Source organism: Diceros bicornis, chromosome 35 (genome assembly GCF_020826845.1).
Source record: "Diceros bicornis minor isolate mBicDic1 chromosome 35, mDicBic1.mat.cur, whole genome shotgun sequence".
Classification (NCBI taxonomy): domain Eukaryota; kingdom Metazoa; phylum Chordata; class Mammalia; order Perissodactyla; family Rhinocerotidae; genus Diceros; species Diceros bicornis.
Window position 1 is genome coordinate 22626247 of NC_080774.1, and position 250280 is coordinate 22876526.

Here is a 250280-nt window from a genome sequence, read left to right on the forward strand (position 1 = left end):
AAGGCTCAAAGGAGACGTAGATTGATGGTATACTTCAAAGGTGGAAGAGACACTTCTAAGAGTTTTGAAAGAACTGCCGCTACTTGTCTGTATAACATCTATTGTACCTTTCAACAGAATTATATGATGTTTAAATACAATAAATGAAAGTTTCCAGAAATAGATATAAATACCGTGGAAGAATGCTAGCATGCTTTAAATTTGAATCACCTTAAAGAAGCAAGATGAGATTCAAACTCTTAAAATTACTTTGTAAAATAGTTGAAGTGTATTTTATTGTCATCTTTTATGACTTCTCTGTTTCATTTAGTAATAAATGTTTGCAGAAGGAAGGAAGGAGAGAAGAAAGGAAAGAGGGAAAAAAGGAAGGAAATTACTCGAATACAGGGATTGGCTAATCTATTATCTAAGATTTAGTTTTTATTGTAAATAATTAGAAGAAAAAGTCATAAAAACAGGACAGAGAGATCCTGTGTACCCATTACCTAGATTCCCCCAACGCTAACATCTTCTATAACTATAGGCCAATCCCTTTTTGTATTCCAGTGGCACATAGTAGGTTTTCAATAAAGTTTATTGAATGAATATGTTTGCATATAGAAAATGCATGTTATCATCTGTTGATTTAGCAGGTTAGTCTATTTTATTACCTTTGAATAGGTAATATATGTGCATGGAGCAAATTCAATTGGTACAGAGTATACAGGGAAAAGTATGTCTCCCTCCTTTCCTTGCCTCCCAGTCACCCAGATGCCTCTCCAACCATTTATTCATTTCTTACATCTCCTTGTACACATAGGTACTGTTTGCAAACTTTCATGTATCCGTTGTCTCCTTGCCAACCCCCCTTCCATTGTAGTATACCATATGCACATCTTTTTCACTTAGCAGTATATATTAGAGATCATTCCATGCAAGTTCATAGAGTGCTTCTTCATTCTTTGTAATGGCTATTTAATATGTGTTCCATTATATATTAAATAGATGTACCATAATTTATTTAACTAACCCTGTACTGATGGGCATTTAGGTTGTTTCCTGTCTTTTGCTATTAACAACAATACTGCAGTAAATATCCATGTCTGTTTTTATTTCACACGGATAGTCTCTTTAGGTAGTAAAGCATACATTTATGGATTTGAAATCCCCAAACTTCCCTATTTGATCATATAAATAGAACTTCGATGGCAGAAAATTTCCCGAGGCTTTGTGTGGCTTTTTGGCCTAAGTCAGCGAGATTTGCCAAAAGTCTGGCAGCTTTAACCAATGCTGATGCACCTGTTCTTCATTATTTTCATCTGAGCTGTGTCTGATAAGTAGAGAAAAGAATAAGATAAGTTATACTCGGGATAGCCTACTAGGGTTGTGCCACAGAGATGATGAACGTGCATTACTTCTCATCACTCTTATCACTTAATCCTGCTCTCTTATCCAGTCCTTGCTCCTGGCCAATGGGTCTTATCTCTTATTTGAAGTTATTTTCTATCTCCTCTTATTGCCTGCCTGATTTTGGTGAAATTTCATTACTCAGTAAATACCTCTATTTCTCAACAGCTTTACATTGCTGAGAGATGAATCATGTTACCTTTGTATTGCTGGCCTGTGTCTTATTAACTATATCTTTCTTTAAGCAGAGTTTTAAAAATTGAAACCGGTTTCTTTTTTGACCCTTGTCTGAGTTTTCATTGCAGTCCCTGAGGGAAGGACTGTTGCTCTTCTCCACATTCAGAATTTATTTTGGTCTCATGAAGCCCAGTGCTCCTAAGCAGCTGTTAGTTAACAAGCTGCCCCAAATGTCTGCAAAATGGGAGGGATACACGACGATGAGCTTATCACTCATTCATTTAGTCATTAATTCATGCAACAAATATTTATTGAGTGCCTACTCTGGGCCAGGCTGCCTTGGCCTTAGTCAGTGAACAAGACAAGTCCCTTGCCATTATAGAGTTTGTTCTCTGGCATGTGTGTATGTGGGGTATGGAGAAGAGACAAAAATAAATAAGCAAATTATTTAGTATATTAGAAGGTGATAAATGCCATGGGGGGCGGGCAGGCCAAGGGAGGTTGGGAGTCAGGGACAGGGGGCACATTGCTGGTGTAAACAGAGTAGGCTGAGTAGGTCTTGCTGAGAGTGAGAGATTTGAAATAAGATTTCAAAGAGCAGAGAATATCCTTACACAGCATCCTGTGTGTATGCATGTGGGTGTGTTTGAATGAAAATACCACTAATGACTCTGAATTTTTTCAACAACTGTATTGAGATATAATTGACGTATTATTAAATTCACCCTTAAGTATATAATTCAGTGGTTTTTGGTATATTTACAGAACTGTGCGACCATCACCATTATCTAATCCCGAACATTTTCATCACTCCCCAAAGAAACCCATTAGCAGTCACTATGCATTCCTGCCTCCCCTCAGCCCCTGACAACCACTAATCTACTTTCTATCTCTGTAGATTTGCCTATTCTAGACGTTTCATATAAATGGGATCATACACTATATGGCCCTTTGTGTCTGGCTTCTTTCACTTAGCATAATGTTTTCAAGGTTCATCCTTGAAACGTTGTATCAAGTATGTTATAGCATGCGTGGGTACTTCATTCCTTGACAAATAATATTCCATTGTATGGCTATACCATGTGTGTTCATCCATTCATCAGTTGACGGTGACCTTGAATTTTATATACTGCAAAGTGTCATGGATGGGCTGTAATAACTGACCTCCCCCTTAAGGACTGGACTGTGCCACCTAGGGGGAGACTATTGTCAGGACTGATGTTTCCCAGTTCCAATCACCACTGGTTAGGCTTGGTTCTGCGGAAACTAAAAAGGCACCATACTCAGAGCCCTGCTTTCCCAGACACCTCCCTCCGGAGCAAAGCTCTGGGTGGTCCAAGTGTGGCAACGCAGATCTGTGGATTTTTTCAAGTGTATTTTCTATTTCACATTTTGAAAATATTTTTCTACTTTAAAATGTAACCCTGGTGAGTTGTTTACCCAAGATAATTCTCAATGAGTTTTCTTTTCTGTCTTTTTAATATTTTGGGTGTGGTAGCAAGTAGAAGCAGATCACCCTAACCAAATATTTGCGAATGTCTGAACAAAGCCATTCTGCTGAGAGAAGGAAGACTCCACGGAGGAAGTGGGAATGGAATCTGAATTTTGAAGGAAGGTTTGATTCTCAAAGAGGACTAGATGAGGAAGGAAAAGGAATGTTCCAAAGAGGGGCAGGGAATTGGAAGTTTATCTTCTGGGGGACGGGAAACTCTGGGCCCTGGAGCATCTATCTTAGGTACATTAATTTGGCGGCCATCAGTCTGTGCCTAAAGGGTGATGGGTGTTGGAATCCTCGGACCTTCTGCACACCACGAGACTCAAAGTTTCAGAACTTCTCTTGAGGGGGGTGTTTTGAGTTACAGTCTCTGGGGCTGCAGAAAGAACTCCATCAGAATCCTAATGGCTACCCCCCCCAACCTCCTCCACCAGTTGATATTAACTGTGTAAACGACACCGGTGCAAGAACCGGACACGTCCCGGGATGACCGAGCTTCAAACGCCCCCTGACCGCCGGGTGATGCAGGAGGTGGGGGTGAGGTGGAGGGCCGGGTGCGGGCGCCCCGCTCCCGGGAACTGTGGATTGGGGCAGGGGAGTCGGGAAGGACAAGGCCTTAACTCCTGCCAGGGACAGGGAGGCGTGGGGCCTCCAGAGAGGACGCACATCGCCCCGGAGCAGGACACGGTCCTCATTCCCGCCGAACTCAAGCAACCGCGAGGAGAAATGTCTGCCGCCGAGGGCGGAGCAGGAGGGGGCGGGGCGCAGACGAAGGGGCGGAGCGCGAGCGTGGGGGCGGAGCGAGGGTGAGGGGGCGGAGCAGAGACGGCGTGGGGGCGGAGCGAAAACGATGGGGCGGAGCAAGACGGTGGGCGGTGGGCGGGGCGAGACCAATAGGGTGGAGCGCAGACGGCAGGCGGGGCGGGGCTGGGACGAGGGGGCGTAGCGAGAGCTGGGGCGAGTCCGCCCATCGGGGCCCGCCCCCCGCCGCAGGCGCGCCCGCCCCGCCCCCCCGCTCCCGCCCCCCCCCCCCCCCCCCCGGCGGCCGCGGCGGTCGAGCGCGGGGAGGGAGGGGAGAGCGGGTCACGACGCTGCCGGGGCGGGGATAACCCCTCACGTGGAGCAGATGAAAGGGCCGCGGCGCGACGGCCGGGGGAGCCGAGCCGAGCCTGCGACCCACAAAGCCGCCGCCGCCGCCGCCGCGATGGGGCTGTGAGGCGTCCGCCTGCGCTCGGTCCTCCGCCGGCCCGCGACTATGCCCGGCCGCGCCCGCCCTCCGCGCCCTCCCGCCGCAGGACCATGAGGCCGCGCTCGGGCGGGCGCCCAGGGGCCCCGGGCTGCCGCCGCCGCCGCCCCCGCCGCCGCCCCCGCGGCCCCCGCGGCCGCCGCCTGCCGCCGCCGCCGCCGCTGCCGCTGCTGCTCGGGCTGCTGCTGGCGGCCGCGGGGCCCGGCGCGGCGCGGGCCAAGGAGACGGCGTTCGTGGAGGTGGTGCTGTTCGAGTCGAGCCCGAGCGGCGACTACACCACCTACACCACTGGCCTCACGGGCCGCTTCTCGCGGGCCGGGGCCACGCTCAGCGCGGAGGGCGAGATCGTGCAGGTAGCTGCCCGCCGCCCGGGCCCCGCGCCGCCACAAGATGGCTCCGGGGGCTGCGCCCGCCGACCCCGCCGCGGGCGGGCGGGCGGGAGGGGCGGCGAGGGGGCCGGCGGCATCCCTCCCCGGAGGGCGGGCGGGCGGGCGGGACGCGGCCTCCAGGGCGCCGCACCGGGGGGCGAGCGCACGTGGGGGCTCGGCCTCCTGTGGGTCCGGGCACCCATGTTGGGGCGGCCCCCCTGGGCCGATTGGGCGTTTGGGTTTGCCTCAGGTGGAAGTCCCGGGAACTACCTGTTGAATGCCAACTTTGGAAAGAGAAGTGATGAAGGATGGGGTGGCCTGTTTCAGGTCGCAGGCTTTGCTTTCCGTCCATGCATGTTCTTTTGGGGAATAGCCAGGTTTGTCCGAGGGGCTGCACAACATTAGGGTCTTCCCTGGAACCTGCCGCTCGCCTCACCTGGGCGCCTGCCCTCCTGCAGGGCTCTGGACAAGCAGCAGCAGGTAGGGGAGCAGAGGGAGCTGGCCGAGGAGGAATGGGGATTTGCGGGTGCCCTGGAGTAGCCGTGGAAGGCAGCCCTCGCTGCATGCCTCAGATTACAGAGGGTGGGAGGGAGGCTGCCTACCCGCTCCTTGGCCAAGGACTTCTGCGGAGGGCCTGGAAATCGGGAGACCGAGTCGCTCACTGACAGGGCCCTCCACCTTGCTCCAGATGAAAGAAGTCTGCATTCCTAAGGAAGCTGGTTAGGGAGAACTTTAAGCTGTGCCCACTCTTTGGAGGAGGGACTCTGAGCTGAAGTCTCTGCAGATGGTGAGCTGGGTAGATGCTTTCCCGCTTCCTTGGCTATGATTTGATAAAATCAACTTGTTAGTAGATGGTCAGCGCACTTATGGAGGTTAATATGCGTGCCCCGGATGGGGGCGATTTGAAATGTTTGGCTTGTCTATGAACCTTTTTGGCGGTGATAGGATGGCTGCAGGGCCTTCTGCACTTTACTCTTGGGAGAGTTATGAATGAAGAGAAGGGGACTGTATGGAATGACTGCCTAGCAGCCTCTTCCTTTTCCCTCCCCTGGTGCAGACTCAAAGCCCTGCGTGGATAGGACAGGGAGCTGTGCAGCTTGGCTCCCTGGAGGTGTGTCCTTACAGACCCGGAGGAGGCACCTCTGCTGGGCGACTAATCATCAGCATTGCCTTACAGGGCTCTTATCCCTATCTTAAACTTCTGCAGGGTGAATAGAAGGGGAAACAAATGTTGTTTGAGTCCTGTGACTACATATGTTAGAAGCTTTTGGGCTTTTTTCTTTGATAATGTTATAATTATCTTTAATTTATAAGCTTTAGACATGATGCTCTGCTGAAGATTCCTATACATTTCAGGCACAGCCTTTGAGATTATTTTGAATCTTAAAGCTTCCTCCTTGTGACTCCTTGTTTCTCTTTGAGGCTTTCAGTGTGCCCTGATGGCTTTAGAAATGTTTGGTTTACAGCCTTCCAAGGGAAAAGATGTTTTAATGTGGCACTTCACTTTTTGAAGGAGACTTTTGAAGTTTGCGATTTTTATCTGCAGTGTTTTAACTTGTACTCTTTTTCCACGGTAGTTTGTCTGGCGAGCTGTCCATTATGAGTAGTGCTATGCTTCGGAGGTAATCTTGGGTTCGTCATTTAATACAAAATTAGGAGTTTAAACACACCATTTGTAACTGTTTTATCCTTGTGAGTAGAAAGATAATGTGTGAATTTGGCAGAAGGAATCTATTCTCTTTTGAAACTTTTTGAAGTGCTTATCTGACTCTTTTGTAGTCCATTAGCCTGGCCCAAAAGAAAAAAAATGTCAACAATTGCTAAGTAAAGAAAAGTGACTTAAATGGTATTTAATAAGTTTACCTGTTAAGCAATCACTAATAGGTGTCCTTAATTTCCTTATAACTGCAGTAATGTTGGTGAGTTTATCTGAGCTGTCTGCAAAGTCATTTCTTGATGTTCTCACCCTATACCGTTAATAACTTGATCGTGGAGGCTGACTCGCTGAACCTCTGTGTGCATGGAAGGAGCACAGTGTGGCTTTCAGGGCTGTGTGTACAGAGGCTGGCATGCTTTTATTAGTTCTTCGAATACTGCCCAATTGAGGGAACTGGTGTGGCCACTGTCAGCCCTGAAAAAGGTTTTCTAAGGAGAGCTGATGTTTTAGGACCGCCAGGAGGGAATGTAACGTTTTCCATGAGAAATGAGAATGTAGAAGAAACAAATTGGTGTTCTGCTTCAGATAATCACGTTTTCTAAGTGCCCTTGTTGAACTTTCCAAACCTCCTTTTATTTACTATCTTTAAAAAACTCTGCGTGATTTGCTATTTAATATTTTACGGTCTTCAGAGCAGAGTTCATTTTCCTATAATTAAACCTAAAGAGTAGTGCTGTAGCATTGCTTTTGTTATTTCTAGTGGGGTTTCCACTGCTGTTTGTGGTTTAGGGGAGAAAAAAACCTGTTTGGGAGTCTCTTCTTTAAGAATTCTAAGATAAGACATTGGTTTGTATCACTGATTTTTTTCCCCTCCCTATTCTATGCAATGAAAATATGTGTGTATATGTTTATATAGTAGATAACCATATCATAGTCTGGTTTGCCCAGATATTTCTAATTAGAGTACCTGTTCAGGTCATTTGCATGGGTTAGAGTAGAAGGAGGCCTGGTTAAGAAGTGTGTGTGTGTGTGTGTCAGAGAGAGAGATAGTAATTCAAACCTTGGAATTAGTCACCGGGAGTCTTGGATCTCTCCTTGTTCATTTTAGGCTTAAATAACTTTCCCAGGGTCACCAATGCACTCTGTAAGAAGAGAGGGGTTTTTTTGACATCTTCATCTGTGAAAGTTGTGAAAACAATGTGTGGATATGAAATGCTATTAATTACTTTTATTATCTAATTCATTCATGCAGCATTAAAGCCCATTTGCTTGTAAGAGTGTCAGGCATCCAGTGTGAATGCGGGAGTAATTAATTACACTTCTCCTGTAGTTATGAAGTGTGAAACTTTAAAGGGCTCTTAGACATATTGATACATATTTCATTTTTAAACCAATTTGTTGCTATTAATGAGATCATTATCTGAAACTTTCAGACTTGGCTGTGCAACTCACATGGCTAGTGATGTTAAAAAAAGGCCCGATTAAACACTGGCTAGTAGTATGTGGATTGGTTAAACAAACAGAAAATTTGCATCGCTAGAGATGAAAGATTGTTTTAAAGTGGAAATGCATTTTTTTCCCCTTGAAGTCAAATATTTAGAAATGCTTGAGAAATTCATTTGTAGAAGGAATCTGAATGATGGGCTTTGTGTAACTTTAAAATTAGCCTTTCTGGATCCTGGGTTAAGTGTTGAATAGTCTTGAAAGCAGAGGAGAGCTGAGAACATTTAAGAACTAAGCCAGTGCCTTTAGCTATGGGGGTGGGAGGAGAGTTGGGTGGTAGGTTAGAAAGGCTGAGTGAGGTCCTTAAATATCCAATGTTAGCTAAGGGTATCACAGGGAATAATTTTAGGAAACTAATTCCTCTGCCTTGTCTCTCTGTCACTGTTTCTGCAGTTAAGCATTTGATCAAACACTTTCTTTTTATCTCCATTTTAAGTTAACTTAACAGGCCTGCCTCTAAAAATTGACTTGGCCTAATAGAACAATTGTATGCTGACAGCTGACCTGGATTTACACAGAAAAGGATTGCCGACTGTCTTCTCAGAAGGGCCTTCATAGGTTAAAACCAAGTATTTGATTTGGGGGAAAACATTAGAGCTGTATTTTGACCTTATGAATTCTTAGGGGCTCTTATTTTCTATCTTGTTCCCTGAGATCCCATGGGAGTTACTAATACAGTTCTGAATGGAGGTGAAGATGGGGATGGTAAGTGTGGAGTCTGTAGACTAGAGGGAAGGTGGTGATGGCTTCCATTTACCAGAACTTATTGTGTACCGGGCACTTTGCCAAGCATGACACGTGTTTGCTTGTCTCATCCTGCCTTTAACATGGAATTAGCAGCTATTGTTAACCCATTTTACAGATCAGGAAACTGAGGCTGAGAAAGGCGATTTGACATCTCCAACCTCACACACTAGCGAATGATAAAACTTGGATTGAAACCCAGGTCTGTCTGGCCCCTTTGTTCCTATTTTTGCCAAATAAATAGAACTTGGCTGGTTAGGTTTTGACATTAAATCAAGTCTAATTTTTAACAATCTAGTATAGGGATTCTTTTTTTTTTTAATAATTTTATTTATTTATTTATCTTTTCCCCCAAAGCCCCAGTAGATAGTTGTATGTCATAGTTGCACATCCTTCTAGTTGCTGTATGTGGGACGCGGCCTCAGCATGGCCAGAGAAGCGGTACGTTGGTGTGCGCCCGGGATCCGAACCCGGGCCGCCAGCAGTGGAGCGTGCGCACTTAACCGCTAAGCCACAGAGCCGGCCCTAGTATAGGGATTCTTAACCTGAGGGTCATAGACTTCCAAAGATGGCCCGTGAACCCCTGAAATTATACATACAATCTTGTGTATGTGCACAGAATTATTTTCCTGAAAAGATATACAGTTTTGCCTTTTGGAGGGTTCTGTGATGTTCTTCCTCCCCTAGAGGGAAAAAGAGAAGCACTAATCTAGTATCCATCATCAAATAGTCCATTGCTAAGAATTTGAGTGGAGTAATATGGGGCTCAGGCTGGCAAGAGTCGTAGAGAAGTCTCCAGGTTTATGTGTCTCCACTGAGCATATTCTTTTTTTTTTTTTTTTGAGGAAGATCAGCCCTGAGCCAACATCCATGCCAATCCTCCTCTTTTTTTGCTGAGGAAGACCGGCCCTGAGCTAACATCTATTGCCAATCCTCCTCTTTTTTTTTTCTCTTTTTCTCCCCAAAGCCCCAGTAGATAGTTGCATGTCATAGTTGCACATCCTTCTAGTTGCCGTATGTGGCACGCCGCCTCAGCACGGCCAAACAAGTGGTGCATCGGTGCGCGCCTGGGATCTGAACCTGGGCTGCCAGTAGCAGAGCGCGTGCACTTAACTGCTAAGCCACGGGACCGGCCCCCGAGCATATTCATTTGATAGATGTTTACCAAAGCCCTGTTCTGTACCAGACGCCATATTGCTGTTGTCTTCTGGAGTTCACAGTCTCTTATAGAAACAGACATGTGTATGGATAAATGATAATCCTTCCCAATTGGATTTCCCCACAGAATTGAGCCCTTAGTCCTTAAGGCATCCATTGTCTATAATGAATTAACTTCTCTCCTGTGCATCTATCTGCTACTAGTTAAATGCATCATCCTTGGGAGAAGTGAGAAAACAGTCACTCAAAGAATTTCTGCATTTATATGGTGAAGAGCAAGGAGGAGATGATCTGAATGCAGGATGTGGGAAAGCAGAGTGTAAATGTGTTCTTTTTCAACACTCATTGGAAAATGAAACGGAGTATTTCTCGATGTTTTAGTGCCTTAAGAGCACCCCCTTATACCTTCCCTTGTAGACCTGGGCCCCGTGGGTGCAGGTCTGTTTAGCTCATCCCTGGATCCACCCCTGGGTCCCCAGAGCCTGCCACTTATCAGACGCTCTATATTTAGTGAATGTATGATGGATTTAGAGTGGACATCAGGCAGGCAGTGGGTCTTAATGGGCTTGGATTAATTGATGAGATCAACTTCATTTGGCTTGGCTAGTAAATTCTGGGATTATCTTTCCTTTTTGGTTGTTATTTCCAGAAACTTGCTTGATTAGATGGAAAGAATAGACTTCTCTCTGGTTCTGGTAGACCCACACATTATAATACCAGATTGTATGAAAGTGACCTGCATGTATGCGTGTTCAGGGGCAGGATACCTGGCATTATAAAGTTCTGAAGACGTTCTTTTCTTGATAAAACACTGAGTATTGAGAAAGCCTTAATGTAGACACCTATTATGGGTGGACAGACACATGAAGAATAGTTCACAGTCCAGCTGTGTCCCTGGGAATAACTGTAAAGGCTCGGTATTCAGAATTCATCATTAACCTGAATATATGCCACGTGAAAACTTGGCTTTTGATGGTGTTCCCTAAGTCTGGAGAATGTGGATTTGCAGTTCATGACAAAAATAACGTTTAAATCAGTCTTGACAGCCAGAAGAACCAGATTCAGCTCTTAATGTGTCAGTTAAGGAGACTGAGGTCCAGAGGGGTGAAGCGCCTTTCCCAGGGCCATGTGGTGAGGCAGAGACGACCTGGGATAACCGTTCAGGTCTCCTGACTTCCAGGCTTGGAGCCTTTCTGTCATCCTTGGCTGCACCTTGGCTGAGTGTAACAGGAAGAGCAGAAGCGGAAGTGTGCTTTATGGTGAGGTGTATAATTGGGGAAAGCCGTGTGTTCTTAAATTGTACACTGGGTTTAAGTGGTTGCTTTTCTCCTCTAATTTAGAGTTTGAGTTGCTCACTCTTCCTCTCTGTCAGAGCTTTTAAAAATAGCTACTAATGATTAAGTGCTTCCTGTGTGCTGTGCTCACATTTAACGGTGCTGGTAGATGGCATGCCCCAGATTTTCAGATGAGGAAACCAAGCTCAGAGAGGTGAAGTCATTTGTCAAAGTTGTTGAGCAAGTTGGCAGTAGGGCTGAGATTCAAACCCAGGTCTATCTGATTCTAAGCCATTTCTGTTTTTATAAGAGTGCTTCCACTTGGCACTTTCTTCTGCTTGGGATACGATTATGGGAACTGATGGTGCAATTTAGAGGCGGGTATAAACCCAGACTGATTGACCAAGAAATGAGTCTATAACTTCAGCTGAGAAAATTGTCTACCTTTACAGAGATTTATTTCCTACCTACCTACCTACCTACCTACCTTCCTTCCTTTCCTTCCTTCTTTCTTCTTTTTTTAATCACAGAAGTCTCTTTCCAACTTGTCTTTTCCACTAAGAGCCAATCTGCCAAGTTTGGGAAGAGGGACCAGTGACTTGAAGTATACAACTGTCACTTGATGGCACTTCCGTTGTTTTTTGGCTATTGGGAAAGTTGGAACAGCCCTAGTGTTCTGGCATTTAAAGGGCTTTCTGGTGTGAAACACATCTCCTTCCTGTGGCTGACTTTTTAGAGCCATTGTGGATTCTGCATGGCTTTCTCCAAAGAGGTCATGTCCCGCGTTCGTCGCCTTTCTTACTTTGCACAGACTGTGCGTTCCCTAACTATTTGATTTAAAAGATTGTATGAACCTAAAGCTGTGGATTCTCCCTGCTCCTTCCATTCTCCTGGACATTAAAACTCACTGTGGGTACTGCATCCCTTCAGTCAGCAGACATTCACTGCTGCCTTCTGTCCGCCAGACCCTGTGTGAGGTGAGGCGGCAGGCAAGGATAGAGTAGAGGGCAGACAGCAATGTGAGCCACAATTCCTTTCTGGCAGGACATATCTATAAGGGTACTGAGGATATACCTGGTCCAGGGTGCTAAGTGTAAGCCTGGGCAACACATTCAGAAGAAACACGTTATGTAACGACACAGTACTTGGATTTGAGCCGTCTGGACTTTTCCAGCTCATTTTTACCTACCTTTGAGGTTAAAGCTGATAACCCCTTTGTGGAGACGTGCCTTTATACCTGTCAAACAGGATAGGGAGGAGGTAAAGAGCAGAGGTTCTTTGTTCCATTTGTAGCTTGAATGAGATGTTTTAAAATCTGACTTTTAGTGGCTCTGTTGACTCATGATGGTGTGAAGAGAATGAGGTCAGCTGGCCCATTGTGGTTCGAGGGAGAGCATTTTATTTTTATTACCCTTAAGATGTGTTGTAAGACTTGATATTAATCCTCTTCTCTCCCCAGCAGCCGGTGTGATATGGTTGTTGAGAAACTCAATGTGTAGAGTTGATTCAGTGAAAACAGACTTTGATGATTCTAGAAGTTTGAGGTGAAAATGTGTGTTGGAATGGGCACTTCTGGGCTCCCAGTGCTGCATTTTTTTTTCCTGAGGAAGACTGGCCTTGAGCTAACATCTGTGCCCGTCTGCTTTATTTTGTATGTGGGACGCCTGCCATAGCATGGCTTGATGAGTGGTGCATAGGTCCACGCCCAGGATCCGAACCTGTGAACCCTGGGCTGCCAAAGCAGAATGTACCATACTTAACCACTGTGCCACCAGGCCGGCCCCCAGTGCTGCATTATTAAAATAAAAGGGATGAGCAGGGTGCTCAGATAGGTGTGTGTAAGGTCCCATCCAGTGCTGTAAGAATTTGATTGAAACTTGATTTTCTACTTGAACTTGGGTTAATTTGAGTTTGCTAACTTGTCAGCAGACATTTATTGAGTTCCTATTGTGAATAAAGTCTAGAGAAGAAACAGCTTTTATGCACCCATGGTATAGTTTGTACTTTACAGATGTTATTTCTTGATTCCTCTGTTACAAATTTGGACGGTCACATTAGCCTCACTTTACAGACGAAAGTGGGGCTGAGAGTCTGAGTAAGCTTCTCGAGGCCACAGAGCTGGGATTGAACTTGGGTCACCAGAAGCCGAAGCTCACTGACCCACTTGCCTGAGGACCCAAGTGTATTTTGGTAAGATTTAGGCAAAAATGTTAGAATTGATTCATTTTATATTACTCTAGTCAGGGCCAAAATCTTCCTTTAAAAAAAATTATCTATATCTTATTTTTTAATTATAAAAATAATGCCTGTTTATTGTAGGACACTTGGAAAATACAGAAAAGTATGAGAAAAAGATCAATCCCACTACCTACAGATAACCTGTTAAACCTTTTGTGTTTTGGTATAGCTTTCCTTTCTTTTTTTCCCATGAGCTGGGACAGATTTTAAAGAAAATTGGAAAAAACATTACATAGTGTTTATAACCCTTCCTTAACCTTGAGTATTTTCCTGTTGCTAAATACTCTGAAACATTTTTACTGTCTGCGTAACATAGTCTCTTTTTCATTATTATAAGTAATGTTGTGAGGAACATCCTTTCTCTATCTCTTGATTATTTTCATAGAATAAAATTCTAGAATTGGGACCACTGGGTCAAGTGGTAGAAACATTTTTAATGCTCCTGATAGATAGTGTCAGTTTGCTCTGCAGAAGAGTGTTCTCTTTACACACCCCTACCAGGTCGGCATATGTTTCTGTGCACCCCTGCTCAGAATGGATAGTATCTGTTTCTTAAACCCCAAAAACAACTTCATAAAAGTGAAAGTCTGTGTATTCCTCTCACTTAGTAAATAGTAAAATACTGGCTTTTTCCCTCTGCCGTGAGGATCTGAGTTATGACTAATGTCTGCATTGAAGGAAGGTACCTGGCATGGCACCTGGGTACCTCCCTCGTAGGTGTATCTGAGCACGATTCAGGAGCAGCAGGCTGCCCTTGTCTTCTTGGCAGGACACAGCAGCTATCCAGGCAGACGGCCGTACTCAGAGGTCTAGAGAGGACCTCACGGAAGGGGCCACTGTGCTGTCGGCACACCCCATGGCAGCAGATTGTGGCCCAGGAGGGTGCTGCTGCATTTGCTTTCTTCTGCCCTGCCTCTTTCCCAGTGAGTAGGCTCTCTGCTTATGAACAGGCTCTGTCCTGAAGGCCATATGAATCTGTCCTCTCATTCAGAGTGACGCTGTCAGTTCATGGTGGGCAGAGACGCAAGTAGAGCCAAGCACCAGACTTTCAGGGGTGCATTTAAGCAGCAGGCCCATAGGCTGAAAACAGCTCCCTTGTGTTTTGTTTGATCCCTGTTAAAAATTTAGAAATTTTACATAAAAATCTGGGGCTGTAGCTCTTCTTGAAAAATTAAAAGATCTGTCAGTGTTGGGTCCACATTCCCACATGGCAACAGCCTGCCCCAGTAGAATAGCAGCTGTCCTCTTCAGATGGAACGCAGGTCCTCCAGTTCACAAGTCCCTCTGCGTTGCAGTGGCTTATTTCACTCACTGTTAATGCTTTTACCAATGGCCGGCCCCTGAAGGCATTGGAATTTGCCATCTTTTCTATCTCTGGAAGTTCTGAAGCGGAAAGCTTTTAAGTTGCGCTTGGTGAGTCTCCTTTCTCAACCATCTGCGTGTCAGATGTCCATTAGTGGCTTTGTGACACTTCAGTGGACCCTGTGAGCCTCAAGTTATGCTACTGGGGAAGGCTGAACCGGCCCTGACATGACCAGAGTGTTCTTTTTACTTTGGTATAGGTGCTTCCATTTTCTCTTGGACTTTTTGAAGGCTGAAGTCTTGGAGCCATTTGGCCTGTGCCTTCATTAAGATCTTTCTCCCTTCTCTTTTTTTGTTCCTTGGTTTCTTTTGACTACTAGAGTTATTGTTTGAGCTGGAGGGCACCCTGAAAATGCTGTGGCTCAGCTCTCCTTTTACAGTGAAGGAATGTGAGCAAGGTCCTCGGGCCTTTGCTCACAAGAGGAGCTGGGATTAGAACTCGGGTCTTGGTGCTCGCAGTTGCTGGTCTTTCTAGAATGGCATCCCACATTGATAGTTGAGTTCCAGAAAATCTTCCATGTGCCTAGTGCTTTAGGGTCCCAGTGCCCTTTCACTTGTATTGTCTTGTTTCATCCTCACACGTCTTCCCTGGATTCTGCCCCAGAAGGCCATCTGCTGTTCAAGTTGTCCTGGTTGCCAAGACTTGTCCCACACTTGACATAGAATGCTTTTCTTTGTTCCTAATTGTATATTTTTACTTAAATGCATTTGACATTGTGTGTTCAACCCCTTTATGCGATTTTTGGAAATATCACTGGGTACCTGGAGAGTTGGCATCTTTTCAGAAAGTGCCTTAGTCTTGGAGTAGGTGGTAAGCAGACAGCTAATGGCATGTAAAGAATGTTGCAAGCTTGACTTGCAAAGCCATTTCAAAATTTAAATCAAGGTAGCTTGTGGCCAAGTCAAAGGGAAATGGTGTACTCAAGACGATGCTTGATTGGCTTTCCTTGCTGACCTTACTTCTTCATGCCAGATGCTGCCTGAGCTTCTACCTCCTTTACGTTCTCTTTCTTCCCATCAGTTCTTCCTCTCCCCACTGGATTCATCTTTCTAAAGTAAGTTCTGACCACGTCACTCCCTTGATCAAAATCTTTCAGAGCCTTCCTGTTGTTTACTACTGAGCTGAGTATAGTCGTGTCGCTTAACGGTGAGGATATGTTCTGAGAAATGTGTTGTTAGGTGATCTCGTCATTGTGTGAACGTTGTAGCGTGTACTTACACAAACCTAGATAGTATAGCCTACTACACACCTAGGCTATATGGTACTAATCTTATGGGACCACCGTCGTCTATGCCGTCTGTCACTGAAACGTCGTTATGCGGCGCATGACTGTACAGAGGTGACCTGGGCTGTCTCTCTAGCCTCTCTCTCATTGTTGACTCTAGGATGGGGCTGTGGATCCTGTGTGTTCCCACCCTCGTTTCCTGAATGGTCCTGGGCTTTCCTCCCTCTATGCCCTTCATTTCAGATTGCCCTTCTGCGGGAATACATTTCTACGCCTCCGCATTCCCGACCCCCATCTTTGCCCACTGCTCTTCCTTTCCCATCTCTCAACTCCCTCACCTGCAGTCAATTTCCAGTCCTTCCCATCAAGTATTTCCAAGTCCTACCGGTGCGTTCCTTTGAACCAAAGCACTCCATTTTTCACTTCTTAGCTGGTCTTAAATTCCTTGTTGTAGGTACTCTTTTATTAATGTTTTCTTTTCCCCACAAGATCACAGCTCCCAGTCGATAGGGATTATGTCTTACTCATCCTGCTGTTGCCTTGCAGTAAAACTCTTTAACTATTTACTGAATTGAAATTCTGCTACATCATAATACTTTGGGGTAGGAGAGTGATGGGGATGTTAGTGTGGCCAGAAAAAGACTTGGCTTTTTGAGGGACAACTTTCTATGATTGTAGAAACAGTTCACAAGCAGTTTTCAGACACAGGTGTGTCCTAGGGCTAATCCAAATAGTTGGGATGGATCAAACTCGCAAAATAATTTTCACCTTGCCTCTGCTCTCCAGGAGGTCTGGAAAAAGGAGGTAGTACGATGAGATGACACCATCTAACTCCTCCCAGCCTGACGTGTGACTGCCTAGGTACATTGTTCAAAGCATGCTGGAGAAGAGAACATCTCAGCCTGACTGTAGACTTTTGGGGAGTGTGTTTTATTTAAATATGAATAATATGTTGGTAGCATTTCAAAAACTGGTACTTTCGGGGAACAGCAGAAGTTACATGTAGTTCCAGTGTGACCCCTCAGAAGCAACTGTATGTGGGTCCTTAAATTTGTACCATATTGTTTCCTTGATTTTTTTCTTTTTTGCCCCCGTTTGGCAGTTCTGGCGTGGGCCTTGATCCTGTGCATAAGTCCAGGGTGGGAAGCAGTTTTAAAGGACTACAGTAATATTTCTAAAGAGGCCAGCAGGCTACGTGTGGGAGAAATTTAGATTTCAATTTAATAAACATTTGATTTTCTACTCTTTACAGGGCCCAGCTGTAAACATTTGGGAATTATTAAATTATTGCTTATTTATGTACATGTTGGTATGTTGAGATTTTTTGGTTATTGTTGCTGTTTTTGTGGCGATTATATGGGCGCTGGGACCTTCAGGAGTACTCCAGTCTATCCATGATGTGTTATAGTTCACTTGTACTAGAGGGTTTTCATGGCATGTCCACTCCAGAAATGTCCCAGTGCCCATCAGTAAATGTCACCCTCATCTAGGGAATTCAATGAATAGATAATGTGTAGTTTTGAAGTTTTGGGTTATTAGGTTTAAATCTCTAGAGCACATTAAAACTCGCTTGTGGCATTAAATGTGCCATGTGGGTGATTTCAGGTTGCAGTGGCAGTGGTAATTTTTGCATTTCCTGACTCTTGTGTTTAAATTTGCAGTCTCAACATTGCATCACCATAGGTTTTCACATTTAATGAATATTTATGTTGAGCCGAGTTCTATACGAATGCGGTGGTTTGGGACTTGATTATAGCTTGCTCTGAACTGTGGCCAGGAGTGCCCTACAGACAACAGAGTTGGCACATGTCTCAGCATGCCAAGCCCTGGCGGATGTGGTTAGGGACCACGGTGACTGGTGCTCTAGTTACCATGCCAACCTTGTTTTTGGAAGGGGGAGGCTCTAAAACAGCAGTGGGATGGGGGCAGAATAGTTTTGAATATTCCAAGTAAAATTATTCCCTATATGTGCCCCTGCAAGAAGACGTTGTAGAAAACTCTAGAATTCTTCCTGCGTGCTCAGATAACATTAATTTTCTTAATTTACTTTTGCAAGACTGTTTTAATTGTCCTCTTGCAAATCTGTGGAAGTTATATAGGGGGCCTTTCATGTGTGAATGTCTTCCCTACTTGCTGCAGGGTAAATAGGGAATCTTCTCTCTCTTAAGATTACAGACCGCCTCCTCCCACCCCCTGCCAACATCCCTTGCCCTCTGGTAACTCAGACTTGTCATGGCTGATTGGGGAAGGGGGTGGGAAAAGAATAGGAGGGAGGATGGATGGGGGACTCTCCTTCCTCCAGCTCGTTATCTTCGTTACTCCCTTCTCCCCATCCCAAGAAGGCCTGTCTTCTTCCCTCTCTACTCTTGTATATTCAGCAGAGACCGTGGTCGCAGGTGCCATCAGCCATAAGTAGGGTCTCAGGATGCCCGGCTCTCAGGCTTTGGCAGGCAGAGCTGGGATGGGAGGAGGAGGGATGTGTCCCTGGCATCCCACACTGCGACGCTGTTTGCCCTTTTGCACAAATGGTGTCCTTCATGATTAATTCTGTGGTCCTTGGTGCTGTGCAGTGAAATGTCAGGAAGAGAATTGATCAGATCTAGTAAGCCAGATGGGAGCCCTGAATCGCAGAGCAGGATGGGACTCATGGGCACCATCCACTGTCCTCGCGCCCCTTACAGAAGGAGACCTGAGCCACTGATGGCTGGAACTCGTGCAGGTTCGACTGCTCAGGCAGTCTCGTGTTGTGGAGGGCTTGCCCTCAAGGCGCTTCACTCAAAAAAAGCAAGCTCCCTGGAAACTTACTATTTCAGAAGGGGAAGCTGACCACAAATTTCATCTTTACTTGCTGACTTGGAGTCACCTCTGGAGTCGTCATTAGATTGTATCCTCCTTCAGGGCAGGGCTGGTGTCTCAATTTTTTGACGTTTTCCCACTCCAGCACAGAGAGTCCCTTTGTGTGAATTAGGAAAAGCTGCCCCTTCCTCAAGATACCTGACTTCTCCTGCCGTAAATTGGTCATAATGTGGATCTATGACCACAGATGTGAAGGGCGCCTCCTGGAGTTGTGCAGTGCACGGCTGTCTCCCTGTTGGCTGATGTGGCACCTGTCCATAAGTTGTCCCCTCCCTTCCAGTGCTTCTCCCTCAGCTGTTCTATTTTCTGCTTCTGATTTCTGAGTCCACTCCTAGAAAACCAGGGAACCATGTTAGAATTGTGTGTAAAGTTAGGAAACAAGATACCAAGGGGACATAAGGAGCTTAGTGTGCAGATTCTTGACATCTGCTTTAGCCGTTTTTCTGCTTTGTGTCAGCTCTTCTTAGGAGGTGAGCTGACTAGAGTGGGGTCCTTAAACCTTGAGTACATTGTAATTAAATGGGTAGGCCTTTTGTGGAGCAGAAATGGCACCACTTTTTTATGGGAGAAGATACACATGTATTCCTACTAACAAACTTGTAAGTTAACTTTTGGACCAGAACCTGCTTTGGGTATAAGTCCTCTTTAGTTCTGTGTTATAACAACAACCTTGAGCCAACTGTATTAGAGGAGTTGAGAGGACACTCCCGTGTCATTGGACATTGACATGGCTATTAGGAGCAGTGATTTTCAACTTTTACGTGCAGACACCAAGGTTTGCCAAATTCCTTAAAGTGTATTGTAAATTTTGCATAACCAAGTGGTCCTTGATTTCCTTTGCTGATGGAGAGGCAGCAGAGTGTCAAGTTTGGACCCAGACTGCCTAGGTTTGGATCTCGGCTCTGCCAATTACCTGCTGTAGAAAGGGGACTTTGCCTCTTGGGGTCTCAGTTTCTTCATCCGTAAGATGGAGATAAATCTCTCCTAGATTTGTTGCGAGGATTAAATGAGTTACAGCATACAATTTGTGTTTAGTGATGGTGAGGATGATGATGAAGACTATAACATGACTAGTTTCATGATGCTCTGCATAGGTACCTAACATTTATGTTGTAGTTTCCAAATGGTTGAAAATTTTTGTTATAAAGTAGTAGTTTATCATGGTTAAATAATCCAAAGGTGCTACTCATTGGGAATAGACGTGATCTATCGTAGGTATCATTTTTTTAACACGCTCACTGCCTTACTACTTGCACCTGTGTCCCTTCTCCCCTCGTGTGGGACCCATGGGCTCCCCAGAGTGGTTCTTAAGCTCTGCAAGGGCTCACAGTGTTCATTCCTCCCTGATCCCCAGGTCCCTCTTTCCCCTCTGTTTCCTGGGAGGGGTGCTTTGCTGCAGCTTCATCTGCTCATCCCTATGTTCTACAGCTAGACCGTTGTCCAGGCCCTGAGCTCTGTGGTGTGTGCGCGCACACACACGTGAACTGCAAGTCCTGTGTACAGGAGACTAGGTTTCTAGGCCAGCCTTCCTGTTGTTCCTGAGGCCACATGGCCTGCATACGGGCATGATCGCTCCGAAGGCAAGCTGGGTGGTTGATTGCTTCTCTGGATCCGGCCAGGGCATGTGGAATGTTGTGATATGCTGAGACTGTGCTCTGGGGGACCTATGGCAAGCACAAGTGACTTCAGTGCTTGGTTTGATCCAGTGTGCGATTTTGCCAAAGCAAATACTTTATTAATCTTAACCCTCCAAATTAGACACATCAACTTTTTCTAAAAATGGGAATGATAGGAGTGCATTGTGGTGTTTTTTTTTTTCACTTTACCCCCACCCTGCTCTGCCCATACTGGGCTGTGCATTCCTCTCCTTGAATGGAGAAGGTGTTTCCATCTCTGTCTGTCTGCCTCCTTCTCTCACATTCCTGAGACTGGGTGATGGAAAGATGCCCCTTCTCCTTCTGAGCAGGTGTGCATATCCTTTCTCCAAGAGGTTCCACTTCTTTCTATTTCAAGGCCAGAGTCTTGCTCCTGAAGGGATCTGCTGTTGTGATGGTACTTTCCTAACTGGGGACTCTCCCTGGTTTCCTTAGGATTCTGATCCAGAAGGTGTGCAGGGAAATCATTGGGTGACTTCCTGCAGTGAACTGGAGTATGTTTGGGGAGGCTCAGCCATAATTTCTTGTATGGCACGTGAGCAACGAGCGAGGTCAGTAGATGAAGGCTTCCCACTCAACACTCTGAAAGTGTCTTGGGTAAAGGGCATACTCATAGGGTAGGATGAATCTGGTATTAGATAGTGAGCTTGTACTTATCTAGGCCAAACTAGAAAAGAAAAAGCCTCTAAATAAGCAAGCAACCTAACCTCATCTCTGCACACAATTTTGTGTTAGCCTCCTCCCTTCTCTTCACTCGGCCTCTGCCTTTAAGTCTGAGGGGCCTGGTGGGGTTTACCAGCTTTGAAGTCCTAAGGTGCTATTTTAATACTTTTCTCTTACATTGCAGGTTTTGAGACCGATTTAACTAGATTCTGGAGGGAGCTTACTTTATAGCATTCTTAAGAGCTCGGACAATCTTGAAAGAGTTAAACTCTAATTAGCTCATTCCTAAGGTATTTAATGCCCTTATTAAAACTCAACTGCTCGTTCACTTTTTTCTTTAGTGAATCAGATTTCTTGAGGAGCTGAGCCCTTGCTCCTCAGATCACAGGCTCACATGTTGAAGCTGGCAGCGCTAGAGGCTAGTTCCTATCTGTGTGACAGCATTTTTAATTTAACAGGACCGCCTTTGATGTTCCCAAATATTTATAGGCAGCTTTAGATCATTTCAGTGTGTGCTTTCTTTTTCTTTTCTTTTCTTCTCTCTCTTTTTTTTTAAACTGGAGCAAAAGTTCTTCCTCATGCAACAGCCTCCCTTTTATCCTGTTAGTTTATTTTTGTTTCCTTTGCAGCTTTGGTGAAGTCTCTTTGGCTGCGTTGACACACACAAGGTTGACCCTTCCTTTTGCCTCTTTGGTAAAGGCCACCTCTTTATATCATCCTGCCTGCTTGATATTGCTTAAGGCACTTCCATTCGTCCACTGACTTTCTAGAGACTGAGTTTTTTCCTGATTTGGCTCAGGAATCTGCTCTTTGGCTGACCTAAAAGCTTTCAGATCAGCGTGGAGACCTGGGCAATGCGTGTAGAGGTGTCTCTTTATGGATGACCAGGCTGCAATGTCCTACCCTGCCTGCGCATGTTGACCGGGCCTCAGCGAGTTATGATTTATAATGTAACTTGAGCAGATACTGTCATAGCTGGGCAGGAAATACAGATAGAACTCTCTCCTGATCTTTGCAGACTTGCTCCAATTGGCTTTGCCCAACTTCTTGGCTGAAAATAATAGAGAATCTTAGACTTCAGTCTCAGGGATGGGAAAAACAGAGTTGCATGTAGATTTGTTAAACCGTTAAGGAAAAGGAAGAAGAAACTTTGTACCAATTAAAACAAATGGCAAAACAGAGGACAGTATTTCTCCAGCCTGAACTCTGAGTAAACATTCTGCTTGTGAAACAATCCAAGTTATTGAACTCTCGGCTACTGTTACTTACCTGGGTCCAGAACATTTCATGGCTGGCTCCACCATTGCTGGCTCTGCCTCCTACTACATGGAAGCCTTTTAGGGCTGAAGGTCACGTAGGTGGTGGGTGAAATGTTTGAATGAATGAATACCATGTTGGACGCTGTCCTTGGGGCTTTATACTAGTTGTCTCCCTTGATCCTCAGGAGGCTTCTGAGCAGTAAGAGGTCCCATCCCTGTGTTTTTAGATAAGGAGACTAAAGTGCAGAGAGGTCTGTCACAGCTAGGGAATGGAGGAGCTGGCCTGGATTTCAGGACTGTGTTTACAGCCTCACCATAAAGTAGTTTGAGGCAGGTAAATCTGATGGTGATCTGCTAATCTCTTACAGCTAAAAAACCTCTTGCAGCTAAAATCTACTGTATGTTGTGTTCTGAGAGTTCACAGCTGACCAGGCTCTTTCCAGGCAAGGGGCACAGAGGTGAAGAGCACGGCCCTAGAGCTGGACAGGCCTGTGTTTGCATCCTGGCTCTGCCACTGCCAGCTCTGTGACCTTAGCGGGTCACCCAACCTCCCTGAACCTCTCTTTTCTCATCTCTAACATGGGACAGTATAGCTTGTACCTCTAAAGGATTGTGAGGATTAAGTGAGATAATATATTTAAAGTATACAGTAAGTGCTTAATACATGTTAGTACCTGTGACTATTGCTGCTATAGAATCATCACCCTTAAGGAGTTCACAGTCCTGTGGGAAAGACAGGTAAACCAGATAAGCCAGCTATTAGGTGGTTGGGTAAACCAGGTAAACTTGCCAGCTATAGCAGAGAGATGTGCTGGTGCTTAGCAGGGGCCCAGGACTGAGCCACTAGCTAGGGTTTTTATTTTCTTTCATTCAGCAGATATGTATTGAGTGCTTGTTCTGTGCCAGGCAGAGCCACTGAGTCACACTGATTCCCAACCTCCCCCCCTCCCCGAAATTTCCTTTTCCCTTGGGGGAATTTGACCTAAAATGTTAATTGCCTCCTGGAGAAAGATATCCTGAAGTCATTTTCTCATAAAACCCCAAGATGCCAAATGGCATAGCCACATTCCATTTGACAATTTATCTTGTATGGCTTTGTGCTATCCTTCAACTATTATTTTAATCTTATCTAATTTTCCTGGTCTCTTCCTGGTCTCTTGTACATGAGAACTTTACGGTCCTTGAGAATGACAAGCAACCCTCCTAGGGAGCAGGTGGTGCTCCTTTTGTTCCCCACACTGCCCAGATGGTGTCCGTGCCTTCTCATGGTCTGGTTCCATGGGGATTTGTTGATAAGATTTTGCTTTGATTTGGTTTTCCAACCCAGTGCCATATTCAGATTTGATTACCAGCACTGTGGCTTTTTTCTCTGCAGTTTCATTGTCTCTGTCATTGGCTATCTTGAAACATAAGTCTCACTCTCCACATCCCCCACCCCTTTGCAAGCAGTGCGGATGGTTGTGCAGTAGAACTTTTTAACACATGGTGCATGGTCCAGAGTAGACATCAGCATGCTTTCACTTGTTGAATTGATTGATAATGTATTTAACAAAAATGTTAAATATTTTTAACAAAAAATACCATTGAACAAAAGATGCAATTGAAAGGCAGTTGCTATTGTCTTTATATACTTAACCCAAATAAGCCTTTCTCTAAAATAGTTTAAGGTCATTTTTGTGTCTTTCCTGTTCAGTTAGCAAACTTTCAGTGGGAAGTGGACGTTTTCTAAATACACTTGATTTGAAGCTAAGATGATGTCCTAACTCCTTTTGGACCATGAAAATGTTAATTTTTTATTTTTGATTAATGTTAATGTTAATTTTGATCTGTCTGAAGGTACCACTAGGGTGGGTCATTTATATTTAACTTTGGTACCCATGCTTTCTTTAAATAACATGTCTAACTTCATATTAAAACTAGCTTATATTCAGATGAAAAAACAACTGATTGAAAGGATGGTTCAGAAGAAGGGTAAATGAGAGGGAAGACAGCACGTGATTGAAGTTGGCTGCAGGTCAGCTCCATAGAGTTAATTGAGAATTAAGTGAAGCCCAGATTTCCTTCCGAAGAACTCCTGACAGCCCTCTACGTTTGCTTACCTTCTCTTGGGCATCTTGGTGGCATTCTTTTGTCCACGGTGCACAGTGGCCGTGGATAGGGCAGTAGCACATCTTGAAGTAGTGTTGGGTAGTGTGCAAGTAGCTTTTTTGGAGGGGATAAGTGGGCATCACCAACTGGCAGAATGGGACAGAACAAAGTCCAAGAGGGTTGAATTAGTACCACTGGGGCCTGTACATGGTGATGTTGGCATTTTCTAGTGATACTTATGGAGCATGAATTTGCCCCATGCCATATGGGACGTGTCTGCCCCCTTTCTGGCTGTCAGGACTAGGAACGGGAGCAAAATCTATTCCGGGAGCAAAATCTATTCCTCCTCGGGCTGAACTGGATTGCTGGATGCGTGGTCAGTTGGATGCAATTTGTTTTTGCCCGAGAAAGGGAAAGCCTGCCTTGATAATACAATGATAGGACCTGTCCTTGCTGTTGGGTTTTTTAAATTGCTGATTAGATCTGTGTGGGCGGGGCGCAAAGATGAAGTTAGTGGTGTAGTAGAGACAACTGATTCCCCGGTCAGGACCTAATGTCTCAGTTGGGCGTTTTATGCACACTTGTCTGAAGAAGCTCTTTTGGTTTTGAACCACTTGCGAAAGCTCTGAAGCCCTTCCTGGTCTTCCCTCTTTGTTGCCGCCTACGAGAAACTTGCCCTTGGGAATGGGTGGCAACTAGGAGCCTACAGCCTTGTCCTTGGGGCTTCCTGTTGGGCTTATTACTAACCCTACTGCGGACTCTACCTTTAGACCTGATGGTTTTCACTGTATCTGTTTTCTCAGAAAATAGTCAAACCAAAATTTTCTGGTATAGAATGATGATGCAAATCAGGCCTATATGCCTATGTTCTTAGAAATGTAGTTTAACGAAAAGAAGAAAGCACCTTCTTTTAGCCCATGTACTTTCCTCGTTTACACAATGAATTTGTTGAAATCTAGTTTGTATCTGGGAGCCTTGGTTTCTCCATTAGACTTTGGATCGGAAAGGTAGTAAGAAAAAAAGCGAAGTTAACGTGATGTTTTCTCCTCTTGTGGATTTGAGCAGTCCCAATCGCTTTGTCATTGTGGTCTGCGTTGTCGCTGTATTCCTGGAGAGGAAGGTGAAGAAGTCTGCAGTAGGCCTTGGATGTTTAAAGGTGTGTCTGGTGGTGCTTAATGCCCTCTTTCCTGGAGCAGTTTGGATGTGGGACTTGACATTTTCTGGATGGTGTTTACAGAATCACTGCTGGCCTCCTCCTGAGTGCCTGTGGGCTTATGGGCCAATGGGAAAGACAGAATGTGTCCCTGAGATGGTGACATTACTACACACAGAGGCCAAGTAGCACATGCCTGGGGCTGAGGGAAAGTGCCTAGAAGTACTGAGAATGTCCTGGGGGCCGGCCTCCTGCTGGGTTCCTAAAGAAGGCCCATCCTCTGATTCAGCCATGCTGGCCCTCGATGCAGGGAAGGCATTCATTGCGGAGACCCAGGGTGGCTTGGCATCCATGGGGCTTTTCCTAGTTTGTGGGGGCAACGAGTAGACCTGGAAGCTGCGCGGCGTGGAATGTGCTCCTGGCAGAGTGAGGCCATGGCTGGGAGACAAGAGACCTGATGTGCTCCCTGGTCTGTCACTTAAGTGAGATCCTAGGGAAGCCAGCCTGCATAAGCCTCAGCCCCCACATCCGTAAACTGGGTATGGGGGCTGGGTGAGGTTCCTGGAGGGAGGAAGGAAGATCTGTGTGCCTGGGGCCAGGGCAGGAACAGGAAGGGGGAGAATCACCCAAACTGGAGAATCAGGGAGGGAAATCAACTTCAGAGGGTGTGGGGAATGTGTGGGAGGGGCTTTGAATGCTGGGGGAGGGTGTTTGACTTTCATTATAGGGACCACTGGGTCCCACAGCCACATGCAATAGATGATGATGTCCTTGTGCACGGCTGGATTTTTGATGACATGACTGCCCCCACCCCATGTTATCCAGCAGCACAGTTTGTCATCACAGCAGCCAGGGGGCTCAGCCGGGGGCTGTGCTTTCCTCTCCTGAGAGCAGCCTGGAATGTAAGGGAGTAAGTGATGTTCTAGTAACAACCTTGAATTCACTTTATTAAAGATAAATAAATTACATGCCAACATTGGCTTTTAACTGTTATTAGTAACAAATTGCTCTCCACCCATACACTCAACCATTCATGACACCTTGGGGAAATATGCTGTTGTGGCCTTTTTTCCTGAGGTTTTTTTTTTTTTTAATAGATTACTTTTTTAAATTTTTATTTCATTTTTATTTATTTTTGGTGAGGAAGATTAGCCCTGAGCTAACATCTGTTGCGAATCCTCCTCTTTCTGCTGAGGAAGACTGGCCCTGGGCTAACATCGGTGCCCATCTTCCTCTACTTTATAGGTGGGACGCTGCCACAGCATGGCTTGATAAGCAGTGCATAAGTCCATGCCTGGGATCCGAACCCGCGAACCCCGGGCCGCCAAAGCGGAGTGCGCGAACTTAACCACTATGCCCCTGGGCTGGTCCCTTTTTCCAAGGGTTTTTTATATACTACTAGTGCGTAGAAACTTCTGGGGAGCTGTTCATCAGCTGTCTTTCAAGTTCTGCCCGTAACCCTCAGTTGGGGCTCTGTCTGTTGACAGTCCGGGGTTTCAGAAGAGAGATTTCAAGGTCCGTTAGGATGAGGCAACAGAGTGACAGGCTGGTTGGAACATTTTTCTGGTTATTGACAGGCTTTACTGTGGCTTCTCCCAAATGAATGAGGAATATATTTTTCTAAATCCAGCCATTGAGCCAAATGAGCCACACTGGGATAAACTCTGTTTGTTTACAAATTATGTAAGAGAAGGGCCTGGCCATTAAATTCTTCTGGGCCAGAATTCCTACCCCTCTTCAAAGTTGTAATCAAACCAAACAAACGCTTTCCACAGGAACTAATTCCCTCCCAAGAAACAGGAGCAGATGCTCCTGGGAGGCCTTCTGAAACTTTGGAGTGTTTAAAGTAGAAATATGTAACCAAGGTGAAGTTGTTCCAGAAACGTTGCTTGCTCTAGCCAGGACCAAAGCACGCGTCAGCTTTTTTATTTAGGGCAAGAGGTGCAGAATGAACTGGGCCAGTCCAGGCGGAATTTTCTCTAGAATGTTTAATTTTCTCTTTTCATCTTCCTCTGCTTCAGCTCCTTGTGACCTTTATTCCTTTCTGCTTAAGTAACCTTTTTTTAGCTTGATCCTTATCTCTTAGCTATGCTGGATTACATCTGGGGATCAAGGAGCCCTCCTCTGAACCAAAGCACTCACTCATTGCTTCTTGTCCCTAGCAAAGATGTCAGGTGCAGAGCAAACACTCTGGGGGATGGAGGCGGAGGCCACCTTGCCTTTGTTGGTGTCCCGGTAAGACAGTTCTTTTTGAGATGGACAAAGACCATCCAGGCTCAGGGACGTGGTTTCCCAGCTCTTGCTGATTTGGGTCTTTACTGGGTGGCTTGATTTATTTTGGCTCAGGAACGTTGTGAATTTTTAGGGCCTCAGGCACACCCGTATTAAAATCAGGTACACTTTCTAAAGTCAAATGCAGATTTCTCTGGATTATGCCTCAAGACGAGCTTTTCTCAAGATGTCTTCTGAACAACACCAGTCCTACAGAATGCTCTGGAAAGGGTTCCATGGTGAACTAACTGTGAGAAAACTGTTTATCCTCATTCATTCTCGGAGATTTAAACTGCACAGTAGTAAATTAATGGCTCTGAGAATTCCTGCTGAAAAGGAATCTAAATGAACTCTATTCAGTCTGGCATTTCCCAGATATACTTGATCACAGAACTGCTTTCTCTACAAGGCCCCAAGGTGCTGGGAGATCTGCTCCAGCTAGCTGATATTAGGTTGGTTTAGGGTCTGCGCTTGTCCAGCTGCTGTCCCATTGGATTGTGAGCGTGGAAGACCAAGACTGTGTTAATTTACAACTTCCCACAGGGCCCTGGGATATAGTTATCACAACCAGGGATGGCCTGAATGCCTTTCAGCTGTGTTCAGATCATTTCTTCCATTTTAGCTTAGCAGGTTTGTGGTCTTCTCTGTACTTGGGTGATGGAGTAGGGAGTTGTAGTATAAAAGAACCAAGAAACAGTGTCTCTCTTTGAGGAATTTAATTGCTACTGGGATGGGAAGATTCACGAAGGAGTTAAACAGAAATACCCTCCAGCAGGTTTGAAATGATACCAAAGCAAGCCCAACACCAGCCCCAGGCAGCCTGTCCTATGGGCGTTTGTGGGGGGTCAGGAAGATGTGCCTTTGTTGTGATTTAGCTGAGTTGTGGGCACCTGGTAAGCTGTGGGGACCGTGAGCAGAGGGAAGATAAGATAGAAGAGTGCCACAGCAGTTGGGAAGTCCTAAATGACTTTTCATTAGGCTTGACCCTGTGTTTAACACATGTACACGTGTAACAGTCTCTTAGACTCCCCACAAGGTTGGCATCTTAGAGTGGGATGAAATGCATGTTAGTTCTGGAAGGAGAACTCTCCCTGGCTGATCTACCGGCCTCCCTCTACTGAGTTAACATCCTGGATTTGGGGGTGGCAGTCCTCTCCAACTCTAATTCTTGGGCTGTGAGTTTGCCTGCCTGGTTTTGGGGGCCTGCTGCCTTGGAGGTGTTGGGCTGGGTTGAATGGACATGCATTTTTCAGGTTTGTCTACCTTGGTTGGTGCACAAAAGATTAAATATACTCTTCTGGCCCTAGTTGCCTGTAGGAAGAATGTGACATGAGCAGGGCTGAGATATTCTCTCTGTGAGGTGCTAAGAGGAGACTCTGAGATGAGGAGTTTAAATTCTTCTCCAACTATGTGTCATATTTCATAGAGTGTTGACTTAGGGCTTTTTTCCTTTTTTTTTTTTTAGCTTTTTAAGTTGGGGTTGACCTACCTGATGGATATTGTCAGCAGCTAAGCTCTCTCTAGCCTAGGGTATTCAGCCTTTTACCTCAGTGCCTTTTGGTGAGGCCCCAGGCTTTGCTATTGCATTGAGGGTGGGGCTCAGCCTCCCCTCTACCCCTACTACACGCTCACCCGTCCCCCCTAGCCCCCCAGGGGCATCCTCTTTTTGCAGGACGCTGATTGTCAGAAAGTTCTTCCTTACAATGAACCAGACTTCTGCTCCTTGGTTCCGGGTCTGCCTTCTCGAGTCCTAGGTTGCCAGAACAAAGTACCACAGACTGGGTGGTTTAAACCACAGAAATTAATTTTCTCACAGTTCTGGAGGATAGAAGTCCGAGATCAAGGTGATGGCAGGGTTGATTTCTTCTGCGGCCTCTCTCTTTGGCTCGTAGATGGCCGTCTGTCTTCTTCCTGTGTCTTCACATGGTCTTCCCTCTGTAACTGTGTCCAGATTTCTTCTTCTTAAAAGGATACCAGTCTTATTCGATTAGGGCCCATCCTTAGTTTAATCACCTCTTTAAAGACCCTATCTCTAAGTAGTCACACTCTGGGGTCCTAGGGATCAGGACTTCAACATATAGATTTTTGGGAGATGCAATTCAGCTCATAACCTAAAACCACTAAGACATGATGGCCCTTCAGATCTTTGAAGGTGGTTAGCCTCTGGCACCCCTTTCCCACTACCACCAATAAAACCAATAAAATTTGTTTTCTCCTTTGTTTGCTCCTTGGTGAGCACCCCAGTTCTTTCCGTTCTTCATATGAGATGGTTTTGAGGTCCTTGACCATCTTGGAATCTTCTAGATTTGCCAAACGTTCAGTAGCAACTTTAATATATTTGTCTTTAATTTTGCCTGCATAGGTCTGACCATTGACACATGTGCATGTGTGTGTGTACACACACACTTGTACATATGCACACATACATATACACACTCCTCACAAGAGCAGTGCTACCGTAAGTCTTCTCACTCAGGCATTTATGTTTAGAGTTAAGTGCTCAGGATCTAAGTTTATTCACCGCTCTCTGCCCTTCCTCAGTTTTAGGAAAGCCAGTGGAGATAGTTATTTCAAAAGAACAAATGAATGTAAAGATGTGTTTATTCTTTTGAAGTGTAATTGCTGTCTGGAGAGCCTAGAAGTAACTCAGTTATTTGAATATAACTCCTTTTAGGTACATACTCTTATGCAAAGCTGTAGTGTAATTAGATTTAAAATTATAAGGTATCTTCTTCACTTTTAGAGATTGTTTTACTTTTTATTGCCCATCTCCTCCACCAGAAATTAAGTGTCAAAAAGGTTTACTTGTTTTGTTCTTTGGTATCTTCAGCACTTAGCAGAGAGAAGTTAAAAAAAAAAAAGTTTGTTGAATGACTAAACAAATCCTCTGAAACATCTTGTGTTTATTTAATCAGGAGCGTCCTGTTGTGTCTCAGAGGCCTAAATGTGGCAGAAATGGCAGCTTCAAGTTGGGGGTTGTTGTAGACACTTCCCTTTTTGCCGTTGAATTGTGGCTCTTTCCACGAAGAGACCCTCAGTGCTGTTCACTTTTTTGCTAAATTGTGGTTTGTAAATCCTGGTTGATAGTTTTGACAGACTTTCTGCCTCTACTGTAGTCTCTTCAGATGGAGTGTGACACTCTTGGAGTTCCTTTCTTTGAAGATGCTTTGCACCACCCAGGATTTCCAAATTGTAGCCCTGAGATGCCCAGAGTCCTGGCCCCACACAGCTGTTAGGCCCCCCTCTGTTCTGGAGGCCCAACAACATTAAAAACACCAACTATTTATAGCATACTTTTCAGTGTCAGTAAATTATAGGATGCTCTTGCCAGTGGGATGGGGCAAACACCCACCTGCCTGCTGCTCTACGATTGCACAGAAGCTTGCAGCCAGGTGGCAGGAGCTGAGCCCCACCTGAGTGCTTCCAGCGCCTCACCAGGCTCAGGCCTGCTGAGATGCCATGGGGGTTTCTAGTAGGGTCCATGTCCTTTGAGATGGAGTGGTTGGGCATAAAAAAAACAAGACGTCGAGGTATGTGGGCTCTTGAGAGAAGCCCATGCTGATCTACTGCCAGCCCCCCAGGTGGCTGTGTTTTCAGTGGTCTGTACAGGGAGGTTTGTTAAGTTAAATCACTGGTGAACAGGGGAGTGTCCAGTGCAATGTCCATTTAATCTTACCTGAATGGAGCCGTCAAATTCCAACAACGAACTGAAGATACTGAATCTAAATTTGGGTACGATACAATGTCTGTAGGGTGAAGAATTTTAAGAGTAGGTAAAAGCTCTTCAAAAGGCCTGCTAGGGTCTAGGGTCTTAATTGTCCCTCAGCCATCTCTTGGGAAAGATTTCCTGGCCTGCCATTCAGAGGACGTGGGAAGGGGCAGCCCGCTCCTGAGGGCGCTGTTTAGAAAGGGCTCAGTTGCTAGCATGCTGCTGAGGGTGAGCTCTCCCCTGGCCACTAAGCCCGAAGTAGCTGGACTTCTGGGGGCAGGTTTTGTGTGCTGGCTTTTGGGCCCTTCAGTTCTTTGCGTGGTTCAGGGAGGGAGGGTGGCAAGAAAGAGGGCTGTTCTGTTAGCTGGAGTTTCCATTGAAGTGCTAACTGCTGGATCCTTTGAACCTCCAGCCTGGGAGGGTATTTATAACTAGCTGTTTGCATGCTTAGAGGAACTGAGGCCCTGCCTTTCTGTAGTGGTTTAAGAGCCGTGCCCTTGGTGTGGGCTGAAAGGGCAGGCCTGGCCGAGTATGGGGACTCACACTCGACTCCCCACGACCTTGTTCGCCTCCCCTCTCCCCCGTGAGGCCAGCCCTTTCAGGGTTAATGTCTCTGCTTTGGAAGCAGCTGGCCAGTTTACACTCCTCCCTGGGCTGTACAAAAATACTTCCTTTGAAGTGTTGGGAGAAGCGGTGAAGGGTAAAACCTGGTGAAGAATAAAATCTGGAGTGGGGCTTGGCACGCGCTTCTCTTGCAGGGAGTTTGCTGTGAGACTGAGCCCCCAGCCTTCATTGTGACCCACCAGGCTGGTTGGTTCTCCTCACGTATTTCACAGCTTCCAGCCTGGTCGCAGCTAGCTTTCTCTGTGTGTGTGTGTATGTGTGTGTGTGTTTAAAGTCTCCAGGAAAGGAGTATTTCTCAACAGGGGAGAGAGTTAGAATGCAGCCGCCAGGCTTGGCGGCAGGAGTCCCTTTGACTGCACTGCTCCCTGGGGCTCCTCCAATGGGGAGGTGTGGGGTGGTGGTGGGGGAGGCTCAAGTGTCTCCACTTGGTCCTACAGCAGCCAGCCCTGCTTCTTGCCCCTGCTGGAGCAGGAAGGCGCCACTGAGCCCATCTCTGATTCAGGTCAGAGCACTGCAGCCCAGAAGACAGCTGGGCTCGAAGTCTGAGTTCTGACATTTGGGATTTGCTGAGACCCAGCACAATGCCCTGACTTCTCTCAACCTCGGTTCCCATTGATAAAGTAAGGACCAGTTGGAAGTAAAGGGTTGGGGACACCTTGAGAAAGTGCCAGACACTTCTTTAATGTGGGGCCTGCTGCTGAGTAGAAATGGCATTTAGGGAAAAGGGGCCAAAGAGAAGAATGCCAGAGCAGAAATGAGACGGAACAAAGCTTGAATGTCTTCTTAATCCTTGAGTATTTGCAGCCGAGGAGGGGTCGGGCGAGATGGGAGGAGAGGCAGCTGTTATATTCTAGAGAAGAATGCCAACCTGTTTCTCCCCACAGATGGGCCCGCACAAGTTCTTTCTGAACTGAGGTTTGCAGTCCCTTCTTCCCTGGGAAATGCCTGTATCATATGGATTTCTTACGTCTTACTACACTGCTTCCTATCTCTCTTAGACAAGAGGTGAGGGCCACAGATTTAAAATATCATGTGGTAATGTTTATTGCTGACTTGTGCCAGGCATTACGTTAAGCACCCAACATGAATGATCTCATTTTTTCCTCATAATGGCCATATGCTGTTAAATGTCCTTGTCCCCATTTTATAGATGAGGAAACTGAGGCTTGAAGAACTGAAATAACTTACCCAAGGTCTCACTACCTCGTGATACAAATATGGAAATACAGACCCAGTCGAGCTGATTTTAGACCCTTTACTCTCAATAGGTTTGGTTACAATAAGTGATGGAGGATAAAATTTAATTCTGCGCCTCAAACCTGGTCAGAAATGTTATTAGAGAAAGAAGTGGAACATTGAACTCTCTTCATTATGACAGTTATGTGCATCAGTTGACTCTTGCTGATCAGTTATATTTGAATAAACATAAATGCTTTTTGCCTTTTGGTTTCTGAAGAGGAACTTTTCTAATTTCTAGTTCTCTATGTTGTCTTTATAACATAAATGCTTTTTTCTTTCTCCTTAGAAAGGAGGGAAGATGGTTGCAGGGCTCTGTAACTGGGTTTGTCACAGTTGCTGGTCTTGGTGGTGGGGATCAGTGGGTAGTCTGCACCTCTAGGAATCCTTAGCTTAGGCCTTGGTATTTTCCCAGCCTAGGTCCAGATTTGGCAGTTACTTCAAGGGACTGGGGATCCCATCCTTGACCTTGTTCAGCTGCAGGGAGAGAGGGAGCTGGGAGAGCTTGAGTGATTTGCTCCCAGTTGCACATGGGGCCAGGCCAGCAGTCCACTGGCCACATGCCTCTCCTTTTTACCTGAATTTCAAACCAGAGGGTAGATGAAAGGAATACAAATGACAGGTCAGAAGAGTAGGAGGGCTCTCATTTGCAAACAGTTTCTTTTGATCTTCACCCTTTGTTTAAAAAAAAAAACACCACCAAAAAACCCACAACTGCTAGCCTGAGCACATGGTTCACTCTGGTTCATGGAGGGGCAGTCATTTCTCTTTTAGCAAGAAGCCCCCTACCCTCCAATGGTCTGTTTCATTTAGGGCCCCACAACCCCTCTCCCATTCTGCTGCTCGGCTGCCAGATGTCATGCTCCTCTTCACAAATCTTGAAGAGCCTTTTTTACTCTTTATAGGATAGAGTCTAAACTCTGTCTTACCCTAATATTCTAAGGCCCTTGGCACTTTGTTCCCAGTCTGTCTTTGCAATTTGGTATCCTACTGCAGAACCCTGTGCCTCCAGTCAAATGGCTCCTCCAAATAGGCTTTGACCTTCGTTTGCATCTTTGCTCACATTCTACCCATCTTTCAAGGCTGCTGCCTCCAGGAAGCTCTCCTGGACCATTGCAGCACCCAGTTGTCTCTGCTGCCTCTGAACTTGAAACAACCTGGTCTGGTCACTCATTTGACACTTCATAATATGTTATTTTTTGTTATTTAATTATAGGTGTGTCTGTCTCCTCACTAGATTGTAAGCCTACTGAGGCCAGAGGCTTGCCTTCTGAACTGCTTTGTATGCCACCAGCACTAGATAGAGCCTCCATTAGATGCTGTGTAAGGATCTGGGACTGAAATCCTATCATTGTTCTGTTAATAGGAACGAAAGACTTGATAAATGAGTCTCCAAAATAAAATAATTAACAGATTTTTATAGGGTCTATGCTGTGTTAGAATTAATATACTTTTAGATCAAGAGTTCTTGAATGAATCAGGGAGTTTGTACGTATTTTTTGTGTGTATGATTTTACTGGGAAGTGGTCTACTGTGGGAATTTTTGATCTAGACCCCCTCAAGATGAAAGTAACAAGTATGTGCTCTTTTAATCTGCTCTTGTTGCTATTTCGCTCCCCAGTTAGTTCCTCTTTTATTTTTAGGCTTCAGCATTCTTATAACTTCTCCTCCCTCCTAACTCATTTCTTGGATATCAACTCACACTGTGATAATTGTGTTCTTCTCTTAAAAATGTCTCTAATCTTTTTAGCTATTATGATAATATATTTTGTTTCCTTGACCTTTTCCGTAGGTTGTGGTCGATCCCTCGACTCTGAGGGGTTCGCCTAGCTCGATGGTCTCCACTGGAATTTTTAGTTTGATGTCCCAAAGGTGGATCCACCTGTATGGGAAGGATTTATTTTCCCCTTCTCTGCCCCCTCCCAGTCCTTTTCTCTGCCTTCTGGCCTGTGTGTTTGAAATTCTGGCCTTGAACACACCTAACAGTCCTGGAACATGTCTGTTTCCCTGTTAACTCTTTTGTGCCCGATCTGTGCGTCGCTTGTTCAGCTGCATCTGGGAGTGCAATCGTGTTTGCATCCCCGTATACCTTTTCCTTCTTGGCATTTTTTCTATTTCTTACCACTTAAGTTTGTAGCAGAAGAGGTGGTGACAACACAGGGTCACCGTTAATAGTTCTCCGTTTATAAAATGGGACAGACTTGGAGAGGTTAGCCGACTTACCCAAGGCCACAGGGCCAGTAAGGGAGCAAAATTGGCCTTGTGAGGCAGCCCAGGGATGTGCCATGTCCCATGATGGCCCCACATGGCGGTGCTGGGAGCCTTGTAGCTCTTCGAGGAAAGGAGTTATCCAACTGCAGCAGCCTGGAGTGCTTGCTCCAGTGGCCATTTCTAATCCAATTTTTGAAAGTAATGGATTTGGAGGGTGGGTTTGGTATTTCCTCCGGGTTCTTCTGTGTTTGTGGGTATTTTTCTGGAGAAATGGACTCCGTAATATTCATCTGTCTCTTAAAGAGGTCTGAGATGCCCAAACAGGTGAAGAGCCCGGGATGGGGGTGGCACTCGATGCCCCTCTCCTTGCAGGCATTGCACTGGAGAAGCTGGCTTGTGGGCCACATGCTGTCCTGGTAGCTCCAGTGACTGCTCTGGGGTCGCAGCAGGAAAGTCAGATGCGAGCTCCCCTCGCTCCATCTAGTGTCAAACTGCTTTTTCCTTAAATTAAAAGTCTGTGAGGAGTAACCTTTAAAAATAGCAAAGGGTTAGAGGTTACTTTCTTTTTCAAGTTCTTATTATAGAAAATGTTACATGTATTCACAAGTAGAACGGTGTCGTGTACACAATGTACGTCCACTGTCACTGTCACCCAGAGTTGTCAACTCCTGGCCCCTGTGGTTTCATCTGTACCCCCACCCCTGTGTTCTTTAGAAGCAAAGCCAGCCATATTATTTTCTTCTGCAAATATTTCAGTATCTCTAAAACAAAGATTCTTTTAAGAAAACATAATCCCAATGCTGTTCCCACAAGAGGTTAATGTTAAGTTAGTGATGTCCCCTCCAAAGGGATGGCCCCCCTCCCCCCACTGCGTAAAAGCTATCAAGTGTGTAGGTGGGGCACTTGAATTTCCCGGCACTGGCCCCCTGGTCTGGGGGGTCCTGGTCGAGTCTGAGCTGGTGGGGTCGCAGCTGGCGCTGGCTGGGCCATCCGAGTGGATGGTGGATCCCAGCGTGGGCGCCGCGATGGTATCTGCTTTGCCCTGGGCGGGAACCGCAAGATCAAAGGGCGCCGCGGGCTCGGGCGCTTCAAAGCCGGCCAGGCAGCCCGGATTGATGCCGAGGAGAGCGCTCTGCTGATGTAATCGTAGCCTGTGAGACAGGTTCTTTTTTTTTAAGTTTAAACAAAGACACCCCTTGTTTGTTTAGGGAGGTGAAGCGTGTGCCGGGGAGGGCACGCGGCCTCTGGAGGGCTCCACTCCGGGCTGGTGGGCCCGCGGTAGGGCAGGAATGCTGCAGGTGGCTGCAGTTTTCTTAGATGCACTTGCAGAATTTTCCGTAAAAGACAAACTGCTTCTGTTAGGATCAGCTGATTTTTGTTCGTTTCTTAGGGTGGTCGGGTTTGTTCCCAAGTGACACTCCTGAGATTTTGGAAGCAGCGTCCTCTGGTGGGCGAGTTAGGCCTTGGAACACACCTGTGAACTAGGCAGGGCGACAAACCAGCAAGTAAGTAGGCAAGGGGTCTGTGGTCTGCCTTTGGTCCTTCCCACCCCTGGCTCTAGAAAGAAACCTCCTCTGTCCCTTCCCCAGTGGGTGTGAGAGGCTTGCCTGAGGCTGGTGAGCAGGGCAATCCCCTTGTTGGGAGCGGAGGTTCCCGAGAATATGGCTGAATGCCAGGGTCTCCACCACCCTAGCCTGAATATTCTCACAGTCTTTGCAAAAATCACAGACCCATGGGAGATCTTCCCCTGCCTTTTGTAGTTGTTCAGTACAAACATCCGTGAAACCCTGTGCCATATACACCTCCATGAGTAAAATCATAGCCGTACTCCACTTTCTTGCTTAGTAAGTTACACAGACAAAGCAGTCCTCCCAGCTGAGCCAGCTTCTTGGATGTGGAGTTCCCTCCCAAGATCTCCCCACATCAGAGCTCAGGATCAGCCGGGCGGGGGTACGCACCAGTCTCAAGTCCACCTCGGCATCTTGCAGCATCCCACCCAAACCCAGTATGTGTAAGTCCAGATTTCTCTTCTCAGACAAGTCTGTTTCTTTTGGGTTCCAGTCTGTTACTCAGGCTAAAAACTGGTGTCTCTCTAGACTATCTTTCCTTACCTGACCCCATGATGCCTTTGTCCGTGCACGTTGAATTGTCTGTAAGTTCCTTGAGGGCAAGACTGGGGGGATTTTTTCCTTTTTTTAACTACAAATCAGATTTTCCCCATCTTTTACAGAAGCACTTCCCTCCAACATTTTATTACGAAAAATTTCAGATAGGAGAAGTGAGAGAATTTTACGGTGAACACCCATATACCCATCCATCTATATTCTACCATTAACATTTATTATACTTGCTGTATCACATATCTGTCCATCTGATGTGCCTTTAATGTTTGAAACCTGAGCACATGTATATCTAGCACGTAGTAGGTGCTCATGTTTTCATGGATGTGACAGTATTTTGAGGTTCCCCTTTTATTCTGTTTCTACCACTTTGAGATCCAGATCTATCTGTCTGTCTCTATCTTTCTCTCTCTAAAGTTGGGAACAGCCTATGGGATCTTGTTTCTTTATTCAGACACTCAAGGGAGAACTCAGGAGGTTGCAGTGGCTAGAGGAGCACCTGGGGCATAGAGTTGTTTTGGAGACCCCCTTGTGTTTGAATGACTTGCCCCATCACATTTCCTGAAGCAGAGTCCATTGCCCTTCCTTCATGTTGTTCCTCCTTTTGCCTTCTGGCCAGGTGACCTTGTGGCTGCAGTGAGCATGGGCCCATTTTGTTCAGAGGCTTGTAGGTTTTTATACAAAGGGGCTACCTTAGAGTGTGAGTTAGCCAGCTGAATGGAACTTCTGGTGGGTTTTAAACAAACTGGTTTAAAAAATCTCTAGGTACAACAATATTGTGTGATTTTTTTGTTTTTTAAATGAATAAAACGTGTCACGTTTCTTGAAATATCAGTATGAACTTGCGCTTTGGGAGGAAATTTCATTGGAGTTGGCAAAGTCCGCTTATCCTCTGACCCTTTCATAGAAAGGCTTTAGCTCTCACTTGCACATCTGCTCAAAGGATCTCAGAAGCCTGCAATATTTTGACTTATTATAGGTAAAATGAATAAGTTTTGCCAAGTTAAGATGAACCACAACTTGTTGCACTTAGGCTGGCTTCCCATGAAGTCTTCTTTTTCTTTGCTTTGATTTGTATTCCCTCCAAAACAAGTTGATTTGATTGTGTGTGTGTGTGTTTGTGTGTGAAGTCTTTTAAAGTAGAAGAAGCACTTTCTTTCACTGTTGTAAACAGGAAATGGACAAGATCTACAAGCTTATCTGATTCTTACCTGATTCTTTCCCTTCATAGAATGGGTAAGCTCTTCCTTTCTTGAATGGCAATCATATTTTAGTGCCAACCTGTGGCTTCCCTGCTTAAGGGCCTCGGGCTCAGATAGGTTTCAGTTTTGTGTGTGTGTGTGTGTATTCAGAAGAATGACCTGACTTTGCTGTGGTCTCCTATGGCCTCCAGGGTGCCAAGAGATCTGTGATGTGAGTTGCGTACTGGACCTGCTGACTACGCCTGTTTTGCTGGTGTCCTACCTATTTTATTTTGCTGTAGCTTAGGAGGCAGCTACACAACCTTTTAATAATGACGCTAAGACCACCATCTCCAGTTTGATTCTGTTTAGAGACCTTATTTTGTGCAGTATAGATCTGTGATCCAGTGACAATTGTGAGTTGTTGGTGGCTCCCTACCCACTATCATGGTCTGTACTTAATTTTTGCCCAACTCTTTCATTTAGAAGTGTTTTTTTTTTTCTTTTGGTGAGGAAGATTGGCCCTGAGCTAACATCTGTTGCCAATCTTCCTCTTTTTGCTTGAGGAAGATTGTCCCTGAGCTAACATCTGTGCCAGTCTTCCTCTATTTTGTATACGAGATGCTGCCATAGCATGGCTTGATGAGCAGTGTGTAGGTCTGTGCCTGGGATCCAAATCTGCGAACCCCGGGCTGAAGTGGAACACGCGAACTTCACTACTATGCCACTGGGCCGGCCCGCGTTTTGAAGTTTTTAAGCCCATAGAAAAGTTGAATGAATGGTTCAGTATGTGGCAGAATGTTAACAATTGCTCAATTTGTACTTTAACACATACACTGTGTGTGTGTGTGTGTGTGTGTGTGTGTGTGTGTGTGTATTTCTGTTTTGGCTGACCATTTGAAAGTTGCCAATATCATGACATTTTACCCTCAGTATTCCAGTATACATCTGTCTGCTAAGACTAAGGACATACTCCTAACCACTGTGCTGTCATCACATCTGTGAACTTGACACACTTAATTTCTCTGATTATCTCAGAAATGTCTTTTATAGCTGGCTTTAAGAAACCCAGGATCCATTCAACGTTCTCCTGTAGTATTTAACTTTTAAAGTAGTTATGTTACATGGATGCACAGACACTATAATGCTAATGGGAAGCAAAATAAAAGGAAAGGCTTCTCCCACAATCCTGCTATCACAACAAACCAAACCAATTTTGCTTTTCCATCTCTTCTTATGGTCTTTAAAAATGAAGCTTTGGACAGATTTTTTGGTTCATTTTTATGACCATCCATGAGATAATTGAAGGTATCACGGAAAGTAAAAAAAAAAAGAAAGGAAACTGACCAAAGACTGTTGTGCTGTTTCACTACATAAGCAAAAATTACGGTCTTTGAAAATTCTTGCTGAGAGATTTGGAATTTTGTTAGGAATACCAAGAAGCCAGTGGCCTTTGAGTTATGTTTGAATCAAGAGGGACGAAATCAATTCTTCCCTTTGTTTGTTCAAAGTTTGACTTTTTTAATGATATAACAGCATCTGTAGATCTTGGGACTCCTTTTTCCAAGGTGGTTTTCCCACCTTGGCCCTATTGATATTTGGACCTGGATGGTTCTTTGTGGTGGGTCCTGTCCTGTCCATTGGAGGATGTTGAGCAGCATCCCTGGCCCCCACGCACTAGATGCCAGTAGCAACTCCCCCTCCCCAGTCATAACATCTAGAAATGTCTCTAGACATTGCCAAACGTCCCTTGGTTGAATGGAGAAGGATGACAAAATTGTCCTTAGTTAAGAACCATCACTCTAGAAACTCTTTAGGGTTAATTATTATTTTTTTTTTTAATTTTTTTTGTGAGGGAGATCAGCCCTGAGCTAACATCCATGCCAATCCTCTTTTTTTGCTGAGGAAGGCTGGCCCTGAGCTAACATCCGTGCCCATCTTCCTCTACTTTATGTGGGACGCTGCCACAGCATGGCCTGACAAGTGGTGTATCGGTGCGCGCTGGGGATCCGAACCCCGGACCCCCAGCAGCAGAGTGCGCGCACCTAACTGCTAGGTCATGGGGCCGGCCCCTAGGGTTAATTATTGAGTTGATGTTTACTGTGCTACTGATGATTTTCTGGAGGGACATTTCCTGTTATAATGAGAATTCAATTATTTTAAATCCTGTCTCAGTTTGAGAACCTAAAATTTTCTAGATGTCACTCGCTAAGGGATTGAAATCAGTTGGCACATGACAGTTGAGTGTGTGCCTTTTCGTGTTTTCACACCTTGTTATCTGATACTCTTGGTACCTGTAGGTGGTTGGGTAATTGAAAAGGGTCAGTTAAGTTGAGGCACAGAATGATTTAAAAAAGAAGGATAGTTTAAAATGATGTTTTAACTAAGGCCTATGTAAGTGGACATTCATGCCCAGGCTTTTGTGAATGGGCCCGCTGATTTGCGCTCCTTAAAGTCTTATGTTAGGGCCGGCCCCGTGGCTTAGCGGTTAAGTGCACACACTCTGCTACTGGCGGCCTGGGTTCAGATCCCGGGCGCTCACCACTTCTTTGGCCATGCTGAGGCGGCGTCCCACATACAGCAACTAGAAGGATGTGCAACTATGACATACAACTATCTACTGGGGCTTTGGGGAAAAAAAAGGAGGAGGATTGACAATAGATGTTAGCTCAGAGCCAGTCTTCCTCAGCAAAAGGAGGAGGATTAGCATGGATGTTAGCTTGGGGCTGATCTTCCTCACAAAAAAAAAAAAAAAAAAAGTCTTACGTTAGTTTTATCCTTGAATGTATCACTTAAAATTTATAGTTCTGGGGAGTTTCTTTTAAGCGAGTCAAAAACTTATAGTTATTTGTAAAGCTATCAGGAGCCTTCTAGAATTTCGCTTTTTTTCATCTAGTCTTCAAAAGTTGCACTTAGTTCTCAGCCTTTTTTTTTAGTTATTTGCCTTCGTTTAATCTTTCTTTCCAAAGTATTTGACTTAGTTTTCTTAGGGTAAAACTCTTTTTTTTTTGCATCGTTTAAGATTTAGTTTAGTTACATACTTACAGCAGGTAGAGTTGGCATAAAAAGATCTAGAAACATGTACAGCTTGGCTGATGGGAGCAGTGGTGTGTGGGGGTCCTAGAGAGTGGTGTCCTGGCCAGGAGTCTGCAGTAGGAGCAGGCATCAGTTAGTGGTTAATTGGGCAGGTCTGTTTATAGCCCCTACTATATTCTGAAGTACGTGGAGAGGCTCCCAGAGAAGGTGGTATCCTTTCTAAGTGTGTGCCCTCCTTAGGAGTCAGAAGATCTGGCTTTAAGCCCCAGTTCTATCACTTTCTCTTTGGATTTGGGGCAAGCCCCTTAGTGGCCCCAAGCCTCTGGTTGCTCTTCTGTCAAGTGAGAATTATAGTAATGCTTGTCTTAATTACCGAGCAGGTCATCCTGCAGGTTACACACCGGTCACGTAACAGGACACATCTTTGTAGGTGTTCCCTGGGACACTGGTATGTTATTTATTTATTTATAATTTTATTTATTTTTTTCCCCCAAAGCCCCAGTAGATAGTTGTATGTCATAGCTGCACATCCTTCTAGTTGCTGTATGTGGGACACGGCCTCAGCATGGCCGGAGAAGCGGTGCGTTGGTGCGCGCCCGGGATCCGAACCCGGGCTGCCAGCAGTGGAGTGTGGGCGCTTAACTGCTAAGCCATGGGGCTGGCCCACACTGGTATGTTATTAATGAGCCATCTATTGCTGAGCCCAAGAATTGATTTGCTCTTCTGAGGATGTGTTGGCTGCATCTTGCTCTTTGATCACAGAGTGCTTGAACCTCACAGTGAGAGCAGCTTTGGGCTCCTACCATGCTGATGCTGAAGGCACGTGGCGTGGCTGGGTCTTTGTCACTGGCTTCTCAGTGATGAACGCAGAGAGCAGGCCGGGATGAGGCGGCAGGAGGTGAGAGGACCAGGAGCTTGGCTGGAGTGTAAGAGGCAGCCAGGGTTCTCGTCACAGGTCGTTTACCCATGCTTTGATGTGTATGCAAAGTGAGTGACTTGTGAAGACTACACTACCCTGGAGGAAAAGAAGCAGTTGTTTCACAGTGCAACATTTTAGAGTCTTTTGGAAGGTAAGAAATATTTGTGCCAGGATGCCACTTTCATTCTTTCATCAGCAGGTTGACCAACGTTGGAGCCGTCTGCCAGAGTCTTGTGCTGTTGAATGGTTAGATCAATCTTGCACTGATGTTCGTACCTCGAAGGACCTTTTGTTGTGTACCGTTGTGAATTAGAGAAACTTGGCCTGCATAAACTGGAGCCGATGCAATTGTTCTTTGTAACGTTCCTTCCCTGGCCCCCAAAGGAAGCCAGAATCAGCCCAGTAGGTGAAGATGTTACTTTGTGAGTACTTGTGTAACCTGAAGAAGACTGAAATTGTGTAGCAGTTAGCATCAGGGAAACCCTGGGATTATTAGCGCAAGTTGTTATTAGTACAGCACAAATTCTGCCCTTAGGCCAGCATTAATGTTTTGACGTGAGAATTGACAAAGGAGAAAACAGTCATGGAGGCTACTCCTTTGTTAGGGAACTCCATCTGTCCCTCTGTGCCGGGCACTATGTTAGGCACTAGGGATGCTGCAGTGGAAAAGACAAAAATCCCTGCCCTCGTGGAGCCCCACGTTGTACTGGGGAATCTAGGTCCCAGCACATTTTCCTCCTAGAATCAGAGGGACTCTTCCTGCCCAGTTCCACTGGGCTAGACATGTAAAGAGAATGTGCAATCAAGGAACAACTAAGCTTGGTCAAATAGCAAAGTACGGGTGAGGTTCCTCTGGTCAGAGGAGGCAGAGTGATGGGGACACACTGAGCTCAGTGACACATCACTGTAGACAGCCTGGGAGAACCACGGAAAGGACGGTGCAGGTCGTCAGCCAGGTGTAGGGCCAACTTGGAACAAAGACCGTGGAAGGGACAGGTGTGGTGTGTGGTACCTGTAGCTGAGGCTCAGATGATAATCTTACCCTGCTCAAGCATGGTGAGGACTGTTCAGCCATGCCAACGCTCATTGCTGAGTGCCTAAGTATTTGAAATCAAGGATGCAAGCAAAGAAATAGGGAGTTCTGCATGGGGTAGTAGGGTGTGGAATTGCTGATGTGTATCTTAGCCAGAAGAGGCCTTGTCCCCTCTCCTGGCTTGGTTTCCTCACCTATAAAATGAGGCCTGCATCTCAAAGGTCTCTCCTGGTTTGAATTAAAAAAAAAAAAATCTCCACATTGTTGAGTAAGAATGTAACCAGTTGCCTCTTTGATCTTTGATCAATGATCCACATGAGTGGAGGTGACCTGGCTTTTCCTGGTTCCCGTTACCTTTGGAATGAACACAAAATGTCTATTTTGTAGATGACCAGGTCCCTATGGCACGTACAGAATCTGGGGTAGTGTGAGAGTATAGTAGCCACGCAGCAACACTGAGTCATTGTGTGAGTGTACTTATAATCTGTCACCAGGCTTCTCTGCTCTGCCGTAACTCCAGCTGAGAGGCAAGACCAAGCAGAGAAGTGGGCTTCTGCAGCTGGAACCCTGAAAGCCTGTACAGGGCTGACACATATTTCCTTAAATCCTTGTCTTGGGTGTCACTGGCTACGATGACTCCTTTTAAGAACCCTCATGGGAGAAAGTCACCAAATATCTGTCTGCTCAGCACGAGCTCTGATGCCTTCTCTTTACCAGCAGTAAATCTTCAGTGCACGTCCTCTCTGAGATACACTGTTCCTTCTCTCCCTTATTCCCCATGCCCCCTTCCTCTCCTTCCTTCTACTTTAAAGAAAGAAAGCAAAACTTCTAATTATATGGAAACAAAGATTGCCAAGGTTTATTAGAGTGAAGCGTTGTGGGTGTATGTGTGTTCCACGTATAATAGTGGCCACATCTTCCAAAGTACATCATCTGACATTTGAGAATATAGACTTCCCTCTCAGGGTAAAGCTGTATTTTAATAGCTTGTGGTTTTTAAAATATCATCTAAACTCGTGAACAAGCGCATTCTTCTCAATTATACCCCAACTCTACCATGATCTTCCCTTTCTTCTCCTTAATTTCTCTAGAAATTATTGGACTCTACTTATAAAAACTAGGGGATTGTACATTATAGTTCAAAAATGAATCAGTTCGAGTCTGTGCAGTATGGTAATTAAAAGGAGTTTTAGGTGTTATTCTGAATTTTTAGAAAGAGCATTCCTGAACCTGAATGAAGCAGTCAGCATTCTGGTGAGCCACAGGCTTATGGAGCAAATGTTGGAGTCTTCTGATGGGCCCCATAACTATTAAGGAGTTAACGTTACCTCTGCCATGTCTAAACATTAACCAGAGGGCTTCCTCTGCTGTTATCTCTTATCAACAATTGCTTGGAACATTCTCTGGCAGTCAGCTTTGTTTTTCCTCTGAGGAGATGCTAGAACAGGATGAGAATAGACATTAGGCTCAACAAAGGAAGATTCTTGATTATGTCCAAAGAAACACTGGCTTTGTGGGGACGTAGAGTTTGCCTTCTTAACATTTTGTAACCTCCTGTCAACATCCCCCCGCAACACACACACACACCCTCACACACATGCATAGTTACCTGGGGCTGGGGGACAGGGTGTAATAATTATTTTATTGTGTAATGATGAATGGTACCTCTTTTCCTATTTGGGATACTCGTTAAGGTTGCTTCATGGGGACAGAGTGATGGTGAGGTGCAATTGAAGCACACAGTTGAGTGCCTTCTGCTTGAGGACCTGAGGTATTAGTGCTCTCCAGGTCACTCATATTTGGGGGGACAAGTAGAGGGGGTGCTGCTCTACTGCAGATGTGTTTATCTGGTTACTGACAAAAGGCTGGGTGACCCAGAAACTTAAACCCGGACAAGAACAAAAGTACTTTCAAACTTACAAATGGGAAGATCTTGGAGGCTCTTGAATAGCTCCTCTGGAGTGCTTTCTTTGCCACCTAGTTTCTTTGGAGCTGTGGCTTCTAATAGCTTCTCAGCCCAGAGGGCCCCATAAAATTTTAGCCTGTTTCTATATAGAGTGCTTTGGAGTGGCCATTTCTCTCTGCCTCTTATTTACTCTCAAATACCCTTTGGAAAAAGAGCCGATGAGGTTCATTGAGACTTGGTATCAAAAGCCATTCATTGATAGCCGTTGCTTGGTTCTCCCGTACTTTTGGCCTTAAATTTTGTAAAACAAAAAAAAAGAGGTTTAAGGAATTATTCCTATAAGGTAAGAAGACATATACATTAAAATCTAATCAGTAAAAGAGTATATAGATTGAAAAGGAGAAGCCCTCCCACCCTGCTTTTCTTCTTATAGATGCCACTGTGACCAGCTGGGTGTCAGATTTTTCTTTTCTGTGCATTTATCTATGTACCCTGTTCCTTGACTTGCTGACTCAGGGATTCTCTGAATATAGCAGGGTACACAAGGTACACCATAACCACATCCCATCATGGCTTCCGATTCAGATTGGATGAAACAGGACACACTCCCAGGCATTTGTGGGGGAATGGCACTTATCTTAAGCCCCAGGGATTCACTTCTTCTCTTCTCTTGTAAGCTTTCAGGCACTGCCCCACTTTCTGGACCTGGCTGTCACGATTCTTGATTCTTCCTATGTTGTTCTCCTAATAGAGCTCTTCTGGGATAGAATTTTTGAATATCTCAATTCCTTCCACCTCAGATACGGACGCACAGACCCTGCCTGTGTGCCTGCCCTTTGTCCCTAGAGGTACCCCTGTGAGAGCCCTGGTCATGAGATCTGCTCTGGCCCTGCAGAGGCAGCCCACTTCAGAGTCCCATGTGATAAAGTCCAACGGGTTTTCAGGTTTCCAGTCACTCTGTGCTGACCTTAGCATTGCTCTGTGGTGGCTTTGGTTTTTGGGTGCTCTGCCCATGTCCTCAGTTCATTTCTCTTCATTCTGGGCTCTTCTCTTGAAGTATACTCACCAGGCTCCACTCCTTGAGGTCAAGACTGCTGTTTTTCTACCCATGGAAGCTGGCCTGTCTGCTGTTGAACCCATATGTGAGTGAGGTGCCCACACCAATACATCTGGCCAGCTGCCCTGGGTCAGCCCACTGCCTCCTCCCATCTCCTCCAAGGTTTGTTAGGTTCCAGCCTCCAGTGGCTGATTTTCTACAATTCTATCTCTATGGTTTATGATAGAATCCATTTTTCTAAACCTGATATAGAGTTACTTCCACCAGCAACAGTATTCTCTTAGGGTCTCCAAAGGGGCTCCCCCACCTGGATTCCCAACCACCTCACTAACCCAGGGGGTTGGGAGACGGGGGTAAATGATCTTTTTGTCTCAAGCGGTGCTGCTTGTACTTTTGTCCTTCACCACTCGTGTGCACTGAACCCCATGGATGGCCTTTTCCAGTGCCATCCGCAGTGTGAGAGAGTGCAGGGGTGTAGCCAAAAGACACAGTCCAGGTAATTTAGGAAGCTAGACTCTGTTCTCCTCGGCATAGGTTTCTCTGCATCAGTCAGTCACTCCCAAGTGCCGTCATTGTCATTCACCTTGGCGCCTTTATTGCCAGTCTCCGCTGCTCCCAAACTCATGCAGAGGTCTTCCAGCCACAGGTGCCTGATCAGGGAGAATGGTCTCCTGTCTCTCCACACTCAAGTTTCATTCTCCTATCCTCTGGCTGAAAGGCCTGACCTGACTCAGCCATGACAAGATGAGCTTGTTCCATCTTTCATCTCTGCCTGTACAGCCTGGGTCTTGTGGCTGTCAAGCCCAACCAACATGCCACACCTGTGCGGTCTCCCACCCTGATGATGTACTGTCCCCTAGCCCGGGAGTACATCAGCAGTGGGCCCTGATGCCTTTCAGGTCCAAGTGCCTGGCACCTCTCTTGGGATCCTGAGGCCAGCTCAGCACCTGGGAATGTGGCTCCTCTCCCTGGGCCGTGAAGATGCCCTGAGTTGCTGTGCAGTTGTGAGTGGCTTACCTCTGATTGGTTTAGTCTTGTTTGTCTCCCCCTCCTCCCCTCCTTGGCTTGAGGAGGTAGTAATTTTTTTTTTTTTTTTTTGTGAGGAGATCAGCCCTGAGCTAACATCCGCCAATCCTCCTCCTTTTTTTTTTTTTTTTGCTGAGGAAGACGGCCCTGGGCTAACATCGGTGCCTATCTTCCTCCACTTTATATGGGACGCCGCCACAGCATAGCTTACCAAGCAGTGCGTCGGTGCGCGCCCGGGATCCGAACCAGCGAACCCCGGGCCGCCGCAGCGGAGCGCGCGCACTTAACCGCTTGCGCCACCGGGCCGGCCCCGAGGTAGTAATTTTTAAAGTAACTTTTTAAGGTTAGATTTCTGTGCTTTTCTTGACCATGGCTTTCATAGAGCTCAGCCACCAGACACAAGCAGCCCCTTGAGTGCCTCCAAAAGTAGAGCTGAAATGCGTACTTCACAGGTTTTCTACATGAGGTGCAAGTCCTGCACTTTCCAAGGAGTCTACAGATATACCTGGAGGGGAGGAAGCCAGCTGGGGATTATAAATACTCCTAGACCTCAGATTGGATGGAAGAAGGACATGAGGGCCCGTTCTGAAGCTGGGGCTTGTTATCTAGCATGGCACCTTGTTCATCTGAGCTGCTACTACATACAGGTTTAAGTTTGTTTTTTTTTTTTTAGTCATGAAGATGAGTCTCTGCCTCTTAAACTGTCATGCCCTCGCTGGTGCTGTTAACATAAAATTGACACTAGAGACCATAAATCTGAAGATGAAGATGATAAGCTGTTGCCCACAAACTTCTCTTACAATAAAAATTTTTTTAAAAAAGAAAACCCCCCATTCCAGACTTGTTTGTCTGAGATTTGTCTCCGTAGGTACCCCAGAGGCCCCCACGGAAGCTGGCTTGGGGTGGCGGGGAGAAGAGGGATGGACAGAACAGGTCAGTTTGAGTTGGGACTGGCCTGTGCCTGCCTCTCAGTATATGTAGCGTGTTAAGGCCCGTGTCTGGTCTTAAAATGCTATCCATCCATCAACATACTGACCCCCTTTTCAAGTTTCATTCTATTGTTTTGACTATAAAAGTGACACTTGTTACAAAACCAGTTTCTGTGATCTAGAACAGTGTTCTCAAACTTCTGTGTGCATCAGAAGCATCTGGCCCCGCCTCTAAAGCGTCTGATTCAGTGGCTCTGGGGTGGGGCCTGAGAATTTGCATTTCTGACAAGTTCCCAGATGTTCCTGCTGTTGCTGCTCCTGCTGATCCGGCAGCCACCCTTTGAGACCCGCTGATCTAGAAGGTACAAGGAAATGAGCATCATCTTCAATCTTACTACTCAGAACCATTGTTAACAGTTTAGAGTATGATGAAAGTATACTTATATATATATATGGACATATTCTTAAAAGCAAAGATAGTTCTGTGCTATACATATTATTGCTTTTTTAAATAACCTTTTTATTTTCAAATAGTTTAGATTTACAGGGAAGTTTCAAAGATAGAACAGGGAGTTCCTGTATACCCTGCGCCCACTTTCTCTTATTGTTAATATCTTACCATTCTTATCGTACATTTGTCACAACTAAGGAACCAATGTTGGTACATTAGTATTGACTAAATTCTACACTTTTATTACTTTTAGTGAAAATACATGAATGTGTTTTTATAATAAGATTCAAATACCAAAACTGCATAGTGACAGAAGTGAAGGACCTCTTTACTCCTCCCATCCCACTCCCAGTATATTTCAGAGTATTTTTTTGGATACTTGTCTACACATGTAATTATACACACACACACATCTTGGGACGTGCTTTTTTCATTTAAATAAAGTTTTTCTCTATCAGTATATCTAGATTTGCCCCATTGTGTTTTAATGGATAGCACACATTGTTTTGTACCCTTTTAAAATTTAATAATATCTTATCAGTTTCCAGATTCTAAATCTAGTAGATTAAAGGTGAGATCTGGCACACCTCCCTTTTATCTTGCACTGGAGGTTAGAGATTATTTGCCCGCCTTTGTGGAGTACTTAGCGTGTTCCAGGCACTGCCAAGCATTTAACATATACTATCTAACACGGTTATCAAAACAACCTTATGAAACAGGTATCATTATTATCCCTATTAACAGATGAGGAAACTGAGGGTCAGGGAGGTTAAGCAAGCAAAACCCTTTGACAACCTTCCAGCCGAAGCAGGCTCTCTGGCGTCTTGGGTGCCATGAGCCACTCAGCTTTGTCTGAACGTTGTTTGTACAGCCTTTTTTTTTTTTTTTTTTTTTTTTTTTTGTGAGGAAGATCAGCCCTGAGCTAACATCCATGCTAATCCTCCTCTTTTTGCTGAGGAAGACCAACTCTGAGCTAACATCTACTGCCAATCCTCCTCCTTTTTTTTTCTCCCCACTGCCCCTGTAGATAGTTGTATGTCGTAGTTGCACATCCTTCTAGTTGCTGTATGTGGGACGCAGCCTCAGCATGGCCGGAGAAATGGTGTGTCGGTGCGTGCGCGGGATCCGAACCCCAGGCCGCCAGTAGCGGAGCGCGGGCGCTTAACCGCTAAGCCATGGGGCCGGCCCCTGTACAGCCTTCTTGTGTGCTGTGCTCAGTGCTGGAATATGAAGGTGAAGGATGTCCTTAAGGAACTCACAGTCTAGTTGGGGAGGGATGCATATACACAAATAATTATAAGTATTACAGTGGGGGTTTTAAGTGACTGGTAGGTTTTTGATGCTTTAAGTAAAATCCACTGGAGGAGGGGATGTGTGCCTAAAAGTGTGGCAGTGCAGATGCAGGTATAGCAACAGTTTTGGCAATCAGACTTGAGTTCGAATTCTGAGTGTTACTTTTTAACTGAGTGACTCCAGGCAAGGCACTTAACCTTTCTGAGTTTTTGTTATGAGTATCTTAAAAGATACTTCTTATGATTGTTGTTAAGATTAAATAAATACATATTAAGAACCAGCTATTGTTATGCTTAATAAATATATTAATTTCTCAGGACTAAATCCTACAGCCCTCCTGGAACTCCGTGTGCCTTCATCTTTGCGTTCTCAGAGCATTCTTGTGACGGGCCTCACTCTTGGCATTTAACCCTCATCCCATGTACATTTTATTCTGTTCATACCTTCTCTCTTCTGTGTAACTACAGTCTCTTGAAAGGGCAGAAGCTGTGCCTTTCATTCTTGCATCCCCTGCAGTTTAATGGAAACACGTTAAATATCAGTTGCAGAACCAGATGCTGTAGAAGCGGCTCACATCCTACATGCCAAGATGGGTCGAGCTTAAACATTAGCATTTTTGGAGAGTTTTTTTTCACCTCTTCCAACCATCCTTCCCACTGGGTTTTTTAGACATTAGTTTTTTACACCCAAACTTGAGTTTTTAACGTAGAAAGGTAACTGAACATTTTGTTCAGCAAGAGTTTTGGTGAATTATATCTTGATATATGAGTAGTCTGCGTTATGAATTCACTTAATCCTTGGCTCTTTCACTGGGAGGAAAGATTTATATTGATATTTTCTCCCCACTTAGAAAAGCAGAACAAAATCTCAGCAGGCCTGCATCTTGTGTAGCCAAGACAATTCTGACCAGGCTGCCACAGGTTAGATAAAATGCTATTGGCTTTTTTCCTTTGCTACTCCTGCTTGGGGTAGGGAGCATTCTGGCAAGGATTCTGGGCCAGTGAAGCTGGAATAATACTGTAAAGAAGTTTTGGTTGAAGATGAGGCTAAGTGAGTTAAAGGAAAGACTAGTTTCTTTACTGTATAATGACTTAGAGAAGTTTCTAAGTTTGTCCTAGGGGATTGGTGGTTAAAGCATGTTCCATGTCAACCTGAACTGTCTAAATAGTAATCTTGAGAAGAAGTAGGGCAATGTTATTTTTTCTTCCTTCCCCTGGAAAATCAGCTGAACTCCACACACTGGTTGGAAAGTAGGCTTGACTCGTCAAGTATGTGAAAATCCACTCTTCTAGACTCAAAGAGCAGGATTCCCATTTCTGAGGGGAAGTAGCAGAGAGCCACACTAGTTTTCTGCTTTTTGTTTTTTTTTTTAGGAGTTTGCTCCCCCTAAGAGAGCCAAGTATTCAGAAAACTTAACCACAGGTTCTTCATCCATTCAGACTTAATCTGGTCATTCAGAGGCCCTTGCCCTCCCCTTTAGAGGCTGCCGGCACCTGACCTGGGGCCACAGAAGTCTTCCTCTGGGCCTTTGGAAGGCTGGGAGGGGAGGAGTAAGTCTGATTCTTTGAGTAGGGGGTTGGGTTGGGTCTCATAAACTTAATCTCCAGTTGTGAACTGTAAACGAGACCAACCAGCAGGGATTTACTCTCCTCCGTAATTTGCCATTGCAGCCAGAAGCTTCTAAAGGTTTCAGCGAAAAAAATTTATAAAAATGACCAAATATAACAGAAATTTATTTCACTGAGGTTGTTCATTTTATGGACAGTTGTTCCTTTTCAGGCACTTGAATCACTCATGAATTTCTTTTTTTCTTTCTCCCTTTTTCTGCCTTCGATTTTCTAACATGTTTAGAGACAGAAGTAGAAGGCCTTAAGAAGTCTTTCTTCTTGGAAATAAGTGCCTACATCTCTCCTTACACTTCTGTTTTCCTCTGACACTGAAAAAACAGGAGTAGAAATAGAGTCCTTAGAAATCCTATCGCTATAAAAAGGATTAGCTTGAGGTGATGGTGGTGGTGGTGGCGGCTGAGGAAGAAAATTCCGAGGCCTTTGCATGCTCCTTTGGTGTACTTGCTTGTTTATTAGCTGTGTGGCAAGAAGGTGCCCAGAGTAGTGCAAATTTACATTTATTGATTTGAAGTCAGAGTTTTTTTATTTTTATTTTTTTAATTTCATATTTACTCATTTACTCATGTCCACTTGGCAGAGGACAAGTACAGATAAAGTTTTGGCCTATTGAAAGAGCCATTTAAATTTTATTTGATTTTTGTTTTTAAACACATTTTATATCTGTAAGATGTGGTGAAGACAGATCCATTGATAAAAACAGATTGCATAAGTCTTCCACTTCTGAGTGTTTACTTGGGAAGAACTCACCCGTGCCATTTTAGCTTTGTCCTTTCACATGGGATTTGGTTCTGTGATAGTTTCAGGCCTGAACTCTTTCTGTGTGTATATCTAGCCCTATGAACCTCTCACCTCTTTCAGGAAATCATTTTGAGCAAACCTTACCTTCTTTGATGGTCTGAGCACTTTCTCAACAGAGCTGTGAGATGAAGACACAGAGAGCCGGGGCAAGAGGTGTCCACCTGCCTGGGGCCTGACTTCTGTGAAAACCCACTGGAACCAACAGACAGACTGTTCTTTAGAAGAGAAGAGAGAACCAGCACTTTCATGTAGCATCAAGCCATTTGGTAGCAGCCGGAAACCAAGTGAGGAACAAAGACCAAGCTTTTAACCTCTCTTCGTCTTGTCCCTAGACCTTTATGGTTGTCGCCCATCAGTGGAAAAAACTGCAGCCTGGAAGTTGGGAGATGTGGCCTCTAGATGATCTGGGAGACCTTGAGCAAGTCTCTTGACGGCCCATGGTCTGTCTTCACAGTGAGGAGGTGGAACTTGATTCTCTAGCGGTCTCTTTCCCCTGAGTCCTGTGTGATTCCGTGGGCCAGTGCTATATGTGGGGTTGGAGATCTCAAATGTGAAAGGGACTGTTTGAGACATCCACTTAGGGGCTGTGAAGTCTGTTGACTTGTGTCTTGTGTCTTTCACCTGGAAAAATGAGGGTAGCTTCTACCCAAATTAAGGGGGGCCCTCAGATTCCTGTGTTTAGATTCTGTGGACAAGTGGTAGATCCCCTCTTCTCTGTGGTTGGTGTTGCCTTGTTGGGGAGGGGGCATTTGGGACTAAAGGTTTAGAGATTTTTCTACCAAGAGATGATCACATTTGTCCTGAGATGGTGCGTAAAGCTGGAACTTGCCGTTTTATCACTGATGGCAATGTTTCTCTTTCCATAGCTGTGGGCTTTATCTGGCCATCTCTCAGGTATGCCGAAAGATTTGACTAGCACTTAAAAAGGCAGCTCAGGAAATGCTATTTTCTATATTTCTTCTTTTCTCTGCTTTCCCCCTTGTTGAATAAGACAAAACTGCCAGGTTTTATGTTCCGCTGGGCAGCTGCTGCCGGTCTGATGTTTTTCTCTTCCTTTCCTCCTCCTCCTCCTCCTCCTCCTGTCCTCCCGCCCCCGGAGGCCCCCCATTCTTGCTCTACTCTGAGGGGAGCTGTACCTTTGTGGTTCTTCTGCAGCTGCTGGACTTTGATGGGGACATGCTTGCTGCCTCTGCACTTGCTCCCCGTAGCAACCGGTTCTTTGAAGATGACCTCTTGCTGTTTGCCTGTTGTCTCTCATGTTGGATTATAGATGAGAGATTTACCAGGCTGGGGGTAGGGGCCTGCTGTTCGCACATTTCCTTTAGGGTTCCCAGCATCCCTCAGCCTGTGTTTTCTCTTTCCAGAATATGAGGGTTTTTTTTTTGGGGGGGGCGGAATGTGGAGGGGATATTTGTGCTGAATCAAACAGTTTTAAGTGTGCAGGATTGCCCTAGTTGTGGGATAATTTGGAAATAGAGGTTGCAGTGATTCTTTGTTGAAGCTATTTGACTGACTTCTCATTTTTATTACGATGTGCTAACACAGGAGGGGGGAGGGCACCATTTGTTCCTCTCTGTGCTCCCCAAGTGTTTGTGTGTTGGCACTAAACTTGCTTCCTGATGTAATCTGAGCTCTGGGAATTGCCAAATTACCTAAATCTCCACACATTTGAGCACTCCTCTTTTCCCCCAAAGCGTCCGGGTTTTCTCTTTCTTTAAAGCAGCAGAATCCCATGATGTGTGGCCCCATCCTGCGCAGACTGCTCCTGGTGTGCTATATGCAGCTGGTGTGTGGATTTCTCTTCAGCTCAGTGGACTTGTGTTGAACACGGTGGGACAAGGACAGAACAAGGGCGTTGTGGAACAGCAAGGATTCCAAAAGAACCGTGGATTAAAACAAAAACTAGCTATTTTTTTGTTATCCAAGTGTCAAGGGCTAAAATAATATTAGCACCCATTTTAGTAAAAAGGTACAAGAAAATAGACACTTTTATGCACTGCTGGTGGGAGTGTTGTTTGTAGCGGTATATGTATCAAGAGCCTTAAAAATATTCCTACCCTTTGACTCAACAGTTTTTCTTCTAGGAATTTATCCTAAAAATAATAATCAGAGATGTGTATCAAGATTTTTATGTGAGGATGTTCACTAACATATTATTTATGATAGAAAATTGCCAACAATGAGAATATCTAACAATCGAGGGCTGGCTAAGTGATATTACTTTTGTTCATGTCATAGAGTACTGTGCAGACATTAAAATTATTTGAGAATATTTAATGTCAAGGGAAAATGCTCATAAGAGAAAAAAGAATGTAATGTAATATATCATATAGTTCTAATTTTGTTTGTTAAAAAAATTGTGTGGCATATATAGAAAAAAGACTGTAATGGAGTCCCCTCCCCAGTTTTTTCATTGGTAATGAGATTTTGGGGTACTTTAATTTTCTTCATATTCCAAGTCCTTCAGTGATTTTTATATTGCTTTTATAAGCTGAGAAAGTTTTTTTTAATTGATTTCTCACCCCCCAAAAAGTACATTGAGAATATTTTCATTTAAAGTGAAGTATTTTTTAATAGATGAACCAGTAAAACACCTCTGTTCTTTGCTTTATTGTCATTGGAATGTGCTTGTGGAGTTTTTGTTGGTTTGTTTTTTATTTATTTTTTGTGAGGAAGATCAGCCCTGAGCTAACATCTGATGCCAATCCTCCTCTTTTTGCTGAGGAAGATTGGCCCTGGGCTAACATCTGTGCGCATCTTCCTCTACTTTATATGGGACGCCGCCACAGCATAGCTTGACACGCAGTGCATCAGTGCGTGCCCAGGATCTGAACCTGTGAACCCCAGGCCGCCAAAGTGCAGCACGCGCACTTAACCACTGTGCCACCGGGCTGGCCCTTGTTTTTTTTTTAAATAAATGCCACTATCATTCTTTATGTGAGAGAAATGGCTTTAAAAAGTTGGAGTTTTGTCCAAAAGGAAGTTATATCTCTTAGCAGGAACTCAATAAAATACCATCTTTTGTAATCATGCAATGATTCCTGACTTCAAAATGACTTACTAGTATGTGGGCAGTGGTCTTTGGGTCAGTTGTTTATAGCAAAGTTCAGGTGGACTGTCCATTTGCTAAAGGTGGATGAATGGCAGTGGGCTTTGGGAGCCCTTCTGTTTGTTGGTGATTGAAATCACTAGTTATGAAGCCTATCTTTATTAGAAAATGCTTGTGATTTGGGAAGAATGAGAACTGTTAGCAGATGATGGTTCTATGAGCAGATTGTCTAGGGGCATTGGAGTGGTGGAAGAGGGTCTGAAGGGTGGGTTTCATTTGTGTTTGGGAGTAGCAGGTGATGGCTGCTGAGGGTAGAAAGGTCTCTACTGTCTGTTGAGATGAACTTGACTATGATATTGGTTGAGTTAGGGGATGAGTAGCTATGAAATCATGGGCTGACAAGCCTTTTGCTTCCTCATCCCTCACTGTCACCAATTACTTGGGAAATCCATAAGGCTGGGAAGAAGATAAATATAGCAGTCTTTTCCTGGGAAGGCGTTGAGAGGCCAGTCCAGAATGCTGAGATGTGGGTAAAACTAGCTTCTGTGGGGTTCATCATGTGGGAGGGACTAGTGAAGTTAGGACTGGCTCTCTTGAGAGAGTTCAGTTTTTTAACACCCTCTTGGATTTTGAATTTTTTAAATAGGTGCATGTGGGAATCCACAGCTGTCTAGATAGAATTTTCTTTCATCTGGTACCCTGTTATCAACCATATATTACTGAATAATATTACATTGGATAGATACCACATTTTATTTATCCATTCATAAATTGATGCACATTTGGGTTGTTTCTGCTCTTTGGTTGTTACGAACAATGCTGCTGTGAGCATTCATGTAGAAGTTTTTGTGTGAACCTGTTTTCATTTCTCTTGGGTATATACCTATATTCAAGGTACATGGAATTATGGTTCACGTGTTGAGGGACTGCCAGACTGTTTTCCAAAGTGACTGCAGCATTTTACATTCTTATCAGCAGTGTATGAAGGCTCCAATTCTCCACATCCTCACCAAAACTTATCATCTGTCTTTTTGATTCTAGTCATCCTGGTAGATGTCAAGTAGTATCTCATTGTGGTTTTGATTTGGGTTTCCCTGATGGCTAATGATGCTAAACATCTTTCCATGTGCTTTTTGGCCATTTGTTTGTCTTCTTTGGAGAAATGTCTACTCAGATCCTTTGTCCATTTAAATTTAGTTATTCATCTTTTTATTATTGAATTGTAAGAGTTCTTATGCTCCAGAAGTATTAAGGCCCACAAAGAGATTTTCTTTATGTGGGTTATATCTGCCAGTATTTGCCTTGTGAGAAATTAAAAGAGAAACTTTAATTTTGAAATTAATTTTAAAATAGTAATAAGCCTATTACATGTTAACTAATATTTTTATGAAAAATGATATTTTGTTTTGGATAATAAAGTGAGAAGAGTGGCCTTGTTTTATATTTTTGTAAATCTCTTTAATATGTGGCTTAACAGAAGACAGTTGGATTCTCACATCTCCTGTATCCAGTCTGTTGTGATATGCTTTGGCTGAAGTGTCTAAAGAAAATCTGGCCTTACACAGATATACAATTGGAAAAGGGAGGAGTATTTTATTAGCTTCTTAAGATAATTGTTGATATTCTTTGATACTATATCAAAACTTGACAAGAGGTAGTTTCTTAAAGGTGAGTAGTAATGTGGAACCTGGAACCATATTGATGAACTCTTCATACTCTCTTATGTTGAAATCCATTGGTCTCTCTTGCACTTTGAATGGATCTTTTACCAATGAAAGATTTTGTCTTATCATGCATCGGTCATTTAGAAAATACTGATTCACTGAGTCACGCAGCTCCTCCACATGCTGACACATTTCATTATACAATACTAAAAAATCACATTTCTATATCCTCGCCTGTCTTAATAGGAAAGTCTTTAAATATTGGGGTCTTTCAAGCTCTTGGTGGTAGATTATAAATTTCCCCAAATTCTAATTTTGCTTGAAAGCTCAAGTTTTATCATTGGCAATGAATATTGTCAATTGTTTTCTTTGAAGTGACAGACTCACTTCATTCATTTCTGAGAAAATGTCTGCCCTATGCCCATCTTTGTTACCATCCTTTGTCAGTTGTTCTTTTAGGTGAAAATGGTGTTTCATAACTAAGTGGCTAGTTTGGCTTGCAACTCACAATCGCACTAGTACTTTACCTTGAGTCATCCATCGTAGTTTGGTATGCCCCAGAAGTGCTTATGCATACTTCCCATTTTGTCACACAGCGTATTAAAAAGCATGTACTTAGGAGCTAAGAGCTAATAAAATCTATAGTTTTGACTTGATCAGTATTCTTCGTCAATATTGTTTCAGCATTCCTAAGGAAACTTTTTTAATTGCAAATATATAATAATCAAGAGTGAAGTTTGGTGCCACTGCCTTTGATGGACGTAACAGTTTCTCCCACCATTGCTTTACGCCATCAGTGCAAATATCAGCACAGTGTAAAAGGCAGAATGTCATAGGATTATTACAAAACTAGTTTTGCCCTCACAGCTTCCCTGACAAAGTTTTAAGGATCTCCCCCCACCTACCTAGAGGCTTAGATGGACTTTGAGAACCTCTGGGTTAGATGGCATTTAATGGAAATTGGGATAAAATTGTTTTAAAGGCTCTTGACTCTCTGTTATCTGAGAATGTTAGCACCAGCTTGCACGATGATAGCGATAATACATATATTTTGTGTATTATGCACCTTGTAGTTGCATCATTCTTTTTAGGCTTCAACAATATTGAAAATCACAAAGTAATCACCATTGAGATTCCTTTGAAAATAAAATCCTTTCTCATTTTCTTTTTCCTTTTTTTTTCTTTCAAGGAAAGGACCCTCTTTATCACCTGTCTTCCTTGAATGTGATATTTCCTTTATTTCATGTTTTGGGTTTGAAAAGGCAATGGTCCTTTAGGGCCTTCCTCCATTATGTCTGTTTCTCAGGACTCTGCTTACTCTAAAAACCCTAGACTGGTGTCTAGTTCAAGCCTGGGCCAGTGGCTGGCAATGACGACCAGATCCCTGCCATGTAAATCCTTGCTGAATGGCATGAGACTCAAACTTAGCAGTTCATAGAATTGTAAGGTGAGCCCCATTTCCCAGCCAATTATGACTCGATCTAAAGCCACAGCCAGGCCATTAATGTATTTTGGGCCTTGTCCTCTTTTATATCTTGCCAAACTCTGAAAGTCTACTGTATAGCTACTGGCAACAGGCCTCTCTGCCAAAACAGTCCATGAATGTATCATTTTACACCTCATTTTTCCTTGTTTCTCCCTGTGATGGCACCTTGCCTGTGTTTCCCAGATCTTTCCACCCACTCAAAAAAAAATTATTCATTTAACTTATTCCTGCGCTGTGATACAGACTTTTGGCTTCTGTAGCTACTTATTGTGAAATAGATGCTAAAGAATGAAAATGCTAATATCTTCTTATAGGTCCTTCCTTCCTCAACCACCAGTGGTTCTCCTAAGGGCTGGCCCTCTTATGGGTTGAATTGTGTGCCCCCTAACCCTGAGTACCTGGGGGTCGGATTGTGACCTTATTTGAAAATAGGGTCTTTACAGAGCTAATCAAGTTAAAATGAGATCATTAGGGTGGGTCCTGATCAAATATGACTGGTGTCCTTATAAAATTGGGGAAATGTGGACACAGACACACATAGGGAGAACGCCATGTGAGGATGGGTCTATGATAGGAGTGATGATTCTACAAACCAAGGAACCCCAAAGATTGCCAGCATCCACCAGAAGCTAGGGGAGAGGCATGGAACAGGTTCTCCCTCAGCCCTCAGACACCTTGATCTCTAACTAATAGTCTCCTGAACTGTGAGACAGTAAATTTCTGTTGTTTAAGCCACGCAGTTTGTGGTACTTTGTCATGGCAGCCCCAGGAAACTAACATTGGCCTCAAGGCTGACTGCTGTCTCTTATGGCCCTGTGGTTCTGTTATTCACCTTGGACCTTTGTTCTGCAGGTCATACCACAGAAGGTCTCCCAGGGTGACTGTGCCCCCACCGTGTAAGGGTCCTGCTCGGAGCAATGCTCCATTAATGCTCACACCAATGAGGAATGCAAGGTTGAGAGAGGTGTCTTCTGGAAGGATGGATAGAGACGGTATCAGACCCAGAGGCAGGCAGCTCCGTGTATCTGCTTCCATCCCTTCTGTCCATTCCTCTTCCCCTGCGTTGATTAGAGATGTTGAAATCTGACTGGCCTCCACTTGCTCCCCTTTCCTGCGGAGCAAGGAGCGTTGAGCCAGCATGGGTATATTTGGCTTTATTTTCTCCAAGTGCTTTCTCCATGGGACCCTCCTGTGGGTTCCCAGCTGACCGCCTATTTGCACCACACAGCTGAGAGAGGTGGCCAAGAAAAGCGGGCTGCTGGAATGCTCAGGGCCCCGAAACATTACCCTTCGTGGTCGTTTGGTTCTTGCCAGTTTGTCCTTGTAAAACTTTTATGAAGATGTTGTTGTACTTGCATTGGAGGTTGAAAATTGCTGTTAACTTTGCTGAGACCCGTGTCCCCCAGGAATGTGGGACGCTAAGGAAATGCCTCTGGCCCTCCCTTCTGGATGGGTGCTCCGCTGCAGCAGCTGCCTGCGCGGAAAGTTGAGCTGGATGGATGGATTAGGGACATCAGCTAGGCCTTTGTTTAAAAATATTTAAAATATGTTTGAACCTCCCTTTATCAACAAAGAGCAGTTCCTTTCAGCAGAGAGAAGTTCTTCATTTCTATGTTTTTTTACGATTTTATTTGGTTCTTTTGTATATTCGCAACTTCAGAAAAGTGTTCCCATTCACATTTTGAAAAGTACAAAAGGCGCTGCATAGTTATGTTCTATTTCGCTTAAGGGAAAAGAGCAGTTTACTTCTACTAGGAGCATAATGTTTATGAAGATAATCTTCTCTGGTTTGAGTTAATTTTTTCTGGTGCCGAGCTTTGATGATTAAAAAGAAAACAAGAACATGTTTGAGAATGTGCATATTTAACACTTCTTTGGAATTAGGAGTTAATGGAGGTATATTAGTAATAAGAATAAGCTTTGGAAGTTATGAAGAAATAAAAATAAAAGAGATTCCTATGTCAAGATCTGCTGTTCTCAGAACCGGAAGGAGTATTAACTCACTCCAAGTCCTTGACTATTAGGTATTTTGAGTTAAATGTCAGAAAAAGGTAGCATTTTCCTAAAATGAGATCTGAGTTTTTCCTTGGCTTCTTCTGTGCTGGTCACAGTTTTGTGTATCAGGTTTCTGCTTAACTTCAGATCTTCTTTGGGCGTTTGCCCAGTGTTATTAGAAACCTGAGATACTTCTCTACATACATGCAGGAAGGGCCAGCATGTTGCACAACTCCAGGGGCCCCATTCATCTTAGAGTACGAGGATTAGACCAGGGTATGAAGGATGCTGGCCAGAGCTGGGCCTTGTGTGGCCCTGCATGCAGATGCTAACAGGAAAGGTGTGGGTGGAGGTCCCTGCTTCTTCGGTCGATTAATACGTATTATTTTTAGAAATGAACTCTAGCCATAACTCTTGATATTCTGTGTCCTTAAACCAAATTGTCCATCTTGAGGAGTATTTGGTCAACTGTGGGTTATGGCTTTGCCTTTTAACCACTAGCTCAGCAACAGCTTGACAGGGGTGAGGCCACAGCCTGTGAAAGATCAATCTGGGAGAATTATTAGTTGTCTTTTAAGGTTGCTTTAAAATGCCTTGAGGGCCAACCCTGAAGTTTAGGAAAAGAGTGTGCTTGTATTTCTCTGTTTTATACCTTTCTCCTACAAATTTTCGTGTCCTTCTGTTGGTTCTGGAGGCTGCCATCTGAGTGAGGAAGATGAAGAGGGCTTTAGATAAACATTCGAGAATATTTCAAAAGGTTCAGGGCCTTAGATTGAGGTTAGTGATGTGCCACTGATGACCGAAGTTCCACTATATCCTGAAAGGATATTTCTCTCCAGCCAGTCACGTGTCAGTCGTTAATCAGACATTTAACAAATGGTACTTACATCTATTAGGTTGAATTCCATGAACTTGCCATTTTTGTAGGTTAGAAATGGTTGAATATTGGGAATTTCCCATGGCCCTACCCGGAGGTCTCTGGAGAGGCTTCAGAAGGGCAGGGAGCTGGAGACCTGCATGACTTGTGCTGGGCTGGGATTCTCACCTCTGTACTTACTTGTTTGTGACTTGGGCAGGTCACCCACCCTCATCATACTGCAGTTTACTGCTCTGGAAATGAGGATAATGTAGTACCGTGTTGTAGGGTTTTTTTTTATGTGAGGAAGATCAGCCCTGAGCTAACATCCATGCCAGTCCTCCTCTTTTTGCTGAGGAAGACTGGCTCTGAGCTAACATCTATTGCCAATCCTCCTCCTTTTTTTCTCTTTTTCTCCCCAAAGCCCCAGTAGACAGTTGTATGTCATAGTTGCACATCCTTCTAGTTGCTGTATGTGGGACGCGGCTTCAGCATGGCCGGATAAGCGGTGTGTGGGTGTGCGCCTGGGATCCGAACCCGGGCCGCCAGTAACGGAGCGCGCACACTTAACCGCTAAGCCACGGGGCTGGCCCCTGTAGGGTTGTTTTAAAGATTAAATATGTGCAGTTGTGTAAAGCACCTAGAGCAGGGCCTGGCACACAGCTTACTCTATGCGTTGGTACATTATTTGGTCATTCTTATGACACCTCTGCAATTTCTGCCATATCTGTGTGCCACCTGTTTAGTCATTTATTTCATATTTTTCTTTAAAGTGACTACAATTCTAAAAACTAAAAGAACTTATTTTGTTGATTCATAGTTGCTTTTCTTTTTTTATATCTTATCATCTCTGACACTGGAATGTCTTAAAATCCATGGCATGTCCTGGTTTAATTGTTTTCTTGTCCACTAAAAGATGTTATGGTTGATGGCGTCTTAGATTTGATGAAAAATGGTATTTTTTAAAGGAAATTTTATCAAGAATTTGTGCTGGTTATCTTTTCTAGTTCATGCTAAAGTGAATAAATGTCTTTGTTTTAAAAAGCCACCTGTGTACCACCCAGAATCCTCTGTGGATTGGCAGTGGCTCATGGCCTGCGTTTTGGGAAACACCAAGTACCATGAATAGTTTTCAGGTCATGTTTTGTGGAGCAGCTTGGAGGCTTCTGCCAGGAGCAAGGAGGCAAAAGGAGTAGCTTTGGAGCCTCTTCACCCAGCACAGCCCTGCTTTTATCTGTCTCACGTATTGGAGTTTCACTTAAGGGTTGGTTTATCGATAGGACTTCCACTACTAAACATGGTTTGGAAACCAACAGTGAGCCATCATTTGCCACACTAGCAGCCTGACAAGGTCCCACAGACTGGGCAGGATGGGGGTGCAAAGGATTCTCTCTGTCGCTAGGGCTGAAAGAGCACATTGGCCAGGGCTCTGTCCACTGCTGGAGCATACTGAGTACCACAGAGAAGGCTAGAGACAGGAATGTCTGGCCTGGCAAACGTTGGCTTCAAGGAGGGCATGTGTGCTTTGCTGGCTGCTTTCTGGGATGGAAGTGGGCTGGTAAAGTGACGTGTGAGGCCTACCCCAACATAGAAGGGATTGGACAGGAATGCGGTACAGAGAAAGGGAGAGGTGATGGGTAGTTCTACTAAGACCTGTAGATCTTCTGTTAGATGAAAGTGTCTGGTGGCATTTTTTAGGTTTTCCGAGCAGCCTTTAATTTTTGTTTCTTTGATTTTTTTTAGCAGCAGCTTCTTGTATTGGGTGAAACCAGAGCTTCCTGGAAACAGAGAGACCTCCTGACTCTTCTTCCCTTCTCTTTTCCGGGGCTGGTATTTTCTGTGTAACCGAGAGTGCAGCATGGAGAATTTGAGGAAGCTGGTTTTGCCTTTTCTCCTGCAGGAAGCGAGGCTTGTCTACAAAGCAAAAAGTCTGTCTTTCAGTCCTTTAAAGTCACTTGGTCTGACAGAGGCTCTTTCCCCGCTAGCTTCTTGAACCTAGAGCTGAGCAAAAAATTACTTAATTGTCCAAAGTAGTATATGAGGTTAGTGTGGAGGACTTCATGCATTCCTGCTTTAACTTTATCTGTGAGAGAGCTGAGAACTGAGCGAGACATTCCTGCTTCTTGAGACTTCCCTGGGCATCACACTGCATCCTGTAGAGGAGGAGGGGCTTCATCACTTCAGGCCTGGGGTATAAATAGTCCCAGAGGGCTTTGGAATCAGACTGGGTCAGTTCTGTAGGAAAAATAAGGCCTAATAGCCATGACCCCTTTCCACCCCATGTTTTTAGCCATAGGGGTCTTAGCAGCCAAAGTAGCGTCCAGGGGCACCAGGAGCCTCAACTGGCTATTTCCCCCTCCCAGCACATCTTGATTTGTTGAGAAGGTACATTTGAATTAGGTCTAGAGAAGGTAATATTGTGTAGAACACAGGGCTTTTTGTTCAAGGCTGTCTGCATTAGGAAGTAGAATTATAGAGCAGTGTAGATTTACATGGAGTATCTTTGGGTTTATTACAACCCCAGGCTTTATGGTTTGGAGCCAGGACAGTGCTTTCCAAATTCTTTCTTCGTCGAGGGGCTTTGCAGTCCTGAGATTTTGCTTTGGTGGCACTGGTTACAAGATAAAGATTCACAGTTAGAAAATTCCAAGCTAAGGATTATCATCTGGAGCCATTCCACAGTGGGATCCTTGATCTGACTCTTCACTGTGTCACTCACAGCACCTGTCACAGGGCGTGCTACCCAGATGGTGCTCAGTAAATTTATTGAACAAGTTTATAAAGTTACAAGTTGCTTTCAGTTTGGATAATAATGCTCACTCTTTCTGAGACTTTGTCCATTACACTGCATCCCCTGAGATCGTATCATGTTTAGAGGTGGGAAACAGATGTTTGTTGTGCTCACTTTGGGAGTATGGATAACTTTGGGGGTGGGGGAGTCAAAAAGTATTCTTTGAAAAGCAAATGACTCTTCTGTCCACTTATTAATAAGAGCTGAGGTTACAATTCATTGGAATGAGTTTTGTTTTTGCTGAAAAGTAGTAACCAGTTGATCTATCAACAACTATTTGAGTGCCTACTAGGCAAGCAATAAATCAGTGATTGATAGATTTGGAGATGGATAAAACAATTGATTTAACTTTTGTTTCTCTCAAATCCAGAGAGTGATTAAAAAGTCATTTATTTTTCCTATTGGGAAAGGTATATGACGATGATTAAGAGTAATGATTAGGAGCATGGTGGGGGGAGGGAGGACAGAGTGGCTGGTTTGAACTTGGGTCCAGCTGACTTTATGTTTCTTTGGGTATGTCACTTCCTGAGCCCAGGCTCCTCTTCATGGCACAGGGGCAGTAATCTGTCTCTCCTGCCCACCTCATAGGGAGGAGGTGATGTAACCTGTGTTATGAATTGTAAGGATTGCACACCCTGAAGTGGTTGTCAGTGATGGGGGCGAGAATCTAAGAGTGGCCCTCAGGGGGTGCAGAGGACACCAGGAGCCTCAGGCCTGTGACTGGTTGCATTTGGTTCTTCTACCCTCCTTGGGTACCAATTCACCCACTGTCCTTTGTTAGACGTATTTCCCAGTTTAGCTTCTCTCTGAGCTCAAGAACAACAAGTTACTGTGTTCAAAGCTGAATGAATTGCATCTGGTACATTTTGTCCTTGCATCTTGTGGCAAGGACTAAAAGGTATTCTGGGAGCTTGCCAAAGTGAGCAGTGGCTTCATCACCAGATGAGAACACAGTCACTTAGGAAGGCCAAAGCCCTGGAGAAGAGCACTCTTTCTGGTCCAGAATTTCTCACTGATCCCAAGCGCTTGTGAAAGTGATCTTTTGCTTATTCACTCTCCCATCCTTCCGAAGGGAAGGCTGAGTTGCTTCTCAAGTTTGTTTTGCAACCACTGGGGTGAGAATTCTGGTTTATTGAAAAATTGGAATTCAGAAACAAGCAAATACAGGCTGGTGTTTTTGGAGGAAGAAGGAAGCTCAACTTACAGGAGCTTCTGGCCCCGCAGTTACACGGCTCCCCAGTGGAAAGTGACCCCTTAGCTGTGGAAACCAGGCAGGTGGATGGATGCTTTGCCTTCTGACTGCCATTGTCACACCCCTTAGCTGCTGCCTCCTCTCCCTCTCCTGGAGGAGTAGTGCAGTTCAGCATGGAGATAAATTTCTGGCCTGAGTAGACCTCTTTCAAATAAGATTATGCTCTTCTATGGCTAAGACGTTATTCATTCGCCAAGGTGTATGCCTACATCTAGAAGTGATAGCATCTTATTACTGTAATAATATTAGAATCATATGGAAGTGCCATTTTTATAAATATAAAATTGGCACATAGTGGCCATTTCATACCGTTCTTCCCACCACTTCTTGAGATTTTTATGATTTCTGTCATATAGTCAATCTCAGATAGAAAATGGGAAGCCTACTTGAGTATGTTCCTTATCTATACTTGACCTGTTTTCTTTGGTCTAGGCAAGTAATTTTCAAAGTGTTCTCAGAGGCTCACCTTCATCAGAATCATCTGGAAAGCATGTTAAAAACCCAAAATCTGTGTCCTAGTTCCAGAGATTCTGATTGGGGTTGTGTGTGTGGCTGGACTGTGCATTTTTTCTTTGTTTACATTTTTTTCCTTGAGCTAAAATTCACATGGAGTGAAATGTACAAATCTTAAGTATACTATGGCATGACTTTTGACAAATGTGACCTCTTGTGTAACCCAACCTTTATCTTTTCTGTCAAGATAAAGGACAATGTGACCATCATCCCAGAAAGTTCTCTTGTGCCCCTTTACAGTCACTCCCCACTGGACTGCATTTTTAGTGATGCCCAGGGCTTCTTATTAATAGTGGCTGAAGCCAGAGAGCCACTGTTAATTAATGAACAACAGCACAGCTCGGAAGTTTAATCTGGCAGGAAAGGTCGGGGACCAAGGTTGCCATGCTGAATTCAAGGTTCTTGGATTCTGTAGATCTTGGATCCTATTGAGAGGGACTATATTTAAAAAGGATATTTTGGCAAATTAGTTAGAAGGAAATTGCAGCGGGTTCACCTTTGGGCCTGCCTTGCTGCTGCCTTCCCAAATCAGGGTATTTTCAGTTCTAGGTGTTGAGCCTACATTGTTGTTCAGAGTTTTAGCTCGTTCAGGCTGCTGTAACAAAATACCACAGACTGGTGGCTTATAAACAACAGATATTTATTTCTCACAGTTTTGGAGGCTGGAAGTCTAAGATCAGGGTGTCAGCATGGTCGGGTGCGGGGCCTCTTCTGGGTCGCAGACTTCTTGTTATATCCTTGTGTTGCAGAAGAGGTTAGGGAGTTCTGTGGAGCCTCTTTTATAGAGCATGAATCCCATTCATGACGGGTCCACTCTTGTGACTTAAGCACCTGTCAGAGGCCCCAGCTACTAATACTGTCACCTTTGGTGGTGAGGATTTCAACATATGAATTCTAGGGGAACACAACCGTTGAGACCATAGCAGAGCCTTCGCCTGCCAGGCTGTTGTTTGCTCTTATCTTATCCCCCCTTGTAGGGGTCCCTGCAATTCCATGGTTAGGGGTTCCCAGCTGCTTACTTTTCTATGGCTGTTCCCAGTCACTCAAAGTGTGGAAGACTGCACCATCCTTGACTTCTGCCTGGTGACTCACTTGAGCGCCTGTCTCCCTTTATGATGTTACTGTTTATTTTTCGTAATGTAAAGGTTTGTCATTTGACACACGTTATTTCATTTGATCCAGAGCTGGTGGTTGACACAGACATACCCTTCACCCCCCATTGGAGAGAGAATGCACATGCGATAGCTAAACTTAAAAGAATCAAAACATGATAGATGGTCAGAGGCAGGAACAGTGATAGTGAGTTGAAGGGTTCTGGAAAGATCACATGGAGGCAATGGCTAGAGCTGGACCATGAAGAATGGGCGGAGCCAGAGAATGGGGCATAAGGACCTGCAAGTGACCTAGGTGAGTTTATGATGACATCTTGCTTTTAAGTAGCATTTGATACTCTTTAGCATTATTTACCTTCTCTTTTCCTTTCTAACAACTCTGTGAATTAGATGCGGCAGGTGGTTAAATCCTGTTTATTGTTGAGAAGTTGAGGTGCAGAGAAAAAAAGTGATTTGCCCAAGACTACGCAGTGAAGTTAGTGGCAGCCTGCACTTCTGACCCTTGCTATCTCGAATTTCCTGTGTCACCTGACCACCTGCTGGTCTTCAACCCACCCTCCTACCCCAGAACACCTTCATTGCTGGTTTCCTGCAGTGTTTTGTTTTGTTCTGTACTACGTGGTGCTGCTAAAACAAAATCTTAAAAAAAAAATCGTTTCCTCTGTAGCCCATAGCATCAAACACATTTATTTATCTTCTGGAGTCAAGCTGGTCCTGACTTTAATTTGATACTTTTAAGATAACTTGAGGAGGACAGAGTAAGAGTATGTTTGGGCTCTTTTTCTTTCTTGAGATTGTAGAGAAGTATTAGATTTCAGAGTCTAAATTTAACATAGTAGTCACTAGCCAGATGTGGGTACTTAAATTTAAATTACAGTTATGTGCCGCATAACAGCGTTTCGGTCAATGACAGACTGCACATACAATGGTGGCCCTATAGGATTAGTATCATATAGCCTAGATGTATAGTAGGCTATACCATCTAGGGTTGTGTAAGTTTACTCTGTAATGTTCACACCATGACGAAATTGCCTAATAACACATTTCTCAGAAGGTGTCCTCATTGTTAAGTGACCCATGACTGTGGTTATAATGAAGTAAAACTTAAAATTCAATTCCCCATTTTCATAGCCACATGTGGCTCATGGCTCCTACATTGTCAGTGCAGAAATAGAACATCACCATCATTGCAGAAGGTTCTATTGGACAGAACTGGTCCAAAGCTGCTGTCTCAACTGAGTGACTTCTCCATAACCTCTGATCCTCCGTAACTTCTAACTTCTCCATAACCTCCGACCTTGCAAGGTGGGCTTGGAGTGCAGAGGAGTGCAATGAAGTTGTCTGTGGTACTGACACATGTCTCAGGCCATGTTCTCTGATTCATCTTCCTAAAAGACACAAGCAGTCATTTGTTTTTTCACGGAGAGGGGCAACCTCTGACTTTAGCTGTTGGACTGACTCTTGTACAGGTGCTACTGTGGTTGTGTAGCATGCCACGATAGAAGCAGAACCAGTGTGTTATCATTTGTCCTATAGTTATATGTGGCATGCTACACATGCCCTTAGTGGCACATTCTTACACGGTCGTGTGTGGCTGGATCACCGTATAAGAGTGAAGGTATGTGCCTGTATCTGGGGAGGCACAGTTGGGGAGGACAGCTGCAGCCAGAAGAGCTCCTGTACAAAGGAATGAGCTGCCATGTTGCTGCCTCCGCTCTTAAGAATGTTCTTTGTTGTGGTTGCTGGTCTCTGACTGGAATTTGATGTGTACATTCTTTGAGTTTGCAAGAAAAACCCTGAATGCAGAGTTACAGGTGAGGGACTGCTCTTAGTTCAGATGCATCGAGGCAAGTTGTTTTATGCACAGTGGTTTATACAGAGAGTATTCTTTTGGAAGGGTGAGGCAAAGAGGGCTCTTGTGTGTCTCAGCATGTACACTGCCTTTGACTGGATGGTAAGACATCCCAAGGGCTCTGCTCTAGGTTTTAGTCTTTATTCTACCAAGATTATGGTTTATGAAGCGTGGAGAAGAACCACTTTCATACTAGCTGTCTAGAAAAGGCATTGCCTCTTTTTGGGTTTTCCATGGCCATTATTGGGTTATTGTCTCCTATTGAGTTTTCTATGGCCCAGTTCTGAGCTAGACCTGAATCAGAAAAGGAAAGTTCACTTTTTTCTCCACCAGGCCATCATGTATCTATGAATTAAAAGCCCACCTACATAACTGAGGCTGTTGGTAATGATTGAGTGGTTAGCACTGGGATGCTTGTGACTTTGGGTTGGGTTGTAGAGCTCCATGGTAGAGGTGTAGACTCTCTCTTTAGAATGCTGTCTTTGTTCTTGCCCTGAATTCAGCCATTTCCTTAAAAAAAAACAAACAAGAGATTTTCATACAATAAACTAACCATTTAAAGATTCAAAATGCAGAACCTTTCATCACCCCTGAAAGTTTCTTGTCCCTTGACAGTCCATCCCTTCCTCCACCCCAGCCCCAGACAATCACTGATATGCTTTCTGTCACTATAGATAAGTTTACGTTTTCTGGAATTCTATATATATGGAAACATGCATTATGTACCGTTTTTGGGGGGAGAGGAGGACATCTGGGTTATTTTATTCAGCGTGATGTTTTTGAGGTTCATCCATGTTGTAGCATGCATCAGTGTTTTGTTGCTTTTTCTTGCTGAGTAGTGTTCCATTGTGTGGTTATACCACATTTTATTTATTCATTTACTTGTTGATGGATATTGGATTGTTTCCACTCTTTGGCTTTCACAAATAAATGTGCTGTGGCTATCTGAGTATAAGATTTGTGTGGACAAATGTTTTCATTTCTCTTGTGTAAATACCTAGGAGTGGAATGGCTGGATTACCTGTTAGGTGTATGTTTTACTTTATAGGAAACTGCTGTGCTCGCTTCGGCAGCACGTATACTAAAATTAGAATGATACAGAGAAGATGAGCGTGGCCCCTGTGCAAGGATGACATACAAATTTGTGAAGCGTTCTATATTTTTGAAAGGGGTGATTAGGCATATGTGTATGGTGATGGATTTTAATTAGTCTTTGGGTGGTGAACATGATGTAATCTACACAAAAATCAAAATATGATGTACACCTGAAATTAAAAAAAAAAGAAATGGCCAGACTGTTTTCCAGAGTTGCTGTGCCACTTTGCATTCCCAAAAGCAGTGTATAAGAGTTCCTGTTGGGGCCGGCCCCGTGGTGTAGCGGTTAAGTGCGCACGCTCCGCTACTGGCGGCCTGGGTTTGGATCCCGAGTGTGCACTGACACACTGCTTCTCCGACCGTGCTGAGGCCACGTCCCACATACAGCAACTAAGAAGGATGTGCAACTATGACATACAACTATCTACTGGGGCTTTGGGGAGAAAAAGGGAAAAGAAAGGAGGAGGATTGGCAATAGATGTTAGCTCAGGGCCGGTCTTCCTCACACACACACAAAAAAACAGTTCCTGTTGCTCCACATCCTTGCCAACACTTTGTGTTATCAGTCTTTTAATTTCAGCCATTCTAGTGGGTATGTAGTGGTATCTTGTTGTGGTTTTATTTTTTATTTCTCTGATGAGTCATGATGTCGAGCATCTTTTTATGTTTATTTGGCATTCCTGTCTTTTCTTTGTGAAGTGTCTATTTAAATCTGTTACCCATTTTTAACATGGGTTGTGTTCCTATTATTGAGTTTTAAGAGTTCTTTATATATTCTGGATAATACTCCTCAGTCTTCTTTTGAATCTTTTAGTCATTTTTATATCTTCCTAGTCAACTAAGAAAGTGTTTTAAAACTGAACTTTTAGTGTTTAAAACTGAACTCACTCTAAAACAAACCTATTCTGTCATTCTTCCTCATCTCGGGTAATAGCAGTTCTATCCTTGGAGTCATTCTTGACTCCTCTCTTTCTCCCCCAACCACGTCCAAGCCATTGACAAATTCTGCTGGCTCTACCTTCAAGATACATTCAGAATCCAACCACTTTCCACCACCTCTGCTTGTACTACCCTGTTCCAACCCACCATCATTTATCCTCTGAATTATTGCAAGAGCCTTCATCTACTCCCAAATTCCTGCCACTGCCCCTACCGCATCTTTTCTCAAAGGTAGCAGCCAGAGTAATCCTGTTAAAACATAAGTGAGACCATGTTACTACTCTGTTCAGAATCTACCACTGATTTCCCAATGATTTACGAAGGCTTGTAAAATCCTTCGTGGTTTGGCCTGCTGTAACCTCTCTCTCCTTGTCTCCTCCCACTCTCCATCCCCCTTGCTCACTCTGTTCCAGCCACGCTAGCCTCCTTGCTGTTCTTCAAACATGCCAGACCTGCCTCAGGTTTTTTGCACTTGCTGCTGTTCCCTCTGTCTGGAATAATTTTCTTCCCCCAGGCATGACTCACTCCCCTTATCTCCTTTTAGTGTTTGTTTAAATATCACCTTCTGCTCAGTGTATACATTTAATTTTGAATCACTTCCCTTTACCCTCTGGTTCCAAACACCAAGTATAAAAAGAAAATTAAAGATGTAATTATGCTCAAAAACAAGATAAGCATATCTAGGGGAAAAAATAGAACAGAAATACAAAGCAAAGATGGATGCTGAAGCCACAGTCCTGTTGCGCTGTGAGTCTGAAGTTGGCAGTGGTGCACTGCTCCACACCGGTGGGGCAGTGGGAACTAAAAGTAGCCCATGTCAGGAGGGGACTGGAGCCAGACTTACTGCTTAAAACCAAGGTCTAGGATGGGCTGCTCCAGCTATGAAAGGAGGTTAAAAACATTCAAGACAATTACTGCTCTGGGTGAAACCTAGGGCGGTAGGAAGAAACAGATACAGCCTGGCAGCTCACACTTGGGCCAAGGCCACCTGGAGGCCTGAGGCCTGAAGTTTACAGCATGGCTGTGTCCTGGGGGTCCTGATCTCTCAGTACAAGACCTTTTCTAGGCTTAGGAATCATGAGAGAAGTAACCTCTGTGGGAGGAGGGGTGCAGAAAAGACCCCCAATTCCCATCCCACCTCACCCCACTCCCGCTCAATTAACTCGTACTCCTTGGGTTTGCAAACCAAAATAACAAAGCATCTAAGGAGAACTAACTCTACGAAGATAGCCAACAAAATCAACAATGAGAAATTAATTTGTTCGAGATTAAATGAAAATAGAACGGTTTGACAATGACTGTATAATGCATGTTTAGAAGTATTAGAGATGAAAGAGGGAATTACAGCTATAAGAAAGAATAAGAAAATATGAAACACGACTGGCAGAAAGGAAATATTAATAGGTAGATGTGAAAAAGAGTAACATACAAAAGTTGGAAATGAAAGATAGGCCTTGAAATTTAAATCTTAATAAGTGAAACTCCAAACCAGACAAAGATGCGGATAGGATTAGTGAATCAGAAGATATGCTGAAGATTTTACCCAGAATACAGTAGAGGAGGAGTAAAAATATTTTGACAGAGTACGTGGGTGACATGGAGGGCAGACCTAAGCCTCTAACACAGATCTGCTAGGTGTTCTAGAGGAAGAGAGTAAGGGTGATAGCAGATTCAGCACTATTCAGAGAGATGAAGGCTAAGAATTTTCCAGAAACAATATAAGACTTGAGTTTTCAGATAGAAAACACACACAGAGTGCTTTGCTTAACAAGATGAATTAAAATAAATCCACAAGTCCACCCCCAGACATGTTGCAGTGAAATAGTCCAACATAGGGATAAAGCAAAAATCTCTAAAACTACCACAAGAGAGAAGATAGATGACCTACAAGGAAGTAACAATTTAAGGTAGTCTTTTTTTTTTTTTTTTTACTGTCTGCGCTTCTACTTCATCTCAAGCCTTAATCCTAAATACTAAGGCAGTAGGTTATTGCTTACACTCCAGTTGAAAGGTTTGCTCTTAGGCAGCCACAAATTTAGTCTCATTGAATGGGGAGAGGACCTGTGTTTGAGTGGCCACCCTCTGTTACATACTGTATTGGAAGTTCTGCAAGTTGGGGTGTTTCTTCCCGTGTTTTACAGATGAAGAACCTCGAGGCTCAGAGAGGCCAAATGACATGCCCAAGGCCACGGCTGTAAGAGATGAGTTCAGGCTGTGGCCCAGAGCCCATGCTCTGCACACCTCTCCCCGGGCGTAAAGCAGCTAGGCAGACATCCCGAGTGATCTGGAGTTAGTTCTCCAAGCTTAGGTGTAAGTTAAAGATCTCTTGCTGCAGCTCCTATTGTAGTGGATGATCTTTTTCTCCAGAGTTGTGAGTGGTCTCCTGGCTTCTGGCTGTGGGTCAGCTGCATTCTGATGAAGGAGATGGAAAGATGGCTGGTTGTCCTCCTGTACCAACAAACAGACTAATCAAATACGTGATGTACTCCCTACACCACCTCGCAGTTAAAAAAAAAAAAAGACTTATTTCTTGTATTAACATGTTGCTAGACCAAGTTTGCACATTTATTATTTGCTATTATGTATTACTTTTTTCTTCAGGTTAGGGAAATTGATACAGATTGGTAGTTTTCTTCCTTCCAAGGTATCTTTTGGTACAGTGTTGAAATTCAAACATTTCATTTTTTACATCTTCCCCCTTCAGTTAGACAAGGACCTGAGAGCTTTGCAGAGGTAGGAACTAGGCTTTTGCCAGTCAGGGTTTTGGGCAAAAATATCTGCAAGTAGACAGGAGACATATTAGGAAGATCACTGATTTATGGAGTGGGTCGAGTGTGCTCGAGATGGTGGTGCTATGGATGGATTTATTGTGTAATAAAGTCGTTAAGTTTGTGCTTTCTTAAGAAATCAAGGGATTGAGATGTAAAACAGTAATTTATCAGACACTTGGGCATTTACAAAATAGCCTAAGAAACAGTGTTTCCGTCTCTGGAGATTTCCTGCCAAATGTGACCACTATCCTGGGTTTGGTACTTTCATTTCTGTTGCCACATCTATCTTAATTGACCCAGCATTTGGCTGAATGTATTGTGGACATTTGCGTGTTCCTAAATTTGGGCCTTTGGCCTGTGGAGGCAGAGCATCATGAAACTCAGTTTGTCCTTCTCCCTAACTGTGAATGTGGCGTATATACTCTGGCACCCCCTAAACTGGAACACCCATCACTTCTAGAGGCCATTATCTAGATCCCTGCCAGCCCTTCTCTTTGTCTCATTGTTATTTATTTATTTATTTTTTTTAACCTCAGGCTTAACCAGATGACTAGGAAGATATTAGGACAGGAACCATCCTTAGCACTTCGATTGGGTAAAACATGTTACTTTCTTTTTAGCAGCAAGACGGTGAAGAGAATATGTTTGATGTCTGCTGCGGCAGGGTGGTAAAGAGCCCGGGCTCACAGGCTGCCTGGGGTTAAATCCCAGCTCTACCACTTTCTTGTGTGTGACCTTGAGCAAATCACTAAAACTTCTCTGTCTTGGGTTCCTCATCTACAAAACAAGAATACTAGGAATACCTTCCTCAAAGATTGTTAGGATCAAATGAATTAACACTTATAAAGCTAGTGAAACAGTGCCTAGAACACAACAAGCACACAATAAGTGTTAGCAGCTATTATTATTATCACTGATGTTTTAGTGCCAGGCACTGCTCGGGAAGTTTAACGTGTTATCGCGAATCTTCATAACAACCTTATAATGTCAGTATTGGTATCCTGATGTGTGGATGACGAAACTGAGATGGAAAGAATTCTGTCTATGCTAGGAGGCCCACCCAGGAGGCATTGATTGGTCTGTGTGGGCCTACGGCTCTGCTTGTTGCTCTGGACCCTGCTGCCCTCTCTTTTAACAGGCCCTAGGAAGCAGCCCTGTCCTCTTGCCCAAAGCTTTGGTACAATCAAAGTGAGAGCTGGGTGCACCCTTTAGTCAAGCACATGACAAGGCAAGCCAAGGCCTGACCAGTTCAGCTGGTAAAGGTACCGTGAGCCACTTGTAGATTCAGACAATTTGTTACTAGCATAGACAGCAAAAGGAAGGGTAGACGAAGGTGCTGGCTCCCTATGGTCTTTGTCCCACACACCAAAAAAGTATGACACTAAAACAGAAGGGGCCAGATGACCACAGTGTGAATTGTGGGATGCCCCGTTGCTGAGGAGTCAATTCTAGCCTACAACTAAACGATTTTACCCTCTGCACCTCTCTTCTGAGAGGTTCAGGGCAGGAAGCCTCATCTTCATCAGAACCCGGGAGATAATGAAACACTGTCTCATGACAGCCTCTCGGGAGACAGGGAAGTGAATGGGACCATGGCCTTGAAGTGCAGCTTACGATCCCCCCACTGCCCCAAGTCCTCTCTTGTTCATCGAGGATCATAGGCGTTCAAGCCTTTGCCTGTGTGGCCCATGTGGATACACGCAAGGGTGGCACGGCTGAGCCTTTCCCCTCTCCCGTCTCGCCCACAGGCCCACAGTCTCTCATCCTTTGACCTGAAGCTCTTGGGTCCCCTTTTCTGGCTTCTCTCGTGATGCACACCAAGGCTAGTGAGCTTTCTAGGAATAAATGTCAAGTTTACTCAACCTTGAAGATAGAGACACACATGGAGTATCTGTTACACACACTTACACAACATGGCCTTACCCTCACTTAGAAACACCATAAATACAGGTTTCTTTGTATGTGAACTGAGAGCCATGTGGTTTGTTTAGTTGGTAGCCTTGAACTTAGACACTACAAAAACCTGTCCATCAGTCTGACACCTAAGAACCGAGTAGTTGAAGAGTCCAGGAGCTTGTCCCCTGCGGGCCCCCCTAACCTAGTGCCCTAGAATGTTGGGGGGTGGGGGATGGTAACACAAAGCAAAGGATCTCAATTAATAACAAAAAGTCCAGAGGGCCTTTTTAGTCATCCATCTCTGGTATCAAATGCCGGTCACTGTGCTAAATTTTTAAGGTGCCCTTTTGCTAACAAGTGTGGGTTTAGAGAGTGGCTTTAACAAAATTGGCCAGGGCGGACCCAGCCTGGGTTATTACCTCCACTTTTCTTTGAGCAAGAACTTTTATAGGAGATGTAATAAACCATAGGTAGCTTAATGAGGTGAGGAATGGGCAAGAAACTGTCCTAGCTTGTGCTAATAATTCCTGATATATAGTGGCTGTCTCCAAGGAGCCTGAAGCACAGCTCAGACATTATCTCATTAATCCTCCCCAAACCCCCATGGGGTAGGCAGGTGGCAGGCATTCCCCTTACTCTCAAGATCAGAGAGAATGGGGGGCTTATGCGACTTGCTCAAGGTCATACAGGGTGGCAAAGCCCAGCATATAATTTATTGCTTTAATGTTTGAGCCTGTGGTTTCCTCTCCTCCTTATCCCCCCTCCCCTCCATTAACAAACTAGCAGGAATATTTTAATCAGGTGCTTCTCAACAAGTGTCCCTTCCCGAAGTGCTCTGGTTTGGAAACTCACCAGGGCAATTACAGAGAAGCAGGGATGGAATGGGGTGAATCTGTAGCCTGTGGGTGTAGCTAGTGAGTCCTCAAGGAGCCGAAGGTGCCCTCCTCCCTCCCGCGGGGTTCTTGCCCGCTCTGGATTTATCACGGCTGTCCTGCTTTCATGCATTCTTTGTGGTGGGTTTCGTGCTTGATTCCATGGTCTTGGGGATGTTGAATGGGGCTAGTTCCATGTCCACCCCACTCTCCTTTCACTGACCCTCCTCTTTTCACTCTGTTCATGGCCCTGGCTAGAGCTCTTTCCCTCTTAGGCAGTACACCGTAATATACCTTCCCTGCCCCCCGCCTTGGAATCCTAATTTATTAAGTATATTGGCTTCTGCCATCTCACTCAGGTGGTGCAGGTGCCATCCCTCTTTTACAGATGAGGAAACTACCTCGAGGCTGCGTCCTTTTCATCACACCATGCCGCTGAGGGTAATTGGAGTTTTGCCCTACTGTTTTTTTTTTTCTCTTTTAAATTGCCCTTTATTTGTGTAACTCTTTAATAACAGCTTTATTGAGATATAATTCACATACATACATTCACCTGTATGGAATGTACAATTCAGTGGTTTTTAGTATATTCACAGAGTTGTACACCATCACCACAATCAATTTTAGAACATTTAAATCATCTCAGAAAGAAACCTTGTACTTTTTAGCTCCTCCTCCCATCCTCCCATTCCTCCACCCTCCAGCCGTAAGCAACCACTAATCTACTTTCTGTCTCTATAGATTTCCCTATTCTGGACTTTCATATGAATAGAGTGATACAAGATGTGGACATCTGTGACTGGTTTCTTTCACTCAGAGTAATGTTCTCAAGGTTCACTCATGTCGTGGCATGTATCAGTACTCTGTTCCTTTTTATAGCCAAATAATATTCCATTGTATGGGTATACCACATTTTGTTTACCTGTTCACCCATTGATGGACATTTGGGTTATTTCTACCTTTTGGTTATTATGAATAACGTTATTATAACCATGTACAAGTTTTTGTGTGGATGTATGTTTTCATTTCTCTTGGTTATATAGCTAGGAGTGGAATTGCTGGGTCAGATGGTAACTCGATGTTTAATCATTTGAGGAACTACCTGATTGTTTCAAAAGCAGCTGCACCATTCTATATTCCCACCAGCAGTGTATGAGGGCTCTCATTTCTCCACATCCTAGACAACATTTAGTATTTTCTGTCCTGATTACAGCCATCCAAGTGGGTGTGAGGTGGTGTCTCATTGTGGTTTTGATTTGCGTTTCCTTGATAGCTAGTGACGTTGAGCAGCTTTTCATGTGCTTATTGGCATTTGCATATCTTTTTTGGAGAAATATCTATTCAAATCCTTTGCCCTTTTTTTTTTTTTTTGGTGAGGAAGATCAGCCCTGAGCTAACACTCCATGCCAATCCTCCTCTTTTTGCTGAGGAAGACTGGCCCTGGGCTAACATTGGTGCCTGTCTTCCTCCACTTTATATGGGACACCGCCACAGCATGGCCTGACAAGCGGTGCATCAGTGCGCGCCCAGGATCCGAACCCGGGCTGCCAGCAGTGGAGCGCACGCACTAAACCACTACGCCACCAGGCCGGCCCCCATTTGCCCATTTTTTAATTGGATAATTTGTCTTTTTATTGTTGGGTTGTAAGAATTGTGTCTATATTCTAGTCCTTTATCAGGTATGTGATTTGCACATATTTTCTTCCATTCTGTGGGTTGTCTTTTCACTTTCTTGATGGTGTCTTTTGCAGCACAAAAGTTTTTAATTTTGTCGGAAGTACAGTTGATCTGTTTTTTCTTTGGTTGCTGGTGCTTTTGGTGTCACGTCTATTGCCCCACTTCCCACTTGCCAGGCACATGGGCCCACTTTGTATCTAATCCTCAGGAATACACACACAGTGGGCAGAATCAGCACTGCCCTTCAGATGGAGAAACAAAGCTTGGAGGTTACATGACTCTTCCAAGGCCACACAGAAGTTAAGTGGCAGTGTTGGGATCCACCCTGGCCAGTGGCTCAAAGCCCATGTCCAGCATAGTGTGGCACCAGCACAGTTCCCTCATGGTATCGGCGTAGAATGTTGGGCTCTGCTCTTATGCTGGACGCTCAAGTGTCTGCTCTTACCACTGTGTTAAGAATGCCCTTCTCGGGGCTGGCCCCGTGGCTTATCAGTTAAGTGATCGCACTCCAACGCTGGCAGCCCGGGTTCGGATCCCAGGCGTGCACCGACGTACCGCTTGTCCGGCCATGCTGAGGCCGCGTCCCACATACAGCAACTAGAAGGATGTGCAACTATCTACTGGGGCTTTGGGGGGAAAATAAATAAATAAATAAAATTAAAAAAAAAAAAAGCATGCCCTTCTCAGAACAGTTACTTGGCAAATGTTGGATTATTCCTCCCATTTTACTTTCTGTGTTATTCCAGTTAAAGAGACTTTCCAAATAAAAATAAACTTAGAATCTTGATTGAGAGCTAATGAACCTACCTCTCAAAGGCCTTCCTTTCTTTGCATTCAGAAAACTACTCACGATTTCAGTAAGCTGGGCTTATTACATCCATTGGTTCTTTGTAAGAAATTCCTTAAATCTCAGGAGTCATTGTCTTTATTTTATAAAGAACCCCTAACTTGTATTTTTGTAATACTTGGGGATGTATTTTTTCGGGCATATGGTGAAAGGATTTTTAGCTTTGTTTTTGTTTTTGTCCGCCTGTTTTGTGTGTGTTGAAGAAAGAAAACGAAATTATGGTGTAACTGGTAGAGTATTTCTATGCTCAGGTGGTCCTCTTGGACAAGCTGGAAGTGTTAGGGTAACCAGAGCTACACTGCTGTCATCATTGATTAGAAAAGTGTTTATTGTTGACACCACCCTGTATGCTGGTTTAAACCTTTCTCTTGTGTTTTTCTCTCGGAGCACTTGCAGGCAGCCTGTGCTTGCCTTGGCAGCTAGCGTACGCGCGTGGTGCCTGGCTCTCCAGCATACACAGAGAGCTTTCTCGAGGATGCGCTCAGCCCTGCTGGACCAGCTATAGGTGTCGTTTTGTACATAAACTGTTCATGGCACTTTTTATATCATATTATCTGCATCATTATCGTCTTATGGTTATATAATATCCCATGAATTAATCACTTTTTTTTGCTTGATTATATAGTTGGGTGGGGGGAGGTGCGTTGTTTTCTAAGTTTTCAGGGTTTGGAGAAGGACTGCTTGAACATTTCATCACGTAAAGTTACTTCTTTGTTTTGGATTACTTCCTCAGGATCTATTCTAAAAATGGAATTAGGGGAGAAAGAAAGACATAAGGAGCTTGGTTTGTTACACATTGCTGGACCGATTACCCTCAAATGGAGCTGATTGCAGTATGGCCAGGTGTGTTTGCATACACCTTACAGCCCTCCCTCAGTGGGGTTTAGCACTGGTTCACTTTGGTGATTTTGCTGTGCATTAATCAGCAACAAGGTTGATGGTTTTTTGTTTTTTTTTTTTTAAGATTTTATTTATTTATTTTTCCCCCCAAAGCCCCAGTAGATAGTTGTATGTCATAGCTGCACGTCCTTCTACTTGCTGTATATGGGACGCGGCCTCAGCATGGCCAGAGAAGCGGTGCATCGGTGTGCGCCCGGGATCCGAACCCAGGCCGCCAGCAGCGGAGCGTGCACACTTAACCGCTAAGCCACGGGGCAGGCCCAGGTTGATAGTTTTTCTGTTCTTGCTATAAGCTATTTATATACATCCCTAAACTCTCTGTCATTTCATTCCTTTCTGTTATATCTTTATTTTGTTACAGATCGTATGGAGAAGTTTTAAGAATGCACTGTTCTTTCTCCCCCTTTGTTGCTGCCTATCTTATCAATTGTCCTAAAGGAATTCCCTTAACTTGTGTTGCCTCTCATCTGTTCTTAGAACAACTTATGGATGGCCGAACTGAACATTTTTCTACATTGCTATCCACTTGTTCCAACAGGATTTATTAAATACTTCCTTTATACATCCTTGTGTTACTCCTGGTTTGTGTCATATTAAGATCTTATAAAAATTTAAATGTGTTTTTAGAATTTCATTTCCACCTTTTTTTTTCTAGTTTCAGACTGGCATCATGTAGTTTTAATGATTTGTTGGTTTATAGTATTCTTTTTAAATCTGGAAGAATGAGAATTCCACTTTTACCCTTTCCCCTCCAACATATTTCTTCTTGATTTAATACGTCTTTGGTGCGTGTAAGCACCTAATCCTTACCTTTTTATAATACGAACAGTCAAGTGTCGTTTATTAAGTTGCCTTGCAATTTGAAGTAAAATTCTGTCAGTGAATTTCTGTGTAGAGATCAATACTTGTCATCTGGTAGCTGTATGAATCATTTGGAGTCACTTTAAGAATGGATTTAGAATTAACTTTTGCTTAATGTTTTCAGATGCTTTTCTATAGTCTGTTGGATACTTAAAGAAAATTTGTCTTATGAAACATCTCCTTACTTATTTGAAATTGAAAATGGAAGTTCTAAATGGAGGTTTGTAAAGTCAGACGTGAAATATACACAGTGTCATTTTTAAGTTTCAATATAATTATCTGACGAAATGAAATTCCAGGGGATGGGAAATATACAAGTGAGAAGGTGGATTTGAAATACTTGCTGCTTTCCCCGGGTCCTGATGTAGGTGACTTCTTGGTTGTTCTTTCGATACAGAGGAACCAAATAGGATAGAGCTTGTTCTTGGTTTTTCTCTAAAAAGTGACACCCACTACAGGAGACTCCAGCTTAGTGTTCTGAAAACCAGAGCCCTCAGGGAAGAAATGCTGGTCTAAGCCTCAGGCAATTCCCATTTGGAAGTTTACAGCAAACAGCAGCAACAGCCAGATCCTTTTCTGTGCCTGTCGCAATTTCCATCCCCATTGCTGTGACAACAGGGGAAAAAACTGTATTCAGGTACTTCTGGATTCTAGATCCAGAAAAAGGTTTAGGCTAGGTTTGTTCAAAATGCAAATAGAGTTGTCTGTTTCTTTGTACATAGAAGAGAAAAAAATAATCCTTATGATTCAGGAGAGAAATGGGTGGAGCCGTCCTTTCCATTCTTTCACATAAATTATATGTCTTGATTCTAGCCACTACACCTTTTAAGAAAAGGTCTGTTGTTTCATGTGAAATTCTGTACCATAGTGACGGTCTACCCTGGCCGAAAGCGGCAGAAGGACAAAAGGAAGGAAGTTTCCCTTTTAAATCCCCAGCAATTTTTCGCTGAGATAATATTACAGAGTGAAATGTCTCTCCTCGTATTAGTTCCGTGTTTGGCTCCTGTGTAACAGTAACCCACTTAGAAGTAGGCGGCCCTTTTGAAGTTATTTTAAACTTTCAGTGGAGTGTAGAGATATTGTAACCTTGGATAAGAACACCACCAGCCCCAGTTTCAGTTTTGCCCTTTCAGACATGTGGAAAGTGCACCAGCATATCTCAAGGATTTTGTACTGAAAGCTTCTTAAAGAGCTGGTCTTGGTTTCAAAGCTTGGCTTGATGTACCATACTCAAGGGAACATAGTTCTGTTTCTCCAGATATTTAACCTTGTCTGACATAGTCTTTTGGCTTTGAAGTTCCGGTAGATTCTTTGTCCATTAACAAAACAGTGAAACCGTGATAGTCAACCTCTTTGGGCTTTGAAAAATTTGAAGAAGGACCATCTTCATATTTCAGCATAAAACCAGATGTTCGATACCTGCACCGATGGTGGGCAGGTATCTGCATTGCATGTTGTTGCCATTTTGCCCTAGCAGCTCCATATTCAGAAATGCGAGTGGGATGTTCAATGCTTCTTCTAGAGACTATAGGATCTGTTTGTGTCTGGGAGAAAACTGGGGCTTCTCAGAAGAATCACCCTGGTTATTGTGTCTACCATCTCTATTACACCCAAACCCACACCATACTCTGGTGCCACCTGGGAGTCATTTTTGGTTGTGGGGTTGGTGAAGGCTGCTGGTTCTTTCTGCACCATGTCTCCCTGGGTCATCCCTGTGCTGTGTTCCCAGCCATCACAGCCCAGGTCCTGGATGGCTCCCAGAGCAGCCGTGCCAGACAGAGTCACCCGCTGAGTGTCCACTGTCCTATGCAGGTTGCCTGGGGGGGTCTCCCTTTGGCCTGATGGAATGCTTCCCTGCAGGACCCATAGAATCTGCTGGAACACCAGGAGGAAGGGAATTCTGTCTGGCAGTGCATATAAAGTTATAATATATATAATCAAAATAATGCATGTATATGTTTATAAAAAGGCAAAGAGTACTTCATGGCTTATAATAAAAAAGAGCCTTCCTCTGTTCCACCCTTTGCCATCCCTGATTGCTATTCTCAGAGGCAAGTATTTTCAATTATTTAGTGGTTTCTTCTGCTATTCACTTCTGTGAATATTTATAAATGTCTCTGAATCGTTTCTAAATAACATGCATAGGGGATGGCCTGCTTCGCTGTGGTGGCCCGGGGTTCGCTGGTTCGGATCCCGGGCGCGCACCGACACACGGCTTGTCAAGCCATGCTGTGGCAGCGTCCCATATAAAGTAGAGGAAGATGGGCACGGATGTTAGCCCAGGGCCAGTCTTCCTCAGCAAAAAGAGGAGGATTTGCAGATGTTAGCTCAGGGCTGATCTTCCTCACATAAACAAACAAACAAACAACTAAATAAATAAATAACATGCATATGTTGCTGCTGCATATTTTTAGTCCATTTAAAAATTTTTTGACTTCCTGTTATGGAAGATGACAATTTTGTTCTCTTAACCTCCTCCCTCCCCTCCTCCCTGACAATACTCACACACTTCCCATCTCTACATTTTTCTAATAAAGTCACACATCTCGTAACGATGTTTTGGTCAACGATGGACCGCATATGCGACGGTGGTCCCATAAGATTAGTACCATATAGCGTAGGTATGTAGTAGGCTATACCATCTAGCTTTGTGTCAGTACCCTCTGTGATGTTCACACAATGACGAAATCACCTGACAACACATTTTTCAGAATGCATCCCCGTCGTTAAATGACACATGACTGTATAGTTATATCACAATTGTTTAGATTAGAATTTACATTATTATGGCTGTCTCTCTTCTCAACCAGGCCATGCAGGCCGTATCCTGATTGTGGTTTATAATTCTGGTGTAACTTTTTGTTTTTTTCTGGAGTTAATAATTGTCCCCCTCTCCCCACCACTTTACTTTGCTATATAATTATCACATTTCATTCTTTTGTTCAGAATTATAACACTCTTCTCAGTACTGTCAAACCCACTGGGTAATGACTCAGGTTGTTGTTGGTTGGTTGTTTATTTGTTGTTTGGCTCTCCTGCAGCCCTCATCCTTCTGGTCCCATCTGGACTAGTCCCTGGCAGGCTGATTGCATAGCTGTCATCCTGGGATTTCCCATCGCCATCAATTTCTCTTCTCTGTTGAATTCCCTGTGTCCTGGATCCCATGCCTGCCTCTTCCTTGGCTTATTCCCTTGTTTTGTTGGAGCTGGCGGCAGCTTCTGAGATTAGACATGGGTGGGGGAATCTGAGGTTTTGGCTTTTAGGAGGAGACATCCTCTATTCTTCTCCCTCCACTGCCCGTGTAAAGCGCTGTCATGAGCCTGCCTGAGAGAAGGGCAACAGTGTTGTGTTCTCTGCATATAGAAAGCCTTAGCTGCCTCTGCACGCCCAGCTGCTGTGGTTCCACAGCAGGGTCAAGAAGGAACAGCCTTTGCTCCTATGCCATTGCCAGTAAATCTGTTTTGCCCTGGGAATGTTTTTGGTGACTTGGCATTCAACAACTATAAGAGCCGAGCCTTTTAAAGTTCATGCAGTAATTTGATTAAATCCTGACCTATTTGCTGGTCCTTCACTTAGCAGAGCAGAGACCCAAGTGGCTTACCAAAAACAAAGCATGAGGCATGGCAGCAGGCCTGCCTCCAGGCCAAAGGCTCTTCAACCAGCAGTCACTTATTGAGCTCCTGTTGGGCACAAGGCTCTGGGTGGGATGAAAGGGGACCTCTGAGTAAGACTGTCCTTCTAGAAGCAGGTGCCCATCTTAGAAGGGAGGCTGAAGGAACTGTGATAAGCACCATACAGAGCATTTGGGAACAAAGAGGTGGAAGCAACTAGCTGTATTTGTACATTCGAAAAGCTCCATGAAAGGGGTGACATTTAAGCTCGTCTTGAAGGACAGAGTATTCTAGGCAAAGGCATAAAGTGCAAGCAGACACGACAAGTCTAGAGAAAGTGAAGAAGGTGAGGGCTCTCCCGTCGATTGAGTGTCTACTGTGTTGCTGTGGTCATGTATTTTATCTTATTTAATCCTTACAGCACCCTGTTGTGGCAGATGCTGTTGTCCCCATTTTACAGATGAGAAAATCGAGATTTATAGAAATCAAGTCATCTGCCCAAGGAGATGTGCCTTATAAGAGGCCGGAGTGAGGTTAAAGCACAGGATTGCATGATTCCAAAGCGCTCATTCTTTCCATCCCAAAACACGCCTTTGAACAAAATCAGGAGTAAGAGAGCAAGAGCCACACTTCCTAATAATGTCACACCTCCCGATGAAGCACTAACTGGGCATTTCCTTCAGTTGACTTAAGCAAAGACGTTGAGTGTCCCAAAGTTGTTGTTCTGATAGCACAAGACCAAAGTTATAGCACTGGACTTATTTTCTGTTATATCCTCGCACTTTAACTGTAGCTTCTTAATTATTTGCGTTGTTCTGTGGATCTCTCCCGGGAGTTTTGCTTGTCTTCTTGTTTCAGGCTGTCCTTCCCTTTCTCCAGTGTTCTCTGTGCCATGAGTTTTGTGACGTTCCATTCTAGGTTTCCAAGTCTATTTGATTTTTTCTTTATGTTTTTCATTAGTAGTTCTTTCTGACGTCCCTGAGTTCTTACACACAAGTCAGCCATTTTTAACCTTCTTAAAAATATTAAGGCAAAAACTTCTTAAATTTCAAACATTTGATCAAGTAAACCCCACTCATCCAAACATTTTGAGAAAATGAACTCAGAAATGCCTATGTTTTAAATGCTTGTGTGCTACATTAAGTTCAAAGTTAACATGCTTGAATATCGTTCACTGATGTATCACTTTCCCCAGACTTGGCACATTTGTTTGTGCAGTATTATGCCTTTGCCTGGAATATTGCATCCTTTGAGACAGGTTAGTTTGTGAATGAATATTTTCATGTTATCGCTACTTGTGCTTCCTTATAAAACATTCTACTGACCTCATAACTTGGAGCGGTTGGGGAAAGAGAACCCCAGGGTGTAAAAGGTTGGAGACCTGGGGTGGCAGGCATTTCCAGAAGCTGATACTGACATCAGGGGTGAGCTGATGGAGACCTGAATCTATTCAGTAGATGGGTCAAGGAGGCTAGTTACGCTTGAAATGTGGCTGAGATTGAATTCACAGGCCCCATAGTTTGGGCACCTGGAGATGTAAACTGGAATAAGGAACTCAGAAGAGAAGGAACTTGAGTGGAGATGGTGAGGTAGGTTTTCGATTCTCTGAGATGTGATATTGGTGGCCTTTTTGCCCTCCACGGGAAAATTAACATCCCACACCAACCAATTGCACCTACTGGCACTTTAGAAAAATTCCTTTTGGTTTGTAAGTCTTTGATCTCTGTTTAGAAGTCAACATCCTTGACAGGCTGACATTTTGAGCTGCTGTCAGTCACCCCAGTGTCATGAAAGATTTGGTAGGGGAGTCTTGGAGGAGAATGGGAGGGCGTGACTACTGAGGAGGGAGATAGGGCCCAGCAGACTGCAGCCTAGGGCTCTGGGCCTGACAAACCTGAGGGGACTGGTGGATGTGTTTCAGGCTTACATAGTTCAGATTTTTGCATGCCTGGGGATGTGCTCTTGACATGCCTCTCCTGTGGCCTTGTGTTCTGCTCTTCTACAACATAAGCCTCCAGCCTGGTCAGGCCCACTTCCTCCTCACCGTGGCTGCAAAGGGCCAGGCCTCGGCATCTCCTCTGCTTCTGCTGCTCTGGATTCTCATTCCTGATCCTCCTCCTCCTCTCCCTCTCTCCACATCCTGCCCACCTTCCCAGGCCTCCCCTTCCCCCCAGCTGCCCTTCTGTCTCTTCCCATCATAGCCTTTATTCTTTATGACACGAGTGTTCAGCGTTTGTTGCTATAGGTTTATTCTCGCATGCGTGTATGCATGTCTCAAAAAGTGTGTCCCATGAAACAGTGTGATTGTATTAAACGCAAAATGGTCTTATAATCAAAGGGTAGGAAATGCTGGTTTTAGCAAAGGTTAAAAACCTTTTGTTTTTTAAACCTTAGGCCTCTGCAGAGCTTTAATTTACAAATGTAAATCCTGAATCCCTAAGAAGTGTTTCTCAGCATTAGTTACTTGTATAAGAACCTGGTTTTCATCTTGCAGGGCTAGTATTCTGCAGGACACAGTTTCCAGAAGGAGTTCCACACAGTTCCAGAAGGCTTAGGCTCTGGAAGGGTGGAAACCACGTCATTCCCTACTGTGGATCCACATGTTAGCTGAAGGCAATCATTTCTGAGTAAACTCTTGGGGCATTGGTTTTTAAACTTTTTTATTGTGGTAAAATTGATATAACATTCACTGTTTAAACCATTTTAAAGTATACAATTCAGAGGCACTTAATACATTCACAGTGTTGTGCATCTGTCACTTCCAGAATATTTTCATCACCCCAAAAGGAAACCCAAAAAGTACCCAATAAGCAGTTACTCTCCATTTCGCCCAGCAATCACTAATCTGCTTTCTGTTTCTATGGATTTGCCTATTCTCGATATTTCGTTTCGGTGGAGTCAACAATACGTGGCCTTTTGTGTCTGACTTCCTTCTTCAGTAAGGTTTTGATGTAGATACAAGGTCTTAGACCTGCATAATACCTGTGCTCCCCCAACATAGCTCTTTATCATTGGCCAAACCCTGTACATGTGTAGGTAACAAAAAGCAACTCTCCATCTGGAAACCTCCAAGTCACGTGGCCAGTTTAAAAGTACCATGGAATACTGTAGAAAAGGGTCAGTAGTGTGGTTGCCATTGACATGACTTGACCTGGGATTTCGAGAAGCTGACTTGAGCTGGGCTGGGATCCTTTTCCTGGAGGTCAGAGGTGACTGACTGTGGGCACAATTGGCTTATCACCCTCATTTATCCCCTCTCCAGTCAGAGGTCTGCATTTCAAGCTGCTCATCATTAATGACCATCAAACATCCTAGAGTGGACTGAGTTCTTCAGGGGCAGTGGAGGGAAAGTTGTGCTGTCCACTGCACTGCAGAACCCTCATTGGTCCTTTGGACACACTCTTTGAGCCTGAGGACTCATGCAAAAATTGGATGTCCCAGGGCTTTCTGTCTCATGTGTTGGAATTCCCAGGGGGTGGGTTATCTTTACCGCTATAAAGGTAGCTGCTGGCCACCCCTTGTAGCACGCTGTGTTCACCTGCCTCATGGGCTTGTGCAACCCCCTTCCTCGTTGTTCCATTGAATTACCGAGGATCTCTCATCTCTCGGCTGCACCCTTCACTCCTCCACTCATTGATGCTTCTCAAGTCCAGGCACAGCACTGCCAGAAGGTGTGTAACCCGTCTGCCTCAAATAACTATTTTCCGTGTGCCTCCCTTCTGCTGAGGAACCTATGGTATTGTCTTGGGGTCCACACTCCTTTCTAGTTTTTGAGCTCATCTCTTTCCTTCTCCGTGTAGACTGTGGCTCTCCATACAGATCAGGCTGGTCTCGTTCTTCTTCTCCTTCAAGCCCTTAGCTCCTCCTCCCTAGGGTTGGAATGACTGCCTGCCCTCTCTCCTTTTTTCCCTGACCAGCCTAACTCTTCCTTCAAAGCTCAGCTCAAGGCTTAGCAGTTGTACAAAGCCTGCCCAAACATTCCAGCAACTCTTGCTGCCTGCACTAAACTCATGTTGCCCTCTAATACTACTGAATTGAGAACTGACAGCATTTTTTCCTACAGACTTTATTACTTAGTCTTTTTTCCCCAATCAGATGACCAGCTCTCTGAGGAAAGGAAATTGAAGTTAAATCAGGTGGAGTGGGAAGTCACTGGACTGTGAATCTGAGGGCCGGGTCACCTCTGGGTGCGGCTGCTTGCTGGTTGTGTTGTCTTGGAAAAGCTACTTATCTTGAACTTCCGTTCTCATCTGTAAAATGAGTGGGAGATAATAAGGTGGGTGTATTAGTTTCCTATTTGTTGTTATAACAAGCTACTACAACCTTAGTGGCTTACAGCAGCACAGATTTATTCTCTTACAGTTCTGAGGTCAGAAATCAAAAATGGGTTGACACGGCTACATTCCTTCTGGAGGCTCTAGGGAAGATCCGTTTCCTGTCTTTTCCAGCTTCTAGACGCTGGCCGCCTGCATTCCTTGGCTCTTGGCTCCTTTCTCCCTCTTTAAAGCACATCACTCCAACCTCTGCTTCCGTTGTCACATCTCCTGTCTGTTTCCATGATTTCCTTTTTTCCTTATAAGGACCCTTGTGATTACGTTGGGCCCACCCAGGGGTGGGTAATCCAGAATAATCTTCCCACTTCAAACTTAATCACATCTGCCAGGACTCTTGTGCTGTGTGAGGGAACATATTCATTCACCGGTTCTGAGGATTAGGATGTAGGTGTCTTTGGGGGCCGTTATTCTGTCTACCACAGTGGATTCTTAGGTCTCTTGTGTCTCTAACATGCTATGAATCTCAAGATAGATTTCTTCCAGTTATTTAAATAGGGTTTAGCACTGTGCTAGGCTCATGAACTTCTTGATAAGTTATGTTTATCCAGGAGGATTTCCTGTTCTCAGATTGTTATTACAGCTACTAGGGCCTGATATGACTCAATGATGGAACTGTGAGCGCAAACCTTAGGATTCTTCTGTTTTCAGACCTCAACTACTACAAGTTTACTAGTGAAAATTTGACGATGCTCCTCTACCTATCTTTGATTTTGTGCTTTGCAAATTTTGAAAAAAACCTCAAAGGATTTCATCTGTTTCCCACTAACCAGGGATAGCCTTTAAACAGCCTGTTAATTGTACTGGTGATTTTGCCATATGTCTAGTGGTCTCTCCATAAATTTCTGAATGTGTTTCCAGGTCTTCTTGCATAAATTGAAGCAGACGTGTTGTTAAGGTCTAGAAGCCAAATAGTCTTGGATACTAACCTTGCTGGTCTCATCTGTAATTGCTACTTAATGTTATGGTATTTTTTTTATAGCAGTTTAGATTGGCATTTACATGGAGTTATGCTGTTTTTCTTTTCCCTACATCCCATCGGTTGGTGTACACCTTGGGCGACCACTGCTTGCAAAGCCAGTGAAAAAGCATCCATAAAATATATTTATAGTAGCTCTATTGTTTTCTCCCCAGTGTTCAGTTCATTGTGCTGAAATAAGATTCCCCATGGGTTGAAAAACATCCCCCTCCCATATCATTTAGTTTTGAGGTTACTTTTGACTGTTGAGCATGAGGAATGCACAGTGTGTGTCAAGCAGATCTGCAGTCTGCGTATTGAAGTTTTCTTTCCATTTTGTTTCCTAGATGCACCCACTGGGCCTGTGTAATAACAATGATGAAGAGGACTTGTATGAATATGGCTGGGTAGGAGTGGTGAAGCTGGAACAGCCAGAATTGGACCCGAAACCATGCCTCAGTGTCCTGGGCAAGGTAAGCACCAGGTCCTCCGAATCGCTCAGATTCCGATTGGTGTTCTCCACTCTCCCATTTCCTCAATTCTCAAGTAGTTGGTTGCGGAGAACAGCCATGCTGGCACAGCGCTCTTGCCTAGCTGAGGTCACGTGGGTTGAGGACTAAGAGGTCTCTTGTAGCAGCCCACCGTGGTGCTTGCTATGATGGAGACTGCCAGCCTCAGAGGCAGCTCCACTTCTGGGCCACTGTGTGGCCATGGGCAAGTTATTTCCCCTGAAGGAGTCTCAGTTTCTTATCTGAGAAATGGGTTGATAATAGAGATTCACAATACCTTATCTTACACCCTTGAGGCCAAATGCTGCAGAATTCTGAGATTTGAGGGGTTTAGAAAGGTATTGAGGTACACATATTTTACATTAAGTAACCCCCAGGAGATCTGGGGCAGTACTCAATAATCAAACATTCATATTTGTATAGCAAACAATATGGATATTCACATTAAGTGGGATAACTGAAATCTAAATAGTCTTGTGTTAGTTCAGGGCAGCTTTGCCTCCAAATGAGTTCAGGTCCATTAAGTTTTTCTGCCAAGTAAGTTATGGAAAAAGTTTTGGTTTTAGAGCGTTTTTGGTTTTAGAATGGCAGACAGCAATTATGGTCCTGTATTAGAACTTACCTCATAGGATGGTTAGGAGGTGAGATGAGATGCAAACGTCTACCACAGAGTAAGCTTTCAAAAAATGTTTGCTGCCATTGGCTGTTATCTCATTTAGAAGTACTCAAAAAGACTGTGTTTAGCCAAGAGGGTCAGCATTACCTCTGACTGCAGGATAAGATAGAAATAAATTTATTTTGGAAAGCCATCTGTCAATGATCTTAAAATATAACAGGTAACAGCCTGTTTTAAACTGATCGTTTTGTTATAGAGAAAGGTTTTGAGAAAGTTACTAGAATTTTGGTTGGAGGAAACGTGGTATCTGTCTCCTAAGGACAGTGTTATTGCCTGAATATTTTTTATATATTTCAGAAGCTGCTGTTCTAGATACTTTGGGGAGACAGCTGGGGGAAAAGACAGCCCTGGTTCCTGACCTCTTGTGGATTTCTTGGGAGATCCCAGGCCAGAGAAGAGGTGGTTTTGATGCAGAGTGCTAGCGAAGGAGCCTTTCCCAGATTTGAAGATGGCCCAGCAGTGTCTCCTGAAAGACTTTTGGCCCCGGAGACCCTCATGGGTCTAATCTGTTTGTGATTTTTGTGTCCCACTTGTCTTCTGAGTATCTTCCGAGCACTTGTCGAGTTCTCCTGCCCTTGTATAGGGGGAAAAAAACCCCACAGGAATTATTACCTGTTTGGTTTACAGTTCATGAAGTTGAATGAAGATGTTTTAGGTGGCCCAGGCCCTGATACTTCATCGTTTAAATAGTTGGCTAGAGCTGCTTAATGATGCTAGGAGAGCAGTGACCCCCTTGAGAATATTTTAGTGTTTTCCTAGGAAAAATGCCAGCTACATTCAAAGGTTAGGAACAGTGCTTTCCTTGTAGGTATTATGTTCCTAGTATAATATTTTCTCCTGGACTTAAGCTGCTGCTATGCAGGGCTCAGCAGTTTGGCTTAATTTGTTTTGCCCCAGTCCGGTGGGGCTCTCCCTTTGCATCTGTTGTGTCTATAAATGGGTTCAAACAAGGTTCCCAGGGAGACCCCATTGTTCTCCCATGGTTTACTGGTGTTGAAGTCACTCAGAAAACGCAATTGTTTCCTCTACCACCTGGAACAACCATATAGTGGTTTTACTTGAAGAGTTTTGTATGGTTTGGCCTGCTGGCCTGTGAGGCCAGGGGAAATAAAAACCCTAGACATATATTGAATCATTAAGTACTTCTTGGGTTTATTCATTCACCAAATATTTATTGAATGCAGGGGCCCAGAAGCTAAGCTTGTGGTTCTAACTGCTTGCAAGCAGCAGCCGCCCCCATGTTTCTGTTTGGAAAGGCTGTGTGGTGGCCAGGCAGTATTTACATGTGGTTAGTTACTGAAATTGGGCTTAACACCTGAATAAAATCATTAGCAAAAATGCTTGGGCCAGACAAATCAAGACAGTTTCGCATTTGTTTAAAACCTTGGTTGGTACAGGAGGTACAATGAGTCAGGTCTGCCTCTCTACCTCCTCCCTTCCTCCCTCCCTCCTGCCCTTCTTCTTTCTCCCAACATCTCACTTTTTCTCTCTCATCTTCTTCTTAAAGTGTAGCTCTCAGCTTCAGTTTTTTTTAACTTTGCTAACTGTGTTTTCTTTTTTCTGAGCCCGCAAGGGCAGTGGCAAGAGACTAGGGTAACGAAAAGCAAAGAGATCCTCACCGGCAGCCCAATCTCTTGCAGATAGCGTGGTTTTCCATCATTTCTGTGCTCTTAGTGGCTATGGCGAGAGGGAGGTGGGCAGTGGAGAGGGGCACAAAAGGAAGAAACTACAGGCAAGTCAACGTGGGGGTGGGAGGAGGAACTCCTCCATATAGATGTTGAGACTTGTTGAAAACCGTAGATGGGAGGGCTCTGTCAGGCGTTTGGAAAAGCCTGTAGGAGAATAGGGGAGGGCCAGACGGAGACCCCTCTCCCTCCCCCCCGCCCCATCATCCACTCTCATTGCCCACCCGCCCACAGAAAATGCCAGGGGGCGAAACGTTGAAATGAGAGAGGAATGTCCTAAATTAAAAAAACGTAAATGCCTCTCCAGGAGTTCAAATAAAGTTTCATTTTAAAAGCAAAAGACATAAACTCATCACCTTGGTTTATTACTGAGTGCTTTTGAACTCCTCAGAAAGGAACACTATAAACTCATGAGAGAAAAATGATTTATGGTCCCCTCCTTATAATCTTTTTGATTCTGTGGGAGGCAGGGCAGACAAGTAAGATCAGCTAGGGAGGCGGAGTTGGGGTGAGGGTGAGCCCCCGACAGGGATGCGGCAGGCCAGGGCGCCAGGCCAGGCCCTGCCTCACACCAGGCCCGGGGCAAATCTCCTCAGCTTTCTGGGCCTTTCTTTTTTACGTCACGTGAAGAGGTTGTTCTGGGCTCCTTGCTCTTCTAATATTTTGAGCTTCTATATCATATTTAAAATTTCCCCTTGATATTCTAGTTTGGGGAGATTCTAGTTGTAGCATTGAAAGACAGACTCTTGCCTGTGACAGTCTAAGTCCTAGGAAATTGAAAGAGAATAAAATTGACATTTCTGAGCAGCTTGCTGTTGAAAGTAAGTGTCTTAAACCATCCCCCAAGTGCAGGCGTCTGTGTTTATGCCCTAGGCATTTTAACCCTTCAATTCAAAGAGTGTTTATTAAGCATCTTATGAACTGGTAAGAATTTTGAAAATTGACTTAATACCTTTGGTTCCTATGACCCGTCTACCTCATGGAGAGTCTCATGGCAGGGAACACACAAGATGTGCTGGAGTTTTCTAACAAAGCCTGCCTGGGGCAGACTCCATAAATCAAGGCAGAATAAACCTCTGCACCCCTACACCCCACATTGGAGTGGAGTCTTAGAGAGGGTTTTGAAAGACAGGATGGTCAGCAGGCTTGGACTTGGCTCTTTCTGGGACTTAGGAGGACAGTGTGAGGAAGTTAATTAAAAGACAAGGCAGGCAGGGAATTTCAGGTCAGAGAGACCTTGCTTTGGCTGAGTGACCTTGGAAAGGTCACTTCAGTGCTTGCGGCCTTGTTCTCATTGGGGCTCATGCTGCCTTTGTCATTGTGGTGGAGATTCTGCGAGATGTTTGTGGAGCACTTAACACAGAGCCTGGCTCACGGTAAATAGGCGATGAGAGTGTAAAAGCAGCCATCATGTGCTGGATGCTCACCAAGTGCTAAGAGCTTTATATGCAGCATCTCCTGTCATTGTCGGACTAACTCTAAGATTGTGTCCAGATTTCCATTTTACGTTGAGGAAATCAAGTCTCAGGGACGTTCTCGTAATCTAAGATGAATGGCTCCCAAGTAGCTGAGCTGAGATCTAAGATAAAGACTGTTCTACTATCTCATCAATGTTAATTTCTTCTCCTTGCCTCCTTTTGTCTTCACCAGTTTTTCTAGATAAAAATTGGATGCTCACAGGCTTGCTTAGGACTTGATTCCACTTAACAGAAACCCAGCTCGAGCTATAGTGAGCAGAAAGGAGAATTTGCTCTGAGGATCTTGGGCAGCATCAGGGATCCCATGATGAGAGTGCTGCTGCTCTTCTAGAACAGCTGACTCCAGGGCTCAATGCCAGGAGCCCCTCCCCAGGTCTTCTCTTCTGTGTGTCTGCTTTATTCCTCTCTCTCTCTTCACCTACTTGGTGGGAGACACAGCACCCCCAATATCCCTGGGCCTGATACTCTGTTGGTTTCGAGCCTAAAGGATTCCAGAAAAAGGAATCCATCGCAGATCAGGTGCTCGCCTTTAGGCTGGTCAGCTGTGGTCTGGGGATGGAAACACATTGGCACGTAGCTTCCTGCCCAGCTACGTGTGGGGAGTGGGAGGAAGATGTGCTGTCCAGAAGAAAGCTGGGGGGGGCAGTGCTGAGTTACCATCTCCTAAGCAGCCCCCTGCGGTCACCAAGTCAGGTACGCGATCGTAAGCCAGTAGGTGACGTCCTCAGTTTGTCCCGAGTTGTTCAGAGAGCCTCTAGTTGGAAGGGACTTCTCTAGTTCATGTGTGCTATGAAGAGACACATGCTCTTCTTGCCCTGAACTGAGGGCCAGTCCCTGACACAGACAGTCATTGTTGAGAGTGAAGAGAAGGGATTCCACATGGCTGGGGGGCTCGGCAGGTTTTACAAAGAGGGGCTGTATGAGGCAGGGTGAGATGGGGGAATAATCTCCAGGATCAGGGCAGGAGGAAGGGGAGCAAGAAGTTCTTCAAGGGGCATTGCAAGTAGCTGGGGAAGAAGGAGGTTTTCAGATCAAGGAATTTGGTCTTCATCTCCTAGGAAGCTGGGAGCTACTGAGCATTTCTGACGAAAAGATGAGTGCCATAGGATCCAGCTTTGGGAATATTCATTTGACAGTGTTGTCTAGGCTGGTGGGAGAGGGGAGGATCAGGTTACTCTTTGCTGGTGGGTGTTTCCAGGAACTAAATGGGCCCAGACATCAATTCTTTTAAAGCTTTGGTGAGGCTCAAGTCAGTGACAGTGCCAGGGATGCCTCATGCATGCCTTTAGATTTCCCTAGTCTCTTCATCTGCCCTTTTCCTGTTTTTACATTGAGGCAAATGTGAAATGTAGAGGCAGCATGGCAACAGCGTGGCAAGGTGGAAAACTGCTCTGCTGTGAGACAGGAGAGCTAGTCTGTAATCCTGGCTCCTCTGATAAGCAGTGAGAAACCCAAGGATGAGGAGTTGATGCAAAATAGAACCCTTACATCCCTTCCACCAACCCATGTTCAGCCCTCTGAGTGTCTTGGTAACTTCTTCGCAGAGAACGAATAAAGACTCTAGTAACCAAAATGACTGGAAGACAGAAAGCAAAGCCAGAGGAATTTTATTTTTTCAGAGTGGTTAGGGGAGAGGGAGCATGTAATGGTTAAGACTTGGGTTTAGACATCAATCTAAGCCAAGTTTAAACCCCAGTTCCAACCATTTAATTTGTGTGACCTGGGGCAGTCGCTTAACCCCTTTGCATGTTTCAACCTCCTTAGATGGGAACAGCACCTAAAGGAGATGGTGTATGTCAAGTGTTGGTCATGGCACAGCTGAAAGCACTAAGTAAAGTAGCAACTCTTATTGTCCATGCTCTCCTCCCCTCTCTCCCTCCCTCATTATCCTTCAGTTTCTTTTAGCACTCAAAGTGCTGTTACCTAAGTAGTCACATCCATAGAGACAGAAAGGAGAAAGGTGGTTGCCAGGGCTAGGGGAGAGGAGAATGGGGAGTTAGTGTTTAATAGGTACAGAGTTTCAGTGGAGGAAGATGAAAAAGTTCTGGAGATGGATGGTGGTGATGATTGCACAACAATGTGCATGTACTTAATGCTACTGAACTGAACACTTAAAAATGGTTTACATGGTAAATTTTATGTTATGTATATTTTCCCACAATAAAGAAGAAGTGGTATTACTTAAATAATTTCACAATATATGGAGTTTGATGACAGGTATTAAAAAAAAAAGTAAACATTTTGTTCCTGAAGCGATGGAGTATAGTCCCAATAGGAATGATGACTACTTCTACTGAGTCCTGGTGGAAAGCAAACCCTTCGTCCCATAAGAGGTGTTACAGACGATCCAGGAGCAGTGAGAACAGAGACGAAATCCTCCTTTGTACGTTAGGCTACCCCCTGGAAAATTTCTTATTTATCTTTTAAAGAACAACTCCCAAAACAGAGAATTTGAGTAAAGCAAAAACTGACTTTTATTTGTATCCTCTTCATGACATAGTGGAAAACAGGAAAATGATACTAATTGCAGTCCAAAGATGTTTGAATTTCTTCACCAAATATTAACCAGTACCTGATATGTAACATAGTGATAGGCAATAGTTTTGCCAATAGTTTAAAGGAAAAAAACGACCTGGGAATAAGCTAGAAAGGGGACCATCGCCCCACGATGATGAATGGGTTTTGGCCAAATCTCTCTGAACTGGGGCTTTCTCTTCTGGGTATCGTCTCTCTGGGTTCTCTGGTAAAGGTCAAAGCTGATAAAATCATGGCATAGGTGTTAATCTAGCACAGTGGTTCTCAAAGTGTGGTCAGGGGACCCTTAGGCATCCTCAAGATCCTTCCAGGGGGACCCACAAGATGAGAGCTATTTTCATAATGACACTGAGGTGTCACCTGCCTTTCTCCCTCTCATTGTCTCACAAGTGTATGGTGGATTTTCCAGAGGCATCATTTTGTGTGGTGACTTCATTGCTCTGACAGCTAATGGAATGTGTGCTCACATATTCTGTGTTTTAAAGATTTTTCAGTTTTACTTCCTAATGTGCTAAATATCAATAGATGTAACCCACAGAAACAGAAGTTCTTTAGGGTTCTTAATTTTTGAGAACGTAAAGGAGAGATTTGAGTACACCAGCCTAGCAATATGTCCCCACTGTGAGATCATCTCATAGAGCTTGGCTGAGGGAGAAATCCTGTGATAAAGTTAGTGGAAATGAGCACAAATGAGGAGACAATACAGGAAATAAAGGTGAACATGCTGTCATGAAATTATTCTGTTCTGCAGTATTGGAGCCAAAAGAGTATTGGTTCTGAACTGTTAGTAATTTGAATAAAACCAATGGTTTGCTGTTTTCCACATTTAATAACAAATAACCAAACGATGAATTTGAAGAACCTAGGTAAAAAAGATCTTAATATTTTTGAGGCTTGCATTGGGAAATAACCTTCAGCCTTGACCTTCAGAACAGGGCTTAACTGGATAGGCCTTTACTTGAGGTAGGAACTTGGGTAATGCTGCAGAGTTGTTTAAGAGCCATGTAGGTGTGGAGGGCGAGGGGGACTTATCCTTCAGCGTGCCATTCTCATTTGGGTTTTTGGTCACGGATGTGCATTTCCTGGGATACCTGAGTGCCTTGCTCCTTAGGGCAAGTCCAGCTTAGCACTTCTGCGTATGAAATTTGCTTCTCAAGAGGGTTGGTGGGACTGAAATCCTGGGGTCTGACTTGCTGTGGGAAATGAGAGAAGGCGGCTGACTGTAGCAGGGTCTCAGAGGCTGCGGCTCCACGTCACAGGCATTGGCTTCCTCCAGTTAGGGAAGTGAGTGTGGTATTTGCCACATACCTGAGCACAGGACCCTGTGACTATAGCTCACTGCCATGGTATTCCTGGGAGCACCCTGTGCTTGGGACACTTGCCTGTGTCCAACCTTCCCAGGGCATATTATCTGAGTCCTCTTGTTGTAGTGGTTCTCAGCTGGGGGCATTTTGTACCCCTCTTTCCCCCCACTGCAGCCCACGGGACATTTGGCAATATCTGGAGACATTTTTGGTCTTCAGACAAAAATATACAGGAGTGGCTGGGGGCTGCTACTGGCATCTAGGTCAGGGATGCTGCTGAACATCCTACAATGCGCACAGCACGGCCCCATACAACAAAGAATGATCAGGCCCCAAATATCAATAGTGTTGTGGTTGAGAATCCCTGTCTTATGGTGACATTCAAGTTTTCTCTCTCTAAGGCCTTAAATTCCACTTCTTCCTCCTTCACTCCCTCCTCTGCCCCACTGCCCTCCAGTACAATGACAGGTTCACGGTAGCCTTTGTGTGGTATGTTCTTGCTGAAGTGCGTAATCAATGTTAGAGCACATTCGTGTTTCCATGTGAGGAGGAGTACAAAGAGCCCAGATTTTGAAGCCATATGGCCTGGGTGCAAATGATAATCCTACTCTGGTAGTAGCTGGGTAACTTGGGGCCAGTTAGCTTCTCTTTGCCTCCATTTCTCCATATCCCCCTCTGTAAATATAGTTGTGATGATTAAAAAAATAATGTATGTCAAGTTCTTGGAATGTGTGAATACTCAACAAATATCAATTTCCTCCTTTCTCTAAACATACTCCTACCAAGCAGATGGAAGCCCTTTTTCTAAGGTGAGCTGAGATGGGTTTCTTGTCGGAGAGGAAGTTTGGAAGGCTCTTCAGATTTATTCTAAGGAGCACTTGGGTAAATACCTCCCATATTTGGTTAAAAAGGAAAGCAAGAAAGGAACTTAGTAAAAGAAATCAGATCAGGAGGAAAAGATTGGCATGATATGAATGGAAAAAGGAAAAACTCGGGGAATACCACTTTTCTTCTAAGGTCATGTGTCTGAAAGTCACAGACTTTTAATTTGATGCTTTTCTTCTACACCTAAATCTTCCAGAAACTTCTTGGTTAAAAGCCTATATTAAGCACAATACCTTTTTTTTTTTTTTTGCTAGCTCCCAGACATTTTCATCTATAAAAGGCTAACCGAAACCATTATTTGAAATCCACTGAGAGGCTTAAGGGAGTTTTGAAGCTAGAGTGAGTGAATAGAACAAATAATGTGTCTGCCAACCTGAGGAGCACAGGCTGCCAGCCACCTCCCCAGACTGGGGGAAGCCTGGCTCCCTACACTCCTTCTGGCCATGTCCCCTTCGATTGAACCAGGTTCTCAGTAGAGCAAGGGCCACAAATGAGGCTGGAAACTAGGAATGATGTGACAGGCCAGTGGAAAAGCCCATCAAAAATGGCTAACGACCTGTTTCTTTTGAGAGGCCCTCTTACAGTATAAAAGAAGTTAGAACCTGACATATTAAGTCATCGTAATATGTATACCAGTCTCGAGTTGGGTGACCCAAGTCTCTCATACCTGGAGACAACCCCCAGTCCCCATCTGCTGTCTGTCCTCAGACAGAGGGGCCTTGCATATGCCTGGCCACGTGCATGAATTATCCTGAGTAAGCCACAGTGGGCTGTCACTCAAGTGAGCTTCTGCCCGTGTTCATGGGCATTTCAGATTTGGGAGGCTGTCCTGACAGTGACTGCGTGTAGTTGGTTTACCATCTACCAAGCCCCTGGAAAACCTGCACATCAGGTTTGACCATTGCACGCTTTAGAGCACTTGAGTTGCACCTGTGCAGGAGAGCACTGCACCTCCAGCCTGGGCAGAGATTCCCAGTGGGTGCAGAAGCAGGAAGAATGGAGACGTGGGTGAGATCCTGTCTGCTAACCTTGGTCACAAGACCATCCCAGACTACAGGCAAATGCAATCTCTTTTCTTTATTCTGCTTTTCCTTTCCAAAAAGCACCATATTTTATTTGATAAAAGGTACCACTGTGCTTTGGTGATCTTGTTTTCCAAATCGGACGTTGGACTGTGTGTTCTCACTAATGCTTTTTATGCTCTGCTTTAAGTCTGAGGCAGTCTAAACAGTTCCTTTGGGATACTGAAGTACTTTAAATTCTGCATCATTTTTGCTAGTTATAAAAAAAAATAAGAGTTTCAACACATTCCAGTTCTGAGCACTGCTGGATAAAATAAAATTCCAGTCAGCCTGAAGAACTTGGCCTAGTTCTTGGGCTGTATAAAGGCACTGGCCTTCACTATTACACATTAACCTACTGCTGATAGATTTTCACAAATGTATCAACTCTTAAATGAACCTCAGAGAAAAGAATGTGGAATATGCGAGGAACTTTTGTTACCTTGGCTTGGTTTTTAGAAATCAAATTTTAAAGTGTTTAGCTTCAAAAGCTTTCTTTTTCATCTATTTATAAACATAGTAGATTGGTTTTTTAAAATAAGTTATTTTCTTAGTGTTTTTCTTTTTTAATGTTTCTATTGATAGAATCTTAACATTTTTTATAACCCTAATTTTAAAGGTATACCCCAAATTTATATCGTTAACTTATTTTACTATTTTTGTAACAGAAATTTTCTGGTCTCTGTCTTTTTTTTTTTTTTAAGTGTGTAAGCAATATAATAATTTTACCACCATTCTTATATTCCTTGTGCCAAGAACTGTGCCTAGCTCATATAGCAGGCACTCAGTAAATATTTGTTGCATGAAACAATTAATTATGGAGAATTTGAAAATAGAAAATAGAATTTAATTCTACTTTGTAACACAAGTACTATCAATTTTGGTTTATTCTCTTCCAGTCTTTTTCCCTGAGCCCGATTTCTAATGTAATTATTATGAAGGTATAAACATCTGTTCTGCCTTTTCAAACTTAATGATATATGCTAGTCATTTTACCAATTTGCTATTATTTTCATAATCTGTAATTTTAATGTCTGCATAACATTGATTTAGTTGACCATTCCTTCAGAGTTCAATAATTAGATTGCTTCTGTTTTATTTTTAATCCTTACAAATAAACCAAACTGAAACCTTTCTGTATATAGGATGGGTTTGTTTTTCTCTTTGAATTATTCCCTTATGGTAATATTCCAGGAGGAGATTGTAGATCAAAGAATATGAACTTTTTGTTATGACTCTTGATGCAAACAATTACAGATTGCTTTCCAGGAAATTTCCCTCAGTTTACCCTGCTGCTAGTGAAGTAAGTGTGAACCATTTTTCACAGACACAGTGCTAACATTGACCATTATTATTATTACGTTTCTTTTACTAATTTGAAAGGTAAAAGTAGTTCTTTATTGTTTTCCTTTGCATTTCTTTATAAACTCCAAGCATTTTTCCATCTGCTAATTAAATTTCATCTCTTGTGAATTGTCTATTCTGGTCCCTTGCTTGTTTATGGGTGCATCTTACTGTATTTTTTTTTTTTTTTGTAGTAATGTATTAAATTCTTATCACTTGGAATATTTTTTAACTGACCCTTTTATTTACTTGTTTTTTGTTTGTTTAGCTTTTTTGCCTTGGAGAAGTTCAAAATTTTTAGATAGTCATCATTCCTTCATGATTTTTTCTATTGCTTCTAAACTTAATTATTTTATTCCCTCCCTTGCAAGCTTAGAGTCATTTTTGCCTTTTCTACTTTTTCTTTAATCACTGTTTTTCTTTTAATATATTACATCTTTAAATCACTTAAAATTTATTTTGATATGTAATATCAGGGAATTGCTCAGTAGAGTCTCTCTCTCTCTCAAAGTTCTCCCAATACCTTTTAAGTCCTTCATTTTACATATCTTCCTCCTTTTAAAAAATAATATATTCTGTTCTACTGAATTCTTTAGGATGATCATATCCTGCGTTATCTACTGTCAAATAAATTCTATATCCCTTTTTGGGCCAGTACCACACTCTTGTAATTTTTGATGTTTTAAAACATATTTCCAGAGCTAAGTGAGATATACTTGTGAACACATTTAAAAGAATTCATTGTAAATCAACAAAGCAAATGCCTGTTTGTGCTGTTCTCTAGACCAGGGAATCCTAATTAATCCTTATCCTCTCCCATCTAGTACATCTATCCCTGCCCCAACTCTCAGCATGGGGAATTGCTTTCAGAATCTGTGTTCATTATCGTAATCACCATATTCAAGTTTCACTCCATTCCAGCATGCACACATAATTTTTATTAGGAAATGTATATTTTGGTTAAAACCAACTACAAAACTTATTTCAACTTTAGGTTGCCCAAGATCATTTCACCACCAAAACTTTTCTACCCATTTCTCTTCTGGAAATATGCTTTTAGATGGACTCGATACAGAAACAGAACAGAAATGATGGCTCAGATTGTTCCCACATGAAGGCTTATTCATTTTTTTTAAGTGTACAGTGGTTTTTAGTATATTTGTAGAATTGTGCAGTCATCACCACGATGAATTTTAGTGCTTTCCTATTCTTTATATATTATAGATACAAGTCCCTTATCAGATAAATGGACATTTTCATCACATCCTTACCCCTCAGCAGTCATCTCCTCTCCATTCTGGCATTTCATATAAATGGAATCATACAGTATGTGGTCCTTTGTATCTGGTTTCTTTTGCTTAGCATGATGTTTTCAAGGTTCATCCATGTTGCAGCATGTATCAGTACTTCATTTCTTTTTATTGCCGAATAATATTCTCTTGTATGTTGTTTATTGCTTGTTTATTTATCAATTGATTGACATTTAGATTGTTTCCACTTTTTGGTTATTAAGAATAATGCTCCTGTGAACATTTGCGTACAAGATGTTGTGTGGACATAGGTTTTCATTTCTCTTGGGTAAGTAACTAAGAGTGGAATTGCTGGGTCATATGGTAACTCTGTTTAACCTTTTGAGGAACTGCCAGACTGTTTTCCAAAGTGGCCACACATTCTACATTACCATCAGCAGTGTATGATTTCTCCACGTCGTAGCCAACACTTGTTATTATCTGTCTTTACAGCTGTCCTAGTGCGTATAAAGTGGTATCTCATTGTGGTTTTGATTTGCATTTCCCTGATGGCTAATGATGTTGAGCATCTTTGCATGTGCTTATTGAAAGTTTGTATATCTTCTTATCTATTCAGATCCTTTGCTCATTTTTTAATTGGTAATTTATCTCTTTATTATTGAGTTGTAAGTGTTCTTTATATATCCTAGATATACAGCCCTTAACAGATATATGATTTACAAATATTTTATCCCATTCTATGGGTTGTCTTTTCACTTTCTTGATGGCATCCTTTGCAGCACAAAAGTTTTAAATTTTGACAAAGTCCAGTCAATCGATTTTTTTCTTTGGTTGCTTATGTTTGTGGTGTCATATCTAAGAAACCATTGGAAGGCTCATTCTTTCACTGAGACCTGCTAGTTGTCCTTACTGTGGTATTTTACGTGGTCATATACTTAAGGCCCTTCTGAGATTTGTAATAAAGAATTTATTCTTTTTCCCTCCAGAAGCGTGAAGTTAACAGAGAGCCAGGAAGCACTGGTCTCTCTTCATTGCTGGTCCCTCTACTGACCTGCCTTCCCAGATTCCTTGATTTCACCTGGGGCATCTGAGCCACAACCGTCTCCACACATTCTATGGCAGGAGGATGGTAGGTCACTAGGCATGCCAGTGGTCAGGACTCCTTCAGTTCCAGCTCAGTAGCTGAATGGCTGGGTTAAAAATATGGAAAGACAGTAGAACTACTGCCCAGCCTCTTCCTTTTTTTAGTTAATGATGGTTCTAGAAGAGATTGGCCTGCCACTTCCTAGAATCCAGCAAATGCCCGTGAATGTGGGTGCTCCTGCTGGCCAGCTTTAGGGGCCTGGTTTCTTATGGCTTCAGGTTATATTCTGTCAGGTCTAAATAGGGAAGACAAGACAATCTATCAAAATAAAGGTAAGAGAGGCACTGTTTTTGAAATGCTACAGCAAGGACATAGGTGAGTGACAGTTGTCAGTACGGCTCCCACCTTTGCTATGTTTTTAGTGCCTTTGAAAAGATAACAGCTCAAAGATCCCCTTTCAGAATATTCAAGATCTGCGAAATGTTTCCAACATAATTTTTCTCTTGAAGGTTTGCCAATGAGCACCAGACTGAAAATAATTCTCTTAACTGATGCCTGGGCCCTTGTTCTCAGAAGGGAACATAGGTGTCTTTTGGGGTGAGGGTCGTTGACTCAGATGCTGTGCTCCTAACAACAGCGCCAACAGGCAGTGCAGGGACCTTCTGTCGAGTTCTACCCATAAACCACAGCCTGTCTGGAAGATCTGACTTCAGGCCACTCAGCCTTGGCAAGCGTGTGCTTCACAAAGCGCCTGGCAGAAACTGGAGCTGATAGACAGGCGCACGTGGCAAGGGAGATGGTCATGCAGTGGCTTTATGCTTGCTAGACCTGAGATTGTTTTCCTAAGTTCTTTTTCATGATGCCAGAATCACCGAGAAAAGAAAAAAAAAGATTTTTGTAGTTATTTCTGGGTCATTTATATCATCTGAAATTCATCTAAAACTCTGCAAATACTGTTTGTTGTTTAAGCACCCCATTTTTCCTGTTATATGGTCTTCAGTCTCTCTGCTGATATTATAGTGCAGTTGGCTTTTATATCATGATTGTGCTAAAAAATAAATAAACAAATGCAGTTGGCTGCCACACAGAATTTTTACTTGGCGTGGAAATGGATTCTTCCTTAAAAGTCAAAATAGAATCAATTTGTTTTGCAAAAGGATTACCTGTAGAATGACTTTCAATTGTCCACACTGCCCTGCAACCCCCCCCCACACCCCCATAAAAGGACAAATGCGGTATACACACACCCATCTCTGAAGAAGCGGTTGTATTATGTAAAGCTGCATCTCATACCAGGCCCCCACCTATTTATCCCTCTGTGCTGTTGTCTTCTTTGCTTAGGTTGGGCTCTCTTCTATGAATAAGAGAAAATAAGAAAATTGCCTGTTTTAGGCAATGCAGGTGTGTTTCAGAGATTTAGAGTTAAGAAGTCAAGTAAATATTTTGGCAGCCCAACAAAGGTAAGAAAGGGAGAACTCACCTAATGGGCTTCTCAAATTACAGGCCTGTCCAAACACTGCCTTCCTCAAGAGACACTGGTCAGGGCTGAAGCCTGCCCTGCTGGGCGGTGGCAGTGAGGCCTGGCTGAGATGTGGGCTCAATTCTCTTACTGGTCCTGGCCCTGTACCCGATAGGACACAGTTGGACTTTGATTCAATCCGACCTGAGAGAACAGATACATCACTAAGTGGGAGATCTTTCCTCCTTAACAGATTCTAATCACATCGCTTCCTCTTCCTTGCTGAAGAAATCCCAGATAGCTTTTTCTCCCCTTTTAAATTGGAACCCTGAAGAAATGGGGTACACCATCTCAGATAACTTTTTCAGTGTAATTTCATCCATCTCGAGGGTTGGGAGGCGGACAGCTATGAAAGAGGACCTGGAAGCAGCATGTCGCAGGGCTGCTAATCTTTTGGGCTCAGGATCTGGGCATCCAAGTGTACCCCTGTCTAGGTGGCTTCTCTGTTGCCCAGTTTAAGAACAGAGACATCCCAGAGGGAGGGAGCTCTGACCTGCTAGTGGCGCGTCTCTGTTCAAGCTGTGCTTTGTGTCTCTTCTAACATAAAAGCTGCCTCTCTTCCTTGCCCTCCCCCAGTGGCTTCCACTGGATCACCTTGGCAGGGCCTCATCCGAGGAGGGCAAGCGGGCGGGCAGGGAGGAGGGAGGAGGGTGGCGGCTGCACTGGCGGCTCCTTTGATCACCTTCCGCCCAGTTCCAGGCCCTGCCGCCAGCAGGCCAGCCAAAGGCTCGGCTCTACTGATCTGATGAGGTGCTGAATAGGACCCGAAGGGCAATGACGGGAGTGAGAAGAAAGCCCCGGGAATGAAAAGGAAACCCCGTGAACCTGCTCAGCTTCATTGGCCAGATTTTCCTACCAGGGAGCCGCTCAGTTCCTGCCAGCCCCCGCTGCCCGCCCCTCACCCCAACCCCTCCTGTCTCCGCTTTTCAGACCGTGTGTGTTTTGTGTGTGAATCACGGCTGCTCTCCCTGGTTCTCAGGCTAGGAACCCACTGCGCCTGTTTCCATGGTCACTGGGAAGCTCTTAGTGCCATGTGCTTCAAAGGGAACCTTTCCCCTCCCAGCACTCTCTGCTGCCTGCCCCAGGCGGCCGCATAATAAGCTGCTCCTCCAAGCCAGGCCTCTGACCCTCGCTTGCTAGGAGGAGAACCTTGCCTTTGCTGAGTGAGGCTGTACAACCTCACAGAAATACCCCTCAGCAGAGCATGTGGATGTACACACAGAGCAGGTGCATGTAGGTGCACACACTGTGTATGGCATATGAGTCTCTCATGCCCCCTTGTAGATTTGGATGAGATGTAGAGATCATAGGTGAGTGAGTGAGTTTGGGAGCCTCTCTGAAATTGAAGAAAAGAGCAAAGCTTAAGCCCCTTATAGGAAAAGAGATTGCCTCCTTTGGGGTGGGAGAGAGGAAGGAAGAGGAGGACTTGGATTGGCAAGGTAGTGGGACCTGGAGGCCATGTGGGACTTTCTCAGCTAGACCTGTGTCTTTTGGCCAGCAGTGAATGGAATCGAGGCAGGTGGCGCTGGCTTCCTGTCCCCCAAGCCAGAGTGGTGAGGATGGTATCTGCTCATTCCTCCAGGGCCACCACGGATGCCTGAGCATTCGCCCACTGAATTTGTTGTTTGTTTTTGCTTGTTTGTTGAATAACGCAGAGGAGTGAAGCCTCTCATATCTGACTGGAGAGGAAGAATTGGTTTAATGATCTTGGAGGGCTGCTACATGATGATGCTGGAATTAAAAGGTGAATCTCCTCTGAAGATCTTATATTTTAGATGCCAAGCCTGCCCCCCTCACTTGAAGCTCAGGATGTTCATTTCTGCCTCGGGCTTACTGAACTAGAGAGTATGTATGGGAAATTGGATGTTTCTCCAGCTGTTAATTTGCTCCCAATCTTTACCTTTTGTAATATTTTGATCATGTCTCCTCTTTTTCCTTTGCTCATTTGCCCCTTCTATGAAAACTATTTTATTCCTTTTTACAAAACCATCTGAAATTGTACTTCTTTTATTTGTATGTCCAGACGACAAGGAAGGGCATCCGAGGATGGCACAATTTCTCTATATTCAAAAATATCATTATCACCGTGTCCCGGTGGGCAGAGCATGTGCTCCGAATTGTGTTCTTACTAGTGGGAGTTGAAGACCCTGAACTATTCAGGGTCTGTTGAGGGCACCACAGCCACATGTTTTAGAGCACTGGAGTCTGGAGTTTGCTGATTGCCTGTGTGTGCTCTCCCTGGAAATGATGGCTTCCTCATCCCGTGTTCTGAGATAACTCTCCCAAGATTCTTTATCTAACTTGACATGCAAAAAATAACAGTGGCGTGATTTACTTTGGCTCTTTAGGTGTCAGGCATGTGTCTTAAAGAGACTAGGAAAGAGGGGTTTGAGGTTCTGATTCACTTGAACCTTTTGGGTTTTATGTCTTTTCTTTCTCCCCAATGTCAAGCCTCTCTAACTTGGACATAGCTCTTCAAGGCTGAATAAATGAGTACCGTTTTCTTTCTTTGTGTTCTGGGGACAGAAATTAATGGGGAGGGGTATGGGATGGCCTGGGCCTCTTTCACATCTGTGCAGGTGGAGTCTACATTGGTGATGGCTCTTGACTTGAATTTAGTGATTTCTTCAGAAGAATGTTATTGGTTTTTCTTCAGTTACACCAAGGACTCTCCTTGTTGGCAGCTTTAACAGAAGGATTAGGGAAGTTGCATGTCTCTCACCACTCAAAATCGATTCTCCAATTCAATTCTGTTGTTTGTCCACATTCTGTGTTTGTGATAATCTAGGTAGCCAATTAATCTGTTTTGTTAACCAAGAAAGTTTATTCAGTTATTGCAGCAGGGTTTGTAATGTAAGGCGTGGATGTTTACAGGATGTTCAGTTTACCTGATGTCTCAGAACTACAGCTATCCAGACACTCCTTTGTGCTGGTTGCCCTGGTCCCTTGATGTTAAGCAAGCAGCTTTGGAGTGTCCACAGTGCTCCCTCCCACCCTTCTAGGCACTACAGGGCCATCGTGAGGAGAGAATCGAGAGGGACTCCTTCAGGTCTTAAACATCACTTTCTCCTGCAAGTCTTTCTAGACCAGTAGTGTGATAACAGGGAAGGGTTCACAGAGGAGATGAAACTCAACTTTCAAGAATGAATGGGTTTGGGTAAGGAAGGGATAGAGGAGGAAATTCCAGAAGTGGTGCCAGCAGGCGCAGAAGTAATGCATGGTGTGTCCTAGGGCCAGTCAGAAAGAGCGACTTGACTTGGCCTCATGGTTTTAGCGGGCAGAAGATCCTCTTGATAGGGAAGGCATTTCCACTGAGTATATCAAGAGGTGTGCAAAAGAGCAGAGTGTGGTGGAGAGGAGGAGGGTGGGTTTCCAGCAGAGGGAACAGGAAGTGTTTAGGCCTAGAAATAGATTGCCAGTTTAGACATTTCTATGATATTGCTGTATATTGCTGTTCTATGGCAATTTAAGTAAAAGAGAGGAATAAAACTTAGTGTATTAGAGACCTTAAAATGTAAAATCAAAGAGAATTTTTACATGAATGAACTAAAGTGGTACTTGGTAGAACTTGCCCAGTCAACATAAAACACAAATATGGCTCTAATTTCCCATCTCTGTGGTGCTAATTCTTTTTACCCTGAATCTCTCTCTCTCTCTCTAAATTGTGGTTCAATATATATAAATAAAAGTTACCATTTTAAGCATTTTTAAGTGACCAATTCTGTGGCATTAAGTGCATTCACATTGTTGTGCAGCCATTACCCCCATCTGTCTCCAGAACTTTTTCATCTTCTCCAACTGAAACCCATTAAACACTAACTCCCCATCCCCGCCCCCCCCCCCATGTCCCTGGTAACCACCATTCTACTTTCTGTCTTTATGAATTTGCCTAGTCTAGGTAACTCATATAAGTGGAATCATATAATATTTGTCCTTTTGTATGCTTTTCAGTTACATAATGTCTTTAAGATTCACCCATGTTGTAGCATGTATGAGAATTTCCTTCCTTTTTATGGTTGAATAATATCCCATTGTATGTATATACCACATTTGTTTATGCATTCATCCAAAGATGGACATTTGGGTTCTTTCCACCTTTTGGCTATCATGAATAATGTTACTGTGAACATGGGTATACAAATATCTCTTCAAGACCCTATTTTCAACCCTTTTAGGTACCCAGATATGGAATTGCTGAATCATATGGTAATTTTATGCTTAATCCTTTGAGGAATCCATCACCATACCATTTTTCACAGCAGTTGCACCATTTTACATTCCCACCAGCAGTGTATAGGGGTTTCTGTTTCTCCACATCTGATCAATACTTCTTGTTTTCTGTTTTTTTTTTTTTTTTTTTTTTTTTTTTAATAATAGCCATCTTAAGGGGTATGAGGTAGTTTCTCATTGTGGTTTTGGATTTGTATTTTCCTAATGATTAATGATGTTGAACATCTTTTCATGTGCTTATTGGCTGTTTGTATATGCGCTTTGGAGAAGGACTATTCAAATCCTTTGCCCATTTTTTAATGGGGTTGTTTGTTTTTTGTTGTTGTTGAGTTGTAATTCTTTATGTATTCTGGATAGGAATCCCTTATCCAATAAATGATTTGCAAATGTTTTCTCCCATTCTGTGGGTCCCTTTTCACTCTGTTGATGGTATCCTTTGATTAAAACAGAATTTTTTAATCTTGATGAAGTCCAGTTTCTCTATTTTTTTTCTTTCATTGCCTGTGCTATTGGTGTCTCTTCTTTTTTTTTTTTTAAGATTTTATTTATTTATTTATTTTTCCCCCCAAAGCCCCAGTAGATAGTTGTGTATGTCATAACTGCACATCCTTCTAGTTGCTGTATGTGGGACACGGCCTCAGCATGGCCGGAGAAGCGGTGCGTCGGTGCGCGCCCGGGGTTCCGAACCTGGGACGCCCAGCAGCGGAGTGCGCGCACTCAACCGCTAAGCCACGGGGCCAGCCCTCTTCTCTTTTTTGTTTGCTCCTTTTTTGTGTGTGTGTGAGGGAGATCAGCCCTGAGCTAACATCCGTGCTAATCCTCTTTTTTTTCTTCCCCAAGGTCCCAATAGATAGTTGTATGTCATAGTTGCACATCCTTCTAGTTGCTGTATGTGGGACGCGGCCTCAGCATGGCCGGAGAAGCGGTGTGTCGGTGCGCGCCGGGGATCTGAACCCGGGCCGCCAGTATCGGAGCACGCGCACTTAACCGCTAAGCCACCGGGCCGGCCCTATTTGCTCCTTAATTCATCTTCACCTAACGTTTTTTTACACATAGAAGGTTATACAAACATATCTTACTACTCAGTCTTGATTTATAATTTACTGTTGTCCTGAAAATTCCAGAAAGGAAGGGAAATCTTGCTTCCTGGACCAGGCTCTCTGGGACTCCATATGTTAGAAGATGTGCTGTTGTGGATACAAAGAATGATAAGGAACTGCACAGAAGGTGCCCTAGGCTGGCTGCAGGGTTCCAGCAAGCTGGCTACACTATTCTGTGGTCAACCTCCTGCAAATGGGGAGCTCCTGTCCGCCTCCATGGCCAGCTGCCACCAGCCCCACGGTGTGAATGGCGAGGAAGTGGGGACTGGCAGCTGGCCGGACTCCAGGATGCAGCCTTTGCTGGCAGAGAACCAAGGCAGAGGGGGAAAAACACTCTTGTGTATGAGAGAAATAATGCTAGCTCCAAAACCTATAATTCCCAAGTTTAAAAAAAAAAAGATTTTTCAACCAAACTGTGCTTTTATCTTTGGATTCTGAATGGGAGATTGTTCACACAGCTAAGCTGGCTGCAGAAGCCAGGCCAGTTAAAACAATATGCAGGCAGCTCTCCTCCAAGTAACCAGAAACTGTTGGCTCAAAGGAGCCTGAACTGAGGAACCAACCTGCTGGGAGACGTTTTCCAAGTAACTCCAAGCAACGGCCTGAATGTAAATCCTCCTGCTGGGGAATGGCACTTTGGCAAATGAAGACCCTAATTAGAGATGGAAGGGTTTCTGTTTTGTTTTTCTTTAATCCTTACCCTGGGGCCTTTGCAGGGCCGCCATGTCTCTGCTTGTGTGCAAAGAAATTTCCAGCTTCTCTTTGTAACAAGATCCTCTTTTGGGAAAGAAGCAACAAGCCGACAATGTAGGCCCACCACAGCCGGGGGACCCTGCCACCAGCCTAACCCAAAACAAAGAGCTTGGTCTGGGCCCCAGAGGCTGGGTCACCTGGATTGGCCAGTTGTTTGAAGTTGTTGGCCAAGTTGGATCTCATGCTGCCTGCCCCCCACCGTATGAGACACTCAATGCTTAGACTGCAAGTGAAGTTTGTTAAGTCCCAAAGGAGAAGAGAAGTGTGAACAAAATGCAAAGCAGTAAAGGAGAACTGCAGCTCTGACGCGCCAAGGTCAAATTTGAACCAGGTGGCGGGACCCTCTTCTCTCTTCAGACTTCCCCATGATTCTTTGCCTGTTTGATCTAGGCAGTGAAGCAGAAGAGCTGTGCTCTTTTTCAAATTGATCACCTCTTAATTCTCAGAATATCCAGAAGTATTACATGTGTGGGGAATCTGCACGTACCAGTTTTGTTTTGTTGTGGGTACATCATCTACTGACCCAGGTATCCTCCAGATCTTAGAACTGATGATCTCGCTCATTTTAATTTCTGTTTGGTCCTAGAAAGGCAAATGAGCAGGGTCATCTGGGCCAAAGTATTGGGCTGTCGGTAAATTATAGAACCAATTTTAGCCAGTTCTAGTAACTGAAATGAGGAGGAGTGATGTGCCCTTTCAGCCTTTCAGGGTAGTTATTCTTCTCTGAGGCATCCGTCATCCTTCATATGTGGTGCGTGGGAAGGGCACGTGAGAATTTTGTGTGCCTGAGTATTCTATCGAGGACTGTTAACTTATTATTTTTTTTTAAAGATTTTATTTATTTATTTTTCCCCCCCAAAGCCCCAGCAGATAGTTGTATGTCACAGCTGCACATCCTTCCAGTTGCTGCATGTGGGACACGGCCCCAGCATGGCCGGAGAAGCGGTGCGTCGGTGTGCGCCCAGGGCGCCCGGGATCCGAACCCGGGCCGCCAGCAGCGGAGCGCGAGCACTTAACCGCCAAGCCACGGGGCTGGCCCCTCGAGGACTGTTAACTTATTTGTCATTAAGTTCATGGCTTAATACGAAACGCTTGTGCCTAAATGACTTCAAAAATTTGTGAGGGGAAATGACACATTTTTGAGTCAAATATAGGAGGGATGCTTCACCTGAGACAGCTGCTCCGTGCTGAGCTGGGCTTTGTCCAGACAGAGTTTTTTTTAATATTCAAAACTCCGTGAGCCTATTGATATTCTACTTTAAGATCAATACATTGAGTCTCAGAGGAAGAGACGTACTTGCAGCTGCCACACATGGCACTGTCCAGGCCCCAAGTTAACTTCAGACCTGCTCTTTCTAGGCCACCTCAACTCCTCTTTGCACACCATTTCTGTCCTTGGAATTAGAAGTTGAGCCTACCGATGGTGGTTGTTCCACCTCTGCATATGTAAGAGGACAGACCGTCCGATTCCTAAGCAACAGTCTACCCCGTCATTGGTGAGGAGCCTGGTGCTGCCCAAGAGCCACCCATTCCTGGTTGTCACGTGCCAGACGGATGTGTCCGCTGCATTTATTTCCCAGAAGTCCTCAGCTTGCTCATACTGTCTAAAGTTAGGTTTCAGGGAATCCCAAGATGTTTCTTTTTCAGCTCTATATTTGTGGTCAGGCCGCTACAGCTTGTTGGAGAAAAATGGCCTGATCTGTTTGCTGCCTGGCAAAATGATAGAGCAGAGTCCCTTCAGTGCCCGTAACTGTCCCTGTTCCAACTTGTCATTCTTGGTTTACTTGTCAGTGGAGCTTTTAGGAACCACTTAAAGTCATTGGGAAACAGGTAGATCCAGAAATAAAAAGAAAACTGAGTTTTTAGATGCCACATTGATCCTTTTAAAAAGATAAGACAAAAGAAAACCTTACCGTTATGTCCTTGATTTATTCTGTTGCTCTTTGGGACGCCTGGTGCTTAAATAGCAGAATGTGGTAGCAACTTTATCCTTGTTGTTATAGAAAATCTTTGCCAAGTTACACTCATAGTTAATTTAAAGCTGTATCAAACTGAAAGGGGGGGATCTGATAATTTGCATGTCAACTTGCACTTGTACCTAATGAATAGCTTGGATCATTGCCTGCTAAACTTGTCATGACAGTGGGTTTGGAAAGGGACTCAGATGTCAAGAACCGAATTCTGTCACAGATTTTTGGATTGCTTATGTGGGCCATGAGCATGACAGTATGGAGGAGACTGAACAATACTGGGTCTGTGGCAGTGCTGCTTTACTATATTAGCATGAGGAACTGGATGCAGTGGGCCTGGGGGCCTGGGTTAGAGTGGGCACCATTCTCTAGCATAAGCAACCGTGGGCATCACAGAATATTGGTGGTGGTCTTTCCCAGGACAGCCTAGCATTGTTAATAATGTTAAAAATATCTCCATGCTCAGAACGAAACAGTGCAAAAGTCTTAATAGTCTTAATATTGTTCCCTAAATATCTTTCCCCTGTATTTTTCCTTCTACCCTGGTCATTTCCATGTTGCCATAAAGTCACACAGATATCCGGAGTGCTGCTGTGACAACAGTGAGGATCCTAGCCAAAATCTTGCCCCACTGGAAGAGTTGAGAAATGTCACTCTAATTACCACCGTTGTTTTCTTGCTTTTGGTTCATGCCACCCCCTTGTTTTTAATTGCCTTTGTTTCTGTTTTTTTGAACAAGGCAATTAATAGTGGTGGCATCTTTGATGTCCTTCAGTCGTCTAATGTCATTTGTTAATGCCGTGCATGCCCACAGTAGTTTCCTTGGTAGCAGTAGCTCCTTGGTCTACTTGAACTGTAAGGCAAGCTTGCGTGATATGATTCCCGATGTATGTGGGATCCCTGAGCCAACGGCAGTTTGGAAGCAGCACTGCACAGAAGCCAGGGTGGGGACAAGAGCTTGCAGACCGTCTTACCACAACTCGCTTGTTTGACAGGAAGCAGAGATGCCCTGAGCTCCCAGCTGTGCTGAAAGGATGCAATGAACTTAACTCTAAGTGACTCCCTTTTGTAACTCAGTGCAGAACAGACTACATCTTTGGAATTCACTTGTACATTCATTAAGTACTTCCTACATTCCAGGTCATGTGCTAGATGCTGCTAATACAGTGGTGACTCAAAAAAACAAGTCCCCTGCCCTTGTGGGGCTCACAGTCAGTAGAGGAGATGCAAAGACAACCAGCAAGTACACACATACACGTAACAGGCTAACTGCAGGTTGTGGTGCACGTCGCGAGACCAATAAATGGGTGAGAGGGTGAGTGGTGAGTCTCTCTGCATAGGCTGCCTTGAGCTGAGAGACCAGAGTTAAGGTTCCCGGAAGAAAAGAGGGAAACATTTCTGTACCCCTCACCACATCAGAGCTTGCCTACCTCTGTGCATCTACCAGCTCTGTCATCTGTTCTTCAGCACATCTGCCATGTGAGATGTGCTCTCTAGTTTCCTGTTATTCCTGTCATTTTCTATTAAATGGCACTTTGCTACCATGTAAGTCCTATCTGTTAAGTAATAAAACGAGGGCACTTAAGTCTTGCAGAAAGTTAACTGCATACTTTGGGTATTGATAAATATTATCTACTTGACTATTTTGTGACAATTGCTTTTAAACCCTCTGAAAGTTATAATATAATATGCTGTGTGATATAAAAGGATCTATACGCAAGATCTTTATTCTAGGAATTGCCTACAACTTACCATTTGGTGTTTTTTTTAATGCTTAGTTAGCCTAAGAAATCCAAAGTTTAATTGAAATCAGGGTTTGGTGTATTGCTTTGGGTTAATATCCTTCCTTCCAGACTTCTTTCCTTCTCCCAATGGCTTTAAGAAGGAAAGGAAGGAAAGGGAAAAACAAAACTGATTAAAACTAAAACTGGCTTGGCTGATGAGGCTTGAATCGTATACTCCGAACTAAATAATGTTGCAAGAGGTCAACTGATCATTACTAAATGATGTCTCTGGTACTGGCAAAGGTCGTTGTCACAGTTTATGCAGAGCTTCCCAGTGCATTGACCTCATGTTCTCATGAAAATCCAGAGACCAGACCAACGAAATGTCCTCTCTGCCCATGATAGGTGCATTTGGGAAGGTGAAGTGGTGTTTGACCACCTAAGGAAGATGCAAGTATGCAGACAGGTTGTAATGAGTTAGAGAACTTTCTCTTTAGAAAAAAGTGAATGGGAAAACAAGGCTTTGCTAGGGCAAGGGTTGGAGCTCTAGCAAATAAAAGGTTATACTAGAACCCACTTCCTTTGTTTGTTCTGCTAAGTCAAGTCTTGCTAACACTAAATAATTATAGGAGGAAAAGCCTAAATGAGGCCATCCTTTCACTTGTTCAATGAAGGTTAATTTAAGGGACTTAAATTTAAGGGTTAATTTAATGACACTTGAGATAAAGCTTGAATTTAGGGATTTTTTGCAAATTACCTGTTAGAGGTGATGGAAACAGAAGTGCATTTGTTCCTAATATGTGAGTGACCTCTTAGTATTTGAGTGATTATTGATGTAACCAAGGAGTTTCAAATAAGATGTTTTCATATTCTGATGTAAAGAACTTGCCCCAGGGCCGGCCCCGTGGCTTAGCGGTTAAGTGCACGCGCTCCGCTACTGGCGGCCCAGGTTTGGATCCCGGGTTCGGATCCCGGGCGCACACCAACGCACCGCTTCTCCAGCCATGCTGAGGCCACGTCCCACATACAGCAACTAGAAGGCTGTGCAACTATGACATACAACTATCTACTGGGGCTTTGGGGGCGGGGGGGAAAGGAGGAGGATTGGCAATAGATGTTAGCTCAGAGCTGGTCTTCCTCAGCAAAAAGAGGAGGATTAGCATGGATGTTAGCTCAGGGCTGATCCTCCTCACAAAATAAATAAATAAATAAAACTGTTATTAAAAAAAAGAACTTGCCCCATCTGACTGACTATTGGCTTATGTTGGGGTGAGCTGTGAGCAGAGCTGGGCTGCTGTATCTCAGAGCATTGTGACTTCTGCTGGAGAAACTTCCTTCCCATACGAAACTCCCCATAGCATCCTAGGGGTTGTGCCTAGTAGGGCAGTAACACCGTCTCAACAACACGTTTCCATCCAAGAGACTTGAAATGGGAAAGAAAAGTAACACTTACCTAGAAAGAAAGGTTGTCTGATCTCTATATTCTAGATAAACTGAGACAGTAGCGCTTTGCCCCGACAAATGATCTTTGGGGCAGAGCTGGTAAGTGGCAGAGACAGACTCAGCCCGCTTCTGGAGCCCACTCATTAATTTCCATTCCTGAAGGTGGGATGTGAAGCAGAGATCTGTGGGTTTGCTAAAGGCCAGAGATGTGAGGCATTGGCCACTTGGGATGCACCTGCACAGTGTTTTAAGTGTAAATCACTTGTCAACACTTCAATTGGAAGATTTGGTGTAAAAATCCACATTTCTACCTTCTCTTGAAAAATCAGAAGGTCTGGCAATGCTGGTGCCCCATCCCTTCTGGTAAAGGTAGCCTGAGCTGTGTGGAAGTTGCCCTTGTCAGACAGGTGTGCACTGTCTAGTCTGCCACAGTCCCTACCACAGGCTACAGCAGCATATCTCTTGACATCAGTCTTATACCTGGCCCCTGTGGGCAGTTGAGTCTGTGATCTCCATTGTATGATTTTAAACTGCTGAGTAAATACCATCAAGGTTGTCTGTGGAAGGTTGAGTGAAATGAGTATGAACAGACCAATATTTTCTGACAGTCAAACAATAGATATGAAGGTGGATCCAAGATAGGTTGGATTAGCAGACTTCTTTTATGCGTCTGATTTATGTCAAGCACTGTAAGACCGATGTAGAGTGACCATATAATTTGTCATCCAATTTGTCATCCAAGCTAGGACACTTTTGAGAATGGAAGGGGATGCCATCATTATTTATTATGGTGGAAAAGCAAGTATAAACTGGGGCTGTCCTGGGCATGCTAGGGACAGGACATACAGCCATCCTAGGCCTATGGAACATGAAAACAGGAAGCTTATGTTCCATCAACGAGGGTGAGTGAAGTAAAGGTCCATAAGAGGGGCTCACACAGTGGCTACAGGGGTATAAAGATGGTTCTGGAAAAATTGGGCAAGGCTTTGCAGAGAAAGGAGGCTTTTAGGGGGTCCTTGAGTGTGAGAAGGGCTTTGAGAGGTAGAGAAAGATCCAGGAGCACAATTGAGGTAAAAGGAATAACCTAAGCAAGAAAGTATTTGCACATCCTAATTTTCCAGAACTGGGGAACTGTGTGGCCGGAGCACACAGTGCTTGGAGGCAGACAGTGGGAAAGGAGGTAGGCCAGGTAGACTATGTCCAAGCTAAGGTGAGTCTTGAACATTAAGGTAAGGACTTGGGATTTGAATCTGAGAAGGACGAGAAGATAACTCTGGACATTATGTACGGGATGAACTGGAAAAAGATTGGAGACAGGAAAACTCCTGCAATACAGGGTAGTAGGGATGCAAATGGAGAGCCTACCTGAGAGTGATCCATCATGGAGGAAGAATTGAGCAAACTGGATGTGGAGAGGGGAAGGGGAAAGGGCTATGAGAGGTAGGGAGGAAGACTAGAGCCTCTGGGCTTGCATGGTGGCGGTTCCATTAATCTGAGACAAGTAATGTAGATTTGAGAGAAACTTAGTAACTGATTTTGGTTGTGTTGAATTAGAGCCCTGGAATTCAAGAATGGGATCAGGGCTGGAGATGGTTAGGAAGGCATTAGGTGGGAGTGTGTGTGTGTTCAAACAAAAAATCTGAATGGGCTTGTCCAGAAAGAAAGTCTAGACTAGAAAGAGAAAATGGGCCAGCACAGGACTTCAAGGAAAACTTGGAATAAGGTATGAGGAGAGGGGAAAGCCAATAAAAGGGACTGAGGAAGAGTTAAGGAGAGAGGTATATCAACAGGATATTGGTGTCTGGAAATTTCCAGAGGCAAGCAGTGAGTGAATGGGACCATGTAAGAGTAGGAAGGGAACCTAAACATATGAGAGAAGAGAAGCAGGCTCATGAGCACAAACCAATGTCAACAGGCTTGTGGAGCAGTGCAGAGGACAACCCAGGTGAGGCAGCGTGACTTGGTAGTGCATTCAGTTAGCACAGGTGTATTGGTTGGCTTTTGCTACATAACAAACTACGCTGAAACTCAGTATCTCAAAAGCAGCAATTGCTTTCATTTGCTCATGATTCTGTGGGTCAGCTGAGCAGTTCTTCTAGTCTGGGCCAGCTTGGCTGATCTCGGTGGTCTGCTGGTGGTTCTTTGGGGCCTCACTTGGAACAGTTGTGCCCTCTTAACATGTGGTCTCTTATCATCCAGGAGGCTAGCCCAAGCTCCTTAACGTGTTAGTCTCAGGGTTCCCAGTAGCAAAAGAGGGCAAGCCCAGCGCACAGGCACTTATCAAGCCTCTGCATGCATCATATTTGCTAATGAACCATTGGCCAAAGCAAGTCACATGACCAAGCCCCTTCATCTAAGGGCTGTAAAAATAAACTCCACCTCTTGATGGGAGGAGCTGCAAAGTATTGTGGCCATTTTTTTCAGTCTACCCTGACAGGTGTGAATTTCTTGTAACACCTGGCAGGAGGAGCTATTTGATTCTTTGGGTCAATTGAACTCTCAACTGAGCCAGAAAGGATTGAAGATCACAATGGAGCAATTTAAATCCTGAAGACCCAACTAATTGTGGAGGAGATTGTTTCAGTTCTGCTCCAAATGAAAGCTAAAGGTAGTGCCAGGGAAAACAATGCCACTTGTATTCATGACATCAGGCTAAAGTGATTACTAAAGACATTGAGATACCCAGTTCCAAACTCAAGCCTGAGTTCCCTCTCTCAAAGCAGCATTGTCTGATTGGCAGCAATCAACACCTCCTAAGTGCCATTATTCACTTAAGACTAGATCAATGAGTAGTAATCATAGCTGCCATTAATTGGTGCCTACCATGTGCCCAAACTATGCCAAGCACTTTACACCCCTGAACTATTTGATCCCCTCAACAACTTTGTAAAATCCTCTCACTGTCCCAGTTCTACAGATGAGGAAACTGAGGATCAGCTATGAAGTGACTTGCCCAAGCACATCTATTTAGTAAGTGGTAGAACCAGGAATAAAAAAGTCCCTCAGGCCTCTGGGCTTCCCTGACTGTGGGCAGCAGTAGCAATTGCACAGAGACTCACGCACGTGCACACACACCCCCAACAATCCTGATCATCCTTCTGTTGATATAAGATTGTCTCGTGCATACTGACCTGGGATCTGCCTCTTTCCCAGAGTCCACACGGGCTCTGATACTGCTAACTTTCTCATTCATCCAGATTCACTGAGAGTGTATTTGTTTTAGAATACTGAGACAGTTTTAGATACCAGAAGGAGGTATTATCTTGCTCAGTTTGGATATTTTTAAAACCAGTTTTAGAATTTTCCTATATTAACTAAAATTAACAGCAGTCACATACATGATAAAGAGTTATTTATGTCATAAAAATTCTGCTTTTAAGCAGCAAGAACAATAATGGGAAAAGAATATTTGTGGATTCTCCCCCCACTCCTGTTTTTTTAAAAAAGTTCTTTATTGAAGTATAATAGACATATAATAAACACATATTTAAAGTGTACAACTTGATAAGTTTTGACCTACACACACATACACACACCCACACACACGCCCATGAAATCATCACCACAATCAAGGTAATGAACTTCCCTTCATTCCAAAAAGTTCCCTCGTGCCCCTTTGAATCTCCTCCCTCCCCCTCCTCTCTGCCCTTTGCCAATCCCCAACCATTATCTGCTTTCTCCTACTATAGGTTAGTTTGAATTTTAGAGAGTTTTATATGAATGAAATCATACAATATGTACTCTTTAATCTGGCTGCTTTCACTCAGCACAATTTCTTTGAGATTAATCCATGTTGGTTGTGTGTATCAGTGTTTATTCCTTTTTAAATTTTAAATAAGAAAAGGGAACACCGCTTTTTTTTACTCTGAACTTGGGCAAGGACTATTGAAGTTACCTACAAAATTGTACATTAACCAACTAATGCCAGTGATGAGTTAATCTATAACTTCATCTGTTAGCTGTTAACGTGACCCCCAAACCTAACCTCCTCTTGACTGTCAGACCCTGATCCTGGGCACACTTTCTCTCGAGGCTAAAACTGAAGTAGGGCTGTGGAGCTTTGGGAACCCAGTGTTTCTGAGTCTTGGGTGGCCCCTGCCCATCACTGTACCTTAATGTAGCATATCTTCATGATAGCATGAGTGTGGGGCTCTGTATGTGATGGTGTGACCAGCAGAATAGCAGGGGCTGAGTGCTCTGTGAAAAGATCTGGCTTCAGTCAACTCTGCTTTATAAATTTGCGTTACGCGAATATCCTAATTCCAGTAGAAGCAAACTCAGTATATGGGGGAAAATTAGGGGACTTCTGTTACTGTTTCAAAAGTACACACTTTAAGATTTACTTTTATATAGTGAACTTGATTGGTACATTTGAAATCATTTTAATTTGCACTTCAAGACTCCATCTCTTTTCTAAGCTAATATCCACCTGTCTGCTATTAAGTCCATTAGACTCAACCTTCTTCCTTTCACAAATCAGTTTTTAAAAGATTTTTTTCCCTAAATGCTTGGCTTCAAATCTTAGTTTAGGAATGTTCTAGTAACGATGGCTTAAAATAATACACAAAATACTTATGTTCTTACTAATAGGTGCTGGTTAAATATATCTTTCAGTTATTTTTGGAAAACTAACATTGGATTCCCCTAAGTTTTGATTTTCCCCAAAAAAGAAAAACTTGGACATGACAAGACTTAATGAACGATAAAGAAGTGGGGGCAGGGTTGACAGGATGCGGTCGGCTCTGAGTTGAGCGCCCTTCGCTGCTGCCAGCATACCCTGACCTCGGGAAGTCACTGCATCCTTTGCAAATCTAGGACGTGGGACTAGGTGCTCTTTAATCCCATTCCAGGACTGAGAGGCACTTAAAATTGATTCAGATGGACCATAGGCGAGGTCACTGTTGCCTAAGAGGCCTCCTTTGTCCCTCTGCACGAGGACTGCGGTGACTCTCAGGTGGGCCACGCTGGCTCCCGGGGCCAGAAGAAGCAGGCTCAATCCTCTCTTCTGGATTTGGCTCCTTCCAAATGTCCCCCAGCCACCTGGAGGGTACGCAGTTTGACTTGTTTAGCCTCAAAAGGATGCCAGCCAGTCCCCCACGCCTGCCTAATAGATAGGTGCCTCTTGAGCCAACGTTGGCATAGTCCACAATTATCTGCTTGTTTCTGGGGTTACATAGCACTTGTAGTTTTAGCTCTCTCCACTCACCCACAAACCAGACTGCCAAACTCTCGGATCATAAAACAAAGCGTAAGCACCTGGATCGTGACCCAGCTCTTTTCCTGTTCTTCTTTTGAGACTTCCTCAACAGGAAAGGCTCTGGTTAATTGATAGAGATTATCCCTGATTCCCTTAATGTAACCTTTTTACTCTTTCCTTTTCCTGGGATTAAGCTGTTCCTTTGCAAGAAGTCCTTTTCTTAATGACACAGTCATCGACCTATTATTGACCAAAGGAAGTGATCCAGCCCAACTCCACCTTTCTGTGGTTCATAGTCTTTAGTCTCTTTCATTGTAATGACTTTTAAAGTCATTAACTGGTTTTTTCAATTTTCTGCTATTAAAGGTTATCAAACTATACTTTAAAATTAATTAATCTGCCTTCTTGAAACAGTAATTGCCCATATATTTGTTGTTGGATATGAGTGTTCCTTTTGGGTAGATGTTTTAATATTTGCTGAGTGAGGGTTCCGAGGCAGCATGCCTGCACTGTTGAGATGTACCATTTACAGGATGACGAGTTGACGTCTGCCATAAAGTGGAGACACTGGACCCTGTCAGCAAGCACCTTTCTTCCTCCCCCTTTCTCTCTTTTCCTTCATTCATGGAGTATTTCTTGCTGCGCATGCAGGGTCCCTAGTGTGACTACTGGAGCTCCGTGAGAAGAGGGACTAGATCTTTTTAGGACTGGATCTTTTCAGCATATGATTGTACAATCATGGTAGGTGTTCAATAAATATGTTAAATTAATAAATCCTGGGAAAGACAGTCACTTACAATTAAGCATTTTGCCTAGAAGCACATAGCCATTGGACTGAACCTTGTGTAGGGGTTAGGGAACCCCTTCCAGAGAAAATAAAATCGCAGTAAGCCATAGGGGCTGCTTGGATGTTGTGTACCAAAAGCTAATCTGTTGGTATGCTGACTGCTCCCGAGAGAAAGGCTAGTCAATAAATAGTAGTCAATGTTGATGTGATGGCCTTGTGAGTGGACTATAATGCATAATCACCATGCAACCAAGCATCCCCTTTTGCGAACCTCTTCCCTTTGTGGTACTTGGTGTGTCTGCAAGGTCTGCAGCCTCAGCCAGCGCCTCATGTGCCTGGCTCCTAGCCAGTCTCCCGTCCTCCTCATTAGGGCAGCTGGGTCTCCATGAAGCCCTTCCTGACCACACCAGCCCATAACATGTCACCCCCATCCAAGCTCATCTCTTCCAGACCTGTTTTGAGCACCTTCAAGATGGTCCCATATGCTTCAGCTCTTGATCCATTGGTTTCCCTTGTTGGTCTAGCTCCATTTCTCGAAGTCAGTAGATTGCAAGCTCTGCACAGGTGAGAACTTTTCCCCCCACGCCCCACACATGTACTACTTTGCAGCCCAGACACAGGGGCAGGGATGGGACTGTGAACCTATGAGCAGGAAGTACTATTGCTGCAGCCGCAACACCCAAGGGCATCTTTTTCCTCCAGCTCATGTCTGTTCTTGGCCTGAGGAAGGCTAGTTTGGTGCCTGTTCAGCTTTTCTCCTTCCCCTTCCATCATTACCACCTTTGTGATGACTATTGAGTACCAGGACTAGAATGCATTTAGAAAAAATAAGAATGTAGTTTCAGTGTGGCCTTCAGCTTGTTGGCTTGTTCTTTGAATTAGACACTAAAATATGGCCTTTCTGGATTTAACTCATATTATGTTTTACAGCCTAACCCATGATCTCGGCTGCTACAGGCAGTATCCCCTCTCCATACCCCCAGTCTCTCTCACTAGAATTGTTCCTAATGGAAAAAGCTGTCATGACTTATTGCAGAGAGGTGGATATTAGTTGGGCAATTGGCATCCAAGTTTTGTGACTTAACCGGTTAACTCAGCTCAGAGTGTGTTTGAGGGCTTAATTCAAGAAAGCATGTGTTTTGTGAAGAAAAAGGGGACTTAAAAGTTGAAAATAGTATCCTTGAGATTCTCCTCTTTCTGAATTTTTATCATCCTGTTATCACAGAAGACTCTTCTGGAACTTGCATTTTATTCCTCTGTCCTGCCAGGGGTAGGGGTGGGGGGTATAGAGGCCCCTGTTCGAGGTCCTGGGACCCCTGTGGAGTAGAAGCCAAAGGCCTGGACCCAGGGAGCCAGAAGGACTTCTGTTGTGAACCCCAAAAGCTCACCCCATATGGGATAGATAGTTACTCTTGTGCCCACAGCCCCTCCTCCCAGCATTTGTGCCCGGCAGCATTTGCTACCTGCTGGATTCCAGGTGCAGTGCTAGGAGCTGGTGACCTGAGGATGCCTGTGCCCCTGAGACCTTTGATTGTGAGGGACCTAGGCTTCCGCTTTGGGAGGTATCACTCCCGCAGCCAGACATCACAAGAAGCTCAATTGTTTATTGCCTTGAAGCGCATTTTTCTTTTTAAGGAGGGTTTTCCTTAAGTTTGAGTTAGAATATCACAAGTGGGTTTCTAGAAACCAAATAGTGGAACTGAGAAAGGAATCTGGGAATTCTGAGAGGGGAGGAACAAGGGTTGATGAATAGGGGTTAAGAAGCACTCGCTGCCACCCTCTCTCCTCTGACCTCCTTAGGGTCTTGGTCTTGTGTTTACCCATTTGGTTGTGCCTAAGAATCAACCCAGGTAGCTTTTAAACATATAGAGGCCAGGTCCACCTCCAGCCCAGCGCCCCTCAGTCTCCAGAGAGGGGTCTGCCTCTGTATTCTTAAAAAGCTCCCCAGGACATTCTGATATGCCACTGGGCTGACACCCGCTAACCAGCTTCTGCCTGTTCTGTGCCAAGGCATCATTTCTTGCCCTAAACTGCCATGTTCCTGTGTGTATGATTGCAGCACAGTCGCATCAACTTCCAGAACCCGTCAGAAGGTAGAGTCACTGTGACTCTTGACTGCCTGATGCTCTGTGTGGGAACTTGGCTCCCTTTCCTGGAGAGGAGAGGAATCCTGTATGCAGACAGTCAAGGGAGGGGCCAGGTGCCCAAAGGAGACACACACAGCTTATGTGCTGTGTCCAAAGGAGGGAGATGATGCCTAAGTTCTTACCGGGTGCCAGGCATCTTCTCATCGAGTCGCCCAATGACTGTGAGAATACGTCCTGTTAGTATTATCCCCATTGTACAGGTGAACCAGTGGAGGCAGAGAAAGCTCATCATTATCTGCTCACAGTCACAGAGCTGGTAAGGTGAGCCAGGATTTCAGCCCAAGCAGTGTGAGGTGACAACTCCTCCTCCTGCCCTTCCTCCATAGCAGTGCTAAAAACCATCTAGGTTGGCCTGCCCATTCACCTTCACAATGTATTCTTCCTCAAGGCCACCTTGGTTGGGAGTGTCATCCAACTGATTGCACCCAGATAAGGACCTGGCTGCTGGAGGCCTTGTGACTCTGCCCTTCTCTAGAGAGAGAGATTTGGTTCTGTTGCTGTAATAAATGATTTTGGTGTGAAGTTAAGAGATAATGAAACTATATCATTCTTAAATTCTAATACAAAGTCACAGATAAAAGGAGTCAAGACAGTAGGGTACACAGGGGACCATTTTGAAACAACCTAGGTAGGTCGTTAAGAAGTATACAGGGTGAAAGTTGTGCTGTTTGTGAGCCTGCATTGGCTAAAATGGAGATGGATAGAACCCCTTTGAATAAAATAGCCTCTGACAAAACAGACATGAACTTTCAAGCAGCTAACTCTGTACAAAAGTAGAACTTTCCACCCTACTACCGCTCCTTCTGTTGACTATATGAGCTGCATGACATTTGTAAAGGGAGTTTTAAAGATGAAGGAGTCCAAATGGGTTAGGATAAGAGCTATCTGGAATTTCCGTGTGGGATTGGGAAATATAATACTTAACATAAGCTATTAATGGAACACTTGGAGTTTCAGCAGTCATGTTTATATATATGCACATCTCCATCATGCTTAGTTTTGGAAACCCCTAGGATAACATGAGTATTTCTCTAGCCTAGGATTGTGAAGAGAGGCTGAGGTCAAATGTCAGCTCTCTACTTGGTGACTGTGTGACGTAACCTCTGAGCCTCCAGCTGTAAAATGAGGATCAACACCACGTCACCTGCAGAGCTGCTGTGCAGACTCAGTGCCATTTGAAAGCAGCCTTGCCTGGTGCATAATAGGTACTTTCCCCTCTTGGAGTCTGATGCTTGGGCCAGTACTGTCCCAAGACCAGGCAAGAAAGACCAGGCCTGCTTGTAAAGCTTCTGGCCACCAGGTGAGGAGTCCAAGGGGAACCTCCCTTCTAAACCATTCCCAGGATCCCCAAATTCCCCCAAGCCAACTCTGTGCTGGCTTCTAGGACCTTGCTCTTCTCCAGGACCATTCTCCTGGGGGCAGACTGCCCTAGCAGCACACCCCTCTTCCCAAGGAGGGTAGACAAACATTGGCCTCAAGGCTGAGGTGTCAACTCACATGTGTACAAGCCCCCTCGAAATGCAGGGTGGGCTGGAGTCAGCTTTCTCCACATTGACACATTCTGACGAGGAACTCCAAGGATTTACAGAAATCTCAGTTGGAATCTAACCTTCCAGTTCTTTTTTTTTGTGTGTGAGGAAGATCAGCCCTGAGCTAACATCCATGCTAATCCTCCTCTTTTTTTGCTGAGGAAGACCGGCTCTGAGCTAACATCTATTGCCAATCCTCCTCCTCTTTTTTCCCCCCAAAGCCCCAGTAGATAGTTGTCTGTCATAGCTGCACATCCTTCTAGTTGCTGTATGTGGGACGCGGCCTCAGCGTGGCCGGAGAAGCCGTGCGTCGGTGCACGCCCGGGATCCAAACCCAGGCCGCCAGTAGCGGAGCGCGCGCACTTAAGCGCTAAGCCACGGGGCCGGCCCAAACTTTCCAGTTCTTTGTGAAGGTGTCTGTGTCAAGATAGAAGGGGAGGACATATTTCATGTAATGGTTTGTTAGCTCTTTTCTCAAGCCCCGCAAATTTCATGAGCCAGCCTGCTTCGGGCATGCAGAAATTCTTTCATCCAGATGCCCTTCCTCTTAATAAAAAGAAGAAAATCATATAATCAAAATAACCCTGTTTTTTCAATCAGTCTACCACCTGCTTAAGGAATTCTCTAACGCTTTCCTTTGCCTCATCGTAAGTATTCCCTGAGGTGCTGGTTAGATAGCTTCTGGACCTACACCAGTCCAAGTGAATCAGTAGAGGGGCCCCAGAATGTGCACTGGACAGTCATCCCAGAGACTTCATGCAATTTTGGGCTCAGTGGTTCTCAGTCCTACCTGAATTTTAAAACAGGGAAAATTGTAGAAAAATATTGCTGCTGGGGTTCCATTCCACATAGATGAAATCATCATCTCTAGGGGTGGGGCCCAGGCATGGGTATTTTTTAAATCTTCCCAGTTGCCTCCTCTGGGCCAAGGTTGAGACCCAAGTCTGCCCTGCTTGCTGGCTCCAGCAGCGAGGAGCTCAACCGTCAGCCCTCAAAGAGAGCCTGTCCTCCACCTCTCATGGCAGAAGGGAGACTGTAGGGTCTTCAGACTTAGCAGGCACTGTTGTTCCTTGTTAAGCCTGATTCCGCCACCTAATTAACACTTGTTTATATAAAACAAGTGTTAGCCGCCATATGCAGAGAAGGGGTGGTCCTTTTTGAAGTTTCTGGTTGCTGACTTTATAAGATTTGGCCTGAAGTGGGACTTCTGGAAACTCAACCCAAGATAGCAGCTAACAAGTTCTTCCAAAAGTTTCTCTTCCAGGCGCAGACATCTCATGAAACAATCCAGCTGCAGTTTTTTCTGTAACATCCCTTCACCCAGCAGTGGCGATGGAAAGGAGGGTGTGGACAGGCTCCCTGGGTTTTTGGTGCTCCTTGTCAGGTGTTGAAACAAAGAGGATCATTGTGTTTCTTGGAACTGGTCTAAATGTCTAGGTTTAAGATTAAGATCTAGGGAAATGCGCTTCCGTTTGACACCCAGTATTTTCTGATTGTGAAAAAGGTACCAACCTGTGCAATGGCGCCGTGACATGGCCGCGGACTCCAGCCTCTTCTGTCGGTTCCTTTAATTAGGAGAAATTAAGTGGGGCTGCTACATATTTTGGGAATAAATAACACTATTTAAACTTAGGCAGCCTTAACCACTAACTTAACTGCTGAGTTCTCGCTGCTACATGTCTCCTAAATAGATCAGCATAATCTTAACTAGGACTTAAAATGCATCATCTTCGTTCCGGAGCTCAGAACCAGCAGCCGACGGGAGCCTTTGGAGGCTTAATGACTTTAATTATGGCGAGAAATACCTTCTCCCCTTGGGGAGGGGCGCGGCAGGCCGGGTAGTGTCAGAGAAGGCCGGATGGGAGCCCGCCCCCAAAGGCTGGCCCCAGTGGGTGGGGGAAGGGATGGGGGGATCTGGGGAAGCGGAGGGGGAGGGATCCTGGGGAGGGGTACTCTTGAGGGGAGGGACCCTGGGGGGGCGGGCGTGGAGAAGCGGGGTGGGGGGGTGGGGAGCAGGGAAGAAGCTGGAGGGGTGGAAAGGGAGGAGGGACTCTGGGGGGAGGCCGCGGGGCCTGGGAGTTCTGAGCCGTGTTTGTGGCTTCGTCGCTTTGATCTCCTGCCAGGGAAACCTGGAAGGTCAGGCCGGGCTGCAGCCAAGCCCCGGAGCGAGGAGCCGGGCGGAGCGGGCAGGGCTGCGCCACCCACCCCCACCCCCACCCACCCCCGGAAAGTGAGCCTGCCTGGCCGCCTGCCCCACCCCACCCCACCCCTCCTTGCCCCTTTATGGTTGTTTCGTGTGTGTTGATCTCCTTTAGGCAGTGGATTAGAGGCTCCAAGTCATGAAAGTAAAGTAGCCAAACTCCCGACAAGTTTGGTTTGGGAAAATCGTGTGTGTTGTATATACTTTAAAAGAAACCAGGTTATTTTCTAAGCTGTGTGCTCCCCCCTTCCTCCCCCTCCCCCCAGGCCCCCGGAGCACAGGTGATTCTCCTGGTGTCTGTATGTGTTAGGGTCCTTTCCCTCCCACTTCTGACACCCGCCCCCTTCTTGGCACCAGGATTTTCTCACCAGTTACCCGTGTGCCCTGGTGTGTGACCTCATTTCCTATGGAATGAAAGGTTTCTGTAGGAAAACGGGCCTTGCAAGCCCCTTCGCCTGGCAAGAGTCCCCTGTCATGCAGTGACTCATGCTTCAGGGAACAGCAGCTGACCAGAATGATCAAGAGCCTGGTGCCTGGGTGGTCACTACTAAGTGAAGAACATGGGGGAGGAGGAAAGGAAAAAGTGAGGAGGGAGGGTTTAAAATCCACTTGGTGGCCTCCAGAGGGAGGGGCATAAAGGGACCCAGTGAGCCCCTGCTGCTTGGAGGACCAGCCAAGAGGGACTGGGCTTCAGGCGTGGCCAGGCTCTGGGACTGGCTGGTCGGTCTCCATTGGTGTTAACAGTCCCTTGCCCCTCCCTGACCACAGGAGCAGGCCCTGTGGCAGTGGCAACATAAGCAGGGCTTGTTCCTGGCAATGATGCGCTCGAGGCTTAGGCCATAGTGCCTCTCAAGCCTGTGCTTTGGTCTCTCATTGTCCCAAACGAGGCCATTGAGTGTGGGAGTTTGGACTCTGCCTCGAGTTCACCCAGAAAGCCAAGCTCCAGATCCTCACATCAGATGGGGAGGGAAGGCTAGTGTCCATGCACTTTCCTGAGATGGGCCCCTGTTTAGTGCAGGCCATCTTTCTCCACAGGTTTCAGGGTGAACTCCATCAATCTTTTAGGCTGAAGAAAAGCCAAGTGGTACCACCCTAAGTGGTAATGGGAGCAAACTGTGAAAAAATGCATCTCATGCCATCTGTTCTTGTGGATATGCCCAAGGGTAGTCATTTGCTCGGCTTTCCTTCGTGAGAGTTCTAAAGGGGGCTCGCATTCTTCCCGAGAGTGGAAGGAACAAACACTGTTGGTGCACAGGCTTGTCTTCTAAGAGCTTTGACATCAGAGATGTGCTTGCACAGAGGCCTGATAAAGATCCACAACAAGGCAGAGCCACTGTTAGTGGCTGAGGTCGAGGTTGACCAGAGACAATAATGCCTGCCTGAGAACTAACCACCAATAAAAGCCCATCAGCAAATGCTACAGCAGAAGATGTGCATGTGGCTAATGAGAAACCAAATCCTGAAAATCTGAAGTTCAGAGTTGAGTTCCAAGAACTGGTAGAGAATGGACCTTTCTCAATTTAAGAGTCCAAGGAAACGGGAGGAGATCAGGTGGTCAGGAGTGAGCTACGTACAGGCTGTGCTTGGAGTAGCAGGGCCCAGGGTGTTTAATGCTAACCCCAAGGGGAAAAGCTGATCCTTTTTAGGTTAATCAACAAACATTTCTTGGCCATCTACCCAGTACCAGGCCCTTTGCTGGATTCTGGGAATTCAGCAGGAAAGAATTCTGACATGTTGGCTGTCCTGTAGTGAGGGAGGCACTGTAAGTAAACAGTTACAGTGTGATGTCATAAGAACTGCAGTGGTGGAGCAGAGTCAGGCCACTGGCGATAACAGCGCGGAGGGAATAACACCTAAACCGAATAAGAGTTAGAATAGAAGAGGTAAAGGCCAGCCGGCGTTGGGGAGGTCGTGTATTCCTCAGCAGGAAGGACACAGGTGGTCAGCCCAGTTAGACTTGGGGGCTGGAGTGTTGAGTTTGCAATAAGCGGTGGGGCAGTCACATCTTATCCTAAGAGCAGCACAGAGTCATTCAAGGAGAGCAGTGCAGGTCAGATCTGTGATTTAGAGAGATCCCTCTGCTGCCAGGTGGGGACTGCGCTGGCGGGCAGGTAGGGAAACCCCCAAGGAAGAATGTTGTTGTGACTCATGTGAGAAGTCTGGTGTCCTGACGTGGTGGAAGCACTGGGGATGAAAAACCAATGGATGGATTTGGAAGATGGAATCAGCAAAACTTGGTAAGCAGTTGAGTGTAGGGGTGAGGGCAAAGGGCTGTAGTTTAGCTTAGCTCTTGGCAGGGTATGGGAAGCACCTCCCTGAGGAAGGAGCCCAGGTTGTAAGCACTGGATGAAGGGTAGGCCCATGGCAAGACCCCACGCACCCCTATCAGCGTGAGCAAGAAATGACCACGGGTGTCTGGTACAGTGTGCTCTGCTCTCAGATAGCCACAGAAGGAACTTGAGGACCCAAGCTGAAGCAGAATGCTGATGCCAAGTCATGAGAACCAAGTCCTGGGACTCTGGTGCCATTTTGGATTCTTTGCAATCGTGGTTTCTGCCACCATGGGTCACACTGCTATAGAAATGTGTCAGAGGAGAGCCGCAGGTGAACACTCTTGGGTAAGAAGAGAAGAGACCTCAGCGCCCTCATCCTGCTCCTTGCTCAGCAAGATCTCTTCCCCCAGGACAGCAGCAAGTGTGCAATGACAGACACTTCTAGAAGGTCTTGGCTTGTATCTTTCTTGAGGTGCCTGGCACACAGTTGCCCCTCTGAAGTAGTTGTCAAATTGAACCGTGTAATCGAACGTTTTCATACCAATAACCATCTTATTTAAATTGTGGTTTGTATATTCTTTAGTAATTGTTTTCCAGATCAAAATGTAGATCTCTGGCATGTCCCTCAGCCTTCCATCTGTGAGTTAGAGCAAGGGAGTGATTAGAGATGATACTCCTCTCACCTTAGCATACCATACACCACTGATCATTGGGTCCCAAAATGTCTTCGATGCAAGGGAGAGTGTTGACATGAGTTGCTGCAAAAAGGATTCTGGTCCAGAAAAATTGGAGATCCCGGGTAGATAAGAGCCTCTAGCACACTAATGTGCTCCGTAAATGTCAGGGGTAACCCTAGAATATGCAGCATTTCTCAAAGGACACCGACCAAGAAAATCTACCATCCCCTGGGGGCCGACCCCGTGGCTTAGCGGTTAAGTGTGCGTGCTCCACTGCTGGTGGCCCGGGTTCGGATCCAGGGCGCACACCGACGCACTGCTTCTCTGGCCATGCTGAGGCCGCGTCCCACATGCAGCAACTAGAAGGATGTGCAACTGTGACATACAACTATCTACTGGGGCTTTGGGGGAAAAATAAATAAATAAATAAAATTATAAAAAAAGAAAAAAAAATCTGCCATCCCCTGATTGGTAGAAGCTGCTATAGAGGCATGAGATACGTGATCCTATGTTCATAATTTCTTACCCATTTGCCTTTGGAACCAGATGCTCAGACTATTCCTCATTACTCCCCTGGGCTCTTCAGAGAGGTGTGTACCAGCATTGCTGGCAGAAAGCATGCTCTGTGAGGACGGGGGTCTGTCACCATACTGCTCACCGCTGTAAGGTATCTTCAGGGCCTAGCACACGTAGTAACTGGTTAATTACCACTGTTGAACAAATAAATTAATAAATGGCACTACAAATAGAATTAAACTCTGTTCCCGCCTACTATGTTAATTTGTCGAGTATGGAGCACACCCAGGGCAATCTACTTTACAGGGCACAGGACTCAGTAAGATCTACCTCCCGGGTCCATTAGACCCCAAGGGCAGGTTAGTCTAGCACCGCATGGCATTTCCACGTAAGATGTCTATGCCCTTCAACTCAGCAGGACCATTTGTAGCTATTTTAAGGATAGATGCCACCAGAATGTGAGTACAAGAATATAAATACGGTACTGTTTATAATAGAGAATATGCAGAAATCCCCTAAATGCCTGTCAGAGGGACAGTCTTTAGCTCTGGTACAACCATATAATCGAATAGTATGTGTAGCTGCTAAGAAGAATGAACACTTTTCTACATCAATACATATAATATTATTGAGTTAAGGGGGGAAATAGAGTACAGAACCGTATATACATCCAATTTATTTTTAAGTATATTTTGATATGTAAGTGTATACATATGCATTTTATTCCTCCTCATATATGGGTTAAAAAAACATGGAAGGATATACCACGCTATAATGTTATAAAGCTGGGATATAGGGGATTAATAGGGGAGTAGCGTTTTGCTTTCAATTTCTAAATTATTTTAAAACTTTCACATCAAGCACGTATTACTTTTGTAAATAGCAAAAACACTAAAGATGGTCATATTTGGAGGGAAAGTGCATCATCGAAAGTGGTAAGCGGCAGAGGAGAAATCTTTAGAGATATTAAAGCTCAGAGAGGGATAAGAGCTGCTTTGGGCTAAAGAGAAGCACTTCCCCGTCTTATAGGAAGGGTTGTAATGAACTTGACCTTGAAGAATCAGGATGGTATGATCAACTCATTATAGTTCATTCTGGAATGTCTTCCTGCATGTGAAGTATCATGCCGAGAGTTACTCTCAACTCACTTCCTTCTCCTAGCCAGCTCACCAACAAGCCACTGTACCCAGAAGTTAAATCTGTTAACAAATTTGTCTTGTCTTGTCTGTGCCATCCTATCTTGTCATTACTGCAGATAAATTGAGTTGAGTGGCTTTATAAGGAGGGGCATTAAAATCCTATGTGGATTGTATTAAGATTCTTAATAATCTTCATATTCTTTGGCCCTGGGCCTCCATCCTAAGGAAGTTGGAAATGTAAGCCAAGATTATTCAACGTAGCATTAATGATGATAATAAAAAAACTGGAGGGGCTGGCCCGGTGGCATAGTGATTAAGTTCACGCACTCCACTTCGTCGGCCCAGGGTTTGCAGGTTCAGATCCCAGGCACAGACCTACGCACGGCTTATCAAGCCATGCTGTAGTAGGTGTCCCACAAATAAAGTAGAGGAAAATGGGCATGGATGCTAGCCCAGGGCCAATCTTCCTCAGCAAAAAGAGGAGGATTGGCAACAGATGTTAGCTTTGGTAATCTTCCTCACAAAAAAACAACAACAGAAAACTGGAATAGCCCAATATCAAAAATACATGAGTGAGGAGAGTATATGAAGGGATATATCACAGCCTTATAGATATTTACAAAGAATTTTTAATGACTTATTGGAAGCTTATGATAAGTGCAAAAAAATCCAGGTACAAAATTGTAATTCAATAGAGGCCAAAAAAAGTCTACTTGGAGCCCCCGTATTCCTGTAAGAGGTTGAAGACATGTCTTCACATCAGCACTAACAATCCAGCTTCCTGGATTGTTTCGGACAAAGGAGATTTTTAGTTATCCTTTGGGTTATTTCCAATCAAGGTTGTATTCTGTCAGGGTTTTCCTGCAATAAAGATTAAACACTGGGGACATCACATCCAGTACTTGACAAAGAAAGGGATAAACACCAGGTGAAAAATGGAGGCTGTGCCCAGAAGCTCCAGGGAGTAGGTATGGGGTGGGACCTACCCCCAACCAAGGCTGTGTGTAACTTCCCACAGCAGGGAGAGTGCCAGATCCCTTCCCGATTGGAATTTCTGAATTTAATTGAAACTAAAGCAGACTCTAGGCTCTAAGTTTTCGCACCGGTAGTGTGGTAATGGGACTGTTCTCATCAGAATGCCCCATTCAAATCCAGAAATTTGAGACTCAAACGTGTCAATAGAAGCACTTCCTTGGTAAACCACATCTATGTTAAGGGAGCAATAACCCCAGAGCATGGTCCCAGGCAGGCTTTCTTTCATGTAGAATAAACGTTTATTGATTGGCCATAGGAGTCTTGCATTGCAATAAATGCCAACCACAGAAGGACCCTGTCTTCTAGGGCTTGAAATTTTGTACTTTGCAAAATGTACATGTGTGGGTGTTTGCACTTTTGATACTTGTCTGAGTGGCTGTGGACATTGTGTAGCCTCGGGTCTTGCAGCCCTGGAAAGGTAAATAAAGACCACCACAGCCTTTCATTCCACATTCTGCTGCTGGGCTTCTGGTCACCTGCTGGCTGGTTTTGACCTGCTGTGGCCTGATGGAAGCAGCAAAGGTGATAAAGGATGTGAAAATACCTGTGAGGGTGGGGTCGAGGGGAAGGGCATGCAGAGGTCAGTAAGGCAAGGCCTTTGGGAGGCCTTACCAAGACTTCCCACCTGTTTGCTGCTGCTCACAGCCTTCTCATGCTCTTCCTTCTGCTCCGGTCTGTACACAGGTCAAGGGTAACTGCCCTTTCCAACTGGAGCCCAGTTTACCAGTGACCTTCCTCTAGCAACATCCACCCGTTTGCGTCTTTCCCATCCTTTCTTTGAAACAGCCTCATCTTGAGAGTTTTGGATGTTAAGTGTGTGACTTTATAAAGATAGGGTTTCTGGCAATCACAAGACTAGTAATCTCCCAACTATGTTTTGGATTTGCTTTTTTTTGTTTGTTTGTTTGTTTTCGTGAGGAAGATTGGCCCTGAGCTAACATCTGCCAATCCTCTACTTTTTGCTGAGGAAGACTGGCCCTGGGCTAACATCCGTGCCCATCTTCCTCTACTTTATACGGGACGCCGCCACAGCATGGCTTGACAAGCGGTGCGTCGGTGCGCGCCCAGGATCCAAACCGGCGAACCCCAGGCCGCCGCAGCGGAATGTGCGCACCTAACCGCTTGCGCCACCGGCCGGCCCCTAGATTTGTTTTGAAATAATGTTCTGGCCCAAGCTTGACTAGGTAAAATGGTGAATGGTCTAAGATAGGAAGATTGGTTCATGGATATGCCTCACCAGTTTTTAAACTGAAAATGTGGGGTGAGGGGGAAAGTGTGACCAAGTAGTATTCTGTGTTTTTTAATTTGCTTTGGGAATAGTGTAATAAATGTGTCATTTTCTAAATATGGATTATTCACGGCCTATTTTAAAAATAAGCCAGCTCCTGACAGGCGAGTTCCCAACAAGACCTTGGGTAGCCTCCCCTCCTGTCCAGTCCTGATATGTGCAGGAAATAGAACCTTATTTTAATAGCTTACATTAAACATAATTTTTAAAGTTAGTCAACTGTGAGAATTATCATTTTCTCAAAATATTTGTACTTGGATCCTGTGCATTAGCCTGCTTGTGTCTGAAGTCAAGAAATAAATAGGATTTAAGCACCTTATTCTTGACCTGCTCTTTTCACTATAGAAACAAGGAGACCGATCAGTCCTCCTAGGTTTTGTTAAAAATGTCTTTTAAGAAGTGCTTGTCACAGGGGTTGATCCCCATAATATATAAAGAACTCACACAACTGAACAACAAAAAAACAAACAACCCGATCAAAAAATGGGCAGAGGAAATGAATAGACACTTCTCCAAAGAAGATATACAGATGGCCAATAGGCACATGAAAAGATGTTCAACATCACTAAACATCAGGGAAATGCAGATCAAGACAACACTAAGATACCACCTCACGCCCGTTAGAATGGCTATAATCACCAAGACAAAAAACAAGTGTTGGAGAGGATGTGGAGAAACAGGAACCCTCATACACAGCTGGTGGGAATGCAAACTGGTGCAGCCTCTATGGAAAATGGTATGGAGATTCCTCAAAAAATTAAAAATAGAGATGCCCTATGACCCAGCCATCACACTACTGGGAATCTATCCAACGAACCTGAAATCAACAATCCAAAGAGGCTTATGCACCCCTATGTTCATTGCAGCATTATTCACCATAGCCAAGAAGTGGAAACAACCTAAGTGTCCCTCGACTGATGATTGGATTAAGAAAATGTGGTATATATATATACAATGGAATACTACTCAGCCATAAAAAAAAAAAGACAAAATCATCCCATTTGCAACAACATGGATGGGCCTGGAGGGTATTATGTTAAGTGAAGTAAGCCAGAAAGAGAAACACAAACATTGTATGATCTCACTCATATGTGGAATATAAACCAACACATGGACAGAGAAAACTGTATTGTGGTTACCAGGGGCAGTGGGGGTGGGGGGTGGGCACAAGGGGTGAAGGGAGTCATATATATGGTGATGGACAAACGAAAATGTACAACCCAAAATTTCACAATGTTAAAAACTATTAAAACATCAATAAAAAAATAAAAATAAATTAAAATAATTTAAAAAAAAAAACAGGGCCGGCACTGTGGCTTGGTGGTTAAGTGCGCGCGCTGCGATGCTGGTGGCCCGGGTTCGGATCCCGGGTGCGCATCGAGGCACCACTTCTCCGTCCATCCTGAGGCTGAGTCCCACATACAGCAACTAGAAGGATGTGCAGCTATGACACACAACTATCTACTGGGGCTTTGGGGGGAAAAAATAAAATAAATAAAATCTTAAAAAAAAAAAAAAAAAAGAAGTGCTTGTCACAAATGGGTCATGCCTCACCTCCAAATCCTTGAGACTTCCACGTTCTTGTGCGGGAGGGAAGCCTGAGAGCGAGCAGGCCACATGTCTGAAGGTATCACACACCCCAGATCCCGGGCCGGTAGACTCTCCAGGTGCAACAGCATCAAGACGGATCTGAGCGCACATTCCCCTCGGGTGCTGTTTGATGTGCCTGATTGTGGAGTGAAAGCCAAATAAAGGAACGAGAGGTCCTGTTTATTGCCTTGTTTTTGGTGCTGTTCCCCGGGGCCCTTCTACATCTAGGGAAGGAATTTGTGAAGAAGACTGGGATACCACCTGAGCAGAAGACACAAGCACCTGCTTACTGTTAACTCAGGGGCCCAGGAGCTATTGGCCGCAGGCAAAGAAGTCTATGCCTCCGAAGAGCTTTATGGAGGAGAGTGATGTCACCTGGCCCAGAACTTTCTCACTGTGCCATCATGTCCTGCCTTGCTGGAGGTGTGCAATAGGGCCATTGCAGCTTTCTACATTGCTCTGGACAGTCCCCACTCAGTTGAGTGGCCAAGACTGGGAACTAGAAGGGACCCTAGTCATAATGACATAGGCTCCCTCCTCCTTTTACAGGTGGGGAAACTGAGGCTGAGGCTGAAAGAGATTCAGTGACTTGCCGCCCACCGTTAGCAGCTTGTCAGTGGCAGGGCCAGGAATAGCTCTGAAGAGTCACTTCTTTCTTTTTTTTTTTTTTTTTTTTTTTTCCGTGAGGAAGACTAGCCCTGAGCTAACATCCGTTGCCAATCCTCCTCCTTTTGCTCAGGAAGATCGGCCCTGGGCTAACATCCGTACCCGTTCTTCCTCCATTTTTTTTCATATGGGACGCTGCCACAGCATGGCTTGACAAGTGGTGCATTGGTGCGCGCCTGGGATTCAAACCTGCGAACCCTGGGCCGCCGCAGCCGAGCGCGAGCACTTAATCGCTACACCACTGGGCTGACCCCACCAAGAGTCACTTCTGACTGCAGGATGCTGGTAATGAAATGGGGTGGGATGGACAAGCAGCAGAGGAGACTTTAAATACGCTGAATCTCAGTTCACCGAGAGAGAGACTCCAGCAGAACAAGAACAGCTTCTGCAGCAAAGCACCCAGAGTGCCCAAGCTTGTGCAGTTGCAGAGGACTTGGCAATATCTCTGAGGATTTCCCTGTCCTGCTTGTTTAGTACAAAGTATAGGCAATTGTCTTGTTCTAAAAGCTGTGGGATAAGACTGCCCTCTAGTGGGCTGATGGAGCCATTGGTCCAGCCACATTCTCATCTGCTTAAGTTCAGTGTTGCTTTCTTATGCAGCATCCCTGTAGAGTGATTATTCCTATCGAAGGAATTCAGATTTTATTCTTTCTCAAGCACTCTGGCCTGTAGAGATTTCCTGACCTCTGAGCACTAGCCATCATTTGCCCATTTATAGGAGGTTTTTGTTTTTGTTTTGTTTTGTTTTTCCCCACGTTGAGGTGTCTTATTCCCTAACAAGATTCGGGTTTCTAAAAGCAAGGGTGATGTCTTATGTCTTGTTCTTCCACAGCTTCTTCCCTGTTATCTACCTAGCCGGACATGAAATCAGAAGGTTCATTGGGATGGAAAGGAATCCTTTCTCCTCCAAAAGAATCCCACCACTTCTCATTCGTTCCTAAAACATTTTAATCTCATCTCTCTGATCAATAGTTTCCCAAGTGGTTGAGTGATCAGAATCCCTCAGGAAACTTTCAGAACTCAGTTTCCTGGGCCTTACTCCAGCCCTGCTGAGTCAGTCTCTGTGGTCTGAGCCAGGAGATCTGCTTCATAAACTTCCGAAGTGGTTTTTGATGTGCAGCCAGGTTTGGCAGCCAACTGCTCTAAATCCACATTTACAATTATTTCTTGTAGCTTTTCCCTACGGCAGCATCTCCAGAAGTCTTCAGCGTATGTCAGTTATTAAAATGGACCATTTTGAGACTCCTTTGGAAATATTCAGGATGCTAGTCTAACTACAGTACCGGGTGACATGGGAAGAGAGAAGGACCATGAGAGAAGGACTGAAAGCATTTGCTTTGGTTGCCAGCGCCTCTGTGACAAAGCAGAAAATACTGAACCAATACCTTTATGCTGAACGGGCAGGTTGTTGATTTGTCGGCAGTTTTGTCGTCGTCGTCGTTGTTTTGTGAGGAAGATTGTCGCTGAGCTAACATCTATGCCAATCTCCCTCTATTTTGTATGTGGGATGCCACCACAGCATGGCTTGATGAGCAGCGTGTATGTCCGCACCCAGGATGCGAACCTCGGGCCGGGAGAGCGGAACACACAAACTTAACCACTACGCCACCAGGCCGGCACCAGATTTGTTGTTTGTTTTTAAGGTTTAGGCTGGATAGGGAGACAAAGGTTAATTTAGTACCCAATTATCTATTTTCACCTATTCTAACTCATCTGGTTCTCAGATAACTGTACAAGGTAGGTGGCATTGCCCCTTTTTTACAGATGGGAAAGTTGAGGCTTACGAAAGTTAGTAACTTGCCCAAAGTCACATAAGTTGGGAACTGTCAGATTCTGCATTCGAATACAGGTCTGATTTCCAAGGCCAGCTTTGGAAAGGTAAGAGGACCAGAGTGCCAACCTGCTCTTTTTCACTCTGCCAGGCCAAGCGAGCAGTGCAGCGGGGAGCCACTGCAGTCATCTTTGATGTGTCTGAAAACCCAGAAGCTATCGACCAGGTAAGCCCCTCGGGCCCTGCCAACGCTGCAGGCTCCCTGAGAGAAGCACTTCCTTTAGTTAGCTTGGCTTGTCACAGTCATGTCACCCTCATCTCAGGGCCTTGGCATGTGTCTGCTGACATTAGATAGCCATGTTTGGACATCATACTCCAAGGCAAGTGTATTGAGAGGGGTTAAGAGCCAGGAAGTTGGGGGTTGGGGGGCATTTTCAAAGACCCTTCTGGGCCTTCAGCCTGCCTAGTCTACCCTAAAACGAGCATCATCCTCAGCCTTGCCCTTCTGGGAGCTCCAAGGCTATAATGCCGGAGGAGCTTGAGGATTCCCAAATGGGTATTCAGTATTCTTTTCCTCCAGACTTTCTTTCTCTTCCCTGCTTCTTAAAGTAAGTGTATCTTCTGACCAGGACCGTCTCTTCTTCCTTAGCTAAACCAGGGCTCAGAAGACCCGCTCAAGAGGCCAGTGGTGTATGTGAAGGGCGCAGATGCCATCAAGCTGATGAACATTGTCAACAAGCAGAAAGTGGCTCGAGCAAGGATTCAGCACCGCCCTCCTCGAGTGAGCCTCCGCCCTGGCCGGCCACGCCCGGCACCTTCTCTGCCTGATTCCCTTTAGGCTTTGGGCTTTTATTCCTGTCTTCTTTCTGTCTGAAATACTGACGCACCCCAGGTTGCTGAAGGTTTAGATCAGATACAAGGCTGGAGGCCAGGGAAGAATTTTACCTGTGTTCCTTTAGAGAGGATTTGAGAAGTCCTTCCAGAAATACAGTCATGCGTCACTTAATGACGGGGATACGTTCTGAGAAACGCGTTGTTAGTTAATTTCCTCATTGTGTGAACATCATAGGTTGTACTTACACAAACGTAGGTGGTACAGTGTACTACCCGCCTAGGCCATATGGCACTAACCTTATGGGACCACCATTGAATGTGCAGTCTATCTTTGACCGAAACGTCAGTATATGGCACGTGACTGTAGATGATCTGTGCTGAGATGTCTCTGGTCTCTTCCACCCACCATTTGCTCTTGGTAACCTCTTGTCCTTCTTTCTCTTCTGTCCCATCTCCCTCTGAAGATGAGACAGAAGAGAGGAGGATTGAAAGGAAAGAGTACCCAGCACTCGGCTTCCCATGTCTCCCTCCTTCCATTTCACCTAGACTAAAGAAAAGGCCTGTACTTCCTTCTTCTCATGGGGTTAATTGTGTTATTGAAACCCCCTAACTTATATTTGAGTCTGGAAAAGTTAGCTTTCAACTGGGATTGAAGTTCATGACTTCCAGGTGGTTAATGAATAGCATTGAGGCTTCTCCTAAGTGTGTTGAAGGGACACTGCTGGCCATTAACTCTTGTCTGGCATCTTCTACCCAAACCTCAGGCTGAAGATGCTAGGAACCTGGTACAGGTGCCCCATATATGGTTTATTTCCTCCTCACAAATATTGGAATATTCACATATAGGATGATTCTTTTGCATACACAAAATATCTAGATACCTGCAACATTGAATTAGCAAAACTCTATTCCTGTTGGCTAAATGCATGTCCTAGATGAGGTAGCCTCAAGGTTTTAGGAGGAAGTGTGCTGTGAGGAAAAGGTAAGAACTAAAACCAGAGGGAGTTTTCAGAACTGACTTGCTGGCTTCTTTTTAAAGGAAAAAAGAGCGCTTTGGTAAATATGACTCATTGTAGTGGAAGCTGATATTTGTGGAAGCAGCATACAATTTTCTGAGTTGTTGTAAACCATTAATTACATGGTTAGTAATCACTGTTCCCTCAAAACATGACACTCACTCCTTTGTCCCATAAATGTGATATTTGTGTTTATTTGGAAGGGCCTCTCCTACCGGTTACAGCGAACTTTACGCTATTCCACGGGGAGCTTGGCTTTATGAACAGAGTTCTCTTGGCTACTAGGAGGCCTGGCTGAGACCATTGCAGGCCTGCCCCTGGCCACACTGCAGGGTACTACCTGGGCCTGGAGAGCACACTGTGTGTGTGTTAGCAGAACCCCAGGTATTTCCTGCAAATGAGGGGAAATGCACCCCAGTTGCCCCGTCCTTATCCTGACCAGGGCCGACACAGCCCATGTGCCGATCCCCAGGCTGAAGAGGGCTGTGACTCATTGTGTCTGTGTTCTGCTCCAGCAACCCACTGAGTACTTTGACATGGGGATTTTCCTGGCTTTCTTCGTCGTGGTCTCCTTGGTCTGCCTCATCCTCCTTGTCAAAATCAAGTTGAAGCAGCGACGCAGTCAGGTAATTCCTCTTTGCAGCCCGTGAACCATGACCCCCACTCCCCTGTTGCTAGCAAAAACCAGGGGTGGGGCCTGAGCTCTGCAGCCTGTTCTCAGCGGCCTGGAAACAGCAAAGATGGAGAAAACAAGAGCAAAGCTTATAGCGCTGCGTCTTATCTGTTCCAAAAGGGCCAGTCCTACAAAGGCCGAGCATTGGGGTTGTTTCCAGCAAGGAGTTTTTCCAAAGAAATGTTTAATGTTAATGTGAAGCCCTAGAGCCTCGCGCCTCAAATATGATCTGGGGACCATCAGCATCACCTGAGAGCTTGGCAGAAATGCAGATCCCAGCGCCCCGCCCAGATCTGCTGAATCTGAATCTGCCTCTACCAAGCTCTCCAGGCTAATGCCCCAGCTGGCACATCACAGTGTGCTTGATGGAAGGAAGGATTTGAGAGTGGAGGGTGATGAGAGGATAAGCAGGAATCTAGACTATCAAATGTGTAGTGGTGTGACATATCACGAGAGAGATGGTGGACCTTGGCAGGCAATCTCTCGAGGAGAATCGCTGAGTTCTCACAAGGGTTGAGTGACCCCCACCAACAGGACAGTGGCTGGTGTTGACTGAGCTCGTGCCATATGCCAAGTGCTGAGCACTTATGCTCATTGTCCCACTTGCCCTCAGAACTTTCCTCAGTGTAAAGAGGAGGAACACTTGCCATAGAGCAGGTTAATAACTCAGGGTCTTGCAGAGTTATCCAAGTAATTGAAGTAGGCCTCTGCTGGTACTGCCACTTGGGAAAAGCCTGAGTTGATGTCGAGGACACTCGGGAGTCTGGAAGATCTGTGCTGTGGCAGTCGGAGTTTTTAGTGATTCCTCAAAAGTCTGTTCTGGCCTGATAGAGACTAGCAGTTGCCTGTCCCAATGCATCGAGTGCCATGGCCCTGGGGTGACTACTGCTGTTAATACACCCCGGACCCTAACACGGACCACATTCTGCCATGCAGAATTCCATGAATAGGCTGGCTGTGCAGGCTCTGGAGAAGATGGAAACCAGAAAGTTCAACTCCAAGAGCAAGGGACGCCGAGAGGGGAGCTGTGGGGCCCTGGACACGCTCAGCAGCAGCTCCACGTCCGACTGTGCCATCTGCCTCGAGAAGTACATCGATGGAGAGGTAATGACGGCAGAGACAGGGCCTGTCCCAGGTGGGGACGAGGTGGATAGGTTAGCAGAGGCACACAGGACCTAGAAGGATAGGGCCCCACGGCCTTTTCCCACAGCTTTGCAGGAGCAGAAGGGCTTAAATGCCTAGGTCTCAAGGGGATGGCCTGAGACATTCTAACTGCTATTTCCCCTTGGAAAGCAGTAGCCACATTACAGAGACACTTTCTCCAGACGACCCAGCTGAACACAATTGATTTCAAAAGTTGATCAGAAATATATGGTAGGGCCAGAAAATGTCTGGTTTTAAGAACATTCACACATGTTGACTTAATTTTCGAATTACTCTTCTGAAAACTCTGAGACTTGACTTGATACAAACCTCTTCTACAAAGCTGTGTGGAATGTTTGGTGTTTTTACTTATAAAGAGAGAAGGGATGTGATGTATCCTTTGTTCTACCTTTTTATTCTGAAAATTTCAAACTTTCAGAAAAGTTGCAAGAATCATACAATGAATGATGTATCATTCGCCTAGAATCACCCATTGTTAACATTTTGTCACGTTTGCTGATCTCTTTCTAGACAGAGGCATACATACACTCACATTTTGGGGACTGGGAGGGGGCAAACCCCTTAAGTATTAGTTGCAGACATTTGATGCCCCTCTGATGAAAGTGTTCTACTGCTGTGTAGGCTGTTGGATGAAAAATGAGTTTTTGCAGAGGCCTTTAGATTAATAGAGTCATGCATGGTCTCTAGGTGCAGACTGCCTGGGTTCTAATCCTGGCTCAGGCGAGTTCTAGCTTTGTGATCTTGGGCAAGTGACTTCATTCTCTATGCCTATGCTTGTGACACAGGCCCGAGAATGACCTGCACTCCAGGTGATCATAAAGGTGACGTGAGAAAATACAGGTAGAACTCTTGCCACAGTCAGGCACAGCGTTAGGGATTAGTTTGGATGTTATTGTGTCAAGCTGGTCAGAGAATGGAAAAACAAAGTAAAATTAGCAAATTTGGAGGGTGCCTGGGCTCAGGAACTCCAGAGGTGGTTCTGCCTCAGAAAACCCCATCTCCTCCTCTCCACGTGGGCTGCTTTGTTATAAGCCATGTGTCCCCAGGTGAGAGTTCAGGATCTAGCAAAGGAGAGGACAGGAGAACTTTGCCTCTTTGCTGCCCCACCCATCAATCATGAGTCTTGGGTATCTTCCTTTCTGCTGGTCCCCACTTGGGGTACCTGGAGGCGGCCACCATCCCAGAGATGCAGAAGGTCTTGGGGTGTACCTAGCCCTCTCTCCATCCCCAGGCGGCCCACCTGCACTAGCACATGGCTCCAGTCTTCCCTTGTGTGTGGCATGAACGTGAGTGCCCTCCTCCAGCGACAAGAAAGGAGCCTGCCTCTGTGTGCCTTCTCCCTTACCACTGAGGGCCATGGTTGGGGCTGGCTGATGGGCCATTTCCTTCTCCCTGGAAGCCACGCATGGGCTCTGACTCCAGGGAATTGAGTCCACCTGTATGTAGCTAGAGATGGGGCGGAGGAAGGAAAGGAGCCTCTGGGCCCTGGCATGGTGAACAGGGCTCCTCGGTCCACGCTGGGCTCTGCAGGAAGAAGCATGTGTGGGGCTAATGCAAAACTGCCCTTCACCTGTGCCCTCCCTTCAGGCTGTGTGTCCTCTCTTCCTTCCAGGAGCTGCGGGTAATCCCCTGTACTCACCGCTTTCACAGGAAGTGTGTGGACCCGTGGCTGCTGCAGCACCACACCTGCCCCCACTGTCGGCACAACATCATAGGTAACTGTCACCTGCCTTCATCATTGCTGAAGAGTCACTGTTCCCACCCAGTGCCTAGCAAGAGTGTGGCACATGCTACAGGCTGGTCAGCGAGCAAAACCACCAAGCATTGCCATCTGGACTTGGAGGCATGGCAGCCTTGGGTTCTAGAGGTCACCAGGCCTCCAGACCCTTAGGAGAGCCTGGCGTGAAGAACTGCCCTGAGTTGGAGTTTTGGCTTTCACATGAACCAGCTGCCTGACGTTGGGCAAGGCATCTGGCCTCTCCAGGCGTTAGGCCCACAATCTCTTTAGTGGGAATGACAATAATGATGCTTGCCTGTGCCTAGTCCCATGGGGCTGTTCCTGCGCCACAAGAGATGATGAATGTGAGGTAGCAGGCTTGTTGTGCTACTCCTGTGTCACTGTGGTGTTGGGTAAGGGAGCTGGAACACAGGGTGCCCTCCAGGCAGCTCTTTTTCTAAGAGGGAAACGCCTTTCATCTTTCTATCCCTGTTGCTCAAACTCCCGTGAGTAGGCGGGAGATGGGCCCTTACAGGAGTGACCACCTTTCAAATGGAAAAGCGGGTCAGCTTCTGGCAGCGTGGCTGAGTTTGGTGACACCTTAGAATGGGCACCTTGGCATGTCACCAAGCCTGCTGCCTCAGTCTTTGCCCTAATTTGTCCCTCTAGCCTCTGGGCCCAGTGTGCTCAGCGTTGCTGACTTGGCTTCTTCCACCTCTCCCCAGAACAAAAGGGAAACCCAAGCGCCGTGTGCGTGGAGACCGGCAACCTCGCGCGCAGCCGCCAGCAGAGGGTGATCTTGCCGGTCCACTACCCCGGCCGCGTGCACAGGACCAACGCCATCCCAGCCTACCCTACGAGGACAAGTATGGACTCCCACGGGAACCCCGTCACGCTGCTGACTGTGGACCGGCACGGGGAGCAGAGCCTCTATTCGCCACAGACCCCCACCTACATCCGCGGCTACCCACCCCTCCACCTGGACCACACCCTGGCCCCTCACCGCTGCGGCCTGGAGCACCGGGCCTACTCGCCAGCCCACCCCTTCCGCAGGCCCAAGTTCAGCAGCCGCAGCTTCTCCAAGGCAGCTTGCTTCTCCCAGTATGAGACCATGTACCAACACTACTACTTCCAGGGCCTCAGCTACCCCGAGCAGGAGGGTCAGGCCCCGCCCAGCCTCGCTCCCAGGGGCCCGTCCCGTGCCTTTCCCCCGAGTGGCAGTGGCAGCCTGCTCTTCCCCACCGTGGTGCACGTGGCCCCGCCCGCCCACCTGGAGAGCGGCAGCACATCCAGTTTTAGCTGCTACCACGGCCACCGCTCGGTGTGCAGTGGCTACCTGGCCGACTGCCCGGGCAGCGACAGCAGCAGCAGCAGCAGCAGCTCTGGCCAGTGCCACTGCTCCTCCAGCGACTCCGTGGTGGACTGCACTGAGGTCAGCAACCAAGGCGTGTACGGGAGCTGCTCCACCTTCCGCAGCTCCCTCAGCAGCGACTATGACCCCTTCATCTACCGCAGCCGGAGCCCCTGTCGCACCAGTGAGGTGGGGGGCTCGGGCAGCTCTGGCCGGGGGCCTGTCGTGCACCTCGAGGGCTCCCTGCCACCTGAGGAGCTCGTGGCAGCCCACAGTCCAGGTGCTGGGCGGGGAGAGCCTTGGCCTGGCCCTGCCTCTCCCTCGGGGGACCAGCTGTCCACCTGCAGCCTGGAGATGAACTACAGCAGCAACTCCTCCCTGGAGCACAGGGGGCCCACTAGCTCTACCTCAGAAGTGGGGCTCGAGGCTTCTCCTGGGGCCGCCCCAGACCTCAGGAGGACCTGGAAGGGGGGCCCTGAGGGGCCATTGTGTGCCTGCTGCTGCGAGCCCCAGCCCTCCACACTGGAGCCCAGCATAGGAGCAGCTGAGGGCAGCACCTTGTTCCTGGGCCCCCCACTCTGTGAGGGCTGTGGCCCCACAGGTGGGGAGTCACAGCCAGGAAGCTCCCTGTACGGCCTTCACCCAGACCATTTGCCCAGAACAGATGGGGTGAAATATGAGGGCCTGCCCTGCTGCTTCTATGAAGAGAAGCAGGTGGCCCACGGTGGCGGAGGCGGCGGCGGCTGCTACACTGAGGACTGCTCGGTGAGCGTGCAGTACACGCTCTCCCAGGAGGCCCTGCCCAGCTGCCACCCAGGGGCCCGGGACCTGAGCCAGCGCATCCCCATCATTCCAGAGGATGTGGACTGTGAGTTGGGCCTGTCCTCGGACTGCCATGGGACCCATGGCCTCGGCCCTTGGGGTGGGACGCTGGGCCCAGACGCCCTGCGGCCCCACAGGGGCCTGGGAGCAGCCCAGGAAGAAGAGCGGGTTCTGTGCTGCCAGGCCAGGGCACTGCTGCCCCCTGGCTGCCCCCTAGAGGAGGCAGGGGCCACCAGGGCCAGCTTTCCCATTGGCCCCCAGGACACTCAGGAGTCCAACGCCACAGCCACTGAGGCTGCAGGTGAGAGCAGGAGATGACAGCAGGCCAGAGTCGGGTTCCTCTTCTCTCTCTCTGGTGGTTTTCTAAGTGACTTCCTTTGTGCTCCTGACTTGAAACACCATCTGCGCCTGATGATTTCCCAGTGTTATTCCCCAACCCAGCCTTCTCTGAGTTCCAGACCCATTAGGCCCTCTGCTTCCATGATCTCTCCCCCCAGATGCTGCATAAGCATCCCAACATCACATCCACAGCAGCACTTTTGAATTCCTCCCTTTGTGCCCCCCCTTCTCCAACGCTCCCCACCCAGCTGCTCAGGCCAAAAGCCCAGACACCATCCCTGGGCCCACCCTGTCCCTCACTCTCCAGTGTCCTGGGCTTCTCAACCTGTCTGTGAGGACCACATGTGCATGTTTTCCCCGTCCAGAAAACTGAACTCCCAGAAACACAAAACTTAGCAAAAGACATGCAGAATCCAGGTCCAGATTTCATTATTAGATTCAGCAGACATTGGCAAATTGCTATAAAATTTCCAAACATTTCGTCTCAGTAATTAAACAGCGTGCAGTCCAGCACCTTTGAGTAGCACTGAGACAAATTCCACCTCCAGAGCATATCCCATATTTATCTACTGCGCATCCCCACCTGCTGTCCCCTCAGTCGGGCCCGTTTCCTCTCTCCAGGGGGAAGACAGTAGCCTTCTGACTGGTCTCTCGCTAGTCTTGCCTTCTGTTCTGCATGGGAGCTAGGGTGGTCTTTTTTCAAACTTAGGTCTATGTCTTTACACTAGAAAACCCTTCAGTGACTTGCCATTGCCTTTAGGATTTCAAAACTGTCAACTCGTCACACAGTTCCATGTGGTCTGGCGCTGCCTGCCCCTCTGACTGTCTCCTGCTTTGCTCTCCTCATTGCTCGCTGCTCCTTGCTCTGTGGCCTCCATCCTGTTCCTCCAACATGCAAAGTTCATTCCAGCCTCCAGACCTCTCTGCTGCTTCTCTCCTCCAGATCTCAGCTTCAGGGACGCCCTCCAGCCCCCTCTGAGGTTACTCTCACACCGTCTGTTTACTTCCCTGTTTATCACAATCTGAAATTACTTTGTTTTGGGGTCTGTAAGCTCTGTGAGAGGAGTCTTCTCCCCTGCTCTTCCCAGTGCCTGATGTACATCTTTTGTACATTGTGTTTTCATGCTACCTAAGGGCTTCCAGAAGGCTCTGCACATGCAGATGAGGGAGGCCAGCTCTCCAGGAGGCGTGTGTGCTCTTAGCACAGGATGAGGAGCTCTTAAAAAAGGAGCTCTGCTTCAGCCCTTTACCATATACACAGTCTGTCCAGTATCGTGAGCTGTCCCTTCCTGAGCCTGCCACACGCTGGGGACAGGCACCCCAGTCCCTTACCTGCTCCCTGTGCATATACCCGAAGCCTGCGGTGCTGGCTCCCTCTCCTGATGATTGTTCTCTCTCTCCCAGGACAGAGATCCCGCCCAGCAGAAGGTGGTGGCAGCACGGGTGCCTGAGCCCAGAAGGAATTCTGATGTGGAAATGGGAACTGTACGGAGACTCCAAACTCTGACTTCCTTCAGAAAAAAAAAATTTTTTTAGCTTTGACAAACACACAAAAGTGGTAATAAAGAGAGCCCTCCTTCTCAACCCAAAATGTGAGCCACCTGTGGCAAACCCTCCCCCCCACAATTAACAAACCAACAGACAAAATTCTCTGAGTCTTTTGCCTCTTTTGATAACATGTTATTCTTCTGTTTTGTAAAGTGTGTGTGCTTGGGGTTCCAAGGTGTGTGGGATTGAATTCTCTGCTTTGTTTTTAAGATATTATATGTAAATGTAAAAAGTTATTTAAATATATATTTTAAAGAACTCTAACCGCCAACTTTTGCTGAAAAAAAAAAAATCACTGCTGCATTAATTGAACCACATCATGTGTAGATACTGTTGTCTCCCCGGAGGGAGCTCAGGCCTTTGAAAAGCTCAGGGCTACACCTGCCTTAGAAAATGAACCAGAAACTTGAAGTAAAGCTAGTTGATATGGGTACAAACTCTGAGGAACAATGCAATGCTGCCTCTTTCTTTCTCGTGGCAAATCCCAGTGTACAAACTTTCAGGTTTTCTCAGAAGCCATGCCTCTCCAGCCCACACCTTTAGGCAGCTGATGGAAACAGCTAGGAATAGGGGGGAAGGTCTGCAGCACTGGGGAGCCGGGATAAGCCATTGCTACATAAGCCCCAGGGTGTCAGGGACGGTTCTGCCCAGTGTCCTCAGTCTGTCCCCTCGGGTCATCGTTCTAAGTAAAAGGACAGAGTTCACAATCCTGATCTTGGGCTTCCTGCCACTGGCTGCAGAAATGGTTCGACGGGGTGTGTGGGGACAAACACCCAGGAAGAAGGTCGTTTTGCGGCCTTGGTGTCGGATAGGGCTGGGAGAGAGTGCTCTCTAACCCGGAGAAGGGACGGAGGGCGCGCTGGAGCGTGCCTGTGCGCATGCGTCTGGGTGGGCGCAGCCACGCCCCTCGGCTGCTGAGCCCTTGGGCTGCCTTCCTGGGGGCGCGAGGCAGGGTCCCCGCGGGGTCTGCACCGAGCTCCGCTTGAATGATACGTTTCCCATCCCGTTTCCCTAGCGAAGCACCGCTTCAGGGTTATTCAGCCCACTGCCTCATGGCTGAAAGTGCTCATCTCGCCTGCAAATGTCTACTATCCTTTCTACCTAATGCACTATTATGTGTTGATTCTCCATGAGACAGAGAAAGAGACTATCAGATAGTTTAGACCCAAAGGGTAGGTTTTTGTATATTTTTCCAGCCTTTTGTTGTTGTCGTTTTTTAAGAGGGAGGGGGAGTTAAAAACCCAAACCATTTTTTTTCTTTTAAAGATATTTCCATTTTAAAAGGGAGAATCTAAAGCTATTTCAGATCAGGGATTTTCATCCTTTTCGTCCAATGTATTTCTTGTTCTAAAAAAAATTTTTTTTAGAGGAAACTAATGACATTAGCTTTATGTTCACTGACTCTTCTGATCACTTTTATTTATTCATTTATTCAGCAGATATTAGTTGTCATCTGAAATGCTTATTAGCGGAATAGGAAACTTTAGACCTGGCCCCCTATAGGTGAGGAAATGGGGACCACCCTGGGTTGCCAGGCAACTGTGATGACTCCTCTCCAGTAAGGCTCAGCGAAGTCAGCCCGGGGGTCCAGACCAGAACCTTTTGAATGAGAATCTCACTGTATCAGAATCGCTTTTTCTTAAAAACCCCAGCCTATGATGAGGAAATTTACCTACCTACTTCTAGCCAGGATTTGATAGAAAGAAATTCTAGTCTCAAATGATTGAGCCATTTGCTATTTAGGAACTCACTGTGGTAAGATTTGTCCTCCAGTCTCTGAGGTGCAGTACCCCCCTCCCAGGGGCTATGCCTAGCACACCTGTTGGCGAGGGTGTGAGAAGAGCCTAAGCTGTTGACATGTGATCTGGGCTCCCTTTATTTCTCCGGCCAGGAGGAGCAGCTGCTGAGGACAACAGCTTGCATTACATGGTTTTAGGGAAGGGGTGGGGAGTATGGCTTCTAACATGAATTGCAAAAAGCAGCTTCTCATTTTTGAGATTTTTTTGTTTGTTTGTGGTTTTGTTTTTTTTGTTTTTAATGCCTTTGAATGCGTATGATCTTCCCTGTCTGAAACCATACCCCCAAAGTGGCTTTCTTTAGCCCTGGCTGGAAAACCACTCCTCAGGCGCCTTAAGCAATAAATAGATGAGTAGAGAATGTGACTTCAACTGAGCTTATTAAATGTGTCTAATTTTCATTTGAAAGAGCAATAACTACAGATGGCAAAAGAAGCACATTTAATTTTTGTAGTTTACAGGGTGGTAGAAACAGAAAAATGGAACTTTAAATATCAGCCATTATCTTAAATTTGTGTTGGCTCACCAGACAGGTCACCAGAATATAGTAACCAATGGTATTATTGCCTCACCATTCAAATCAAAAGAAATGTCTTCTTTGAAGTTATAAAACTCCAATAATGATGACAAGTAGCTTTTTCGTTGGCCTCTCCATAGCATGTGGGGGTTAAATAGCCGTGGAAACTGGGAGCATAGCATTTTCCATTGAGAACCACCCCCCAAGCTGGAGTGTGACTGTTGGGCGTGGTCCCGTGGCCCAGCCCTGGGTGTAGGACAGCCATGTAAACTGAAGAGTGCTAGAAACGGTTTGGGAGTTGGGGAGTTCTGATCAACAAGGTACCTCTTTGTAACAGACGCAGCCCCAGTATGCTCGCTTTAGGTCTCTCAGTCTCTTCGCCTCTCCTTTGAACCCACGCCATTTTATGAAGCGCCATCTGCTGTGCCACCGCTCAGGCCCTCCCTAACGTGCTGCTAGTTTCTACTCAAAAGTTCATGCAGGACTAATGCTTTTAGAATGAGGTCTAAAAAATAATTACTAATCAAGAGTATTATTTTTTAAACAGAACTGCCTTTTTCTATTCTTTATATAAACTCTATTGTGTTGGTCTAACAAGGCACTATTTTAAAATGTTTTTTAAAAACTTTCTCCCATAGCACTTAAAAGATATTTTGTAAAGACTTTGCTGTAAAGATTTTGTAATAAAATGGTCTAAGGGCTCCTTCTCCAACATTACCATTTTTAAAAAATGTTTTAAAGGCTAGAAAACAACTTATGTATATTCTGTATATGTATAGCAGCACATTTCATTTATGGAAATATGTTCTCAGAATATTTATTTACTAATATATTTATCTTAAGCCATGTCTTATGTTGAGAGTGTGACATTGTTGGAATAATCATTGAAAATGACTAACATGCGGCCCTGTAAATACATGATAATTGCACACAGATTTTACATATTTGTCGACCAAAAATGATTTAAAACAAGTTATAGTCTTCTATGGTTTTGTAACAAATTGTACAAATGACTGTAAAAAAAAATACAATTTTATCAAGTACGTGTTACATGTTGTCATTGCTCTATTTGGTAAAGGTCTACGGTTTCCACAAAGGAGAGGTTTGCATGAAGCAATACCCTTAACTTCAAGTCGCTCGTGGAAGTGTCTGTATAAATTCCTCTCCTGTTAACACAGAGTTCAGGTTATTGAGGATTTGGGTGGTGTCACGGGGGAGTATCTGACAGCGAGTGTGTGGGATTATGTCCTTGAGGTGGTGGTAGTTTTTCTGCTCAGCCCTGTGTGGAGGGAGTGAGGGAAATAGTCGATCCTAGCAGTCCACTTTCTAAAAATAGGGAATATAGGCTATATATAAACTGTCGACTTCATCTACCAGGCCTTTTCCTACCTGGAAGACTGAGAGACTCTCAAGCCCCTGTTAAGGGAAAGGGGCTTGTAGGAAAAAAGCCCCCAGCATCTAGCCCTCGAAATTACCTAATCATGAGAGTGGAGGGGGGCCCTCAGTCTGAAATGAATCTCGCACCCATTTGCCTTGTTTCCCGGGGAGGGTAGTTACTAATTTGTAAAGCGCTCAGATTACATGGAAGGTGCAAAGTGGTGTTTATTTTTCAGACATCTAGCAGAGAATATCCCGATCCTGTGAGCTCCTGTTCCTATTTCTCCATCTTGAACTTGGGCCATTTCTTGGGCACAGGCTCCTCGTGGACCTCCAGCCGCTTCCTGCCTGGTCGCAGGTCCTTCTGAGTGCCTTCGGGGGTGGCAGCCTTGCTGCACAGAGCTTCCCAGAGCTTTTGTTTGATGGCCTTGCCCAGCTCCAAGCTGTACCTCTTGGGGGTCCCTGAAGGATTCCACAGCATCGGCTCAACCACGGTGTGGTACAGAGCCCGGTAACCCTCTGTGGGGAGGCCGTGGATGGTTAGCGTGTCCTCTGACAACTGTCTCTTTCTGGTTTCAGGAAGCAACGCTCGGCCCTTCCAGGCTGTTGTCCCAATGTCCCGGGGTAGCACTTGGGTGGCAGCCACATGTTCAGCATATCTGCTCTCAAGATCTTGGCAGACTGTTACTTTTTTCTCCTTTGAACTTTCTTTACTCTAGCCAGGAAGAAAGCAGAGAAGTCAAAGCTAAAACTTGAGAAGGGAGCTCAGAATAATTATCTGGGATTTGTGTCCCAGAGTCTTGGTTACAGCCACAACCAACATTTGTCTAGCGTGTTCTAGTTTACTGAATTCCTTCATGTATACCGCTGCATGCGTTCCCCATAACCCTGTAAGGTCAGCAGGAGACAGCTTTAAAGGCAAGGAAATTGGAATTGGTCTGCCCAAGGCCACACAGCTGGAAGGTTAATAACCGCAGTTGTCATCTATTGAATGCCACGCAAGATCCTAATCATTTACTCTGTGCCAGGCTCTGTTCAAAAGCCCTTTGCATGTATTAACTCATTTAATCCTCATGAAACCCTATGAGGGAAAGGCTGTTAGCCCCCATTTTATAGATGACAAAAACCAAGGCAGAAAGAAGCTAAGCCCACAGTTGTCCTCAAATTATCGTCCGAGTTGGTATTTGAACACTGACAGCCTAGCTACGGGGTGCATTCTGAGCTCTGCTGGCCACCATGGAGTGATGGAGCTGGACTTGGATCAGGCCTCTGGATGCCAGGTTCTCCATGGGGAAGTTCATAGCCAGATCTGTGGCTCACCTCTGTTGTTCGAGTGTGTGTGCCTGGGTGCACTACCCGTATCCTGGCCTTGCCCACTCTTATTTCCCTTCACTTCAAGTTCCTTTTGTCTATGAAATCCACTTCATCCTCCTAGAAAACTAGGCAGACTGTAGATAGGTAGTGACCCCAGATCTGGTACACTCTCCACTATATCTTGCTGCCTTCCTCACCCTCGTTCTAACCTCCCCGCCATCCCCCACACCATCCCCCACATCACCCCCACACAACCCTGTCTTTAACTTTAAGATTTCCTTCGCTTCACATAGCATTAACTGTTCTCTAGCTTACATTTCCCTCTCCCCACCCCATCACATTTTCTCACCCCCAGCCATCATCTACCTCATTGATGCCTCCTGCAGGCCTCCTGCACCTAGGTGAGCCTGGCCCCTGCCCCACTGGCCGCTTGCTCTTGGAACTAATGGAGTTTCTTATCCTGCCCCGCTGGGTGGCTTTCATTGCTGAATTGTCCTTGGGCTTTAATCTCTTCGAGGGTTTTCCTTCTCCAAACTTGCGTGGTACCGGGCAGCGTTTATCCTTCAGTTGTCGTCGCCGGAGCACCAGCTTAACCAGGGAGAATGAACTGGCAGTTAACGGGTTCTTTACAACTTCCCAGGAAGAGGTGGTACCTGGTTGTGGGGCACTGATGTTCTGCTTTGCACACGTTCTGGCCATCCAGATGTTGGTGAGAGCTGGCGAGTCCACATAGCAGTCCTGAAGCCTGGTGTTCAGTAAGATAGATTGTCGGAGTCCATAGGTGGGGATGCTGGGGTCTCGTCTCACGTGGATTGAATGCTAGAATTACAAGTGGGAAAAAAATGGAATAAAAATGATCAGTTCTCAAGCAGAGACTAGAAGGTCTACTTTGGAGGCAAAGTGTTAGCATCTTTTTATAGACCATTCCTCCAACACAGCTCTTAGAAATCATTCTATACATCCTCTCTCCTGCTTATCAAAGCCTCTTGTACCAAGTAGGGAAGTGACAGTAACTTCACAAAGTCATGGTGATATTCAGGGTCTGAAAGAACACAGCATGCTTGGGCTGGAAGTGGACAGTCAGGCGGCATTTACAAGGACTCCAAGACAATTCCTGTCTTCTGGAAAGCTAAGGGACCACACGGCAGGAAAGGAATGGGAGACAGGATCACTCCAAGATTCCCAAAGGAGCTGTAGTCACTCCTCAGTCATATTGCAACACAGAAATGACGGCAGGTAAACTTCTGCCAAACCCTGAATACACTTTCTAACCAGACTGCCATGAGCCAAGAAAGCTGTTGAACAGGGAAATATACTCTGGGCTCCATAAAGGCAAAAGCACAACGTAAATGATGCTGGTCTCCATTTCCTGGGACTAGCCATGAACAAGAAAAACAATTTGGATAGATTAGAATCACATACGTAAAAGACACCTGGCTTTCTAAGCAATGTCATCTATAAAAAATAAAATCACCTTACCATATTTCGGTTGCGTTAAATTTTATTTTAGCTAGCTTAGTAGGGGGAAGAAATATGTATTTTCTTTTCTCTTTTTCTCTCTTTTTGTTTTGTTTTGTTTTGTTTTAATATTTCTAGTCACTTGTCTTTCTCTGCCTCAGTCGTGTATGGGCAAATTGCAGTTTGCTTAGATTTTGGCTCACATGCTGGCAGTTTTGAACCATTATCTCTAGTATTTGTGATGTCACTTTGGTTTGTGATGTGGGTGTGGGTGGGTGTTACATCATCAGATTTTGTAGTTAAATTATGTTGGAAGAAGTTCTATTTTGTTGTGCTTACAGCCTGAGGAATTTCTGAAGTCCTCATTTCCCCCAAAATGGCTTGGGTGAATTTTTTTTGTTGTTTTTTGTGAGGAGATCAGTCCTGTGCTAACATCTGCCAATCCTCCTCTTTTTTTGCTGAGGAAGACTGGCCCTGGGCTAACACCCGTGCCCATCTTCCTCCACTTTATATGGGACGCCGCCACAGCATGGCTTGCCAAGCAGTGCGTCGGTGTGCGCCCAGGATCCGAACCGGCGATCCCCAGGCTGCCGCAGCGGAGTACACACACTTAACTGCTTGCGCCACCGGGCCAGCCCCTACCTTGGGTGAATTTTGAAGGTCCTAAGGTTCTTAAGAAGCATGCTTCGCACATAACATAGTCAAATATGCAGACCAGATTTGTGGATACAGGTAGTGAGATGCATCCTTACATGTGCAAAAGTGCCCTTCTCCACGCACATAAAGAAGGTACTGTTCAATTCTCAGAACGGCTGCCAAGGTTAGGGACCAGAAATGAAAGAACACGTTCCTGCAGCCCTGGGCACCTCTCCCTGCGTGTGTCTCCCCGGGAGACTACATGGTTTCTGGAATGTGGTTTTATTTTACATCCCATGGCAAATGCAGTAATTAGAGCTGTTAGCAGTGTCAAGGGCTTGAAACGAGAACAAAGAGGCCTCTTCCTGGGAACTCTTGGGCAATGCCTAGCTCCTTATCAGGTGCTTGTCCTGTTGGTGGTTTTCATTTTTCATATGCAAAATGCCAAAGGAGGCTCCCTCCCAAGGGGGAGGAGAGTGAAATGATGGAAAAACAGAGTATGATTCTGGCAAGCGTTCCTGGAATCGCATGTGTTGCCTGTCTGATTTTTCAAGTGTTGTCCCTGGAGTGAATCAAAGTCTGCAGGCAGACTGCACCACAGGCTGCGGTGGAACCACCTCCAGGCCGACAGCATCTGGACCCACAGACGCTTGGGAGGACAATAGGGCCCATTCAGTGGCGAGCCCTGGCCTCACCTCCCAAGAGGTGGGTCAGTTTTAGAGCAGGGCGTTGGAAAGGGTTTGGGAAAGGTTTGCAGATGTCTGTTGACTGGGCAGGCAAGCATCCTTTCAAAGCCGTTGAGTCGTGGAGAGGTGGCACCATGCTGTTGGGCTACTGCCTGTCTTTACTCTGCATAAAGCGACGGAAGGGAACTGATAGGCAAGAAAGGCATCCTAGAAGTAGCTCTTCTGTGTCTCTTCTCTCCTTCCCGACCTTGGCTTTCCCGTACCTTCTCTTTCCAGGCACTCATCTGTTGTATTTACTTTCCTAGGCCTTTTACTCAATGAGCAAGTGACACTGCTCTGGCTCTGAGGAGCACTCTGAATCTCCTTCTAGCACAGAGCTATTCACGTGGACGGCATACTCTTCAAATTCGATCAGATTCTGCCTTCTGTCCCTTCAGTGTAACTCACTTCAATTGACTGTGCCTCAACAGGAAACCCTCACGTTTCTTAGAACTAACCCAGGGTAATCTGGCCTGTGCTATTTCTCCTATGTCAGTAAAATCTGTATTTATTGAATACTTACTGTAGGTCAGGCACTGTTCTAGGCACTTCACAAGCATCATCGCATGAAAGGCCACCAACAGTCTTATGAGTTTGGGTCCTGTCACCATCCCTACTTTACAGATGAAGAAACTGACCCAGAAGTTGCTCAAGAACCATGCCCCAGGACCCAGAGCTACTAACCAACTAAGGCTGGATTCAACCAAGGTCTACACCACCCTTGCTCTTAACCACTCATATCACTTGATGCTTTGCCTCTCATCTGGTCAGCCCATCCGCATATCACCCCTGGGCCCAGTTCATGTCCTATCATTGTCATGAGGCTGTCTCTGGGCTCAGGATTTGGTCTGCCTAAGCTGACATCTCAGATCCTTCTCTCAATGAGCAAGTGAATTCACATCTCTGAACCTTATTTCCTCATCTGTGGAATGGGGATAGTAATAGTGCCTAACCCAGGATTACTGTGAGGATGACATGGGACTATATATGAAGCACTTGGTGCGGTTTCTGGCACAGAGTAAGCACTCAATAAATAATGTTCTTATTAAAGTTATTAATATTGTGGCACATTTGCCCATCTGACCCTTTCTTGAGCCCCTGTTGCTCATGGTCTGAGTGACATAACCCAACACTTGATATGAACTTCATCTCAGGTTTTTCATGTGCATCCATCTGATTTATGAGGCGAGCAAGAGTCTCTTGAAGTGGGGAATGATTTTGATCTGACTTGGGTAGCATGACATCTCTTTTCCCGTGATGCATCTTCACTAAATATTTGTCAGATTCATCAACCTCACAGAAGTGCTGTATTTACAGGAGCTACATTTCCCCCTGGTTGTGGGAGTTGTCCAGAATATCCCACACTTTGTTAGACAGAAAAGGAAGTGGGTATCTGAGGATATGCTAAGGAGAGTGACTAGTCTTTAACAGAGATTGTTAAACAACCTTCCATTGAAGGTTGTTCAGTATTATAAAGTCAGGATGGAAAGACTCTATTTGGTCCACAGTCCTGAAACCATGGCAAGAGATTCCATCGTTGGTGCCAACACTTGATCCAGAGAACTTGGGGTTGAGGCAGTAGGACTTCCATGTTGCTGAAAGGCCTGTTCCTCAGTTTGATTCTCCAATGAATCTTTTTATTCTGCTGAGCTCAGTCTAAATAACCTTTATTTTTCCACCCATCATTTGGAGCTGTGCTTCCTGACATATCCAAACCACCACTTCTATTTGGAAACACATCTGCCCTCCTTTGATGCTTAGCCAAGCTCTCCTCACTGTATTTTTAGCTCCTATAATCTTCCTTCTTTCTTTTTTCCTTTCTACTACCTTTCTTCTCTAATTTCTTTTAGCTCCTATTCTCTTTCTGGAGGATCAGCTAATAAAGAGGAAATTGAGCCAATTTATATTAATTCTCATTTTCCCCCTTTATGCTCCACCCCCCAAATTCTAGTGGAATTTAGTTGTTTTTAATTTCCTCAGAAAATGTTTTTATTTTAACACCCAAGCAGTAAACTTCCACACCCATATGGGAATATATTTGAGGTTTTTGATGTAGAAGATTTAGGAAAGAAGAGAAAAACTTTGGATGAGAGAATTTGAAAAGATTCCTGAACCATGATGCAAACTCTGAGGACCAGTGATTTAGACCACATGTGTGGAAGACACACCTATCATGGGCCAAGTATGTGAAATAAGGGTGCCCTGCCTACCCTGCGATCCTTCTCACCTGACTCTGAGTTCTCAGATGTGGCCACCTAGATGTCCCACAGACACCTCTAACTCATGATATTCCAGACCAAATTCTTTCTCTCCCTTCACCCCCATCAGAACAAGTAAACTACTACTTCTCGCGAATTTTCCATCACTAGTTGCCTGACCTAGAAACCTGGGAGACAGGATCAGAAACGGTACCGTGCTGAGCCGAGCCTGAGGCTAAAGGAAAATCAGGATTAGAGATCTTATTTTTATTTAAAATTTTGATATTTTGTTCATCATGGATTTTTCTGGCATTCATTTAGATTTTTTAAAACATTGCATTGAACTACTATTTATTAAATATATTTTATATATATATATTTTGTGTGAGGAAGATCAGCCCTGAGCTAACATCCACACCAATCCTCCTCTTTTTGCTGAGGAAGACTGGCCCTGGGCTAACATCTGTACCCATCTTCCTCCACTTTATATGGGATGCCACCACAGCATGGCCTGACAAGCGGTGCATCGGTGCGCACCCGGGATCTGAACCCGGGCCGCCAGCAGCGGAGCGCCGGCACTTAACCGCGACGCCACGGGGCCGGCCCCTTTAATATATTTTTAAATTTATTAAAGAATATTTATTTATCTTGATTACTGAGTTTTGTAGACCCCTTAAATTTTGTGCCTGAAGTCAGTGCCTCACTAGCCTCTTCCTGGTCCCAGCCCTGGACACTCAGTAAGCATTTATTGCCAGAACCCCGTGAGGACAAGGAGGCAATTCACCATGGTGGTTAAGAGTGTAGGCCTGGAGTCCCATTGCCTGAGTTCAAAGCCCAGCTCCACCACTTTGTAACTTTTGGGCAAGTCACTTAACCTCTCTGGAGGAGGGAAGTGGTAAGGGTACCTCTCTCCCAGGACTACTGGGAGCATTATGTGAATTGTGAAGGCTAACAGTGCACACTGCCTAGAGCTTAGTAAAGTCTTCAATAAATGTTTGCTATTGTTGTTATTATAATCAGGGTCCTCTTCCAGTGCTCTCTCCCCAACGTAACTGCCCTTTGAGCAGAAATCATCCCAACTAGAGTTTCAAAGATACTAAGATGACTCAAACTCCACCAGCTGAGATCTCGCAGCTTCTTGGCAAATCTCGCTGCCTTTGGAGGAGTCAAACGGCCTGACTGCAGAGCACAAGCAGGTTAACAGACAGACAGACACCTTCTTGGAGGCCCAGGGGCTGCAGTCAATGTCCTCACTCTTTCCACTCACACCTGCTAAATGACCAAGGCATGTGAAGCATTGAAATGAATATCTCAGGCTGCTCCTTGCCAGGAGCCAGGACCACATAACTGAGAAAAAGACCTTGAGCCATTAAGTGCCCTGACCTAGACCTGCTCGGCTGTATTTTTAGCCTCTATGCACTGTTTCCATCACCTGTGCTGGACTTGAAGCTGGAAAAGAGGGGAGGGAGGCCTGGGGAAGACTAGAGGGATGTTTCTCATAGCAGCCAATGGGGGCAGGGGCTTGCATACTATTTCTGAGTTCTGTTGTACAAGCCAGTTTCACGTGCATGCAATCTGTGTAGTGGCACAGGTCTCCGCGCTTAGAAGGGCCCCATGCTTGGTTTAACACTCTGTTGTCACCATCTTGAAATTCTTAACAATTTTGAACAAGGGGTCCACATTTTCATTTCTCACTGGGCCCTGCAAATTACATATCCTGTCCTGGTTGTACACAGGCAGAGAGAGCTAAATGAAGGAAGGGAGCTGGTAACCACCCAGCGGGGGTGCCTTCCTGCAGTGGGGCAGGACAGGCCAAAGCTACTTTCAAGAGGCATGGATCCCCAGACTTGTCCAAATAAACCTTATTTTTAACCTCCTGTCTGCCCCTTCCTATTTCCTCCTCTGACACCCGGATGAGATGCAAAAGAACCTTGTCAGCTGTAGAGAGCTGTGGCCTGCTTTGCTAAAACCTTTCCCCAGCATCCTATTTAAAACAGTCGTCAGATCATTCTCTGTTAACAACATCATTTTCTTGTCTTTGCAGTACTTTTTGCTTTCTGAAATTCACATTTTTTTCATGTTGATTGACTAGCCCCATTAGAATGTAAGTTGTAGGAGGAAGAGACTGGCTTATCTTGTTGGTGGCTGTGTCCTCAGCTCCTGGCATGTTCCTCACTGAATATTTGTTGGATGGAGGAAGGGTCACCTTGTTGAGTGCTTACTTTGTGCTGATGGTTTCACCTGCATCTGCTCATTTCATTCTCCTTGAAGGAGCTTAAATTAGAGGTGAAGAGTTCCCAGGTCATGCCAGGAGGAGATGGTTTTGGAGGTAGGGAAAGGCTCAAAATGGTGCCGAAGAGAGAGGGTGAGCAAAAGTGGGAGACACCGTGTGGGATGTGGAGAGTGTGTCCCCACGGACCGGGCTGGCTGGGCGGGGGTGTCCCCCTACTCCAATAAGGAGCCCAGAGGATTATTGAACTCGGGAATGACACAGCGCAAACAATGACTGAACACGATGGTTCTTGCCGTGGCGCTGAGTCGTGTGGGTGGAGACGGACGGAGATTGAGAGGCCTGGTGGGAGGTAGCTGCTCTTTTAGGGCCTAGCCCTGGGAGCAGCCGGGGCTGGGGGTTTGGGGGAGGCGGACCCTAGGAGTGCGCGAGGGGGCAGTTCCGGGGTGGCGAGAGGGGGCGCAGGGGCCAGTGTACCTAAGGCGGGCCCCGGAGCCCGCGGGGACAGGACCGCCCCAGCCCAGTTCTGGGCGCGACGAGTCGGCACACGAGGGTAGACGCTTCCGCCGCCGCGCGGGGCGCAGGCCCGCACTTGCAAGCTCGGGACTAGGGACTTGAAGGCGCCCGGCGCGCCGCCCGGACCTGCCCCGCGGGGCGTCACCGCGGCGCTTTAGGCGGGAACCGAAGGAAAACCTCCTCTGCCTGGGGGAGTGCGGGGGAGGAGGGAGGCCCAAGACAGACCCCCGAGCGCAGCCAGGGAAGACCTGGGGCGGGGGTGGGCAAAGGGTCCGCCAAGCCGGGGCTGAGGTTTAGGCAAGCTCAGAGTCCCAGTGTCCCAGTCTGTAAGGAAGCATCATTGCCCCATCCACTTCTGGACTTTCTCTGTGGAGCTTCACTTGCTTCTATCTCATCTAATCCTGGGAAGGCCTTTTATTCCCATTTTGCAGACGACTGAGGCTCAGACAGAGCAGGAAGCTTGCCCCCGTTGACAAAGGATGTGTAATAGGATTCAGAACCAGGGCTCAGTAGGCTGCCTCCTTGGCTGCAAGAATTGGGATGGTGAAAGGAACGCAACATTTTCGAAGTTCCTACTGTGCGTGTGTAAAAGTTTCCATGCATTGCCTCATTTAGTACAACCGCTTTGGGAGTAGTTGATATAACGCCCCCATTTAACAGATAAGGAAACTGAAGTAAGAGAGCTATTTTTCCTTTAAATCTGCCCAAGGTTTTATAGGTGACCGAGTGGGATATGAACCCGGACAGGCTGAATCCAGGGTACTCGTTTTTAAACCGCTACGATGAACCAAGCAGGGAAAAGTGGTTTGCAAACTGCTGTTCTGATTATTACCGCTGCGGTTGAGCCCCTAGGTCACGACCTGAGCGCAGGTGGAGCAGGGGTCACTGGGCTCCCGGCCCGGTCCGGTGGGCCAAACCTCGGGATGGGGACTCGGAGGCGGGGCCCCAGACCCCGCCCCTCACCTGCTGGCCCCGCCCCTCTATCGGACCAATAAAGCTCTCCGCGGGGGGCGGGCCCAGGTGAGGAGGGGTGTGGGCGGGGCCTGGCACGTGAGTGGCAGGCGCGGCGCGCGGGCGGGGCGAGCGGGCGTGCGCAGTGGGCTCCGCTTCTCGGGCCTGGCGGCGGAGCCGGGCGGGCCCCGGGCGGCCGGGGCGGTGGCGGCTCTGGGGAGGGCGGGCCGGGGCGGGGCGGCCGGGCGGCCGGGGCGGGGCCACGCTCGAGCCCCGCGTCCCGCTCCCATGGCCGCCCCCGGCTCCCGGCGCTGCCCCCTCTCCCCCGGGCCGCGCCCCGGGGTCCCGCACTGACGGCCCATGGCGCCGCCCGCTGCCCGCCTCGCCCTGCTCTCCGCCGCCGCGCTCACGCTGGCGGTCCGGCCCGCACCCAGCCCCGGCCTCGGCCCCGGACCCGGTGAGTGAACGACCCCCGGCGCCCGCCCCGCGCGGAGCCCGCCCGGGGGGCCCAACCCCCTCGCCCCTACCTTCCGGGACCGCTTCTCCAAGCCCCTCAGCGACGGCCCTCAGGCCGGGACGCGCCCTCCGCTTCAGTCCCTCCCCGGAGCCCCCCGCCGAGCTCCTCAGCGACGCCCCCAGGCTGGGACGTCCCCTGTCTCAGGACCGGGGACCTCCTGCTCAAGTCCCCCGGGCCGGGACGCCCCCTCTGTCCCAGTGCCTCCTGGGATCTGCTCCCTAAATCCGCGACGCACCTCGGGCCGGGCCGCTCCCCCGCCCGCCCCAAGCCCCTCGGCGACACCCCCAGGCCAGGATCCCCTCCGCGAGCCTCACAACGACGCCTCCGCGCCCCCCAGCCCTACCTCCCCTCCCACCGACACCGGCGGCCCCCCGCGCCCCCCCTGCAGGAGCGGGCGCCCAGCCCCTCTGCCCCGTCCCCGCTGCGCCCGCTGGCCCCACACTAATTTCTGCCCCTCGAGGAGTCGAGTTGACTTTCGCGCCCTGCAAGAGGCAGGTCCGGTCCCGGGACGCCCCCTCCCGACCCCCCGGGGCCGCTTTGAACTTCCCTGTGACTCAGGTGCCGCCCCAGCTTGGAGAGAGGAAGAAAGGAAGGAGCGACGGGAGACTTCTCCCCTGCAGAGCTTAGGGTGCTTATCCTGAAGGTGCAGTGCAGAGCCCCGCTTCCAGGATAGCCCCACACTTTAAACGGGGTCCCCTGCTCCCCAGGCCAAGGCCAAAGCCAAGGCCAGGTCCTCCCGAGGTGGGACCTTGGACCAGGATGGAAGCTGGGACTTTGCTTAGCTTCCCCACACACCCTTCCTTGCCGCAGAACTCTTTCCAAGTTGAAGAGCAGGCAGGAGGGCGTTGTCTGGCCCAGTTACGTTCCTCAGCAGGTTGTTTGGGTGTTGGGAATCGGGCATTAGGGAAAGAGATGGCAAGAGTTCATTACTGATTTGCCCGGAGTCGGAAAACCGGCCTCTGGTCTCTCCACCTAAAGTCACAGCCTGTGATGTTAGACAGACAGGATTTTGCTGCTGAAAGAAAACCCAGAGTTGCTTTGTTTACTTACCAACTTGGATTAGTGAAAAAGATAGGACTTGGTGTTGTCACTTACTGTGTGACCTTGGGTTGTGCCTTCAGCTCCCTGAGCTTCAGTTTCCTCATCTGTAAAGGAAGAATAATGCTAACTCCCTTTCAGGGTGTTGTGAAGATTAAACGATATACTGCAGGTACCACCTCCGGGTATAGAAGGCAGTCAATAAACATATTTATTTATTTATTTATTGTGAGGAAGATCAGCCCTGAGCTAACTGCCAATCCCCCTCTTTTTTTTTGCTTGTTTTTCTCGCTGAGGAAGACTGGCCCTGGGCTAACATCCGTGCCCATCTTCCTCCACTTTATATGGGACGCCGCTGCAGCATGGCTTGACAAGCGGTGCGTTGGTGCGCCCGGGATCCGAACCCGGGAACCCGGGGCCGCTGCAGCGGAGCTCTTGCACTTAACCACTTGCGCCACTGGGCTGGCCCCTAAACATATTTTAATAATACTTTTTATAGTGCTTCACAGTTCACCACGTGCTAGACACCTCACTTGCCCTCCAAACGCTGTGAGCTTCCAGTCTGATTAATCCTTGTAAAAAAGGCAAAGCTTGGCTTTAGATGGGTAGAAGGGGGCTCTCCAAGTACTGTAAGCCTTAGGCTCAGGACATGGTTTCTGAGTGATCGGCAGCCTTCTAGGGGGTTTCTACGAAAACTTCTACAGAAGTTTGATCACTTCTACTGTTTGTGGTTATGTGAGGAATGAAGGAGGGACTTTCTGAGAGCCAGTATATGTCAACATAACTGTAACCTAGTAACCCCTCAGTTCCACTTTGCCATCTGTGTGGTCAGGATTTAATGTCCTCTACGGAGCTCTAGAGAGGTATGGGTGGAAATAGACCGCTTCCCCTTCTGGAAACGGCAGAGGAGCAGCTCTGAAACGTGTTAAGTGAGCCAACTCTGTGCTACGCTTGTTAGAAGGTGGCATCCTCTCCCTCAGGCACCTTTGCTTTGCTGGAAAGGGTCAAATGCAGCAGCTCTTAGGTAGTTTAAACCTCAGACCTTGGTGTGCTTTTATTTGGGATTTTGAGGTAGGGACAAATCAGTAATCATCGTGAAATGATTTATGATAAGTGGTCCAAGTTCCCAATTCACTGAGACTCAAGAGCTCTTTTCCTACCGTCCTGGTACGTCAATGCTTTTGTGACTTTTCCTCTTTAGTTCCAGAAGCAGTTTTAGGGAGATACCACATAGTCTTCAGCATCACATCCTGTCTAGAGCCTACCCACTAGTTTTTAAAATACTTTCCAATAAAAAACACGTTTTACACTGAGGATATGCCAAACTTGCCATTTTATATTTTTTGATACTGTAATTTTCTCTAAAATTTTGTGGATGGAAAAAATTATTTCAGTACTTATATTCTGCACAATTTTGTAATATTTAAATTACTGGTGGTTTGCATTTTTGAATGCTGACTTTATAAAAACAGTTAGCTCATTCCCCATCAATGCTACTTCTAATTACAATGTGTAGCCAACCCCAAATGATCTTTCTCCTCTTCATTCTTTCTTTGAGATTCTCTTCCTTCCTTCGCAACTGATAAGGAAGAAGATAGAAGTTAATGGTGGAATCTAGACTCCCTTTTCAAGGAGGAAGGCAGCCAGGGTCATGGGGCTCATGGGCTGTCTGAAGTGGGCTCCCATCTGGAATTTACTGACCTGCAGTGGAGAGCGGAGAGGTAGGAAGAGCACAGAAGGCTGGATGGACTTGGGCTATTTGAGTTTTCCGCCTAAGGCAAGCTACCTGCTTGGGTGTTTCACTACATTTGGGGGCTCTCAGATATGCATCAACAGAGCTTCTCAACTCAGGTTACATTTGCTGTGAACAGCCTTTTATAGTTGATGTTCATTCTCTAACTCCTCATCTAGAATTCATCCCATTAGCCAATAGTAGGTCTTGCCATAAAACCTATGAGTTCAGTTAACAGTGAGAGCTTCATCCTGTACAGAGCCCTGTCCCTCTTGAGGACTTCATTAATGTTAGTAGAATTACCTGTATGCAACATAGGGGCTGAGAGGAGTGAAGTGGACCTACATGCATACCAGTTACTTTTATGCTTTGAGTATTTTAAGAAACACAAAACTGTCAACACTGACCTGGTATCAGATGACTCTGATCTTTTTCTGAAAATTTGTTTTGGCCACTAGACAAAGCCATTTAAATGTTTGAGGTAGGCAATGAGACCTTTTGTAAATCTTAAAGCAAAAAGAAGTTCCATTTAGGCTCACTACTAATAAATAGCAAGTTTGTACCCTTAACATAGATATTATCAATACAGTCACTTATGATTTAGCATAGTTGGGTCAACAGCAATAAATGACGAAGATAAAATATATTGCTTTAAATGGCTTCACAATATACAGATTAGGGATTTTTGATGATGAACAAAATACTATCTTTAGTTTAGAATCTTTGAGCCTGTAATGCCATCTGAGGCTCTAGATCAGGTATTGGCAAACATTTTTTGTAAAGGGCCAGACAGTAAATAATTTGGGCTTTGTGGGCCATGTACTGTCTCTGTTGCAATTACTCAACTCTTTGACTTTGTAGGGGAAAAGAAGCCATAGACAAAATGTTAATAAATGGGCGTGGCTGTGTTCCAATAAAACTTTATGGACACTGAAATTTGAATTTCATGTAATTTTTTTTGTGTGTGTGTGAGGAAGATCAGCCCTGAGCTAACATCCGTGCTAATCCTCCTCTTTTTGCTGAGGAAGACCGGCTCTGAGCTAACATCTATTGCCAATCCTCCTCCTTTTGTTCCCCAAAGCCCCAGTAGATAGTTGTATGTCATAGCTGCACATCCTTCTAGTTGCTGTATGTGGGACGTGGCCTCAGCATGGCCCGAGAAGCGGTGCGTCGGTGCGTGCCCGGGATCCGAAGCCCGGGCCGCCAGTAGCGGAGCGCGCGCACTTAACCGCTAAGCCACAGGGCCGGCCCCATGTAATTTTTATACGTCACAAATATTCTTTTGATCATTTTGAACCATTTAAAGTTTTAGAAACCGTTCTTAGCTCATGGGCTGGTTAAAAACAGGCAGCGAGTCAGATTTAGCCTGCAGGCTGTACTTTGCCAGGTCCTGCTCTAGGTCCATATGTATTGATTTTTTCCAGTGTTCGCTGGTTTGGAAAGGTGACAAGGAGACTTGATTTTAGTGAATGAATGAGCATTTTACCTTTTACTATTAACTAACTTTAAGAGACATATGGGAGAAATGGTTGAAATGGTAAATTTTGTGTTACGTAATATTTTATCATAAATTTTTTAAAATATAAAAATATGGGGAGAAGTTCATGCACATACATTTGGATCTTTAATAAGACTTTAAAAAGAAATTCAGTAGGGTTCAGTGTGCGCTACATAAAGAAAGTGCCTGCCTTGGAACTGGCCCGTGGTTTGTTCAACCACACAGATGTTGCTGGGAACGAACGGTTGAGAGATCTGTTTCTCAGAGGAGAGCCCAGGCAGCAGGTGGCACCAGCCCTGAGACATAGAAAAACAGCCAGGGGAAAAAAAAAAGAAAATAAACTTCGATCACTTTCCTAAGCAGTTGAATTGTATTTCCATGGTTCCATCATCGTTTTTAAAGCGGCCTTTAAAAAACAACAATCTGCTTAGCGTGGCTGATTATTTTGTTTTAATTAAAACATTTTTGAAAAAACAAAATGGAACATTCAAACATAGCAAGTCGATTGTGTTTGTACTGTGGAACAGTTAATGCAAAACACTTGAGAGAGGCCGGAAGTTTGGATCTGTAGCTTTTGCCTGAGTTTTTGCCTCCTGAATAAGAACAAGAGAGGAGGAAGTGAACGTGTCCCTTAAAAGACTACCTATGCAGGTTTTGAGGTAAGATCTCCTCAAGCCCCCTGATGCCACTTGGCAGGTTGGTTTCTGGCTGGCTCACCGTGCAGCCTCTGAATGGGTAAGAACAATGACTGACATTCCTTCCATATTCAGTTTGACCTTGAGAATCCGACTGGACCCGGAAAATATTAGCCTAGGAATAGCAGCCCGAAGTCACTCTATTTTTTTTTTCCCCTCTCTCTGTTGTCTTCAGTGTCTTCCTCTCAAGATGGCAGTGTTTCTTCCCCAGGCCTCATCTCTGAGACATTATCCTGGATTTGGACTGAACAGGGAAAGGAAAGAGGCCGTTGTAGAAATGGCAGAAGGGTATCCATACTCCTCAAAGGTAGCCAGTCTACAGAAACTTGCCTTCTCCTCCCTAAGGAAATTTCTCCCTCCCCACGCCCCCACTTTTAATGCTCTTTCTAGGTAAACACCTCCCTAGCCTGGGCTTGCACTGATTTGAAGAGGAATGAAGTTGGGTGCTAGGAAGCACCTCGCAGACAAAAGATTTTAGGTCACCTCGCGTGCAAAGTCACCTCTCTCCCTCAGTTAGAACAGGACCCTCTTGGGGCTGCCCCTCTGCTGGGCCCAGCTTCTATTTCTCTTGGCACCAATTTAATCCCTGGCAAGTCACCAAAGCATTAAACTTTTATTGTTCAATTTACCACAAGGGCGGGGCCTTGCTTCTAGTCGGCTGAGGAGGCTGCAGCTGCTTCCAAACCCAAGTGTCACACCACATTAGCAACTTCAGACTTTGAGGGCTGGATTTCTTTCAGTTTGGTTAGATTCTTGGTTAGAACCAGAACAGTATACTCACACTCAAAGTTCGAAAGCTAGGAAATAGTAAAATCAGCATAGGCAACTTTTAAAGATGATTCAAAATGGTTGCAGCATCAGCATATAGAACTACCTCTACATGGTTTCTCTATACCTTCCAAACACATACATTAAATGGTTGTCCGTGTTCCTTGGTGTCCTAAAGTTGGATCAAAACATGGCAACCAAGTAGTTCTTTTCTAGAATAGTAGGGATTGTTAACCAATGTCATCACAGTATTTAAATTACTTGCTGCTGTTCAATCTCTAAAAATTCATCTTCAAAGAAAATTATTGGGCTGGTAAAAATATTTTTAATAATGACCACAGAAGCCATATTTGTTTTTCTTTGATGTTCTTCCGAAGACTCTTCTGGTTTTAATCAGATTGTTCCCACATAAAATACAGTGGAAATCTACGATAATAAAATCCCTATTCCTATGTCTATGGGGAAATAAACAGGATGGGGACTGTCCTTTTAAGGGGCTTTCCCCTTCCCCTTCCCCAGACTCAAAGCCTCTATTACTGGTGGGTGTTTTGGCATCAGTTAAGGGCCTTCAATCCTTCCCTCCCTCCATGTTTTGCTCTTTCATTAAAGTGTTTCTGTTGTCTAATTATATCCTTTCAATCAAATTAGAGACTGCAGCATCTGGTGAGGGCCGTAACTGCTGCCATCTGCACCTCGTATATACAGGCCTTTTCAGCTGAGAATCACTCAACTTCCAAATGGCAGGAAGAGATTTGGAAAAAGTTTAGTTGGAAGGGAGGTTAACTTAAAAGAAACTTCTTCAAAGGCTGGGTACGACGCCCTGCTTGCTGTGATGTGTGCACTGCCATGCAGAGCTTCATTGGCTTGGCTTGCCAAAGATTCTTCTCTAGTGCTTCTGGGAGATGAAGGGTTTCTGATTGTCTTAGCTGAAATGACTAGGCCTTCTCAACCTTGTTAGGGGCCTGCAGGAGCCCAGGGCGAGCTGAAAATTTCTCTGTTGAGAAGAATCTTTTGTTATATAATCACTAGTTAATGGATATGACACTTTCTGGTTGTTTGACCATTTCTTCTAATTCAGTGGTTTCAACTGGAGGAGATTTTGCCCCCAGGGGACATTTAGCAATACCTGGATACATTTTTTGTGTGTGTGTGAGGAAGATCAGCCCTGAGCTAACATCCGTGCTAATCCTCCTCTTTTTGCTGAGGAAGACCGGCTCTGAGCTAACATCTATTGCCAATCCTCCTCCTTTTTTTTTCCGCCCCAAAGCCCCAGTAGATAGTTGTATGTCACAGTTGCACATCCTTCTAGTTGCTGTATGTGGGACGCGGCCTCAGCACAGCCGGAGAAGCGGTGCGTCGGTGTGCGCCCGGGATCCGAACCCAGGCCGCCAGTAGTGGAGCGCGCACACTTAACCGCTAAGCCACCGGGCGGGCCCCTGGATACGTTTTTGATGGTCACAACTCGGGGTAGGGTAGAGTGTGCTACTGGCATCTATCGAGTAGAGGCCAGGGAGGCTGCTAAACATCCTAGAATGCACAGGACAGCCCCACAACAAAGAATTATCTGGCCCAAAATGTGCTGAGGATGAGAAACTCTCTCCTAATTGTATTCTTTTGTCCCTCCCTTCACTGTGGCCTGGGAGTAGGCAACTCTGATCAGCATCTTTTTTCACTCTTAATAAAGTAGACACTTTATTATCCATATCTAAGCTCCTTAAGCATTTCTGTGAACAGTGTTTCAGAAACCTTAATGGAGCGAGGAAGCCTGTGATTCACTCTATGTTTCTACTATCTCTAGACTAAGATTGCCAAATTAAACACAGGACACTCAGTTAAATTTGAATTTCAGATAAACAGTAATTTTTTTTGTATAAGTCTGTCTCATGCAATATTTGGGAATACTTATCTTAAAAAATTATTCTTTGTGTATCTGAGATTCAAATTTAACTGGGCATCCTGTATTTTCATGTGCTAAATCTGCCAATCCTACTCTAGATCCATGAGACATTACATGAAACTTTAAACCTTTGACTATCAAATCAATCTGTTGCCACTGTCTGCCTTTATTGCTCTGGGTGGCTAGAGATGACGGCACTGCTTGTTCCTGTTAATAAGTCTGTGCTACACTGAGTCTTTCCTTCTGCCCAAATCTGTCTCCCTGGCCAGAACTTCTGAAACTTGTCTCTTGAGTCATATTTTTATCTTGGGACCAACTAACAAGTGCTTATCAAATGCCTACTGTATGCCCAGCATCTCTGACTAGGACTCATCCCTGTGCCAGTTCATAGAAGACCACAACTTTGTTACTTCAGGTTTTACTTTAAAGATGTGCTCTAGAGATACGCTGTCTACTTGGCAGTCAGCTCCCCACTCAAGAACTCTTGTATTATTTGGCCATCCTATATCAACCAAGGGAAGCTAAATAGCCCAGAGCCTGGCTTCCATGGAACATTGGCTGCCCTCCAGGACTCCATTATTGGGGAACTTTCTTGCCATCTGAAATTAAAAATAGGGCACAGGCAATACTCATGAAACTTGTCCAGAAGCTTATTATATCAGTTTATTTTGTCTCCTGTTAGACTGATTGAAAGCTTCAGACAGTGTGAAATAGGGTTGCTTAAGAGATGGTGAGTCAAAGTGTAGATTTGAGCCAGGTATCTGCTGCTTAAAGCAGACTCAGAATATAAAGATGTAGATTCATGACAAAGGGGGTTGATTATTCTCTAATACAAATGGCTTCACCACAGATTTCTTTTAAATAGCAGATTCCCCTGGTTTAAATAGCAAGTATTTGATTTTCAAATACTTTATTTACATAAACTTTCCTGGAACGTCTCACAGCTCATTGCTAGGTAAGTCATGATTGCTAGCTTAGAGGCATAAATTGGTGAGGAAGCCCAGGGCACTCTGAATATGTCTGTAAGGGTTTTTTCCCCCCTTGCTCCCCATACACCTGCTTCCCTCATTCAACTAACATTTGCCAGGCACATCCTGTGTGGTCTGTAGTTGCTGAAGATACGAAGACGAGTGAGATGCTCAAGAAACTCACGGACTAGTGGAAGCAGGGCCGGGTGCTTCTCGAGCAGTTACAGTTCAAGGTGAGCAAGTCTTACAAGAGCTGTGGCAGCAGGCACTGTGGGACTTGTTTTAGAGCCCATTGGTTCTATATGCGTATAGTGCTGTCTGTTCTAGACCCTGAGCTTTCAAATAGTGCTCCATCTTTTGTCTTGTTTTTTTGTTTCCTTTAGAGTTGACTTATAATGCACTGAGTTATTGTCCATCAGGGAACTGGACTTTGAGCTTTAAAACATCTTATGCTTCCTGTTTCCTTATGTGAAAACTATTTCTAGTGTGAACTTTTTTTTTCAAGATTGAAGTAGATCCGTTTGTACTCAAATATTTTACTGAGAGAGATATCATCACCAAAGTGTGATAGAATATGTTCTGGTGGTATTGGCAGTAAAATCCATGGTTAATTAATGAGATTAATTAATTAGAGTTCTGCTGAGCCAGTGACTTCTAACTATTGAGTGGGTCCATTCTTTAACTGAGGCTTGGCCTGATCTCTCTCTATATGTTATAGAGCTGGATTCTTTCTCAAAAACGATCTTTTGGTCTTCAGTTTGATGGTTGTATGTGTTTATAATATCCCAAATGATAAATAAATTCAATAAATTCCTACTGCACATTCATGGTGACTATTCCTGGCAAAACCACGTGTACTTCACGGTGACAACCATAGCATGTTTTCCAGTGGGTCCTGCCTGGATGGGAGTAGAACATATTCAAGATGAGAGCCAGGTGGGAAGAGTGGTACCCAAGCAGCACTGCATTCTAGGCCTTCTCTGCCTCAATAATTACTATTTTTCAAAATTTTTTATAACAAATAATAAAGACTCCTCTCTGAAGTGTTTTCATGGGTCTTCTGAATTTTAACCTCTGGCCTATGTTTACTATAGGTTCAGTTTTTCTTGGAATAGTCTTTTAAGTAGTTAAATATTTCATCTATTAATAGGGATGAATAAACTGGAGATTCAAATAGAAAACCCCAAGTACCCTTCCAAAGGTATAACTTCTTTTGTTAAAATAGCTCTGAGAAGCATGGCCTTTTCTTCTGTTACTGTTTTTAAGGACACTGTTTCCTTGAATGAAAAGGAAGATCTAAAAGATATATATATATATTTTTTTTTAATGATGTTGAGTTTTATTTTGTTTTGTTTTCTTTTTTTTGTTTGTTTGAGGAAGATCAGCCCTGAGCTAACATCCATGCCAATCTTCCTCTTTTTGCTGAGGAAGACCGGCTCTGAGCTAACGTCTGTTGCCAATCCTCCTCCTTTTTTCCCCCAAAGCCCCAGCAGATAGTTGTATGTCATAGCTGCACATCCTTCTAGTTGCTGTATGTGGGACACGGCCTCAGCATGACCGGAGAAGTGGTGTGTCGGTGCGCACCTGGGATCCGAACCCCATCCACCAGTAGCGGAGCACGTGCACTTAACCGCTAAGCCACGGGGCCGGCCCTAAATGATATTTTAATGAGAAAACTACTGATAAAAAATTATAGTGATTATTTTTGTGGTGATTATACTTTGGGCAAAAGTACAGCTTGTTCTGTGGTCATTTGAACTATTAACACGGAGTCCAGGAACATGATACGTGAATGTCTATCTTGATTTTAGATGACTGAATTTATGGCTGGTTAAGTTTGTTTATAGTTCTTGAAAAGAAGCTAAGATAGATTAATTGTAAAGCAACATGTTAGTAACTATTTTCAACATGTCCTTTAAAAAAATTTTATTATGGGAAATTTAGAACACATGCAGGATAGAAGAGTATAAGGAAATTGCCTGTATCCATCTCCCAGCTTCCACGATTATTAACCATGGCCAATATTATTTCATTTATTATTCAATTTTATTTCATTCATTTGTGCCCCCTTCTCCCAACTAGATTATTTTGTAACAAATCTCAGATATCATATCTCATCTGTAACTATTTCAGTTTGTATCTCTAAATGATAACCCTTTTCAAGAACATAGTAACGGTACCATTACCATGATCACACCTAAAAAAATTGACAATAGTTCTTTAATATCATCGAATATCTAGTCAGTGGTCAGTGTTTAAATTTCCCTGATTGTCTCATTAGTGTGCTTTGCAGTTCAAATCAGGATCTAAGCAAGGTACGTTTAGGTGATGTGACTCTTAGGTCTCTATTAATCTATAGGTTTCCCCTCTATTTCTTTTTTCCTTACAGTTAATTGTTGAAGATGTAGTTTGTTCTAAGCAAAAACAGTGCTTAAGTGCCTCATCAGAGTGAGCGCCTGCATAGGAGGTGAGGTATTTTTTTATGGTAGAATTCTCACTTCCATTAGAGAAACATGTAGAATTAGAGAATTTTAAGCCTGGAAGAGATTTTTAGCCATCAATTCTTTCCAGTCACATCATCCCAGACTTTTGAACCTCAGTTCTATTTTGTTAGAATCCTGAAATTAGAGTTTAGATTGAAGGGACATTGAGACCATCTGGCTCAAATCCCCTCATTTCACAGGTGAAGAAACAGAGGTGCAAAGTGTCCAGGTGATTTGAGCAAGCCATACTGTGTCAGCTACTTATCTGGTGTCATTTCCTTTTTATTTCAGGGATTCTCAATATGTACTATGTGTGTAGAAGATCCAACCCCCTCCATACTACCCTCTTTCTAATCTAGACCTGATAACCTTCCTCCATATAATCATGGGAATCACTTTTCTTGGGGAGCCATTATTAAAGACTGGAGAGTGACTTCTCATAGCCTCAGCTGTGTTGGGGTGGGGAAAAAGTTGGGAACCGCTGCCTTCCCAGGGCCGTGGGCCTCTTTACTACAGGGTCCTACGCAACTGAAGTAAGCATTCATGTAGTGCTTTTGAGTGTCTGAGGGCAAAGGCAATTTTGCCCAGGAGCATAGGCTTTGCTGATGTACCTATGAGTTCCAGATGTGTTGTGCAAACATTTGACAACGCCGTTGTGTTGCCCTCTAAATATTAAAAGGAGCTTTTTCCGCCTAAGCCCTGTATTTCTATAATCTACCCAACTACCAAATTTTATAGACATCTTTAAAAGAACAGAAGATATTCCCATTGGAAAATGTTTTCTGCCATCTTATTTTAATTGAATTTAATATTTATTGATTCATGTTGATTCCAAACTAGGCTAAAACCAGCCAGATTCTTCCAACATAGGATCAATAGAGATGCTGAGTGGTTCTATATAGAACAGAGACTTAACTTTGATGGATTAAAACAGTGCCTCTCACACACATCACATGTAGAGATCCAACTAGTAATTCTACTGAAAACTAGGAATATTCTAGACTCAATATGAGAAAAGTATTCTATTTCTCAATAGTGTGGTTTCAGACAAATTGTGTGATTTGGAATAACCTAGTTATAGAGCTTCATTGAGAACATACTCTTCTACTTTATTATATCTTAATAGAATGTCTTTTTTAACTGCTGCTTTCCTACCACTGTCTCATATATGTCAAGTTTTAATTATTTGAAAAGAACACCTTGTGGGGCCGGCGTGGTGGCGTAGTGGTTAAGTTCGTGTGCTCCGCTTCAGCGGCGTGGGGTTCACGGGTTTGGATCTCGGGCACAGACCTATGCGCTGCTTATCAAGCCATGCTGTGGCAGGTGTCCCACATATAAGGTACAGGAAGATGGGCACGGATATTAGCCCAGGACCAATCTTCCTCAGCAAAAAGAGGAGGATTGGCAACAGATATTAGCTCAGGGCTAGTCTTCCTCACCAAAAAAAAAAAGAAAAGAACACCTCGTTATAATTTTAAACATGAACTTGAAAAATGCAGTACATATACAAGCTGGCAGAGTTAAATTGCTTGGGACTCTATTAACTTGGCATTTTCCTCACTTATAATAAGTATGAATATTGAATTATGTGATTTTAGTAACATGTATAAACAAAGATGTTTCATCACATTTACAGTTGAAATTTTGATTAAGAAAAACCTGTTTGCTCCATTATTCCTTTTTTTCTTACCTCTTGTTTATTGAATGCTAGGATTCAACGTAAGGTTCAAACCATATATATTTTTTCTATCCTGATGGTATCCTGATAACTGTAAACAGAATTGTAGTAGGATGACGTGCCTGTCACTCATGTTATATTGCCTTTTATCACTAAGTATTTTTATGGACCAGAATAAACTATGTGATCATGATGGTTATAGTACTTTAAAATTTCTAATAAAGTTTATTTTAAAAACTTTATAATTACATAATAATAATTTATTGGGTACCTACTGTGTGCTAGGTATTTTACTTGCACATTCTCCAATTCTTCTAATTACGCTGAGCTGTAGATAATCTAATCTCCCATTTTACAAGTAAAGAAACTGAGGCTCAAAAAAGTTAGCTGAGTACCTGTAGCTTGTACACCATGAAGCTGGGGTCTGACTCCAGCCCTTAATATGCTCTTTCCATCCTGTACCACATTGTTGCTAGAAGTTTTCCACGTAGAAAAGTGTTTGATTTGATTTAAGCTATTTCATAGCCCTTGAAATTAAATACTCAATCCTATAAAGTTCTGTGTGTGTGTGTGTGTGTGTGTGTGTGTGTGTGTGTGTGTGTATTCTGTAGATATCAGTTATTCAGCGGGTCCTTAACTTAGAGTTAATGGATCTTGGGCTGCATAGAACGGCTTCAGGGGCTCCATGAACACTTCTGGAATTGTAAAGTGTTGTGTGTATGATATTTGTCTGGGGAGTGGGTCCCTTTCTTTCAACCGATTCTCCAAGAGGTCTGTGTGTGTACCTAAAATGATTAGGACTCCTGATCTACTCACCCCCCCCCTCATTTCAGAGCTAAAGGAACTTGAGTTGCCAAAAGGATGTGCTGTGTGCAAAGGCAGCAGACACCGGCCAAATCAGAGCCAGAGCAGAGCAGGGCTTTCGCTGGTCAGTGTTCTGCGCTGACCGTGAGCGCATTTCCCGTCCTGACAGAAAGGTGATGCTAACCTCTGCAGTGAGACAGCCATGTTAGTGAGAGTCCAGGCTTCTTCCCTGCTCTACACGTTCTCCCTTTACGAGGTGCAAGCTGCAACTCTCCATTCCAGTGTGTGCAATTAATAAACTGTTAAATGATTGCCCATTAAATCATTAGGTAGACTGACTTTGAGAATTATAATGTGGAAAATATATTTGGAAATATTTCTAAGTCTTCTACAGGTCATGCCTCTAAATTAATTGAAATCTTCAAATAATGTTACATACAGCATGTGATCATGTGAGATCCTATGGATTTTGAGGTATAAATATCAAAGTTTAAAATATATATGCTATTCTGTCCATCAGTCTTTTCTTTATACTCAACTCTTCTAAATTCCAAGCATAATGAACAATAATAGTTTTATGAGAGAAAACTCCAGCTAGCTTTTATTCGCCACGAAGGAGTATTGAGCTTTCACCCAAATGTAGTCTTTGCCCTCAGATCTTACTCCTATGAGAATGACCTCCAGGCCTTCATATAGTAGCAGGTCCTACAGAAAACGGTCTGCACAAAACCATTTGCTCGAGATTCTCAGCTGAGGATTTGTATACCTAATATGATTCTACTTATCTCAAGGGAATTTCAATAAAATTAGCATCTCTAACTTTTAAAATAAATGCCATATGCCATACTTTGGAGGATTTTGGTTATGGGGGAAAGGATAAGGAATTACTAACTTAGAAAGGTAGAATTAATCCCCTGAGTGCTTCGATGCCAGCTTTGAAAATTTCCATCAAGGAAGTTTCCTGCTGTATTACTAAGTTTCTATCAGGCTTATGTTTAACTTAAGGGCTGTTTTCATTCAATCTCCAAAACAAAAGATTTGGAGTTTTCCAATGGAGTGGTAGAGTCAGAGATGAATTCTGTGAAATAATTGGGATCTAGCTAGAGAAGACAAGGAGGAAATAAAGTTTCCTCAGTTTTCGCAGTTTATTACTCCTTCCTTCTTGAAACGTCGTCTCCCAGGCTTCCAAGACCCATACACTGTCTTAGCTTTTCTCCTTTCTTCCAGGCTGCATTTTCTCAGTCATCCTTGCCAGGCCCTCCTCCTTCCAAGCCTGAAATGTTGAAGGGCCCCAGGGCTCAGCCCCAGATGTCTTCTTTCTCCACACGTGGTAATCCTGTTCTCTTTACACGTAAATACGATTACTGCCACATTTCTAGCTCCAGCCTCAGCCTCTTTCGTCAACTCCAGGCTCATCTAGCCATCTACTTACTCTATATCTCTATCCAGTTTTCTGAAAAGTGTCTCAAACTTAACCCATCCAAAACAAAACCCTTGATTCCACCCCAAGACACTCTGCCCCTCTTGGATCCTCCCCATTGTCATAAGTGGCATCACCACTCACCCAGTTGCTCAGGCCCAAATCCTTGATATTGTACCTGACTCTTCTTTCACTCAGACCCTGTATTCAACCCCCCAGCAAATACTTTTGGCTCTACCTTCAAAATACATCCAGAATCCGGCCGCTTCTCACCGCCCTTCAGCTACCAGCCTGGTCCAGGCCCTACTTCTTTCTAGCCCGTCCTTCTGCAGTAACCACCTAACTGGTCTTGCTGCTGAGTTCTTGCCTCTCTCTAGTTCTTCCTCCACCCAGCTAGACAGTTCTATTAAAAGATAAGTCAGATCATGTCATTGCTCTGCTCAGAACCCTTCAGTGCTTCCCCTCACACTTAGAACAAAAGCCAAAATCTAGTTTATATGACACTCAAGACCTTACATGTCTTGGCCTTGCCTCGTCTTCCTCTTCATTTCCCACCCACCCTTCCCTGCACACTTGCCCTGCTCCAGGCAGGTCAGAGGAGCTGCCTTACAGTTACCCAAACCTGCCAAGCACATTGCTGCTTGCAGGGGGTTTGCCTTGCTGTGCCCTCTGCGGGCAATGCTCTTCCCATGTCATTTATGTGGTTTGCTTCCTCCTTTCATCCTCATCTCTGCTCACATGTCTCCTCCTCTCCAGGCCTTTCCTGACCCACCTTATCTAAAAGAGAACCTCCACCATTCACTCTCCATCCCCGTACTCCATTTTTCTTTTTAGCGCTTCTCACTATCTGATGTTAATTTTGATTGGTTTATTATGAGCAGGTCTCTCCTGTTAGCATGTAAGCTCCGTGAGTACAGAGTATTCACCACTATAGCTCTACTGCTGTGAACAGTGCCAGACACTTAGTAAGTATTGAATAAATATTTGTTGAATGAATTAATGAATAATATCCTAGACATTAGATCTATTGCCTTTGTTCCTTCTTTCACTGAATGCATGAATATACAGCTAGCCATGTGATATTTTATTTTTTATTGGGTTAAGCCACTCCTTGCTTATTTAGCCAAAGCTTATGTCAGTTTCATAACAGTAGAAAATAAGGGAGGCAGGGTCCTCATTACCTAGTACACACCCTAGTACTCTGTTGACATTAAGATGCACACATAACTTTAATCCAGAAGAAGTTTGTTTTTCTTGCTCTTTTCTACAACTGACATGCACTGGGCAAGTCTGTTCAAAAAATAATCATAAAATCTAGTACACTGCCTCAGTTTCCCTAGTGTATCTGAGAACAAGATTGGGTCTGGGAGAAACAGACTAAAGCAAATAAGCCTACACTTTCCCATTCCCTCTCTCAGATGCCACCTCATCCCATTCATGAGAACTGACACAGTGTGGATGGCTGCCACATTCTTTTGTATTACAAATCCAGTCATCTGAGCCTCTGGGGACACGACCACACCGCCCTGTCTGTTGCTGAGGCTTTCCGTTGCTTAGCCTGTGTTTCTGGCTCCTGGGCCACTCCTCAACCACTTTTGATAGGAGAAAAAGATGTATTAACACATAGCAATTAAAATTCTAGCAGTTGGCAAAGATTGGCTTGATGTTCTTAGAATCATCTAGTGTGGTGGTTTCTAAACCTAATTACTTAACAGAATCACCTGGGCAACTTTTTGGAAATACAGGTTCCCAGGTCCCATTCTGACCCTGGGGTTGGGATAGGGCTCTGGTATGGCACACACGCACACAGTCTCTCTCTCTCTCCCTCCCTCTTTCTCTCTCTCTAGCAGATTATATATATTCCTAGTGATAATAAGTGCTATGAAGCAAACAAATGAAGGGCAGAAAAATAAGAGTGGAGATTGTGGGGAAGAGTTTTCTGAGGAGGTAGCATTTGGTCTGTGATGGGAAGTTTTAGGAGAAAAGCACTTCGGGCAGGAAATAGTGTGGTGTGTTTACAGAATTAAAAGCAGACCAGTGTGACTGGAGCACAGCAAGTGACTAGGGGAAGAGCTCCGAGTGCGGTGGGAGAGAGGGCCTGGGACCACATCACAGAGGCTTTGCAGACAAGGATGAAGGGTTTGGGTTTTGTTCCCAGTGCTCACATTTTCCTGAGAACTTTGAGGCCTGTGTGGAGAATGGATTGCAGGAGCACAGCAGTGGAAGCTGTGAGACCTGAGCAAGGCTGTACTGTGATAGTGAATGGGACTCAAGTGGTGGCACCCAAGATGGAGAGGAGAGGGTGGTTTCAAGGTGTATATTTTAAGAAAGTCAACAAGACTTGCTGATGAGTGGGATGTGGAGTGGGAGAGAGGATAGCGAAAGAAGGATGATGCTGAAGGGGTTCTATTAGAGACAATATGGGGTATGGTTGAGTGCCCCAGTTCCCTCATCTGTAAAATGGGAGTATTAAGGGACTTTCCGACTGGATAGGTGGTGAGTTATTTGTAAAGCACTTAGAGCAGAGCTTGGCACACAGTAAAACACTATGTAAGCATTCGTGGTGATGTGGATGATGGTGATTCGTCCAAGGTTGCACGGCTGGTCAGCAGCAGGTCTAGGATGAGAAGCCAGAGGTTAGCCTCTTGGGTCAGCGTATTTTATGCTACACTGAGATGCCTCCTCAATTATCTTTGAACTTTTTTATTTATGCAGACTCTTGGTAGAGAATTTGGTCGTTATGGTACATGATGAGTCTGACTTATTGTAACATATGAATGTTGCACCAAACACGATGAATTGCTAGGGTGTTCTGTGCAGCCTGGAATTCCAGGTTATTTCGGCTGTCCATAAAACCGTGCTATTCCAGACAAAACACAGGGCCCAGAATAGTGGTACGAAGTGGGTACGGGAAGAGAGATGGTCTGTGGATAGATTTTAAATATTAAAAGAAATATCTTCCAGAATATAGATGTACTCATGTTGTGCACATGCTTAGGCTGGAGTAGGCACATGCACTGCAACAGGAGACGGTGTTAAGAGTCCTTCAGACCGGAAGTCATAGGTCAGTGCATGCCAGGAGAGGGAAGGAAATAAAGCTCAGAATGTTAGTGTAACTCCCCTGGATTGTCAGGCTCCTAGTGATGTGTTTTAAAGAAGTGTTTGAAGTGCTTCTATCTGTCAGTTTCAACTAAGTTAATTTTTAAAAATTGCTCTTTGTACTGTGCCTTTCTCATGAACTTCTGTACATTTAATGCATGCAATATGTGGGGGGAAATCCTATCAGCCTCAGTTCCCATCCCCCCAAAGTCTGAGAAGCAGATTTTAGAAGCACATTGTTGCACCTGCAAGGATTTTGTCATTTTATTAAATGGACCTGAGACCATGTTCATTGTATCTTGTAGAAAGGAATTTCAGAAAGAGGGGAGAGAAAATGCCAACTCAGCCCCTCCTCCCTCCTATTGACTGTTTTGTTGCACCTCTGTCTCAAACAGCCTGGGGACGACTGTTCTTCATTACCAGGGAATGTGAGTCATTCCCAGGCTTGTGTGATTGGGATTCCAAAGCATTGCTATATCTGATGGTCTTATTAAATCCAAGTGTCAGTGCAGCCTTTCAGACTGTAGGGGAGAGCTCAGTTACAGCTGGTGACCTGGTTCTAGTTACCACACAGAGACACTGGCGAGAGCAGTGACCCCCTCTGAGCACCCAGAATTCCTCATGGATGGCTGTTGCCAACTGTTCCCAGATTTGAGGGTTTCCTGGTTCACTTCATGAGCTTCAAGACATTTCAGCTCCCTGTTTATAGATATCTATTTGGGATCTATATACTTTCGGGGAAAGTGTGTCTGTAGACAAGCTGAAGGCAAGATGAGCCTAGCATTTGGAGGGTACCTTGTTTCAGATTTACTCAGCCCTACCAGTGTTAACTTTGCTGTGTCCAGGATCTAGCAAGACACTATCCATTTCCAGCTTGATCCAAACAAAACAAAACATCAACCAGAGAGGGAGGAGACTATAGATGTTGCCAGAAAATTAGTTTGCTCTGTCTTTTCTTTCTCCTAGAATGTTTCACAGCCAATGGTGCCGATTATAGGGGAACGCAGAACTGGACGGCACTACAAGGCGGGAAGCCATGTCTGTTCTGGAACGAGACTTTCCAGCATCCATACAACACTCTGAAATACCCCAACGGGGAGGGGGGCCTGGGCGAGCATAACTATTGCAGGTAAGATGGGACCACACAGTACTTAGAAAAAAAATCTCTGATCTCTTCTTCCAAGCCCTTCCAACCTTGCTCACAACTAGGGAGAACTTCTTTGTATCCTTTTGGCCAACTCAGAAGGCCTGTCTTGATATTATTTTAAAAATCTCTCCCACACCTTGCGCGCGCGCGTGCGCGCACACACACAAACACACACACACACAGACATCCACATACAATCTACTACTCTTTTCAACTTGAGTGGCTTTGATACAAATTTCTGGTTTTCAGAACTCTGCTTTCCTGTCTGATCACTTACATGTCTCTCTGGGAGGGTTTTCTTAGTTGACCCTACTACCAGTGGACAATACACAGCTTCTTAAGCTGCTGTGAATCTAGTGGTCAAGCAGAGCACCATCTGTGGCCCAAATCTCCCTTTGCTTCTAAGCAAAGGAAGCTGCCCTGCATTATCCCACTTCCTGCCAGCCCAGGATAACCTTGCTCTGAGAGCAGCTGTAGCCATCAGATTTGTGCTGTTTCCTTCCTTTCAATAGACCAAGGTGTGTCTTTGCTCTTCACCTCCTGTCTGACTCTAGCAGGGGCGCTTAACCTGAGATCCATGGTGCTTCAAATGTGTACGTGCGATTTTCTGGGGAGATGATCTATGGTTTGATCAGATTCTCAATGTTATCTGTGATCCAAACCAAGTTAAGAATCACTAGGTTGGGGCTGGCCCAGTGGCGTAGCGGTTAAGTTTGCACCTTCCGCTTCAGCAGCCCTGGGTTCGCTGGTTTGGATCCTCGGCGTGGGCCTACTCACCGCTCATCAAGCCATGCTGAGGCAGCGTCCCACACAGAAGAGCTACAACTCTACAACTATGATACACAACTATGTATTGGGGCTTTGGGGAGAAAAAAGAAAAAGAGGAAGATTGGCAACAGATGTTAGCACAGGGCCAATCTTCCTAAAAAAAAGAATCACTGGGTCTGTAGGGACCAGAGCAAAGAGTCTAAGCACTTTTGGTTATAGCCACATTTTAGCTATTTATACCCAAGATCTTGGTAACGTGACTCATGATTCAGCAATGTGTTGAATTTAATTATTATTAGGACAAGTGCAAAGGCAGCCTCTTGAGCCCCTGGGACAGGGAAAAAGAATTGCTGAGCTACATTTTGAGCTACACACTGTGTCCCGTGTTCTACCAGTATGTTGAAATCTCAACCATGGCACTGTTGACCCAACTGAGCCAACATATTTATACCTGCATTGCGTGGGCCACACTGTTTACCTTCTGCCCTCCCTACATACCTTTGCTAACACTCTAGGACCCATGTGGTTGTTTTGAAGTCACCAGGCCTATAGTCCATGTCATCTTTATCCCTATGCCTTTAGCTCTTTCCTTCACCTCTGTCCTAATTTGTGCCAACTGGCCATTCCCCCATAGTTGCTGTTGCATTGTTTTTTAGTTCGTTTATTATTATAAAAATATTAAAAGCTTTCTAAAAAAATTCTCAAACCCTACAGATATGTATTGTTTAAATAAAGTCCCCCATTTTACCTCTTTCCCCCCAAATCCTCCCCACCAAGCCCCACTTCCCAGAGATAACAATTTGTATATTTTTTACTTCACATTTTGCTACCTTTTGTATTTTATTGTTCAAGTTACATGCTCATTAAGTAATTCTTTTACATTTTATTTTCAAAGTTATACATGTTCATTAACCTTTTTTTTTGCATAACTAAAAAAATTAACCCTACTCCATTTCTGGTTTATTTCTTTCCTCTAAGTTTTTCTAATCATAGAATAGTTGGGTTGGTTTGGGAAGAGAAACCAGCATCTCTTTTTTCTTTTTACATTGTTACTTATCTTCTTGCTCTAAAGTATCTTTTGGTAGTAGGCTATTGGTTTATCTATTATTCTGTTGTCAAGCAAGTCTTCTCAGAAGGGCTCTAGTTTTTAAGTCTGACTTTAAGTAAATTTTAAATTTCCAATGAGGTTTAATTTATATGAAAAAATTCTTTCCTTATAGATTAGCACCCAGTTCTACCCATAGCCTCCTAGAAATGCACCAGGAAATATCCATTGAGAGAGCAGTGAGAGCCAGGTATAACCACCTTCCTCCTTAGCCCTGGCTGGCTACAGCTGTCTCTTTTGATTTGAAGGAATGTGCCAGACCTGAACTACCAGTTTATACTTAGAAAAAGAGAGGCTGAAATTGTTGATTATTATCACATCAGAGAGTCCGGGCCTTTTGTTTTAGCACTGCAGCAAAGTCAAAGATGAATTTACTTGTTCTTTATTAAGCTATTCTGATGCTTTTCAGAGTGGTTTTGACATAGTTAATAAACAGTTGTTTTCTAAGGTCTTTACCAAATACTACATCAAAGCCGAACACTGAATAGAGGGAGGAAGATGACAGTGAAATATTGTTTAAAGCAGGGCTTTGTGCAAGAAACCTACTTTGATTTCTCAGCTGACATCTGACACTATGTTTGTCTTGTGCCATGTTTGCAGACCCATCACAGTTGCAGTGTCTGAGAGATGGCGAGTGATGGGAACGCACTTCTCCGGGCTTGACGTATCTGGATTAGAGGGGAAGGCAGAGAGACTGGGAAGATCAGAGTTGGCGCTGGCACCTGCCTTTGGGCACAAAAAATAAAAGGACCCTTTGTGTTTCAGGGCGGCTTATCTTCTGGGCCACACAATAGGCTTATCCCTCTCAGGCCTGATAGGGGTTACTCCAAACCTCCGGCTGCAGGGTCTTTATGCCCATTTCCGGCCTAACCGGAGTGTCAGGTTTCCAGTGTTCTGAGTCTAAATAAAGGGAGCTTGGACAGCAGTGAAGAGAGGCGAGGCTTTTCTGTGTGTCCAGTAGCCCCTGCCATTTTTTGGTCTATTCCAGCAGTGTTGCCCATTATTGTCATGGCATCTCTGAATTCAGAAGATCTTAAAGGGGGGCCTGGCCTGGTGGCATAGTGATTAAGTTCGCACCCTTTGCTTCAGTGACCCGGGGTTCACAGGTTTAGATCCCGGGCGCAGACCTATGCACTGCTTATCAAGCCATGCTGTGGCAGGCGTCCCACATATAAAGTAGAGGAAGATGGGCACGGATGTTAGCCCAGGGCCAGTCTCGCTCTGCCAAAAGAGGAGGATTGGCACCGGATGTTAGCTCAGGGCTAATCTTCCTCACCAAAAGAAAAAAAAAATCTTAAAGGGCGTTTATTCCAAGCCACTCATTTAGAAATGTAAATAAATCTTTTAAAAATATTATTGCTGTATCAGAAGTTGGTACCAGGATTACAGGATTGTATGTTCTAACTGAAACTCTTTGGCATAGTTTTCTTCAAAATTCTCTGAGAAGTTAGTATTTTGAGGTAGAAATAAGACCCATTTCAAGCAGATGTGAGTTGATCAGCCTGATCCTGATGAAAGCTTGTCAGTGGAGTCCATGCTATGTGAATTTTATTTTATTGTTTAAAAATTACACAACCTGTTCATTGTAGAGGAAATAAGAAAATAGAATCCAAAAAAGAAAAAAAAATTAAAATTACCGATAGTCCCATCATCCAGAGATAAATACTTTCAAGGATTTGGTGTGTATCCTTCTCTATATACATATTTTCAAATAATGAGATTATGTCATCCATCGTGTTTTACAACTGCCTTTTTAAAAAACCTAACAAGACATTGTGAATGTCTTTCCGTATTAATATATGTGTCTCTACATCTCATTTTTACTAGCTGCCCAGCATTCCCTACACGGGTATAACATATTTATTTAACCAATGCTTAATTGTTGGGTATTTGTTGTTTCTAACTTCTAAATATTATAAAAATGCTGTGGTGAACATCTTTGTAAGTTATTCAGCTTTATTCTAAGATTTCCTTAGAATAAAGTACTAAAGGAGAAGTTGCCGAGTAAAGGGAGTTTGTATATATTTAGGGCCTTTGACTCTAATTACTAAATTGCCATCCTGACCGTTTGCATCTGTTCACATTCTTATCTGCATGTGCTCTCTCAGCTGTGGAAATCTCCATTGTTCACACTTAAGGTGCCAGTGCTGTTTGGCATGATTTGTTCAGTGGTCAGTTGTCCTGGTGATACTGTAGTTAATTTGTATAAACATATATCAACTTTGCTCCCTCCCCCACCCACTGCCCCCCAAGTCTGAAGTATATGTTGGAGTGGATAGATGTGTTCTTGTAGTATTACCATTTTTTTTTCTTCTTCATAAGAGGTAGCATTGAGATACATACCAATTATTAGAAATTACACAGAAGCTGAAGTGTTACTTTTTGGGAAAAATGAAAAGCAATGAGCCAGCTAACTTAAAACGACGGAAATGTTACTGGTTGTGTCCTTTTCCCTAACAGAAACCCAGATGGAGATGTGAGCCCCTGGTGCTACGTGGCAGAGCATGAGGACGGTGTCTACTGGAAGTACTGCGAGATACCTGCTTGCCAGAGTAAGACTCTAATGCACCATCTGAAGGTTTCAGGACAGGGAACACTTGAGTGCAGAGTTGGAGGCTACTGCCAGATGGCAGTTAGTTCAGGCAGGTGGATTTTATGAAGCAGGTGAAAGGAGAGGCCATCCTGGGCTGAGGATTTTCACTTCTCTTGTTGAAGGCTTTTCAGAAATGTGAATGTCCAGTTCCCTCAGAACCCCATTCCCTTGATGGATAAGCCCAACCAGAATTTCTGCTTCTTAATTTCCTCTTGCTGATTCTTTCATGGATAGAGATGGCAACAGCCTAGTAGTAGGCCAGAAAAAAAAAGTACTGTGCACTTTTGGGAATGAATTTTTTTTTCTTTATTGTGCAGTTTTTCTTGTACATTATTGTTTGTCAGTCACCATGTAAATGCATCCCTTCACCCCTTGTGCCCACCATCCACCCCCCTTGCCCCTGGTAACCACCAAACAGTTCTATCTGTCCGTGTGTTGGTTTATCTTCCACTTATGAGTGAAATTGTGCGGTATTTGTCTTTCTCTTTCTGGCTTATTTTGCTTAACATAATACCCTCCAGGTCCATCCATGTTGTTGCAAATGGGACGATTTTGTCTTTTTTATGGCTGAGTAGTATTCCTGTGTATATATATCTATGTACGTGTATATAGATAGATAGATATACACACCACATCTTCTTTATCCACTCGTCAGTCGAGGGACACTTGGGTTGCTTCCATGTCTTGGCTATAGTGAATAATGCTGCAATGAACATAGGGGTGCATAAGGCTCTTTGGATTGTTGATTTCAAGTTCGTTGGGTAGATACTCAGTAGTGGGATAACTAGATCATAAGGTATTTCTTTTTTTTTTTTTTTTTTTTGTTAGGAGGATCAGCCCTGAGCTAACATCCATGCTAATCCTCCTCTTTTTGCTGAGGGAGACTGGCCCTGAGCTAACATCCGTGCCCATCTTCCTCTACTTTATGTGGGACGCTGCCACAGCATGGCCTGACAAACAGTGTGTCAGTGCGCACCCGGGATCCGAACCCGGGCCGCCAGCAGCGAAGCGCACGCACTTAACTGCTACACCACGGGGCCGGCCCCCTCTATTTTTAATTTTTTGAGGAATCTCTGTACTGTTTTCCTTAGAGGCTGCACCAGTTTGCATTCCCACCAGCTGTGTATGAGGGTTCCTGTTTCTCCACAGCCTCTCCAGCATTTGTTGCTTTTTGTTTTGATGATTATAGCCATTCTAATGGGTGTAAGGTGATATCTTATTGTAGTTTTGATTTGCGTTTCCCTGATGATTAGTGATGTTGAACATCTTTTCATGTGCCTGTTGGACATCTGTATATCTTCTTTGGAGAAGTATCTGTTCATTTCCTTTGCCCATTTTTTGATCAGGTTGTTTGTTTTTTTGTTGTTCAGTTTGTGAGTTCTTTATGTATTATAGAGATTAATCCCTTGTCAGATATATGGTTTGCAAATATTTTTTCCCAGCTGGTGGGTTGTCTATTCATTTTGATCCAGGAATGAATTTTTTTAAATGAATAAAGAACTCCTTTGCAGACAGTGAAACTAGGTTATGATACTTGTATTATTTGGATTTGACATGCTATGTCCCCTAAAAAGTGATATTCAGTAAATACCTAATTAGATACCTTCCAAAGCCATCGTGATAGTCCTTTTCCTTACATTAGTATAAAGATGTTCTATTGTTTTTATGATAACTCACAACTTGTTCTTCTCTATTACCAAAAAACCCAGTTTCTTTAGCCTTTTATTACAAGGCCTGTTTTCTGTTTCCTTCATTCATTTCTATATTTAATATTTATTATATGCAAGGTACAAGGCAGAAAGATACCCTGACCTTCAGGAGATATGTGGTGTGGCAGAGAATCTTAGGAAGATACTTTAAAACAAAGTAGAAAATATTGTGGGAAGATTTAAAGTACAGAAACCAAAACTAAACATGGTACTGTGTAGGAATTTATTAATACAGTGTTTATAATATCCTTTTAATTATGCCAGAGGAGCAGGGTTTCTCAGTTCCTAGAGCTGAAGAAAAGGACAGCTCATTCATAATAATTCTACCTGGGTTATTTTTTCCTTATTATTTAAACCTATTCCTTGCCCTGCCACCTCTCTCACTCCTCAGGTCAGGAGGCTGTGTAGGCAGAGTGACATGGATGTTCACGTGGGACCTGGGACCCTCTCAGTCATGCCCACTCAACAGTCTAAATTCTGATGCCTCAAGGGGGAAGGGCAGTCCTTGAACCGGTGCTGCAGGCCCAGTGCTCACCTTTCATAAGTTAACTTTCCAAATGTTGCCTCTGCCTGGCAGTTAGGCCCTGCTTCACTATCCTCCAACCTGAGTGTGCCTTCATCCATCTCAAAATTGAGAAAACAGTAAAGACCAGAAGAATGGGCTTTTACTCAGTCTGCTTAATCAAATTTTTAAAATGAAAAACATCTCATTTGGCTCTAGTTATGTAAAGAAGAAAGGGGCAGGGGGAGAGGAAAGCAGATTTTCCTCGGTCCATTTGTTTTACACAAAGATAGTCTTTTAGCCAGCCTATGTCATTCTCTCAGGAATGGCGAACACAGGGGATTTCAATCTGGGCGCTTTTATTTGGAAAGATAATTCTCAACTTGCATTTATAAAATATAATTTGGGCCAATGGGAGCTGGCTCATGTGGTCATTGAAACTAAGTTCCAGAAGAGAGAATTATAGCAAAATGGTACAAATCATCTAGTACCCCTCTAATTTGTAATATTTGCTGGAATGTGCCTCACTGTTCCAAAAAGGAAAATTAAGTATCATTTCCTTTTCTTATGGCCCTTTGGTAACTCTCTCAAAGCTTCTAAAGCTGCCCTTGAAATGGTCTGGGTAGAGAGATTTACAGAAATTGGTAATGAGAACTGGGGAATACCTAGTTTGGGAGGGTAGAGGGAGTGTCTGGCTTTGGTTCTTTGAAAAACTCTTCCATTTATCCTGTGGGCACCAGGGTTCCCCATCAAGCCGAGCCTCAGACCTTGAGTCTGGCGGAACATTGTGCTTCTAGTGTGTCTGATTAACATAGTTGAGAAAAACTCCTGTGCTATTTGCAGCAAGGGACCTTGGTAATTGCCTGGTGGACTCAATTGAGATACAGCCTGCCTATTTTAGGCCAGTTTTGCCCTATTTCTGGATGTGGAGTCATAATTTTCATGAATAATACTAACCCTCTGTGTGAAGCCCGCTATTCATTATTAGCATTGAACTTGTCGTACAGAAAAAGGCCTATGACATGATCAGATTCCTGGAAAGTTCATATCTGAATATAACAGACCCAGCAGGAGCCAGGGGGAATGAATGTTTAGGGACAAAGCAGAATGTGGTTGAATGGTGGGCCATTGTGTGGAGACCGGAATCTCTGCCCCTCAGTGCGTTACGTAGAGAGCTAAAACAAGCAGGGAGGCAGAGATGAAGTATGATTCAAAAAGGGAGCAAAGAGAAATTTGAACTGTGCTCTTGACCTATAGAGCATGGATCAGAACTTACTGTTAAAAGAACAACTCTGAGGTAATTGGATTTCCTCTTCAAACCACGTCCGCCAGTATGTTTCTCGGAAACCCCAAGTTCTTATTGCAGAAAGAAGTAGTACAGATTTTTAAAAGCAAATTCCAACGCCATCAAGTTTACCATCCGTCTAGATCCCACCCTCTAAATCTATAAATCCTGTTGGTTTGGCTATTGAGGGGGAAATCATTTGGCTTAACATCTGTCCTTTGTGTATCTCTCTTTTGTTAAATGATCATCCTCATTCTAATTCTTCTTTATTTCATTGCTTTTGAGGGATGTGCTTGTATGGATTTCAGCATGGCTTTTGCTTTGCTCTATTTTACCTACAGGTTCTTTATAAAAGTTTTGTATCATTTTTTGAAAGTAAATAATCTAGTTGTAGGTGGGGAGAGGAACCAGCAAATGGCATTTAAAGGCAAATATAATTTTCTTCACATAGCTGATTTGGGCCTAAGGCCACAGGCGTGAAGAAATTTAGCTTGTCATCTCTGAGAGCTATCTTTTGTTTGCTATAAAACATTCACCTGGGGCCGGCCCCGTGGCTTAGCGGTTAAGTACTCGGCTCCGCTACTGGCGGCCCGGGTTCGGATCCCGGGCGCGCACCGATGCACCGCTTCTCCAGCCATGCTGAGGCCATGTCCCACATACAGCAACTAGAAGGATGTGCAGCTATGACATACAACTATCTACTGGGGCTTTGGGGAAAAAAAAGGAGGAGGATTGGCAATAGATGTTACCTCAGAGCCGGTCTTCCTCAGCAAAAAGAGGAGGATTAGCATGGATGTTAGCTCAGGGCTGATCTTCCTCACAAAAATAAATAAATAAAATAAAATAAAACATTCACCTGATTTCTACAAACCCAACTACAAAAATTCATCTTTAAAATAGTTAGGGAAATTTGAATACAGACTGAGTATTAGACTATACTAAGGAATCACTGTTAATTTTATTAGGCACAATAATGGCATGGTGGTTATATATGTATATTTTAAGTCCTTTTAAATTAAAGATACATACTGAAATATTTGTGGTTGAAATTATATTATATCTGGGATTTGTTTTAAAATAGTCCAGCCTCCCAAAGAGTGAGTGGGTAGGAGTGCAGGACATAAATGAAACAAGAATGGTTAAAAAAAAAAGTGAATATTTGTTGATACCAGGTGATGGGCTCCTTATTCTTTCCTACTTTTGTGTATGTTTGAAAGTCTCTATTATAAAAAATAAATTTTATAATATTTTAAAATTTAAATATTAAAAAATGAATACATAAATACAACAGTCAAAGTGTCTAGATTCAAATGTGTGACATGATTAACCGAAATTGTAATACTTTTACACATAGCTTACAGGTATCTGAGTTACTTATTAAAGTTATTAGGGCCGGCCCCGTGGTTTAGCGGTTAAGTGCATGCGCTCCGCTACTGGCGGCCCAGGTTCGGATCCCGGGCGCGCACCGACGCACTGCTTCTCCCGCCATGCTGAGGCGGCGTCCCACATGCAGCAACTAGAAGGATGTGCAACTGGGGCATGCAGCTATCTACTGGGGCTTTGGGGAAAAAAAAGGGAAAAAGAGAAGGATTGGCAATAGATGTTGGCTCGGAGCCAGTCTTCCTCAGCAAAAAGAGGAGGATTGGCATGGATGTTGGCTCAGGGCTGATCTTCCTCACAAAAAAACATAAAATAAATAAAATAAAGTTATTAAAGTTTTAGTTATTAAACTTGTTAAAACTATTAGTTATTATTTAAAGTTATTAAAACTATTAGTTATTAAAGTTAGTTAGTTATTTAAAACTAATTATTAAATTTTAAAACCACAAAGACTTTAGAAGTTATTAGCTGTGACAAATGACATTGTTTAAGCTCTGGCCATATACCAGACCTTGTACAAAGTGGGGGATACAAGAATTGCATGGTGTGCAGCCTGTAAGGAGCCCCTAGTTTAGGACCAAAGACAGACACATAAACAGATAAGCATATGCAAGATTCCCTGTAAGTGAGATGCGCAAAAGATTGGCAGCACCAAAGAGGGGCATCTGCCCTGGCATGGTGTGAGGCAGGAGCTATTGTTTGTTAAAGAGGGCTTCTGGAAGAAGTGGGATCTTAGTGCAAAGCTTCTCCAACTTTAAGGTGCATGTGGTCACCAGGGATCTTATTCATTCGGTCTGTCTGGGACAGCCCTGAGACTCTGCATTTCTGGCAAGCCCCTGGGATGCCAGAGCTGCAGAACCACACTTTAAGTAGCCAGGTTCTAGATGTTAGGCTTGGGTGAAGTAGGGAGGATGTTGGAGGCAGAGGGAACAGTTTGCACACACACACACACACACACACACACACACACACACACACACACGAATTCCCAAGCAAAGTCAGTGTTGCTGAGACATAAATTTTAAGAAGGAAGGTCAGAAGATGAAGTCTGAGAAGAATGAGATGGGGCCAGATAATGGAAGATCTTGTGGTCTGGGGACAGAGCTTGACTCGACCCAGGAAGATGGTGATAAGGCTGAGGAGAGTGCAAAGTGTCAGAGGGAGACATTTCTCTATAGCTTTTTAAGCCCCCTTTTTAGGGATTTGGGGTGAGGTTGCTCCCTCTTAAGCTGTGAGAAGTTCTCTAGTGATTGATTGTAGCATTCACACAGACCAGCCCTAAGAGGATGCCAGTGATAGCACCTCTGCAATATGGGACCTTCAGTTGATCTCAGCCAGCTCAAGTTCCTTTTAATTAAATGACACCCTGACTTTGTCAAAATAGATTTGTTGTTCCTTACAAAAATACAGCCCCAAAAAACAGGATTCGAAAGCTTCCAATTGCGATCCCTAATAAGAGTTTTTAAAGCTATGTTCAGAGTGGGAGTCAAAGCCAAGAGCACTTTGGCAGTGGTGGTCAAGGCAGTCTCTCAATTACAGAAAATGTTTTGTTTCTGTCAGCACTTTCTGCATTTTAATGTTAGTGCTGATTTTTAGTATGTTTTAGCTTTTGTTTCAGCTATTATTGAGTACCTACTATGTACAAAGCACTTATACAGTCACGTGTCACAGAAGGAGATTTCAGTCAACAACGGACCACATATATGACGGCGGTCCCATAAGATTTGTACCATATAGCCTACATGTGTAGTAGGCTATACCATCTACGTTTGTGTCAGGACACTCTATGATATTCGCACGAGGAGGTCGCCTAACGCATATCCCCGTTGTTAAGTGATGCATGATTGTATTCACTTTATCTTATTTAACTTTTTCAACACTCCTATGAAACAGGTGGTATGTCCACTTCCCCCACCCCGCATTGTTCAGATGAGAAAATGAGTGTAGAATAGTTAAGTGATTTGATGAGGATTACACTCTCAGCCAGATAGGATTTGAACCTAGGACTCCTAATGGCAAGACCAGTGCCCTTTCCTTTCAGTACTTGAGAACAGCCCCATTTCCTTTATTTGCTTGAAAACGGGGTCCCTGGGATGGATCCAGTCTACTGTTGAGGTCATTCTTGAGAATTTTGTTTGTGGATTGTTTGGGAATTAGAGTTTGAAATTCTGATTGTATGCTGAGTTATTAAGATTGCCTTTTTGACATTGTGGAAACCAAAGGATTAACTCAGTGGCGACAGAGGGTCTGCAGTTCAAGCTGTTAGCTCTAAGTCATTTTCCTTTCTTCTTTGGGTTTGGGAAATCCCAAGCCCCAGGAGTAAAGCAGGCTGCGATGGTATCCAGGAAGGATTTGTTGCACAGCAGAGCCTCTCTGTAGAATGTTGGGCCATTTCTGCGGGTGTTCCGAGCCCAGCTGTTCTCAGCTGGGAAGGGGCTCCCCAGAGTTGGACCCTTTGCATGAGACGCTGCATCAGCCGCCTTGTCCAGGCCTCAGGGTCTCTCCCAACACCTTGTCTTCATTGCATGGGCTGAAGTTCATCTTAAAAAAGACACATCTCTGTGCATCATTAACACTTTACAGTTAAAAGGAACCTCAAACTTTAGCCGATAGCCAAAGCAATATTGAAATGAAGGTTAATAATATGAATTACGCAAACTAATTTTTTTTTACCTCTGTCTTTCCATTACAATACTTAACATTTTTATTTATTTGAACCCTTTTAGACTGCCCAAATTAGCATTGTCAGAACCCTGTTTTATATTGTTTATTCTTGCTCTCTCAACTAGACTAAGCTGTTCAAAGATATGAGCAAGGGAGCTCTGGAATTTCTGTGAAGGAGAGACTTAAGGTGGGAAGGGGGACTCAAGGATTTCTCTTAAAGCTGTATTTGCATAGCAGGCGCCCTCATTTGACTTGGATTGTATGTTTATTTATGGAGGGATGCTGATGGAATTTATGGGATCTTTACCCCCTCAAGCCTCTTCCTTTACAGCTACTGAAAAAAGCCATATATTTTAACAATCTTCTGCAACATCTAGCACAGTGGAGGCCATAACAGGTGCTCACTGAATATTTTTGATGACGTGATGTCACGTCTCTTCCAGTAAGAGAGACAACACAAGCTAGTGGAAAGAATGTGGACTTCAGAGTCACACTGGCTTAGGTTTGAATCATTACTCACTTAATAGCTTACGGCAGAGTGACTCTCCCCTGAGCCTTCGTTTCCTCATCTGTGCCTTCCAGGGTTATTTTGAAGATTAAATGAGTAAACTACACACAACCCTAAGGCTAGGACCTAGCACATGGTAGGCATGACAGTTCCAGCAGGTATTGTGGTGGCCTGTGCTTTCCCCAAGGAATGGACTACCATTGGCATCTTCCTGTCATCTAATTCCCAAATAGGTTCTTCCTAACCTGTGTTTTATTTGTGATTCCTTTTTTTTTTTTTTTAAGATTTTATTTTATTTTATTTTATTTATTTATTTATTTTTTTGTGAGGAAGACCAGCCCTGAGCTAACATCTGCCAATCCCCCTCTTTTTGCTGAGGAAGACTGGCCCTGGATTAACATCCATGCCCATCTTCCTCCACTTTATATGGGAGGCCGCCACAGCATGGCTCCACCAGCGGTGCGTCGGTGCGCGCCCGGGATCGGAACCGGCAAACCCCAGGCTGCCGCAGCGAAGTGCGCGCACTTAACCGCTTGCGCCACCGGGCCGGCCCCCTAAAGATTTTATTTATTTATTTTTTCCCCCCAAAGCCCCAGCAGATAGCTGTATGTCATAGCTGCACATCCCTCCAGCTGCTGTATGTGGGACGCAGCCTCAGCATGGCAGGAGAAGTGGTGCATCGGTGCGCGCCCGGGATCCGAACCCGGGCCGCCAGCAGCGGAGCGCGCGCTCCCAACCGCTAAGCCACTGGGCCGGCCCTTGTCATTCCTTTTTTATCTGATTGACCATGGGGCTCAGTAGCCTGCCTCAGCTGCTGTGGTGGCCATTCCCCTGGGGCCTGGTGTGGCACTGCACTCGGGGAACATAAGAGGCCCCGCATTACAATGCAGTTTACGGTTTCATATCTGGCATATGCTCGATTGTTCCTTGTTTTTGGCAGTGGATATTATTTAATTTCCCATAAAAAAATACAGACTTTCTGAACCAAATGGACGTTTTCCTCAGTGACAGCTATATACTGTATTTCCAAAATGTTCTAAAGCACTGTTGGGTAAAGCATACTAATAACTTAAGAAGGGAAAATCATTCAGATCAATAAGGATGATTTTACTGAAAATCTTTCCACTAGCACTTGCCTATGAGGAATATACAAAAATGTGAGAAATAGTCCCTATCCTCAATCTGATGATATAATTAGGAATCTGCGTTATAAACATAGGAGAAAATTGGAGCGCTGCCCACCACTTATATAAATAAGATTGAATTATGAGGTAGAGTGCTGTGAGTATTTGAAGATGAGAGGGCTCAGTAAAGGTTGTGGAGGTTGGAGGCGTCATTACAGAGAAAGGTGGATGGGGCTGGATGGGTCAGGGCACAGGTCAGGGAACAGCCTGACAGACTTGAGGAAGGGTATGGGATTGGTATGTGTGTAGGTTGGGAACCAAGCTGCCTGAGTAGAGGAGTGGACAGAGAGGAACCAGGTCAGACCTTGAAAGCCAGAGTTGAGTAGATGGGAACTGACATGCTGAAAGCCCTAGTTTAGGAAGATCAGCCCAGTGTCCGTTTACAGGATGGATCGGAAGAAGGAAGTGTGGGGAGGAGAGGATGGGTGTAGATTTCTAAATCCAGGGGATAAGGGCCTGGGCTATGATGACAGCAGTGAGATAAGACAGGAAGGGTTAAATCCAAGATGCGTTTAGAAAGAAGATAGAACTTGATGACAAGTGGAGTACATAAGGGATGAAACAGCAGGAAGAGTGAAAGATGACTCTGTGGTTCTGTGCCTGGGATATTTGTGGTGTCGCTGAAAAAAAAGTCTAAGTCAACAAACTGAGCTCTTCTTCCCAGAGACACAGCTCTATCATTCCTCTTGAACTTGGACTGACCTTTTGTCAAGTAAGGTGTTTCAGTTGTCTGTTACTGCATAACAAGCCACCCCAAACCCTAGTAGCTTAAAACAACAACAGCTGATCATTTCTCCTGATTCTGTGGGTTGGCTGAGTTTCAGCTGGGCAGTTCTGCTACTCTCATCTGGGCTCAATCAGGTGGCTGCATTTACCTGGGGGCTCTGCTGGGGCTAGGACGTCCTAGATGGCTTCAGGCCTCTACCTGGGTGACCTCTCTTTCCAGCAGCATATTCAGATCTCTTATATGGTGGCTGGCTTCCAAGAGAGAGGGAGCAGAAGCTGCCAGTCCCCTTAAGGCATGAACTCAGAAGTCCACCACATTCTATTGATCAAAGCAAGTTGCAAAGCCAACCCAGATTCAAGAGGAAATTAATTCCAACTCCTAAAGTGGGGTGCAACACACATGTACAGGGAAGGGAAAAATTATTAGAGTCTCCTTTGAAAACTGTCTACCACATTAAATCACCAGAAATTAAGTTTCAGAGAAGGAACTCCCACCAGAAGAGAACTACCACTGTGATACGTCAGGGCTGTATGGGGGTCAGTACTGTTAGGAACTCTTACTACCTTCTCCTAAACGTAAAACTTCATAGGGGAAGAAAAAGCTGTGTTTACTTATTTATTTGGGTGAGTTGATATAGACTCAGACATGAGTAGGGCTGCTTGAAGAATCAGAGTGACTGAAAAGGAAAGTTGATGTTTAGAATAAAGTTATAGAGGCAGGGTGGGGCCATATTGTGATAGCACTTGGACCAAGATGGCAGCTGTCAGACTTGGAATGGAAGTTGCAGATGGACAAGATGGGGTAAAGTGTGCTAGTGGTCACGGGCTGCGAGTGTGGAATAATCCACACTTAACCCATTGATGCTCTGAAGGAAGTATTCTAAATGATTGGTCCTCTCATAAGACACCAGTGGCATCATCTCCTGTGTACTTAGTCCTTGTTCCCACAAAGGGGAGAAATCAGCTACTGAGGCACCAACGTGGAGTCCCTGGGCCAGAAGATAGTCTCTACTATGCAAAGTTAAATGACATTTAAAATAAACAGAGTTGCCGCATCGTTTCTGAAGAAGCAGATTTTACTTATAAGAAAAAGTAAGGGGGCCGGCCGGGTGGCATAGTGATTAAGTTGCTGCATTCCGCTTCGGTGGCCCGGACTTCACCGGTTCGGATCCTGGGTGCAGACCTACTCACTGCTCCTCAAGCCATGCTGAGGCAGCGTCCCACATAGAAGAGCTACAATTCTATAACTATGATATACAACTATGTACTGGGGCTTTGGGGGGAAAAAAGAAAAAAAAACAAAAAGAGGAAGATTGGCAATAGATATTAGCACAGGGCCAATCTTCCTCAGGAAAAAAAAAGAAAGTAGAAGGAGTTCTGGAGAGGCAGGGAAGAGTTTTCTAAAACACAGGACGAGAACTTTGCTTCTAGTTTCTTAAAAAAATATCCCAGATCTGGTCAGAGCACTGGAATAGAAAACACAGTAACAGTCAGGACTTCTTCTTATGCAAATTACCATCTGAAGATTTGTGTTCAAATTGAGCTTTTACCATAATCAACCAGCTCTCTGTCTATGTCAGGAATTGTTTTATTGCCAGGAATAGAACTCACTCAAGCTAACTTGAGCAGAAGGGATTTGTTGGAAAGACATTGGAAGTATATATCACAGAACCCAAACTCTGTGTCCCAAGAACCGGGAAAGGAAGTATCCACTCTTGCCATCTCTCTCTGAGGCCACGTGGTCTCTCATCTCTGCCTCTCTCTCGGCATGGTGTCCGTTCTTTTTCCTCTTTGTGGACCAGCAGAATCAGCTCACTCATCAACTCATGTGTCCCAGATATGGCTACTTGCCTTACCCCCTACTTGACAGAACCCTACAAGTCCAGTGCCTGCAATTCACAAACTGGAATCCCAATTCCAGCTTCCTGGGAGAGAGAATCTGGTGGCCCCAGTGGGAGTCAGCTGTGGCCAGAGGATGGGGTCCTTCGGCTTTTCCCCAAGCAGCAGCAGTTATGGGAGCAGATCCTCTGAGAAGGTGCCGTGGGCAATAGTTGGTTCTCAGAAAAGAGCTGTCAGCCGTAGAGGCACCCATGGAGATGTGTGTAGCACCTTCACATTGAGGCCACAGTTATATCCAAATGTAACAAGTGTTTAGTAACCCTACCTAGTTGCTTCCCAACAGTTCCTTGTGACAGTAAAAGAACAATAGTTCCTGGGTTAATCCGAACAGAGGACCGTCTCCCCTCAGCTGCCTCTAAAACTTTTCTGTGTCAAGAACTCTGAAGAGAATGTTTGTAATTAACTGTCATGAGTTTTAAAGCATCAACTATGATAAACAAGGGGTCCATTTGTATTTTAAGATGATTTTTTTTAAAAATTGAAAGTGATGGAGCCTCTTTGGTAACAGGAAAAATGCATGACCAAGCCACAGGACTTTAAAGTGGTCTTGAAAGTAAAAAGGAATTTGAGAACAAATATCCTTTTTCAAATGGACTTTTCCTCCCTGCTTCTGGGAAGAGCTGAGGGTGGGACATGGTCTGGAAATCCACTCAGTTGACCAATAATGCTTTTGTAGACTACATGACGTGTCTTCTCCGGCGAGACTTGGAGCCACACTTTCCAGTGCGAGTCAGAGGGCAGTGGCACCCCTCAGAGGCTGGCCACTGTCTCAGAGGCTGGCCTCGTGGTGCACAGAGTATTGAGGGACTAGGGTGTTTGAGAATTCAGTCTCTAATCTCAGGGAGTCATTTTCATTTGGCTCCCCAGACTGACCCTACGAGGAAAGGGGGCCAGGGACAGCAAGAAGAAAACCATGGCGTGAGAATCTGCAACCCTGGAGCTAACTCTGCTCTCCACTTCCATCGTGTGTCCCCATGCAAGGCCCTTAATCTTGCGAAACTGTGTTTTCTTCTCTGTCACATGGCAATAACATCATCTGTCCTGCCTTCCTGAAAGGGCTGTGAGTTTCATGTCAGATGCTTACGTGAAAGTGCACCATACACTCTCCAGATGTAAGAGATTAATATTTTAATATTTGGACTCAAACCCAGTTTTCTGAGGTGGCTGCCTTTGATTTGGTCTTTTAATTCGATGCTGTTTTACTTTTCTATTACTAAGCCAGTTGTTCTTGTTTGTGTGGTGAATGATGAAAGTCTTATTATATATAATGATAATAAACACTATTTATTCAGCACATACCATCTTGCCAGGCCTTGTGGTGTTTACTTTATTTACCTCATTTTAATTCTCAGAAGAACTCTTTGAGGCCCCTATTTTTCCTCATTCTACTGTTGATGAAACCGAGCTTAGAAAGGCCATGGTGAATGGGCCACAATTCACCCTCGGGTCAGTCTGACTCCAAAACCCACGTTTGTGATTGCTGCAAAATGCTGGCTGCTTCTGGACAGATGATAGTAGCACCAGTGCCCTTCAGAATATTGCCGAGTACTGGGAAGTAAGTATGCAAAAACAACTCCTGAGCTACAATACGGATGGCAGAAAGTAGGGAGCATAAAGCCCTTTCCTCTTTTAGAAACGATTTATTCTTATTTTTCACATAATTCTAATAAGCTCGGTAATTTTGTTCCAAGCCTAAGACGTAGCATATTAAGAAGAGAGTGAGCAAAGACTGCTGGTGCTGGCAGTAGCAAGAAGTAGATGCTCTCTAAGACTCCTTGCAGTTCTAACGTTCTGAGGGTTCAGCAGCCTGGGCAGTAACCAAGGAGACAGATTAACTGTTTTGTTTATTTATTTTTTTTGTGAGGAAGATCAGCCCTGAGCTAATATCCATGCCAATCCTCCTCTTTTTGCTGAGGAGACTGGCCCTGGGCTAATATCTGTGCCCATCTTCCTCCACTTTATATGGGACGCCGCCACAGCATGGCCTGACAAGCGGTGCATCAGTGCCAGCCCGGGATCCGAACCCGGGCCGCCAGCAGCGGAGTGCACACACTTAACCGCTACGCCAGGGGGCCAGCCCCCAGGTTAGTTGTTACAGTCAGACACAAGAATATAGAAAAGCACAACAGTCTGGGGCCATTTGGTAAAGTACATTTGATGACCTCAAGCCACCAAGAAAAATTTAAAGTAGGTTAAACTAATTAAATTTTTTTGAAGAAATAACTAATGCATTTTATTTTATTTTATTTATTTATTTTTTGTGAGGAAGATCAGCCCTGAGCTAACATCTGTGCTAATCCTCCTCTTTTTGCTGAGGAAGACTGGCTCTGAGCTAACATCTATTGCCAATCCTCTTCCTTTTTTTTTTTCCCCAAAGCCCCAGTAGATAGTTGTCTGTCATAGTTGCACATCCTTCTAGTTGCTGTATGTGGGACGCGGCCTCAGCGTGGCCGGAGAAGCGGTGCGTTGGTGCATGGCGGGGATCCGAACCCGGGCCGCCAGTAACGGAGTGCACGCACTTAACTGCTAAGCCACGAGGCCGGCCCTGACTAATGCATTTTAGAAAAGTTTCATCCAAAATGATAAAGATAAAATTTTAAGTTTTTTTTTTTTTTTTTTTTTTTTTTAGGGATTTTTTTTTTTTTTTTTTGTGAGGAGATCAGCCCTGAGCTAACATCCGCCAATCCTCCTCTTTTTTTGCTGAGGAAGACGGCCCTGGGCTAACATCCGTGCCCATCTTCCTCCACTTTATATGGGACGCCGCCACAGCATGGCTTGCCAAGCAGTGCGTCGGTGCGCGCCCGGGATCCGAACCAGCGAACCCCGGGCCGCCGCAGCGGAGCGCGCGCACTTAACCGCTTGCGCCACCGGGCCGGCCCCAAAATTTTAAGTTTTAAGGTTAACCTATATGGAAAACTCAGTTATCTAGAATGGTATTTCTAGATAGCCATAGAGTAGGTGAGCAGGCAGGAGTAAAACCAGTCCTTACTAGCTTTAAGTGGATGTTGTGATGCAGATCAGCTCTGCTCTCTTCATTCACTGCTGCCTAAGAAGTACCTTTACCTGCTCACTTCATGGTTTCAGCTGGGGACACGGAAGGTGCTTGTTGATTCAGCACACAGTTTTAGAGCATCTGCTGTGTAACTGGGACCGTGCCAGGCCCTGGGAATACAGTGGTGTGTGGAAGGTACAGTGCCACCCTTAAATTGTTCATGGTTAATCGGGGAGAGAGACACGTAAACAAGTGTTTAGAATCAAACTCAGCATAGGCTGCTGTAGGATTACACAGCAGGAGCATATAACCTTATTTGTGAGGGAGGGGATGATGGGACGGCCATGGGGCTTTCTAGGGGGAATGATGCTCAGGCTGCAATCTTATGCAAGGAAGAGTATTCCAAGCAGAAGGAATAGCATGTGTAAAAGTCCAGAGGCCAAAGAGTAATGTGTAATTGTGAAATTTGCAAATACACTACAATCTGATTTGGCCTTTATATAGAATGCGAGCCAAGGCATAGAGAGAGGGGTCATGCTGGCAGGGGAGAGAAGGGGAGCAGCACAGATCAGGCAGGGTCTTGTGTACCATGTGAGAAAATTTGGACTTTATCCTGAGGGACAACCAGCGAGCTTTGATGGTTTTAGGCAAGGTCCCTGCATACCTCTCTAGCTCCTGCTGCTTTTCTCTCTCTCTGTCACTGGTTATGCTCATTTCTTTTTCTTCCTGCAAAGGCCAAGGTCATTCTTGCCTTAGGCCTTTGCACTTGCTATTCCTTCTGCCTGGAGTGTACTGGTTGCAGTGTACTAACTAGATTAGAGTAGGGTGAGCCTAGAAACAGGAAGATGGAATAGGAGGCCAATCCAGTGGTCTTAGTGAGGGGAGATGATGGCCTGAACTGGGGAAGTGGCAGCTTGGATAGAGAGACGTGGACAGATGTCTGCAATATTTTAGGAGTTAGAATTGACACTGTCTGGCAAGTGATTGACTTGGGCAGCAGGGTTGATACTTCAGGCCACTGACGTTCAAATGGTTGGAGCAACAGCATGGTGTGTTCTGATGTCCGGTGATCTACCCCATGGTGTGTTTTGGGACCTCACTGCCCCACTGGAATGTGAGCTGCCTGGATTTGCTCACTGAATTGTGAATAGAGCTTATAGGTTCCAGCAGCATTAATGCAACCCCTGGCCTTGTTTATGTCTAATCTTAACTTTTATGTTATGTGCCTTGGGCTCTCTATAAACTAATACATAATAACATGCTTACTTGTGAGCATAGTGGAATAAATGAGACAAAAATCACAGTAAATGACCAAGATGATCATGATCAAGTAGTTCTTATTAAAAACCATTAAATGTATGGCTCAGGTTTCCATATGCAAGGTCCCTTTAACAAACTCGGCTTATATGGTATCCCCACCCCTCTACCACCACCCCCCACCCCTGCCAGAGTGCTTAACTCACTGCATTTGTTTAAACTCGAAAACCCAGACATTCCCAAGGCAGACTTCCACTGAACACTGGACTCCTACTGCCTAGAGCTTTTGTGTTTACATTTGCTGCTATAGAGATTTGGTTTGTTTCCGAAAGATGCATTTTAACATTTGTGTGGTGAGCCATGTTTGTTATATTTGAACCATGTGTGACGCAAGGGAGAAGGGTAACCACTTGGCTTAGAGGGGAAAGTGTGACTGTTTGGGTTAGCAGAGGTACTTCCTGCCAATTTAAAATGAGCTGGTTAGATGTGGATGGTGGCAGAAATTAAAAAGTGTGTGTGTATACATACATACATACACATGTGTATATTTTTATATGCCAAAAGACTAATGTGGCTATAAAGCTTATCTGGACCATGCTGTTTTCCAGTCTTGAAGGAAAAATGCTTTCTAAGAGTCTATGTGACTCACTTTGGAAGTGGATAATGTATAATTCTTAACTGACCTAGAAGTGCTCCTAGGACCAGGCCCCATTCATGTCTTGTTATATCTTCAATTATATAAACTATGAACAGCCAAACAGAGAAAGTAGGAAAAGAACTTCACCTGATAACAAAATGATTCATAAATTAATAACACAGATGGAAAACTAAGGTCTAGAGAGGTTGATTTGTCCACAGCCCACAATAAATTCATTTCTTCATTCAATAAACATATATTTAGTATCTATTATATAGGTATATTAGTCATCTATTGTGTGTAACAAATTACCCTAAAACTTAGTGATTTAAAACAACACACATTTAGGGCCGGCCCCGTGGCGTAGCGGTTAAGTGCGCATGCTTCGCTGCTGGTGGCCCAGGTTCGGATCCCAGGCGCACACCGACACACCGCTTGTCAAGCCATGCTGTGGCGGCGTCCCATGTAAAGTGGAGGAAGATGGGCACGGATGTTAGCCCAGGGCCAGTCTTCCTCAGCAAAAAGAGGAGGATTGGCATGGATGTTAGCTCAGGGCTGATCTTCATTCATTCATTCATTCATTCATACATACATACATACATACATACATAGTAAGTAAATACATACATACATACATACATCACACATTTATTGTCTCATGCTTTCAGTAGGTCAGAAAATCTGGACATGGCTTCACTGGGTTCTCTGCTTCAGGGTATCTCGTGAGGCTGCAGTCAAGGTGCCTGTCAGGGCTGGAGTCTCATCTGAAGGCTCTACTGGGGAAGGATCTACTTCAAGCCCACATAGTTTTGGTAGGATTTAGTCTTTGCAGAAACCGAAAGTCTTGGTGTCTTGCTGGCTGTTGGCGGAAGGCCACCCTCATTTCCTTGCTACATGGCCTTTCTGACAGGGCATATTGCTTCATCAAAGTATATAAGCCAAGAAGGCAATAGAGAGAGTCTACTAGCAAGACAGAATTAGTCTCTTCTAACCTAATCACAGAAGTAGCATCCCATCAACTTTGCTACATTCTGTTGGTCAAAATCTAGTCCAGCCCACGCTCAAGGGAGGGGATTACACAAGAGTGTGAATACCAGGTGGTGAGGATCATTGAGGGCCATCTTTGAAAGCTGTCTCCCACAGTTGGTGCATAAATTCAGATTTCCTTATTCTCAGATACAGCTTTTTCTGCTAGACCAAACCATCTGATTGTGTGGTTATGAAACACTAATATGTTCATTGTGTAAGCTGAATAATGGCCTCACAAAGATGTCTGTGTTGTAATCCCTGGAATCTTTGAATATGTTACGTTACATGGTATAAGGGACTTTGCAAATGTGATTAAATTAAGGATTTTGAAATGAAGAGATTATCCTGAATTATCCAGATAGGCCCAATGTAATCACAGAGGTTTGTATAACAGAGAGGCAGGAGGATCAGCGTCAGAGAAGGTGATGTGATGATGGAAGCAGAGGGAGGGAAAGAAATCTGATGACGGAAGCAAAGGCTGAAATGGTGCAGCCACAAGCAGAGGAATAGGGGCAGCTCCTAGGAGATGGAAAAGGCAAGGAACAGATTCTTCCCTTGAGCGTCCAGAAGGAACACAGCTCTGCTGACACCTTGATTTTAGTCTTGGAAGACTCATTTAGTACTTCAGACCTCCTGAACTATAAGATAATGAATTTATACTGTTTTAAGCCACTAGATTTGTGGTAATTTATTTCAGCAGCAATAGGAAACTAATAACATTCACCAAGGGACCTTGGAGAGCTTTTTAAGGAGCAAGAGGAAGGACAAGGGATAGGATGATGGGCTTCTAAGGGCTGTTCCTGCCCTCCAGTGACTCTGAAACATAATTTACGTATTGTAGCTTCTCTATTTTTGGGAAATTGTTCCTAGTTCTCTTCAATACTAAATTCTATCAATATCGAACAGGTAAAATATTTCTTAGGGTTAGTTAAATGTGGACCTGGGCCTCACATACTCTTCAAAATAAAACAAAAACATAGCATTTAGCTGAGGACGCTAAGGCTTCCATTTTTAAAGCTTATTGCTTGTTATTTATTTGTACCTTAGGAGTGGAAATATTGGCTGAGATGAAAGTACCTGGCACAAATTGCTTTTCCTTTTTGGTGTTTCACAGCCAGGTGTTGTGAAATTCTTTTGTTTTTCTTTTTTCTCCAGTGCCTGGAAACCTTGGCTGCTACAAGGATCATGGAAACCCACCTCCTCTAACTGGCGCCAGTAAAACGTCTAACAAACTTACCATACAAACCTGCATCAGTTTTTGTCGGAGTCAGAGGTTCAAGGTAATAGTTCTCTGGCTATATATCTGCAGAAAAAGATAAAGATGTACATGCATTCTGCTGAGATAACTTAAAAATATATATACATTTTTTTTAAAACAACCTGTAAAGCCATTCAACTCTACTTGTCTGCCAAGGAGAAGTTGGAAGAAGAGTGGGGCTTGGGATTCAGGAGCATGAGGCAGCAATCTTGTCTAAAGACCAGGAGAAAAGGAGAGGAAAATCCCCAATATCCGCATCCCTATTTGACCTCTGACAGAGTTATGTATTTCCTTGTTCCCTTGTATGTTATGAGCAGGGACATCTCTGACTCCACAGAGGATCTGGGAATAAGCCAAGGTAGTGGTTACTTCCTTGATACATCAAGGGACCCTAGCCTGGACACTAGTCCAAAATATTTACTTTTCTTTCTATTCATTCCTCTATCTGAAGTACATTCCTTGGCCATTAAGGTTCAGTAATACTATTGTTTGTTATATCAAAAAAAGAAAATTCCTTCCTTCCTCCCTCCCTGTCAAAAAGTCATTAATCAGGCCCAAGCAAGGAGAGTAGGCTGGCAGGGTTCAGGGCCTGTGAGAGGCAGGTGGCTTAGCAAGGCGGTTGGCCCAGCATGGTCAAGTGATTGGTTGCTTGCAAAGGGATTGAGCATATAAGTAAATATATTGAGGATAATGGGAACCAGATTTTTCACTTTGGAGAAGGGAGCTAGGGAAAACTGGAATGAAGCCTATAGTGTTAGACAGTGGTTGAAGTTATTAGTATAGTGCAACCTTGGTTTCTGAACACTGTTCTCCATTAAGAAGAACTGGGGCTCTTTGGAGAAAATTGCTGATTCTAGAGCTGGTTCTGAGAATATGCTAGATGATCCTGAAATTATAAGAAAGTAAGGAGTGATAGGCCCTTGTCAAAAGTACATAGGAACCAGCTTAAAGAGTCTCCACTGGCCAAATCTGACATAGTTGGTACTTCAAAACAAATAATGACAGTAATAAATACACTCCACTGAATTAAATAAGAATCTTCAAATCCATGCTGATATAAATAAATAAATGAGAAGAAAAGCATTTCCATATAGGAGCATGCCAACTAATAAATGTATAAGAAATGATGGAATTAGAAAATTCACCATTTGGCAACTATCATAGTAATAATTGATTTAAAGAACATATATCAAGGCATGCAAATATCCCATGTCCTCATCTACTGGTAAATGGGTAAAAGTTGCATGAGGAACAGCATATTTATATAGTCTCAAAGATCTCCCCACAAAATACTATAAAGGGAAAACAAGTAATTCTCCAGTGGAGAAAATTGGCATGTACTACCTAACCTGTCAAGAGCATAACATCACTTTGGTGATATTTCTGCCAAAAATGCATAATATGAATCTAATAATGGGGAAATGTAGACAAACCTGAAACGAGGGACGTTCTACAAAATGACTGGCCTTTATTCTTCAAAAATGTTAAGGTCACAGGGGTCAAGGAAGGACCAATGAAGTATTCCGGATTAAAGGAGACTGAAGAGACCTGACAACTAAGTACATCTGTGATCCTAGATTGGATCCTTTTCTACAAAGGATGTGATTCAGGCAGTTGCCAACTTGAATGGGGGTCTCTAGGTGAAAGGGATAGGGGCAGTTCTTTGTATTGTTCTTGTACTTTTTCTGTTCTGGATTTGAAATTACTTCAAAATAAAAATATAGCAAAAGCATTTGAGAAAATACAGCACCTATCAATGATAAAAGTCATCAGCAAACTAGGAATAGAAGGGAACTACCTCAACCTGATTAAGAGCACCTACAAAAAACCCTAAAGCTAACATCATATTCAATGGCAAAAGGTTGAGTGCTTTCTACCTAAGATCAGGAACAATGATGCCTACTCTCACCTCTTCTATTCAACATCGCACTGGAGGTCCTTGCAAGTGAAATAAGGGAAAAAAAAGAAAAGGCATGTAGGTTGGAAAGGAAGAAGTAAAATTTTCTTTATTTATGGACAACGTGATCATATATATAGACAATTCTAAGGAGTCTATAAATTAGCTTCTGGAACTAATAAGTGAATTTAGTGAAGTTGCAGGTTATAAGGTCATATACAAAAATCAGTTGCATTTCCATATACTAGCAGTGAACAATTAGAAAATAAAAATTTTAAATTCCGTTTATAGTAGCATAAATAATGATAAATTTAACAAAAGATATTAAAGACTACATAACATTGCAAGGGAAAATTAAAGACCTAAATAAATGGAGATAGAGACATTGTTCATGGATTGGAAGACTCAATATTGTTAAAATGTCAATTCTCCCTAAATTGATCTATAGATTCAATGCAATCCCAATCAAAATCATAGCATATTTTTTGAAAAAAATTGACAAGCTGACCCGAGAATTTATATGGAAAGGCAAAGAACCTGGAATAACCAAAATAATTTTGAAAAAGATCAACTTTGGAGTACTTACCCTGCCTGATATCAAGACTTTCTATAAAGCTATAATAATCAAGAGAGTGGTATGTCACATAGATCAGGAGTTAGCAAACAATGGCATGTGAGCCAAATCCTACCACCCACCTGTTTTTGTAAATAAAGTTTTATTGAAACATAGCCACACTCCTTCATTTACATATTGTCTATGGCTGCTTTCATGTTATAACAGCAAAGTTCATTACTTGAGAAGAGACTGTGTGGTCCACAAAGCTGAAAACATTTATTATCTGACCTGTTATAGAAAAAGTTTTCCAACCTCTGCTGTAGATCAACGGAATCAAATAGAGAGTCCAGAAATAGACTTGTACTTATACGAACAATTGATTTTCAACAAAGATGCCAAGGTAATTCAGTGGAACAAAGGATAGTCTTTCAACAAATGGTTCTGGAGAAAAACTGGAGCTCTTTATGAAAAAAAAACAATGAACCTCTATCCTTACATCACACCATAGACAAAAATTAACTTTAAATTTTGCTGCTGAAGAAGGAGCTATGGTACTGGCATAAAGATGGACATATAGAGCAATGGAATAGGATTTAGAGTCCAGAAATAAACCCACACATTTACTTAAGGTCAGTCAATTTTTCATAGGGGTGCCATATTATTCAATGGGGAAAGAATAGTCTTTTCAACAAATGGTGCTGGGACAATTGGATAACCACAGGCAAAAGAATGAATTTGGCCCCCCTGCCTTACACCATATATAAAAATTAATTAAAAGTGGATCAAAGACCTAAATGTAACAGGTAAAACTATAAAACTCTTAGACAGAAGCATAGGTATAAATATGCATGACCTTGGATTAGGCAATGATTTTTTAGTTATGATACCAAAAGCACAAGCAATCAAACTAAAAATGGGTGATTTGGAGTTCACCAAAATTTAAAACTTTTGTGTGTCAAGGACACTATTAAGAAATTGAAATAACAACTCACAGAATGAAAGAAAGTATTTGCAAATCACATATCTGAATAAGGATCTAACGTCCAGAATATATAAAGAACTTTAACAATTCAACAATAAAAAGACAAATGACCCAATTGAAAAACTGGCAAAGGATTTGAATAGACATTTCCCCATAGAAGATATATAAATGGCAATAGCACACGAAAAGATGCTCAATATCATTAGTCTTTAGGGAAATGCAAATCAAAACCATAATGAGATACCACTTCACACAATAAATAACCTGGGATGGCCGTAGTTTTTTTAAAAACTACCAAGAAAAAAAAAAAACAAAAACAAATGTTGGTGAGGATGTGGAGAAATTGGAACCCTCATACATTGCTCTTGGAAATGTAAAATGGTGCAGCTGCTGTGGAAAACAGTTTGGCAGTTCATCAAAACTTTAATCATAGAATTACCTTATGACCCAGCAATTCCACTCCTAGGTACCCAAGACAGTTGAAAACATATGTTCACATAAAATTTGTACATGAGGGCCGGCCCTGTGGTTTAGCGGTTAAGTGCGTGCTCTCTGATGCTGGCGGCCCGGGTTCGGATCCCGGGCGCACACCAACGCACTGCGTCTTCGGCCATGCTGAGGCCGTGTCCCACATACGGCAACTAGAAGGCTGTGCAACTATGACATACAACTATCTACTGGGGCTTTGGGGGGAAAATAAATAAATAAATCTTTAAAAAAAAAAAAAAAAATTTGTACATGAATGTTCATAGCAGTGTTATTCGTATTAGCCAAAAAGTGGCAACAATATAAATGTCCATCACCTGGTGAATAGATAAACAAAATGTTGTGTATACATACAATGGAATAGTACTCAGACAATAAAAAGAAATTAGGTACTGATGCATGCTACAATATAGATGAACCTTGAAAACATTATGCTGAGTGAAAGAAACCAGACACAAAAGGCCACATGTTGTATGATTCCATTTATATTAAGTGTCCAGAATATTCACATCCTTAGAGTCAGTAGGTTAGTGGTTGCCAGTAGGTGGGAGGTGGGAGGAATTAGGACTACTGCTAATTGGTACAGAGTTTCTTTTCTGGGTGATGGAAGTGTTCTGGAATTAGTGGTGATAGTTGTACAACATAGTGAATATACTAACAGTCACTGAAACTACACTTTAAAATGGTAAATTTTATGTTATATAAATTACATATCAATTAAAAAAAGCTTAAAACTATTAAACTTCTAAAAAAATACAGCAAATCTTATGACATTGGATTAGACAAGGATTTCTTAAACAGGACACAAAAAAACACAAACCATAAAAGAAAAAGTTGGTAAATTGGACTTAATCAGTATTAAAATCTTATCTTGAAAAACCAGAGTTAAGAAAATAAAAAGACAAGCCACAAACTGGGAGAAAGTAGTTCCCAAATATATATTTGATAAAGGACTTCTATACAGAATATATAAAGAACTCTTACAACTCGATAATGAGGCAACTCAATTTAAAAATGGGCAAAAGATTTGAATAGACATTTCACCAAAGAAGATACATGAATGGCCAAAAGACACATGAAAAGATGTTCAACATCACTAGTTATCAGGGAAATACAAACTAAAACCACAATGAATTACCACTACACATCCCCTAGCATGATGAAATTAAAAAATACAGAAAATGCTAAAAATTGTTAAGAATGTAGAGCAACTGGAACTCTCATAGACTGCTAGTAGGAATGTAAAATGGTGCAGCTTCTTAGAAGAAAGCTCTTGAGGTTTCTTATAAAGGTAAATATACACCTGTCTTTCAACTCAGTAATACCACACCTGGGTATTTACCGAAGAGAATAAAAACCTATGTTCACACAAAGACTTATATGAATGTTCATAGCAGCATTATTCACAATAGCCCCAAACTGTAAATAAGCCAAATGTCCATTACCTGATGAACAGAAAAATAGATTGTGGTATATCCGTACTGTGAAATACTACTCAGCAATAAAAAGAAAAGATATAGTGAGACATACTGATACAAACAACAACACAAATGAATCGCCAAAACATTATGCTAACTGAAAGAAGTTAAACACAAAAGTAGATGCTGAATCCAAAGTGGATCTTAGATCTAACAGTAAAATGTAAAACTATAAAACTTTTAGAAGAAAACAGAGGAGAAAATCTTTATGACCTGAGTTTAGGCAAAAAGGTCTTAGGCATGACACCAAAGTATGATCCATAAGAGAAAAAATTGGTAAATTTTAATTTGGACTTCACCAAAATTAAAAACTTTTTCTCTACGAAAGACATTTTTAAGAGAATGAAAAGACAAGCTACAGCCTGGGAGGAAAATCACGTCTGCAACAAAGGACTTTGTATCCAGAAAAATCACGTCTGCAACAAAGGACTTTGTATCCAGAACGTGTTAAAAAAAAAAAAAAAAAAAAAAAACTCTGAAAACTAAATAAAAAAAAAAAAAAATTTAAAAATGGGCAGGGGCTAGCCCAGTGGTGCAGTGGTTAAGTTTGCGCATTCCACTTCAGCGGCCCAGGGTTCACCGGTTCAGGTCCTAGGTGCAGACCTACTCACCACTCATCAAGCCACGCTGAGGCAGCATCCCACATAGAACTAGAAGGACCTATAACTAGGATATACACCTACGTACTGGGGCTTTAGGGAGAGAAAAGAAAAAGAGGAAGATTGGCAGCAAATGTTAGCTCAGGGCCAATCTGCCTCAAAAAAATTTAACAAAAGGATAATTGTTTAAAAAAAAATGGGCACAAGTCTTGAACAGATACTTCACCAAAGAGGATATACAGATGTCAAATAAGCACATGAAAAGGCATTTAATATCATTGGCCATTAGGGTAATGCAAATTAAACCCACAATGAGATACTACGTTAGCCTATTGGAATGGCTGAAATAAAATATACTGATAATAACAAGTGTTGCAAGGATATGGAGCAACTGAGACTTATACATTGTTGTTGCGAATGTAAAATGGTACAGTCACTCTGGAAAACAGTTTGGCAATTTCTTATCAAGTGAAACATAAATTTACCATATAATCCAGCAGTCCCATTCCTAGATATTTGCCCTAGAGAAATGAAAACTTATATTCACACAAAAATCTGTACAGAAATGTTTATAGCAGCTGTATTCATAATCATGAAATCTTGAAACAACCCAGTGGATTAACAACTGTGATACATCTGTACAATGGACTACCACTCAGCAATAAAAAGGAGCAAACAATTGATACCCACACCAGTTCAGATGACCCTCAAAGACATTAATGCTGAGTGAAAGAAGCCAGTCTCAAAAGGTTACATACTATATGATTCCACTTATATGATGTCTTAGTCTGTTCTGGCTGCTATAGCAAAATTCCATAGACTGGGTGGCTTAACACACATTCATTTCTCACAGTTCTGGAGGCTGAGAATTCCAAGATCGAGGTGTTTGCAGATTTGGTGTCTGGTGAGGGCTTATTTCCTGATTCATAGACGGACGTCTTCTTGCTGTGTTCCATGCAGTGGAAAGGGGGAGGGGAGCACTCTGGGGTCTCTTTCATAAAGGCACTTCCCATTCATGAGGGCTCCACGCTCATGACCCATTCACCTCCCGAAAGCCCCACCTCCAAATACTATCACGTTGGGAATTAGCTTCCAAAATATGAATTTGCAAGGGACATAGACATTCAGTCTATACCATATGACACTCTTGAAAAGACAAAACTTTGGTAATGGAAAGCTAATTGGTGGTTGCCAGGGGTTATAGGAGGGAGAACTATAGAGCGATAGCACAAGGACGGTTGTTGGGGTGATGCACTTGTTCTATATCCTGCCTGTAGTGGTGGTTGCACAAATCTATACGTGGGTTAAAGTTCATACAGCTATACACCATATAAATAGTTTAACTGTATGGTAATAGAAAAAATAAAATAAAAAATTTAAATGGGGCCTATAATGAGTTTCCTGGGAGGATTAGCTATACAGCACTTACTACCTGGCACATAGTAAACATTCAATACAATGTTTAGCTGTTGTTATTACTAATATTTCAAGTTAGTGAGGTCCCCCCCTACTTTAAACTTACTTAAATACATAGAAATGCAAACATTAAAAAGGGATGGCTCACTGAAGGGGAAACACGGTGGTGGTGCATAGTTACTGGTCAGTGTGTGATGAAGTGTGTGAGAGTGGGACAAGGGAGAGGTCCCAGGGCAAGGTGGGTTGGGAAGATGAGGCTGGTTGCTTGCTGGGGATCGACCCTGCCAGGCTCCTTCAGGTCACCTGACACCCCTGACTGACGCTCACCAAGTGCTGCTTCCTGTTGCGCAGTTTGCCGGAATGGAGTCAGGCTATGCTTGCTTCTGTGGAAACAATCCTGACTACTGGAAGTACGAGGAGGCAGCCAGTACCGAATGCAACAGCGTCTGCTTTGGGGATCACACCCAGCCCTGTGGTGGTGATGGCAGGATCATCCTCTTTGACAGTGAGTATGCCCCGTGCTCATCACTGCCCAAGGCACAGGAACCCTTGGGTCAGGGAAACAAGCCCGCCCACCCTCTCTCCCCTCCATTTATTCATTCATTCACCTGGCAATACTAATTAAGCATCTACTGCAGGCCGGGCCCTGACCAGACCCTGGGGATACAGCACTGAACAAGGAGACTTGGCCTCTGCCCTCTAGAAGGGAGGACAGATAAGTAATTAGTTATAGTTGTGCCATGTGCTTTGAAGAGACGTGGCCTATTGTGGGATGCTTAGACAACCTAGAAAAGGTAACCTTTCCAATTTAATATAGGCACTGATATAACTGTTCAGTATCAGCTTTAAGATCCTCTTGTATTAATGTATTTTCCAAGCCCTTATAGTGTTTTCTTAGGCATTTGGGATTTATATCTTATTGTGATGCAACTGAGAAGACGAGCATAAGTTTTGAGTTGTCTTTCCAGGCCTGGTACTGAATGTGCCCTGACTCCCCTCCTCTCTGACCTGCTGTACTTGTGAGATGCTGGCTAGGGGCAGAGTGTTCTGAATGGGGTATGGATCCAGGGCTTTGACCTCTCCAACACCTTGTTCTAACCTCTAGGCCACCTGATCCCTTATTGTAATCCACTGATATCCACTCAGTGGTGTGAGATTTTGTGAGAGCCATAGTATCAATACAGTGCCAGATTTTAAGATGATAGAAAGGAGATACTCACAATGAGAAGGACAGAAAGAAAGGCTTGAGATTACCAAAATACACTATAGAGTCTGTAGCATCTTTTTTAGTCATTAAGCTAGAGTAGATACACTCTTGACATTTCAACTAGGCAGAGTAGCTCAGTTTTAAGCAAAAATCACATATGGTGTATTAGTTTCCTAGGGCTGCCAAAACAAATTATCACAAACTGGATGGCTTAAAACAAAAGAAATTTATTCTCTCATAGTTTGGGAGGCTAGAAGTCCAACATCACAGTGTCATAGGGCGATGCTCCCTCTGAAGCCTCCAGGGAAAAATTCTTTGCCTCTTCCAGCTTCTGGTCATTGCTGGCAGTTGGCATTCCTTGGCTCGTAGCTGCATCACTTCCATCTCTTCCTCCTTCTTCACGTGGCTGTCTTCCCTCTGTGTGTGTCTGTGCCTCTGTGTCTCTCCGTATCTCCTTTTGAGGACACTAGTCATTGGATTTAGGGCCCATCCTAATCTGGTAAGGCCTCATTTAACTTGATTACATCTGTAAAGATCCTATTTCCTAATAAGGTCACATTCACAGATACCAGGCATTAGGACTTGAACATTATCTTTTTGGAGGACACAATTCAACCACTACATATGGTCACTGTACGTCCCAGTGCAAGTTTATAACTGAGCCTTTCATAGGTTATAGCTTAGACATTGTCTAAAGTATGTGTGTTTGAGGAGGAGGACATGGGAAGGATTGGCAAGCAGAACTCATGTGGTTAATTGTTGGTCTTTTTAGTTAAATGTGCCAATTGGAGACTGCCGCTGGCTTCCTATGCATCTTGTTATGTCAGACAAATGCTTAGTTTTAGTACCTCTGTTAAAGCTAAAGATTGAACATTGGCTAATGTTTAAGGAAGAATAGTTGGCAAGTAATAAGCACTACACATCTATTTAACTTTTCATTTCCAGAGTTCATTATTATAAAATCCTCTGCCTTGACACCTTAACCCAGGAGAATATATTTGCTGAGCTTACAAATTGACTGGTATACTCTTAAGTGAAAAAAGAGAGGAAGTAAACATTTATTGAGTACCTAGTTTGTATTAAGGCTTTATATGAATTATCACATTAGGTCCTCCCAGCAGCCATCTGATGAAGGCGTTATTATTATCACTCTCATTTTACAGAAGTGTGTCCTAGGGGACTAGGTAGTAAACAGAAGCAGGATGTGTAGGTTTGCTACCTGTTTTTCTACTTTAAACAGAATATACATAGCGTTAATTTTTTTAAATGGAAAATAAGTGTTGGTGAGGATATGAAGAAACTGGAACCCTCATCATTACTGGTGGAAATGTTCAATGGTGCCGCTGCTTTGGAAAACAGTCTGGCAGTCCCTCAAAACGTGAAACAATTACCTTATGACCCAGTAATTCCACTGCTAAATATATACCTGAGAGAACTGAAAACATATGTTTACACAAAGACTTGTACACGAATGTTCATAGCTTGAATGTTCATAGCAGCATTATTCATAATAGCGAAAAAGTGGCAACAACCCCAATGTCCAACAACTGATGCATGGTTCAACAAAATGTGGTATACCCATACAAGGGAATATTATTTAGCCACAAAAAGAAATGAAATGCTGATACATGCTACAACATGATGAACCTTGAAAACGTTATGCTCAGTTAAAGAAATCAGACACATCAGGCCATGTATTTTATTATTCCATTTATAGGAAATGTCCAGAATAGGCAAATCTATACAGACATAAAACAGATTAATGGTTGCCAAGGGCTGGGGAGAGGGAAGGAATGGGAAGTGACTGCTTAATGGATATGGATTTTCTTTTTTGGGTAATGAAAATTTCCTGGAATTAGATAATAGTGTTGGTTGCACAACATTGTGAATATACTAATACCACTGAATTGTACCCATTAAAATGGTGAATTTTGTGTCAATAAAAAAGAGAATATAGTTTTTATATGATAATATTTCATTTAGCACATTTTTATTGGGTATCTGCTATGTGGCAGATATAATTATGTTTTATTTAGTACAGTGCCTCTACTGGAGGTATCAAATGGAAATAATTTGGTTTAAAGTCAGTCAAGTACCAAGTATCATCTTTGGTAGTAGAAACATATCTAGGAGATAGTACTGGGCCTGATACAAAGATGCATTAAAACAAATTAATTATAATAAAAATAATTGCTGTCTATTGAGTGCTTGCTGTGTGCCAAACTTGATGCTGGGTGCTTTTGTTTATTTTATGTTATTTAATCCTTGCAACAGCCCTGTTGATAAGAAAACTGTGGATCAAAAGATAAAATAATTTGTCCAAGCTAATGAGTGCCAAAGCCAGGATTCAAACCCAGGTTTGTCACGTTTTTTATTTTTCTATTTTCAGCAGCAGAATCCCTTTTATTAACAATAATAAAATAGATCGTAATAACAGATCCAGTTTAATGCTTTAAAAGTATGTGAACCAGGTTTGCCCAGTTGTTCTGATTATTTTCAAACAGGCCCCTTCTGCAGGTCTCCAGAAGCTGCCCTCTTAGGCTTCCATTCACTCAAGGACTAAGAAGGTTGGCATTCTGAGAGGCTGCATGCTCTAGTCTCCAGAGGCGCTGATGTATGTTGACTGGCAGGGGCCCCAGACAGTAACCAACTCTAATAACTCCCACCCCTCTGCAAAGAAAGGTACAAAATGCAGCACTGCAGAAATAACCCCTAAAGTTTCATCTACTAGAGAGTAAAATAGTTTAAATAGCTCGAGGACTGCTTCATAGAAATCCTTATGATCCATTGGATAAGGCTGAGCATTTTGGAGATGGTGACTACAGACTGTCCTATAATTTGAGAAGGCAAAGAAGTCTCTCTAAAGAGCTTGGAGAAGTTAGGTGGTAAGAAAGGGACCAGATTACAGTCTCTGTGTCCCAGAACATCAGGCTCTGCTGCCAGTGTGGCTCGAACCTGAGTCTCAATCAGAATATCAGTGAGGTCCTCTTGTTCTTCACTCATTACAGAAGAGCATTCTAGGCTCCTCTGCTCTAGAGGCACTTAGGCTGCATTTGCACCTCTGGAGAGAGACTACAGAGGCAGCTGGCGGAAGCTGTCTGCTCAGTTATCATTGCCACATCAAGTCATTTGTCAGAGGCTCAATGGCTGATTTTCCAGCAAGCTCTCAGGAGCTTAGGGAGGTTGCTAAAGTACGCTGCATACTTTGTGTAAATGCTGCACTGGTGGACGCTTCAGAGCATCTGCTACCCTTGGAATTTAATTTATTAAATTAACAGAACCAAATAGAGGATCAGGCAGGCTGAGTCAATAGTGGGTTACAGGGACTGCCCAGGCGGCCTCTTGGGCCTCCCTCAGCTTCTAGGCAGTGAAAGGAGAAGTGAGTCATATGGATTGTGCCTTGCTTTGTAACATTAGTTGAACGCTTACATTTACAGGGCACTGTGCCATTCACTTTCCGTGCATTCTCTCCCTTAATTCTCATAATACTGTGAAGCAAGTATTACTATCCTTATTTGCCTGAGGAGAAAACTGAGGCTCATAAAATTCAGTAACTTGCCTGAGGTCCCACAGATAGAGGTCCTGCCCTCGTTGAACTTATATTTTAGTGGGAAGGGAAGAGATTAATGGTGAAAAATATTGAGGGCCTAAGGACAGGTAGGATCTGACCACTGGGACTGCATTAGTAGTTGTGTTTCATAGGCTCCAAGATGTCATCACTTGTGAGATGCAACATTATTTTACATACCACTGAGAAAAAAAATGCTTCCAATTAAACAATGATATGGATTGATTGAAAGACACATCCCAGGTTTAAAGATTAAAATGTGTCCCTTAGAATTGATGAAATATAGTAATACTCTTCTCCTTTCTGGGGTGCCAGTTCAGTGGAGTCTGATTTATGGCTGGGACCCATTTGGTTAAAGTTTGATTCCCGGGACATCTCCATTATCGTTCATGTCTAGAAGCAGAGCACTCAGCTGCATCTGGGGGAAGCTAGTGGTTCCAGCTGATGCCTGAAGCTTATTCCTGAAGAAACTGACTGAGCTAATATTGAGGTCGACTGGAGGCTTGGAAAGGTGTTAAGTCACAGAAGGCAGAGGACACTGGCTTTTTGCCACAGGAGGTTTTGCCCAGGTGTATTCCACGCCCTCCATCTGCCCGGGTTGTGTGTGTCAGGCTGATCTCCCCTTCAAAAAATAAGATCTTAAATATATTCCTAAGTTTCAAGTTTCCTGTTGAATTGTCACTGAATTTTACGAATCCATCATAGATGTCATGTGTTTGCTCTCAAAACTGCTGAATTGGATGTGCTGTCTGCATGGCACAAATCTGGGAATTGAAAGTTCTAAGTTTAAGGTCTGCCCTTGCTGTTGAAATATCAGTTTAACCTGGATCCTTTATTCTTTACAAATAATAATAATAGTGTAGCTAACACTTACTGAGCTTGTACCATGTGCCAGATCCTATACTAATCACATTACATATATCAACTCATTTTAATTCTTATAAAACCCCAAGAGGGAGAAACTGTTATTATTTTCATTTTATAGATGAGAAAGCTGACGTATACAGAGGTTTAGTATATTGCTCAAATTCGTAGTTAGTACATGGTAAAGTTGGGAGTAGAACCTAGGAAGTCTTTCTCTAAAGTTTCCATTTTTTTTAAATTTAGGTTTATCGAGGTATAATTTATATACAGTAAAAATCACCCTTTTAGTTGTACAATTCGATAAGATTTAACAAATGTATACCAGTCAAGATATAGAACATTTTCATCACCTCAAAAAGTTCTCTTGTGCCCATTTTTGGTCAGTCCTCTCCCCCAGCCCTCAGCAACCACTGAGCTGTATTCCGTCTGTACAGTTTTGTCTTTTGAAGACTGTCATATAAATGAAGTCATGCAGTATTTAACCATTTGTGTCTAGCTTCCTTCATTTAGAATAATGCTTTTGAGATCCACCTATGTTGTTTCAGTAGTTCCTTGTATTGCTCAGAAGTCTGCCTTTGTACAAAGGTATCACAATTTGTCATCCGTTCACCAGTTGATAAACCTTGGTCTGTCTATGATAAAGGTGCTACAAAGCTGCTATAAACATACATGTGCAGGTGTTTGTGTGGACATGTGTTTTCATTGCTCTTGGGTAAATACCTAGGAGCCCCAGGATCTCTGGGTCATATGCTAAGTGTATATTTAGCATTATAAGACACTGCCAACTGTTTTCCAAAGTGGCTATACCATTTTGCATTCTGACCGACAACATGTGAGACTTCCAGCTGCTCTGCATCCTCTCCTGCACTTTTGTATTGTCTGTTTTTTTAACAGTTAGCCATTCTAGCAGGCATATAGTGGTAACTCACTGTGGTTTTAATTTGCATTTCCATGAACATCTTGTCATGTTCTTATTTGCCATCTGGTATCATATTCTTTTGGCCTAAAGAAGTTCCTGTAGCATTTTATCTAATGCAGGTCTGCTGTCAATGGCTTCTCTCAGCTTTTGTTTGAGAAAGCTTTATTTCACCTTCATTTTTAAAAAATATTTTTGCTAGACATTGAATTCTATGCTGACAGTTTTTTTTCTTTCAGTACTTCAAAAATGTTGCTCCTTTGTCTTGTGGCTTGCATAGTTTCTAGTGATGTCTGCTGAATCTTTGTTACCCTGTATGTAATCTTTTTCCCTTCTTCTGCCTGCTTTCAGAATTTTATCTTTTGGGGCCAGCCTGGTGGCATACATAGCAGTTAAGTTCACGCGTTCCACTTTGGTGGCCTGGGGTTTTCAGGTTTGAATCCTGGGTGTGGACCTACTCACTTCTCATCAAGCAGTGCTGAGGCAGCGTCCCACACAGAAGAGCTACAAGTCTACAACTATGATACACAACTATGTACTGGGGCTTTGGGGAGAAAAAAGAAAAAAAAAAGAAAAAAAGATTGGCAACAGATGTTAGCTTAGGGCCAGTCTTCCTTAAAAAAAGAAGAATTTTATCATTTGACTGTAATGTGTCTGGGTGTGTTTTCTTTGTTTTTGTTTTTTAATTTATTTGCTTGGAGTTTGCTGAGATTCTTAGATTACCTTTCATTGACTTTGGAGCATTCTTAGCCATTATCTCTTCAAATGTTTCTTCTGCCCCGTTCTCTATTTCTTCTCTTTCTGGGACAGCAATTATGTATTGTTAGACCGTTTGATATTGTCCCCCAGCTATTGGATGCTCTATTCTTCTTTTTTCACTTATTTTTTTCTCTTTTTCGTTTTGGATAATTTCTATTGACCTATCTTCAAATGTATTGATTCTTTCCTCAGCTGTGTGTAGTCTGTTTATAAGCTCATCAAAGGAATTCTTCATCTTTGATACTGTTTATTTCTGTCATTTCCATTTGACTCTTTTTTATAGTTTCCGTATCTCTGCTGAAATTTCCAATCTGTTCAAGCATGTTGTCCATCTTTTCCACTAGGTACTTTACTGTATTAATCACGTAGTCTCTGTTGGATAATTCTAATATCTGGGTCATTACTGAGTCTGGCTCTGTGGATTGTTTTCTCTCTCCTTTTTTTAAATTGAGATATAATTGACATATAATAGTGTATTAGTTTTAGATGTACAACATAATGATTTGATATATGTATATATTGTGAAATGATTACCAGGTGCTTTATCTCTTGACAAAGAGTTTTTTTCTTTCTTGCTTACCTTCTTGCTTTTATGTGTGTGTTGTAATACTTTATTGAAAGTCCTACACTATGTGTGGAAGAACAGTAGAGGCTGAGGGAAGTAGTATTTATACCTGGAAATAGGCAGGCCACTTCATGTGGGGATTGAGACATTCCGTCAATAATTGAGCTAGGTTTGGGTTTCCTCATTTCTATCATGACCCTCCGTGCACGTCAGGCTTCAGACTCCTCCAGCGATGGGCTACTTACCTTGTACTTAGTGTGGAGCCCGGGATGCCAGTAGGTTTTTTCCAGTGTTCTTGTTCCACCTTCAGCTTTGAGCAGTTCCTACATGCCTGTGGCACAGAGGGGTTCTTTCTCCTCCCTCAACGGTAGATTGCTGTTGCATGTTGCTTGGTACTGTGCTCATAGTGAGGTCAAGTGTGTGTGTAGGGGGATGGTTCTTGGTTCTCCCCCACCATCCTCAGTCCTAGGACATGTCACTGGGCCTCAGGGGTGGGGCCTTTTCTGCATCCCTGCACACCTCACCTCTCCCCGGCAGCCAAGCACTGCCTTTCTTATCTGTGGTGGCTCTCTGGAAGGAGAGAGTTCCTGCCCCTCCCTTAGGGGTAGCAGACCTCTGCTTTGCATTGGTGCCAGATCCTGGGGTTCAAGGCAACCATGGGCTCATGGGCTCATGGCCTTTGCCTCTGCTCTTCCCTCAGAAGCAGTGGATCTGTGGCAGGAGTGAGTGTTTCCTACTCCCTCCCCAGGGTCAAACAGGTTTTGCTTCTACCCTGCTCTGGGAGCAAGAGGGTTTCCTGCCCCTCCCCCAGCAGCTTAAGTCTTTTGCTTCCTTTGAGAGGAGGGTCTGGGAAGCAGGCAGGGTTTCACACCTGTCCCCCAGCAGCAGCTGATCACCTCATGTTACATCAGTGCCACCAAGGGGGACTCTGGTCTCCTGCCCTACCCCAGTCGTTCTCGTGGGCATTGGGTGGAGGCCTGCACAGAACTGCTTGCAAGTGATTGCAGACTCCTGTTGTGTCTGGGCGCCTGGTTGTCGTAGTGAGAGGCTAGCCACACCACCCCCCAGCCTTCTAGCTGCTTTCTTCTCACTTGCTTTTATGGTGGCCACCTCTTCCTCTCAAGCTTTGTCCAAGATGAAACACTTTGTGTGGCCTGACTCTCCTTGGATGGGGCGTCTTACTTTTTAGAATTAAATTCCTTATGTTGTCTTGATCCCTCAGCTTTCTGATGGGTTAAAGAAAAGTTTTCAGCTTTTTCTTGTTGTTCAGATGGAAGCACCATTCTGTTATTGCTTTCTACATCCTAAAGGGAAGTGGAACTCTCCCAAAGCCTGCTTTTTAATCCCAGCCCTACACTCCCTCTTAAGGACTTTCATTTCCAGGATCCTGTTTACACTTCACCACATAAGATATGGTGAAGTGGGCCCGGCCCTGTGGCCAAGTGGTTAAAGTTCCACGTGCTCCACTTCGGCAGTGGCCTGGGTTCACGGGTTTGGATCCTGGACGTGGACCTACTCCACTCACCAGCCAGGCTGTGGCGGTGTCCCACATACAAAAAAATAGAGGAAGATTGGCACAAATGTTAGCTCAGGGCTAATCTTCCTCAAGCAAAAAAAAAAGGAGGATTGGCAATGGATGTGAGCTCAGGGTGAATCTTCCTCAGCAAAAAAAATAAAAATAAAAAATAAAGATACAGTGAAGTGATTGTATCCCCTTCCCAGAGCCTGCCAATCAAAAACAGGAATCCAGAGAAATCAAATGTGCTTAGTACAGAGTGATCAGCCTCTAGTGAGTTTCCTCTATGCAGAAAATAATTTCTTGTGCCACAGTTTCCTTGAAAAATCAGTGTGGACCTTATGTGAGCTTTGCACCCCTCAGGTATCGGAGATGCCCCCACAGCCGTAAAGCCCCTCTCTTTTTACGACTTTACCTCATTGAGTGCCTCCCCTTCAAGGAGGTGCCAGTGTTCTCATGTTTTTTATCTCATTTGTTCTCACACATTCACGTGATACAGGAGCAGGTGGTGTCTCTCCATCCTCAAAACTGAGAGAAGGGAGAGGCCTGGAAATGAAGAGCAGCCCCTGGATCATATGGCCCAGCTGGTGCCAAACCCAGACTCTCTGACTCCAGCCTGGCCCCCACCCAGGCCACACCCCTGTGCCGTGTGCTAATTCTAAGGTCTCCTGGGCAAAAAAAATAAAGCCTCCACAGTCATTTGTTCAGGTTTTAAGAGATTCATTTTGTGATTTGATCCTGAAACATAAGACGGTTGGTTTTGTAGACAAAAAACAATATCCCAAACTGGATGACATTAGTTAGGAAGAGTTTTGTTTGTAACAAGTTGGAAAGTGAGCCCTGTGGCTGAGCCCCAGGCTGAGGGCCGGTGTCCTTTTGTCTTCCACAGCTCTCGTTGGCGCCTGCGGTGGGAATTACTCAGCCATGACTTCAGTGGTCTATTCCCCTGACTTTCCTGACACCTACGCCACAGGAAGGGTCTGCTACTGGACCATTCGGGTTCCAGGAGCCTCCCACATCCATTTCCACTTCACCTTATTTGACATCAGGGATTCCGCTGACATGGTGGAGCTGCTGGACGGCTACACCCACCGTGTCCTGGTCCGTTTCAATGGAAGGAGCCGCCCACCTTCGTCCTTTAACGTCTCTCTGGATTTTGTCATTTTGTATTTCTTCTCTGATCGCATCAATCAGGCCCAGGGATTTGCTGTCTTATACCAAGGTAAGACTTCGTGGCCTCCTGGCGGCCCTCAGGGCCTGTGCAGCCCGGCTCCTCCTGCCCGCTGTTGTGCCCTGCGGACCTGGGGCTTCTTGCCTGGCGGGCTGTGAGTCAGGAGCTGCTGGCTCAACTTGAGGATTTTTCCACTTCCTATTTCATAACTTGTATATGTTTCATGATATAGAAAAGAGATGAAACCTATCAATTTTGCTATTATAGTAGTTCTAACGACAGTTTTCATGGTAGGGTTAAAAGAACAACTAAAAGAAAGAGCTGAGATTGGGAGAGTCAGAAGGCTTTAAAGAGGTCATTTGGTCCATCTTCCTGCCTCTAAACATCCCAGCCAATCCCAAAAGACTGGTTTACCATCTTTCGTCAAACCCTTCTAAGGTGGAGCTGCACTCTCTACCCCTCTAATGTGAACACATGTATTCCAGGCACGTATCTTTGCCAGCACACAAGAAACAGCAGATGTCTAAGACCTAGTCTTTGTCCTGGATGTCAAGGGCCTCGAGAACAGTTCAGTCAGTTTGTGCTGCAGGAAGTCAGAGGGAGGAGGCCTTCCCGAAGGTGTGACAGTCTTGAAGAACAGATAAGATCTGGGTCCATAGATAGGAAGGAAGAGGGCCTCCTGAGCAGAGGGAGCCGTAGCTGCAAAGGCACAAGGGTAGGAAAACGATAAAGCATGCTCAGGTGTCTGTGAAGGGACCAGTCAAATAATTACAATGATTAGAAGCTGACAGCTCCTTCCTTCTGCCTCCTTCAGGGCCAGAGCCTGACAGGTTCTGCTTTGGGGCCAGTGGGGCAATGGAGAGAATTGCACCCAAATTGAATCAAAGAAAAGGGCCTTTCTACATAACCAGGGCCACCTCCTCGTGGCTCTTTGTTGTCTCCACCAGCTTTCCGCCAGTTCATTCTTTTTTGATCTTCCAGCCATCAAGGAAGAACCGCCACAGGAGAGGCCCACTGCCAACCAGACACTGGCCGAGGTGATCACGGAGCAGGCCAACCTCAGTGTCAGCGCTGCACGGTCCTCCAAAGTCCTCTACGTCATCACCACCAGCCCGAGCCACCTGCCCCAGACCGTCCCAGGTAGCAGTTCCCAGACGCCATCAAAGGGGATGGGAGCCACAGAGCTTGAAGGCAGCACTCTTGGGAGTTACAGAAACAGAGCGCTCTTGGGTGTTTCTCATTCTGAGGCAGGTTGTGGGTATTGGCTCTGTGACTCTGTCCTGGCCTTTGAGGGACATTTTCTCATTAGCTTGCTCCCTTAGTCCTTAGGAAAAAGTGCTCACTTCCACAGATCCAACATGTGTGCCTTTTGTACATGTGATTAGTCAGCTAACCCAGTGTTTTCTCACTTAGAGTATCTTTCTAGAGTGCCAAGTTGTGGCTCCCTATTGGCAATTGCAAAAGCTCTCTTTATTCATTTCTTCAAAAGAGATGTAAGTGCTTTAAAGGTGCCAGGCACTGGACTATACAGTGAACCAAACAAAATCCCTGCCTTCCTGTAGCTTATAAATGGGAGGAGAAAGACAAGAAGCAAAATAGATTCAGATAGTGATAAGAGCTGTGAAGAAAAGTCATGCAGGAGAGGGATAGAGATTGGGTGATGGGCTTGTGGCTTAAGCTGCCTCACTTGGTTGGGTACAGACTTCCATTCTCTCTTTTCTGCCAAGGAAGTTGAGGCCTGTATGAACTGGTAGAGCTGCAGCGTACCATTAGCAATTACCTAACCTAGCAGTTTTCAGACTGCTCCCTGGGTCCCCTGCAGGACCCACTGTAGAAGGTCAGCGGGAAGGGCCCCTCCAGTGCTTGCTCTGCGTCATTTGTTTGTGTATGCAAATAGGATTTCACAGGTCCCACGTCTCATTCCTCAGATGAGGACACTGAGGCCCAGAGAGGTTATGTAACTCATCTGTGGTTGCACAGTGGATCCAGTGGTAGAGATAATGTATACCACCCCTTTCGACTCTGAGTCGAGCGCACTTTGAACCACACCGCCTGCCTGTCTCCAAGAGGGAGCTCTAGAGCAAGACAAGGTGCTCACAGGCGTGGGCCCCATGCCGCCCCGGCTCTCAGCTGCTCCTGCCGCTGCCCCCACCTGCAGGGAGCTCCTCAGCCAGACCTGCATCTCTGAGCTGCCAGTGTTCACTTGGGGCTTCCAACAGACCTCCTTCTGAAAACTGAGCTCAAATAGGTCCGATAAACCTTGTCTTTTGCACTTGCAGGATGGACAGTGTATGGCCTGGCAACTCTCCTCATCCTCACAGTCACAGCCATTGTAGCAAAGATACTTCTGCATGTCACATTCAAGTGAGTATGAGAGAGCCGCCTGGTTCCAGGAGGGGGAGGGTCAGAACTCTTTTTCTGCTCTACTTCATTGGTCTGGGTACAATTGTAATATCAGAATGCGATTCCAAAGCCCTTAGTCCTGCAACATAAGGCAGGAGACATTCCTCATTCTCTGTAGAGTGAAATGTACAACTGGACAAATCTCAGTAAGGTTTGAGGGCTTGTGTTTGCTCCATGTCCAGAGGATACAATTTCAAGGAGGATTGAAACAGTCTGGGCATAAAAGGCAACAATTTCCATTATTTGGCTTGTGTTGGCCCCTTAAAGAGATCTTTATGCAAGAGCAAAGATTCCTAGGATAATACCATTGCCTATTTCTTGATGCCTTCTAGAAATTGGGAAACATTCTTAGGAAGAGAATTCTAACACTTTGTTAACAGTTGCTTAATAGTTATTTTAAGACAATTATTTAAGAAGCTTATAGAATTTTCATCCTTCAATTCTAACCAATTTGGAAAAAAATATTTCCTTCCTTTATTTGGCTGCTCAGGTTTAACAGTTCCACCTTCCAGGAAAGGGCAGTTGTTCATGCTGCTGATGTCTGTGTACTTACAGAGGGGAGTTCTATTTAATTTTTTCTAGATCCTTAGTGTCTTTCCTGTGGTTCCCAGTCCAGGCTCTCTCCATTTCTTTTTTTCCCCCTAGTTTTATTGAGATATAATTGGCATACAGGCTTTCTCCATTTCAAGGCCTTCCTGAACATTGGTGTCCAGTGAAAGCCACCTTTTTCCTGAACTTCTCACTTGCCGTCTGCCATAGACTTTTTTATGCATTAAATGCCGGCCCCTCCATTGCCCTGTGAAGGCTGCTCTTGGCCATGTTGGGACCAACCATAGGCCTCTCCACCTTGCACTTTACATTTTTCAGTGGAAACAATGTCCTTGTTATTGTTTACTGAGCCCACTCACGTGCCTTCTATATATATATATATATATATTTTTTTTTTTTTCAGTCACAATTCACATGTTTCTGGGGAAGCCTCTCAGGGACAGTCCTGTCTGTGTGTCCCCTACAGCAGCAGGAGAGCAGGAGGCTTTCTGTAGGGCCTAGCACCTCACAGCACACTGAGGCCCTAAAGTATATGTCTGACTCCCATCTGACGTTGGAGTCTCTGCAACTTCCCTGCCAGGCAGCTGCAGGGGCTGCCCCGGGACAGGGACAGGCGTTGGCAGTCAGGCAGGACTCATTTCAAGCAGAGCGGTTTTGTCTTTATCCTGTTTTAGCTAGGTGGGCTTCCAGATAAATGACATTTGAAGAAATTTCTATTTAAAAAAAACAAGAATTTGAAAATTCATAGTCTCTTGGGCTAGCCCTTTCCAGATTTGAATAATTCTGCCAGTTAGAAAGTTCTTTGTTATACTGAGCTGGAATTTGCCCCACTGCACTCCCGTCCCACAGGACACATTCCATCCGCACAATAGTCTTTCAGATCTCTAAAGGCACCTGTTAGGTCTTTCCCGAGGCCTCACCTCACTGAATGTCCTATTTCATAGATACAGGTATCTCGTGAGATGCTAGCTCGTTTTGGAAGCTTTGTTCTATGTGAAAGATTAAGTTATTTTTGTTTGACAGATCCCATCGCGTTCCTGCTTCAGGGGACCTTAGGGATTGTCGTCAACCTGGGACATCGGGGGAAATCTGGAGCATTTTTTATGAGCCTTCTACTTCGATTTCCATCTTTAAGAAGAAGCTCAAGGGTCAGAGTCAACAAGATGACTGTAGTCCTCTTGTGAGTGACTAAAACCTCCCCCCGTGGCCAGGACACGAGGTCCCTCAGAGCTCAAGGCCGCTGGGGACCACCTCTCCTGTGGTTTCCTCTGACCAACTCTCCCCTGCCTCTCCCTCGACCTCTTCAGGGGCGCCCTCCTACAGACTGGGAAGGGGCGCTCTGCTGCAGGGACAGGCACAGCCTGGATTCGTCCGGCTTTATTGGCTGCACTTAGGAGAGAGACTCAAGGTCCCAGGGTCCAGGCCCTCCTGTGTCTCTCTCTCTGATTTAGGAATGGGGGTGTCAGGACGGTGGGGCTGAGACAACAGAGATGGTTGTGTCTGAAACTGGGTTCAAGTACATTCTAGATGACATCAGGTGGTGGGTAGGTATAGTATACGTTGAGTCTTGCTTGCTTCTCCTCCATTTTGTCCACACAGAGATCACTTTCTTCTGGTCTTCATGGCTTGGAACAGGGCCAGACAGAACTCTGAGGTTCACTTGAGAGTTGGCCTGGTTCTGTACTCCTGGGCATTAGCACCCCCAAAGCCCTAAAGAGGGCCTATTCTCTATGCTGACACTGAGGCTTCGCTCTCTGGGTGCTAGATGAGGATGGGCCTCCTCCAACCTGGGAAGGCCTGAGAATTGGGTCTGGTGACCCCCATTCATGTCAAACCTGACACCTTCCACATACAGGCTTCTTTCCATAGCACGATGACCAGCAGAGCAAGCTTGAGGAGTGATTGTATAAAACATCCACTCATTTATTCACGCAACAGACTTCACTAAAAACTCTTATAGGTGCTCAGTAACTCCTTGTTGGATTAGATGTGTCTGGCCTTGCCCCCGAGCAGCTCGTGGTCCTGTGGAGGCTGAGCCAGGCCCGTCTGTCCGTCATTCTCTAAGTTGACTCTCAGTTCAGAACAAGGAGTATAAATATTGTGGTTTAGCATTCAGGCAGCATTATGTGAGCCAGCAGCCCCGCCTTAGGTGTCCTTCATTTTAAAAGAAGACGAAAAACACCCCACGGCCTGTGCCCTCTGCAGCCCTCTCTGCCCTTCTTATGGGGACAGAATGGGGTTTGGAATGGCTCAGTGGGGAAGGAGGGGGCTCTTGTCCCTGGGCCCACACCACCCTGTGCCTCAGACGGAGGTGAATTGCAGAGATGGCGTGAGGAGTGAGAGGGAGAGTTTGGGAACTGGAGACCCTCTGAGGATGGGCCTCCTAAGACTGCGAGCTGCAACTGCAGTGGCCACTGGTTGTGAGCCAGTGCCATCTCCAATTTAGAAGTCCCCACCATCCAAATGCAGGCTTTGTTAACAGCAGCTGAGAAAGCAGCCTGTGCCTCTGAAGGCCGGGCCTAAGCCTTTGTCAGAACATGACTCTCCCAAAGGCACTCAGGCCTTGGGCCTTGTTGTGCCTCTGGACTAACAGGTTTCCTCTTCGAGCACTTTGCCTACCTCCCCAGTCCCTAAGTCACTGCCTGCTGCCGCTCTTCCTGGGTTCTGCCACACTGGCAACCTGTCTGCGCCTGGCCACTCCCAGAAAGACGGAGGGCCATGTGGGGCCAGCTGGGAGGTGTCTGCAGGGAGAAGTGACACTCAGCAACCAGGAGAGATGCTAGGAGCTGGCAGGCAGAGGGGCATTCAGAGGAGGGGAATGGGGCAAGGGTGCTGCCCCAGGCGCTGTGTGAGGCCTGCGGCAGACATGGAACTGCTCAGTGCTATCTTCATGCTTTGATCTGGAAGGGGTGATTACCCTCGAGCAGCTGTCTGCAGGCCCCTGGGTCTGGAGACAGAAGCCTGTCCCATACAAAGACCACTGGAAATACACTGACATGTGCAGTCTCCCCTCCAAGCTATTCTTGGCTTTTGTGGAATCTCCTCTCAAACACAAGTGTCAGGTGTGTGCAGTCACAAAGGGCCCTATGCTCTGAATAGATCCTTTCACAGCACACAGGGAATGTGGAATTCAGCAAAGAGTTCGCCCAGCCGTGGGGCAGTTGTTCGGCTGCCTAGGGCTTACTCTGATTGCTGCCCTTTGGGGCAGCCCATGGGCCCACCCACCCATCCTGCCCACCTCACACCTCGGGTCATGGAGAACAAGCCCCAAGCCAGTGTGTTGTCTGAGCCTGTCACTGGAGCAGCCCTTTCTCAGAGATCCTAGAAGTGCTGGTCATGCCCCAGTGCTCTCCTTCCGGCTGGCCCTGGCACAGCCCAGTGCCACCAGGATCAACTTACTGTCCAGGGAGCGGCGGTGGGAAACCCAAACCAGCTCAGGACAGTGTGGGGGGAGATGGCCATAAATTGTCCTTTTCCATAAAAGCCTTGGCCACATTTTGGCCACGGCCTTGGTTGGAACCTGTCAGCAACACGGCACAGAGGGTCCCCTGTGGCTAAATAAATTGTCCCAGAAGAGGCGAGGTGTGCTTCTAGGAGCACTGAAGGAGGAAGCACTTGATCTTTTAACAAACCACTTTAGAAGAGAGAAAGTGGGGGTTGGAAGTTATTGGAAAGGGTGATCCTGAGAAAAGAACCTTACAGATCACAAAGCAGAAAATTATGAAAGAGGAAGGGGAGGGGCTTTGGGGACCACCATAGATGTTGGCTCTGAAAGCATCCTGCCCAAAGCATCTGCCCTGAGGTGACAGAGCGGAGGAGGCTGCAAGCAGGCACCTCAGGGCCTTTGTGCCCTCCTCATCCCTTCACCGCTGGTTCCCAGGCCTCGCTTTCTCCGTGTGTGTCCCAGTGGGAGGGAGGGCCCTCGGGCAGCTGATCTTGTTGCCTCCCATGGTGAATGTGCTTCAGCCAGCTGTGAACTGGTCTCTTAGCCATGTTTCACAGTGTCCTTGTCCCCTCTAGAAGGCACGTGGTGCCCTGTGTTCTTCCTCGAGTGTCCAGTTGCTTGCAGAGCAGAGAAAGAGGAGGAATGAGCCCCAGGTACCTTCCCCCACTTCCCCATGTCAGAACAGGGTTGAGGCCTCTCTCTGAGTGTGAGCGAGGTAACCCGGTTGTTGTAACTTCTGAAGTGTGGGCTCTGGCTCAAGACTCCCATTGGCCAGAAACCCACCAAGATCAAAGCACTAGCAAATACAGCTGTCCTGGCCCTCAGGCCAAACCCATGAGGTGTGTCTGGGCACAGCCCCACCCACACGCCCCATTGTCAGCCTTGGGCCCCATTGTCAGCCCAAGGTGGGAGTCTGACCTAGCTCAGGATCCGGCCAGGCTGTCCTGACACCAGCGGGGTACGCAGGCTGTCACCAAGCCCCCGTGTGTCCTGGGCACTTAATCTTCATGAGCACTTATAAGTGGACAGCCTCCGAGATCCCGTCTCCTTGCCTAGTGAGGCCACCCCAGGTCTCCCACTGAGCTGGGCCAACTTCCCTCTCCAGAGCCCAGTCAACTGGCACCTCTTGGGTTTCGAAACTCCTGCTTGGTGTTTGATGTCGGCTTTTGTTACTACCTTGGGAATTTTTAACCTTTTGATTGTTTCCTCTGGTGTCTTTGTTTACCTTCCTCACTATTCTACCTCCTGGCCAGGTCTCTCAGCTTAGCTGCCCTGGCGTGGGGTGTTTTTCAAACCTTCCAGCCACAGCTGCCTCCTCTCGGGCTGGCTGGCTCAGGGGTGACGGGGCCTCGCCCTCTGCCTGCAGACCCCGGAGGGCCCATCTCACAGGCTTCTGTCTTGCCGAGTAGAACATACTCAGTGAGGCAGAAGTGGAGTGTGGAGGAAAGTCTGAGGTAAAGCTACTGCTTCAGAAAGGATGTGTCTTCAGGAGCACATGGCAGGGGGCTGCCGTCGCGGGGTTCACGCAGCATCAAGACCTGCCCACATCCAGACTCACCTTCCCGCGGGGATCTTGACTTTGGATGACAAGGCTTTATTTGTAAATATGCTTTTAATATGCAACTTTGAGAATAAAATAGAAACATCATGTATTTTAAAATATAAGATGAAGTGTGACGCACTGTATACAATTTAATATATATTTTTAGGATTTTGTTATTTAAGAAAATGGAATGTAATGGTACTTAACTTTTACAAAAGAGAGAAAAATGTTATTTTTACCGTCTGGAGAAAATAAATATTCTCATTGTTGTAGAAATAGCGATGGGCCCTAGCTTGTCGTTTTTACGGCAGTGCTCCCAGCGCCCCGTGACGAAGGTGTCACGTGCTGGGAGACTGTGCACTCTTCTTAATTCTGTGCAAATGCCAGGCCTCGCCGTTTGCTCAGATTTTCCTGTCCCTGTCTCCAGATTTCCTCAGGTCTTGTCATGGCTTTGACCCACAGTTGATCTTCAGCCAGTAAGATCTGGAGGAGCTGGAATTCCAGATCAACCCACCACAGGGGAGAGACAGGGGTGGGTCATGGGGAAGCACACAGGGCTTTGCACTCAGAAAGACCTAGGAGGGAGGGGAGGATTTAAGTAAGAGCAAGCTGGCCACACCCATAGTCCTGGGGCATGTGCTTGAAGGCCTGGGCTCACACCCCAGCCCCACCATTTACCACATGACCTTGGACGAATGACCCAGCTCTGTGTGCCTACTTTCTCATCTGTCAGATGGGGTGATTACAGTACCTGCCTCATAGAGTTGTGATGAATTACTACCTGTGGTATGTTTTCAATAAATGGTAGCTGTTCCTTGTTATTCTAGAATAGAGGTGAGGGGTTAAGAACAAAGAAGTGTCTAGGATAATGGCCAAGTATTCTGACTTGGGTGTTGAGGGGACAGTGGGGCCATTCTTTGAGATCAAGAACATAAATGGTGCCAGGTGTGAGAGAAGACATGCTGAGTTCTGTTTGAGCCAAGTCAAATGAGTTACCCATGGGACACTGAGTAGGCAGCCTGAGACACACAGAGGGTCAGGCCTGGGGAGCACAGTCCATGGACATGTGGGCATGGACGACATCCTGGGATGAGTCTGGGGCCACCCCAGAAGGCTGCTAAGGACAGTGTCTCAGGACACACTTAGGTGGATGAGGAGGATCCTGGGCAGGACCGGAGTGGGGGCTGGGGGGGTCAGGAGAGGAGCCAGCCCCAGAAGCCAAAGAACCTACAAGCCAAGTTTCTAACCTGGCTGGTTCAGGCACACACACGCTGCTGGTTCTGTGAGCCCCAATTCCAAATTCTCAGGAGGCGATTTGCCAGGTGAGGTGTCTCTGCTCTAGCCAGTTATGGCGAGGAGAAAAGGGAGCACAGACCAGTCCGACAAAAGGACACTACCACCGCTTTAGACACAGACATGTTTCTCAGAGTGGTGCCTGGATCACTTGCCTTGGAATTCCTGGTCTCCTTGTTCAAAATGCAGTTTCCCGGGCCCCACCCCAGACCTGCCAAATCAGAATCCCTGGGAAGCTTCCTGAGTGATGCTGATGCTCACTGACAACCATTTTAATTTGTTTGAGAAGTTTGGTTGGTAGTCACCTCTCTTCTGAAACAAATTGTCCACACATAGACAGTTGTAAACGAAGGCTGCTTCCTTCACTGTCAGCAGTGTATGTATTATTCAACTGCAAAGACTATATCACTCCAGGGATTCATCCCAGGACAGAAAGAGGTGGGGGGAGAAAGGTGTGCAGCACAGAAGTTATCCCAGATACTTCTCCAGAAGGCACGTTACCTTGACATGGGGTTTGAGCCCCTTTCTTTCCCACTGTCCTCTCCCTCGCTAACTTCGGCCTGCACCCACAGCAGCCAGCCCAAACACTGCTGTGGCTGTTGCAATATGATGGCACCTTCAAGGCCAGCTTCGCTTGAGTGTTTATCTTCTCTGAGCTTTCCTTCTCTGAAGGAAAATATTTTTAATGGCCAGTGGAAAACAAATGGGATGGCCTCGCTGGTGAATTTCTTAGAGACAGATTAGCCTGCAACAGAAAAATAAATAAATGCAGCCAGAATGTGCAACTGTCCTGCCTAAAGCAGGACCAAGAAGAGCCCCCCAAACCCATCTGAGTGGCCTTTGGGGACCACTTTGACCTCATCTCTTTGTTCTCCCAAACCTGAGAGATGTGACATTGAAAAACCCGCCCACCTGGGAGCCAGCACCAGGGCGGCATCAGCCTCATCCTTTGTCAGGCAATGGAAAGCCCTTCTTCCTGTGGAGACAAAAAGGGCTGGACAAGAGCGACCTTGTCTCCAAGCTCGGAAGTCACATGATCATCTCCTCTCCCCACTGGGCTGTGTGCGCCTGAAACTGCAGACAGTCTCTGGGACTCAGAGAACTGGGAAGCTTTTGTTCCTCTGTGGCGGGGTCAGGTCCCCATGGGGGATTGTTTTTGCTTGGCTGAAAGGGACGCTTTGGGGATAGAATATTTCAACCTCAAGAAGCAGCAACATTTGCTTGTAGCTGGAAGTCTTCATTTCTGGTCTCCAGCTGTTGTCTGGAGCCACCAGGCCCCTGCTGAATGGGACTACGCCCAGCAACTAGGGGCAGGCAGCACCAGGCTGGGCTGGCTGTGGACCAGCCTGTGTCCAGGAGGCCTGTCTCCAGGACATCCCAGCGGCAGTGACACCCTCGGCCCTGCCGGTGGTAGTCCCTGGGCTCTGGAATGAACCTGCTAGCTGTGGCTGACTGGCTGGGGAACTGGGCTCCACAGAGAGGCATTTTAGGGGGAAAGTAGATCCAAGCTTGAGGTCCAGAGTGACTCCTCGGGAAAAACAGAAAGGTCTGAAACAGCCAAGGCTTTTTGCAACAGAGAAGTTTCAGATTTCACTTATTTCACTCTTAGGAACATTTACCATTGTCCCTGCTCAAATAAAGCCACTGCACTTTTAAAAATTTAATTGGGGGCCTGCTATTTTGCACACTGCTCATGTGAATGTGTTTAATGAACTTGCCTTCGTTGCTAGTACCAAAGATAAAAGTGGATCAGGAGCATTCAAGGGGTAGTCAAACCTCATATTGAGCCAAATATCGAGCAGCTTTTTATGGGTCTGGGGTGAGCTGAGGAAAGCTTCTGAAGGTGCAAGGATAATAATAAAATAGCTACCATTTCTGCAGTACCTATGTGTGCCAGACTGTGCCAAGCACTTGACAGACATTACTGAATCCATCCTGCGACAACCCAGCCTGGGAACCAAGGCTCTGGGACGGGGCCCAGCCAGTGGAGGGCAGGGCCAGGATTCAGCCCATGTCTGCTGGCTCCAAAGCCAGGGCTCCTGCTCCTGCTGCACTGCAGGCCTCTCCCACCTGGGCAGGGGAGTGGGCTCTGAGGGGCGCCCTTTGGCCCCGGAATATCTCACCATCACAGGCGATGTCTCCAGACAGCCCAGGGAAAGACCAATTCAACTTGCCTGGGGCAGGGAAGGCTCAACCTACACTTCTTGACCTCTTTGAAAACACAGACCCCTCTGAGAATCAGATGAATGTTATCAAGCCCCTCCCCTCAAAAGCCTCACCTGCAAAACTGCGTAGGAATTCTGGAGATTCAGAGATCCCTTGAAACCCTCCCATGGACCTCACGTTTGGAATCTCTCCATTAAGCCATAGGCAAGGTTACCTGAAAGTTAAAATTAAGCTGAAAAAGGACAGCAACAAGAGTAATAATAATAATAGTAACCATGGATACACTTTCCTGATCACCTATTAAGTGTCAAGCAACTTTTTCTGCAAAGGGTTAAATAGTAACTATTTTAGGCTTTTCAGGCCACATGGTCTCAGGTCTCTGTCACAACTACTCAACTCTGTCCACACTGTTGGAGGAGGCATCTGCTTGCCAGAAACACGGCCCATCCACTGGGACCCTCAAGGACCCCATCACTGCACATTCTGGAGCCACCCGGGCGATCTGGGGGAGGAGACTGATGAGGGTGGGAGGGCACCGAGGCCCACGCGCACGCAGCCACAGACAACATGTAAACAAATGGCAGCTTGTATTCCAATAAAACTCAATTTATGGACAGTGAAACTTGAATTTTATATAACATTCACATGTCACCAAATATGACTCTTCTCTTAATTTTTTCCCCAACAATTAAAAAGTGTAACAGCCATTCTCGGCTCACGGGCCATAAAAAAACAGGCGGCAAGCCCACAGGCCGTTGTTTGCCACCCCCTCCCTGCACTTTGCCAACGACTTTGACACATCTTATTTAACGCTCACAACAACTGTGTGGATTAGGCATTGTTATTATCAGATTATTGTCAGATGAGGACACTGAGGCCCAGAGAGGTTAAATAACTCATTTAAGAAGCTCGGGAGTGAGGACTTGAGCCCACCCCCAAGCCTGTTGGCTTTCCCGAGAGACAAGATGGGTGAGTTTAAATTGTGGAGAAAGGGAAGGAAAAGGTGCTGGAGGAGCAGAAAGGGGGCCCCTAAGGTGCGGCAACGCTCGGTGGGGGGAGTGTAAGGGAGGCCGAGAGAGGCTCCTTCCTCCCCCGTCTCTGCTTGAATGGTCTGCACTGCAGGGGAGGGCGACTGGCTTCCTGAGCTGTTCCTCCAGGGACGGAGGCCCCAGATCCAGGACAGCTGGTGGCCTTCACATTGTTTTGCGTCTCCCAGGTTCTCTTAATTATAACCAATTTGCCACCCTCAGCAATTCCTTGTTCTCCTTTGCTAATACCCATGAGTTGGAACTACCCGCCAGACTCCCAGCCAAATGCTCAGCTAAAATCACTTCCCTTTCCCATGTAGGGAGCCCCAGTCTCCTAGAAACTTGCCTTTATTCTCAGTCCTGAGAGGCGGGCAAGGCCGGTCCTTTTGCAAGCTGCCTTGCTTGGCTGGGATTTGCCATCCAGATCTCTTAGCAAAAGGGGAGACAGAATCTGCTTAACTTTCTCGGACTCCTCGCCTTCCCGGCTGACCGTCGGGCTCAAGGAGACTGACTGCAACAGGCAACCTTTCTTCTGTGATGCTCTTTACCATGTCTCCATTCCCACCTTAGTTATTTGCAACTTGGGCCCAAGGCTCTGAAACTCTCTACTCCAGAAACACACTCTGGGCCATACCTGTGTATGATTTGGGGTAACAGAGGCTGGAAGCTGGGGCTGAGGAAGGTGACAGCACGAGGGGCTGGAGGAGGACATGGGCTTGATGTCACACCTGTGTAGGCAACCTGGGCCAAGTGACCTGGCTTCACTTTGGAAGCCTTGATGCAGCATCAGAGGAGCATTAAGACTATGAGCTCCAGCCTCATGGGAACCTGGGTTCAATTTGGGCTCTGCTCTATTCTCAGATCTCAGGCAGAAAGGGTTACCTTTCTAACCTCGGTTTACTCATCTATAAAATAGACAAAACACTAGTTTCTCATAGGGTTGTTGTGAAGATTAAATAAAATAATAAAGATAAAGTGTTCAGCCCTGTCAACAGCATTTTAATGACTTTTATCAGTAAACTAAGGGTGGTAATACTTCTAACAGCAGAGGTCTGGAGAAGATTCAACGTGTCAAGGGCCTGGCCCATAGTTCTGACTCTGTAAATGGGAGCTGAATCACATGGTTCTCAAACCAGACCTCAGGAGACCACCAAGAGCTCGGGCGACCTTGGGTGCACCCTGCCTTTGGGATTGAGAACCCCATTTATCAAACTCCAAGCATGCAATGAAGGGCAGTTCTCTCCTTAGTAAATAATTTCCGACTCAGTTCCTTTATACAGTTAGTTTCCTCCAATACCTTCAGTATGTGGCCCTATTTTATAAAAGTATCTACTGGCCTTCACCTTCTCCGGGACATATCTATTGGGTGAAAATACCCTTGTCTGCTGGCTTCCTGCCTGCAGTGGATTTCTTTATCTGTTACTTTGGGTCAGGAACAAATACAGAACTTGAACGTCCTCATATTTCCCTCCTGGCCCTAGGTAGGCAAACAGGCAGCCTAAGATCCAGGCCTAGCTCCTCGCAGACGGAAGGCCCCGAAGAGCTGCGCGCCAGCGGGGCTGCCCCTCCGCACAGCCCCAGACCCTGCCTCCGCCCCCTGACCTTCCCTGCCGGAGCCATCCCTGCGCAGCCTTGCTCACCAGCGCCGCCCAGTGGTAAGATCGGAGAGCTGCGGGGGAAGGTCGACTGAGCAGCCAGCTCCACGCCACCCTCCGGGCTCTAAACCTGATCTTTTACTCAGGACTCTCACGCTCACTGTGTCGCTAGAAGCTCTCCGATTTGCTGTCTGCTGGAAGGTGAGTCCTCTGGGCCTTGACCCCACGGGACCCAACAACAGGAAGATCTTTATTTAGGAGCATCCTTTTTTCTGCTTATAAAAGGAACTCATTTCATCAGCCGGGAGTGAAGCTGCCCCACGCCACCCGGAATCACCCGCAGAGACACCTGCTGTTGTAGGGGGCCTCCCAAAGGCTTCTCCCTGGGGCCAGCAGAACACTCAGCCCCCAAGCCAAAAGGTCCTTCTCTTCGTTAACTACAAAATAAGCATCGCCAGGCCCCCTGGGCTACTTGCAGAACAAATGTTTATGCCTTTGGAAAGAGAAAAAAGAAAGACTCTTGCAAGTTCTCCCCAAGCAGATGGGCGCCAGGTCAGTAATTAACCCTCAGCAATCGGGGTGTCTGATCTTCAGCCAACTGGTCTGCAGCAGGTTGCGGGTGGCTGATGTGGGCTTCTGCTATAACTTTGTGTTTGAGGGGCCTTTGAAGCCTTGGAATACTCTGGAAGGGATGCTGGCTACATCTTTAAAACTGTGAATTAGGCACTAGGGACCCCCAGAAAGCCCCCCAACGCCACAGCACCTGCTCCAGGTGAAGGGTTGTGAGCAGCCACAGCATTCAAACCACTCGGGGCAGGACCTTCAGTGACGGGTGTGCACACACAGCCGTTGGGAGCAAGGCCCGCCACAGGGCTAACATTTGCTAAAGAGCAGGTCGTTAGTCGTATCAATGGCGAACATTCATTAAATGCCTAAGGACTAGGCTCCCTGCTAAACTCCACACACTATTTCATTTGCTCCTCCCAACAACCCCATGGGTTGGGTGTGGTTATATTCACGTTTTACGGATGAGGAAATGGAGTCTCAGAGAAATAGAGTCTGCTGCTGACGGGTGAGTAGATTCTCTTCTTCATACAGAATATGTCCCTTGCCCGAGGTCATCGAGCTGGTGAGTGGTGGCAACGCTGGGACTGAAACCCAGGGCTTTACCACTTTAAAGACACATCCGCCCATCCCTGTCCATTTGTGTTTGCAAACACAGACGACGGTTACCACCTTTCAGGCTTCCAGAAGCCATGCCAAACTTGAAGGTGCTGACTTGTAGGAGCTCAGTGCAAAGATTACAGTCAGGTCTCCGCTTGGGTGTAGCCAGAGGGAGTGAGAGGGGCAGCTGTCAGCTCCCCCGGGTCCAGAATCCCATCATGAGAGGCTTGGGGATCTGAAAGGATCAGCCTCCTCCATCTTTTCAATGAGGAAACTGAGTCCCAGAGAGCAGAATTCATCCCACCCTAATTTTGCCTCCACAGTCAGTGTCCTTTCCATGACTGCATGGAACATCCTAAAAAAAAAAAAAATGAAGCTGGTGGCAAGAACCAGATTAGGAAAATGCGGAGAAAGCTGATCCTCCTGGAGTGTTCCCTCTGCCCTTGGTCTGGGAGGAGGGCATCATGCAGTTTCTAAGACTGTTTCTTGGGGCTGGCCCTGTGGTGTAGTGGTTAAGTTCACGCGCTCTGCTTTGGTGGCCCGAGGTTCAGAGGTTTGAATCCCAGGTGCGGACCTATGCACTATTCATCAAGCCATGCTGTGGTTGCATCCCACATACAAAATGGAAGGCGATGGGCACAGATGTTAGCTCAGGGCTAATCTTCTTCAGCAAAAAACAAGAGGAAAATTGGCAATGGATGTTAGCTCAGAGCCAAACTTCCTCACCAAAAAAAGAGCGTTTCTTGCTTATGCAAAGTTAACCACGGACTGTTTCCATCTTGTGGCTTCAAGGCACCCTGTGTCACTAACAGGCAGGTGAGGGAACCAAGTGTGGGCAGAGGGTCTTCAGGAGATGTTAGAGGCGAGGCCTAGGAGTCATGTACTTCACTTCCTCCCACATCCCATTGGCCATAACAGGTCACATGGGCTCACCTTGATGCAAGGGCCTCTGGGAAATGTCTTCTTGTGGATGAGGAGGTGTGGGAAATGAAATTGGTGAATCCATGGCATTGTCTCTGCCACCCTATTCAAAAGGTCATAGTCACGTCAGGACCTGAAAGACCTCAAGATTGGAGGGAAGGCCAGTGTGCATGTTGCTCAGCACATGGGAGGAGCAAGAGGGTGAGGCTGGAAAATTAGGCTGTCCCAGTGTGAGAAACAGCAGTGAAAAGGTGGAAGTGGGGAGGGTGCTGATTTGCAATCAAGATCCACGTGGCTCAAGTCCCTGACATCAATCCAACCACAGCAGGAGAAGGACTAGATGGTGCCAGTGCAAGAGGCAGAATCTTCCCGATGAATGTCCAGGGAAATCCAATAGCCCTAAAGATGTCAAAGGGAAGCCACGCCAGCCAGGAGTCCTGGCCGGCTCTCCAGAAAAGAAGAGGATGCAAGAGGGAGCTGGGAAATGAAAATAAAGAACAGAGGAGAGAAGCAAACACAGGGCACTGGGGAGTTCTAAGACAACAGGGACTGGTGGCTGGAAAAGTCTCTGGTGCCAGCAGTGCCCGCTTCATGGGTGTGCTACCTCTGCAGTCGCACAGGGCCCCGTGTTCAGAAGGGCCTCATGCTTGGTTCTGCTGTCCTCATCCTGAAATTCTTAATTTTCAAAGCAGGGGGCCCACATTTTCATTTTGCATTGGGCCCCACAAATTATGTAGCCAGCCCTGAGTCCAGCGATATCAGCATTTGTTCCGGATGCCCTCGCCTCCAGGGTGCTGCTGACGGGGGCTATTTTCCAGCCTGATGGGACAGCAAAGCAACAGGAAATGGATCTGGAGGAAGATGGGTGACGGTGGTCAGCTCAGGAGTGACTGGCTCCTTAATGTTCTCAGATATAAACATTGAGGAGGGACAGGGCTCAGATTCCACTTGCTAGGGAGCAAGATTGGGAGGAAACAGGTACTTACTGGTGAGAGATTTTTCAAAAACAGAATGATGAGCTCTGAAAGAGGGTGATGTTGAGGATGGCAGATGAGTAGATGAAGTCCAGGAGGCCAAACAGGAAAATGAGGGCATTGGATTAGAGTGAGAGGGAGGGGGATTGAACAAGGAGACAATGAGTTCCTCCTAACCTTAGGAGTCTCTACTTTCATCTACAAAGAGACATTCAAGGAGGCCTGTACACTTTTTTTTTTTAAACAGTCCTGATGTTTGGAGGCATTACAAAAGTGGGAAATAGATGAACTAGTCCAAAACGGTAATGGCTGTGGACAGTGGTGTGGGGGACCCTCTTCAAGTCAAAGAGGGATTCAGACACAGCTGGCAAACTGTTGGGACCAGCCCTCCGTTGCCTTGGCTAGAACAGGCCACAGCCTAAGGAAAGAAGGAACCTGGTACCACGAGCTCGATCTAGTTACAAAGCATGATTCCAAAGAAGAGGAGCAATTAGTAATAGCGCCTTGCTCTCATTTGTTGAGCATGTACGGTGCCAGGCACTGTGCTATATACATGTATTAGTTATCCTCTGCCATGTAACAAATTACCACAAAATTTAGCAGCTTAAAACAATGAACATGTGTTATCTACAGTTTCTCTGGGTCAGGATTCGGGAGCAGTTTAGTTGAGTGGTTTGGGTTTAGGGCCTCCCACAAGGTTATAGTCAAGTTGTCAGGTGGACTGGAGCTGAAGGATCCATGTCCAAGATGGTGCACTCATGTAGCCGGCAAGTTGGCACTGGCTGTCGACAGGAGGCATCAGTTCCTTGCCACTTGAACTTCTCCATGGAGCTGCTTGAGCATCCTCAAGACATGGTGGCTGACTACCCTTGGAGCAAGTGATGCAAAAGCAAGGAAGATGGAAGCTGCAATATCTTTTATGGTGCAGCCTCAGAAATCACACTCGGTCATTTCTGCAATATCCTGTTGGTACAGAGGTCTGCCCTACTCAGTGTGGGAGGCAACTACACGAGAGCATGAATACCAGCAGGTGGGGATCAATGATGGCCATCTTGGACACTGGCTACCACAGCATGCTACTTGCATTTTTTCATTTAATCATCACAACAGATTGGTAATAATGTTTTCCCTTACTAGTGGAGGAAACTCTGCTCAATATCAAACAACAATAAGTAGTAGAGCTGGGATTTGTACCCAGCTGTCCCTTGGATATGTCTGAGCTCTGTGGCGAGCAGGGGTGATGTAAGGAAGGATGGACATAAATGTTCACAAAACCCTGTTAGACACTGGACTCCAAGCAGCAAGATGTTGTGTTTCTCTCCTTTGCGGAGTCCCAACAGGGAGAGGCATCTTCTCCCCAGCTGTCCCACATGCTGCGGGGAGTTTTGGCCCTAGGAGGGCACCAGTGAGTAGCAGGTAGAGAAAAGTACTGCCTCTCTCCAACCCCGCCTCACTTCTCCCGAGGAGGAGGGGCTGCTACTCAGAATGAGATTCTAGAACAGGGACTGAATCAAATTTACTATGGTCAGGGTCACTGTTAAAAGATCCTTAACACATGCACACACACATACCACATAGACATGTACACCACACACATACCTACTCTGTCCTATGCACATGCACACCTCACAAGTGTGCGTGACAGAACATGCACACACACAGGTGCATGTGCATGTACACCACACATGCGTGTGCACACACACACACGCATACATACACCATATACTTTCCTCTTAGGCTTTCTGCCTCTGAGTGACCAGGTGATTTATTTTTTCCACAAAAACTTATTGAGCACCTGCTGTATACCTGCATGGTGCTTGGTGCGAGGGATACAGTGGCCTGAGAAATAGACATGGTCTCTCCTAGCTAATGGAATAAGACAAGAAAAGGAAATAAAAGGTGTATATATTGGGATGGAAGAAATAAAAACTATCTTCACTTGCAGACGACATGATTATCTATGTAGAAAAATCCAAAGAAATGACAAAAAACAAAACAAAACAACAAAAACCAAAAAACTCCTGGAACTAGTAGGCAATTATAGCAAGCTTCCAGGATACAAGATTAATGCACAAAAGTCAATCACTTTCCTATATACCAGCAATGAACAAGTGAATTTGAAATTAAAAACACAATACCATTTACATTCACATCCCAAAATGAAATACTAATTATAAATCTAATAAAATATGTAAAAGATCTGTATGTGGAAAACTGCAAAATTCTGATGAACAAAATTAAAGAACTAAATAAACAGAGAGATATTCCACATTCCTAGATAAGAAGACTCAATATTGTCAAGATGTCAGTTCTTCCCAACTTGATCTATAGATTCAGTGCAATCCCAATCAAAATCCCAGCAAGTTATTTTGTGAATATTGACAAACTAATTCTAAAGTTTATATGGGGAGGCAAAAGACCTAGAATAGCCAACTCAATACTGAAGGAGAAGAACAAAGTCAGAGGACTGACACCACTCGACTTCAAGACTTACTATAAAGCTACAGTAAACAAGACAGCGTGGTATTGGTATTGGTAAAATAATAGACAATTAAATCAATGGAACAGAATAGAGAGCCCAGAAAGAGACGCACATAAATACAGAGATACCACTACACACCTATTAGAATGACCAAAATCTGAAACACTGACAACACCAAATGCTGGCGAGGATGTGCAGCAACAGGAACGCTCATTCATTGCTGGTGAGAATGCAAAATGGTACAACCACGTTGGAAGACAGTTTGGTGGTTTCTTACAAAACTAAACATACTCTTACTATATGATCCAGCAATTGTGCTCCTTGGAATTTACCCAAAGGAGCTGACAACTTATGTCCAAACAAAAACCTGCACACAGAAGTTTATAGCAGGTTTATTCATAACTGCCAAAACTTGGAAGCAACCAAGATGTTCTTCAGTAGGTGAATGGATAAATAAACTGTGGTCCATCCAGACAATGGAATATCATTCAGCACTAAAAAGAAATGAGCTATCAAGCCATGAAAAGACGTGGAGTAAATTTAAATGCATATTACTAAATGAAAGAAGCCAGTCTGAAAAGGCTACATACCGTATGATTCCAACTCTCTGACATTCTGGAAAAGGTAAAACTAGGGAGAGAGCAAAAAGATCAGTGGTTGCCTGGAGTTGGGGGAAAGGGAGGGATGAGTAGGTGGAGCACAGAGGATTTTTAGGATAGTGAAAATAGTCGGTATGATACTACGATGGTGGATAAATGTCATTATACGCTTGCACAAACCCACAGAATGTACAACGCCAAGAGTAAATCTTAATGTAAACTATGGACTTTGGGTGATAATGATGTGTCAATGTAAGTTCATCAATTGTAACAAGTGTACCACTCTGGTGGGGGACATTGATGAGGCTTTGCATGTGGAGGGGGGCAGGGAGTGTATGGGACAGCTCTGTACCTTCCATTCAATTTTGCTGTAAACCTAAAACTGCTCTAAAAAAAAAAAAATAGACATGGTCTCTGCTCGTATGAAGCCTGGGGTCATACACTCTGAGTGGGGCTGGCCTGCTGGGGGTCCCTTCTCCCCTCGCATCAGCTGCAGCTCACTCCCCCCCTCCATTCAGCATTTGGTGCAGGCATTGGGAAGGCCCCCAGACATGGAACCTGAGCCTTGGCCTCTGGCCCAGTTTACCAGAGGTCCACAGTATGGAATCCATCATTAGCCTAGTTAATGATAACGTGTATTTTAGAACCTGCCAAAGTTATAGAGGCCCATCCTCTCTTGACTCTTTGAGTCAATATGAGATAGAACTTTCCAGAAATCAGGAAACAAAGATCAAAGTTTTGCTGTTCTTTCCTTCCTTGCCCAAGACCGTGCTAAGCAGCTTTTAGATATGACTCGTTCTGCTTCCTGCCTTCTGCTGGCAGTGGGATTTCTTTATCCAGGCAGTGCAGGCCTCGGCAGTGACGTAACTCACCACGGCTGAGCTCTGTGGGCACAACTGGTGGCGACTTCAAAGGACGAGGGGATGTCTTCATTACTCCTTCTCAGATAGGAATGGTGGGCTCAGCACTGCCAGTCTGACTCACTTGAGGCAGGTCACAACTTTCCTGCCTCATCTGGGATCCCTGGAGGTGAGTCCTGCTTTGCTCTCTCATAGAAACAGCGCGCAGCAAGCCACAAACGCCACAGCGGAAGGAAGGACTTCCCGTAGGATCTATTCAGCTCTGGTTGCAATATGTTTTATCATCTGGAAGGGCACATAAAGCCTTGTGTGGTTTGCTCAGGATCAATGGTCACAGTCGTTTAATCCCAAAGGCAGACTTGTCACCCAGTGACGTCAAAGGGCCCGCACCCACCGTGGGCTTTTCTGAGAGTGTCCCAGACCAAGTCGCACATTGATTTCCTGTTTGTCAATGTCCTCGTGCATTTATCTCACTGGAGGACCTCACGGGCAGCAGGATTTGGGCATTCCTGGAGCTCCCAGCTGGACACCAGCCCTGAGAACCACAGTCCCATGATGACTTCAAGCATAGGTCTTTGGCACCAGTGGGTGGGCACAGGCACCCAGCGGAAGACGAGGATGGTGGGCGATGCCAGATGGAGCATGCACCTGGTGGATGGGCCCATGCATGCATGTGAGAGAGCCTCGGGACCTTCAGACAACTCGTTGAGACTTTGAGGTAGGCTGGCCACCCCATCTGTACTCCAGGCCTACCTAGGGTACCTCTGGCCACAGATGCCTTCCTAGATGCCAGGGCCAAGTAACTGAAAGTCACAATCCAGAAAGTCTGCTCATAGACTGTCAGAGTGGAGGTCACCCTTTGTCCCAGTACAGGAACCCCCGGTGGCATCCTGGGCAGGTGGCCCTCTACCTCTGCTGCATCTTCCTGGAGCAGGAAGCTCATGTCTCTAGAGGCAGCTGCTCCTGCACTCGACAGGCGTGACTCTTGTCTATCCAGCCCTCGGACTCCTGTTGTCCCAGCAATGTGGGCCTTGTCCTGACCATTCTCTCAATCCTATCCACTGCCCTTTATCCTTCTGCCACCGCCCGAGGTCAGGCCATAACCATCCCTTGCTGGGTGACAGCAGCAGTGTCCTCAATGATCTCCCTGCCCCTGTTCTTCCCCCTCCCGTCCATTCTCCATCCTCCCATAGGCAGGCGCTTTTTGAACCCAGGGCTAACTAGCTCCTTCCTGCCTAAACCCTTCCATGGCTCCCCAGCAGTCCCAGAATAACAGGGCTTCCAGGGCTTTCCATGATCTGACCTCAACTGACCTCTCCAACCTCATTAATAATAATAATAATAATAATATGTTGATGATGATGATGATTACCAACACTTAGATAGCACCTACCAAGCTCCAGGCACTGTATAAATGCCCCAGTGCATTAACCCACTTCAACAGCTACGAGGACAGGGGTCTCCCCCATCCCCGCCTTCCAAGCTTCAATCCTTGTACAGCCCACGCTCTTTCTCGCTCTCTTCCCTCAGCCCTGAACACGCCTCCATCTCCTCTTTGCCAGGGAAGGCCCATGCCTCCCTCAGTGCCCAGTAAGGCTGTCCTGTCTTCTGAGAAGCTTTTGGGAATTCCCCCAAGTCTCAGGAAGATGCTGTACCAGCTCCTCTCCATTTGCTTCCACCTGTCTCTGCTTTGCTCTGTGTCACATGGAGCCTAACTCAACAGGAAGCCGGATGAGGGTGATCAGAGGTGGGAGGAGAGGGGTGGCCATGTGGGCAGTGGCTGAGCCCCCTGGTGGTGACAGGTCCTGTGGGGCGGTCCCTGCTCCATGGCTCCAACTCTACCTTGGCTCCTGTGACGCCCCTCCCCTTCAGGCCTGGGGACCCTGAGTTCCTGAGCGCCTGTCCCTCCCTGTTGGGTCCCCAGGACCAGCTATATAATCTGCAGGGTGCAGCATGAAATAAAAATGAGGGGCCTCTTATTCAAAAATTATGAAGAATTTCAAGACAGCAGAGCATTAAACCAAGCACAGGGCCCTTCTGAGCACGGGGCCCTGTGTGACTGTGCAGGTCACACACCTGTGACACCCATTCTGTGGGTCCCTTCACCCTGCCACACCTCAGTAAGAGCCTCGCATTAAATCCTAGGCAGTTACCTCTTTTGAGAGTCTGGCCCTGACTGTCAACATGTGTCCTGTCTACGCTACCACGGTCTCCTGGCTCGTCGTCACGTGCAAATCCTTTCTCGGTTGGCTGTGGGGTGACCTCCCATGGACAAGCCTTGGCCCCTGGAGCTCTCATTCACTTGTTCTCGCGCGTTTCCTGAGCCCCTCTGTGGGCCAGGCCTGGGATGGGGTTGGGGTCCCAGCAGAGATGAGCCCAGGCATGACTGCAAGGCAGAGTGGAGGTCTCCATCCCAGCCCAGAAAGTCAGGGCAGGCTCCTTGAAGGAACTGGTGTCCAAGGATGAGCAGGAATTATCCCGGGGCAGGGGAGGGGAAAGGCAGCTGGGGACAGAATGTGCCAAGGTCCCCAGGCTGGAGATGGAGGCAAGTTTGAGGAGCCAAACAATGCTCATCCAGCTGGAGCTTGTGGTGCAAGAGAGGGGGCTGGAGGCCTCCGCAGGGCCAGGGCACACTGGCTGGCAGAAACTCCCAGGCCGAGCTGGACATTTGCTCCAAGAGCAAAGGGGAGCTACCATGACGGTTAGGCTGGGAGGTGGTGTGGTCAGATTTGCATTGCACATATTCAGAGGGGTGTGGTCGGGAATGCACTGGGAGGGACAAGGCTGAAGGCTGATGGGGGACCAACTGGGAAGTTGTTCAGCCATTGAGATAGGAGGTGATGGGGTCTTGGACCCGGGTGGTGTTGGGTGGAGAAGGGCTCAGTTGGAGAGGCATTTTGGAAGGAATATTGAGGAGACTTGCGATGGACTGGCTGGAGAGGCAGGTGGTATGTAAAGGAGAACAAGTTTGTGGGCAGCTGGGTGGGGGCTGGCTTGAATGGGGGGGTGAGGAGGACACGGTGGGGGCATGGGTTTGGGATCCAGCTTACAAGTTTGGGAACATCTTGAGTCATGGGGCCTGCAACACAGAGGCCGAGGCGGGATTTGCACTCAGACCTGTCTGCTGCAGAGCCCAGCTCTTCCCGCCACCGTCCACACTGCCATCAGACAGCAGGTGCGCTGACCCAGTGTGGGGACATGCCCTGCGCTCCCCTCGTGCTGTGATCTGACCTGGCTTCCCTCGATGTCAAATATGGGAGACTGCTGGAGGCGGCCCCGTGGCACAGCAGTTAAGTGCGTGCGCTCCGCTGCAGCGGCCTGGGGTTTGCAGGTTCGGATCCCGGGCGTGCACTGATGCACTGCTTGTCAAGCCATGCTTTGGCAGCGTCCCATATAAAATAGAGGAAGATGGGCACGATGTTGGCCGAGGGCCAGTCTTCCTCAGCAAAAAGAGGAGGATTGGCGTGGATGTTAGCTCAGGGCTGATCTTCCTCACACACAAAAAAAATATCTATGTCCAGGTCTACAGACTGGTAGAGGGTACAGCTGGGCTGTCTGCCTCAATGGATGAGAAGGGCTTGCGTGTGTGTGCGTGTGTGTGTATGTGTGTGACAAGGGGATCAGGGGTGATGTATTAATTTGCTTCGGCTGTCATAACAAAATACTGCAGACTGGGTGGCTTAAACAACAGAAATTTATTTTTTTACAGTTCTGGAGGCTGGAAGTCCAAGATAAAGGCACTGGCAGGTTTGGTTTCTCCTGAGGCCTCTTTCCTTGGCTTGAAGATGGCTGCCCCTTTGCTGCCTCTTCACCTGGCTGTCCCCATGTGCATGCGCACCCCTGGTGTCTCTCTCTGTGCCCAAATTTCCTCTTCTCATAAGGACTCCAGTCATATTGGATTAGGGCCCACCCTAATGGCCTCGTTCTAACTTAATCTCCTCTTTAAAGGCCTTATCTCCAAATATGGTTCCTTTTGGAGGTACTGAGGGTTAGGACATATGAATTTGGTGGGGGGGGCCACAATTCAGCCCATAACAGCTGATAAGAGCTTAGTTCTGCTGAGCCAAGGGGCTGCAGGCAGCAGGGAGGAACATGAAGGAGACAGAACTGGGTGTGAGAACAGGACCCACGATCAGAGAAGCAGAGTGAGGCTCAGGGTGGGCTACCTGCCACAGATACCTTTCTGGGAAATAGAGCAGGCAGGATCCAAACATACAATGCCTGTACCCCATCTGAATGGGCACAGAATCCAGTGTGAGTCTCTCTGTGCCCAGAGCTTCATTGGTAGGCCTGGGGGCTTCAAGAGAGTGGAAACTGGAACTTGGGCACAAGCCAAGCTGAGGGGACCTCTGAGAGGGGGGCAGCCATAGAGGTAGCCATGGGGGCCAGCCTAGGGCCCAAGACCACACCAAACTTGCATCTGCCTCCTGGACTTCTTCTGGCCAGAGGCCCTGGACAGACCATCCCTGCACAGCCTCAGCCTTCACTATGGCTGAGAAATATCCCTGCAGCTTCCACAACAACCCTGACCTTCTCTTCACTGCCTGGATAGGCCCAGGGTTTCTCTACAATCTTTTCAACCTAATTGACATTTATATGACTCCTAACCAAATAACAGCAGAATGCACATTCTTTTCAAGTGTACATGGGACATTTACCAAGATAGACCATATTCTGGGCTATAAAACAAACCTCAATGAATGTAAAAGGATTGAAGTGAGCTTCCACCTTAAGAAATTTAAAAAAGAAGAAGATTAGTGAGACTCAAAGTAAGTAGAAGAGAGGCACAAAAATCAGAGTGAAAATCAAATAAATGGAAAAAAGAAAAACAATTGAGAACATCACTGAAACCAAAGCTGGTTCTCTGAGAAGATCAACAAAATTGATTAACCTCTAGCCAGATTGACCGGTAGAAAAAGAAAGAAGACACATGACAGAGGTGACATCACTATAGATTATACAGATATTTAAAGGACACAAAGGGAATATTTTGAACAACTTTACGCCAATAAAATTGGCAGCTTAGATGAAATGAACATATTCCTGAAAGATATGATTTACCAAAGCTCATTCAAGAACCAAGAGATAACCTGAATATCTCTCTATCTATTAAAGACTTTGAATTTGTAGTAAAAAATTTTTCTACAAACAAAACTTCAGGCCTAAATGGCTTCCACACATCTAAGGAAGAAATAATACCAATTCTATACAAGCTTCCATAAAGTCG

The 250280-nt window shown here is 45.0% G+C and overlaps 3 protein-coding genes and 1 non-coding gene across 8 annotated transcripts; 3 read left to right on the top strand and 1 right to left on the bottom strand.

The window, feature by feature from the left end:
* Positions 1-4175: 4175 nt before the first annotated feature.
* On the top strand, positions 4176-152475 carry ZNRF3 (zinc and ring finger 3). 4 transcript variants are annotated; one of them, XM_058531704.1, is made up of 9 exons: positions 4176-4657; positions 90612-90737; positions 139781-139855; positions 140279-140410; positions 141995-142105; positions 143089-143256; positions 144929-145031; positions 145759-147507; positions 148950-152475. In XM_058531704.1, the coding sequence occupies exons 1-9, from the start codon at positions 4358-4360 to the stop codon at positions 148994-148996; spliced, it is 2811 nt and encodes a 936-aa protein (XP_058387687.1). In that variant the 5' UTR covers positions 4176-4357; the 3' UTR covers positions 148997-152475. The 4 variants fall into 4 exon arrangements, with proteins under 4 accessions (XP_058387687.1, XP_058387689.1, XP_058387688.1 ...); XM_058531706.1 differs by lacking the exon at positions 4176-4657 and adding an exon at positions 4866-5152; XM_058531705.1 differs by lacking the exon at positions 4176-4657 and adding an exon at positions 52652-53220.
* On the top strand, positions 70564-70670 carry LOC131398694 (U6 spliceosomal RNA). The gene has a single exon (XR_009216971.1). It is a non-coding gene; the product is annotated as a U6 spliceosomal RNA (small nuclear RNA).
* Positions 152476-152876: 401 nt separating the features above from the next.
* On the bottom strand, positions 152877-154904 carry C35H22orf31 (chromosome 35 C22orf31 homolog). The gene is made up of 2 exons (XM_058531708.1): positions 154464-154904; positions 152877-153498 (listed from the first exon to the last, which is right to left on the bottom strand). Exons 1-2 carry the CDS (start codon positions 154794-154796, stop codon positions 153061-153063), a joined length of 771 nt encoding a protein of 256 aa, XP_058387691.1. The 5' UTR covers positions 154797-154904; the 3' UTR covers positions 152877-153060.
* An 8222-nt stretch (positions 154905-163126) lies between these two features.
* KREMEN1 (kringle containing transmembrane protein 1) lies at positions 163127-232243 on the top strand. 2 transcript variants are annotated; one of them, XM_058531709.1, is made up of 9 exons: positions 163127-163268; positions 182375-182537; positions 186889-186980; positions 205949-206073; positions 213817-213970; positions 223750-224082; positions 225013-225174; positions 226311-226395; positions 228007-232243. In XM_058531709.1, exons 1-9 carry the CDS (start codon positions 163172-163174, stop codon positions 228173-228175), a joined length of 1380 nt encoding a protein of 459 aa, XP_058387692.1. In that variant the 5' UTR covers positions 163127-163171; the 3' UTR covers positions 228176-232243. The 2 variants fall into 2 exon arrangements, with proteins under 2 accessions (XP_058387692.1, XP_058387693.1); XM_058531710.1 differs by having other exon boundaries at positions 225013-225171.
* The last annotated feature ends 18037 nt before the right edge of the window (positions 232244-250280 follow it).

Bases quoted from the DNA above. Each gene is read 5' to 3' on its own strand.
- ZNRF3 (XM_058531704.1), top strand. From the start codon at position 4,358: ATGAGGCCGCGCTCGGGCGGGCGCCCAGGGGCCCCGGGCTGCCGCCGC. The intron at 4,658-90,611 runs GTAGCTGCCCGC...TTTGTTTCCTAG, and splicing joins CGGAGGGCGAGATCGTGCAG to ATGCACCCACTGGGCCTGTG. The intron at 90,738-139,780 runs GTAAGCACCAGG...TCACTCTGCCAG, and splicing joins GCCTCAGTGTCCTGGGCAAG to GCCAAGCGAGCAGTGCAGCG.
- KREMEN1 (XM_058531709.1), top strand. From the start codon at position 163,172: ATGGCGCCGCCCGCTGCCCGCCTCGCCCTGCTCTCCGCCGCCGCGCTC. The intron at 163,269-182,374 runs GTGAGTGAACGA...TCTTTCTCCTAG, and splicing joins CGGCCTCGGCCCCGGACCCG to AATGTTTCACAGCCAATGGT. The intron at 226,396-228,006 runs GTGAGTATGAGA...TTTGTTTGACAG, and splicing joins CTTCTGCATGTCACATTCAA to ATCCCATCGCGTTCCTGCTT.
- C35H22orf31 (XM_058531708.1), bottom strand. From the start codon at position 154,796: ATGGCCAGAACGTGTGCAAAGCAGAACATCAGTGCCCCACAACCAGGT. The intron at 153,499-154,463 runs GTAGATGATGGC...CTTCCTGGCTAG, and splicing joins CTGCAGGAGGCATCAATGAG to AGTAAAGAAAGTTCAAAGGA.